Raw genomic sequence first — 244,483 nt, 5'->3', positions numbered from 1 at the left:
ATGAAAACATTTAAACAACAACAGCAAAAAGCAGCAAACTATAGTGTATTCTCCTGGAGACCCCTCTAACAGGTACAATCACAACAGCTAACGTACAGGCAACTGAAGCGTGCACCGACAGAAGCGCAGCAGGCATGCGCTGCCTTAGAAGAGGAAGCAAAACAGAAGCAAACTAGGTCAGCTGGTTTATTGCACTATTCAGTAAGTTACCTGAGCTAAACAAACACTTGAACTCAAACCAAGCCTCAATAAAGACAATTATGCTTCAAATATCTCCTTTTTTAGTTCACTGGTTTATTTATTTTTCTGCAAGAAACACTGCTTAAGTGAAGTCAGATACTATGCCTGATTATGAACATGAATAATAGGCATTTTAACCGTTAAAGGAGAGAAACAGAAGGAAGGCCACTGCAGTAGTTTGCATTTGCTTTCAACAGCAAACTGCAGAATGAGGTGACTATAATACACTGTATGTAATAGAGCAGTTTGAAGCTGCTGAAACCACAATCAAGTTGCGAGAGGGTAAGTACGCTACTGCTGTAACATGCTAAACCAATACAAGAGTCTTTCAAAACTTACACAAATCTCAAACCTTATCACGGAATTAGGGCTACACTGAGAAAACTCTTGGTATTGTTTTCTTCAACATGCTAAGGCACAGGTTTATCAGCTACTTACAGTAAAACCTGCACTGCAGGAAGTTCTCATGTCTCCCTCCAGAAAGGGCCAGTGCTCTCCCAGCCTTACATCTTGCTGCCTCTGGCTGGTCATACCCCTTCAAATCCCCCACCTTCCCCTTTCACAACACATCACTTTCCAATGTTTGCTAGTTTCATTGCTTTCTTGCCAGCCTGCAACCCTTGCTGTGATAATCTATATAAATACTAACCTAAAACAACCCCAGCCTTTTCTCCTGCTGAACTTGCCCCCACTCCCTGCAAAATCTAAATCTAAAATGCTGCCCAACTGCAGGGGCAGAGCACTACCATGTTCTCAACCTGCAGTACTGACATACCTGTTTGTTTGAAGAGGGGATCATGACTTTTGTCTGTACTTTTTGGCTTGGACCAGTAAGAGCAGAAAAGCCCCACAATTTTACGGCCCACTGCCTGGCAAGAAACGGTTGTGACGTCTTGCTACAAGGCTGCTTGCTGTTCAACTGGCAGGCCTCCGTGCTGTGCGCCCTCATCCTCAGAAGAGTAGGACTAGTTGAAGGATCTTGCAACAGAGATCATACCAAAAAGAAGCTAGCAGGCTGAAACGGCAACTCAGTATTTTCTTTTTTTACTTTCTTCTGACAGGAAAGCAAGCATAAATGCTCTCATCAAAAACAGATGAGAGTGACTGAATTAATTTTATATAAAATTAGCTGTTGTAGGAAAGAAGAAAACACTGCTTAAAAGAAAACAGAACTCAAAAATCTTGGCAAAGCTCATTATAGTGAGATTTTAAACAGAACTGATTTGATTCTTTTCTTAGTTATGTAAGAAAACTCATATGACATCTGCTCAGTATTTTCAACTAAGACTATTTTATCTGCCCTTTCTCTTGACATAAAATAATGAATCCAACAGTAGTGAGATCCCTCCAACATTAGAAGGATTTTTCATGCCATGTAGTCCCCACATTTAGAATAGGACTATGTGTTGTTATGAACGATAAAACTGCCAAACTGGGATGAAATTACCTACCATCAGCACCACGCGTGTCTGTGAAGGCAGGGTGCCCAGAGATTGTTAACACATCTCTCAACTGAATTTCCAATCTTCATATGCCTGATGAGGTGCATTACTACCCAATCCTAAGTAAAACATTCAGTCTCAACGTGGTGTATCTCTTAAAACGATAAAACTACAAACTAGTTAATATTTCTAATTTCTGTATTGTTACCTTTACTATGAAACTCAGCTGACAGCAAATGAAAAACTGCATATACTTCTCAAACTGATGAAAACCACCCCCTAGGCAAAAATCTAAATATAAGTAAAAAGGGCAGCAGTAAAAGCTTTCATAGTTAAAATAAAAGGAAGACCACTGTAGAACCTCACTCATACGAAAAGTCCTTCTGTGTAGCAAAAATTGAGAGTGTAAAGAGCCTGTAAAAATATATCTAATTGCTTAAAGCTCATTGCAAATTCATTACCAATTAACAGGTACCCCTTTAAGATATCAGCACATTAAAATTTTTCTAGGAAGATAAAACGAATTTTTCTTCTAACAGATAATCTTAGTATTCAGTAACCAAATTTCTTCAAGATATCTGTTCAGTCTTCGGGCAACTACGCATCACAAGCTGTGGCAGCTGCTCTAACCTCCAAAGGCTGCTCTATCTTTGTAGACTTAAAGACACCCCATCTGTTTCAGAGACTTATTCACTACTTTGAACCTCTCCACAATGGAACATACAACTGTGGAGATCATTTGGAAGGCTCAGGTGGTGGATACAGTAAGGCATTTCTGCATCCTTCATTTGCAGTGAGGTTTCTCTCCTGTAGTTTTGGGGCTAGTGAAAGGAAAACAGGTTAAATTTCCCACTTCAAACTGAACAGTGACACTGGTAGTTAGTTATCCAGAATAAGTCCTTTAGGACACTATCTAGAGCAAGAGTACTATATATAGTGTTTTGTTATCTTCTATCCTTCTAGCTGTGCTATGGCCAGGATGAAAGCCACCATCATGTAAAGGTGCAGTATAAGGCACGTGGCTAGCTGAGCAACCTTCAGTGAAGTGATTTGAGCAGAATCAGATTCTGCTCCCATTAGAGTTCCACCTGGGAACACTGTGGGAACCCTAATCAAGCCCAGCAAAACCAGAAAACCATTAAGTGAACTTAAGTCAAGGAGCGTTCAACAAGAGGGTAACAGGTGAACATTACCCCTAGGCAGACTTTGATGACAGTGAACTCCTTCAATGAGAACAAAGTGTAGACTACCAGCAACTGAGGCCACAAACTTCCGCTCAAAATGCCAGACTGAAAGCGTTTCTGTTTGGCCCAGTAGAACCTTCTTGCCAATGAGCATCTTCTTTAGCAGTGAGGTTGAGATAACAGAATTAAGTCACAAGCTGAACATCAGTGTTGAAGCAAAGCAAATGTTCCACATAACCTGTAACTTCAGGCTCTTACCTTACAGCGGGAGGACAAGTGGAGGAAACCTCATCAATGGACTTTAAATGTATTAAGTCTTGGCACCTGGACAGCCATAATTTATGGTCCAAAAAGAAAAAGTACCTATAAAGCTATCAACCATATAGATAGTATAGCCTGACATATTACTAGAAATGAGCAAGCAGACCTGTTTCTGGACTTCAGGATTCCCATTAAAGTATGTTCAGGAGAGAACAGTCTCTGCAACTTGAAGGATACCAGAGACAAGAAAAAAAAACCCCAAACCGTGCCAAGTTGTAGCACAGATTGAAGGACAGAAAGTAACAGAAGATTAAGAAAAATGGTACTTTAAGGTAAGGGTGACAGTGACAGGCAAGTAAGATTCAATTTGAAGAACACAGCTAGAGGGGGTGCTCCAACTCATGGTAGATGACTGTGAAAGAAACTGAAGGAGTAGTGTATGATTTGACATTCCATGTTTCAACACAAGAAGAAGTGAATGATACTTCTTTGGCTCTCTTCAATAACATTAAATCTACCAACTTTCCTTTTCTCCAGTATCTGTGAAAGACAATCACCCATGGCTTGAATTTTATATTATTCTGAGATGAAAATGTTTAATAATTTTACATTTTTGAAACTGATTTACACATATTCCTGAGAAAATTATAATAATTTAAGATTAGTGATATACAAATACATAAGAATAATTAACTACACATTTCTTTAATTACAGTTTGTTTAAAAAATAGAAAAGTAATTCATAGCTTCAAAAATAGACTTCTGACCCCCTTTTAGCTAATAATAATAGCATTTTAACAATGGGCTTGAAAATACTCATGTTACAGATTTTTACAAGTTAGATAGCATACCTGTAACTACTTTTAATGTATTAGTATTACCCATGCCAGGTAATATAGCTTTTGTTCTTTATAAAATTTTTAAAAATTGAGCTACAAGCTAGATAGGAACTGTCAGCTCCAAAAATCCTGAAGTTTTTTTTTAATGGAGTACTGAAAGCCTATTTACTTTTTTATTTCATCTTAATTTAATGCACAAAAATGTTATCACAGAGCTGGGTCAAATGCTTCCTTAGAAAGTCAACCAAAAGGTGGTAACAGGCTACTAATAAGAAAATGTCTTTGTACACAATCAAGTTCATCACAACCCACCCCCCAACAATCATTTTACTCATCATCTTATAAATGCATAGGGAAGTATATGTGTGTTTTACCCTTCCTTGATGATTAACATACCAAAGATTTTAGAGATCAGAAGGGAGGTGATTTCCTCAGTAGAAAACCCATCACAGGAAAACACTCCCCATCTCTAGTACATGGTAGGATTCAAGCAGCTGGGCCACCCAAAGGAGGTCACTGAAGGGACACAAATGCTGCAGCTGGACTACAGCTGTCACAGGGATGACAGTAAGGTTCATTATGATGTGGGAAGTAATCGAGCAGCGGTGGGGGTGGGGGTAAAAAGTACTGTATAACTATATATACCATCACAAATTTCAGTTATGGTTTTTACTGTCCTGTTAATGTCAAGATTTCATAGCTATGAATTAAAACGTTTTAATTCTGTAATTAGAATGCCAATTTCTACCAGTGCAGGGAGCGTTTCATTGCTTGTAGCCAGGTATCCATAGCAGGTTTGTATTCCTCGGAGTCCTTCTGGGGCTCAAAAACTGCTTCTATTTGCCTTAGCTTCTTTAGTTGTTCCTTGTCAGTCCAAAAACCTATAAACAGAAAGTTCATTCTCAAGTTCAACTGCAAATATGTTATTTGAGTTGTTTTAATTTAATTCCAAGAGATCCAAAGCAGAAACACAGTAAGAAATCATGACAGCCTTTCTTTACTCAACCAACAACTTTCTCAGAGGGAAGCATATTTTTAACATTGTGAAACTCCTTTCCAATAGCATCCACTTGTTTGGAATCCTGACAACAGCACATCTGCTTAACTGGGACTGTTTCCAAGGAACAGCTCTGGTGCACTGAAGTCCCCTTAGGTTTCATCCACACTGTGCTTTTGGCTTCAGGTCCCTCTCCATGAAGAAGGGCCACATAAATGAAGACTTAGCACCAGTTGCTTTCCTACTGTCTTAAAAATTGCACAAATGGCAGAGAAGAGCTGCTGTATGTATTCAGATTAATTTATGCTATTGAATCATTCTTGTCTATCAAAGGCTGCAGCTTTCTTACCACTTTAATTGCTGAATAAGTCTTACCTGAGTATATAGTTTTTATCTTACAGTTGCGTTATTTACATATCAAAGCAACTGAATGAAGTTAATATCTACCTATAAAATATACTTCCATTAAGCAAAGCCATTGACAGTTTGTACTTTTAAGTCTGGTTAATTATACACAACAATTCTGTGTTGAGTAGAGCTGGAATTTTTTCCCATTAATAATTTATTTGGTACTTCCATTGTGTTTATTTCTGTGAAAACCTTAAAGACTCAGTTCACAGACGACAGGACACAATTTCAGTAGGACTGACATGGCTGCACGGCAGCTTCCTTGTCACGTGATCCATCCCCACCGAGCACCACTCCAGGCGGTGTGAATATGGGAAGGGATGCTAAGTGTCCAGGTCAAGAAAGAGGGAAGTAGCAAGACAGGGTTCACCTCTTTCTTCTCCAGTAGTATATCCATCTAAATGTAAATGAATCTTACAAACGTATATGCAGATACTCACTGTCACTATTCATTTACGTAAAACTAAACAAGCTCAGCAAATTGGGACATTGTGTTAGAAATACAAATAAGGTCCTTGATTTGGAGGCGTTTGTATGATGTTATCCATTTCTTTGGTCCATCCAATACAGGTACAAAGCACTATACAGAGAAACACAAACATGACTTACCTTGTATTCCCACAAAAATGGCTAAAGTAATCTTTGGGGAGTTTTTAAAAATAATTTGAAGTTATACCCTTTTTTTCCCTGACATTTTTTTCCTCCAGATTTACAAACACGCATTATGAAGGGAAAACCAAAACTCCTTTAAACGTATACATACCTGAAGCAAGGCCTGCTAGAAAAGCTGCACCAAGACTAGACATATCTGCATGTGCAGGTTTTTCTATTTTCATATTAATTAAATCTGAAGTCATCTGCAGGACAAAACTATTATTACTGACACCTCCATCAGCTCTATAGGGAGAAAGGAAGAAAAAGCTTAAAAAGTACATTTAGTTCAAATGCTTATTTCCAACATTTCAGAAAACTGGGGTTTTGCACCTATATATAAATCTTCCTGTCACTCATTCATAAATGCATTTCCATTTTATGGGCAAATTTAGAGGCCATTGTCCTGGTTGAAATGTTGGGGTTTATAACAGAACCTTCACATAATTATCACCACAACATGACAACAGTCAAAACCATTACATTAAACAAACCCTTTCAAGTGTTCTCAGATCTGGAAGAGTACTATTTTCAGTACTATCAAATCTCTGTGCTGGTTAGCTAAAATGCCATCACAGTTGCTTTTTTTTTTTTTTTTAAAATGAGGAAGATGAGAATGAGGCTTCTATCTATCTATTTTCCTAATTGCATTAAGTCAGAGATCCTTTTCATGGAGAAAACTAGAACTTACCAATGCTGATCTTTAATAATCTTAGAGTGATTACTAGTGGAGCAAAGTAATCACTCTTGCAAACAAAAAATAACTACAACAAAAAGTAGTCTTTGAATTGTCATAGATTGGTTTGTTATGCTGTTGGACTCCAATACCAGCCAGGCATGGAGCTGTTCTAAAATGTAGTTCAGTAAAGACATCTACTCTTTATTATTATAGAAAACACTGGGTAATAAAACTTAACAGTTGCTTAGAAATCTTCAATTCAAATATGCCAGCTAAAATCTTCTATACTACGTGATGCCTCAAAAAACTTTTGCTTAAATGTTCTGGCTGTTTCTGAAAGTAAAATCAGGAGACACTGCCTGATTGGTGATGTTACAGGGTTTTGCTTATTTGTACAGACAGTTAAGCAGGGCTACCATCTCTACACTACAGCATAAAAACCTTTAACTGGCAAAGTCACTTTTTTAGTGTCAGTGACATGCTTTTTCCTCCTTCTGTAAAAATAAGACATCCATTTGATTCAAGTTACAAGAAAATTTCCAAATACTCCGTTCTACTTTTAGCTAAGTTTTGCTGCTATATACTTCAGCAATTCAATCTGTACAATACATCTAGCTCAAAGTTCCTATGTGCCATTTGACTGGGGATGTGCTATTTGACAGAACAGGTAAATAGGTGACATTCCAGGGCTCCACGGACCACCAGGATCATCTTTGTAAAGGCTGCCACAGACTGCTACAACATAGGACACAAGGACTCAAACTGAGGGTTTCTTCTCTCTGCTTTCCTTGATGGTGTTGAGAGAAGCAATGGGAAGTAATAGGACCGTAGAGGACTAATGAAAACGACACCTTTGAAGGAGCTTGTAGGAGCCAGAGACCAGGAAGGAAGGAGGGATAAAGGACAAGCTAAAAAGGCAATGAATATATTTATGGGCTAAGAACAACGATTTAAAAAAAAAAATCATAGATAATAGATAGATACTAAAGATGTATGGACAAAAGGATGGGAGAACAGCTTACAACCCTACTGAAAAAGCCATGAAGTGTATCTCATTATCTTCTAACGCTTAATCCACAAGCTGAATTGATATTTATTATAGTTAACTATTATAGCACTATATGAAACAGCAATTTTATATTCATGAATAAAACTGAACACGATCATACAATTTAAAGTTGACATTACAACATTAGTGGGATTGGAATTCTAATGTTCCCTAAGCAGTACTTCCAACACTACCCATTTTTTAATTCAGAGTCTTAATATGACTTCTCTAATTCTGGATGCAATTCTTTATGTAAAAAAGCTTCCTAAGGAATCAAAAATTCCAATACTTCTGCTCTTTTCCTCTTCATTAAAACCCCAAGCCTAGCTTTTCATTCTTGCCTCCTCTGTCCCAGTACACGACAGAAGACAGAAACTTTTACCTCGCCCCACCTTGCATTTTCACCTTTCTTCCACTACTCAAAGTTCTGATTTCTTAACTGTCTACATGCTTGCCAGTCCACTTCTTCCTTTGCATGGGTGTCAGGGAAAAAAAGCCACAAGAGGGTCAGGAACACTTTCCTCTGTTCTTGACCATGGTGTCACAATGACCCCTGGCTGCCAGAAGGAGAAATTTTTGAGAGCTTTCTCAGCATGAGAGGGCTTGAGGCTCTAAGGCAACTGGAGCGCCCAAACAAAGTACCTACCAAAACGTGCAATGTAGTTTTCCAGCAACACATAATTCAGCTAAAGACGTTGTGAGAAGCATATTCTAGGGATCAGTTACCTCACTATATTTGATTTGCTGCTTCAAACACTGAAGCAAATCTGTCATCTTAACAATTGAATTGTAAAAGTATTCTTCCTCTTTCCCTCATAAACAGATCCAGTTTTAACCGACATCTTAAAAAAAAAATTCAGTCTGTGACAGACCCAGCACAAAAAATTTCAGTATGAAAGAATGATAATAAAGCATAGAATTACCTTTGTAGTAGGCATTGCTATAGGTACTTTTGCGCTACCCGAAAACATGAATTTGCCTTTTTAAAAAAAAAAATAGTTACAGCAATTCATTACTCACCTACTGACAAGCACCAATGGCAATAGTGTCATTAAGAACCAAACCTTCTGTGGGTAGACTCTACTGCCAACTTCAGTTACATTAACATTTGACTTAGTAATCATCTCTTTCTCAGCAGCAGAATTTTTACAGTAAGATAAAATGCATAATAAAGTTCACACCTATTTAAAATCAAACTCCCATATATAAAATTTAGAAGTTAGATGGAACTTACCGAATAGTTTGAAGAGGAACGCGTACCTTCTTCACAATGATATCATAAAGCAGTTTGTTTCTTTAAAAAAATATTTAGTTGAGTTAGGCATTACATATTCCATAAAGTGTTTCCAGTGTCTACATAATCAAAAAATAAAATACAAGGCAAAAAATGCCTCAGTTGTGTCAGAACTGCTGCAATAGCTAACAAGTTTTCAAAATGCATAAATTGGAAAAAAAACCACCCCAGAAACAGAAAAGAGACTGAAACTTGTCTTTGTTATACGTCATTACGAAGGAACCAGTATGGCTAAACCACAGCCCACTCTATAGCAAGTCACACTAGAAGGTATATTTTTTCCACCTGAAATTGCTGATAGGCTTCTACAGACAAGATGTAACTGCTGATGTAAGAAGTGGTTTAGAGTGAGGAAAGCAGGCTGACAGAGTGCTAATCGGAGTTTATCCAGCTGTTCTTTAAAGGGAACAATCTGAAGGCTGCAAGTTTGACTTGTTCTGAAACCATTTCATTTAATGGAAGAAAATCTAAACACAAAGGATCTCTACCCTTTTCTAGTTAGTTATTTGAATGAGATGAGATTCTCAACACCCCTGTTTTCAAGAGACCTATGCTTCAGTTCAAGAATTACTGCATCTCACGTTTCTCTTACAGTGCAGAAGAAAAATGTGTTAGAAACAGCTGCAGCAATTCAGAATGTTACCTTCCTCCAGACATCCTTTTTTGCAGGAGTTATTGTGCCCAAAGCAGAGCTGGTGACTAGACGGAAGGAATCACATGACTGTTCCCTAATTGGCCATAGTGCAGTGTGAGCCAGGGTCAAACCATATTCAACTTCAGTTCAAGGCACACTGGGTGGGTTTGCAAGGCAGAACCAATCTGTTCCACAGCGTGCTACTGATACGATACCATCAGTGACTAGCAGTATTGTCTTTAACCTTGACAGATCTGGAAGTTGCTGTCCATTCACATCTTCACAGGTGTTTAAAGATGCCTATTACTGTTTTATAAAACACCAAAAATTCAAACGTCAGCCAAAGAGCTGATCTCAGGGTTGCAGCTTCAGGGATACTTTAAACACAGCTGAAGTGGGCTACGGCTTCTGACAAAACACTGTCAGGAGAGCAATGGCAAACTTTAAACAGAAAACATTTTTAGAACATGCAGAAAACAATATAATTTAAGAATCCCTATATGGTTACTTATAAACAAAAACTCTGGACTAATAAATATACCCGAGTTTATGTGTAAAGTGTTAAAGAAAAAAAAGGAAAGTGGCTAAAACTCCTTTTCAATGTAACAGTAATGGATTGCTACAACTTAAATTTTACAAACTGCAGAACTCCATGTATATCCATTTAAGACTGCTGACCAAAATAAAAGCAAACATAAGAAAATATAAGCAAGATAATTCAGTAAGCAATACCTGAAAGCTATAGATTCCAATATAGCTCGTACAAGATGGTTTCTGGTAGTGGAAGGTTTCAGCCCCATGAAGGAGGCACATAAACATGGGTCATTCACAGAAACCTGCGGAAAAGATTTCACCATGAGTTCAATGAACTGTATTTGCAGGCTTTTAAGAAAGGAGTCAAAGAGTAAGAAAAAAAATAACTTACGACAATTACAGGCAGCATAATGAAAGGAGAAAATTGAAAACAATATGTAAGAGGTATATAGTATTATTTTAGCTAACTCAGTGAACAGTTTAAATAGATTCTTTGAACAGGAAAAAGGTTTAAGTGACTTCTTCCAAATCTGGCATACTTAATAACACTAATCTGTGTGACCTCTCTCTAAAATCCATACAGTGTACATTTTCAGTGTCTAGGACAGGGCACACTGATATTGCTGCTCTCTAGCAAGATTTCACACACACACTTTTTTATATATATATTATTTACACTCCTGAACTGCTGAAAGAAAGATGAACTGACTTTTTAAAGTAACACTGAAAAGGATGATAATATTTTTTAATTAGTTTATACTACAGCCTGTTTTCAATGACACTGATAGAGTCCAGCTAAAATTCTTATGGTCACTAAGTTGTCTTTTTTTTGCAGAACTGAAGGATTAATTGACAAATCTCCTCTCCACCCATCTACTCCTCTGATGAACTTCATCACAAAATATTGTGATAATGCTGGTCTGTGTCTGTTTTGTGACAATGTTAACCTTATTTTCACCGTAGACAGTCGTTTTTAAATTGATCAATCCTTTCTAGTTGTATTGTGCTAGATATTAATTATGACAACACTTACCAGAAGTTTTAATTTCATGCTTACTAAATATATACACACATAAAGTAAATTAAGAAAATGCTAACATATACTAAAAAAAAAAAGGAAGTATGGATAGGTACATACAGCCAAAAGGAAAACTCTCATTTTGCAAAAGTTCCTAAATCCAAGAAATTTCTGCATTACAGTAAAATATTTTTGCCCCATACTCAAGTACCCTTTCCATTCTAAGAATGGAACTCCTTGTCCAGCCCACTAGCCTAATAAAGATCCATGGCTTCCAAGTTCACAGATTTTCATATACAAGATAATAAACTAAAAAGCACAGACTCATATTCTACATTAAGGGTTAGTATCTTGGAAGAATCAATCATTAAAAAAAGAAAAGAGAGCAGTGCATATATATGCATGCACCCCGGTGAGAAGTCCTATGTTTTTGCTGTTGCTACTAACCACAGCAAATTAACCCTGGAAACTCCTGTTTCTAGCAGGATGAGTAAGAGGAAAAATTATTAATGTACATATTCACTCAATTTCAAATAAATGTTCACAACAATGCTCTTCTCAGTGTGCTGCATCACAGCAGTAGAATCCAGTAAGAAAGAAACTTAGTTCTTACGGCTGTAATATGGATGAGTAGAGAAATGTTTTACTCTGTAGGAAATGAACACATGGACTTCATAAGAACCCTCCCAACCACTATCATTTTGAGGTCTATGAAACATTACCATACAATCAATTTGTGTTAGCATTTGGCCAGTGAAGCTGAAGAGACACGTTACAGTCCCAGAAGTGTTCAACTCTGTTCACATCCCCTTTCATACCATTTAATCCGCTCAGTTTCTGAATTGATACAGATTCTATTACTCTGAGTCTACTAGCTAAGCATATTCCACTGAAATAAGTGGGGCTTTTAAAAGGCAAAGAAATTCACATTGGTGGTTACTATTAGTAGTAACTAGATGTCACAGAGAAATCCATTCAGTTTTTTAAGTACAGCTCCTAAATTTGGACTGGGAATATTAGAATGAGGGAAAAAGACTGAATCAATGTTTACCAAGAAACTAGCTGGGGTTCCTTCTGGATACAGTGTCAAGAAAGCAAGGGGGAGACAAACTCGCAAAATAAAACAAAAACCAACCAAAGAAAAAGAGGTTTTACCAACATCTCTAGAACTTGAGTACTGACAGACTTAAAAGTTCAAAAAATATTCAGACTAACATTTGCCTACCTCAGGATTCCTGTCTGCAAATATTGAAATTTGGCATAGCTCAACACTTCCTTATTCACAGCACAATTACTCACAGTAAATGCTAAATGGAAGCATCTCAGCATAATCAAGCTTTATACACCTAAAATATATATATAACAATTAGGTCAATTGTTTGGGAGAGGGCAGCTAGGTTGCCTGCAGAATAAATAAATTTTTTTCTTTGCCTTGTCCCATTAGCATACAGGACTCACTCAAAGGTAAGGTTAAAGATGTTAAGTTTCTTCAGAAAAAACACTAGTCCTGGGAAAGATCAAACTGAGTATGATAGACCAATGAAGATGGAGAAAAAAAAATAACCCAAAAAAACCCCCCAAACCAAAACTCTTGGACCCACTCAGAGAGATGAGCTGTCAAAAAAATTCTAGGTAGCTCTAGAATGTACATATTAAAACGAACAAAGTACTATCTAAGACTTCTAACAGAAAAGAGAAGGTGGTAATTTTTGAGCAAGAATACTATTTTCACCCTAATGGCTTTTCTTTGACTAACATCGTAGCTTTTGAACACCTGACAGGTTCAAACATCAGTTGTCTATACACCAAAGCAGCAGCTGACGGCAGACATTGCTCAACCCCCACAGCACAGGAACAGCTTTCCCTTCATCTTGCCTGGTCCATCTGTCCAGTACGGTTTATAATGTTAATATTCCAAATGACAGCTTGGAGACCAGGGCTACACCACAGAGTTTCTCCTGGACGACAACACTGATTAGAAAAACCAAGTTTCGTGGAGATATGGATATTTTCATGTTGACAAACCCACAACTTGGAAACAGCTATGATGCTGAAAGTGTGCTTTTAGTCAGATTATCTCATGGTGCTTAGGAAAGTGGCATAACTAGATGAAAATGTTTTAGGGCTTTACATAGTCCCTAAACTAGCAACAGTTACGTTAGCAAAACCTATTGATATTCATGTTGACTTTCATTCTCCAGGAAGGACTGTCTAAGAGCTCTGACTTACAGCTCTGTCATGTTTTGAGGTGACAAATTACAAACTATTATTACCAGCTGTCAAACCCATACTGGAAGCAACTGCTGTGTCGCTGAACAGGCAGTATGTCAGCTCCCCAGCTACCACAATTTGTTATTTAATGTACTATGTTAACTGGAATTCCCATCAATTCCAATCTAGACTAATACACTAGACTGAACTGCAGCATCACTATCACCCTTGTTGCTGCCTCTGTACAGGGACATTAACTCACATCTGTAATGGAACTCAAGAGGGATCATTAATCAGAGGTGGAAAGGACAGACGTGAGGATACGTAAGTTTCTAGCATAAATGGAAAGCAAGCAGTAAGAACCCAAAATTTGTGACCCAGAGGAGATCACGTAATTGGAAGAAGTTCCTCAAATAGAGGAGAAGGTACAAGCAAGCTCCTGGGAAACGGAGGGGACTAAAATGGGGAACAAATGCCAGGAACTCCTTACTACACACTCTCTGCTCAGCAACAAGGCACAAACCCTATTTTAAAGGGAAAAATCTAATTCAGATTAAAATCTGCATATTAAAGAAGGGTCTAAATATTACTATCTTTGCTTTTCATAACACCAGAACTTGCAACTTTGCTGATATTTAAGCACGTTTAAGTATTCAGATGAATTACAACCTATGTTTTGAAAAGAGGCAGAGTAAAATGCATTATTTTAGAACAGTGCTTAGAAGTATTGCGTCAATGAAGGCTTTGCATGAGGCAGAAAAGCTACAGGAAAGGTTTCTCTCTCTGCAGGCACTGCCTGAGTTACTGTGGGTAACATTTAGTTTATCTACCCCCCAGGTCTCCATCTGCAAAATGGAAGTAATTTTCCTATTTTGTAGGGTTTTTCTCATGGTGGGTGGTGTTTAAGCATTCTCATATGAAAGTGATCTTCACATGTTGTGGTGAGGGACTGAGAATAAGAACCTCAGTAGTACAGAACAAATACTATGATGATGAAAATTACTACATTTAAACATGTAAGAGTTAAAATTTTAACTGGGTTATTAAAAATATATTCTCAATTATATTAATAATTTTACCTGAAAACCTGGAACAAAACAAACGCCTTGAGAATCAACAATACTCCGTGCCATTTTTTCTGTTTCATCTACATTGGTGAAAAGATCTGTAAAGATGCATAGGTCATGCGCTTTTATTATTTACTTCAATTTCTTCATATATTACTAAGAGACAAAAATCTAGAGTTAGACTATTTCCTTTTGTAATATTCTCAAAATACATGTTCCAAGAGAAATAATCACTTCTCCTGTATTTCATATCCATCAGTCACATTAGAAAAAAACCCAAACCAATTCAGATGAAGACTAAATTCAGAAGGATCCTCTCATATCTGTTATGCTACAGCCTTTTAATCTTCACATCCTGTAAGAGGTCATTAGCTTTCCAAATAGACATAAATGGGAATTGAGCATATTAACAATGGCACCCTAAGTACAATAAAAACATAGATTTGCAAAACAAAAAATGTTCCCCCCCCGATGTTGTTACAGTCAGCCCAAGCACCAAATGACTACAGAGACAGTCCTTAATACCCATTGCATTTTATTCAGCACCCTTAATATTTTTACAAGTGACTGACACACAAATATAAATAAGGTATGTCCTAATATCACCTCTTTGATAGACACTACTTTTATGTCAAGCTGGATGTCTCTTTTCACAACCCTATAGACATCCCTCTTCAGTTTGTTCTTTACTAACATGCAGCTCTTGTACTAACACCCATGTTATGTAGTTTTAACTCATAATGTCATTATGTGGCCATATAACATGTTTTTACAGAAGACTACAGGTCTCCTGTAAATGACAGCTATTGCTTTTTCCTCTCTAAAAAGTAAATTTTCCCATTGAAGATAAATCAGGTTAATCTAGCTCAATTTATGTTTGAAAAGTCCATCTTGGTAACTTACCTGGAGTTTCAATTTACCTTTGTAACCTTCATAAATTTGTTTGAAAGTTTTGGATTCTACTGTGCCCAGACTAATAAGCCTAAATCACATCTTTTCCTTCTTGTTGTATTTGCTATTACTGAACTATATATAGTACCTCTATGTCAGGGCAGAAAATGAAAAAAAATAAGTAAGATTAACTTCACCTTGAAATTCCACATACTCGTTTTTCAAAATTCTTAGAACTCATCTGATCCCACTAAAAGAAGCCCATTAAACTAAGTTTGTCTTGCTGCAGAAATTCCTGTTTCCAAACATTTACCACTATTACATGTCTTGTCTTCATCCATGTTGAGCTTTCACCATCCTTACTAAGGCTATTAGATTACCTTGCGTTTTGGCCCAACTCCTTCTGTAGAGCAAAAGTTTTACCCTTCTCTTTATTCATAAAGCTGATAAAAGTTTCTGAATTCTGCTTCTCTGCAATCATATTTCCAGAAAATAAAGGTCTTACTTATTAAAGAGTTTGTAGTAGCATGCCTTCTTTTTTTTACCTCCCTCTAGAACTTCCCCAATTTTTGCCTGGGGTAACAACTGTAGGTCATGTCCATTTCACTACTGGCCAGCTAAAAATCCTTTATACTATTGCTCTGCATACACCAGTACTATCCATTTGAAGTATGGGTAAGTTCTATATGGATAAGCATCCATTTCAAGTATGGAATTTGAAGTAGCAAGCTTATATACCTATCACTGATACTTGTATCTGCAGCACTGTGTATTGAACTGAGTAATTTCCTCAAAGACTAATAGCTGTTATTCTCTAGGCTTGGTCAAAATTCGAATGATGAAGACCTGAAGATGACTCTGAATCATACTTAATCCTTAAGGACTCATACATGAGCAGGTGTATGCACATACGCACCAGAAGTTGACAACTTCAAGAAATGTGGAATTTTTTGGTGAGCTATACTTCAGGAAAACCTTTCCCAGATAACCCAAAGTTTGAGACACTAATTCCTTTTTTGCACCCTGTTAAAAGGTGTACTAAAGTTCTAAGTAAACCAAGTAAACAGTTTATTAGAACACTCAGAAAAGTTGTCCTATAAAAAAAAAAAATCAGTGGTTTTGAACATCAACTGCTATAAAGCTAGTATTTTTCTTAGTCTTTAATTGATCTGGCATGCAAATCTTTTCATTACATAATAGTCATGACCAAAAGGCACATTACTTCTGTATGAAGCAACATACACAACACTTGTTACTTCTAAAAATAAAAAGCTCTTCATTTAATTTTCATAGAACTCAAACCTATTATTAATTCTGGGAAGTACAGCTACAGATGTGTCTAAAGCATTACAACAACGGTTTGTAGAATATTGCATTTACAATCATGCTACCTAGACTCAATGGGTAGTCAATTTCTGTGCTTCTCCTCAACTGCAAATCCAAGTCCAGATATGCTAGAATAGCACACATCTAACTTTAGACGTGTCTCCTTTACGCCGTTTCTATTCAAGTCTGGATACCAGGTTAAACAACCAGAAGAAGGTATCGGGAAGCTTGTCCTGCTCAAGAGAAAGCAAGTAAGGAGTAAAATGTTTCAGAAAAATGTAAGTCTACACTGGAGGAGGGTCTGAGAGGTATAGTCTGATGAGATGATTGTGCAAACCAAACTCCTGGTAGTAAGTAAATATACTCAGCAGAGAGCCTACTAATAAGACTGTGCATTTCCGCTGTCCAAAACACGTATGATAGTTTCTTCAATTACGGATAATAAACCCAAGCCCAATAACTTAACTAAAATCCCATAGAACAGTTTATGTAGTAATATATTTTACCCTCTGTAAAATTAAAGAACTACTTACTTATATCCTGAGCCCATTTTATGGCAGTGCCAATGTCCGACATACCGCCTTCAGTTAAGTAAACAACTTCTTCCCCAATCTTCCAACCAATCAGTGGATAGAGACCTTAATTATTTTCCATGAAACAAACCAAAACAGCTAGTTAAATTAAATGTTTCTAGAAAAACATATACAAGCACCTCCCACAATAAACCCAACAAAAGTAGTTTTTATTCAATTATGTCACAGAATTCAAGCTAAAACAAGCATCACTGATATAGGTTAAATGTATTGTTCAAAAATTTAGTGATGGAGTTACAAGAGAGTCAAACAACAGTTTGTTAAATCAAAGTTAGTGTAAAAAAAATTCACTACCAAATTACAAAAAAAACACCCCCTCTTTAAGCTAAAGGGAAGAGCTATCAGCACGTACTTTTAAATGATAAGAGATCGTATATACTTTAAAAATTATCAATGTTTTCCTATTTGTTTTCAATCTACCTAATTTTCCCCAATGATTTCTAGAAAGTCAGAATTTACTTCCCCAAAACATAAAACATGAAGGCTAGGCTTTCAGATGAGAAACACAAAAGCTAACACATACATATACACAAGGGAAAAAAAGCAACACAAACTTAAAACATATATCACTTTCATCCTCTTCTATGAACAAGATCTGTTTTTTCATTCCTTTTTCGGTATGCAATGCTTCCTCGCACAGAAAGCAAAAAAACACAAGTTTGACAATTTGCTCATCCTTGTCCCCAAGAAAGGCTACTGCCAGTTAACTACAGCATTTTACCTGTATATTTGCCTAATATAAACAACAAAAGAAACATCCAAACTCATTAAAAATATTTAGTCACATACTTTGCCTATAACTACAAAAGATCAGCACTTGTATGGTTTACACAATGGGATTTGCAGGAAGTTATAATTTCCAGCAAATAGTTTTGACTTTGCAGTGACTCAGAAAAAAAATTCAATTACTTGGAATTTTTTTCCCCTTATCTCTGAGAAGAAAGGCAGAAATACATAGGGCAAACACTGATAGTTTATTTGAAAACACAGTACAGCATCTTTCGAAGAGCTATCTGCTTGAAGATACTGTAACATTAGAAATAAACAGCCAATAATGAGGACAAACCTGACAATTTGTTCTTCCCTTTGACGCCCCCAGATATGTTGAAAACAAAGAACAGAGAGACCTACTACTTAAAACCATCAGTGTGAACACAAAGACCTTGTTTTATATTAGTAAGGAATTAGCACAAAAGTCCTGCAGAGTACTGTTTTTAATGCTAAAGCAAAAAGACTTTATCTAGCTGAAGAGTAGATGGTCAGAGCACTGCAGCTGGACAAATGGTCTTTCAGGTCACTCGATAAGGACCTAAGCATTCAGTAACCACTGCAATAAAAAGTTCACCCAACCCAAGTACTGTAACTGTTGGAGTGAAGAAAGTACCCAAACCGTACGCAACCCTGCTAAGGACTCATGGGTAATGCAACAACGGTGAGTCCCAAACCATAGGACCAGAAAAGCATCAGAAGGGTCTAAGGATTCTCTCTGCATTCTCAAGGTGACTTTGCTGATATACAAATGGCTCTCACAGAATCATCTCCCATTTGCTTGCCTGTGTCCAAAGGAGGGGCATGGTGGTACTAGTGCAATTGCAGAAACTTGGTTAGTGCAGGAATAAGGAGTGCTTACATGGGAAAACAATTAGCAGCACCTATTTAGATTAAAGTTTGTATTTGTCTCTTGAAAGGAAAAGGTGACATACATATCTCCAGATCCTTGGTGCAGGTCTCCCTTACACTCTATTTTCTACCAAAGGTGAAGCTGCAAAGCAGCAAGACCAAATGATTCATTGAGCCTAAAGTCCTAGAGAAGGACAGCTAATTAGGGACAGGGAGGTCCATCAGGTGGCCTTCCTAAAGATGTTCACACCAGAATCTCTAGTGTAAGACAATCCACCTCTAGGGAACAGGTCAACATGACACTTGGCATGACCAACAGTTACTAAGAATGATCAGACTGCCAGAGAGGTAGATTTAAAATCTATACAACATGTTTCCATCATTGAATTGTGATAAGTGCTGTTCTCCAAGGAAATCTTTTTTTCTTTAAACTGTCATATATAGCAATTAAATGTAGATCAGAAACTAGAACAGCAGCTAATGAAAAGCTTGCACAAGGGTGCTGTAGGTATTCATCTTGCAGTCTTAAATACATATGTCAACTTTAAAGATCGAACACATTACATTTCATGCCCAGGGCACTGAGAAAGCTAGGTACCTAACTTGTCCTACTAAACATCCCACAAAGCAGCCAAAGAACATAGGGGAAATAATTTTAACATAAGTAACAGCCTAAAGCAGTAAGTTTCACAGCACTGCCTTAAAGGTTTCAACTCCTATCAGATCATAACAGCCATATATTTTAAAAGAAAACAAAATGGAAAAACCTTACAGCATATCTTTGCTATTACATTTCCACAGACGACATACATCTGATTTCCTCAGTAAAACTGTCGTCATAAGGACATCATTGCTTAGCCTAAAACGCATTTGCATTCATAGGGAATTCAACATCCATGCTATTCACTTCTGACACACCTCCTGTGTTTGCCAAGGTCCTTCCAGACCTTAGCTGGTAGAAGTCTCCTTAGCACACAGCTGTCCTCCTCCCCAACCCCACCTCTCCCATTTTAAATTACAGGCTTCCTGAAATTAATAACTGTTTAAAATACAACAGACAGAGAGACTGTGCAGGCAAATTTACTTCAGTATCATCTGTTGCTCTCTTGACAAAGAGCCATCTGTGACAAACTAACAAGCTTGACAGACCACAAATGTTCAGAACGACAAAGTTTTAAACACTAGAAACATATTGGGGAGCCCATTTCTAGCATTTTAAAAAGAACACTAATAATTGCTAATCCTGCATTATCTCACTGCAAGTATTTCAAAGCATAAGGGCTCAAGAGGAGGAACTTACAGCGAGCCACTGGAACATTTTCATGTAAGAAGCCAGAGGACCAATGCCCTTTTTCTCCATTCCTGTACTGTATAATACTGCTATCAAGAAGAACAGGTAAAAGAAAAAAAAATAGAGAAGGAGGGATGCAGGTAGCAGACATAATTATTAGTGATGTTACTTAAATTTTTTCTTGAGAATCATATTTCAGGATAACCAAGATCTACATTTCTAGTTAAAAATTTCCAGTCTTCTGTTCTGTAAACACTTTCAAGCTGTTTTTCTACAACTAAAGGCAGAAAGAAAAGCATACCCCTATTCCATCACTTTCTGTACCTGCATCATTAACAGCTGTCAAGTAACATGAAATACTCTGAAACTAAAATTTCACCAGCTTACCTCTCTGTGATGCAAAGAGATGCTCTCCAGTATTCACATTCCAAAAACAACCTGTACCCATTGTCAGTTTAACATCTCCTGGGTGAAAGCAGCACTCTCCAAACATGGCTGACTGCTGGTCAGCTACCTGCCATACCAACCAAAACAGTACAAGTTAGCTACCAACTACCAGCCTACAATGCTGCTGGATTTTAAAATACCAATGCAAAGACTTGAGTTCTGATATGAGTAACCATTGAGAAAGGAACTGAGCATTAAGAGAGGACTCATATACAATTTCTTAAGTATTTGCAGGCCATTCCAATAGCCAGATTTATCACTAGAATCAAATTACACCAGGTTTGGAGACAATGTGAACATCTAAGTAGTACTGCTTGCAACACTGAAAAATATGTTATGGAAACGAAAGAAATATTTTATGTTTTAGTATTTAATAAGGATAAATGGGGCATTTTCAATGCCAGGGAGCAGAACATAGTAGCTTGGCTTGAATTCCTCTTCCCCCAAATAGAAAGCTGCAGTTTTGAGGTCTCCCCTTCCTTTTTCCCTGCTACCCATTCTGTACCAAATTATTCCACGCTCAGTTTTTCAAGAATGACAATGGTTATTAAATGTATTTACTTAGATTTGTGCTTGGTGAAACAGTAAATTTACAGATAAGTTGAGCCTACAATTCTTTACAAGCAGCAAAAGAAATTAATGTTAGATGACATATTTTCCATTTAGCTCAATTCAAGCAGATTTTTCTACATGTCATCACTTTACAAAAATAATGGGGTTTTCTTACCCAAATCCTAACTACTGAGGCAAAATCATGTTATTCTCCATTTATTTTTAGTGAAAAAGAAATAAAAGGTACCACAAGTGGATCTATTAATAAATACTCTTACATTTGTGTAGAGTCTTACTGAAGTCAAGCCAGGATGGACCGCACTGCACAACTTTATATATGTTAAATCCTACATTCAGCACTTAATCATTTGGTCACGTAACCTTAATGGGCCTCAACCTCTAGAAATCCCTTCCCATTCCTCTCTCCTCCTTTTCCCCTAAGGCTGTAAACTAAGTTTTTGGAGAAAAATTCAACGACCAATTCTACAGTAGTTAAGTCATAGAGAAGGAATAGAGAATACTTAATAAACAAGCAAGTATTAAATCAAAGCTAGATAAAAAGAATATAGGTACAAATAGACTGAAGTAAGAAAATATTTTCACTCACCACTGCCATTATTGGAATAGGTACCCCAAATATTTCAGAATCAGCCGATCCAAAGTTGAAGCTTCAAAACAAATGTAATGGAGAAACATCACAACACTAAAATGACCTTTAAAATGAAATCTAGGTATCTAAGGCCTAGGTCTGCATCACATATGAAAGGTAATGCTACTGATTTATTTTAAAGAAAGCATTAAAACTGTTAATTTAAGAAATACTGATAATAAAGTTTTGGATGTAGTGTTAAAAAAGTACATCTGCATATAAGAATAACTGAATTTTTTTGGTGTATCTATATATTACTTTCCCTGTGCAGATCATGTAGTATTTTTCTAAAGGCAATTAATTTAACAGGTATCATATTCTTTCAAATATGCATTCATAGTTACCTTGTGTCTTTCACGGGAGGATAAACAGACATTGGAATGGAAAGCAGGTTAGATAAAGTGGGGTTCCAAGATTTCTGAAATAATATGGAAGAAGTAAAATGTCAGCAACTCTCTCAGAAGCACAATAAATAGCAACATTTCTTCAAACAGCACATACCATAAAGGGTTCAAAAACACCTGTAGCACTGGCATTCGAGTAATCTGTGGCATACACAGAACCTATCAAAAAAAAAAAAAAAGAACAAAGATTTTAGATATCCAAACAAGAGTAATTTTAAACATATTTTTTCTTTAAACATCTCAGTGGCTCCCATGAAATACACACTGAGTGTTTATAGGCAAAGTCATAGCAATACAACGAGCACACAAACTTTACCCGCCACTCACTATAATGTGTATACACTAAATACCTTATTTTACCCTCATGAAACTGGCCAGAAGAGAGCTGGGACTTTCGACAACATGTACAACACTGACTGCATCACTATCTATCACAATCTATCCAACTGCTCAGGCATTAGTGCTCAGGACAGAAACTTCTAAGTTCTTCCACATTTCTAACAATCCTTTGTTCTTTCTCTTTCACACGTGCTTTCCTTCAAATCAAGGCCAATCAGTTCTGGTGGTCCTCTTTAAAGCCTAAATGCTTAAAAGGTTGATAACACCGAATAATTATTTCCCTTTCTGTCTATCCTTCCAGGCAGGCCCAAAGGATAAATTCAGAAGTTATTTTTCTAAACAGTAAATATATTACAGTATTCATCAGTTATAAAGAAAGCAAAAATTGTCAAAAAAGTATTTGAGTTCTAGGAAGTATCATTGACAGTCATGAACATCATTACTTAGATTCCAGTATGCTTTATTAAGATCTATGAGGAACTGTAACACTTACCTTTAGTCAATCGATGCAGTAACCATGTATCAACTGTTCCAAAGCAGCAGTTATTTTTTCTGGCAGCTTCTTTAGCCTAGGAACAAATATACATACAAAAAAAGTATTTACAACTGTGTAAAAAGAGGAACATATTTCCTGATTCCTTTTCTCATTTTCTTTGTGCTTAATGATAATGCCCCTAGAAAACAAGCCTCTGATTGCCAATATTTCTTCTAAAAAGGGTGAATTTGCTATATAGGTAATATTATCCTACAGTTCATGCACCCAAAAGAGAGTAAGCACAGTTTCTTACACTGCTCCTAAGGAAAGAAGAGCAATTAATCTTCTACTGCAGTGGCATCAGAGCCTTGAGAAGGGAAATTTACAGTCACAATTATAATGTGGTGAAGAATGGTGAATAGAGAAAACAAGACGCTGCATACTGCAGTTAAACCAAAAAAGTTAACATTAACAGAAGTAGTAAGTGTATTTTAAAACACGTGCTTGAGAACAATAAAGACAAAACCATCATTTCTGGTTTATGATGTCAGTAAAGAGCTCAAAATGTTATTTTCCTTGGGATTTTTTTCCCCATTAAAATGGGAAATTTAAGTTACATCTAATTTCTAGTAACTGTGTTCGACTACAGAATTCAGAAAAAACACACAAACTAGTTCACTCAAGACATGACTGAATACATTATTCTCTGTAATTAGAAGCCATAAATTTTTGAGCTTCTTTGTTTGATAGTCACATATTTTAAGTATCAGTGCCTGACAAAATGTGGAATAACATGCTTCTCACACTGAAAACTAAGCAGCTGCATAACCTTCAATTCTGTAATCCTTCAAATTCACACCTCACATTTTCAACAGGTCCAACCAAAACATGTCAGTAAAAAATTATACTTGACATTCTCAATAGTTTTGTGACAGAAAATACCAGACAAAACTGGTATTTTTGTGTAAAGAGGGTTTCTTTATGCAGGGTGGAAAATTGATGATAACCATTTTCTTCAAAAATAACTTGAAAATAACATAGAAAATGAGTGACACTATAAATACAATAGGAAGAAACAAGGAAAATGGTAAGAATTAGAGCAAAGAATACAGCAACAAATAGCTCAGTGCTCATTAATCCATTACATTATTCCAGCACTTTTTTTATGTGTAGTTTCCAATTTACACTACAGCAATATGGAAAATAAATTACCTTGTTTGATCGTTCAATATGGTATTATTTGTGAAACTGTAAACACTGGAATAATGCAGAGTGGAACGATAAGACTGCCAGTTGAAAATAAATGCAATTGTCATGCAAAACTAGAGTGCAGACAACTTCACAACACAGTACAATTACTAATTAGATAATTATATGAGTGAAATAAGGATATTTGACTGTGTCTCTCATGCATGAAGAAAACTTTTTACTACTATGCATTTCTAGAATCGGAGGAAAAAGTTGTATAAATGTGAGTAGATATTTAGGTAGACAGGCTTTGAACATTAACACAGATAGATGTCTTTCATTCTCATTCTTTTGAGGAAAAGAACAAGCAAGGCAAAACTGAAGAGGTTACAATCAAAGTCATTAGCCATTACTATGACTAAAGAAAGCTATTCTTATTCCCTTTCCAGCTTACCTCACGTATATTTTTAAAAACCCATGACAACTTCATAGAAGTTTGTTGTGTTGAAAAAGTAAGAAAACTTGGTACCAAATATCGATCATTCCCAGTCAAGAAATGAAGCACTGTAAAAATAACATGGACTACCTGTTTCAAAAGAAGACAGTTGTTTAATTTTTAATCTCTCCCTTAAACGTTTCTGATCAATTATCTTCAGAGAATGACAACACAGATGAATGCTGCTGACGAGATTAGATGCAGATAGTGACAATTCTGTTAGAAAATCCTTACATAGGATTTCAGCGGATAGCCTTCCCACAACAAATACCACAGAAAAGAGCTGCTGCACTAAGCAAGTCTGTATGTTTTACTGACTTCTGCTGGCACACTGATAGAGACTGCTCTGCATTACAGAGACAGGTCTCCTATACGAGCACAATGGATGATGAATCATTAACCAAGTTTTCATGCGCAAAAGGAATCAGTGGCAAAACCAAGAATTTAACTTCTTATTGCAAGTGTGCTAGTTAGTTTCCACCTACAGGAAAAGTGAGTTTTTCCACTAAGAGAAAATCTTTCTCTTCTAAAGGTATGAAGTACAAGCCTTAAGCAGCATAAAATATACCTGTCATATATAATCTGAGAAAAGAATGTATTAAAAAAACCCCAATGAAGTAAAAGCCCAAAACACTACCAACCAAGAACTACCTACATCCTAAAATTATGCTGAAGCAGTGCTAACATGCAACATTTTAATACAACAAAGAGACGAAGAAGTAGCAAAACTCATGTTAGACCTACGGGTACCTTTTCCCATAATCAATTACCTGCAGACTACCGGTACTGCATTTTTTATTGGTACTATGTTCCATGCTAATCTTGCTCAGTTAAATCTTTTTAGGCCACAGCACGTCATATTAACATGTTAACAGGACACTTGCAGTATTTCATATATTGCCCTTATTATTCCTAAAAACAAAATGGTTTTAATGTATTCAAGGAGTATCTAGCTTAGCACGGTTTTACCTTCAGCAGAAGGGACTTATTCCAGGAATTCACAAGTTCAGCACTTCTTAAGTCTTGCCAACTTATGAAATTATGAAAAGGTTTCCCCGTCCTCCTGAAAAACAGCATTTGAACATTCCCATTTAAAACTACAGAACGTACACTGCCCAAAAAATTCAACATCATTCACCGTTTCTAGTCAGGACACTGAACACTAGGTCAATTCCTAAAATAAGTGCATGCCCTCCTGGTGGATTTGAGAAAATAGTAACAGGCATGCAGACGTTTTGAGTGCAAGGCTTCTCACCAGAGTTAAAAAGTACGTATGTATTCATCTCTTCCAAACTACTAAGAACAGAACAAAAAGGACATACACCTACAAACCATTCTGAACTGCTGTAAGGTGTGGCTGTGCAAACACAAGAGAACATGAGTAACTGACATTTGTTGCTTTCAGGTTGTGACTTGACTGAGTTCAACATTTCTACAGTCTGCTTCTATGAATATAAGCGAGCACAAATTTATTTTAAACAACACACAATATACATACTTGTGCCACGTAATGAAAGTTCCTCTCTGCACTGAGATGCCAAGACCAGCAATTTGCCTCATGTGAAGTCCCGCAGCTAAAAACAAATCACACCAAAAGAAGTATTTTTTTTAAGAAACAAACAGAAATACAATTTTTCCAATATAACTATAAAACCTATGGAATACTTAGGAAATTAAGAGTTTAAGAGAATAGAAATCTCTAAACTAAGTGGCTAGAGCAGTGAAACATCAGCAAACTCTGAGTGAGACCGACCGATTACAAAGCAGATGAATAAACCTATGTGTTTTACAAAGGCAGTTGTGGCACCCTGACCCTTTCCACCCTCTGAAAGGCCTGTTGATTCTTCACTGGAACAATCCCAGAGACAGGCAGGCAGATTACATATGCCTATATAATTAAAATGTGCATTTCACATGGATGAATGTGAATGAAAGCACAAACGGAAGGAGTAAGTACCTTTACAAACTTACAGAAAGAAATGCTATAAAGAAACAAAACCACACTGATTCTGTAATCCATAAGAATGAATTTGCCTAAACCACATATCCCCAAATGCAACAAAGTATACTTAAAATTCGGAAGTATAAAAACTTACGTTTGGGTATACACCAATTTTGCTGTTAAGCATTACCTTCAAATAACTGTTACAGAACATATTTTCTAATATATGTAACTGTAAAGAGTTAAATACGTCCACAGCTATTTTCAAAGCAGTTCTGGTCAGCTTCCAGAAGCAAAATTATGGGGAAAAAAAAATATTTTAAGAAATTCTACTTAAATGACAGACTATCTATTTTTTCCAAAATACTGTTACTCTGAAGGTCTCTCAACCCTGAAACTTGAACAAATCAACAAATCACAGGTTAAGCAGGTCCTACACATACACGTTCTTATGTTAACTTTCATGTGCAAAGTTACTTGTTTCTGTCAGCGTAGACTGCAGACTCTACAACCGACAGCCGCTGAGTCACCATTAGAGAAGGGGTTTCACAGAAAAAGGGCACATCTTCCTCTGCCAACCTCTACACATACTTCTGCACCTTCCCTTATACTGGTCCTTGAATTCACACAGGTATCAAGGCCCTCAATCAGCTGAAAATTAAATCAATGCTTTCGCAAGGCTACCTCTTCCAACTGCCTGCACAAGTACTGCCGGCGGTGGGAGTGTACGGGAGGAGGACCTGGGAGTGGGTGGCTTGAGAACGGCAGTATTTCCTTTTCAGTAGCCATTGGGTCTAAACGGAAGGCAAAGCCATACCAGTACTGCTGCAGCTCACTGCGCATTAGAGCGGCATGTCTTACTCCTCCCCATCTCCACAAGCTGCACGGTCACACCGCTTCTCCAGTGACAACCATCATGCTCTCCAGATCCCAGTGAGAGCAGAGCTAACTTCCATTGAAAAGAAAAACAAAACAGGAGAGAAATCACAGATATTTTTCAGCTAAACTGGTGAACTACACTGTCTCCTGGAATGATTGAATGAGTACCAGAATGTGAGATAGAGATGGGACTGTGCAGTCAGAAGCAGTTTCCACCTTTATGTAGTACTGAACTACACTTGCTCATCCACCTGCGCATAGAATCACGTTTTAGCTCCACAACTACTGTAAATTTAAGTGCTGCTATGCCTTCTTTCTGCTTCCAGACAGTCACTCCTGCCCCTAGTACCACACCCTTTCTTGCACCATGCAAAGAGTCATGAAGCTCTGCTGGCATAAACAACCACACAGTGATTTGACTCAGGAAACTGCTCTGGACTTGAAACTACTCTGTAAAAAGGAGGGAGGAACTGCTTCTTTTGACACCAGGTGGACTTATGCTCACTTGCTTTACACTACCATCTAAAAATGACTTGCCAACAGCGTGCACAACTTAGCCACAACATAAAGCTTCCTCTTCTAAAAATGGCTGAAAAATCTTGCTTCCTGATTTGCCCCACAGAATGGGAGTGAAAGAAGCTAGTAAGGTCTTTAGGTGTCAAGGTGGCATTGTTAGTCTCGCGACAGAACAGTTGTGGCTACTGAGAAAACAGAGCAAGAGCACAAAATAATCAGCTGCAGCTTATACCTGGTAACAGTAAGTTTCCCTGTCCCCTAGGCTGCCTTCCAAAGGAAGAGATGAGTGGTTTTGCCTTGAGCCAGGCTCAGAGGCAGAGCAACACTTGGAGACCAAACTGCAAGAGGGGGTGAACAGGAGGAACTTTAGGCACTGAAAAAAAAGAGTATGATACGCACACACCCAACAAGGAGGCCGGGACACTGTGAGAAAGCGAGCTGGGGTATGGCTGACAGGTCTATGGCATCAGCATGGCACAGAAGGTAACCCATGCTGGATCACAGAATGCTGGAGTTGCTACAATGGGAAAGCTGTGGGAGTTGTAGAGAGTAGGCACATGGTTAGAGAAGAATCTAGAAAGTAGAGGGGGGGAAAAAAAGCCTTCAGAAATTTGGCAGAAAAGGGAGTTGTGCGTGTTTTAGTGTGTGGAGTACTAGAAAATTTTAGGCTGAAGTACAAATAGAAAAGAAAAATAATACAGAAATTAGATGGTAAGAACTGTTTGTAATTTGAGCAGGGGAGTGGGAATATCAGGTTATAATCGAGCAAGCACAACTATGAAGCATCCTGCTTTCATTCTCTCACAAACTCACGACCGCACACACAACGTGGCAGTACAACAATGGGGAATCGGAAGGGGAAACAATCCTGCTCTCTGTACACAGAGGCATCTGGAGGAAGGAAGACACATACTGGGGAAGAATACATATACAAAAAGCTGAAGCAACAAGGCACTAACACGTAAATTGAGTATGCACACTGCTTCTGGTTGTCCTTCAATCCTAATCTGGCCCCACTGAAAGAAAAAAGTGAATTGAAGTGTCCTATTTTATGTAATGATTAAGTAGGCCTTAAAGCATGTTATAGACCTGTGTTCAGAGATGAATTTTCAATACTTTTAAAATATAATCTTATTACCTGCTGAACTAGCTTTACTAATTTAGATAAATAGTTAATTAACTTCTCAAACTTTATAAGCCATTACCTTGTACAGCCTCTTTTATTACACCAACAAACTGTCTCCACAGCACTTCAGGATCTAATTCAACCCAGCCAGGATGGGGATAAAGCGATTCCACCTGTTCACAAAAGACACACAAGCACTGTCATGACCCCTAGTTCACAATAACCAGCGTTCTTGTGAAAGTTTGTGCAACCACATTTCATTTTTTTGTTCTTAATTTTCCTGGATCTACTGCAAGAGAAAGAACAACAGTGTCAAACATAGTTGAATACAGGCATGTGATCTCTAGCAAACCTCCTCAGTTCAGAGGGAATAATGAAGCCCAAACTCCAAGGAACTGGGGAGCCTGTAAAACCTTTTTGCGGCTCCAAACTGGAAACCAAGTTTCTCAGAGAGCCTTTCGGCACCACTGGCGAACTCGGACGTTGATCCCTCCGAGCGGCTCAGCAGCAGCAGGACACAGCAGGCCAGGGAGCACCTGCCAGACAGGCTTCCCCCAGAAGGGAGGTGAGCTCCACCGAGAACATCCCCTTCCAGCTCTACAAAACCATCAGATTTCTTATGCTTCCCCTCACTACAGTCTTTTCACTAAAATAGCTGACAATAAAAAAGGTTAATTCTAGAGATTGTCTTGATCCAAAAATCACAATCCATGCAAACCAAAATCAGCCTAAAACTCATGTTCTAAAGGTTTGGGTTTTTTTAAAAAAATAGCGCTGTTACACAACAGGACGCGTGTAAACTCAAGTCCCCCCCAAGTCTCAGCTATGCCCTACCAACAAAAGTTTTAAGAGGGATTAGTCGATAAGCGACTGAAGCGAAGGTACGAGGAGAAGGTGGCGGGAGCGAACGCCGAGGTGACGGGGCGAGGGCAATGGCGCTATCCCCCGCGGGGCTCCCCGGCGGGCTGGGGTCTTCCTTTCACCCAGGCAGGTGTGAGACCCCCGGGGAAGCCGCTCCTGCCCCAGCCGGCGCAGGGGATGCCCCGCACGGGAAAGAGCCGAACCGGGCGAGCGCCAGCGAACGCTCCCCGTGCCCAGCCCCGACCGGGCAGCCGCCCCACGGGCCCGGGCCGCCCGACGCTCGGGAGGCAGCGGGTACGCTCAGCCCGGCCCGCGGGCCCCCGTCTCGGGCGGCGGCTACTAAGGAGAACGCCGCCTCCCGAGGGGAACTCCGCCGCGGGCTACCCTCGCCCGCCCAGCCCCGCCGCTCTCGGCCGGCCCGGCGGCGCGGTGAGGGCGCCGCCCGCCGCCGTCCCCTGTCCCCCCCCGCGCTGACGGATTCACCTTCCTGCAGCTGGAGCCTCTGACCGTGGCCGCCCGGTCATAGACGTGGCACTTCACCACGGTGCTGCCCACGTCCACCCCCACCACATACCGCGCGGGGGCGGCGGCAGCACCGCTCTCCTGCTGCCCGCACGGCATCGCCGGGAGCATGGAGTGCGGCCGGCCGGCCGCCGCCCGCCAGAGAACCGCCGCCCCGCCGCGGGGCGGGCGCCCGGCCGGCCTATGGGTGCGGGAAGCGCGGCGGAGGGAGGCGGGCCGCGCCGCGGCGATGCCGCCGGGCTGGCAGGTGGCGCCCGCTCCGCAGGCCGCGGCCTGCCCGACCCCGACCCCGGGCCCGGCCCTGGGGCAGAGCCCAGCGGCGGGCTGCCAGGGGAGGCCGGCCGGGCGGCGCACCGCCCCGCCGCCCGCCATAACGCCCCAGCGCCGGCCGTGGCGGGGAGGGCGGCACCTGCGCGCCCGCTCCCTCAGGGCGGGGAGGGACGGGGCGGGGCGGGGCGGGAGTTCCAGGCGGCGAGGGCGCCTTCTCAGCGTGGCCGGGCTCTCGGAGCGGGACCCAGCCACCGAAACAAACCCCCGTGTCGGGTCCGCGCCGGTTCTATATAGATTTGGCAGATGCACCTAAAAGGCTTCTAATTAAACACCAAAGGGGTTCTAAAAGAATTCAGCGGGCGCCACTGGAGTATTTCCCCACGCTGCTAACACTGCCGCAAAGTGAACCGTGCCCAAACCCAGCTCCTCCGTGCAGCTGCACCTCAAGAGAGAATGTCTGCGAGGAGCTGGGGTCTGGCAAACAACGAGGTACGGTCGCTGCTGGGATGTGTGACTGAAGGCAGTGAGCATCAGTGAACAAATTATATGTAATTATACAAAGTCTTAATCTTCAGCCATTCTCTTGAGCCACTGCTTTCCTTCATAGAGGAGCCACGTTTAAAATTACCGTTGGAACGGAGTTGATGACAGAAATACTCCCCTACTGCCCCTAGACGAGGTGGTGGTTTTTAAACAGGAACAACTGGAAATACTCTCAGTTAAGCAATAAAATTCAGGATGGTCAACTTCAAACTAGTATCAGTAGAATTTAGGTTTAACCCCAATTTAATCAGAAGAATTAGTTAGCTGTAACTCATTTAATTAGAGCAGGAAAAGCAAAAGCAAGAAATACAAAGAAAATACTTTTCCCCTTACACTTCTGTTTGGCCCCTCTTACAAAAAGTTGCACTATGAACAACAAAAGGAGAATATGTGGGATAACAGTCTGATGTTGCTGGACCTTTAAACAAGGAATACTAACAACAGTGAAAGGCACATAAGGAAAGGCTCCCGCAGGGTCCTGACCCTGGGACCAGACTAACATCAAGTGCCTGCTGAAGAGGGAATCACCACAATGAGGCCGAGGTGAGGGGCGGGACTAGGTGAAGACTTAGTAGTCAGCCCTTGCTTAGCCCCCAGCCCCAGTGGCCTCTGCCACTCCCTACAGTGCTTATCAGCTGCCACAAAGTTAGGCCTAAACTTAGGTCAATAGCCTAGACAGTTTCTAACAGAACACCCTCGGGGAAGTATTTAAACCAAATCAAGAAGCTGTCGCCCACTTGCAGCTGAACACTAATCACAAGCACAACTCGTGGTTGGGGGTTTAGTTGTGTTGCTCTTTTAAATTACAGAAGCATGAACATTTTTGCTAAACCATGAGGCCTTCCCGTCCCCATCCCATCATTTCACTACCCAAACAGCCCCTGTTCAGCTCCAAAAGGCGTAGCAGGGTATGCTGTGGCAATTAAGACCCTGGGTACAAAGATATGTTTGGACTAGGGGCTTTACACCAGCTCCAGCACATAAAATTGGAGATTGGGAGCAACTTGGTAGAGCTCCCTCTGAGCTGGCTCAAGACCCCCACCACCTTTGACCTTGCTGCAGACAGCTGGACCACCAAACAGGTTGTATCCTCCTTCCCCTGATCTCACGTGTCTTCGCCTACCAACTTTTGTCTTATTATGTATTGCACTTACTCTGTGGGTTAAAATGACTTGCTTAAGTACAGTGGAAAATTTATTAAATTGTGGTCTATGTGAACCGCCTGACAGCTCATCAGTGACGTGCGTTAATAAACAATCTGTCTCACTGCGGATAATAATCTGGGAATGGTGTATGACAGCTCCCACCTCACCCCTGCAGTTGTAGAGGTCACCGGGACAACGGTTTGGGTGATGGGGAACTGAAAGCACATGAAAAAAAAAAGCCAAGGAATAGCTGCTTTGCCTCTCCTCCCGAAGGAACAACTCATTAAAAAGTCATAATTTCTTGAACTTTTATATTCTCTTTAACTTGACAAGTTATAATCCCTTGATATACAGCTAATAAGGTATCAAGTACTTCATATCTGATTACAACTATTTTTCTTCAAACTAATTTAGTTATTCTGTTAGTTTTGGTAAATAATAATTATTTAGAACTCCTGAAGAAAGCTCCCTAAATAAGATTCAACATGTGTAACTGGTATAAAAGACTAAAACCTCTCTAAATACTCAAAAGCTAGGAAGCCTTCAGTAAAACTGGGAGAATGCATCTAGACATCCTTCATGCTTCTACAGTATCAATACAAGTGGGGCCAGCCTCACCACAAGATGAAGCAAAGCTTCAAAAAGAAAATGGAAGTGCAGGTGACTTTTTTCTTTTACAAGCTCTTGATCTAACAAATACATACCCCCCTGAGGCACTTTATTCCATGGAAGTGACCATAAGCCCATTTCTTCATGCAAATCTTAAACTCTCTTTACTATTTAATAAGACCTTAGATGCATCTTGAAAAGGAACACCATTGGAATAATCTCCCCAGGGAAGTGGCTGACTCAGCCACGTTGGACACCTTCAAGAGTCGTCTGGACAGGGTGCTGGGCCATCATGGCTAGACTGTGCTTTTCCCAGAAAGGTTGGACTAGATGATCCCTGAGGTCCCTTCCAACCTGTGATTCTCTGTGTGTGTGTGTGATATATGTTGGAAAAAGATAATGTGAACCAACTTGCATAGTTGCAGTCCATACATAATCTCAGTTATACAGTATGTATTAGAACTGCTCAATTTATGAGAGGCTTACAATTTACAAATTTTGTATTATTTTTCTGTCTGCAATGCGATAAAAGCAATGCAATAAAGGAGGCAATGGGTTTTCAGACATACATAGCTTGTCCATACGTGACTTATCTGGCATTAGCTTATTTTGTGATAAATAATATTCCTGCACAGGCACTCTTTGTCTACCCAAAACCTGTCACCTTCAGAGAAAAATCTTATTGCCAACATGGGTAAAAGCCCTGAGTTCACCTTAGCACAGACTAGAAACATTCAATTTAAAGCGAAAATGTACTGCCACCCTCCAAACCTATCTTACATTGCACTGCAACACTGCTAACCAGTCTGCATGACCACTACTACCACCCTAGTTTTCCTGTTCGAGTGAGAGCATGCAGGTGTCATTTCCACCGTTCAGAAGGCAAAGAATTCACACACTTGGGGTCACAAAACAATAATCGTTGTTATTATTATAAAAATTACTGCAGCAGCTTTGTCCCATACTTCTGCATCTTCCATGCTGAAGTCCTCAGTTTCTTTGGTCTTGGAAAAGCATGACTGGTCTTACCTTTTACTGGAATGTCAAACCAAATGAAGGAGTGGAGGTACTCCAGGGACCCATCCAAAGCTGTAGCAAAGGAAAGGAGTTATTATGAAGTAAAACCAACCAAATGGCAGAACATCAGGGACAAGAAGATCATGCATTGCTGGCAGCAATGGCAAAACCCACCACAAGTAACTTATATTGAATATTTGTAAGCAACGTCATCATGCTGAGCATGTTTCAGACAGAAACAAGTACTCTTTAGAGGATGCCGAGCAAGAGGGATTTGCTCCAGCTATTCTGGTTAAAATAGGCCTTGAGCAACAGGAGTGCTACAGATCCAGCAGGCCTAACTACTACAAAGAAAACATGATCTTGACATTTTCTAGGAGCAGATTTTCTAGGACCAGAAAATTAAAATTTCAAGTTATTACTTAAACTGTATTTTGAATAGGTATTCTTAGGTGCATTTCTGTCGTGTGACTGATACATAGGAGCCTCTTCACTCACCCCAGGCTTCCAGTAAGAATTGAACTTCCCACTGACAGTGCTAACAGAATTCTAGCTATTGAAATCTAGGAGACCAAGACCCAGACTTGTAATGCATGTTTTTTCTTTAACTTCCCTTCCTTAGCTGTATTTTGTCAAGATGTATCGACCCTTCTACTGCCTCATCAAACTCTTATTTACCATTTTAGCCGCTTCCTTAGCTCTACCATTTCAACAAATTTTAACATTATGAAAGCATTGACCTCAGGGTCCTCAGTCAGTTTGCATTTAAAGAAGAGCGAGCCCACCAATTTCTATTGTTCCATGGGTTGATGCAGCCCACATACATCATTCATTAAGCCTTGCCTGGAACTTAACAGATGGCCCACAATGAAAGCGATGGCCTTTTGGCCAATTTTGCTGCAATAATTTATCATGTGACCATTCTCAGCAGTTCCTCCTGTACTCCTGCCAGAATTTACCACTTTCCTTGAAGTCAGACAGAACCACATACAATGACGTCAGTTAATCTAGCATGTTAGCTTCATGGGTGATTTCAGTTTTAGGCAGTGATGGGATGTTTCTTAAGCAGTTCCACTCTTGCTAAATCATCCCGCCCTCACACTGCAAACTGTAGTACCAACACAGCTGTTCTCGTGGCTCCATGGCGAACTATCAGGCTGAAAAATAACACGGGGGAAAGAGTTTCAATCAGATGAATTCTTTGATATGGTTCACAATGCGGCAATCCAAACAGTTTGGCATGATCCAGTGGGAACAAGTAATAAGTGACTGGTTAAGCCAGTATTTTCACTAGAGAATTGCACATCAAAACTGTGCCCACGTACGTGAGGTTTTGCATTGTTCCTGAGGCACAAGTGGTCCTTCCTTTCTGCCAGCTCTGCGACAGAAGTGACCTTCTGAGGTGGACTCCTTCAGGACAATTAAGTTTTAAGCCAAGAATTTAGCTGCCAAAGCCAGTGAAGTGAAAACTGGTGTACTTACTCTGTTACTGTTTCATTATTTGCCCATGCTTTTAACCCATCCTAAGTAATATCTGTATTTGGAGGTGTGTAATGCATATATAATGAGATAATGTCCATCACCCTCCAGATGTCTCTTAAGGAACTATGATGTGGACTAGAAATGACAGAACTATGAATAGCTTTGAGAAAATAAGAGACCGAGTCCCATACCTCTGTGTGTGTGTATGTCTGTGAGTGTCTGTGTGTACATGTGAGGAATGGTCATTTGTACCTAGAAAATCCAGGGCTGAACAGCCCTTTAAAAGTACATTGATTTCAAGGTCTGGAAATTCACAGGAAAAAATCTAAAAATAGAGAGAGGAAAACTGCCATCAATGAAGTTTAAGAACAAGGGAATGGATATACTAGAGGCTAAAGAGATGAAAAAAAGCACTTAGGAACTATTGTTTCAATAAGACCTAGACACTTAAAAAAAACCAACAACAACAAAAAAAGGAATTAAGAAAGCAAGGAGAAAGAAAAAGAAAACATTTAAAACACAGAAAAATCTAGAAGAATGAACCATCTCAACATAGGCTTAGTGAAAACTCGGACATTCCAGCAGCCCACACCGTTCTCCATTTGCCCTGTTGAGCTAAGTTTCATAGACTGACAAAGCATTTAAGCTGTTCAGATAATTATGTACCAGGAGAAACATCAGGAGCTAATAGTAAATGTCACATTCTATCCTCAATTAGTGCTATATCTAAAGCATGCATAGGTTACTCTGAAATAGATCACTCACTTGAACTGGAATCACGGTTCTTGCTTTACCCTGTACCCTCAACATGCTAAAAGTTGCCAACTTTGAATTTTATTGCTATTGTTACTGGCACAGAAATTACATTTTGGCTTTTGATTACCAGCCTCTATCTTTCTTGCCATTACACAGAACACAGGACTAAGGGTGATTGTCACCCTTCATAAAGCAGTGCTGATGCAGTAACATTTACTGACCAAGTTTTATCAGAATATTAAGTTTTAATGAAAAATGTTTCCTCTGTCCTTTCAAAAAACAGCAATCAGGTTTACTGCTTGCACTTGATGACACTGTGACTCCTGTTCATTTTGATTTGTATTGCCTTTCAAAGCAGAAAAGAAACAGGAAGTTTGTAAATTACAGAAAAATAAGAGTAAACACCCCATCAAAAATTGGCAGCAACAAGGAACTGTTGTGGGAACCATGGATTCTTTTGATAATAAACAACAGCCACTTACCTCACGAGAGCCGATTCCTCGAAATATATATCAGTTAGTCTCACTATTCATGGGGTCCGCATGCACCTGAATTTGGATTCTTTTGCCCAAGAGTGTGTATTCAGAGTGCCCTTATGCCCTTGGTGTCACAGTGTCCCCTTTCCAGAGACAGAAAGAGAAGAACATAACTGTCTCTGAGTAGTAAGGAAGGCTGATAATGGAATACATATGGAGATCACATCTCAAAAAAAAAAAAAATCCCTTACTGTAAGTAACCATTCCTTCTTTTGAGATTCCTTACTCTGAGGGGTCATCTATATAGCAGTTCAGATTAACTAAACTGAATTGAACAAAAGTCACTTAATTTTTGAATGGGAGTGTCCATGCAAGATTTATTATGCACAAACTGATATATTTTAAAGTTATCCTTTTACTTAATTTAATTTTCTTTAGTGATATATATTGAGATGGGAAAAGTAATGAGGCAGAACTTGTCATGCAGGATAACTTCATAGTCCATTGGCTAATAACTTGAAGACATCTTAAGAAATGCAAGATTGTGTCTTGATATCTTCATGTTGAGTAACAGGACTTGAATGTCTATACCAGCGAGACTGTTGCTCTGTACAGAATATCATTAGACAAAGGTGCAGCAGCTGGTCGCGTTAAGTGTGTCCTCCAATTCTTTATCTAGTTGCTTTAAACAAGCCAATCCACACAATCTATGAGAAGGAGAACATCTCACTACGTGAAAAGCTGGTGCTGCAGTTGGCAAAAGACAGATCCTAACGAAGTTCGTAGCTCACAGCCAAAGATAACTAAGAATTACCTGGCACAACTACCGTGTTCATTATGCTTTCAAAGGAAACAAGAACAGTTTGAACATAATCTTAGAGATGACTGTTCAAAGACAACAAAACTCAGCACATGGCATAAATACACAATACAAAGGTGAAGAAATCTATTTACCCTCTCTAAAATAAGGGTAAAAATCCAGTAACGTTAATTTGGCAATTTTTAATGTAAAAAACCTGCTATTACTGGGGATGAGGAAATCGAATTATGAAATGTAACTTGCCATTTGCCTCTTGAAGAAATTGAAACACATTACACTGGTTTTGGTGCAATTTGTCATTATGCTTCATTCAGAAGCCTTGTTGGAAATGAGGTAACTGTTTTTATTCTACTCTAGCAAAAATCTCAGCACAATGTTTTGCTCCAGCTACAGAAAAAGGTTTCACATTAGGGTGTCAAATATTTCCAGGTAGCCATGGCTCCTCCAATTTTCCTCCTATTTTTTCAGCCCTCAGCTGTTCTTGCACCTTGTTAAGAACGCCTAAGGCTGGAAAGTAATCTTACTGCCTTTCCTACAGCTTTTTTTTTTTTTTTTTTCTTTAAATCTAATGGGTGACAGAGGCCAAAGATATTTAGGAAGACCAGCATCTAGTTACAACCTTTTAAATGGAAAGCGACCAACAGCCTTTTTAACAAACTTCTTGGTTTTTAGCAAACTAAGAAACAGCTCAGAGGTGGGCAGCTGCTGCTTCTAAGAGTCACGGAAATTGGACTTAATGAGATTTAATTTATATCTTAAAATTTTGGTTTGGGGCATACAGAAATTCCCACATAGTATTTGGAAATAAAACAGTGAAAATAAGTAATGTTTCTTGTTTCAATATTTAATCCAAGCAGACACAGACACAATTTATAAAATTATTCTATTGCATTAGAGTTTTATATAGCATTTTTTCTGAATGTTTTTCCTTCAGTGTATCATATAGTCATATTTTAAAATATCTTTGCACAGTCCTTTGTGCAACTACATGCTAAAAATCTGCAAATGCACACTTAACACTAAACAGCACAAAAAATACATTCTGTATCCATTCATATGCAAATTTAAAACATTTCACTTGGCAGATATACAATGAAAAGTTATTTTAAAAAAATCAGAAACTACAAAAATGCGCACATAAAAGTCTTCCCTTTTGGATTTTTAGTAAAATACTGCTCTGTATAAGATCTAATGAAAAACTCCAGTGCTTACAAAATACTTTATATATATGAGAAAAAAAAAGTTTAAATTTCTATCTGTATGAATTAAACAGAATCACCTTGTTAAAATATAAAACTGAAATCACAGGGGACATGGCATAGGTCAATGCAGATGTTACATCTTCTAGGACATGTAAAACTGTAATTAACTGGGCACCAGGCAGTCAGTATCACAGAACATATAAACTAAAAACCAGGGACTAATACAATATGCAGCAGCTACAGAGTTAAGTGTTTAACCAGCTATATATACTAAATGTAGCAATTCTACTTGAAGAGGGAAAGTCTTAGTCTGAAGTAATTAATCATAAAAATTGCTGTGTTTACTGGTGTTAAGAGTATAGGGTCCTTCATAACTTTGTGTCTAAAAAAGCTGCATAAATTGGCTATCCTGATATGTCAAAGTTCTGTGATATAAGAATGATACATAGTCTCATCTCCATCACAGAATTTATAAACAGATCTTTTCTCTGTTGATCAGATAATTCATACCTGATACGGGGGGCTAACATCTGTGTCTCATAACTAAACTTCACATAAACATTTGTAAAATATTGGCGTGTCAGCATCGTGTCAGTCTCGTGTTGCTCATGACAATAGATCACCAAAATGTACAACTTTCCCTTCACAGAATATGGCTTCAAACCCCCTTGAGACTAAATGGCTATAAAGAGAATAACAAAATCAAAATCAGAGTATTTTAAGCCTGTATATAGCCTATTCTGCAAGGTTTGTGATACTAAGTAAAATGAAATAAAATTTCTTAACCTTGTTTTTACCTCTGTGATCCTTTTTATAGGGCTTGCTGCTATTCTACAAATACTGCTGGGGCAACAACTTTTTCAGAGAAATCAGTATTAAAAAAAAATCCTATAACATGGTAAGAGTGTGAAACTTGGTCCTACACGAAGAAATGGAGGCAAAGGACAAGGTAGGGGAACTGAAAGAAAGTCTACAGACTTGCAGATCCAACATGAAACCTGTTCAGAGGCAACAAAGTGAATCACTTAAGTATGCTTTATTTCTAAGCTTCCTAGGCTTAAAGGAAAAATATATTTTCTGGAACAGATTAGAATAAAGAAGAAAAACAGAATTTAAATCAACATCAGTAAGCAGCACCAACTGGGGCTTCAAATTTTCTCTTAGACTGAAGATTTCTTATTAATGTCAGTAAGTACAGTACATGTGGGTTAAAAGTAGTACAGGGACCTTTGAGCCTTCTTTTCTTCCTATATGAACTAAGAATGATCTTTTACTCCCTCCAAAAATAAAGGTCAACTTTTTGTCTAAATATTCTTAGGGAACAAATAGTAACAGCTTCTGATAATTTAATTTTGCTACACAGCGCTTATATCACAAAGCTAAAAAATAAATATTAAAAGTCACTAGCAACAAAAAATAACCCACCATACAGAGGCTTTTAGGGCGCAGACTGTTAGAGGGAGAAATGGACTCTGAACATAACTCTGACAGCTATACTACACAAATGGACATCTTTAAACTCTGGCCATTCTGTAATTCAGAAAAAAAATCAGGATATCGCTAGCATTTCAGGAGGCTACGCAGATCTGTAGTATATATCTGTGTTATTTTATCATCAGAAAACAACAAAATTGATAATGCTGCTAGATTAAAAAATTAAATGTACTTTACCAAAGAGGTCTTTACTTCGCAAATATATTTTTTTATTCAATACATCCTATAAATTAATCTCCTTGAACAGATTCTGCACCAGCAGCCACGTTTTGCCACTCAAATACTAGAGATACGACAGTACCTACATTTTGAAAGTTGTGAAGTTGTTGCCCTTTGGTACAAAACCTAGCAGTTCATAGTTAAAGCAAATTTGGCAGTTCCACTGTAGATAGGTTTTAGCTACACTGATTCAACTCAGAAGGGCCTGGAAAGCCAATATAAAAGCTGCACTTAAATCATTTTTCTTTTCTGTCTTATTACACTATTTGAAAATAAGCTAGAATACAAAATGTCATACTAAGCAATGTTTGATGCCCAACTTATTACCGTTCCATATCCCTCCCAAGACGCACGGCAATTCTGAATTAAGGTTGCCACTGTTATTGCTGCTTACCCAGTATAGTCTGTAAGCCACTGTTTAGAAAACTAGGCACAATGGATGGCATGGTAACCTTAACTCAGCATTTCCTGGCTTTTGCTAATTTAAGTCAAAATAATTAAATTTTAACATAATTTTTATAGTTTTCATAACAACCTGAAAATCATAGCAAATAAAATGTATTTCATTCTATATTATACTTAAAGTGGCTGGTCTTTTTAATAGAGCTTTCTGATTTTTTTAAATGATAGAACATAACAGTGGGGGAAGAGTTAAAGATAAAATACACCTAGCTACCATATTTATTCTGAAGATTTTGGTGCGCCAAAATTGACAGCCAGCTTTCTTGGCTTTCGCTTGCTGGAAGTGTTTGGTGCTGATTTGTTATGAGGAACACTTGGAGTAGCCACATTGTCTTGAAATGAAACAGTGGATTGAGCAGCTTGAGGAGATTTTAAAGGAGCTGAAGAACTATCTTGCTGAATGTGGTCAGAAGACACTGGCTGTTCATTCTTTAGTGGTGCAGCTTGAGGGGAACTCTGAAACTCCTTGAGCTCAAAGTTTTTCTTGCTAGCAGCCCTTTTTTTAGTTACCTTTAAATTAAATAAATATTATTTAACAGAATGCATTCTCAAAAAACTGCAAATATTCCACTTTTAGAAAACATGCATAGAAAACTATTGTAAAAAACTGTAATACTAAATAGGGCTTCAGAGTGAGGATGATGTTGCATTCACCATGTAGACATATTTTTTACAAAAATAGAGTATTAAGACAAACCTGCCAATCTTACCTGCAGAGGTATAAACTGGTTGTGAGAACCAACTGGTATAGTTCCTGCAAGAGACACATTTCCTGGATAGGAGCCAGGATAATAATGTTTAGGCACTGGAGTTCCCCAGGACACTGGACCAAACATGTGAGATGATGGAGGCATTATATTAGCTGTGAAAATAAATAACTTTTAGCTCTCTTTCCTCAAGAAGAGAATACCAACTCCCCTAGACCCAATAGTACCCCAACTACATTTGTCTGCATGCTGTTTCTTTTTCCAATAAAGCCTCATATTCTTCATTTTCATTTCAAAATAGGTAAGTATTTATTTATTACCAAAAAAACCTCAAACAGTTCTGCTTTTACAGAACTACACCCAGATGATGGCACCGTTAAGAGCACTAAGTCACAGCATCTGCATTTCAGAGCACATACAACTTGGTCTTTGCATCGTTAGCTCAGTGAACTGTATTAGTAGAAGGTTGCAAGTTTAGGCCATCCTTTCGAAACAAGTCAACAATACAGCAACCCTGGGGAAAACAGATGTAGCAGCTGCTGTATGGGTTACTAGGATGCTGCTATAATGGTGCTGACTCATTAATTACTAGCTGTGAATGTGAGCTTTAGAATACAAAATAGATGGGAACCGGAAACACCACTGGGGTTTTCAGCAATTTTTGGGGGATTACTTACCATCCTAATGTTTGGCAGTGTACAACAACAGGATTGTGATGCAGCACTTCAGTGAAAGTTGGTTATAAACAAATAAAACACTAATGCAATGATAACCATACAGGGGGAAAAAAATCATGTAGAAAATCAAGGAAGAGATTTCTTATGAATTCTGGACTGGAAGTATCAGCTTTGAACTACTTACTATTGTTTTAAAGGGGAACCCCCCAACCAAAAAATCAACTAAAACTGAATGGACAAATACATTCTTGTTGAAAAGAAATAATTGGGAGATATATGATTCTTTGTATTGAATTCATGTGCACATTGATGAGAAGACGTTCATGAACTGTTTTCAAAGCAGTTCAGGCATACAACTACATACATGAAGACCAAAAATGGGGCTTTCTTGAAGGCATTAACTTTCATATAAAGAACTATTACACAATTACAGGATATCATGACAATATTTGAAATGCGTACTAGTCAAATACTTACCAGGGGGTTGTGCAAATACTGGAGGAATAGATCCAGGTGCTACAGGAACTCCCAGTGGTTGATAATTTGGAAACACTGGTGGAGGTGGAGGCAAAGGGAAGTTTACTCCTATAGAACTCTACAAAGAAGGAAATGGAGGATTACAAACAGACAATGCAATAGAGACAAAGATTTTAAAAGGTTTTTTGCTTTCTCACCAAACGTTGTAAAGCAAAAAGCGCAGCTTTCTCCTTCGCTTCAGCTTCAGAATGACACTGCGGTCCATGAACCAACAAACCATTTGATAATTTTATGTGACAAACTGTCATGGTCTAAAAAGATGAGATAAGATTTTTAAGGGAATTTGTTCTGCTGACAAACAAGAAACTGTGAGATAGAAACAGAGGATTTGCTTGTTTTGAAAGAAGGCAACAAAAGGAGCTAAGGTTTATTTTTAGGTGGATTTCAGTGCTCAGTCCAAATGTTTAACATAAAACAATTGAAACAAAGTCGAGAACTTCAACTTTTGCAGAAAAAGCTTTTTACCTGTGGTGTTTTTAGGAAAGAGAAATCTGGTTGTGACATTCCAACAAGAGAACAAATACGACAAAGTTCAGAAACAGTAGACAGTGCAGGCTGTGCACAAGCAAAAGGATGACCTCCAGTTTCTAGTGCTGGTGTGTTCTGAGGGCCTCCAGTGTTATGAGGCTTGTTCATATAAGCAGCTGACAAAAGAAAAAGAAGAAAAGGAAGCTGTATCACAAACATTTCCTGCACTGAAAGGACAGCAACATTGTTATTAGCAGAAAAAAAAGCATATTCAATTTTTTCTGGTGTTTTCATATCTGATTAACAAAACCCAGGATTATACATAAAGAGATTTTTAGATCTGAGTAAAGAAGTAGAGCTGAAAAGGCGGACATTTTATTACTAGATTTTGAAAATCGGTACCATATTGTTAGCTATGCTCTAAAATGTCACTACAAGGTGAAGCTCTGAACTATGAGCTGATGTCTAAACATACCCATTTTTTTTGTTTGTCTATATTGCAAGGCAGCTCCATGGCAATCCTGTCTACTAGGGGGAGCAGGAACATCATTTACTTGGGATTTCACTTCATTCCTTGTTTCCAGGTCAGAGCCATCTATCTTCAAAATCTCTTTGAGCATCTGTGTTCCTTTCTTTAAAAATAAAATAAACCATTCAGGGACATGATGGCATTCAAATAACACTACCACCTTCTTAACTGTGAATATCATAATCAGTAACAAAATCTGAGTTTTTGTTTTCCTATCAGTTACATTTTATCAAAGCAGATAACAGCATCTTAGCATAAACAAATGTGTTTGTTAATGTTCTTTGAGAATAGCTAATGAAAAGCTCATCAGTATGTTTAAAAAGGCAGTATGAGGTTTCATGGAGTTTCTTTAAATAGAAGCATTGATGCTAAGATAGCAGATGCTAAATTGCGATGTAATGATTCCTGCAGGATACAGACCATAGCAAATGATTGTGGTGACAGATGTTCTTCATTTGTAGCTCTTGCTTCCTTGGAATAAGATTGCGCTTCATTTTCTTTAGAAATTTTCAAAGAAGCTAGAAGACTTTCAAGTTCATTGTCCTTCTTAAAACAAATGAAAAAAAAAAAGTACATCAACTTAGTATATTACAAGCAGATGCAAGACAAGGTTATTACTAGTTTGAGATTAATTTTACGCACATTCAGGATTTTCTTCTCTGCGCTTGGGCAAACCACAGTCATGTCTGCTCAGAGCGTGAACAGATATTCAGACACTAAATCCAGTTTTGCACACTAAAAAGATGCAACTATTGACCAATAGAGAATTGATTTAAAGAACGATCAAAATTATACAGGCTTGTCTTGTACCTGTTATAAACCTAAATTTGCACACAAGCAAACATGAATAACTGGAACAAAATGGACTGGAAACGTAAGCTATTCAAAGAGCACAAGAAAATCAACTAAATCGTACCTTTCCACCTGTACAGGGACCATCAACTGCAGCCTTCTGAATTACAGGCATGTTGGGGCTTTCATTCCTCTTCAAAAGTTTGACATTGTACTTATTCACACCTGCAAAATTCTGAAATAAACTGCAGCATTTAATACTGAATACTAATACTCCATTGCTCATTATAACGCAATCATATTAGAAATGCATCTGCAAATAGCTTTCACAAGCTAATATTCGTAGAAGTTTTCAGCTTACTGAAAGCCTAGCATTTCTGTTTTCCCATTACAGCATAGCTTTTGGAGTCTGAGAGAAATAGGAAAATCATTTGGTATCATCACCATATATTTCATGCACTTTCTCTCATTTTCTGTCTATAAAATCTCTAGAGAAAAAAAATCTCCAGAATAAAAATCTAATAAAAGAATCAACTAAGACACCAGTTAAAGGGAAATCTGTAAAATGATGAATCAGATCAGAGTAAAATGCAAAGAAAAGAATAAATTTACTCAGTACAGAAGAAATTACCTGTTTGTTTGATATTTTATTGTGTGGCTGGCTTTCACCTCTTGTAACTTTGGAATCTTCTTTAACTACAAAAGAATGCATTCTTTTGAAATGCTTTTAAAAACTGTAGTAATAATCAAGGCTCAAAAAAACCAAGTAACTCCATACAAGTACACAGAGTTGCATTAATTTCAATGGTTGCGTCAAATGTTTAATTCATACTTTATAGGTCATTTGGTGTATGCTTTTCTTGTAGGATAAAATAAATATGGAATAATAGATCTAATTTTATGTTCTACAAATATGCTCACAAGCAAATCTGCAAAGCCAAGCTGTGTTTTTTTTGTTGTTGTTTTTATATCAGATAGGTGGAAAGTTGACATAATGCAGAACAGCTTGATTAAACGGTTCAGGATTAAGTGTGTAATAACCTAATATGCACACCGGGGGCATTATCTGACAATAACAAATGCAATATAGTGTTCATAATAAATTACTATAATAACTACAAAAAGTGCAACAGGCATTTCAATGAAGATCAGATAAAGCAAGTAGTTCTCCTGAACAAAGTTTCTAATCATAGTACTTACATTTTTTATATGGCTCCTGTTTTCTTTGCTGACCTTTAAAGCTGCTGTCATTGAATCCTGGCTTATAGAGCTGATTGCCAGTTCCCAGCTTGATTTCCTGAGGTAGAACTGCACCCTAGGATTTCAAACATCAAACTTTAACCAGAAAACTATGTATCTATCATTTACATAGTAGTCCCGTATGATTACCTGCTTCCAGAGCTATGCATACTCTGTGTAACAATACCTTCATCCAGAGGATTTATTTGTAACATTAACTAGGAAGTATTCAGATGTAATAAACTAATGTATAAAATTAAATACCTTCATATTTTGAACCCAGGGATCTGTTTAAAGTTTATATACTAACCTTCTCATGCACGGTTTGCTGAATGTGGTGAGACTTCCCAGAACTCTGCAATGATTGCCATATGCTGCAGAATTCATCATCTTGCTTACTCTGTGCCTGACAAAATACAAAACAACACCCCCAAAACATTCAGCAGCTATAAACTCAACTTTTGATCAGCTAATCATATACAAAGACATTCTGAGAACCACAAGGACCAAGTCTAACAGTGCTCAGATGACAGAAATTTTCATACTGACACTAGTAGAACTTGCAGGTATTTAATTTATGAAATACATAAATAGGCTGTTGTGGCGGGTTGTAACAACTCTTCCTAAGAATCACTATTAAACTGAAATGAACTTAGTTTCATTTGAGATTGTTTTGGTTTTGTTATAATTAAACTCAGATGATAATTCAAAATGGTTTAAAAAGCATGCTCTCATACTGGTAGTATTCTTAAATTTTATTATTAATGCCCTTTTTTTTTTAAGGCTTTATCAATCAGGCTCAGTCACTTCATAACATTACAGGTACGTTACCACAGAACTGAAGCCCAGCTACGTAAAAAACACTTTTGAAAATCTAGAATCTAAACAAGGATAACACAGGATATTATACACATTCAAGAACTGGGACAAGTTCTGCTCCCGTCTGTATCTGGACTAAAACATGTAATGTACTAAAACAAAGCTGACTGTTAGTCATGAGAAAAGGACACCCATTTGAAATAGGAGACCAAAATAAATATTGAGACATTTGGGTCCAACACTAAATGAATCAGAACACTCACTTTATTTTTCTGATTGCCAGTCAGAAATGATCCTTTCTGTGGTGAGTTAGAGTTGCCCTGATTTTCAGCCCTGAGATTGTAATGCTGTCTTCCATTCAGTTGCTAAATTATTAAGAGGGGAGAAAAAAATCACAAGCCTTAAATTTTCTTTTGGAAAGTAGTTTTTCTTGTATAGACTTCGAAAGCATGAGACAATTCTTTTCTAACACACCTACAGCAACATGAAGTTACCCACTAAGCTGATTTTCTTTAAAGTCACTTACTAAAACATAAAGTTTCGTTAAACCAATGAGAACCCCAATTCATCTGTAATTTTTCCCTCCTTTATTGTATTTTCAAACAAAGTAAATCATAACCAAGAAGCAAAACTGACAAGAAAATAATGTCTTCTCTTTCTGAGCATGGACAAGCTTGGACTACAGGATGCATTACCTAGAACAGAGCTTTAAGGAAATAATTGCATCTCTCCCCCAACAAACTATTTGTTGACACCAAATGTGGTGTCACTGCTCCGAACTAGGTATTTGTCTCTTGGAAATGCAACTGGAGCTACTCAAAGGAAAGCAACTGTCAATAAGGAACTTTTGGTCCCTTTCATTATTGGATTAACTCATTTCTCCAAGATAAGGATTATTGTACTTCCAATATACTAACATAAAAATTAAACTGATATATGAAAATAAAGATAACAACCATGGTCATAATTCAGCTTCTGTGGAAAAACATTTTTGTACAAATGAAAAAAAAGTCTTACTTGAGTAGGAACAAAAAGAGAGCGGGGAGAATGGTTGAGGCCTCCCAGATGCACTTTTTGCGAGCATACAGATGACAGATCAGATGCGTATGAATTGTAGTTATTCACAGCTGGCTGAGGTTTAACTATGGCCATCAGTTTTTGATTTCCCGTTTCTGACCGACTGCCATGAGACAGGTTAATTAAGGCACTTGATGGCAGACGATAACCTCTGGCAGGTGAGCACCTTAAGAAAAGCAAATTACGTAGTTGTTTCAGGTAGCTTAATGGTTGACATTTCAATATATCCGACTTAGCAACACTGTTGCCTCTATGCCAAAAGATGATTCAAGTTTGAACAGCAGAGGCTGAAAACTGTATCCAATATTGAAATCTAGTACCATTACACACAATGTTAATCCCACTGTGCTCCCCCTTGGCTGTCAAAACCAGAAAACAACAGTAATTACTGCTACTAAGTTTATATTGCTGAGCTCAAATACATTTTAAAGATGAGTGAATTGTTTTAGCATAGTTTTATAGTATTTCTGTAAAAAAATATCAACCAGGAAAGAACATTTTCATTTTTCTGAGGTGAAAACTGAAGCCAGTAGCAGAACTATAAATTGACGTTAAGCAACATTTAGTCAGTTTTCTATCTTCCTTAAAGATTCTGAATACTGAAGATTATGTGTTACAGGACATGCTCTTGCAAGGGATAGAATTGTGTTACGCTTGCTGAACGCAGAGAACAGGTATGATTCTCCTCTAATTTCCAGTAAAATGAAGCCTGCTGGGTAAATTAGTGCACTTAGAATATTGTTTACCTGCATAATTAAATGCAGAAAAGTTATCACACTTTTTAAAACAAAAGCACTAACCATGCCTCCACTGCCTGAAGAACAGTTTAGGTTTTTAATGGTGATTAGAATTTAGTGCCTAAGTATCAACTATTGATAGTTCAGAGTCCCTCCTTCAGAGGAACAGAGGATTACTGGTTTTAGTCTCTATATCAAAGCCATACTGATAACAACTTGTTCTGTACATATTTGTTTGGGAAAGGCATTTGGATTTAGTGCTTTATTCAGCTGGTCTGTATTAGCTATCTACAATTCAGAAGCTTCTAGACACGCAAAAACCCTGAAGAGCATTTCCAAAATATAATATGCTTCATAAAAATTATCCCTGCTCAAAGAGAAAAAAGAAACACAGAAGAAATAAAAATTGATGAACACTGCCAAGGAACAAAGTTTTAAGAAGAGGCATTACAAATACTCAACCAAACCACAGGCAACAATTTCATGCCATTGATACAAATAGCATGAAATGACTATGAAACCCCCTGCACAAACCTTATAGTTAGGCCTCCAAGGAATTCTTCATCAAACAAAACTTCAAAGAGCACATCTGTTTCTCTGCTGGCTATAGAAAATTAAGTAAAATGTCATCCTATCTATGTTACAGTAGCTGTTTTCATATAAATTATATAAATATCTATATTAGTTATGCATAAATAACAAAAAGACCAAAACCTAACTAATTAGCAACAAAAAATTCTTTATGCCTTGAACAAGTGATTTCATTAACAGCAGTTCAGAAATTCTTCTCAAAGTCATATATGGCTGCCCTTTTAGATATACTTTTAACAGAAAAGTACCATGCATAGCATCTTATCAAGCTGCATTAATAGAACTGCAATTTATAGCAGTATGTCACCGTTGACAGAAACTGCCAGAAAAGAGATGCAAATCATCTTTATATTTAGGCAGTCGGAAACAGACAGCTTTAATATTACCTTCTTGCACAGTGATAGACTAATACTCCTTTAAAATCATATATTATCATTATGGAGAAAAGAATACCTCTTTAAAAAAAGCTGTACTCAAGTCTAGTCTGTTCAAGATTCTGCTGGATGCAAACTAAATGAGAAAGCAACTGCTTAAATGCCAGATAAGAAAACAATTTGTATTACTAGATCTCAAACTGCTACACCCAATGTGATGCGGTAAAATCCTTCTGTTTACCTGAAATAGGTTTATGGATAATCATCTTGCCAAAGAAGGTGTTAATCCATACCGTTCAACAGAACTGGAGTATCACAAAGTAAAAAACCAAATTCCAAATAAAGCAATTTGAGACAACTCATATTTGATAAAATTTTATGTTCAGTGTAAGTACTAAGGCTAATACTTTTGTTTTTATCTGTACTTCTCTTAACTTTGCCCACATCTTCCCATAAGTTCATTTTTGTTAGATATTTTATCGATCTTTATCTATCTACTTATCTAACTATCTAACATTTATCTATCTATTCTTTTGTTAGAGATTCAAAGTAGAATATCTGTAGGTTTAATTCAAAACAGTAAATATGTTGCTAGCAGCTTCAAGCTGCATATGCTTCGCAGGTCAGAAGTTTCTGTACATTCACAACCATTGTACAAAACACTTCTCTGAAGCCTGCTTTCATATCACTAGCTGAGCTGTTATATAACTGTAATACTATAATTATGAAGAAAATATTACCTCCTTTAATTCCTATAATGGTACCTCGAAGACCAACTGGAACGGAAAAGTGCTCTCTCACATTGACAACACGGTCAAACAGCCTATACTCCGCATCTCGATCTGGAACAACCCCATTTTGTTGTTCTAATGGCTGACAATAACGAAAAGACTGTTAATGTTTGCAAAAAAAAAAAAGGTATTACAATCAAAATGCATTTATAACAATATCTGAAACACACTATAAATCAAACTTCCTGAAAAAAAGTTAAGAGCATAGAATCTTCCCTCCCCAGACACAAAGTCAACTTTCATTTTTCTTTTCTTGCAACTCTCACTCCCTGCTCCTGCCCAAGAAACAGCAGTGCTGTACGTGATCAGAGACAGACTGAGGGTATCAATTTAGACAAAACCATCACGCATAACCTGCCTGTATCAGTAACACAGGTATCTGTGAAATAGTAGGCAGGAGGAGCAGGTGGTCATATGTCAAGAATTGAACAAAAAGCAAAACAGGGAAGGAGAGACAAACGGAAAGTATATTTTATGTTGCCTTCATTATACAGCCGATAGGAACTGTAGAAGCATGAAGGACAGAAGGTAGAAAAGAACTGAAAGTCATTATAGTACATGACAGAGTTTGTAGTTAGTAGAAATTCTCTCCTTTTAGAGACAGACTACTGCTCTCAAACTGATTTTCTAGAAGGCATCATAAAACTTTTTCTTCCATCAATACTGTCCTAAAATTCCACACACTGAAAGTGTGCTTAGGTGAAATAAATACAATCTGGACAACTGAACTGGAAAAACCCTTTTCACATCACTTACTCTGTACAGCAAGTGGGGTTTCACAGTTACTCGCACCTTCTTGTTGCTCTTTCTCTGCTAAAGGAAAGGAACAGAAAGTCATTATAAACTAGCGTAGGAACCAACACTGGATTTCAGGTACAACAAAACACCTGAAAAGATAATGTAGAATTCTTTTGTTTCTTTTAGATGAAGGTATACAGCTTTCATGAAGTCATTAGAATGTTTTAAATTAGAATGTTTAAAAAACATTAGATGTTTTAAAAACATCACTGATTTGTTACCAAAGCATTTCCACTGTTTGGCTAATTCCAGAATTCACACCAATGTTATTATCATGTCCCTGCAAGTAATTCCAAAGATATCAGCCCATTATTTCATGTGGCTTTGCCTTTAGCTTTTGCTTTTGTAATTTCCTTGGCCTGTTTTTTGATCTGTGGCCTTCAGGAAATAACCTTCTAATTTTCCTCAGACCAAAGAGAAACTGCAAGAACAGCTGGGATTGCACTTAGAAACAGCACTTCGGTAGTTCAGAATATACACTGACACCTGTTCCTTTCTGAAATCACTAAAAGGCAGGGTTCAGAGTATGGACTAACGCTGCTGAATCACCTCAAAAAGAGAGAGTCAATTACAAAGATTAATAATGAGGTCTTCTGAATTTCTGGGACAATTCTTATTACAAATTCAGACCTTACATTACATTCTGTATTTTTTTTTTGTGTATGACAAGTAATTTTCAATTGTCTTATTCTAATTCAAGAACCTAGAAAATAATGAGCAGCTGCTTTTTGGTTCACCCCTGCTCACAATGATATCAAGGTGCATACCTTGCATTTCTCTATTTCTTCTTCAATTTTCTCAACAATGGCTGCATCCAAAATTTGCAAGTCACAAGATGAGCGAGACAAAGCAGACACAGGATGTGCCTTTAACCAGGCAACAATTTCTTGGACTTTCTCAGCTCTAAATAAAAAATGATGTGAATAAAAACTTTTAACTGCATAAACGAAGCATTTTACCATGTTCCCTGATTTAATCAGTCAACTATTATGATATAGACACAATGCTTGTATACATTCATAAAGTTACAGAATTTAAGAGTTCTGTATGAGTTTACAATAGGGTTTAAAAAAGAATAATCTGAATCATGCAATACTGTTTCAAAACTAAAACCTGAGATTCGGAGAGGGAGAGGGGAAAACTATTTATAAGTGTTCAGTCAATTAGGTTTGCATCCAACCCACTACCCATGTCCAGCTATGATTAAAGGTTCTGTGACCATTTGTTTCTCCCAACACAGTAAAAAAGAACTTCAGGGCATGCCTCTCTGGTAAAACGGAGCACAAACCCGACATTCCTATCATAGAAGAGTCCCACAATGGTATATCTGCCTGGTAAGAGTCCTGTGGAGTGCAGGATCTTGCAGACTTACCAACTCAAGCCTGTGAATAGGTCTTGCTAGCTAATAATAAAAGCTTTTTGTAATGTCATTATCCTGTATCTGGAACCAAGGCTTCTCCTTGTCTCCCATGAAACTGAATGTATACTGAAAATGTGCAAAGTACTTTAAATTCTGTACGTGTTATTTTTCAAATTCAATGTGAACTTAAACAATTAAAATAATTATTATTTATTTTGAAAAAATGATCTTTTGGTGACTTTGTGACTATTCATAACTATGCTTACTGAAGGTTACTTTAAAAGCAAGAATTATGAATCAGCCATCGAAAATTAGATTTCTCATTTCTTGGACTTGAGATGAGAGTCTGACCGAGACTTGGACTCCACAACTGGAAGGTACAACATTCTGGTAATTTTTTCAGAGTCATCACTGAACAATCATGCTGCTCAAGGAGCAGCAAGGTTTCAGTTACAGAGCAGCCACTATATGATTATCACCAACTTCACAATGTTGTTGGCCTCTGTTCTACTATTCTAGGAAACAAAAAAAAAGAAAATGGAGAAAGATGGCTTACCCATTCTCATCCTCTCCAGGCCAAATATCATCTTCATAGAAGATATCCTCCTGGCTATTCTTGGCTATATAATTAAATAGTTCAGGGACCCTAAAAATGAATAAATGGAAGAAAAATTTAGTTTTGCATCAGCATGGACCACAAAAAAGCATCATCAAAACAAACTTTGTTGGGCTCCAAAATCTCTGAAGCCCAGATGTTGTTTTTTTTTAACTTAATTTAGTGTCATACTGCTCATTTGTCAAGGGTAAGCTGCTGACAAAACTACTCTATCCCAAAACATGCTTTTCCTTAGAAGGAGGGACTGGTGGAAGGAGAATATTGGAATAAAAGAAATTCCATCAAGCAATCTCCAAGCAAACTTAGTTCTTAGAAGATATGTGTTCAAAGAACAAAATCTGAAGACTGATACAAAGGTAGATAATCTGGGTGAAGTTCATATCCAATATACACCTTTCTAAATACTCAGCAAGTAGTTGTTCTACTGCAGAAGAATACATCCATTCGTTTCCAACTTTCTTAGTATAGCCAGGAACTTCTTCATTTTTCTTATTGAACTTCAGGTTTAGCCCCACATTTGCTTTGTGATCTCCGTGAGGACTGGAAATAAAACAAAGTTTATTAACTTGCAGTAATGCATATGTGTGCGTGTACATACATTAAAACCCCCACATAAACATACATCCTCAGCCTTAAACCACAGAAAAAAATTAATTCTTTGTATTGCTTACTTGTTAGCACCCTGACAGCTGTAAATGTTACAGGGCATGAGCTGTGCTACAGTAGCTGTCCACATGCATACCCCTACCTTATGGCAAATGAGGGTATGGAATATTCTACCCTTCTTCCTTAATTGAGATCTAATCAACTAAAATCTACCTGGCATTTACCAAGATGTAGAAGAACGTCCCTGAACAATCAGTGGGGAACAAATGTACACATTAAATCACAAGAAGATGCTCATGCATCAACCGCTTCTTTAGTGAGCTGTCTTAGGAAACCACAATTCTGGCATTCAGAGGACCATAGGGATTGCATCCTTTATATATTTTAAACAATTTTAGCCTTTAACTAGTTCTTCAGAAAAATTAGAGGCACAATTATTATCCCTTTTTACTAGCAGTACTGATAAATACAATGAAATGAGATTGCAATTGCACTATTTATTGTCAGTGTGCCAAATAGTTCGAACTCCTGCTTCAATTGTGCAAATAGCTATCCAGGAAAGTCAGTTTATGTTTTTCTACAATACTAAAGCCAACAGAACTCTCCAGTAAACAAAAATTAAAAAGATGTTTTTGATAGGAGAGAAAAACACTGCATATTAATTTAGTTTACAGAAATATACTTTAAAGAAAGCTTCATGTTATGGAACAGTTCTACACCTGATAAGAACAGCACTTAAACATAGCAGAAATTCTGTAGACTTTTACCAGAATTTAGAAGCTTCTCTACAGTCAAAAATCACAAAGAAAACTTACTTTTTCTTTGATCCTCTTCCAATAAAGATACTCCCTGTAAATCTGGAGACAAGATATCCACTTACTCCAAGACGGCTGGCCAAAATATATGCAGGATTGTATTTCACAGAATATTTCTTTAAAACAAACAAAGAAAAAATATTGGCAATTCCCAAAGGATAAGGATTTTTAGGTAAGGCAAATGAATAATATGGAAGCACCCCTTAAAGACATTTACTATTGCAAAATATATTTGACATGTTGTTTAAGCTTTTGCTGGAAAATGAGAAGCACTTACATGCTGGTTCTGTATTAAAGGATCAAGCTGGGGTTCACATGGAATATTGAAAACTACACGAATTCTACCTTCTGTGATCACATCACGTGAATCCTGAACCTTGGAGAGAAACACAACACATTAAAAATGTTATTTAAAAATAGCCGTCTTTGGATCGTAGACCTTGTAGTCTACTTTATCACCAGTTTTGCTGCAGTAGGCACAGAGATGCCTTGGGATTCATCATCTTGCCATGACCTGTACACAACAAGTAGCACTACATCAAAGGAATCTGTGACTGAAAACAGTCCAAAATGGGAACTCTAAGTATTGCAAATTACCCCAAATAATTTATAAAAATAATCCTGCATTCAAGCTATGCTACCTTTTTCCTGTAATGCCAGCAACAGTGATAGGGGAAGCAGAACAACCCCCTCCTCCTCTGACTAAACCACCAGGGAATCACTGACTTAAGATTTTAGCTAGCAAATGACCACTACTGCCACAGAATATCTTAGATTATTTTAGGCTGGCAAATAAAGACACCTAGGGGAAAAAAAAAAGAAGTTATTGGAACTAACTTCTCCCATGCAGCCGTAGTAAGGAGATCCCAGCATAAAGGCCGTACTTCCAGGAGGAAACAAGTCATCCAAAGTTTTGATATTTGAAAAACGAGAGTCAAAGGCTTTGATATCCTATATGAAAAAGAGAAAACTGATCATGTTAAACATCATTCAGTTTCATATAGATAGATGCTTATTCTAAATATTATCTGAGCCTGAAATAATTCATTGAAGGCAAAGAAGTTAATGCTATATTACAAATGCTGTTACACAAGCAGTTATGCTACCTCATAGAGCACCACTACTGTACTTCATTCAAAATATCATCAGTAAAAAGATTACAAAAGCCATTTTTTCACTAAGATCTCTAAACTACGCAACAGGGTCCCAAATTTTGTGACAAAGTACTTGCCTAAGCAAGTTACATTTTTTATATAATAAGTTATATTGAGATGCTTTTTAAAAAAAATTATTTTGTTTTAAAGAAGCATATACTCTTCCCCCACTCCCACCTACCCTGCCCCAATGGAGTAAGGAGCTATGTGCAAGAACATACTGAACTTGTATATTTACCTTGACAACAGTTTGGTAAACAAAAGGAAGAACTTGTTTTGACCACTGCTTCTCTAAATAAACTTCTCCATTTTGGCGTAGCTGATATCTATTACCAGTGAGTAACTGAGCATATACAACTATTGATGTTTCATGAATAATTATTCCTTTTCTTCTCTGGTAACTGAATACAAAACAGAACATTTAGATTGATTACAATAACCAGAACTGAATCCAGAGGGTGGAATTAAGTTCTTGGAAAAAAAAATACTCTTAACAAAAGGATTCTAATAGTTTGTTTCCTGTTTTATTAAAAAAAAAACCCCAAACCAGAAAAAATGGCTTAACCAATTGCTTATCCGTTGTTGCACAGCCATCACCACATAGCTAAGTGTGTTAAACACACTTTACCTTTACAGTGGGAAGGGTTAGGGGTAGTTAAGGCAGTTAACTCAAATGACAGATAATAAAATGGCAAGCTGCTGTAACCCAGTGGAGTTCCACTGGGCACCCACGCTCTAGAAGAGCAAGAGCCATATTAAAATTTAACCATGCTAAGCTATTGACATTTTAACTTGATACTGTATGACTCCATTCTATATACTTCCTACAACTGAAGATTACTAAGACCAGAAGAGAAAAATCGAGTGGGAGAGTAAATACTGAAACTCATTCGAGAATTCTTTTGTAACAGCATCTAACTTTAAGTACCCAGGGACTAACTCCATATAATCTGAAATTTTAGCATAAGTTCTTTTATGTTGTTTTCTTAAAATTCCAGCAAACTCATTAACCTTTATCATCAAGTATGCAGCAGCTCTTCTCTGCTACTTTGGTCTGTAATACAGCAACAAAACATAGCTAAGCCATAAAATGTAAAGTTATGCTTTAATTTTCAAAGTTACTTACTGCTCTGAAATGCCTTGAATTTCTTTTAACCACATGCTTTGTTCCTTGTCGCCAACGTATGCCACTTTAGTCGGGGGCACTGCATTTCCCATATAAAGCTTCTGAGTGCCATGTGGTTCTTCCAAATAAAACCTTGAGAATATTATGACAGGTATGAATTTAACAGGATAAGATTAATCTAGACATAACCAATTGTGAGCAAAACTTACTCATTAAGGACACGGAAAACTTGCAGCATTGTTCTCTCTATCCCTTCCACAACAGGACACATGGGATATTTTTTATAAAACATACCACTGCATGTGCTGAAAGGAAGATTGTATAGAAATGTTCTCTTTTACACTATTCCGTGTGGATTTCTGTGCACACATTTTTCCCTCAAAATTAAGAATGAGCCTGCCTGAACTTCTGCCTCTATAGCAAAATACTGACTTCTACAGAGAAAACCAAACCTCAGAATGACGTCCAACAAAGATTGTTCCACCAAGTGCCTTTGATACAAGCAAATTAGTCCAGATGTAGCAAGTATTACAATAAAACCAAAAGTTTTGAACAACCTAAGGAACTTATTTTGAATAAAACAATAAAGACGACGAACAACTGTTCTATGAAACGTCTCTTACTTAGTTTCTCCATCTGACACAGCAACAACTCTGGCTTCTTCAAGGTGTGGCCAGTTAACAAAAACACGCTTTCCAAGTACCAAACTGGCAACATTCTCTACCATCTGAAAAAAAAACCAGAAGGTATTATTACTAATTGCTTAACATATTAAAAGATTTTTGTTAAAATATTTTCAAACTGTTTTTGCAGTAAGAACTACCTGAGTTAAAGAACAGGTTTTCTTGCAGAATAAAAAGCTCATTTTATCTTATTAAATTATATTTTCATACATATTACACAATCTGGTTAGAAATGGAGAATCATATCTCATTTTTTAGGACAAAGCTCTGTATTCCAAGTGTGGCTCTTTACATATAGCATATGGTAGTTTGAAGATCTGGGTTGATTTAAATTTCTGGTGTAGGCTTACTATGTACTTCTTTGTTAAATCACCTCAAACTATTTGTGTCTGTGGGACACAATAATCAAACCGACAGTTTGAGATTAGTGAAATATTTTGTACCATAGATTTTACTTTGGTATCTCACTGAAATAAAGAAACAGCACTTATGTCCAGGACTTTGCTAGCATCTGTAATTTTAGTCTCACATTATGTTCTGTTTTTCCAGTGAGTTTCCGCTATTTTTTCATTTAATATTGTGGCAAATTCTCTTTGCCACATCTCTTGAAAATACACTCTCCCTGTCTCCCTACTGCAAAACCCTATCATGTTTCCTCCTCTCTCCTTTCATGGTTTTATTTATTTACCTCTGAAACTTTTTACTTTTCCTGGATTTGTCTTTTGTTACCTGATATTTTTTATTATGAAATAGAGCTGGCTTTTAAAGGATTTAATAAAAATATTTTGCTTCTTAATGTCTCTGCATCAACTCTTTCCTCTAATTCCTCTATAAAACAGTCTCATTTAAGTGGAAGGTGTAAGTCTGATTTGTTGATGAAAAGGGACTGATTAAAAAAGAAGTGTCTATATGCTCAGCTACACACAAAGACAAGGGGCATTGGTCTGGAGACTCTGCTTCCTTGCATTTATACCATTTCCAACTCTTAATTAGTCAAGAATGAGCCTTGCCAACTCCCTACCTGAGAACATCTGATGGCTACCACACAGAAATGCCAGAAACTCTACTACAGGGAGTGACATTTAATATTTTGAAGTCAGGACAAATTAAAATCTTTCAGTAGATTCCCAAAATTATACATTGTTCCCTGCACAAATTTAGTGTTTTAATACTATTGAACTTTGTTTTTTTACTATTGACTCCAATAGTCAACAAAAGCTTTCAGTGTGAACTAATATCATTGATATTTTCAAAATATATACCAAGAATACTACCACCTAATGGTCTCAGTTTTGGGCTAGGAGCCAAGAACGTAAGTATTCTTATTCCAGCAATTAATCCTATGGCCTTGAGCATAAGGGTGTATTTCACCTTCCTTTCTATTCATCAAACTTTAACAACTTATACATAAAGCTTATTTTGAAATCAAAGCATTACTAGTTAAACAAAGTTTTAAAAAAATCTAAAGGTATTCTTTTAAATTAACTATTCAATGTATTTAACCATTATTTTTAAAGAAATGCTTGGGGATTAAAATATTTTTAAAAAATTTTTCAGCACTACTACAAATGTTTTTCCCCTATAATACACTATTGAGAAGGTATAAATAACCAGCATTTCAAATCTGACTACTTACCAAATTCAGTCTTTTCAGACTATTTATTTTGTCTGGGGTTTTCTGGGGGTTTTGGGTTTTTTTTGTTAGGAGCTAAATGCTTACCTGTTCTTTTGAGTTCTCATCAGCTATGATTTCTAACATCATGTTCTCTCCGTGGCTGCTTTGCTGAAAAACCTGCACGCCACTTTTTCTAAGGTAGAACTGTGTAAAAGCAAAACAGCACATAAAACTTACTTGAACTCTTACATAGTTATCTATTAAATACAATCGAAAATGTCAGAAGAGAGAAATCTTTTACCTTATGTTTAATGTGCTTTAAAGTAGGAAATCCACAGAAATATAATGCACTCTTGTTGATTTTAGTTATCTTATTGTTGGTTATTTCTACATGCCAAGCATCCAAAGGTATTGTTTTATACCTAAAAAACAAGTTGCACAACGTTTGCTCATACAGATCGACCTTCAGCTTTAGAAATTCTCATTACTCATTCAAACATTCATTAATTGACAAACCCTTTTACTATCCTGTATGGAGGCAATTACCTTAAGCCATTTGGAAGCTCTACAAAGGACTATAAAAACCCATGCTATTGCTGCAAAGACTACTTGTTCAGAAAAAAGACAAAACTTCAAGTCATGATTTGTCCCAATCTCACTATTTTAATTGTTATTGTTAAATGCTAAACTAGCAATGGTTCCATACGGTATCATTCATCTTCACAACTATCCATTCTTCACTAAGTATAATCCTCCAACAGGCATTCCTCCCCTATTTTGCTTTAAGTTTGACTACAATTAAGGTTATGTTTCCATTTAATCTTGAAACCTCAGCCTGTGTTAAGTAGAGCTGGCTACTTTCATTGAGAGGGAAGTGAACAACACACTTGTTTTCAACTCTCTGCACTGGATCCAAATGCTTACATTTTTTTTACACATGGTCTGGAATTAGTGTGCTGATAAGTCATCACTATCATTAGATATTTGTACCAGTCTTTCATCCTCTGTGTCATACAAAGTTTATTAATTCTCTAGAGTGTTCTTGCCAACTTAGTATTCGTTCACCTGTTTTGCAAAAGTAACATTTGAAGGGACAAATACTTTTACCGTGCCATCCACAACAAGTAACATCTAATCCAACATTTTTCATTTTTCAGTGTATATATTGGCATACACAAGTTTTAGTTAAGAAGCTAATAAAAGTAATTCTAACTACTTTTAGTCTACCCTAAAATAGTTATGCCAGCGTTACCTCGTATGACATCTTTCTATTGCAGGGAATTTCTCTGGCCATGGTGACATGTACTGGAACTCTGCATCTTTGTCATACCAGTACATTAGGCAAGCACTGTGAGTATTTCTCTGTTTCTCCTCTTCTTTTAGGCACTTATTACAGGATTCCATGGCCTGTAGCAGTCGTTTCTAAATTTTAGAGAAATTAGCGTATATGAAACTGGCAACAAAAATTAGTAAGGAAATGTGTACATTGGGAAAGTGGGTACCTATACTCTTCTGGTTAATGTGTTAATTTTTCTAACTGCAGCCTCACCCTTCCTCATGTCCCAGCTCTCTGATAAAAATTAGACAATTACAATGGAATGGCTTTGGAAAATAAAGATTACTTTTTTGCAAATATCTTCCAAAGGCTAGCCGTATTTTGCCTTTTACGTTTAACATACAAAGAAATATTAAAAATATTTTAGATGTTTTCATAAAATTCTGCAAAACAACTATTGAAAAAGCTTCAAAGCCTTATGAGTCATTCAAGTAGCAACTGTTGTCTTTTGTGAAACTACTAAGTCCTGTCAACCTTTCACTGCGAACTATGGAAACAATTGATAGGCAGACGCCACCAACTGTATATATCTTAACATCTAATCTGCACTTTTATTTTCATCCACTCTTTGATGTGCTCAAATTTAATCTGATAAAAGCTACTACAACAATGTATATAATATTGTTACCCTATATGAGAAAGGAAAATGTTATTATTTTATTCCTCTCCATTAATGTTTTACTGTTTGATTTCTACTTAAAGTCTTCCATCCATTACTGGTGTTCATGTGAAGAAATTTTCTGTAAAAACACTGTGTTTTTTTTCCAAGTGTTTCTTCTATTTTATCTACAGACATTCTGTATTTTTATATGTATATAGGAATAGAATTTTCTTCTCAAAAAATCTGAAACTAAGTATTTGAATAACTGATTAAAAACATGAACAAACAACAAAAAGTCCACATCCCCTACTTAAGGCTTCTGTCACTTGGAGCTAACTTTGCTTGTGGTAATTTAATCTAGACTTACTCTCCAGGCAGCGAACATTTGTATTTTTTTGTGGTCTTATCAAGTGTTAATTTAAACTTCCATTTAATTGTATGTCTAACTGTTGATTATTTAAGAAGTTTAGCAGATTTGTTATGAAGCTTTTAGAGACAGCAGATGTTGAAAGAACTTACCTCATCAATAAACGGGATTAATACTACAGCTTCCCATTCTTGCTGTTTTCCATTTAGGTCAGTTTTAAAATCCGGTGGATAATATTCTATAATAGGAGAGTCTTGACTGATCATCAAATGCTAGGAAAAATAAAACAGAGGAATTAAACAGTATCAGAGACAATTTAGCACTAATTCTAGGAAGAGAGAGGAGAAGGCTGGTATTAAAACCACTTCAAGGCTGAACGGGAATTCAACATTTATCATTTAACTGCTCTAGTCTGAAATTGTATTTATTATGAACTTCCTAATGTACTAAGAATAGTAAGGAATAGAAATACACCTAAAATTTAGAGGTAGACTATCACTGAGAGGACATGCAAAAATATCAAGAAAAGAGTTACTTCAAAATAAAGCAGACAACTACTAAGCAACAATAAATGCACTTTAATTCTAAATCCTACCTGGTAGCATTTAGGTAGCAGATCTTTGCTAGCTGCTGGAAGTACAGCAAGAAGCTGTTCAAATGGCATGAAAGGTTTTCCCAGTTCAAATTTGATATTGAGTTCACCGATGTTGCGAATGTCTGACAGATAAGGTGCATAATGATAAGGATAATACCTGCAGGGAAAAAAAAAAACCTCTTAGTTACTTAATTCTAGCACAGCAGTGTTCACAGATCAGAAACAAACAGAACTGTATCAAATGTTCCACCATACAAGGTGAAATATTGCTCAATCTTTAAGCAATTTCTCATTTGACAATTTTTCTTACCAGCTCCATGACTGAACTCCATGGTAATAATAATGCAAAATCCATTGTATTGCCTGGACATAACATTCAGCTTGATCAGCCAAGAAGTCACTTAAAAGAAAAAGGAAAGATACTTATTAGTTTTTCCCTATTTTCACTGGTATATAAAAATTACTGAGCACCTGGGTACACAGGAATGAAGACAGAGCATTTTGGGAACCTAATAAGACTGTGGTTTTCTAGATTCATTTAATACTAATGGATTTTTTTTGTCTCTGGTCCTCAAATACTTCTTACAGGAAACTTGACTTGCAGCTCTTCTTGCATTAGCCAAAAGCATCACCCCTGCAGTACACTGCCATGTGTTCTCTGCTTTCAACATGAATGAATATTCTGTGTTGTACTGGACATATGCAAAGACTTGACTTTTGCACTTAAAAGAAAAAGAAACAAGAAAAAGCATACACTTACTCAGAAACTACTTCTACACCCATTTTTGTCATGTAGTAAGTTCTTTTGTATTGCCTAAACTCAGTTTCAAACAGATCATCATCCTCTGGTTCATCTTCCAACACAGCTGAAAAAGCAATCATGAAAAAAAGGATTAACAATCACTTCTCCACTACAATAAAGTTTGAAGACATTCAGTTTTGACTTGATGCCTTAACTTTATTCCTCAATTCACAGTTACAGGTGATCACACCTTCCTTGCACTAAAAGTAACATGAAACCACCGAACAAATTCTTTACCCAGAGGAAGTCTGGAACTTTTTTTTTCCCCTTTAAAGACAAGCAACCCATTTTGTAGCCCAATTACACAAACAGAGCAGAGAATATAAGCCATCAGAAAGTAATTTAGAACACATTAAAATAGATTTTAAAATGTAATTTTTTTCAGCAGCATTGTCTTATATCATGGAATAATATTTATACATTTTTGACATTAAGTTTCAAAACATGAGCAAAAACACATCCTACAAGTGGAACGAGTTAGGTGAGTGGGCAGTGAGGTGGGTTGTGAACTGGCTGAACTGCAGAGCTCAGAGGGTTGTGATCAACAGGTCGGAGCCTGGTTGGAGGCCTGTAACTTGTAGTGTTCCCCAGGGGTCCTGCTCAACATATTCATCAATGACCTGGACAAAGGGACAGTGTCCCCTCAGCAAGTTTGCTGACGATACCAAACTGGGAGGAGCGGCTGATACACCAGAAGGCTGTGCTGCCATTCAGAGAGACCTGGACAGGCTGGAGAGCTGGGCCAAGGGGAACCTCATGAAATTCAACAAGAGCAAGTGCAAGGTCCTGCACCTGGGGCAGAACACCCCCATGCGCTGGTACAGGTTAGGCATTGACCTGCTGGAAAGCAGCTCTGCTGAGAAGGACCTGGGAGTGCTGGTTGACAGCAAGTTGACCATGAGCCAGCAATGTGCCCTTGTGGGCAAGGCGGCCAATGGTATCCTGGGATGCATTAAAAGGAGTGTGGCCACCTGGTCGAGGGAGGTTATCCTCCCCCTCTACTCTGCCCTAGTGAGGCCACATTTGGAGTGCTGTGTCCAGTTCTGGGCTCCCCAGTTCAAGAGAGACAGAGAACTACTGGACAGAGTCCAGCAGAGATATACAAAGATGATCAGGGGACTGGAGCATGTCTCGTATGAGAAAAGGCTGAGAGACTTGGGTTTGTTCAGCCTGGAGAAGAGAAGACTGAGGGGAGACCTTGTCAATGCTTATAAATATCTGAAGGGTGGGTGTCAAGAGGATGGGGCCAGACTCTTTTCAGTGGTGCCCAAGAACAGGCCAAGGGGCCATGGGCACAAGTTGGAACACAGGAAGTTCCACCTCAATATGAGAAAAATTCTTTCCTGTGCGGGTGCCAGAGCAGGGGCACAGGCTGCCCAGAGAGGCTGTGGAATCTCCTTCCCTGGAGACATTCAAAACCCACCTGGATGCGTTCCTCTGCCCCCTGCCCTGGGTGTGCCTGCTCAAGCAGGGGGGTTGGACAAGATGATCTCTATAGGTCCCTTCCAACCCCCACCATTCTGTGATTCTGTGAGTTTAAAATGTAATCAACACAACCAAAAACCCCAAAGCCGTATAAAAACCTGTTCATTTGTCCCCACCTGAATGATAAAGTACCTAGGTATAGAATTGTTAAAAACATAATATTGTTGAAGATTTGCTCATTCCTTCCTTTAACACATCATGGAAATACTGGGCAGATATGAAGCACTTCAAAAGCTTTAGTCCCACTTGCTCTCACTATAAACCAGTGATAGGCCGTTCCATTTTGCAATAGCTGACCACATCACACTTTCATTTAGATTCAGGTCATCTCTGACATGAAAGTCTTACAGGTCTTCCAAATCTATACACAAATTAACATTTTTTTTTTGTTATACGGAAAAATTATTTGCACTTACTTTTAGGGGTCACAACTTCACTTTCATTTTTTTCTAAAGCAGCCAAACATATAGAATTTTCCTGAGCCTATTAAATTAATATTGAGATAAAGTAAAAATACAGAATAATATGCACATACCTAATCCACAACCATATAATCTGCAACTCAAAATGCTATAATCAAGATGTATAAATATTATTATTGTTTAGTATAAAACCCACTACATTTCCTTCTCTTGTAATTGCCTAGGGAAAATTAATTTATCCATACATATCAGACAAAGAAGCAGTCTCAAATGAAATCTCAGCTACCTTTAAAAAAATATATGAATATTTGTTTTCTAAAACACAACTATTTCCAAAACGGTGCAGTACACATTTAAGCATTTTAACCTACATCATGCATTGTGCCACAGCCCCAGTATGCAACCAAATTTTTATTCAGTAAATTTTTAAGAGTTCAAATTACAGTTGTGGGAAGTAAGGATACAAGAAATTCTGTTTTAGTCAAACAAGCCAAACATTCACTTCATTCTCACACTACACACTGTCTTTTGTGTACAACACTGAGTAGCTTTCAATAGCAGAATCTTTAAGTTGGCCCTTTCCCCTGTACCTGAGATATGCAAGCTCCTGACTGTCACTGCCATTCAAAGGATCAGTCAAGATGGCTAGCTAATACTATACAGCTGCTCCAAACTTCTGTGGCAAAGAAAACAACCACAAATAAAGCATACCTTATTAAAGGAAGAGCTAACATCTTGCTCTTACAAACCACAAACTGCACTAAAGAACAGGATAATGATATACAGTGACAGACTACACGTGAAGGAATTCCCTGCTGCTACTCTATGCACTGCTGAAGGCATATATTGAAGGATAGCGAATGGAGGTGGTGGTGGGGAACGTGACAGTAGGGCAAAGTCAAGATACAGAGAAAGGTGCTGTTCCTTATTAATTACTTATATCCAGAATTGCAAGTTTAATAACCAATCTAAGATAGCTCACACCAATGACATGGCTATTCATCTATTCATTATCAAATAGTCGGCCAATGCCAAGACATGCATAAATGACCTATGAGTGCATGTGAAATACGATACACTTCCAGCAGGCTATGCATTAAAACATAAAATTACAAAGCATAGCAAGTTTGACCATAACTCACCCAGAAGTAAGTTTTGCTGCTCTTGAGAAACAGATAAACTGACGTAAAGTATTAAGTTACAGATTTACAAGTTTCAAAAATCATGAGAACTTCACCTTGACATAGCCATTTCATTACTCACAACCAGCAATGCATACAGGCAGTTCCTCAAATATTACATTTTATTACCTTTTCTGATCTCAAAAAAAAAAATCTCAAAACAGAGGTTTATGCCATTTAATTTGCCTAAGATCAAATTACTGATGTGCAAAAAGTAATATTTCCAACATTGCATATGTGAAACACTAACCTTTTGTTTCTTCTGTTTGTTTTTTCTGGCTTCTTCTGCTGCAATACCAGCTGCCTCGTTGAGGTATTTATTGCCTACTTTACTTTCAAACCATTTTAGGTCTACAAAGACCTCACTGAAGTGTTCGCGATCAAACTGTGCAGAAAGATTGAAATGAGTTTAGAAATATTTGAGGGACACTAAATTTAGAGTGCTACATTAACAATGTCTTTTCAGTAGTTGCATTAGATTACATCTAGACTAATTCGTACACAAACATTTTGCCCTAGAGCTACAACTAAACTAATAGATTAATATATATAAAAAATAATCTTTTTTCTTAGCAATATGTAACATATACCCAAGCCATATTTTGTTTTCCTTCAGTAAGGCCACAATGGCTAACAAAAAGAGTTAGGTAACTTTCACACTTCACTATCAACTCCAGAAGCAGTAGAAGTTTATAGGGTCTGGGTAATAGTCTTGTGCCACATACCCAACGCTTTCATAGTTCTACTCAAGAATCAGAAGACAGGGCTGAAGCAGGGACACCAGATGAACTTCCTCCTTCCAGGTTCAGCAGAAGGCTGAGACCTTTCCATTTCCACATGGCCTATAACTTTTCTCCTCTCTAGGATGCGTTACTGCAGCGGCACTTAACAGGTTTGCCTCCTGTACACCAGGTAGTTCATGAAGAATGCTGATGCTTGCCTCTGAGAGATACTAATGCTTCACTGCTCTTTACCAGCGATTTTCATTTAAAAAACCTTGCAAAAAAATATTGCCCTCCAAGATCTTCAGACATAGCTTACCCCACAAGAAACTAACCAGCAGGGGACACAAAGAATATTGCTGCCTGCAGCACGCTTTGCCCAGTACTGCCACTCATTACTCAATGAGAATGGAGGACCATGACTCTAGTGGTGAATCCTTTTTCCTCTTATGTTATGGTAAGATGAGACAGTGACTAATTGGATTCCATCAGTTAAATGATAAAACAGCTGACTGAACAACTTGTGAAACACAGTCATTTAACAGTTCATTAAAACTACAGCATGGTGTATTTTAGGGCCCTATATTGGGGTTATATTCAACAGACCATACTGTAATTTTGAAGTTACTTACATCTGACAATCTCGTGAGATATTTCTCAAAACGTTTTAAATTCAGATATCCGTTTTCATTTATGTAACCTATTAGGAAAATAAATTATGTTTTTTTTTAAATTAACAATTTAACAATTAAAAATTTTCAATTTAAATGCCCCACAGATAATAGAATGCAATCTCGCTGGCTGTCTGAAAAGAGTGTAATAAATGCTAAACATTCTAACATGGCTAAAAAGGTCAATAAATATTGACCTTGCATTAATGTTTCTACTTTCCACAACTAAACTTAAGAGTTCTTACCTCCCAGTTCTGGCAAGATTGCCATATATGTTCTATAAAGTAGCGGCAGTGCATCATGATTAATGTGTAAGTGAGGTAGATGAGGAATAAAATCATTTCCTACAAGGAAACCCATTAAGATCCAATCATCTATTATTCTTTCAATATCATATTCAAAGGAAATCTTGTCCTGAGGATGGAAAAAAAAAAAAAGAAAAAAAAAAGAAAAAAACACAGGAGCATAATTTTTATTACCATGTTTGCATAAAAAGACCTCACACATTTCTTCAATCACAGCTCCATTAGAACTTACTTTTACTGGTGAAAATTCATAATCAATATATTCTCTCATCAGTGATAAGTGCAGTAAATGAAATGTGGTTTCCTCTGGTGCACATGCTCTATAAATTATTCAAAACATTAAGTTAATTATTTACAAACACACTTTCAATATGAATATTAACAAGTCCAAGGTTACCTAAATCCAAGTACTCTTACTAGGATTATATCCTTGGAGAAGAAATAATGTATAAACATATCTTTGAATGTATTTTAGGATTCATCTGGTTTGAGTCTACAAAATTTTGCAGTAGAATCTTCTAAACAGCAGATGTGACCACACTATAAGGAAAATAGCTAGCTTAGAGAAAAGAGGGCAGCTTTGTGGAGTTCCATGTTGCATTGTCTGTTTTTCTAAGTAATTATCCCATTGCCCAAAAAAGGGACAACCTAACCTAACTTTGAACCAAACCAATATATTTTAAGGTGTTGCAGAACTAGTCTCTGAGCACATACAGAGTACACAGACTCATGTCTAAACTGGCTGTGTTACATCTGCAGTCATTTGAAATACTTCTTGTAAGAAAAGAATGTGCCTAACTTGAAAATACACTCCATGTGTATTACCTGGTGGCTTCAACACAGCACCAAAAAAGTGACAAACCCACTGTTTGTTTATGGTGTAAATTAGTCAACATATATTCTGCCTTCTGTTCCTCTCTTCACTAAAATTACTTAATGCTTAAGCCAATGTTAGGCCAAAATCAGTTAATACCTACACCAAAAAACTGACAAGCTAAGGACTGATGCATTTTAAATTTGTAAAGGACTGTTTCACCTTGTAGATGCTCTAACTAGCTGGGACCACCTCCAAAGACAAACCAGCATGAACATCTGTGTATTCACACATACACTTACATAGCAGGTTTTGGCCAAAACCCTCTGAGGAAGATGTGTGTGATACACAAGCTTATATGAAGACTATTAAGACGAACTCTGAGCTACACTTGGGCTGCATAGAACTTCAGACCCAATTCTGTCACTTTTTAAATGTAATTCTCATATTGGTAAATCCAGACTGATGCTCTAAGACTCTAGAGACATTTTGCCCCTTATTCTTCATTACACTGGACTTGAAAATCCTGATAAAACAAATAATTTCTCTCAATCAAGAAATTACTGACAGATATTAATTGGTATGTATTTTTAAATTTCCAACTGTAAGTACTCATAAAAGTGACCATAGTGGCAGAAGGCAATTCCTGTAACTTCTGGAAGTAAATTCCTGTCATGAGAAATATTATCCAGAAATTACAACAGAAGCCAACTATGGAACAACGCTTGAGGGGAAAAAAATATGATGATACCTTGCCTTTTGATTTCATACTTTATTTAATTAATCCCTCAAAAGGTCACCACATTTTCCTTTTATATTAGTTTATTAAAAAAAAAGGAAAATGACATTTTTATTTGATTAGACTTAAGTTATTTTAAAAAATGTAAAAAAATGTTACATGCCAACACTATCACCAGAATGAGTATTAGTGAAAAATTGACTGTGGAAGACTATAAAAAGAATACTTATTTCTGATGTTTATCTTATTGTCCTCGGCAATAAAAAAAAAGTGTTCATTAGCAAAAATGACGCATTTATGTAAACATTTTATATGACTTATCACTGTATTATTTAAAATCCTTTTTGTATCAAAAAAGTGTATTTCTCTCTGTCTCTCCCACCTTCTCCGTTTATCCACCAAATATATGCTTAAAGGTCCTTCAAAGAAGGAACCTAGCCGCAGTAACAGTTATAAAATTAATTTCTCTATTACTTCAGAATAGCCCCACGTACATGCACAGTTCTGGAACAGATCACCTTGTTCTAACCAGTTATAGCCCACAAGTTAGTTCAAATGGGCAAACCCAGAATGACAGCATCCAGTCAGAAACTTTAAGAGTTTATTTTAGTAATTATTCTAGTAATTTACTTAGATGCATAAAACCTCAGAGATATAAATACATTTTAAAAACTCAGTATCTGCACAAGACAATTACGGGAACAATGTCAGTACAGCCTGGGCTGCTCCATTCATAACATGAAGAAAGAAGCACAACGCACCAAAGCTCTAAGGATTTTTTTATCAGCTGTCCTGACAGCATACATTTTCTCATGTATATAAATTCAAATGCACAATTTCCAAAGTTGATTTCTCTAATTTCATGTATTTTCTAACACAAATATAAACCAAGACTTTATTTAGTATGCAATCAATAAAAAAAAGTTCTAGTGACCCAGTGTCTTTTGGATTTTATTTCATCATATACAAAATAAGAGTAAAGTTAAATCAGTTCACCTTTGAGATTTTTTACCACCAAATCTGACTTCTTCTCTTAAGAGCGCAAAGTGTGCCTCATGACTTGTTAATCCCAGCATAATCTATTACAAAAAGATATTAGAAAGGTCTTACTTCGTTATTATTTTTTAAATTGTTACTTTAAGATTTGAGCAGTATAAAGAAATTTTGCTGTTGTCGTTCATTACAAATTCAGAAGTTTGCAGGAATACAAAATTACATGCTCATTTAATAACATTTTAGAACCCTGTGCGCTTAGGAAGACATCAAAGACGTACACTCTTTATAAATGTCTGTTGTTTGTATTATTTTAAATGCACATACCAAGTCAGCATCTAAGCCATAGAGACAGTGTCTTGTATTTGGATCATGATGGGGCTTTGCTTTTTCTGATCTGATGAACTCCATAATTTTATGCTCACCTTCCCCTGGAGTCTGCACAAAAAGCCCCAAAATTGATGAGTATTTTTCTATAAAATAAAAATTTATTTATAATAAAATATTAACAAAATACAATTACCTCATGGCCTGATAAGTAGACTGTTACTCCTTGCCAGGACTTGTCTGTGGAAATCTTCATATTTACGAAATATTTAAGATGCTCATGCAATCTGGCCATGAATTCAGTTCCTGAAAACAGAAATCTAAGTAAAATACAAAGCTTTTCACTAGTCATTCAAAATTTCATTTACATATCAAAAGTATTAATGAAAAAAAAATTTCTGCAAGAGATGAAGGGAACAGCTCGTTTTTTTTTCCCAAGGTTTCATTGTTTCCATAGCAATCTAAAAATTTGTTTAGAATGAGACAGTATTTCAACCCTACTAAAAGTTATTAAAACTTGTCTTCCCATCTTACTTGAGCCTTTATTGATTCTGTCCTCTAATTTTAAAAAAAAAAAGCTTCAGGACAGGAAAATAGTGCAAAAATATAGATGGAAAAAACATAAACCTAAACACTTAAATTTAAACACTTAACAAATTATCTTACCTGGTGTAATACAGTTGGAGTCAAATCTGGCTTCTGTAGGGAGAGTTTCTCCCTTTTCTAATGCCTTTTTTATTTTGTCCTCTGCCTCTTTTGCTGATCTAAAACAGAACAGGGTTGGAGAGAGGGAGTAGAGAAAGAATCATCAATCAACATTCACATGTTAATAACCTAAGCACAGTTTTACTGACAAAATACCTACAGTTGATATTTTAACGGGGGGGGGGGGGGGGGGGGGGAATTTACCTCCTGAATGGAGTCTGAACTTGTTTCTAATAAAAATGGAAATTTTAATATTAGCTTTTTTTCCTCGCTGATCACAATGAAAGCAAATTAACATTGAAACAGTAGGAATACATGGGATCTAAACATCTAAAAATGCTATCCTAGAACAGTAACAGTAATGTAGTTAAACTAAGCAGCAAGTTTGGAATACCATGGGGGTAAGGAGGGGTGAACTAACAACTTATCACCACCAGTTATGGAGAAACAAACAAACTAGCCTTTCTTGGCCAAAGATTTTTGTAAACACTTTTGAACCAGAAAAAGAGAAGCCAATGTCTTAAGATTCTCACCTTTCAATTCCACTCCAATTTTCTATTTAGAACTCTTTCTTAAACTCTTCTTCCTCTCAACTTCCTTTTTTTTCCCCCAAAAACCAAACCCACCAAAAAACCACAGTAGCTTGAAAATATTTTCTCTTCTTCCTTTCCCCCAGTTTGTTTCTGTTGCATTTCACTCACCACCCTTGTACTCTCTGACCACTGGCTTTGTTTCCTTACAGCAGCCTTCAAAAAACCTTCCACATCTCCCAAAACATTAATGTAATTCTTAACACTGTGAAAACTACTTGCAGCTCTGTATTTGAGCAAAATTGCTAACTAGTATCAACAGGAAACCAGAAGTTCATTAGAAACTTCATTTCTTCTATGACTGTCAAACAACATTCCATTATAGTTACCAAAAAGGCGTATCTAGAATTAGCATTCACAAATACCAAAGACACTCACAGGTTATGAAGCTGTTGGAGACATCTGCAAGAGCTCCACTGCAGATTTCTTTCACAGAAAATTTCATAGGAAAAAAAGCTCTCCCTGCACCCAAGTTCCACACACAGAGATAAAAATCTAAGTAAGAAGCAAACTTTCCTTTTTGGAATCCTGGTTTTAAGTATTAACATTTTACAGGTAGCTACCCTCATTTAACTAAAAATTAAAGCTACTATCAAAGGCATGAGCACTCATATTTTAATTTTCATGGCATACATTGAAATAAATGGTTTGGGTTTTTTTAAAGTGTTTACTATCCTAAAGACAGAGCAAGAACAAATATTCTCACCTAAAACGTCTCCCACGCTGCTGATTCATTTTTGCTCTTGGAGCTACTCCATCAACTGCCATGAAGAAAACCTTCCTTGGTTTAATAATACGAAATAGTACTTCCAAATAGTGAAAAATATCAGCAAAAATCTTATCTTCTGAGATTCTGAAGTGAACATCGTCATCATTTGGATGTGAACACTGATGTATAATACCATTCATGTCCAGGTATAAGTTGTCAAATTCTGGAATCTATGAAAGCCACAGTTAGTACCCATTTGGTGACAGCTGAAGCAATGCAAGCACTGCCCAAGGCATGGCTGAAACTAATGAACTCTGGAAACAAGGTGAGGTGGGAAGACCTCCCTGGAACCTACTGCACACCAACAGGCTAAGAATATCTTGATTGGTTATGGATTTGCCTGCACTTATAATCCATTATTATGATTTTCCCAGTGAAGAACAGATTCCTATCATATCCTGATTGTAGAAGGTTGGCCAAGCACAGAATTCCTGAGGTACCAGAAACATTGTATATGGGAAAAGCAAATAAAAATCACACTTTTCAGGAAGAAATAATTTTTTTTATTAACCCCACACATTTCACTGATTCAATCTTGCATAGCTTCACTATAAATAAAAACTACAAAACTGAGTATGCAGTCTCCAACAGTGTTTCAAAAGCAAAGCCAGCTTAAGCAGCTTTAGGGCTCCCCCCGCCTGTTAACCAGTGCCTTCCATGACCCCTGCATGCTGCCTCTTTAGCTTCACTAAGAGCCACCTGTGAGCCTAGAGAGCCACAGTTAACACTAAAAGCAGTAGACTTACCAACATCAATTTCTTTCCCACACTTTCCAAACTCGTTTTCTTTTCTGTCTAGTTCTCTGTTCTTCTAACAGCCTTATTTGCATCAGCCCAACTTTCTTTTAAAGGAACAAACCCTCCCCAAATGTACACAAGGGACATATAGAGCACAAACACTGCTGAACACAAGAAGCAAAGGGGCTGTTATCTACCTTTTTGTAGTTAAAACACACCAAACATGCACAAGAGTAATTTGCAATAAACAAATCTATTCTTTAATCCACCAGTATGACTGTTCATAAAATTCCTCCCGTTTTTACAACTGGAAAAAGGCACTGCTAAATTTTCATAATTTTCTGTGATACTGCTGCTGACATATCTTTATATAATTTTGAAAGGCACGTTATTGGACTTTTATTTATCATCCAGATTTAAGAGAAACAACTCTGTTTCAGAAAGAGGAATGACAAAGAGAAGAAACAAGAGGCAGCATCAGGAAGGATCTCCAGTCATCTGCAATACTTGGTCTGCTGTGTTCATAATGATCTACAGAACAATTAAATTCAGTAATCAAACTGCTCTCAACATGCTCAAACACGACATCATCCACAAAGGCACCACTTTCAGACAAGAAAAGAGCAGGGCATTGCACAGGCAGCAGTCTAAAGAGAAGAAGACTAAAGCTTTTATATGGAAGCAACATATACATGGAAAAGAGATGACCTTTCAAGACGCATGGCTATAACATGATTTAAAAATAATACTGTGTTTTGCATAGGAATTGCTTTTTATTCTGGGTAGTTTTTTCTGTAATAGCAAACAGGAACCCTAATCTAGATGCTAGTATGTGTCAGTCTTTACTCAAGCGGTCTAGCAGAGAAAAGGAAAAATGGGCATACAGCTTAATATTACAGATAACAATCTAGGCATTTTCTTTTCTGTTTTATACAGTGTAAGTATTCCACATAAGTTAACAACATCACCTAGTCTTCAGAAAGACTAACTAGAGAATTGCATCAGCATCAGCATACAAGGTGGAGTTGTGCTTTCTGTTTGCCTTTAGAGCTCCAACCACCTCTTTCAGAAAGCATCCTGGGTCCTGTGCCCTGCTGCTCTTCCCCTGGGTAGAGCAGACACATGCCGATTCCCTCAGCTGCCACAGTTCGCGGTTCTTCAGAAGTTTAAAACTGCCACCAATTTCAGTGAGCAGCCCAGGCTTTTAACAGAACAGCTGAAAAGCCAAACACACTGCTGCCACCTTGCTACACAGGCGATATGAGACACTGTAGTGAAATCCACCAAATCATAAGCAAAGACCTAAGCTTTGAAAACTGCTTTGAAACTAGAAGGAAGGCTCAAACATCCAGGTTTGGAATCATGCAAGTAGGACACGTTATATATGTTGATACAACAGCTATTTAATCTTTTAAAATGCTACCTATTTAAGAAAGTTTTATTAATGCTCAAGCCTGCCTTCAATCATCACCCAGCTCATCTCGGAACATCTTTATTCAGTGCATACAGCCACATCCGTAACGCCAGCTGAAAATGATAGAAAAAAGTTCGGAGCTTGCGTCTGACAAGTACCAAACGTGATTTCTCCGGAAACAAGCCTTTTCTGCCCGACTATTAAAAGCATTATTTACAGCTTTCCATTTTCAGGCTTTAACGTACTTCTCGGTTTTGCTACGAATACAAACTGACGCACGCAACGACAAGGAGAGGCAGCAGAGCTGTACAACCTGTCCCTCATCATCACTGTGCCGTTCCTCGTCAGCAGCTGGAACTTCTCCGAGCCCGGTGACGAGGAAACCCCGATCTCCTGCTCCCGAGGGGGCGGGGGGGACGAGCCGCCGGCGGAACCTCCGAGGGGCCCCGGAGGCTGGAGCGCGGCCGCCGGGAAAGCAAAAGCGAAAGGGGAGCCCGGCCGCGGGGAGCCGGCTACGGCCACGGCCGCGCTGCGGGTGACGAAGGAAGGAACGCACGGAGGCTGCCGGCCGCCCGCCCGGCGCCCACCCGGCGCCCACCCGTCTCTCGGCGAGCCGGCCTTGGCTGCAACTCAGCCCCGCAGTCCCGGCCCCCACAAGCCCGGCCCGGGACGAGGCCCGCTCCCTCGCCCCGCCGAGGGGCCGGTCAGGACCCCTCTCCGCCCGGCGCAGGCAGGGCCCCGGGCAGGCGGCGGCGCTCTGCTGCCCGCTCACCTGATGCTCCTTCAGCACCTGGCTGAGGCAGGGGTACCGCTCCGAGATCCACCGGTAGAACTTGGGGACCCCCATCGCCGGCACCGCCCGCCGCCCTCACGGCCCCGCCGGCCCCAAACAACCGCGGGCCGCGCTCCGCCCTCCTTCCGGCGCGCCGTACTGACAGCCGGGCCGGGCCGCCCGCACCAGCGAGCGCCGCGCAGAGCGCCCCGCGCCGACCATAGAGAGCGCCGGGCAGAGCGGCGCGGTGTGGTCTCCGCCTCCCCCAGCTCCTTCCCGGTCCGTCGGGGGCCGCGGTCATTCAGCCGCCATCGCCCACCCGTGAGGCATCGCCCCCGCCCCTGGCCGCCAGCCCACGGGACCGCGCCGTGCCCCCGCGCCGAGCCTGCCGCGAGGAACAGGGCCGGGCCCCTGCAACGGAAAACGGCGCCTGCTGCACTGTGCGGGGTGAGGTTTTCTTCACACCCTACTGTAACGATAAAGCCTGTGAAAGGTAACGTAACCCCAGCGCTCTCCCCCCCCCCCCCCCCCCCAACGGAAGAGATGGGAGTAGGTTCCAAAGATCCTACTTGGAGAAATCTTGATGTTTATGAGACGGTGACAACAGTTGCAGCAGATCACCCACTAGTGGCCCAGGGAAACGAAGGCAGTAGAGGCAGCTGTGAACCCATTATTTAGATTTACTCCCCAAAGGGTCTGGATGTCAGCTGGACTCATACTTGAGTCTTGTAACATAGCACCAATGTGGTAAAAATAAATGGCATTGTTTTCCTCTCAGAAGAACAGAAACAAAATGATATCCAATTATAAAAGTCTAATTTTTTTCCTATCTCCCCCCTCATTTCTCTACAGTTTGGAGGCTGAGAGAAGCAACCATTACTGTAAATCACTATAATGCTTTCTGAATGTACTTATTCTTGTCCATATTAAAGCACTTTTGCAGACTCCGTTTCAGAAAAACACTGCCTACAGCCACACTTTTTACAAGGCAGGGAAGAGAGGGCCTGTCCAGAGCCCTTGGGAGCCTGAGAGCATGTTAAAGTTGCAGATACTATGCTGTGCCTGCTGCACTGGTGTGACAGCCATCATGCCAGGGTCCTCCAACTTGCAGCTGTGTGTCATTTCCCTCACCTGGGTTTCTCAGCACAGCAGGCAAGGGCAAAGGAAAGTTCCAGAACATGGTAGCACTTCACCAGTTTCTTCAGCATAAGATTTAAGATCCCCAGTGCTTTTCTAGACGTAGCCAGGCCGTATGGAAGTCAAAGAAAACCAGAATTCAAGGTCTACTGCTGAAAAGAAATACTCATTGTTCAGAAGGGCTTTCTAAAAATAATGAGTTGAAAGAACCACTTTACATCATACCAGTGTAAAACTTCAGAAAATCTGACATTAATCATGTAAGCTGAATGAGAAAAATCTTTACAAAAATATACAGTACTTAATAAAGTTAGAGTGCATTCTTCCACCATTGCACAATTTTTTGATACAGTCAGAGTAGGTATGTCCATAAGAAACTTGCAGACACTTGCACGGTCTAATTTTTAAGCAGTCCCTATGTCCTGCCTTCCAAATGTATACAAAACACAAGTCGTAACACCTTGCACACCTGCAAGCATATTCATTCGTACTTGCAAGTGTATTGTATATCTTACATAGATTTTGGGCTGTTCTGCTGCTTGCCATCAGAAATCAATATAAGTAACCAGTTACCGCTGATTAATACCTTCAAGAATATTACAGCTACACCACCTGTGAATGGTGTCATTCCGAAGTGAACAGTTTCACATATATGGAGCCCAGCCCATATACATCTGGCAGAGCAGGTTGTCATCACTTGCTTCTTGAATAAGGTAATGAACATGCCCTTCAATAGATAAGGGCAATCCTTTTATTCTGTTTCTAGTCTTAATGACACCTTGCAGCCGTTGTTCTATGTCAAGGACATGGGTTTTAGCCTGGAAACAAAGAACAAAAAAATATTGCTACTATCCATGGACTTCCACTTCTTAAAGTATTTATTAGGATGCTTTTGAAGTCTGTATGCTAATTTAATACAAACCCCAGATCTCCACACCAGTTACTTTGAAAATAAAAGATACCCACTTTTTAAAATCATTCTTTAAAATGGATAATTATTGGGCAAGTTATAAACTTTTGCCTTATATTTTTACAGATTAAATTTACCACAGAAGACTGAAAAAGCTATGCAAGTGTATTTGAAAGTGTTAGAATGCTTTATTTCATACAAGCACTTTCCAATAAATGCCAAATTTTCCCAGCCTTTTCCTTAGAATTCTGGATAAAATTAAAGACACCTAGTCTGGAAAACTTAAACCAAAATGATAAGCAACTGAAAACGAAGAAGTCCAATAACAGGTTGTGACGAGCAACTCAAGATGAGCTGTTCCGAGGCCCACTACAGTAGCCAGTGCATACCAATTATACTCACACATTTTCTTTTAAAGCTCAAGTAAAACATTGGCACTTATCCAGAAAAAACAGTTAACCACATACAACTCTGTGGGTGGTCCTGTAACTCAAAGAAAGGTTACATAGACACAGCCTGGTTAGTAATCACTTGAAGAGTGGGAGCTTTTCTGTGCTCACATAGCTCAGCTAAGTTCTTTGTTGTAATATAGCTTCAGTACTGTAGTTTGCCATTACCTTAGCTGCTGTGTTTATCAGTGCTCCCTAAGTTTTATCTGCTATTACCCATATTTATTTTCACTAAATACTCCTTTTAAAGGAAAAAGGAGATAAATCAGAATTTTTGCAAAGGGGAAAGAGAATAAATATTACAGATCATGCAAGCTGTGTTTTGGATGAATAATATAGTATTTATCAGCAGCTACAAAAGAAACAGTTAATATTAGGATTTCATATGTACTAAGTATTCCTCGACACATAACAAGGCATGTATTTATTCAATAAACATCCACTCATAAAAAACCCAAAAATAAGCATGGAAGGGACTCCAGATGTGACCATCACTGTAAATCTGGAGGGTTGTGCAACAGTCAGAGGGAGGGAAGCAGAAGCCTCGCCCATCCTATTGCCTCTGTTGGCATTGTCCTTGCTTTAGAGAATCAAATCATAGGCTCTATTTTGTTTGGTTCTTTAGTAGATAAATTAAATTTTCTGTCATTAAAAATAGTCTCTTTATGGATAAAAAAATATTAACACAGAGATAATCAAGAAGAAACAACCAAAAGATTTTTTAAATGAAAGAAAAAACAAGAAAGTCACGATTTCAATTTGAAAATACCTAACTTGCAACCATAATGGACATTTGACATTTGAACACCTTATGCTGTGCTTGTTTTCAACTAACCTTTTCGTTGACAACTTCTCCAGTTTCGTTCACCTGTGCTTTTGTATTCCCTTTAATAGGTTTACTCCATTCCACAAGAGGATCATGGAGAAAAGTCTTTAAGACACTAAATAAATGAAAAATAAAAAGAGATACATGCAATACATTTAATTTTCAGAACAACACCACTGACAGGAGTCTAAAGTTAGCGCTGAATATTTATATTGTTTTATATTTAACTGCATGTCATAGTAAGTCTGAGCTGTGTGCCAGGCATATGCTGAAACTGGCATATTCACCAGCAGTTACTGTTTCAGGTATTTAGGCTACAGGCAGCTTGTTCAGAGTTTGTAGCAAAGCCAGTTGCCCTACCTCATTAGAGGCTCCCTTTGATCACGCATAAGCCTCATTGTAACTTCACAAGCTCTTCGGAAAAGACCTTCTGTTCCCATTGGACCCATTCCATTAACCATGTTGTGAGTGAGACGAAAGGGAACGATTTCCGGAACTTCAAAAGTTTCTCCCTTTACGTTGATAAAAAAAAGAGCGTGCCCCAAGCGTTTTAAGCATTATTGAAGTCAAGGGTAACATTTGCATTGCTCCTAGTTTTTTCCCCCATCTTTGTCAGTGGCAGTTTCCTAGCTGACAAGAGATGTCTGCTCAGATCACAGTCCTCCTCAGCCGTTAAAGGGAAACAACAGTGAATAAGGGATACCAACGTCCAAATAACCTCTTTTTCCCTGTTTTAATACACTAATACAGGATATAAAATTTTGTTCAAAATATGTATTGCTGCTCTGCAGTCTCATGCAAAATGCTAACTTTTATAACATGCAAGTTAGCTTTAAACATTTCTTTTTAAAGTAAGGGTTATGTAGGACAATTTATGCTTACTAAAAAGAAAGCAGAGGAAATAAACTAAGAATCTATCCACCTCACTTATCTGAAGTAAAAAGGGCACATATTCCACACCAAAAGCATCCTTCAGCAGAAACACCAAAACTCCAAATCCCACTCTGGCCACAATTCCTGCTGTTTATTTTTAAAGAACCATTGGAATTTTTGTGCTGAATTTGTGTGAGAAAAAACAAAGAAGCTTTGCAGCAGCAGAATTCTGAATGTAGTAATTACAGCTTTGTTTGGAGGGTGGTAGCAGAGAGAGGACAGTCACAAAATACAAACACTCTAAAGTCTGGGCTATTTCAATGTATCCACATCAGCTCATCCGATACTGGCTAAATCAAAAGCTGGCTTTCATTAATGCAGTATACAGAACAATCATGTACTCTTTACATATCCCAGGCTGTTTGTTTGGTATAAATAAGAAACAAAGTGAGAGAGATTACATGACAGATATGTTAAAGTAAAAAAAAGTGGGAAAAAAACCCAAGACAGTAGAAGTCTATAACTTACTTGCATGTAAAATGAAGGGCAAGTTCAGGAAGTGGAATTTCTCACCTTATTGAAAAGGCAGTTGAAATCCACATGTACGCATTCACCAGTCAAAGAATCGAACAGGATGTTTTCACCATGCCGGTCCCCCAGGCCAAGTATGTAACCTACCATTGACATAACTGCAACCGAACGGCAGTAGGCTGACCTACTATTATACCTGTGGAAATAAGAATCAGATATGCCTGAGTCACCTCCTTGGGTTATCTGTCTTTATTCAGTAGTACCACTAATGTTTAGTGAAATATACAAAGTAGATATTCTCAAGCTAGCCTAATCCCAGTCACTCACCATGAAGTAGGATCAGGAAATGTTCTAAGAAACCATTCATGAAAGAGAGGGGGATGACGAGGCAGAAGGACTTCTTTGAACATCTTCAGCTTTTCAGACAAAGGAGCTGACTTTGGAAGCATATGCTGACGCAATTCTTTTCCGGTCATATAGATACCTGTAACAGGCCTCCTCAATTAGGCAAAAGAAATCCCCAAGCATAAAGCCTTATATGTACTATTACAATACGGTATTTTAGAGAAGACAGACATCTCCTTGAAGTTGAAATAAATGAACAAATAGAAAATAACCTATGAAACATATTGGTGGTGGGGTACTGGAAAGTGAATAAATAAATCATAATGGTAACGGAAAGAGAAGACCTAGCAAACAAGCCACCAGTTTTTCACCAGTCACCATGGGGTGGAGTGGGGGAAACACACATATACAAAAAAACCCCCGCCCTCACAAAGTTGTTCATTATATTCACCTGAGATGTTTGGAGTTCCAACCTCCCAGGTGTCTGCATACATCCAGATAGGGTGTGACATTTTCCCCCAAAATTTTATTGCACTGACCAGGAAGTTCCATTGTTAGCAAGAAATTAAAAAGAAATCTGATCTTTCCCTTGCAAAGTTGCTTTACCCTCAATCTTAATTAAGATAATTTATAATTGAATCATCTCACACAAATATAACATAAATGAAAAACAACAGGCGAAATATGAAGAAAAAGCCCGCAGTCTTCTCTGTTATTCAGTGCTGCACATACTTTCCCATGCTGCTGGCATGATTTACATCATTGGATAAATGAATGCATTAAGATGATTGTGTTATCAGTTCTCATAAGGAACTTGTTTATTCCAAGCACCAATTCTCTTCCGTTTAAGAGTAAAAGTCTACCACGCACAATAATAATAATATATTGCAGATAGTTAAAAATACATGTGACTGCATCTTCCTAGCTGTAGGGGAATAGACAGGGATCGGCGACCGGAAGATTACGGGATGTGACGGAAAGATAGACTCCTCCCCATAGGAGTGGCAGGAACAGGAAGCGCAAGAGCTATATAAGCGTGTGACGCAGCTAAATAGACGGACATTTTGTATCCATCATATTGATGTCTGTGCATCACTGTCCCCAGGGTGGGTAGAGCCCTGTGGCCCGGAGATATGCGGCCCAAGATAAGTTCTCCCGTAGAAGCGTACAGCTACACTAGCATTTAGTCTGATCCTTGCTGCTTGTCTCATTTACTAATAAAGATGCAAGCCTTGTAAAAAAATTAAATAAAATATCACGATAGTCGAAAATATTTCTTTACCTTTCTCCTTATAAAGCTTTATCAGGATATTTCTTAAACCAGCAGTATTGTTGACCCATTCAATTATGCCACATTCATCATTTAATGGAATAACTGCGTAGGTTCGAATATGGAGTTCCCGCCTACGTGACTCCGCATCTTTTCTTAAGCACTATTCACAAAAGAAAAATAAAATTAACAGATAACATAGGTTCAAAATGTATCAATAACATTTTACCATATCTCATAACCATTCTATCTATATCTATTTTCTAATCACACAGTACAGAATTTAAAATTCTAAGCTTCACACTCTGCAGAAGGTCAAATGCAAGCAAAATGCTCACCTGTTCTCTAAAGTAAATTAAAAAAAAGAGAACTTTGCAATAAAATGGTCAAACTGCCTAGTTGTACGTGGCTTAAATCCCTTAAAAGCAGTATTTGCAGTAAGAGTTTCAGTGTTTCAGAGATGCTGTCATTTGCTTTAACCTCATGGAAAACATGGTACCTTAACCTTAAGCATACTGCTGAGAAGCAAAATATAACTAAAGTAAAGCAATGCTTTTAGTATGAAAAGATCAATTTACCAATTTCTCATTAAAAACTTTAGAAAATACTGAATAAGAAATATGAAGCAAGACAGCAGAAAGTTTGCAGTTATTTATTTACTGTAAGTAACCTTTCCTGTATATTTTTGCTAGAACAAGCAATTGTCTTGGTAAAATGTTGTATTTTGTAATTGTTTTCACAAGTCTGTAAGAAGTTATACATTATCAAATTGTTGTTGATTTCTGCTGAAGTGAGATATTTTGTAACAGCTTAATTTTCTTCCAGTAAGCTTTGTGTCAAGGTAAGTTGGGGTTTTTTGTTAGATAGTTCAGCATTTTGTTCTGATCAGTAAATACAATGCATCTGATCATCTAACTCATCAAACCTTATTAATAAGGGAGTTGAATTCCATGAGCCGACAGTCTTTTCTTAGATCATCTTTTGGCTTACACATCATTATGTAAGATTTTCCATCTGAACCTTTTAAGGTGATCTTTTTTGGCTTTTGAAGTGAAGCAAGAATTTCCACCTAAGGAAAAATTTAAATTCTTTATTAACACCTGTAACAGATAATACAAAGTAGAGTGTCTCACTGTAATAAACCACTGCAACCAATCACGTTAGCACTTCCACGGTGCTACAGCATATTCATCTCAGGCCAAAACTTTACCTGAGTACCAAGAGGCCATATCTGTCTCAGATTGTTATGACAGAAGCCACTCAGTATCCATGAAAGTAATTATGAAGTTTCCTACTCACTCCTCCGTTTCTAGGGAACTAAGATATATTTGCAGCTACATTTGCTTAACACGAAGTTTAAAATGAGGTGCCAACCAGAGGCTTACCGTATCATCAAAGCCTGCAATGTAGGCCCAGCATCCAGGAAAAGGGTCATGGTTAGCATGTGTACCAGGAATTGAAGGAAGAGTTGGTATCATTACAGATTGTAAGGGAATGAGAATTTCACTAAATGTGTGCTCTTCTACTAATCTCTTAAGTGTTCTGAAATGAATATTCATGCTTAATGTTGAGCTGTTTCCATCAACCTTGGGAAAAAAAAAGTTGTTCAAAAGTTAACAATAAACATTTAAAATATTACTGCTATTTCCCGTTAACTAACAGCATAATAAATGCTTATGGTAATAAGAAAGATGGCAAATTAAATTTAAAATTAAATGGGAATGGTCAAAAGTAAATATATTTGGCCTTTATGGCACATGTATTTTTCACTCTGAATGTAAATACGGATTAATGAAGGAATTTATTTCATTTTATCCTTCTTATCAAGGTCATTTGTTCATGAAACACAACCACCCCATTTTTATAGTAAAACTCTGTGAAAGTTACTGGGCAAGCATCGTACATGGAAGGATAAAACAATGTAAAGCACATGCACTGTGACATGTATCATTATGTACTGAAATATTTTGCAATGTGCTCAATTTAGAGCTATTTTCAACTTTTTTCTGAATATTTTTATTATGAAAAGTAAAAACCCCCGTATTTTACAAGTCAGTGTAGTTTCTGTTACATTGCAGTAATGTAATGAATTGGCTAATGAAAGCTATCAGAAGAAGCTTTTGTATAACACTTTTGAATAATCCTATTACATGCATTAAATTGTTTATTTTTGTAAGTACCGGTTTGTTGCATAGTTCCAATAGCTTATCTGTAAGACGTGTTGCATCTCCAATAAATTTTCCTAAAGATTCCTTCATGTGAATAGCTTTGTTTAGAATTTCCTTACATCTATTGACACGTGTAGGGTAAGAGGACTGAAAAAAGAAAGTTAAAATTTATTAAACAACAGTCAAATCAATTAAAGAATGCTAAAAAAACCCCCACAAACCCAAACCCCACACTAATTAATATATCCTTCTCTCTACTTATTGCTTGTCATAGTTAATTATGTGGAGAAAGATGTCTTCCAATTGAAATTTGGTACCTGAACAAGTACTACAGTGGTACAGTTGTGGGGTGTGTGGGGGGTGGGTGTGTGTGGGTGTGTGTGGGTGGGGGGGGGCGTGTGTGTGTGTTATTGCTTTCTGAAACCATTCGTGGGACTCCCACAACATAAAGGCCAATATTCAAGAGTATGCCACGGTATCCTGAATGTTATTTCAGCAACCTTAAAGAAAGAGTCGGCACCACGCTTTCCATTTTGCTTTCCAATGACCTTACTAAACAGCTAAGTATTACGACTAAGTGGTATATCTACCTCATTTTAATCAAGGCACAAAATCGATTATTTGATTACAAAACTGGAAGTACTATTACACTTAATCAAACACCAAAATCAGTTGTCCACAATTCACCAGCTATTTCTTATTCCAGTTTCCTTTGCTAATACATCATACAAGTCAGGATGCACATTAGCATTCTAATTTGGAGAGTTTAAACTTTACCATCTGAACTTTCGACTGCAGTAAAATCTATTGCAGTGCTAGTAGCATGGCTACCCTGTTCCACAACACTGTATCACAGCAGCTGAAACTCTCAATTCCTTCTTATCATCTTAAAGTAAAATAGGTTATATTCCCATTTCTCTCTGATTAAAATAGTTTTACAAACTTAATAAAGGTGTAGCTGTACTTATCAAGGTACCTTGGACACAGCAGTCATCATCCACATTGCCTGCTGTGGATAGGCTAAAAACACTTTAGCGACAATCACCATCAGAACTGCGAAGACTTCATCGTGAGAATGGCAGATTCGGGAGATTAACTGAGAAAAAGCTGTCAGAAACTGGTAAGGTGCCAGGTGATTCGTGTGCTCTGTAATCACCTTATTTATTTTAGCTAAATCATTTTTCATTTGAACACGTTCTGAACGACCAGCTGAAAAACACAAGCGGACAGGATTACATTTCTTTCCTCCCCCCCCATCGGAAATGTGAAGTCATTTAAATCAAGCCTACAAAAACACATTTGGTTGGTATTTTTCATAAGCCAAAAAACCTCAAGGAAAGGAAAAGCTCCTACTGTAAAGTTCTCTTTAACATAGCATATGTATTAAGTCGTTTTATGCTATTTAACTAACCAGGATTACAGGAAGTAAACACGGACAACAGGAACATGAAACAGCCAGTATCAGAAAAGCTTTCCTCACACTCCTAAAACAAAACATGTATTACTCCTCTGAAGTGATGCAATGTCATAGAACAAAACCAAAAACACTCCATGTATTTCCCCAGTAAAAGGATTCCATTGTTCTTTAGTGGAGAGGAAATGAAGAAAGTCTTTACAAGGGATGAAATTAGCCCATCTGCTCCTATCTCCACCCCTGCACCTGAGGACCCAGCATGAGCAGCAGCATCTGATGTGCCCTAGAGTATAGAACCAGGTCAAGATCAAGGAGCCACAACTGCCTGCATCACTCCAGACCTGCAGACAAATGTTACAATTTTCATTTGTAAAAAAGCTCCCACTCAAAATGCATCTCTGGTGGTAGTTTCATATGTCTCAATGCTGCCCACAGAAACTTCCTGCTCCCCTCCCCCTCCATTTAAATTTCAGTAAAATTCCTTCAACAACTGGAACCAAGACAAATTGGAAAAAAGCCCCAAAGCCTAACACTTTACTGCAGCAAGTGTATAAAAACCCCCTACTTATTACTCGTGAGGCAACTTAGAAGAGGTGACAGGTGACATGCAAGGATTTTTCCCTGAATCTGTTTAATCAGCTTAAGTTACCTGAGGAACAATGCTATCACATTATATATTTTAAAAAGTTATGGAGGGTTTAATTAAAATAATTAATACTCTTGCATATTAACATTCTGTAATTTAAAAGAATAATAGCACTTTCTTGTTACCATATAATCTCAAGCAATAAATCTAAACAAACTGTAAATACACTTCACTACTATTTTAATTGAATATTCCCAAGGGTGACATAGGAAATATGTAGAACAAAAAAGTGGTCTACCTTTATCACATTCATATGCTTTTGCTCCGAAGTCCAGCCATAAAGATAGCATTCTTGGCATTGACTGATAGATGAATTGGTTTCCATACTGTAGAGACCTGTGATTACATGTTTAGATCACATCATGTTAATGATACGTATTGGGAGCATTACAAACTTTACATCCTTAATAGTTTCACATTCCATTCTGGACTTTAGAAATTTATGTTCAGCATTTTAATGCATCTGCAATAACTAAAAGCTTACTAATATACAAAGGTTTTGTTTTTATTAATCAAAACTGCAGATGAAATAATGAACTGCCTTACACCAGACAGACAACAATTGCTTAGTCAGAAGGCGGAAGTAAAATTAATTAGGTATAAAAACAAAAGGAAGCATGCAGTATGTCATTTTACAATACTGCATAAGAATTTGAGTCAAGTCTGCATTACTGAAAGACAATATATTCCTAATAAGGCTTTGTCAGTATATTAGTCATTCTTCTATGGAAACTAAACAAAGTTCCCCCTAGGGTCTTACCTCCCAAAATGATGAACTATGTATCTAATCAGATCTCCTTGTTTTTCCATCTTGTTGTCAGTTACCATCGGCATTAATTTATCATAATATTTTGCAAGATAAAAATGTCCATCCTCCCATTCTGGCAAGAAAACCGTAACATCCTGCAACAAAATCAAAGAAATAATTACTCTTGAGAGGATGCCAAATTTAAAATAATAATTTAAAAAATAGTAAAAAGATTATCAAGAAACAAGAATCTTTTATTAGTTACCTTTGTGCAAAGTACGTGCAAAAAAATATTAATCGTAACTTTGTTAACTCCAGAATTGTAATTTTGCCCCAAGATAAATGCCTGTACAAACTAGAAGTCTGTTCTTAAAATGCTTTTTGGATTTGGAGACAGCAAGATAATTTAAGACAGGAATGTACAGGATGCAACTAGGAAAGATTATAGTTTCATAAAAATATTATACTCAAGTTCCAGATCTTGATAAATGCAATACTGGGTTGGTTTGTTTTTTTCTGAAAAGCAGACCAGCAAGTTTTTCACATTTCTGTTTTCCTTCTAAAAACATGATATTTAAAAGAAAACCAAAAAATTGTGTGACATATATTAGAAAAGAACTAACTTAGCAAGTAGAACATCCATTCTCTAATAACACTTGTTATTAGTGATTGGATTAATGGCTTGTTTCCAGTGTCAATATTTAGACAGAGAAGTCTAAGCATTAGTATTTTCATATAATCCATCAAAATGTAATTAGTTTCCATTATTTCAACCTTCCTTTTATTTGACATATCCATTAGATTTTTCTCTAAATGGCTCTTAAAAAAGTATCTTAATCAGGAAGACAGCAGTAAAAATTAACACCATCAAATGCCAAAGCTTGGGTAGAAGACATACACCTTTTAAGGAAGCATGAAGATCTGCATCTACTACTGGTTTAGTAGGCAATATTAATCAATGTGAAAACAGTATTTTGCTGGCATAGCAAGATGAAGCATTGTAGTGCTGTGCTGTTGAAGAAAAACATACCAGTTGCCTCTTTTCCTAGTTCTTCAGAGATCGAAGCATATTTAAAGTACAGTTTTAAGTCACTACCAGAGAGAGAAGTAACACTGAAGAGTAGAGCAATGTGTCATCAAGTTATCTCACTGTCTATTTAGAGTAGGCCACATTTTAGTGAGGAATTTAATTTGTGCCTGCGTAAGAAAAACGCCATGCTCCTATAGTTTGTTGGGGTAGGTTTTTTTGTTTGGGTTTTTGTTGGTGGGGTGGGAGGGGTAGGGCTTTTGTTTGTTTTGGTTTGGTTTTTTAACTTTAATAGAGTTACATTAGATATTCTTAGCTCCCACTGTGGGAACTGTAGATTTCCCTGTATTGATGTGTTACATTAAAGCTAATTCAGATAGTTAAATCTTTACAAGGAGAATTACTTCCTACACATTGATACACCATTTAATCCCACTGACGTTATCCTTGGTTGACATCATGAGGAGCATAACAATAGCTTACTTAAGGGATATATTATTATTCAAAGCTACTGTCTTATTAACACCAGTATATCAAATTACCTTATACTTTTTCATAACTGCATTGCTTTCAAAGTTTGCAGTTTCTTCCATAAATCTGCCCACTAGCAGCATTGCCCGACCATGGATAAGCTGATTTTTGGTATTGCATGGTGCTTTATTTTCAGGGAAACATAACTCAACCCCCTTCTGGAGAACAATGAGTGCTTGATGAACTTCACCCTAAAGAAAAGTGGAAAACATTTTACATACTTTAAATAAGAGAGATGCAAAACTTCCATCTCACGGTTGTTATTAAGGCAAAGCTATGTCCATAAGTGTGCTCTAGACCATTCTGGCTACTGAATACTACTGAGTGTGTTCTAGACCATTCTGGTAACTGAGTATTACTGACTTAAAATGCTTCTTATATTCCCTTGTTATCTCAACATTGTTGTCCCTTTAGGCTTACCACAGTAATTGCTCCTATGTTTGCTGCCTAACTCTATTTGTTAAAAGGATACAAATTAAGGAAAGGTCTACTATTACGAAAATTTAAATTTGACTGGGCTGCTTTGAGAGGCAGGTAATCCACCAGTTTTATACATAGCTGCCAGAAAAGCCAATGGAGACAAAAAAGGGCTGACTAGCAGTTGGAGGTAAAAACTTCCCATGGCTCAACTGCAAGCAGAATGCATTGCTAGTCCCAGCTGACATGTTTTGTTCTACGTACACTGATTGTGTGCCTTTTTTTTCTTGAAGAAAACGAAAGATTATTTTCTTGCATGTAAGAAAGTAAGTTCCATTTTAATTTTCTTTACCTTGGACCAGAGCCACTTTGCTCTTTCTATATAAAGTTCTGAGAGTGTAGATTCCCCAGCATTCAGAAGAGCGTTATATGCAGTCTGGTGATGACCAGCTTTTCTTGCAACTCTAGCACTCTGGAGCCAACACTGACCAACAAGCTCACTGTAGTCCTGGCTGCAGAGATATTTTTGCAGAAAATGAAAAGTTGCAGTCATAAATGCTACTTTACAATCTGAAGTAAATATCACCATGTGTTGAAACATAAATACAATTACTTAATAAGCTATATACTACATAGTGATCATTTAAAATTATTTGTAATACATCTGTTGCACCTTTTTTCCATTTAGGCCTGGAAAGTAATATTCTTTCCCCGTTTCTCCCTTATCTTTCCTATAGACACCACTTTTCCCTTCTATTTTGATGATACGTAATATTGGAGAAGACTGCTTTTGTCTACAATATAGACTTCCAGACTTATATCTTCTCTCTTCTAACATGCATATGTAAAACCAGAATATTACTGAGACTACAACACAGACAGACAAGAAATAGTCATGTTCCCACCTTTTACTGAGGCTAAGCAAAGCCCTTCTCAGTGCTAAAATGGGTTCTTTTGCTCTGTAAGAGTTTTGTGTCATTTCAATACGAGCACACCAGTTCAGGGAATCTCTACCATGGTCACCATCTGGTTGCTGAAACATTGGTCCAATACTATGTTCCAACTCACAGAGCATATGCAACCTGTGTTCACAAAATAAAGGCAAAAAGTTGTTGAAAATTGGTCGCTGTTGGAGATGCATGGAAGTTTTCTGTTTCAGGTATGCAAGTTTTACAGAGCTGGCCATGTGTAAGTAATTTCAAATTGTAGGACTTCTTTTAAAAGCAAAAATGCAGCAAAATCAAACACATAAAACCAAGGATTGATAAACTGATTAGTTATTTTCTCACTATTCCTTTGCCAAGCTGCTGAACAGAGACAATGAAGATCACTTGGAGAGGAAATCAATCTTCAGAAAGATTATTTATGTCCATCACTTTTAGCAATAATTTTTCAAGAAGTTTGATATTTTCAACAAATACTGTTTTAGAGGCAATATACTGTTACTTAAACACCTCCTTTACAATAAAGTTAGTCCATTTATTTAACAATACCATTGTTATTAGCTGTTACTGTAAAGCTGCAAAGCTGAGAGCTTGTAAATGCCTAGGTTCTCATTGGCAGTCTAAGTGCATTGGGTAGATCTGGCAAAGAAACAGTAACTGAAGGCTTCCGAGTAACCCAGATGAATGGCTAAATGTAACTATTCTGAAACACTTCTTTCTCAATACTCAAACTCTGTTTCCTAAATAAAATAACACTGAAAAAATTACCATCACAAAATAGAATTAAGAAGTAATTAAGAAATATATACTTCAACTGGCTAGTTTCATGCAATATCTTGCCATAAGGATGCATTTGCAGTGCAGAGGAAGTATTAAGCTTTTTTAATTACAAAAAGACTACTTGCTTATTCGTCTACTACAGCCAACCTCAGAATTTATTAAAAAAGAAAAAGTAAAATTAATGAAACTGATGGGGTTTCAGTTTTTACTGCTTTTTGTTGATAAAAGAGAGTGCTTTTAGGCCACCATACGGATTAAAAGCAATGCTCTTAAATTAATGGAGTTAAGTTAATGGAGTTACTGGCCTATATGTACTACTTTAAGATGGAAATAAATTGTTGGGTTTTATTACCTGATGTTTACATAAACTTGCTTGCTGATTTTGAAAGACTATACCCAATAGTTTTATTGTGAATATTTTTCATGGGAGATTAATCAAAGGTTTCCAGGCAGGGGGGGGAGAAGAGGTGACAGAAAATGCATATCAATACCATTTGTTGTAGAAATGGAAAATTCTTGCTGCTGCATACTTGATTGTGTGATTTCTGGATTTGAAAATAGTGACATGAGAATCAGAAACCTGATAATGTGTTCGTATCCTCGCTGATAGGATCCTCTTTCAAAGCTTGCTGCTGAAAGGGGTACAATCTGTTCTGCTCGAACAACCTTGAGTGTTTCATAAAAAGCTGCTTCATTTTTCTTCTTGGCTGATAATAATAAGTGTCCTAGTCTGACACTCCAAGTAGTGGACTTCACATCTTTGGGGAGGGAAAAAAAAGCCTCTCAAACTGTTTCTTTAAGCAGATTAATCTGAACATGTTAATTTGTCTTAACATCCTACTGGAAAAATAATTTTTTCTCAGAACTAATTAATTGAATTTTAGAAATACTGCATAATTTCACCCCACAATCCACACCACAAACAAGCCCACAAGAAATTTGGCCTTACATTTGGTTGAAATTTCTACACAGAAACTATACAGTTTATAAATACAAGACTAAAAAATTACAATAGCTGCCCCTTGATTCAAGATGATTAGACTAAAGCATACACTTATTTAGAAATGCAAGTAAGTATTCATATTTTGGTATCATGATAACTTACCTGAAGCCAAATAATTTTCCAGTAAATCCCACTGTGACAGCTTCCAGGCTGCTTCCACTCTGTAAGTGTTCAATGCAGAAATCCATTCAGGCCTATTAAAAAAAAAGGAAGGCAATAAAAGCTTGTGCTGAACTCAATCCCCCCCCCAATTAGTTCTACATTATATTAGCAAATATTCTTTATATAAAACTTCTCTTACTTGAAAATGAGCAAGGTAAGCTTGCTTCTAATAAAGTTCAGTAAAACCAAAGGATACGGATTGATTAAAAAAAAAAATAACAGCTGTAGTACACAATCCCACAAACTCAATTTCCAAGTAGCGTATTGTTGTGGTTCTGCCCCAGTCGGCAACTAAACACCACTTCTATGGCACATTTTAAAAATTACCATCTTCCAATCTATTTATCCTCTTAGGCTACAGAATAGCTATGGAACAAATAACATACAAGAAAATGAATCAAAGATTCTGTTTAACAAATTAAAGTGCACATCAACACTGTACCCAGTGCAGACAAAAAGTACTAACTTTTTGGGAAGTCTTGAAATCAATTTATCGACAAAGCACTTGAAGTTTTCTAGATTCACATTGCTAACTGGATATGCTTGATAAGCCTCAAATGCTTGATAATGGGCAAAAATGGCTACTGAGACATAGGTGTAACAACAGCTTCATATTATTTAAATAAACATTGTAATAGATGCTTATAGTACCTGTTTGCAAGCACTCCATTGACCTGAGTAATTACAGTAGATAACTGACCAAGGCCCAACATGGACTTCACTACACCATGATAATGAATAATCTAGAAATAAGGGGGGAAAAAAAATAAAACACCCACACACATGCATTCATGAAATTCATGGCAGCCTGAAGGAGAAAATATGTTCATTTGGATGCTTTTTATATTATGAAAAGGCATAGCTGATTGTACCATAAGCTAAATGAGTGTTCAAAATAATAAAGAAATAAACCCAACCCCCCCCAACAAAACCCCAAACCACACCCCAAAAAAGCCCCCCCCCTCCCCCCCCAAAACAAAAAACCCCAAAACTGCATGCTATGATTATCAAAGAACTTAAATCACCATAGGCAATTTTTGAAATGCACCTCAACACAATTTATCCATATCAGAGCTGTGAATAAAAATTTCATTTAAAGAAATGAACAATAAGGAAAAAGTCAAAGGCAGGAAATAACCCCAAAACTTAAAACAATTTCACTCTTCATAAGAATGTTTTCCATCCTCTGGTAATGAGTAGGGCCATCAAAACACTGTTTACTACACCTGTGAACAGCTGTGCTAGATAAGCCCTGCTTCATAGGGAAGTGCAAGAAACCATAGGAATATCCCAGCCTGGGAAATTTTTTACCAATTTCCATTAGAAAAGTATTTCAAACATAGAAAGGGTAATACATGTCTCCAACTTTCTTTCTGCATTTATGATCATGTCCCTGGATATTCACTTTGGTATATGAAAAGCATGATGGTTTTTCAGTACTGCTCAGCTTTTCAGTACCTTGTACTTATATGTTCCAAATAAAGGAAGGGAAAAGGGAATGGAAGACAAATAATTATATATTTTCTTTAATCATTTTCCAGTTGCTCTGATTATTGACTTCAGGGAAAATGCTTATAAAACATAGTAAGTCAGAATTACTTTAAATAAAACCTGTGATAACTTGCTTTAATAGTTCTCTTGGCATGTACCTGTTCTGACTGATACTTAAGCAATCTAGTTTCAGGCCTTCCCAAGCAAAGGCTGAAATTTAATTAGTAAGCTGTCCTAGCAAAAACCTGGGCATAAGCATCCAACTATTAACCCATGCCTGCAAATTAGAGTATAAACCCAATAAGAGGTTTGTTTCAGTACATAAGACACTTCCAATAGCAGTAGTTATTCGTCAGCTGCCACAGTAAACTTTTACATTCCAATTTTACTTGAGTATTCCGAAGAGATATTTTTGGCTTAGTCTTGCATTAGTTAAGATTGAAAAAAAAAAAAAAAAGAAAAAAAAAAAAGAGGAATCCATCTTGTATTTACCTGATCAGGTTCCAGTTGGATAGCCCTGTCATAACAGGCTGTCGCATCTCTTAACAAGCCAATACTTTCATGTTCAAGGATTTGTTCTTTGAGAGATGGTTCTGCTTTCCGAATTGCACTCACCCCAGCTACTCCATCTGGCTCATGCATAGCAGCATACAGTTTCTTTATTCAAACAGAATTGGAAATGGACATTAAAAACAACTCTAAGACAACAAGTAGCTATTTTATACGTAACATGCTCAGAACCACACATCATCGTCAAAAATGGAGAACAAACTACTCTGTAGGACTTCTTGGCGTTAAGCTTTCATGGAAAACATCAGTTTTGCTGGGCTACTTTCAAAGTTTAACCCTACTTTTGCTTAGCATGCTGCATTACTCATGATCTCATACCATAGAAAGAAGAAAGAATAATATCACATCAGGTTACATGAAACAATCTGTATAAAGGACCAAATAAATATCCTATTAATTACATGATAAAGTTGTATAATATGAAGCTGCAGATTACTAAGGTGGAAAAGCAACACACTAAGTTTTTCAAACTTGAAACACCACTGAAGAATATAAACCATAAGGTCTCACAAACAGGCTCATCCCACAGGTTAAAATACTTCTTGGAAGTAATGTAAATCCTTTTCAACACCCTTAGCATTAGCACTTGCATTACTTTAGTTTCCCTGCAAAAGTATTTTGTCTTTTTTTTCTTCTTTTTTGGTTATCATAGTTGGTTGTGTTTTCTCTGACAAAAGGCACAAAGTTAACTAAAAACAATGAATGCTATACTTTCAACAAAAACGTATTTAACTATTTTCAGAATTTTACAATCTTTCATTACACACCAGAAAGCCAATCCTTGCTTTTCATATAAGAAGCAAGGGCAAGTACTAAATATTGCTGAAAGACAAGATGACTAAACACTTGCACCCAATGGCAAGAGCCTGACTACATCTTCTCTTCTGCCCACCTCAAAGAAAAACTTGACAAAGATTTATTCACCTATCTCTATTTCATTTTTAAATAAAACAAACAAAAACCAGAAAGAACCTGAAGAAATCCAAGATGCTCCTGAATATTTTGTTTCTTCTCTGTGATGAATGATTCAAAGTGCATCACAGCCCTTGTGTAAGCCTTAGAGCGAAAGGAAGCCACAGCTAGTGTATCCTGAGGTATGAGGTCTAGAAAACGTGTCACATTTTGATATTCTCCATGGTCCTCACTTGATGCTATGAAAAAGAAAGAAATAAATTTAAGTCTGTCCATTGAGGTTGTATTTGTAAGAATTACCTTATGCACCAAAATTCAGTTAATCGTTTTACAGTTTAGTGAGATAAGCTGATTAATTTAAGAACATATTTTTCTCTTCTGTCAACAATATTTTGTTTAGAATAATCCTGGTGAACTTTCTACATCTATGCATACAGCATAAAATGTTAAACTGAACCTTCAGAAAACTACCAAGAAATTAACACTTCATTTTTAAATTTTGAATCTGTATTTCTTACAACAGGCACTAAAACCAAAAGATTTGGGAGGTGGTGGGGTGGGGGTGGAAATCGCAATATAGTAGTAAGAAATCATAAAGCAGACTAACATAGTAATATTGCATCCTTAAATGGTCACAATGTGAAGTGGCAAATATAAATACTTATTTGAAGAATGTAAATGTCAGTTTAAATAAAATAAACATCACTCACTTTTTAGATCACCTCTGTCTTTGCTAGACTTGTTATTATTTTTCTCAGCGATAAGCATTTGGAACTTATGCCTAGCCCACTGAGTCAAATGATCGAGCATGGAGAACACTGTCTGTGTGCTCAGCTGGCTTAGATCCGATGCACTGTCTTCAAGCCTCCTAGTAGACTGGTCGTCATGCTTCAGAACAGCCATAATCTCCATGTAAACCTACACAAACATTAATGTAACAGACAGAAATGCCATCCAGGCATCAAAATAGTAGGAAACAGCAATTAACACAAAAATCAAACTTAAATACTATATATTTCAATTGTATATTTTAATAATTTTGGGCTTGTTTGCAAGGTCTGTTTGTCCCACAATCTTAAAAGGAAGAAATGGCAAACCAAGCAGCAGTTGTTGTCAGGAGATTCCATGCAGTGAGAAAGCCTTTGAAAAGCAAACCCTTCAATTCAGAATAACCATCACGATTACTGGAATTTTGGGTTCAAAACGCAATGAATGCTACTGCACTTCTGCTGCAAATACAATACTTCAAGGTTTGGTAGGAGTCAGGTTACCTACTGGCTACCAGATCACAGATATACTACGAAGTTTCAAATTAATAGACTCTAAGTTATATTTTTCAGTCTCTTCAACTTCTCCTAAAGCAAACTGAAGGAAAGCAGACTGGATGATCCCTCCTCTGACATAAGACATCTATGAATCCTGCTCTGCATGGATCTGGTAGCTAAATAGTTTTTCCACTTATTTTAAGTGTACGCAAGCAAGAGAAAAAATTACGGTTCTGAGTTCTTGGAAGTACACAAGTTCAATTTATTCCTTGTTTGTGTTGCACTCTCTTCCTCTCTGTACCACTCCAGCTCTTGATGTTACTGCAGTAATAATTAACTGCATAACATCTTGTCCTAGGCCCTACTGAAGAAATAGATGGAAATCCACAGAATTCAACACAAACTTGTATGATTATATTCAAAACCTTGGCAGAAAAGTTATATTATTACCAGAAGAAAAGGAGTTTAACACAGATAAAATTTGTTCATGGGGGTCCGCAGTAATTCTGCAGGGCTGAACAGCTCTTAGAAAGAACAGCTCCTGAACATTCCTATGAAGAACTCTACCTTCTTATACATCTCACCTCTTGTTGATCCTCCTGACTACACCCCAACAAAACATAGACAAGGATGTGTGGAAGCAGATAAAGTGTCACTTTATAGTCATTCTTCATCATAATACTGCAGCAATCGAAAACTTTTCTTGCAAGATCATGTCGCACCTTTAGAAAAAAATATTATTTCCAGGAAAAGCATCATTACAAAAGTGCAAGTGCCTGAACAATTAGGTTTCTTTTTGTTGACAAATACAAATTCTATTCCATCAAATAACTTTAAGATACTTGTCTCCTACAAAAGATCCATCAGACTTAAACCTGCAACAGGAATGCCTGATGGCAGCTGCTATTACACGTATCAATTGTCTTTTTGTGGTATCAGCAAGCAAGCATTGCTTTCACATTCCACTTTTCCATGTTTTCTACACCATTGTGAACTTGCACTGGCCATACTTAAAAACCCTAAGGCTGAGAGTCTACTACTGCACTCAGCCTCTCTTCTGCCCTTAAAAGCCTGTGAAAAGTAGAAAATTATTAAGACATTCAATTCTTCTCTGTCTGAAATAGGAAGAGGACTGTGTAGCTACTGAGCTATTGTGATTAAATTAACTTCTTTAAGTGGTTGATTTAGAAGTCAAATTTTCAGTGGGTCACTGATGTGTTGGAAAGGGGAAAGGAAAGGAAAGGAAGAGACATACTTTTTATGTGCTGGGACTGTGGAAATATAAGGAAATTAAAGAAATCTTTCAGAAACTGAGAAGGTAAATTTGAGTTTTTCCAGAAGCATTTCAGATACTTTTCAGAAGCATTGGTCAGTGCCTTCAGGTATACAAGAGTCTCTGGACAAGGGCAAACTTCCTAGTCTTGGCTTTGACACTACCTGCAAAGCCTAGCCAAGAAGCAGCAATGCTGGGGAAGGGAAGGTGCATGGTTACCCTGACGATGCAAGAAGTCTTTCGGTATGTGCTTTAACAGCCCTACACAGAATAGGCATATTCCCCCATCCATCCCCAACTTTCAAAAACCAAAATGTAGTTGTATACTGTGTTGTATATACATCAATATAGAGAGCAGATTTAGTCTCTTACCTTTGTTATAAGATAACCTGCCCAAGTTGCTGACCATTCTGCAAAATTATCACCTAATTTGCTTAAGTAAATTGGCTTCTTCATCTTAGACCAATTTACAGCCTTTTGATAACTCTTGTACCTGTAATTTTAGAATATCCATTCAATAAAGTGAACTTTTAATTTAATATAATAAAAAACAATAGCACATTGTTAATTATGAAGTTCCCAAACTGGAATCATACTAGGTTTCATCTTCTGAATCTTTTTTTAAAAAAATTAAGAGAATACTCTAGAAAAAAAAGTATGTTGACTACTGAAAGTTTTTTAAAATGAAAACACGAAATACAAACAACCTAACATGTTACCACAATTTATAAGTATACTTCAAAGTGCTGTTCAAATCACTTTTTTGAGTACTGTGTTTTTGACAGGAAAAACTCAGAACATACATGAAAGCCAAGCAATTCCAAGAAGTTTGTTTTTTCTAAAAAGGTAAAACTTATCACAGATGAGCATGGCAGTCTTCATGAGGAAACAGAAAGGAAACATTGTTGATTATTTCAAATTAAGGTGCATCCATAGTTTGAAGTTTTCTTCATATCATTTTTATCATTAATTCAACAAAATAAAAAGTCAAATTACAACCCAATGAGCTCTTCCTACTTCTATAGAGGGTAGCAGTAAAAGGATGTTAATGGATTTGAGTACAAACTCAAATTCTAGTGAGAATTTGTACACAGGAAAAAAACCAAAAACAGAAATAAAAGCTTTAAAACGTCATTTAAGAAAGACAATGCTCTAGGGACATACAGGCAGATCTGGGCAAAGTATGAGCTCAGAATTTTGTTCTTTTGATTTCCAGAGAATTATATTCAAGGAAGTACCAATTCCGCTTTATGTAGAAAGACCTTGTTTGTGTTCTGTATATGCACGTATCACTCTCCACAGAAGAGTAACGAACATAAAACTGAATGAAGTTATTACTAGCCTGGAGGAAAAAAAATATTTTTAAAGCTGTTATGAAAAGAAATTGCTTAAATTGTCATATACCGTGTATTTAAGTGAGGTTCTAAGATCTCCTGCACGTGCTCAGGAAACCTCCTCCAAAGCCTGGAGCCTGGGCAGTCAGCGTTTGTCTCTCTACAGTCATAGATGGACAATAACTCCTGAAAAGACACGGTTTACATGACCAAGTTAGCACCAAAAATATTTCTTGACCACGGTAGTAATAAAAACTGGTGCATATACAGAAGTAATGAGACAGACGTTACAGAATCTTTAATTCTGAAATGATAACTGCAAAACTTTCACCCAAAATTGTTAATCCCCTATTACCAAGCAATATTAATTTCAACTAACTATTCCCCAGATTCTCCAGCTGGTGTGTGGTCCACATTATCCCATATTCTTCACATCTGCCAATCAGCCAGGACTAGAAGTTAGTCAGATTCCTCCTTGTGCATAAGCTAATGAAATTCTCTTATTCTGCTGACTACACGGGGCCACTTACTTTCTCTTGGAGCAAAGAATTGTCCTGAAGCTTTCACAAAGATACTAAACAATGACAACCAAAAAAGTTGGCAAACCAGCACAAAAGACTAGAGTCTGAAAATAAGGGCAGGCTCACTTTCAGTTGCTTCTTAAAAGTGTAAGTGGAAACCCTCTTAGGAATACTTACTGCTTTTCATTTCTGGCTATGGAAACTGCACCATTTCTAGGTCAGTGTCAGGCATACTCCTTGAATCACTACATATAGACTGTTAGTTACCTCTGAAACATCAGATCTCTCCTACAATACTGTGACACAAAAGCAGACAAATCCTTGTTTGTTCAACAACTCCCCAGAATTCTAAGTGAGCACTAAGGAGTTTTTAAAAATATAAATGAATAAAATCACTATCCTGTATTCAGATAGTGGTTTTACCTTGAAACTTAAAGCTGTATAGGATGAAGTTTCAAGTACTTAAACATGTACTTCAAAATGTACATTTATATTGCATAATTCTGTGTTCTGTGTGATAGGAAAAAATTTGTGAAGAAAAATACAGGATCTTACCTGAATTGCATATGCTGCAGAATCCTGGGCACGAACATTATCAGCATATGCAAGGAATGCTCTGGTCAGTTCCATTAATAACCCATAGGCAAAATCTGGATCCTCCACACCAGCCTCAATAACAAACAGAACGCCAGTTTTACTAAAACAGAGTAATAACTCTATCTTTAATCACCAAATGATCCCTTTAAACTGTTTTAGATGAGAAAGCAAGTATAGATTTTCAAAGGGTCTAAAGATAAGAATTTCCCTCCTCCCAAGTACTTAAAAAAACCAAACCCTTAATGCTAAACAAAACACTACAACAACACTTCTCACCACAAATGTAAAATGTTTTCCTTGAGTTTCACTTGTTGAAAAATCCAGCCTGCCAGGATCTATGGCTCCCAGTTCACCTAAACATTCTCCACAAAGTAGCCTGGCTTGAGAATTTGCATCCTGGCAGCCAATGAGAAGTACAGTTACCAACTGGGAGATGACTGGCTCCACGGTTTCACTGTCTGTTACATACTTTATCAACTTTTCCTGGGGAATTTGAAAAATAAAGATGAGTTATTCTACAACCCTGTTTATTTTAAGTGTTTTTGGAAATTTTCTACCTGTAACTCACTCTTACTTGGCATTTCATTTACCCATGACAGGATTTGAATTACTAACCTGAAGTAATTTTGTAACTATGGCCCAACTGCCCTAAATTGCTTGTTACCCTAGGAAGAACTAAACAGATGTATAAGAATGAGGGATTTGGGCCTCAATTAATAATGCTGTCATGGCCAATATATCTCGTTATACACCTCTCCAACAACTCCATTTTCTTTCCTTGCCTTACCAAGAACCTCTCTTCTCTTTTACATTTATCTTTTTCACTTATCTGTCCCTTTTCTTCATGTGTTCTGATACTTCCTTTCAATTTCTTTCATGCACCTGTTGTCATACCTTCTGGTTTCACTGCCATTTTTATCCTTATTATTTCCCATCTCTTGGGCATTTTTCACTCTCAGTCTCTACAAAGCCCAGGGCTTCAAGTCCTTTAATCAACGTCCACCATTCTAGTTGGATTTCCTTTCTTTTTCATTTTGGCCCAGTTTTTATTCCCCAGTTCCAGATTTAGTCCAAATACAGAAAAAAATTTCTCTTAATAGTGTGAAGATGTTTGTCTTTGTTATGTTTAATGAAAACTGAAACCACAGCCAACATAACAGAGCAAATAGTACCACAAGTTGTGGAACTAATTAAGTTTGATTTGCCTCAATTATTTTGCTAAGGTTTGTGACTCAGCAAGGGTGAGATTTTGCTGACCTGAGCTGCAAGAATTACTGATTGGCCAGGAATATACACAATGATTGTTTGTTCTTTTTGCTAGGGTTTTTTTTAAACTTCTGACTGAAGAGTGTCCCACAATCTTACAGCTACTAAGACAACAGTTTGTTTTTTGTTTGGTTTTTTTTTTTTAACAGCGGTCACATACACCCCTCTGGGGTAATAACCACACAGAATTGTAAAGCACTATCTTCACAACTTGTACATAGCTATAAAATTTCTTTTAATATTATAAATGGATTCAAGTTTTTGAGGGTGGAAGGTAAAGAAGGAAGAGAAAAAAACATCAAATGTGTGAGGTGGTCACACATATCTTAATTCTTTCAGATATTACACCCACACACAAAAAATGCTGGCTTTAACGTATTTGTCTTCTGATGCAAAAGCCATACATGTTCCAAGACAAAACAAGCTCACACAACAGACTGCTGAAACAGACTTCTTAAATACAACTTTCCTCATTGTTGAAAGAGCTAAGAAATATACCACCAGCCTTGCTGAATCGGGCTCACACAGATTAGGAGGATTTGAAAGCCCTGTTACAAGGAGACATGATGAAAAAGAATCCCTCCTCCCCATTATATTAAGAAATGGCTAGCTTAATAGATTGAGGAGAATAACACAGTTCATGTGAACACCCAGTAGCAGTAAGGAGTTATAGACTGTCAGTCCAGATGCTACTTTATTTTTAATTCTACTGAAGGAGGTTTCTATACCTGATTTCTATATAATGTTTCTTTCAGGCTGGTAAGTGCATGAATACGAACATCCACATTCTCATGCTGAATGGCTCTCATAGACAGCTGCAGGGCTGTCTGCAGGTCAGTGCTTTTGGAGGATTCCTGAATAAGGCACGACATAAGAAGTTCAAGTTAAATATAACAGGAACACAGTTCAGCAGTATCTCAACACAACTGAGAACACACACAAACAACTACCTTTCTGCCTACATTCTCACTGATATCCATATACCACTGTCTTCAAGTTTATTTTTTTAAAACGTTTTCCTCAAAAAGGTGCTATATCTACACTTCTGTGTAAATATAATGATGTTGTAGATAAAAATTGTTAGAACTTTGAGCACCTCTTTATCTAAAATAAAATAAATTTTTACTTTTGTTACCTCATTCCTAGTAAGTAACTGCTACTTCCCATCTATACCTAACCATTTGGATGGCAAGCAAGAGAAATGGACCATAGAGTAGTCCTAAAAATAAACAAACTTTGTTACCTTTAAAGAGAATCTAGAAAAGGGACTGAATTAAAAGTAGCTTCTCTTGTAACACATTCATTGCCATAGCTAATACTGCTGACTTTTAATCCAACAAAAAGTCAGTGTTCAGAAGATGCTACAGAAACAAGCATGTTAAATGTGAGCGTATTTCACTCCTAAAGAAGAACCAAGACCTGCTTCAAATATTCTTGCGATACATGAATTCTGTTTTGCTGTGGAGGCAGATAAACACTATTTCTACTAAAAATAAACTCTACATGTTTTCCTCACTTGTCATTAATTCATTTGATGCATTAAAAACAAATAAATAAAAGAAGCCGTACCTTTCTGTATTCCTGAAGGACGACTTGAATTTGTTTTAGTTCTGGAAGGTCAGGCAGAAAATATATTTCATGTAAGAAGTCTCGTACTGCATCCCTAATAGTTACAAAAAAATATTGCCAAGAACATAGCAAGCATTAGCTGGATCAGAAAAAAAAAAAATAATCTTTAAAACCTATCAGAAGAAAGCAGTGAAATGTAACGACTAGAAGACCAAAGGCTTGAAAGCCTTTGGAAAGGATAAAGTAAATTCCATGAAATTTTTATCTAGTTAAGTATCAAACAATGTTTCTCTTATTACTCAACTAAGCCACAGGTATTTCTCCTCTATACTTTAAATTACTTTCTCTTTTAAAGACTGTTCTTTCCAAAGTTTTCAAAGTCGCCATTCACCTCTACTAGGTCTGACTCTCCATATTTTGGACACTGGCCAAAGTATGAGAATAATCCCATTTGATGTGAATCCAGATCCAGTTTTCCTCATAAGGAAAGAAAACAACCAACCAAAAAACTAACTCTGTGTTCCTAACATGAAGGAATCTCTCCCAATTTTGCTACTATATGCTTCTACAAGAAGCATATTATTCCTATTGTCACCTTTTAATTTGAATACTGTTGGTATGATATGATTCAAGTAAAATGAAAACCCCGAAGTAATCAAGATATAAACTATCACCAAAAAAACAAACCTCTGTTTGTGTGCCCTGTAGAGGGAAGTAATTTTCCACACCAGCAGAGAAAACACAAAATTCTGAAAACCTGGCAGGGGAAAGTGTCTGAATGGGTTGTAACTTGGCCATAGCTTCATATAATTTTATAAGCACAATATAAAAAAACCCACCTCCTTTTCAGGTGAAGCTATCCCTTGCCAAATTTCAAATCTCACTGCAATTTAGAGAAGTAGGACTTCTATACAACACCACACTATTTTGCAGAAAAACAAGTTTTCTCATCTCAGTGCTGGACAACTTTAATTTAGGGATATCCCCATTCCTATTACAGGATTTAATCCATATAACTGAAAAGACTTTGTACAGTACCTCTTCTCAACTATGAGAAAGTAAAACACTGCTGTAGTTTCCTTTGGCTGGATATGTATAAGGGGCAATAATGCTACTATCACATGACTAAGCAAGGATCCAAGGTATGAATGGTCCAGACTTCGAACAAAACAATCCCAGGCTCTAAACAAGAAAAACCAAAACAATAGTAATCAGTACTTCTTCTCTGCATAAAGACATTTTAGGTGAGTCATAAGAAGCATTTTATTTAATCTCTGTAAATTAGATTATTGTCTAGAACCAAACAAAACAGCGTATTTTCATGCGGGTATGTCATTGTTTGGGTACACTGTCAGTTCACCTGCAACACAGTTCTGGAAAGTCATCCTTGTATCTTAGAGCTGTTCTCAGTGTAGTCATCATCTTCACTCTTACTGAACTGATGTGTTTGGGACCCATGAGCTTCATTAAAGACATTAGACTGTTTAAAGCCTAGACATACAGAAAAGTCACTTTAGTACATTAGATACTCAGCAGAACATATACAAGCTGTATTTTCTAATAAAACCAGACTACCCTGGCTTAAAAAAAAATCATACCCTATAAGATACCAATTTCAGTTTGATGTTTCAATGTGGAACTTGGGTGTTAGAGGAAAATAGATTGAAAGGGGATCTGTAATGACAGGATTGTAAAAAAAAAAAAAAGTCACTATTTAGGCTGTTGACAGATTCATGAGGGAAGAACTGTGGACACCAAAGGAGTTCATGGTTACAGAAGTCAGTTATAAGACATGATTTACTATATGTCAATGTTTTGGAAGCTGAGAAGAGCAGGTTTTGAAAATATAGGGAAAACAAACTTGCATTTTAAAAAAACAACAAAACACCAACAACAGAACTGACATACAACTTCTGGCAGAAGTGATTGGTAAGTTTCAGGGAGCAGGTAATAGCTCAGTTGCCAATGGGACTGACGAAATACAGAAGAGGAATACTGAAATGCAGAAAAAGAAGAAGATATTTCAGCCACAGTTACACTGTACCAAACAAGGTAGTACAATGTCCAGCATGACAGATCAATAGTACAGGAAGAAATCTGAGCTGGAAAATAAGGTCATGGAAAAGGAAACTCACAAAGAACAAAAAAACAGAACAAGAAAAGATAGAAACAATAACAGGAGCAGCAGAAAAAATGCTATACAAATGAAGAAATTCAGGAAGCATGAAAACATGGGGCTATGAAAATGAAAGCCTCTCAACAAGAATATCTGAGAAGCAAAAACCTTGAAGGAACACGAGAGAAAATGAAATCCATCGATGTAAAGGTTATATACACTCTAGCACTGAAAAATTCCCTACAGAAATCATCTGCACTACTTCTGTGAGATGGCTAAAAGCCCTGTCTCTCTACCGTAAAGCTGGGAGGAGATGTTCTAGGAGAAGCAAAACCAGTAATCCACAGCTTCTCTTGGATTTGCATCTTATTTTCCTTAGCTTTGCCCTTATAACTCTGGTCCCTGCAGTGACTCCAGTTTTCTCCCATATTCTCTCATCCTGCACTTTGTTTCTTTCACACACATAAAACATACTCTTGGATTCCTCTTTTCTCATTACTGTTTGAGTGACCTGTTACAAATACCATGTCTGACTGAAATATGTACATCAGCTGACCATTACAGAAACAAAACAAAACAAACTTTTGAGCTTAGACTGAAGTCCCACCCACAGTGAGACCATCAGTTTTCAGGAATCATGTGGTAACCTTAAGTATCTTTGAGACTTCAGTGACAGTTGCACAATCATGTAAGTAAGCCTGCAACATTAAAATAGCCCTTGCTTCTCTGTATTTTAATATTAAAAATTAAATTTACGCACCATTTTTTTATCCTCAATGCCAACACTGGAACTCAGTAACTGCATGTTAAAAAAAGCCAAGATACCAAGCAATTTAGGTTGCAGATAATCAGCCTGTGGAGGGGGGGGGGATGGGGAGGGCGGGAAAAAAAAGTAAAAGGTGAATAATCTTACTATTAACACATTCCTAAGCTTAAGAAATCAAAAAAGCAAGTATGAAATGCTAATTCTGAAAGGCAAATGAGAAGAATCCCACATACTGTAGAAATATCAGTGTTAATGGAAGACATCCCTATTAGACTGTGGTTTTCTTTGTTTTTGTAGGATTTGGGGGTTTGTGTGTGTGTAGTTTGTTGGTTTGTTTGTAGGTTGGTTTGTGTGTTTACATTTGTTTTTAGGCATACCTGGTATGTACCTCCCTATTACAGGAACGCTTAATATGAAATGCCAGCCTTTCCTCTACTTTTTGCTTCAAATCAGTGATGTTCGGAGAATGTCAAATTGTCTTCATACTCAGACTGGAGAAAAAAAGGTTACTGAACATGGATATTTTGATGTCCTTACCATTTGTTCAGGTGATGTTATTTCTCTAGGTCCCTGATAGGGATCATCATGAGATGCAAATGAAGCCAGTATTGACAAACCATTGAAGACCTGTTGATAGTGTTCTCCTATACGCAGCAATAATTCATTATGCAGTCCTTGGTAGTCCTGTCTCAGCAAGCTGCCCAGTTCTATCTCAGTCTCATTCTGTAATCAAATAGCAAACAGAAATCAAGTCTTCATTTCATCACAATGAAATGAGCACACAGAGACAGGAGGCATTGGACTCGGATTGATTTACCATAGAAATCAAAGAAAAAGCTTCCAATCAGCTCAACGTTAGATAAACCAAGTTTTTAGAGCTAAGTTTGCGAAGTATCTCATAACAGTTCCTCAGAGCCAACGGAACAGATTATAAATAACAACAAGAACAAAACTTCTGCATATACAACTTCCCCACCTGCGCTTTGCAAAACCTTAACTTAGATAAAGCTGAAAGCTCACTATTCATCAGTTGTTGCTCCTAACTGCATGTATAATAGAACAAATGCCAATTTACCTTGAGGTAATGAAGTGCCCGCTCAAGCTCATCCTTGGAGCAGGAACAGACCAAATGAGAGAAGATGTATTTGAAGTTATTGATTAAAATCTCTCTTCGGTTTACATTCAACTGTTTTGCTATGGTTCGGATAAGTGTGGAAGCTGCAGGACTAGCCTTGGCTGCAAGGTCAGGAAGCAAAACTTGTAGGGTCCGCTGGTAAATTAAGAACAACAGTTAATGGAAAGAAAAAACAACCAACCAACCCCACTCCAAAAACCCAGAGTTTGGCTTTGTTCCATTTGTTTCACTACAACAACACACATCTCTGGTGATACATGTGACCAAAGGTATGAATAAAGAAGAATTTTAATGAGATGGAAATACCTAGTAAAAATGCAGATAAAATTAAAATAATTACTTAAGGAGGTGCTTCATCTAATCAATACTGCAAAACATGCAAACAAAAAGCGAGCTAGCGTTTTCTGTGTCCATCCAGATACACCACTAATCTTTTAAGAAGCCAAACAAAACAACCACAACAAAAGCCCACCACACCCATAGACAACAACATTCCCCCAACCTACCAGTCAACTAGAACACTGCTTGCTTAATGGGTGTGCATTTCCCATCTACCAACAAAATACAAGTATGAGCATGCAGCTACTTAAGCTTCAAGTAAAACAGATATCTAACCAGATCAAGAAGAGATGTATCCACGGAACAACAGCTTTCTTCATTTGAAACAAGAAAGCAGACTCCATGCAAAAATCACCCCTTACAAAAAAATCCCTCCCAGTGTACTACAACATTAATATAGATATACTCAAAGAGTACTCTAGACCTTAGTTAGTTCAGCATCTGTCATACTTGAATTAGCACTGTAGCTATCACTGTAACTCCTTGATAAAACTCTGTAGTTGAGCTCCTAACCACAACAATCCCAAAGTATTCTATGTTACAACAAACAGCAGCAACTAGAGAAAAAAATTCTGATCTATGACAGTCAGAGAATTGTGGACTAAATAGAAATCCACAAGCACACACACGCACACAAAATCAAAAGTATAAAGGACTGACCAACTTACTGAGAGAAAGCGATTTAGATCTGGAAAATCAAATACATTGGCTATCTCAGATAACATGTCCAGAGCCATTTCTCTCTGGTGAGCAGCTGTTTGTTTCTGTAGCTCATTACCCTGGCACGGATCACTCAATACTGCCATCTGGCTGGAGTGCAGGGATTCCACTAGAAACTAAGCGTTAAGAAATTCACGTTTAGTATTATTTTCGCCTTTTTCACTCCCTAAAAATAAACACAAGAGTTTGCTCCTCTTTCTACGCATCTGTTTCTCCTTTCTCATTTGTTGTACACAGACCTATGATTATTACTTTGCCACAGAACTAGACTATCATCCACTTAATAACCGTGTTTAATTTTGCAACCCTGGATTCAAACGTTGCATTATTTAAAAAATATTCAAAATTAGAAAAGTCTGCTTTTAATAATTTCCTTTTAAACAGAACTTTTGTCTTTATGTAATGGGTATAACAAAAGAACAAATGAACCATATCAGTATTATTCCTGTAAAACGTTGACTTCAATTCCAATTTTAAATAATAGCCTCTTGTGGCAATGGTAGCCTATAATGCAAGAAACTGTACAGTTCCCTCTGTTTCAGAATGAAAACATCTAGGAATAAAGAAGAGAAGCAGTGCTGTTGAGGGGACAAAGTCAAAGATTCCCCATTCCTTCCTGAATGTTTTGTGGGTTTTTTGTTTTGTTTTTTAAAATAATCTCTTGTCTTATGAGATTTCACCTTGTAAAATATGCTTATTTTTACCTTTAATACCATTTTCAAAACACACAAAAAGAACTTAAACGTACGCCTTTTTAAACCACCAACTCTTTTCTTTTTACCTGACAGATAGGCTTCTTGTACTGACTGAAAAAAGCTTGCAGTTTTATGGACTTAGCTGCCGCCAAGGATCGTATTTCTGTGTATGCTGCTCCAGCCACAGAAGCTGACTTGGACAGCAAACAGTGTAACAAATGCAAGAGAGCAAACGGTACCAAATCGCCTTTTGATGCCCTGACAAAGTAAGCAGAAGACAAAGAATTAAAAAGGAAAAAAAGAATTGTTGCATTAATAAAATTACTTCAGAATATACAATGACCATAATGCAAAACGACTCATCATTTTATTTGCATAGCTTATCTGTACTTCCTATGACAGGGCAAAAGAAAATGAGGACTATTCCATGAGTCAACAGCTTAGTACAGTTGCAAAGGACAAAGGCTGACCTTCATAATAAGTAATTTAATCTTACATTTACACTTGAACAAAAAGTTACCTTTCATTCAAACTTATAGCACTTTGCAATTTTCAAAATACTATCAAAAATACCTTCCAATATCTCCTGTTGTGAGAATCAAGGTATCTTTAAGCTCATTATTTCTTGATATTTTGGCATTTGTATAGGCTTCCTTCATTCTTGAAACAAACAGCTGGAACACATGAAAAAAAAACAAAACAAAATTTTAGAGTGTCTGACATTAGTGAAACACAAACCATAGTAAGTTAGGAAAAACAACCAAAAAGAAATATGAATTCACCTCTTTTATAAATCCTTCTTCAGAGTCTAAGGATTCTAGTATATTCTTTATGCAGTCACTGAAAGCCACTCTTACATCTTTGTCTGGATCTTCCATTAGATTTAACAAAGACCCAAGAAGAATCTTCACACTGGACTCATCAGTGTTAAAATCCAGATGTCTGCAAAGGTGAGGTATATTTTCTATAAATGCTGGGTGCCATGGGTTGGAGGAAGAAAGGAAAAATATACCGTTAATGCTTTTAGTGCACAAAACAGTGATCCAAGTAAGCCATAAAGCACACTATATTTCTTTATCAAAAGGCAAATATTGTCTAAACAGAGAAGCTATTTAAAAATCAGATTTTATCAAGTATTACATTTCTAGATATAGCCATAGACCAAAACTAAGCCAAGGTAGTTTAAAAAGAATATCAATGACAACATCAAACATTAGCAGTGGTATCAACTGAAATACAACATTTCAAGCACCATTATATCTGTAAAAAAAGCAATATAGAAAAAAAACGAATGGAGAAAGGTACAGAAGTAATGACTTGGTACCTCATACAGAACTGCAAAATGTTAATAAAGGTAAAGTCACATACCTAGCTTTACTGAACTGGATACCTTGTTCTCGAGGAGAGTAAGAAATGGCTTGAAAATGCAGGCTTGCACAGAACAAGTTTTTTCATGAGCAGAAGTCACAGTAAGGCTGCTACATAAAATGTCGCAAGTAACATGCTTAATAGCAGAGGCTGCTAAGGAAGGTTGTACACTGAATGTACCAGATAGACAGCAAGATAATTTTCCAACTATAGCAGCACAAGCCTCCTTGACTAGTTCTGACTCATCTTTGATTTGATTTCTGAAATGGAAACAAAAATGAAACCATTTTAATCGATCACCTACCTAGAAATTTGTATTTCTACATTGTCTGAATTCTCTAACTATACTGAAAGTACTATTAGGACAATTTAAAGATCTGTGTCACTAAATTATCTTTTTCCTTTTCAGATTACCCTCAAGTTCTATTAAATGTCTGAAGTAGCACTGGGCATGGTGAGTCTGGCATGTTACAGAGAAACTGAAGACTAGACGGAATAGAACAGAAGACACCAAGATGTATATACAAAAGGCAGAGAAACTGGAAAGATTTTGAGACACGTGGACAAATATCACATGTATTTAATTGACAAAAGATATCTCTTTTCCCCTTCTTAGTTTAAATTTATTAATTAGAATTCTCTAGTCTTCAACTAGAGAAGTAACTTGTATACTGACTTGGTAAGCAACCACTGTTCTATCATACAGACATCGTCACTTACACCTCTCCTGTTGATATCTTACAATTTCTGAAATTGAGATCTCACAAATTCTGGATGAAACAGAAATAAATATATATTTTGGTGCTTATACTACATTTCTTATGTGTCCATTTTTCTTTTTGCATGAAGACAGAAAAGCAGCATTAATACATACAAAAGAGCTTTGGGAATCATACTGCAGGGCTGCACACTTGGTGGGTGAAGCAGCAGAGAGAATCCTTTAACACAAGTAGCCCGAATTACTTCATGAGGACTTTGTAGTGCCCAACGATAAATGGATTTTCTCCAATCCAGATGAATGTTTCTTGGGAAGAGAGACAGGAGGAACACACAGTGTGACTGAGTTTGGGGTGCTAAAGAGAAAAAACAAAATATAGCAGATAATTTCTTAATTTAAACTTTAAACATCATCAATCATCATAAGAGGGCAAAGAAAATAATTTTACTTTAGATCAATCATTCCAAAGAGATATTAGGTTTTATATACTTCAACATACTTACAGAAACTCTGTGCAGTTTTCTGGCTCAAAACTAGAGGTTCAAACCCAAAAGCAGATGGCTTAAGAGAATCATCAGGATGGCTGTAAATCCAGGGCAGAGATAGCAATCCACATAAGTTATCAAGAATCTGGTCACTCAGTGGAATTTTCACTAGGGGAAAAAAAAACAAAAACCAAAACAACACAAAAATGAGATACTTTTACAGCTCTGTATAGTTTATAAAACAGATGCACATTTTATATTCTTGATTTGCTACAATTTTTTTCTATCAAAGATTATTATCACTGTTACCACATGTTGATATCCTACATTTGAGATATAATAATAAATGATGTAAGTGCTACATCAAGATAATCTAAACATTTTATTAAACAGTTGACAGGACACAATACATGAGCAGCAGAATTAATTCAACTTCCATATCTCTGGATTTGTATGAAGACACTCAGGTGGACTATGGGATGGCTAGTAAGCTGAACTCCTAGTAACACTTTAGTCTTAGTAGGGCCTGTCCTCCACTCTACTAGCTACTTTTAAAAAAACATGCAAGCACTTAATATTTTTGGTACACTTCCTGCATGCCACGTTTGCTGAAGCTGGTCAGAAGCTCTGAAATCTTTGAATGAAGCAGAGATAGTAAGACACACTGCCTCTGTGTATCTTAAAAAGGAAACTGCTAAAAGTTCCTTTCTTTCTTATGCATACTCACTATCCCCGTGTAGTCTCTTGTTCAGATAAAAATCAACAGAAGGACAGACAAAGACTAGTAAATCATGTTCAAAAAGGAAGGCAAAGGAAGCTCTCTAAACAGAGAAGAATGCTCTTTATTTTTTATTTAACCTTTTTTGTACAGGAATTGGAGTTCTAACACAAAATCTATAATTTCAGTACCTCTACCACAACAAACCAATTCAGTCAGATGCATTCCTAATTTACAAATCCAATAAAAGACATGCTAGTTTAAAGGATTTCTCACCTTGTGCATACAGCAAAGCATCAAAGATTTTCACTATTCTGTCAATCACTTGTTCTAGGTTAACAATCTCTGTAGCAGCCTCTAACACGTTTCTGCAGACTTTCACTACTCTTGTGATAAAATCAGAGGAAATCCATGTGAACTGTATGTTCACCACTGAATCTGAGGAGCTTGGAATATTCTTACACGTGTCAGAGTTACATGGATGAGTTACTTTATGATCTATACTGTTAAAATAGAAATCACAAAATCAATGCAGCAGACTACAAACATTTAATATTGTATTGCTTGTAAGCACAGTTACTGTGAAAATTTACTTCTTCAAAACATGCAGGACTTATCCAAAACTTGTCCTGATACATGGACAAGTGTTAAAGTAATCCACACAAATCATAATAACAATTACAAGAAACTATTTGTCTCACAGTTCCACCTTGGTACCTTTACCTGGTAGAATTTGTTGGGGGAGAACAATGAACTATGCACAAAGCAGCTAGTCGCAGAATTACAGCCATCCCTTCTACAGTCTGAAGAATATCAGCTGTCAGAATTTCTTTCTCAAGGGTAAACATTAAAGATGCAGCTTTCTTTGCGATGGCATTCCATAGAACGCTCTTCAATTTCATGTCCACGGGACTAAGTCTGTAATTTGACCATATTAATTATTTTCTAAAACATACCTTTTTTTCAGAAAAGATAAATCATCATAGCTAAAACAGAGCTAATCCATGTTGGATACAGGACTAGGAAAATACCAAATTAAGCTTTAGCTTAAATGTGCTTTTTGGGAGAACAAGACATTGACTCTGAAGTTAAGTATGATGCAAATCAGACTTATCTGAAAGGCTACAAAGGTATAATTCTAGAATCTTTAGACAGTCGTGGTGATCAGGTGGTTCCTCACATCTATAAAAAGGCAAACATTACACCCATCTTCAATAAAGGCAAAAAAGACAATTCAAGGAACTACAGGCCTGCCAGCCTAACCTCAGTCCCTGGGAAGGTTATGGAAAAAGTCTTCCTTAAACTCATTTCTAGCCACATATGGGACAAGAAGGTGACTGGGAACACCCAGCACATATTTACCAAGGGCAAATCATGCCAGACTAACCTGATTCCTTTCCTCAATGAGACAGGTAGCTCTGTGGATAGAAGGAGGGCTGCTTATTTGAAGGATCTCAACTGGCTGGAAAACTAGGTTGACAAGAACCTCATGAAGATCAGAGACATATGAAAAGTCCTGTAACTGGCACAAAAGAACTCATGCAACAGAACAGGCTGAGGGCTGACTGGCTAGCAAGCAGCTTCAGAGAAAATGACCCAGTAGACGTGTGGAAAGCTGAATATAAGAGCAGTGTGACCTTGTTACGAAGAAGGTCAACTACATACTGTGCCGTATTATCAGGAGTGAAGGCTGATCACAAGTCCACACCTGGAGTACAGTTTTGAGTGCCCAAATACAAGACAGATCAACATGCTGGAGCAAGTCCAAGATGATCAGGGAGCTGAAGCACAGCAGAAACAGAGGCTGAGAGAACTGGCTTTGTTCATCTGAGAACAACCTGACTTAACTAGACCCGCTTTAAGCACGTCCAGTACAACAGTATAGCCACATACATAATTCTGTCATTCTGTATGTATTCTTTCAGCTTTTCTGTTTTCAGTGTGTAAAAACGAAAATAATTAGCATTGAACATATTAAAAATATAGTCTCTTTAGTTAAAGTTTGTCTTTAAAATCATCTGCAGATTCTGATCCTTCAAAATATCACTTATATCTTTTCCCAGAAGATCTTTCAATGTGGCTGTTATGAAGAAACTGCCTCCAAGAAGCTGTCATTTGTTATTCACTAGCCAAATCACTATAATAGTAGTTATTGAATAAGCGTCATACATTACTGATGTAGGTGATCTCTTTGGATGCTTTGTTGGTAGGCTTAGTCGTCGTCTTTTCTCTGGAACTTCATCACTGCTGCTGCTCCACCCATCAGTATCAGAAGTATCTAGCTGTTTCTGATGAAGCTCCTGAAAGATTTCTTCCGTTTGTGTTTTTAACACTGTATAAAGTGGACTCACCAGATACTGGGATGGACAAACAACAGAGGTACCATGATGTATGCTATGCCTTACTTCTCAAAGACATGATATCATTTCTGACTTAAAACACAAAATTCCAAAATATTATGGTAACAAAGTTCTTAAAAACCTTTCCGTTCAAAAACCTTAATTACAAGATGAAAATTCTCATAAGAAATGAAGTTTCCCGTGTTCCTACTAAAGAGGATGCAGCATGTACAGCTGTTTCCCAGTTCTCGCTATACCACCTTGCTACCAAAGCCATCAAGACAGACACTCTAAGTTTAAGAGACAACAGATATGATATGTGTGTGGGTGTATGGGGTAGAAGGAACACTCAGCATATCAACACCTCATTATTAACCCCTCATTATGGTTTTAAACTGAAAGAGGGTAGATCTAGATTCGACATAAGGAAGAAATTTTTTACAATGAGGGTGTGGCACACTGGCACAGGTTGCCCAGAGAGGTGGTAGATGCCCCATCCCTGGAAATATTCCAGGTCACGTTGGACGGGGCTCTGAGCAACCTGATCTAGTTGATGCCCCTGGTCACCTCAGGGGGGGTTGGACTAGATGACCTCTAAAGGTCCCTTCCAACCCAAACTATTCTGTGATTCTATTTTTATTCAAACCTTTCTGTCTGCATGTTACCAACAAATATGACTAAAAGCATACGGCTAGAAAGTAAGAGCAGCTCAGATGAAGGGAAATTACTTGTAAAACTGCCCTTATATGAGCGCACTCTGTGCCTTACCCCCATTTTATACTATGGTTACAGACAAACCCCTGTGCCTGCATAGCTTGTCAATAGTTAAATACATCTGAAGAACAGAAGGTCCGGCTACATCCAACTAATTGAAGAACTCTGACCTGTACAAATATGTGAAACAACTGAGAAACCAGGAGTATCAATCCAATTATGCAACTAAAAATAATATTTCCTAGATTTTCCTCTACGCACACATGTAGGTATCTATTCATATAAATAATACAGTTTTTAAAATTAACCTACCTCTTGTTCTTCCTGAGTTCCAAGCACATTCACAAGAATTCCACATATGGTACTGACACGGGCTTTTCTTACTTGTAAGGCAGATTCATAGCCAGTTGGAACAAACTCCAGAAAATATTGCAGTATATGGCAAAAAGCAGCTTTCAGCTTTTTAGACTGAAGACACATAAACACATCACCTTCAAACAATGCACAGAGCTTCTCTAGTAGCATACTCAAATAGACAGGTTCAATATTTTTGTAAGAATCTGCTTCAAAAGGCAACAACGTCCTCACCAACAGTAAGAATGGTTCTCCCCAAAATTCTGATTCTTCAGCATCCATTTTGAGAGCTGACTGTAGAATTCCAAAGAAAACTGTAAAGAAGACACTGGCCAGCTGTTCTGGAGGTCCTCCTAAGCGAATTAATTTTACTAAAAACTTCACTGTCAAAGCTTTAACTTTTGGACTGCCGTGCTCCAACAGGGAGCAGCCTATCCCCCAGAGAATAATATCTTGTCTTACAAAAAACACATCTGCAGCAATAGCTGTCAGAATAGACATTAATGTACCCTCCAAACATTCTACATTGGGCATACCCATCAGCTGTAATGGTGCCAATCTTAAATATCCCACATTGTCATTTGTATTACTTGAAAATCTCTTTATAGTCACAGGCCAGACCAGTACATCTCCCCGGAGATGTTTTTGTGCATCTCTTTCATGCAGGAAGATTAAGTCTTGGAAAAGCTGAAGCATGTCTTTTGTTAGTACTTCAAAAATGGAACAACTCTTCATTTTAAACAGAAAAAGTAAAGAGCAAATGACGTCACAGATGTTCTTGTGCAATGTGTTGCAGTTTGGAGTCGCAGCAATTCGGAGAAGCCTTGTTATGATCCAGTTACTGAATTCTAGGAAAATAGAAAAGAAAGAGGAATCAGAAAATTATTACGATAAAACCCAAAACCTCCTATTACAAGCACGTCCTTGAGGGCAGGTTGCTCATCAGTAAAACAAAACTCCTTGAGATGAATGCATGTAGGCTTAGTAAACAGACGACCTTCACTGGGACATTTCTGCAGCAGATCTTATTGAAAAGAGGAAAAGGGGAGGTGGGGGAGACCGACATTTTACACTGGGTAGTTCCAGACATTTTCCTCTGAAAAAAAACCCTCCGACAATGGATATAGGATATATCACCAACATGAACTGGGTAATATCACTAAGCAACAGTAACGAATACAGTCAAACTCTGTCCTGATAAATTTCCATTATCACAAGTGCAAATCAATTCACAATATTAAAAGTCTGTCACAATATTCCCTTACTTATAAATATAAAATATCAAACTTAAAAATCTGCCTTTCCCCCAGTTTTTTCTTTTTTTTATGATCCCATTATCAGAAAACTTAAATCCTGAAAATATCAAGCTTCAACATAAACATTTTCAACAAACTCACCAATGCAGCTGCATTCAGTTTCCTCCTGATTTCCATCCACATTTACAAACATAAGAGGGGAAGATTTCATTATATGTTGAATAAAATCAAGCAACATTACAGAACTTGGCTGTGAATCTGATTTCTTAATCAGTTCCAAAGCAACTTTAAAAAAAAAAAAAGACATTTCTGAATTAGCTTTTTTAAAAAAAAAATCAACTTCACAAATTTTGTTGACACCTAAAAGGAAAGAGGAAATTTATTATACAAAATACTGTGTTATGGTATTAAACCTGTATAATTATCAATTGGGAGTGTGCTTTATTAATCTATGATAACGATTTTGTGCATATTGCAAACCCGTTATGACACCAAACTATATGAAGAAAAATATAAATTGCTCACCTTAAACGTTATTCATTAATATTACATGCATTAACCTTTAGTTAGTATTATATCCAACTGTTTGATGAGTGAAGAATAGCAAATAGTTAACATTTCATTTTTTAATCACAGGATTTTCCCTAGGTTTATGACCTTGGTAGAAAAAAAAACCAACCCTCTAAGAATTGTCTGAAATATCCAAGAAACAGAAGTTTTTAAATGCTGAGTTCAGCTTACTGCATCAGAAAGTTTAGCAAAATACTAAACATAACTAATGCTGCTATATAGCTCCATTGAAAAAGGTATCTGAATCGCATCAGATTTATCCAAATTCCACATGGTTAGTTATGATAAGGAGGAAACCATCTCAGATTCAGATAGCAATTAACCAGAAAAGTTATATGGTAATGATAAAATACAACACTTATGTATTCAAAAGCAGTATCTAAACTAGATTGCCTTTTTGTTTCTATTTTTATAGCCTTCCCTTTCAGGACTATAAGAGAATTAACAAACGTCATCTGAAGAGTAACACCGGTATGATGCTTAAATTGATCAATTCACTAGACAAAATATTACTCTTACTGAGACAGCTACATGAAATTATACCTTGGAAATGGTAAGTTACCCTTACTGTGATGCTCCTTGATGCAAATGTACAGATAACAAAAATAGTAATTTTGTATTATGTCTTTCATAATTACCAAAATGTCGTTATAGTATGTAATAATTGGAACCTTAACATAAGGAGTACTAAAATAAGGCTTTGTTAGAATTTTAAAATTAAAATAAAGCTGTTTACATCAAAGTATTTCAATTCTGAAAGACCCTGAGTATCAAGACTTCCAAGCTATATTACTCAATGAACAATCATGTTACATGATACTCCCAATTTTCAATGTTGTGAGCATTTATATTCATACAACCCAGCATTACATTTCCCCCCCCTTTTTTTTCTGACTTAAGTTACCTCACATGATAATAGCAAATACTTCAACATGGAAGTTATTTTAAAAAAAGTAATAAATGGTATTGCATTCAGCCGCTGAACGTTTGTTGAAATGAGAGTTGTTTTGTCAAGAGTTACTTAAAGCATAAAGCCAATGATAATTTTAAGAGACAGGGATGTAATACTTACCAACATCTACATCTGTAAGGATTCTGTCAATGAACTGGCAGAGTATTTGTCTTGGTTTCTGCACAACTGTATTGTATTCTTCTGGACTAGCACTAAAATTAAAAGTGCATTATTTTGACGTTATCCATTATAGAACACAATGTTGAACACTGATTTTGTTGTTATTGTTCTAGATGTCTTCAAAAAGAAATACAAATTGATTTCCTGTTTTAGTGACCAGCATATTGCCTGTTCCTTTCTCCTCATTCTTCAGAAGTAAAAAGTTTTATAATGTGCTAAAGATTATTTAATTTGGTTACTCAATTATGTTAGATATGTATTAAATGGACATCTGACAGATTAAGAGATTTATCCACGTTACTACCAAGCAATAAATCAGCTCTGGGGAAGGAAAAAGAAAATTAAGAACTCTTTTCACTTTTGTAGTTAACCAAAATTATTCAACTGATTAGCCACCAATACCCAGGGTAGGAGGTGTCAATAGCAACTGCTCAGGTGACCAAGACGGCAACTACCTCTTGTCATGTCAAATCTTCAACATACAATTGTACCTCCAAGTCAACTAGCTGCCTACCACAAAACAAAGCTGCAGTCAGACCTTTAGAGCCAAACATTTTCAAAGTCTTTCAGTTCCCAGTGAAACCACGCTGCAAATCCGGCGGACATCCCCAGGATGCAGGGTGCTACGCGGGCCAACACGACTCCCTCACAGCCCGGGACAGAGGGAGCAACCCGGGTGGGTGGCGGGAGGAGGAGGCGACCGGGATGAAGGGAGGGCGCGGGCCCAGCCCCAGACCTCACACAGCGGTGGGGAAGGAACCTGCTTTTCCGCCTCCCCACGCCACACACCGATGCCGCGGCCGGCCGCACCTCCCCCCCACCCCTTACAAAGCGGGGGCGGGGGCCAGTCCGGTCCTACCTGGCCAGCTCCCGCAGCGCCGGGATCATAGAGGCCATCTCCAGGCCCTGCTCGGCCATGGCTCCCGCTTTGAAACGGGCCGCGCGCTGCTAAGGCGGGAACGCGTGACGGCGTCCGGCAGGACCCAAAACTCCTCCCTCGTCAGACGGGCGACCGCGCGCCCCCGCGTCGCGCTTCTCAGGTTTAACCGCTTCGTCACCAGGCGAGAGCGCGGTCACGGCGGCTCCGTGCCCGGTTTCTAAGGGTCTCCGCGGGGAGCTCCCCGCCCCAGCAGGGCTCTCCTCCGCTGTGCAGCGCACACACAAGGCACAAGAGAGCCGCGGCCGTTTCTCGGCATGGGCACTGAGGGGCTACCGGGACCGCCCGGGGCAGCCTGGCCACAGCTGCGGCGCCAAGGGACCGTCAGCGGTGGGGGGGCGGGGAAGAGCCATGCTTCTAAAGGTGGCTTAAAGCGGGGGGGTGGGGGGGCAGGGAATAAGGAAGACAGTCCCAGTCTGAGGGGCGGCAGGAAGGAAACTTCACTGCTGCCCGAGAAACCCCCGCTGGAGCGCTCCCCGCAGGGCAGAGGAGAGCAGGGGGCAGCCTCAGGTGTGAGAGGAGCCCCCCCCCGCCGCAGACACCGGCCCCGAGCCACGCCCACCTCGGCCCTCCTCCGCTGCCGGCCGCCCTGCCATTGGCCGCCGGCGCTGCCCGTCCGCCCGCCCCGCCTCACCGGCAGCAGGTGGCGCCGGGCGCCGGCGAGCCCTGGCACTGCGGGAGACAGCGGCAGCCGGCGGCGGGAGGGCAGGTAGGGAGCCGGCGGACCGACGGTGGCTAGTTGTCGGTGTCACCCCTTTGCCGTGACCGGCGGGAGAGAGGGGCGAGTCCGGCTCGCGGGAGGGCGTGTCCTGGCAGGTGCGGGGTGGGCGCCCCTCCCTGGAGGTAGCGGTGAGGAGCGCACTTAAACGGAATCTAAAGTAGTGGTGTTATCTTTTTTTTTTCTTTTTACATTTAGTTTATGTTCCTCGGAGGGAGTGAGCGCCGTTAAATGCATACGGTACGAAGGGTTTTGAGAGAAAACCCAAAAGGCTGCTTAAGCGTCACGCCGCGTGCGGGGAGTTAGGCGCTGCCCCGCGCCGCGGGCCGGCGCGCGCCGCGGAGGTCAGGTCCGGCCCTGGGGCCCGGGCCCGGTTGTGCAGCAGGCCTGCAGCGCTTCGGAGGATGAAAGGATAAAATAAGGGGGGTTATGTGTAGACAGGGAGAGTACGTGAGGGGATGGTGAAGTCTGAGCTTTGCTGTTCTCATTAGGAGATACAGCTCCTGCATTTGCTTATGAACTTTGTCTTTTCGTCGTTCCTGGGCTGAAGTAAAATCCTCCTGGAAGCTTCTAATTCTGTTGCCTGTTTCCACCGTGCTAGGGTTATGTCTCTTGCATGTAAAACAGTCCACAAAGTGGGTGCATGTGTATTTCAGTTACTGATTAATTTCAGATGGATGCTTTCAGGAAGCTTATTACTAAGTTTTAATTCATAGTTTGGTTTTTTTTTTCATTGGAAATTCTGTTGACTTTTCAAAGGTTGCTAACATGGGAAGGACCTGGAGTACTTCGAGAAATTTACAGACCATAACTGACTTATATAAAGTCAGCTGTTAGAAAACTAAGACAAAATATTGTATAATTATACAACATATGAGTCTTTCAAGAGTCATTCCTAGAGAGAAGGCAGAAACCATGTAGCTTTACGTGTTTTGTTAAGTAGAACTTGGTCCAGGAAGACCGAGTATGTCTGGGTTTTTGTTATCAGTGTTATTTTGAACACAAAACTTTCTACACAATTTCAATTTAAAAATATCTTCTTATTGTGAAAACAACATTCTGAGTATAAACTTCCAAGCCTGAGACAACAGTCACACTAAGAAAGGTGTAAATTGTACTACTTGCTAATATGATGTAGAGTTAAAATTCCTGTGTCATCCCTGATAAACTTAAGAAAGATAACAAGATATCTGTTGGGATCTGAGAGTTTGAGCAGGCTATATTATTCTTTAGCTTTCAATCCTAAGAAATATGATAAATTTACTGACTCACAGGGTGATTTTTTTGTTGTTGGCAAAGCATAAGCGGGGCACACAAAGTGCTTAATGGAGAAAAAAAAAGTGCTTTTGCCTGGAACTCTCTGGAGTCAACGAGACCGTATTCATGTATTGTAGAAGTGCTACTGTTTGTCATGCTGTATGAATTTGTGGTGCAGCTTCTTTAAGCATTTACTAAACGTATAATTCAGGCTTTTTTTTCTTTTAATAAGTACTTACAGCAGTTCACAAAAGAGAGATCTCCTGCTCCCTGTCCTTCACTGGGAGTGAAGTTAGGTGACTTTTTGAGTGTCCATAAAAACAACTTCATTGTGCTGTGAGGGCATAAGAAGTCTTTTAGATGCTCCCCATAAAAACATCTTCATGGGCACTCACAAAACCTAGCACTCCTCGAACCCTCCAAAGAAACACCAACTGAAACACCTGACTTTGTTCCTTGCTTTTCTTGAGCACCTGGTTAGCAGTTCAATAACCCCTTAATTAATCTCCTTCTTTCTTCCTTTTCCCATTATTTTATACTTTTATGTCTGTTGACCCTGAAGAGGAGGAGGCAGTGTATCGTCATCCAGCTGGAGGGGGTGACTCACTACAAATGAAAGTAGTGTGCCTTGAGACCATCCTGTATTTTCTCTTCCAATGCAGAATTCATAATGGTTAAAGGAGTTTTAGGTGTGCAGACCCTGCAGCTTGCAGACAGAACTCTGGGAGAAATCATGCAGATAGGTAGAGCTAAGTATGAAATCCAGTGTATGTGGCAGTACCAAGATTTCTGCCGAAGCTGACATTACTTCCCACCTTGGGCAGTCCTCTCACTTTGTAGTTGCATGATTCTTCCACACCCAGGCCTCTATCTTCTTGGCTTTCATTACTACTTTACCACACGCTTCTGCAGGTCAGTGTACCTATTTTAAGAGACTGAATGACTTTGCCTTAGACCAGCAGGTCCCAGAGCTCAAGAGCATGTTAATTGTACTTTTATTCCCTCTGAGGTAGAATTACTGTTGTCCTTGGGGTTCATCCACTCTGTGGATATACGTGAGGTGTTCCTCCATGTGATTAGTGTGACTGCAGTTAAATATCAGCTGTTTCTTGCAGGTAAACTCAAGTGATTATACTAAGACATTTAAATGCACGTGTATTCCTTGATGCCTTCGTGAACTGTGAAATATTAACCTCATACAGGCTGATACACTGGTCAGAGGAAATGCAGCCAAGATGGTACCTGGAGGTCCTCTGAACTGTACTAAGTAGTTTCATGTAATATCGAGGTGTGTCTATCACTTGCATGGTTGCTATAATAACACCTGATAGTCTGCATGATTACTTGAGGACTAGTTTCCATATATAGTCATGAAACTGGTTGTTAGTTACCTGACCTTTGAACACTTTGCATTGTTCCTGTATACAGTAAAAATGTGTATTCCAGCATGCTCTGTTTTCATCTATGCCTGTGTTGCTTGGTCAACTTGGCTGGAGCCAAGGGGCACAGATTAAAATTGTATCTTGTCCTGAATATTGATTTGATGATTTAAAAAAAAAGTGAAAAATTGAAACAGGTGGTAAGTGGTGGTAAGGACCACAGGCAAGCCAGCAACTTAAAAGCAGAACATGTATATTCAACTACTGAACAAAAACACTGCAGGTAAAAGAGTAAAAAAGTGAGGAAAGAAAATATAAAACATGAAAATCTGCTTTTCTTGTGTCTTCTTTTATAGGTAATCTATCTAGGTCTTAGTCCTGCAAGCATTTACCCATGTTTTTCATATAAATAAACCTGCTTACATACTTAGGACTATTGAGGATGTAAAATTAAACATTTGAGTAATTTGGAGAGATAGCAAGTTAGATTAATAATGCCAGGCTCCAAAAGAATATATATTTATATAGCAGCAATGACTACTTTTTGCTTATCTACAACTGCTACTATTAAAAATAGTTGTCTGTATATAACTTTTTGTTACTTGTTTTTTGCTTTTTAGTACTTCTAGGAAAGATTATTCTTGAGGCTAGTAGCTGTGGAGGAAACGCTTAGAAATATATTTACTATCAGGATCAGTGTTATAACATCAAGACTGAGGTGATAATGTTTGAATGAGAGTAAGGTGCTTGGAATCTAGTTCCCTAAGGCAAAATGTTCAGAATCTTAGATGCTGATTTGATTTTAAAAATAAAAATAAAATCCAGAACTAGTAGTGATGCCTAAAAGTCCCTTAATAGAGTGCAAAACTCTGTACTACTCATGTTGAGAAAATTGTGCAGTGTTTCAATTTAAAATGTCATCTAAACTACATTTTAAAGTTGTGGCTGTTGTAATTACATAGGTGGTTATTTTTATTAAAATATTTCTTCAATTAAAATCTGAATAACTGTACTAGCTACAGTTTTTATAGTGGAAAATTCTTGTTTTCTGAGAGAGATTTAATGTGAGGAGAAATAATTTTCCATCTGGTTCTGTATTCCATACTGATTAAGACTAGAATAGAGTTTATGCATGGGAATACTGATAAAAGTTCTGTTAACTGTCAGCTTTCTTCATTCCATGGCTTACTTTAGAAACGAACGCAATGGAGGAAGGAGAAAGGGAATTCATGGTTTTTGTCCTTTTATCCTCTTTTTTAGAAGTCAAATAAATTAAACCTATATATGTTGGAACAGAATTCATTATTTTTTGGATGTTCCTTGGTGTGACAGGTATACTCGACCTCTTGATCAGACTATTTTCCCAGTACTTGGAACTCACTCTGTGAGGATTGTGTCAATGGAATGGACATCGCCTTAATAGCATGTAATATGGGAACACCTAAACTAAGAAGATTCTACCAGTACCCTTACCCTTAAATCTAACACTTCACGTGAAGTCTGGTGTAACATCTAGTTGCAACTCTTCTTATTGCAGTAATAAAATATTTTCATGTTCAAGTACTTCACATCCATGGTAATTGTTGCCATAAAATGTCCAAAAATCACTAGGTCTATGTAAACGGATTAAATAAATGTAGAACAGGAGCACCAGGGAGTAAAAGGAGCTGATCCTAGCAAGCAAGTTTATTACTGGGAAAGGCTCCACTGTACTGTGCCAGACAATAAGGAAACAATAAATTGTAAATGCAGTGCTGGGAAAAGATACCTAACTAAGCAACTGCAAATGCTTTTGAACCGAAAGCACAGGTTTTAAGATCTTCTCTGTAAGATGGTGTCTCACTAGCTCATTTCATCCTTGGCATTCACTGAGGAAACAGTTGGCCAGTGGTCACGCTGTGATATGCGATGGGGTATTAACAATGAAAACAACTGGCATTAGTCAGGTCAAGTTCAATGTGGATCAGGAGTTCCAGGTTACTGACAGAACCAATTCTGCCTTATAGTCATGTAGTACCGCTTTATTAAGGGGTTTTTAAGCATCGCTGTTGCTATACATTTTAAAAAGGGCTGCAAAATGAAACAGCAAGGGTGGCTTCTCTATTTTCCAGGGTATTTTGTTTGTGATAAAATTACTAACTGTGTGATTTCAGCTTTGATTCAGCTGGTGACATGCAGGAAACACTAAATGTCAGTCATGGCTTTATTATATACCTTATTTGTTTTGGCACTTCTAAATGTTAATTACTTGTTTAATTTCTAGATTTTTATGTCGGGGTGTGTGCTTAATTACTCCTATTACATACAGGTGTCCAAAGAGAATAAAGGTGGTATGTCACAATAGCTCATCAGTGAGACTGGTATTCCTAAGCCTCAGAAATAAATTCTGCATAAAGCAGATTGTGTGATTCTACATGCATTCTTTTGGTAGGAAAAGGATTATCAACACACTTGCAGGGCTCTCCTGCAGATGTTTCCTTAATAATAATAGGCACTAGCAAAAAAAATATTAATGCTGGATCCAGTATTAACCAGTTTAATTCACTTACTGTATTTCTCCTTTCACCTTGTTGTTAATCGTTGGTAGAATGGACTAATTAAAAACATTGACATGTAGTACAGCTGAAATATTAGGCCATATGTTATCAGCAAGATTATATTTAACTGAAAGATAATTTAAATGATTTGTCTCAAAGTGAGCTTCAGGAGCTAGCTGTTTCTTTTCAAAGCAGGTGTTCCCTCATAGGTTTTTGTTTTCCAAAATTTTTATAGTTTGGAATGGTTTTGTCTTACTGATTTATCAAGCTCTTCTAGCTCCACGTCTCCCTTTCTTTCATTTTGTTTCCACATGTCCTACGCTTTCACTTTGCACTGGTTTATCCCCTTACGACACAGGGAAACTAGATTGTGTTCTTTCATATCCTAATGAATATATCTTTGATCTTTCCAAAGGGATTTCATTATTCTGCTATGTGTCTCCAGATACATATTGCTTAACATACATGGAAAACATATATCCTTTGTTAGCTACAGTGTTGGGAACTGTGTAATGTTTTGAACGTTATGTAATAGTGTGATAAAATGTAATTTTATCAGAATTAATTAAAATGTACATGTGGGTACACCACTGCAAAGTGGAAGCTTCCATTGTGTATATGGGAATTACTCCAACCTCCACCCCCCTTCTAAAAAAGTTAAGACTGGCAAAATTTCAGTTGCCCCTTGCAGTTTGGTAATGCTTTATGTGTCAGGCTGGTTAAGCTTTTGCATAAAGGTGGTATTAAGAGGGAATGCAATATTTTATTTTTTTTTTTAGACAGAGACTTAAAAAAAATCGAAAAGTAATGTGTACACACCCCAAAATCTTCAAGACAATCCATTCTGCCTGAAACTCAAACCTCCTGGTTGACTTCTATGGCATGGGCAAGGTGGTTTGATCACGCCCTATTAAAGCTGCTCCCCAGAGAGGCTTGATGGCAGCACGAAACTAGTTGTTTGTCATGCCAGAGCAAATCCCTACTCTGGCGCTCTGTGTTATATTTGTTTTCATAAGGTGGCTTGCACCCTAAAATGACAGCCCTCCTGTTGTGGTGAAGGACAGCTACTGGGTCAGCCAAGCTGGGCTTTTTAATCAAGTTCTGTCTTATAGACTGACTGCCTTGGGGAAGCAGAAATTATGAAATAAGTATAGTAATAAATCCACATATTTCTGTTGCATTCCCAAATTTCTGTGTGCTTTCCCTCCTGAGATATCTTTTGTGGTGGTTGATCTATGGAACAAATTCTTCTGCCGTATACTTTATTCTTTAAGCTTCTGTTCTGCTTTTTACTAAGTAAATTAAGATCAAGGCATTTAAACTCAATAGGATTAATCCATATCAGTCCTTCTCAACCAAATAAGCATATGTTGGATGAGTCATTGCTACCTAAGAAGTGCTTCATTAAGATGTCACTTTGGACTTGTATTGCTTTCAGCTGGACTCCTCAATCAGAAGGAGATAGACCAGTAATTGTGAGAAAGTTTGTCCCTCATATCTGAATGGAAGTATGGAAGGTAAGCATACTGTTGGCTTGCTAATGGATAGTAATAGCACAATAAATATCTGTGCCACATTTAGAAATCTAAAAATAGGGGTTTAAATATAGATTCCTATTTAATGCTCAAAAGCATTAATTTTGGAGAGTTGGAAATCTAAGTTATTTTTCATGAATTGTCACTGTGTAAAGTGACAGTAAAGAACATGATGGTTATTCAGTTTTTGTGAAGGTTACTGGGAGGAGGATCAGCCCCTTGGTACAGACTTGTAGCTAACTTAAAATCCAAAATATTTGCCTATTTAGTAAAATATTATGTGAAGTAAAATGTCTGTCTTGTAAGATCTCCTCCAGGGACATATTTTGCCCTTGTAAAAGAGCTGATTTATCAGATTATTGATCACACTTGATCATTTTATCATGAAAAAGGCAATTTTTAGCTACGAATTTCATTTGCTGAACATGTGGAAATCTTTTTTCAAAGTCTTAACAAGTGTTAGGACTTAAAAGCAGTGTAAGAAATATTAGTATTTTACTTTGAAAGCATCACGGTTTGGAAAGACTTTGGACAGTTATCTAGCAATTTTGGAAGACTAGCATTTATTGCAGGCTATGAGAGCAAACAATTGTCATATTACTGTGGGACATATTTTAAGATGGCTAGCACAAATACGTATCAAATTTAAGAATACTCAGAATTCATGTTTAAGCAAAAAGACTCTTTACAAAGGTGGTCGGCATGACCAGCTTGCAGGATTTTTCTGTGTAGTAAGTATTGTGCCCTGTAGTTACTAGAGTGTAGGTAACTGTATAAGCATATCTTTCTCACTTTATGTGACTTTAAGTCATTAATTTTAAAGCAACAAGTAATTTTCTAAACTATCATTTTTAGGTTTGTAAGGGTTGTTACTAGCCTAGCACTATTTTGTTGGATGAATGTTTTTGACACTTGAAAAAAGGAAACATCATGCATGTCTATGCATTGTTTTGCATAGTTGCAATGTATGATTTAAATGCTAAGGGATGTCTGCTCATGTTGCCAGCTCAAACTATTTAAAAAAAAATCAAAGAATCTGTCTAAATCCAAGACCTTCATAAAGGTTTTTAAAAATTTTATTTCTGAGGTTTGTAAGAAAGATGGTAAAATTTTGATGTAAACATCAAGAACAGCTTCATATTCTTAAATGAAAGCTATCTCCTAATCATATGAATCCTAAGGCTAAGGTTTTGAATAATTTAGTTACAAAAAATCTGCTAAGGAATTGCTTCCTTTTTTCCTTTGCAAAATATGATTAAAAATGACAGTTGGCAACAACAACTGTAGATGTTCTGGCCTAATTAATAAGAACTACAGTACCAGCAACAGCATTTCATGTGTGCCCCAGATAGTCTTCTAGTTCAGAAGTTACAAACAATGCTCTATTTAGTTTTAGTTACTCAGATTTACTGATGTGCTCCTTTTATCCTCAGCACCATAGCAATCATAGCTCCTTGAGGCTGTGAACTGGCAAATGGGTAGCATTTATGCGTCTGTGGACTCTGGAGAGACTGGATGGTTTTGAAATGCTGCCAGTTGCTTTTGCTGTGTATTGTAGAACCACCTCCTTTTTCTTCTAGCTTGACCAATGAAAAAAAGAAAAACAAAAATAACCTATGAATTTTCCATGACAGAAAATCCTAGCTTGCTGGTAGTATAGTAGCTGATCAGTCTAATCTTCTAATAATCTTTTGAACCATGTAGAGTTCAACGAGGAATTAGCAGGTGACAGAAGGCCGTACTGCCATCTGATAATTAATGAAAACTGAAAAATACACTGTCAATGCAGGTCTATTTGGTACTCTTTAGTAATTGCAATTAGCTAGAATATGAAGAATGTGTGGATGTAAATTTAATTGCTGAGGGCAGGAGAATAAATGTGCCTTTCTATTGTTACTCTTAATGACCTTCACATTATTAACTTCTGGGGTGACCTTAAAACTAAGTTCATTAGTAAGAGTTAGCCTGTGGCGCTCTGCTGGAGTTCTAGTATTTGTAGTAACCTGAGGCTTCCTACTTCAGAGTACCAGTGAGCAGGCACACAGAAAGGTAAAGGCAGTAGTTTTCTGGAGCGTTGTAGTTGCACTGTTTTAAGGTCTCCGTCCTGCTCTGCCTCAGTCTGTTCACTGATAGCTTTGTTCATAGTTTTGCTTTTCAAGTTATGTGCTAACTAAATGTTATTTTCAAGCTTGAAGAGAACAATGGCTCATGATGTTCTGGTTGGCTTAAGGAAAAGATATTTTTCTGAAGTTGAGTGCCATAGAAGGATAAATTCCTTAGCAAAGAACACTGAGTACAGTATGTTCTATCTCTCAAGCAGCTCTGAATCTGGAAGAAACAGAGGCTTAGGACAAAACCTGATAGCCTTGCAAAAGATATTGTAAAAATATCAGTGATATTGTAACAGATTAAACAGCTGAAGGCGAGTACACTTTGACTGTAGCAGGTGAAATGCAAAATCCAGCAAACTCTGCAACTGTGGAGCACGTAATGTGAAATTGTAATTTGCTAATAGCAGCAGCACAATTTTGGCTGTGAAACTGTTAATAACAATTGCTGTGCAGGAAGCTGGTAGACAGTGAAAAGCTGCGCTATTTGTTGTATTTTAATGTTACTGGCTATTTTTGTTTCCTTACTATGAATACTGAGGTGGAGATAGCATTGCAACTACATGGCTTTAATAGCACTGTCACTTTTAGAAACATAGTTTTTAAATTCTAATTGAGGCAGACCAGAAGATGTGAGTCAGTGACTTCCACAACATCATCAGTTCTCATAATTTAACTGAGCTTTCCGTGAAGATTGAAGATGCCCTCAAAAGTCAGTTTGTGAAGTTGAGAAATTGTGAGGATCTGTTTAATTTTAAAACAAATTTCTAGTCCTTCCAGTTAAAGAGAAAAGCTTGAAAAGTTAATCTGAGAATAATAAGTTATCTGAAAACAGATGGCAGATGTCACTCCATATGAGTAATTTTAAAACTGTCTGACCTTTTTTTTTGTTAAAGTCTGACTTGTGATTGTTTTTGAAAAGTTTGCGTTATGACTACTGACACCCAGAAAGCCCCTCTGTCAAATGAGGGTCCTGTCAATAGGTCATGGGCACTGAGCATGAGTTTTGCTGTGTGCACAGACAAAACTCTTACTGATGCAAATGTTTCAATAACAATTTCAGGATTTGTTTCTGAATTAAGATATATATCAGAGATTGATTATACAGGAATTTCCTATTAAAATAACACAATTTTTATTTGTCATTGTGGTTGCATGGTAACAAAAGCTGCATGTGCGTAAACCTAGTCAGAGAAAGAAAGAGATTAAGTATCATTAGCCAGTGTGTCTTTTAATGCACTCCCTTTTGCTGTTGTAAACTTGATATGTAACATCAGCCTAGGCACAAAAAATAACTTGAGGATGGAGTGCCTGAATGAACTTGCTTTTACTAGTGTAGCCTTTCCATTTATATTTTAGTGTGGTTTGGATTAGTGAAATGTCACCGAGAAACCAAGTTTGGACTTTTAAAAAAAAATTTCTATTCTTCAGAGCGGTAACTGGTAATCAAATGGGTTTTATGACAAACTTTTTCCTAGCTTCTCATCAAATATTCTTTATGTTAATGATAGACTCTTTCCATCTAACATCATGCATTTGCATGGTAAAGCTGCTATGATGCTCAGACCTTAGTAAGCATTCATCTTGCCACAATTAGTGGTTTTGGCACCCTCTGCTATGGTGGCTCTGGTGTTGGTTCAGCCCATGTTTTTATCTTGCTTTTGGCAGCAGCATCTGAGGCACTGGCTTCCAGTGCTAATTGGAAAGCATGATCCTTGCCAGCTCTGGCCTTCCAGAGACAGTGCATTTCCCCGATCACTGCGTGGATACATTCGGAAGTGATACACAAAGACATTCATATGGGTAAAGATGGTGGATATGGGGACAAGGTCGTGAGGCAAGGGTAGCCTTGTAGAATAGAAAGAGTGGAAGAGGTGATTGATGGGACTTGCAAAACTTCTCCAGGAAGGAGGGTCTAGCCCATTTTTGTACAGGGAAGCCAAATGACTAGTCAGCATACGACACAGGTTTCAGTATAATAAACTGATTTTTGGAGAGTATCACATGATACTGCTGGTGAGAGGAGTTAGGAAAAGGTCATATAAAAATGAAACCGTATATTAAGTTGATTGAACTTGTCGAATGAAAGACAAATCTGGTTTCTATTCAAGGCTCTGTCATATGCTTCCTGGACCAGTGTAAACCTGATTTTTACACTTTGTACAGAAGTTTCTTCCACTAAGTCACCTTAATCTGTCCTGAGCCCCATCCTAACTTGCTAATACCTTGCTAATTAATTTGAATGTAGCTCTGCAATCATGGATTACTTGAATGCAGACTTTCCCATGCGTAAAATGGAAAAGCAAGATTTTTGGTTTCAGAACACTGCCTTTAAATGTTTAATTTACATTTAAAAACTCAGCGTCAGGTTCTTTGATAAAAAGATGCCATGACAGGGTTGCTTCACTTGTTACCATTATTATTTTGAGTTATAGTGGGCAGGCTCAGTAGCGTTCTTGAGTTGTTGGAGGAAAACACGGCTATGCTCAATGTGAATAAAATTTTTCATTGCAAATAAATACATGTGACTTTAATTGTGACTAGAAGCAGACCTGATTTTAACTATGTTATATATCTGAAGCACAGGGGTGAAAATGGGTCTCAAGTGTAAGCCACACAGCTCTCGGAAATGGGCTGCAAGTTGCATGAGTTATATACTAGGACTTGCGAATTTGCTTCGTAAGCACTAGTTTTAATTTTATCAGTAAAGGTAAAAAGTATTCTAGACTCTGGACCATATGGTGGAAGCTAAAGCAACACTACAATGATTTACATTGGGAAGGTTAATACCACACCTGCAAAGATCACATCTAGTACAGTCCTAGTGGTTTTGACAAATGTACATTTTTCCAATAGGCTAGAGGAGACATTTGTTCTAGGGTTTGCTCAACAAAGGGAAGGTCTTCTCCATCTCGTGTCTCCCAAGGGAAGTCCCTAGTCCCACTCCTTATGTCACTGTTTTTCCCCATTCTTTCCCATCCTTGTGTGCCATTAATGGCATGCAGGTCTTACTGCTGGATGCAAGAGTTTCTTATTGTAAAATTAAAACGTCAGCGATTATGTTTGTGACTTTCCTTGTGTGTAATGAACTATAGAACTGAGACCTCAAGGAACCTTTCTGTTTACACTAACACTTGCATTTCTATGGCAGCAGTAAAGGAGCTGCTTCTGTCTATCTTAGAAGGAGTATCATTGCGGTTGTGTTGTACTTGAGTTATTTGTTTGTAAAGTTTTTCATTAGTTTATGACATGATCATTAGAGATGCTAAAAATGCACAAATTCAGCTGATTCCAGTTGAACTTGTTGGAATACAATTGAAAAAACTTGTCCTTAATAACTCTGATACCATTGCTGTGGTAATATCTGATAAGGTACATTTTGAGCCCCTGGAAGATGTTCTGTACCTGAATGCAAAAGTAACTAATCTCCTTTAGACCAAATTTAAGGCTTGATTAGGGTGTTTCAGAGCTGAATTGCTGTAGGTCGGTGGCACATCTTCGTAGCTTATGAAATCATCTAGGCATTCCAACTTACGTACCTTTAGCTTGGTCTCCACACCATTTGCCTGTAAGTAGTAGGCTCAGACCTCTTTAAAGAGCATAATAGGACCATCCTTTTCTACTGTAGATTGTAGCAACTCTATTCTTGTTTATTTAATCTCCATGAGAACATCAGCTTCTTCTTGGAACTCCTTGTGAATAAAACACTTTTTGTGGAAACAGTCTGGTATTAGTGGATAGTTGGTATGTTTGTGTTAAACATTAAGTCTTTATGCCTTTTGTGTTCTTTTTCCTGATTAAATATTTATGTTGTTGAGGAATGAAACAAATATTTAAAATATTTGAAACTGATCATGAAAGATGTTGAGACAGCATAAAAGAAAATTAAGATTTATGGTTTGAGTGTCTTCAAATTCCTACTGTGCTTTCATTTTTCTTATGTGTCTGCACTTCCCTTGGCAGCACTCATACCATGTGCGTGCTGTTATTGAACTTTCACCAAGGCAAAGGTTGTGCGTAATAAAACTAAGAGCAAGTGCTGCTTTAGCAGATTCACTGTATCCAACCTTTACTTTGGATCAGAGTTCTTTGAGTTCAACCATGTTAGAGATTCTGTAGGGAAACTGTTTTTGTGTCCTTTAATTTGTTGCTTATTATGGCACAACTGTTTAGTATTTTGTGTTGTATACTTTGGTTCTGTACTCCCTAATTTATTGGAAAGCTAAATGTTATATTTAAATTACATAAAATATGCAGACAGTTCAGAATACTCAATGTTGAAATTTTCATTAACTGAAATGTAAAGCCTGTCTCAAAACTGGGATGATTTTACTTCAGATTATTGTTTTTGCAGATGATCCAATTTTGTATTCTGAAAAACAGAAGTGTTGTCTCTTATCAAGAGATCTATGAGAAAAATCTTGTTTCAGTATTTCCAATACTGATTTGCCTGGTATTCTCAAGTCCTAAAGAAAAGCTACTTCTTGCATGGAAGCAGCTTCGTGCATATATTTTTCATCTGGAAATGGTTTGCTAAGAGGTAGGGAGTACAGGATACACTGTATTGCAGAAATACACAAATTTAACTCCCTTTCTGTTCTGTGTTACTTACAAAAGTGATCTCACCACATTCATAGTGTGTTATGAGAGACTGTATTTGCAAACATCAGAAACTACAGTTACAATGCAGTAACTCACACAGCTCTGCAGGGCTAGTGGCATTGACTTGTATCACCTCAGCATACTGGTTTCACAGAGGGTATCACTACTTCAGATTTGTTCTTGATGACATGCTTGTTAATACCACAGCTTGTTGTATTAAAACAAATGAGACAAGGAGAAGTAGAACAGTGGCCTGTGATATGTTGTGGGACTGTGAAGACTGGAGTTCACTTGCCTCCTTTCCCCTTGGTCTTTGCAACTGGAGAGGAAGGTGCTGTGCCTTCTCTTGCCAGCTGCAGGGAGCAATTGCAGAGGAGAATTCTTGCATACCACCTGCTCTTCTAGACTACAGCATGCTTAGAGCAAATGAAATGGAAGAGCACAGCCCCAAAGAATCCTTGATACAACAGATTCAAGCAGGAATTTTATAAGTCAGGCAACATGTGGGAAGAGTGGCTGGAAAGCTGCCCAGCAGAGAAGGACCTGGAGGTGTTGGTTGCCAGCCAGCTGAACATGAGCCAGCAGTATGCCCAGGTGGCCAAGAAGGCCAACAGCATCCTGGCTTGTATCAGGAGTAGTGTGGCCAGCAGGAGCAGGGAGGTGATCGTGCCCCTGTACTCAGCACTGGTGAGGCTGCACATAAAGTACTGTGTTCGGTTTTGGGCCCCTCGCTACAAGGACATTGAGTTGCTGGAGTGTCTTCAGAGAAGGGCAACAAAGCTGGTGAAGGGTCTGGAGAGCAGGTCTTATGAGGAACTGGGGTTGTTGAGCCTGGAGAAAAGGAGAATGAGGGGAGACCTTATTGCTCTACAACTACCTGAAATGAGGTTGTGGTAAGGTGGGTGTTGGTCTCTTCTCCCAAGTAACTTGTGATAGGATGAGATGAAATGGCCTCAAGTTATGTCAGGAGAGGTTTAGATTGGATATTAGGAAAAGAATCTTTACTGAAAGAGTGGTCAGGCATTGGAACAGGCTGCCCAGAGAGGTGGCGGAGTCACCATCCCTAGAGGTGTTCAAAAAAAGGTGTAGACGTGGGACTTTGGGACGTGGTTCAGGAGGCCTGGGGGTGTTGCGTTGATGGTTGGACTTGATGATCCTAGAGGTCTTTTCCAAACTTAATGATTCTATGATTCTGTGGATGAGGAGACATTGCTTTGCCTGTGGATATGGGATAGACAGATGTCATGTCCCTGTTCCAGAACAGATGGGATAACACACTCCCAGCCCTGTGCTGGAGGCAGGTGAAATGTGTAGAACTCTTAGGAAAATAAGTAATTAACCAAACCAAAACAGGTCACACATGGTCTGAGATAATCAGTTTGGGCAAATTCAGCTCAAAGTGTTGGTGTAGCTAAACTGTAAACAGGTTAGGTTTGCAGTACATTTCAGGAAAGGTACTTCTATGAACTCTGCATGCAATAGCATTTTTTCAAAATTATTTTCCTAGAAGTGGTCCTTCTGGCACAAGTAAGGTTTCCCTTGATGTTTTTTCTTAGGAGTGCTGAATGCATCAATACAAAGCACAGGCAGGCTGAGATCCTGTTGAATGATGTATGTGAAGGAAACTCCGTGAAACTGATACTGCTGATTAATTTGCATGTAGCCATGTATACTGTACACTCAGCAGCCAAAGGAAGCTTGGAGACATTTTGTTTAGATGAAAAGGTATCTTTCTAAAGTAAACATGTATCTGCTTTATAATAGAATTGCTCTTCGTCCTGACTTAAGCCTCATGAAATTATTTTGTACTTATACCATAGTACGTGAAGTCAGATCAGGCCTGTGACCAGTCTAACAGTTATGTATCTCAGCTTATTGTTTTATTGTTTATTCCCGAGTCACCCATGTTTATCTTAAAGGCATAGTGGAAAATACTGATTTTATTATTCACCAGAATTACTGTACTATGTTGAATAAATTCCTGTGGAGTGAATAATTAACTTAAATGTGAATCTTCTGCTCCTCCTTATGAGATACATATTTCATGGGCACAAAATTTATCACTCTGGCTGGTTTGATAGTCTTCCACTAGCAAAGATCAGTACATAGGGTTTCTTTTTAACTTCTTCCAAAACTATATTTTTCTCTCTTAAATTGTACCTTGTTCACTGTGTAACGCTGTACATAGAAGATTGAGGAAAATTCCATGGATTATCAGTTTATATGTTTGAAGCATAACATTTCTTCATTGTTATCCTCTAACTTCTAGTAATTAAATGCTTTTGATGGTCATAAATATATCCAGCCATGTGTACGAGCCCAGGCTGAGAAACATACCCTCTGAGTCTTTTAGGTGTAGTAAAACTTGAGACTGACTGTATGATATGTAAAGAACTTTCCACTTCATACTACTCTGTTAATAACTGTACCTGATACCATAATTATACCCGCCTTTTCGTTCAAAAATTAGCAATGTGCTTCAGCAGTTGCAATATCTTTTTAAATTTTTTTATGTATACAGGGATATGTATTTATATAGCTAATTACCTCAACCTTTTGGTGCTCTCCTGTTTTAAAGGTTTACAAGCATCCTCTTTGCTGCATTAGGAGTGGATCTATTTTTGTATCTTTCTTTATAAGACCCAGTGCTCATCATTCTACAGGTGTATTCGATTCTTTCTTTCTATGTTTAGAGGACTACATTCTGCAATCAAGACTTGTTTCCCTAATGCCAGACAAAAATAACAGCAACAAAAGAAAATAAGCTCTTGAGTCAGCATTTGTCATGTCAGTTGTCATTGTGGAAGCAGCTGCGTGTGGAAACAAGGCAAACAGAATTTGAAATGAAGAGCAGGAAAAGAAATTGCCAATTGCCTGCAAGGATGGAGAAAATTATTGGGCCTGATTGCCAATCAACTGCCCTGGTTTTTCTGACAGCTTTGATAATGGGTCAAAAGAGTGGCAGGAACTGCTGTTCGGCTTGCTCGCTTTATACGGCCTGGTTGCTCAGCCACAGATACTCCTCCGCACACAAAGAAATACCATGATGGTGTCAACAGTAGTTTGCATCTGTATTAGTGTTGGATGTGGAACGTTTCCAGGAGGCCTTAGTGAATTGTCTTTAGATACGAAAAACCTTCCGGGTGTAGAAGGCAGGGGAGGGATAGATAAATACTGTTAGTTCACATTAAGCGTATATGCAGGGACTTAAAAGAAGATCAAGGGCACTTTCTCAGCATAAGATCAGTGTTCGTACCCGCCCTGTCTTGGGGCAGCAGGAGATGGTTTAACATGAGCATAGACTAGAGAAAAATCTAAGCGTCGTATGAACGCTGCTGGAGTACAGGGAAATGCGTTCTCTGTAATCGAATATATCTCTCAGCAGGTAGTCATAGTTCAATAGACATGTGCTTTTGGAGGCTTAATGTTAAATCTTGTCAGCATTGTCTGTGGACTGTTATCTTGGGTGGTGATAAACCCGTATGCGCAATGGATTTATTAGCTGAGATAGAAGGACTCTGTTTCTATATTGAAATTGTCTGAAATATCTGACGAGTTTAGGTGTTGCCTCTGCTTACTCAAATGAGATCTCCTGAATGCCAGAACCATGATTGCAGCACTTCTACCATTTAATTGACCAGCTAATTTACCCTGTAATATTACAATAGGGTATTTAAGACTGTCTCTTTAGAGCAGAGGTATTAGCTTTATTTATCTGTTTCATTCAAGAACAGATGTTTCTACTGTGTTACCGAAATAATCAATGTCTTTGGAAATGCAAGATCGCTATTTTCTGAAATAGAGTGATGGAAAATCTAAATTATGAATCATAAAAAGGGAGGAGTAAAACTAATTGCAACTTTGCAGAAATTGTTTTTTATAAAATCTGACTCATGGTATTGGTAAACAGTTAAAATATTAACAGTATGACAGATCTGGTGTTGTCTTTTGCATCTGTGTGACTGAATATTTCACTTATGCTTTGGCATGCTGTTTCTGTATTTCAGGGGAATGTCTTCTGTATTTTTGTAGCTTCAGAGTCCTTTAAATTTCCTTAGTAATTAGGATTTAAATCTTTAATATTTCCCCCCAATTTTTCCACAGTTCATTATTTCTTTATTTTTTTAATTGCCACACCAGGTTTCCAGTCAAAGTACTTGCGCTTCCAGAAACGTGTGTGTGTGTAAGGTCATTTTTTTCTGAATATATATTTTAATTTTTTTTCTTTTGAGTGTGAAGACTGGTACATGCTGCTAGTAAGCTTAGCAAAATGGATGAGTAGGATTTTAGTACTTAAATAAGATTGAGTGACATGAAGGAAAACGACTTAACTCACCACCCACCCTCAAGGCTGTATCCCATGTAACCCACAGGAATAGTCCCAGTGAAGACAGAGGAAATACTAACCCGAGTAAAGTAGACAGAATCTCATTAAAATAGCCCACTGTTGTTTAAGAACTCTTTTTGTATATCATCGTGGAAGAAAACTAAATTACTGCAGAAACTTTAACTATCATCATGGAAGAAATGGAAACTGCTGCCTTGAAGCAGAAACATTTGCTTATCAGAGAATCAGTTACATAGTGCATCTAACTTGTTTTTCTCTATCTTATGCAGCAATGTAAGTGTAGATAGGGCCCAAATAAATATTTTGACTTCTGTACTTTGAGACAGTAGTCACATACTGTTTTGATGAAAACTCTTGTGTATTTTCTTGAATGGCCTGGCAATGCAGTTGCTACCTTAGAAGGTTTCACCATATCTCATGTTACTTATTTTCCTTAAAATCCTGACCCCAGTTGAAGTTTGTTACATGAGAATCCTAACTTCCAAGTAATTTTCTTTTTGAAGGGAATGTCTAACTCTGATGGTTTCAGATAAGCACAAACTTCAAAACATAACCGCACTGATTAAAAAAAAAACCAAACCAAACCAAAACCCACCACTGAGAGAAAAAATAACAAGTGTAAAAAATGTTCTTTAAAAATAAGTTGCAGTATTTTGTAGTATTTTGAACAAATAGTATTTTTAAATAAAAAAGCAACTATTTTGAAAAAAGTTGGGTGCTACTCGTTGCTAGCTCATGAACATTGCTTATGTCATTATGCATACAGGTTTAGCTACATGTAGGATACCTTGTTCAGCATTTCTCTTTTAGCTCTAGAGACCTTTCCATCATCTCCTGCGGAGTATTTTTTTCCCTTACAAGCAGATCAAGAATTCTTAGTACTTCGTAGCATAGTATTATATAGTTTATTCTGTCCCATACAGAGTTCTCTTACCAGCAGTTAAAAACAGTAGAAAATAGAATGTCCCATTGCCTACCAAAGGTAAAAACTTACTTTGTGTTTAAGGAAATGCTGTTGTGGGAGTCACAACCATCTTATTGAAAACTGCCTGGAACCTAAACGTGTGCAGAGTTACAGTTAAGAGCTCTACAAAGCTTTTTCATTTAAGAACTCCTATTTATATAGAATATTAATATAAATGATGAAATGTTTATCATTCCAGATTCAACAAAAGGCAAAATAATATGAGGAGGAATGCCATAATACATAGCTTTGGATTGGTAGATTTGAGAAAAATTATCAGGCCCAGTATCTTTGTCGAGTTCTAATTTCTGGCTACCTGAATCTCCATCTAGTGACGTGCTTTCCAACATAGTATCCAAATACGTTGAATAACAGTGTTTCTTAATAATTTAATATTTGCAAGTCAATTTTTAATCCAGATGGGTGGTTTTTGGTTTTTTTTTTGTCAAGTTGTATCTTGTTTCCTTTTTATCCTGAGAGATACTGGGTAAATATGAGGATGTTAGAATATTGACAGCCTTAGACATCCTGTTCTGTTGATATGCATGATTTCTGGGGGAGAAGCAGCTGCATATAGCAGGTCTGAATATAATTATTAAGAGCAAATAATAAGCTGGCCAGTACAAGAATATTTTTCTTGCTCTCAAGCAAAAACATTAAACCAGAAACAACTAAACCAGAAGGGAAAACGTACACCAGTATAGGACATCTTTGAAAATAGTAATGTAAGGTGGATTTTTGTCACTTTGGCTTATAAAGTAAAAGCGAAGACACAACTTTGACTTCATTTAGGCGCAGCAGCCCTGTAGCACAGTGTGCTCTCTACAGCCCGGTGCTGCTCAGAGCTTTGCACAGGCAGGTGGATGCTGCCATAGGCATACCTTGTGTGTGCCAACGGCATCTGCACGGTGGAAAATAGCATATGCAAATATAAGCTGGTGTATTGAGACAATTGCGTGTGACTTCTTTACAAACTTGCACTTACTAACAAGGGTCTAAATAATCCTGTTGTGGTAAAGCTTCAATAAGAGGAAATAGGTGAGGATCTGTCATGGGGGTTTATCAACCCCTGTGAAGGTGCCTTCTGTTTTGCTTTTTTTGTGGAGTTAGGTAGAGAAAGTAGATTCACATTGAGACTCCAATCTTCATGCTCAGTAAAAGCCTTTATTTGGCTCTTTGACAGTGTTGTGAGGCAACAGGCTTGTCAGAAGGCTGGAGTAAAGGTCAGGAGGTGGTAATTTCTGCAGCAGCTGTGGAAAGGCTCATCGGCTTTCACCTGCTGATTGTAACCAGGTACTTGAACGTGTTCCACTAAGGGTTACTACTGTTCAAATGTTGGCACGCTCAATGCTTTGCAGGACTAGTTCCCAGCACTAAAGGCTAATTGGCAATGATACTGCATTGCACTAAAACTAATTTTTCTAAAAATTGTTTGTTGAAATGGAAGGTGATGATTTTAAGGTTGGAAAGCCACTCAAGCGATGGAGGTAGACTGTTGGTCAGTGCTTATTCTAAGCAAATGAAAAACGTAAGTGCATTGAAAGCACATGCTCCTACTGTGAATTCTCAGTCACTATTACAGTGAAAAGAATTACTAGGTGTCTGAGGTACTTTAAAAGTGTTGCTTGTGACGTTTTAAGCGTGCCAGGCTTGGAAACGTCATTCAGGTCTGATACCTTATATTGCGAAGATCAGTAACTTGTATTAATTAGTTTGTGCTTGGAATTAAAGCCTTATATATTTCCTCTTTATTATTAGGCGTAAGCAACTGAGAGCAATACTTCTTCTGTTCAGAGATGGAAAACAACATAACTACTATCTCTCGCGAAGAGCTTGAAGAACTGAGAGAAGCATTCAGTAAAATAGGTATGTTTTAAATAAGACAATAGTAAGGATTGCATTAACGTTGCAAAGCTATGTAGGATTTGTGGAAGTCTCTACAGATCACCCTGTTTTGATAGAGCCATGTTTTCCTTTTGTATTGCCAGTAATAGCTAACAAAATAAGAATGTTTACATAAACTCCCTTATTTGCACTAAAACTATGTGCATTCATTCATTTCTTTCAGTAATGAAAACAACTCCATCTGCCCAGCCAGAAAATGTATTATTTATGCCATTGTATATGCAGCATAAGTGTCAAAATGCAGTTTTTTGAACTCAATAAATCTGAAAAAAGTTTGATTAAACTTCAATTGTGAAATATATTTTCATGTTAGATTACTGACACTTTGGTTTTCCTTTTCTTGCACGCTTTGGTAAACTAGTAATTTCTCTTTGGTTTTTTTGATTGGATTTTACATTTTGAGTAAGCTAAACTTGGAGATTTTTTGATCTTGCTTTTGCAGCGATCAGATGTTAATAAATAACTGTACGATTTTGTATGCTTGACAAGATGTTTGCAGATTAATCTGAGAGTAAACAGAAAGAGTGAGAAATTATGTAGCAACCCTATTTTCAGATCGCAGTACCATTGTGAATGTTAAAGGTCGTGTCTGCTTTATTTCTTGTTTGCTGCAGTTCTGTGGGGGTGACGTGTAACTACGTAGCTCAGCAAATCAGACAAACGTTTGTAATCACTCACAAAGTGGGAACAGGGTTGTGTTAGGCAAGAAGTCTTAAATATTAGGAGTCTCCAACTTGGTAAAGAGACTATTGGTAAGCTGTGTGTTAGAGATCTGTAAGACCATGAGTAGTATGGAAGAGGGGAAAAAGGAATTATTCAGTTTCTGTCAATGCAGGTATCGCGTGATGTCCAGCAGAGAGTCAGAAAGCTTAGAATAAAAATAAGTAACTTTTCTTCATGACAAATAATAAAACCATGAACCCATTGACTTGGGATGTGTTTGAGACAAAAAAAAAAACCCCAAAACCAAAGGAATAAGATATGTGCATGGAAGGTAATACATGGGTTGCTATTAAACAGTCATCTTGATGTAGTCTGTAGCTCAAGAAGTCTATAGCCTGCGGGAGCTGGAAAGACAGACCAAAGAAAAAAAGCACTGTATACATGTATCAGTCTACTGGGAGGTGTTAGGATAGGCAGATAGTCACTGGTGTTCTCTGGCAGCTTTTCCGTCTGTTTGGTTTTCACCATCTGCGTTCCTTCTCTTCCTCCCTTTCCTTCCTGCATGTTTTCACATTTCTGCTCTACGTATTGTCTGTACTGCTCCTATCACTGAAAAGCTTTTTCTTCCTTACTATAATATAAAAATTAAACGTCATTTTGCTTTTTTCTTCTTTCTTTTTTATATTTCCAGTATCTTTATGGATGAAATGTTTGCAGCTATATTGGTACATTGAGAGAAAAGGCATATATTTAAACTCTCTGCTTGTCATCATGGAAACTTAACCTCAGTGAAAGACGAACCTAGAGAAATAAAATAGCTGGTAATCTGAGTGAGCTCATGAGCACGTCTTCTGCTTTTTAGACCATCCCTGTTTTGTGTTGTTACGTGTCTGCAAGCCAGACAGTGGATGGATTGATACATATGCAGGCATAAAGTTTGACTGTGTAGTGATTTGTGAATTGTTGGTAGTATCGAAAAACACAGATTTGATTTTTTTAACAGGTGTTTTTAATATTTTGTTGCCAGTGAAATGTAGCCTTCTTATGAAGCTGTACAGAAGCTACAGAGTGTAGTATGGATTATGGGGAAATTACTGCATAGCAATCAGTTATGGCTAGAGGTGAAAGGATGTTTCTCTGCTTGCCTTTTTGTAATGTGATGCATATTCATCCAGACCGGTGGTATTGACTGAGTTCTAATACTAGAGACAATATGAAGAGAGGTCTTTAGTAAATGAAAAAAACCCCAAAGTGGGAGCATCGTGACAAGTCAGAAAAGTGGCCTCATCGTTTCGCTTCTGTTTCTGACACATTATGTTATTTGTGACGTACTCTTAAATTACATACCTTAGATGCATCGTTTGTAGAACTGGAAAAATACTATTAATTCATATTTTTCAAGAGCTTTAATATGGTTGTGAAAGAGACTGAAAATTCTTGTCAAACATGGAAAATATTAGCACAAAATATACAAAATTATAGACATTATATCCAGCACTAATTATGCTGGATATGATTTCTTGTATTTGATTGAGCTTCATTTATACTGTGTATGGACTATAGCTTTCCTGCTTTTAAAAGTAGTTCTCTCCATTGCATAGACATAGCAGTATGGGTACAAGTATGGCTATTTTTCTCAAATTCTGCTTGTATAGATGTGTACACTCATATATGGAAATCCGCATAGATATAAAAAAATTAGGAACAGTTAATGTGTTTGATTCATTTACACATTACACTGGATGAAAACATATAGGTTTGTTAAATGGTGCTTTGATAAACTAAGACAAAAATTCAGGACAGATTTCTGCACACAGATTGGCCTAAGGTGGAAGTACAAAGGGTATTTTTATGATTTCTGTGCTGCTGCATTTTTCCTCATGAGTAACACAAATTATACTGAATGTTTCTTAATTTGTTTTTATGATACAGCCATTCATTTCTTTCCACAATTGTGGAGCTATACCATACCTTTTGTTGCAAAAAGCATTCTGATACTTTGCTATACATGGACATTCTGGATGTGTGGTCTTGGGAGCCAAGCGTAAGTGAAGGTGGCACTACAAATAGCTCCCAACAGAGTTAGTTAATAGATTAAGGAAGGTCACCTTTAATAAACAGATACAGATCATCCCAGATATATTCTTCACAGGTAAGCCTAACCACATCAAAAGTTTTGAAGAACAGAAAATGTGTATCAGATACTAGGCTAAGAAACAAAATAGAGTCAGATAGTGTTCCTGTGTAAGTAGTTTTTCTTGTTTAAGTGTGCCCTTCTAATACGAACTTGCATCAGATTTGAGTGTATTGATTGCAAATGGTATAATATCTACAGTAGGAATATAATAATTGATCTCCCCTTCGCTTGAAGGTTTATAGAGAATTTTGTTGGGTTTCTTAAAAAAAAGCTTAAACTTGACTATTTATAAATATGTCATGTTGTTACAGCTGTGCTTTGGGATTATAAGATAGTCTCTGAGAAAATACATAACAAGATGGCACAGCTCCTAGCTAGTTGTGCCTCTAATCCACATGCTTACTTATCTATGTCAGAAGAAATACTTGTCTCCTAGAACTGTATTTCTTACATTTTATTTGTTCTCAACAGTTACTATACTCGGTTCTTTACCAAAGTATAAAAACAACTTGTGTTTTTGTTTTACAGATATTGACAACAGTGGGTATGTCAGTGATTATGAGCTTCAGGACCTGTTTAAAGAAGCAAGTCTGCCCTTGCCCGGTTACAAAGTCCGGGAGATCGTAGAAAAAATCATTGCAGTGACAGATAGCAACAAGGATGGAAGAATCAACTTTGAAGAATTTGTCTCTGTAAGATATTCCCCTTGGATGTTTCTCTACTGTCTGATATCTTTGAGAACTAGGATAGAAAACTGAAAAAAAGTGGTACAATGAAGTACTATTTTGATACAAATCACTAGTATTTTGAGAATGGGAAAACTGTCTGTAACAACTTACGATATCCCATGCAATTACTTTCCAGTCTTTATATGTTCTCTCCCATTAAATTTAGTAGATCTCATTTGGGCAGGATGTGAGAGCACAGTAGTTTCAATCAGTCCTACTTCCTATTTCCTCAAAGATGGCGGAATGGACTACATATGTTAGGAACTCCTGGGTCAGCCCTTGCCCTGACAACAGAGTAGATAATTAGATACTGACTTCTGAATTCTCTTAGTGATAAATCAATGCTTGCGCTACTGTGCTTAAACTCTGTGCTAAAGGCTATTTTTTACTGGGAGTGAGGTACAGTTTTTCACTTTCAGTGAAGACATTTGAACAGCTCACTTTTTTAGTGTGGATCACTGGTTAGTGTGCCTTATTTAAGGGAAGCAAACTTCTCGGGCATTTGCTTTGTGTGTGTGTTTGGGGATGATTAGTTTTTTGCTTTGTGTTTAGAGTACTGCTGCTAATTGCAGCAGGTTGCTTGTTGATCTAGTTTATTGATCTTTCTTTCCAAGATTCTAAGTTGCAATGGTTCATAGGTGAGATGCAAATATTTGCATCCAGGTATTGAACTGTATCTGTTACTTATACTTCATTGTCAGTTTTGAGACCTCTACAGTATTTGGGCAAATTTTGGATATACTGATATGTCCTATGTGGTTTACATTGCAGGCAGGTGGAAAATGGTGTCAGCTTGCTTAAGGGCATCTGTAACTGTCATGTAGTAACCTTTTACTGTAAAGCATATGATGAAGTAAGTGGAAGAAATATGCTATAGTAATTGAAAATGTTTATACATTTTTACCAAAATATCTGTGGAAAAATTGTGTAGATTGTTGCATAGGTACTTTTTTAGATAGCGTGGCTTAATAAAGGTAGCACTTGAGGTACTCACTGACAAATAATATATTAGATATCCACTATGCAAGTTTCATGAGGGATTTAAAATTGTTTTACCCATACAGTAATTTTTCTTCCCCGAACAGAATGTAAATACCAAAGAAAAGCAGTCAGATTAATTATTGATTCTGGAGTACTTAGATGAGTTAACAGTTATTTGAAGGTATAGTCAATCACAAAATGCTCTCTATTTTTCTTATTCCAGATAATCCAGGAATTGAAAAGTAAAGATGTTAGCAAATCTTTCAGAAAATCAATAAACAAAAAGCAAGGTATTACAGCAATTGGAGGAACATCAGCAATATCTAGTGAGGGGACACAACACTCTTATTCAGGTAAGAAGTAATTAAACACAAGCAAATTTGGCATGGAGGAAGACTCTTTAAATTTGAACTACAGACAAAGTAAAAAAACAACTGGAAAAAGTTGCTGTTGAAAGCAAATTAACACAGAAAGCGTGTGGAGATGGACAATATAAGCATGGGTGGTAGTTTATTAAAAAGTAGGCTGTTCAGTTGTTATTATCTTTGAGTGCAGCATGAAACTAAGTTAGGCATTTTTACCAGAGCAAAAATTGAAAGCAAGCACTGCCAGCCTGTGGGAAGAAAAAATAATGTCCCCTTTGGCATACTTCTAGTAATGCTAGTCAAGTTTTTTGGCTTCATTACATGCTAATCTACTCTTACTCCTGTATTCAGATAAAAATGAATCCTCATTTTCATCTCCACAGAGTTAACTAAAATGAAAAAAAACCCACATACAATTTCTTGCTGAAAGGGCCGCCTCAGCTGTCTCTGTGCCATTACAGAATTGTTCACTCCCATGTGATTTTTGAATAGCTGATCTTATACTTGAGAACCTGCTTTTAATATTTGATCTCTGTTTCTTTCTAACTCCCCCTGCTACGTGTCATTTAGGTTGGTAATAGTTAACATTCTGACCAGGAGCTGCAATGCAATTAGGTACAATGTTCCCGGATTGTATTGCAATAAGCAATATTGCAACTTCTTTGATTGACTCAAGTCTGGGATTTGCTGTGGTTGCAGAAGCAAGTTAAGAATTTGATATGTCAGGAAGGTTTACTTCAGTTAGCTAAAGGTGTTGATACCATCTCTCTAGGTATTATCCTTATAGCACCAGCTGCACTTGGTTATCTCCAAAGCAGGGGGATGTATTCCATTTCTAAGGATGCCTGCAGAGGGGACATCATGAGATCTAACTGTTTAGACATCCTTTCATTTTTGGTGGAGAGAAACTGAGCCCACTAGACTGCAATTCATCCGACTTGGCCTCATCGGCCATCTAGTTTATGATGAGATGAAGTGTGCACTAGGATTTCACTTTTCTTCCCACTGACAATGAAAGAGATGTAATGGGTACCTGTCCTATATGCTTTTTGAGGTAAGTGAGGTGAATGCTACCTGAACTGCCTGGTAATTTGGGTGCTGATACTTGATTGATTCTTGCCCCAGTAAGCTTTCTTGGATACGAAGTAATAAATTCTGCACTAAATATGAAAGAGAATTTAACATAGAGGTATGAAACTTTAAGTTTCTCAAAGCAAGATACAGCACAGTAGTTCAGGTAATAGTCTCAAAAATACTGCCTGTGTCTGAAGTCCTGGTAGAAGGCAGAATGAAATGCTGCCTTTTAAACCAACAGTGTACAGATTGAGGTGTTGCATATTTCAGATCACAAATTTCACTGTTTTTATTTCAATTGCTGAGAAACTGAACTCGGAGTCAGCCATCATGACCTGTTATGTTGCTCTGATTTTTATATTGTCCTTCAGAAAATCACCAGATATTTAGAGGGTAGAGCAGGGGAAAGTTCAATTTGCACCTGACATTTTTTGCATGCTTTCCCACTGGTCTGATTCTCTTCATAACTGGCACCTGTGAAACAAAGGGATTTTGTTGCAGATGAACCTCTTTGACCCAAGTCTGATGTTCATTAGCACGTGTTTATGACAATGATAATAGGTTATTTTAATCCCACTTTTTTTTTTCAGAGGAAGAAAAAGTTGCTTTTGTTAATTGGATAAATAAAGCTCTACAAGATGACCCAGACTGTAAGCACCTTCTACCTATGAACCCAGCAGATGCCAGTCTTTTTAAATCCCTTGCCGATGGCATTCTTCTTTGGTGAGTCCAGGGCTGTAAGAAAGAAATTAATCTCAAAGGTTAAATGTTGATCACAGTGACATGAACTGGAAAGCTTCTGATAGGCTTTAACATCAGGACTCTGCTCTTAAATATTTCAATGTGTAGGATGGGGAGAATCTGTTTACCCATAGAAATACTATTTTTAGCAAATCTTTTATGTCACTCTGTGTGTATGCTACAGAAGTGGGTTTCCACTTTGGATCCATAATTATACATGTCAGATATGTGCAGGCTATTCATAAAGGAGATAATTACACAGTTCATATATTCATTAGCTGAAATAATTAGGAATCGTTGCTATTTCAAATATTTTTAGAAGTTCCTAAATGTAGTTCCTAAATCATAGGATGGGAGGAACAGAAATCTGAATTAATCCACGGCAAGACAGAGAGCATATAGTATGTGACATAACTTTAGTCTGCTGTAACTTTCTAGTTAAAGTAGACTAATAGTACTTACACATACACCATGGTAACAAGAGATTAGCTTACTAGTATTCATGTGAATTAGTCTTTGAGATTCTTGTAGATGCAAGATACTACAGAAATGCAGTGGGGAAATATATTGGTTATATTATGAATATTTTCACTAGAAACTATTTAACTGTCTTTAGCTTACAGTTTTAATTTTCTCAAGAACTTTTTTTTTTGACAGCATAGACATGCTCTGTTACTTAAGTACAAAACCCAATTGCTCAAGTTTCTTATCCAGAAGCCTCCAGGTAATAAGTAATTATGAATGTGCAATCATTTAACAGGGAGGAGAGATTTAGGGGATGAGGTGGTCGTTTTTTATGTTGTCAGAAATATTTACAGCTAGTTTAAAGGGTTAGGAGTTTATAATCAAATAATATATTTTCTGAGAAATGAAAGTTTGAATAATGTCTCACTTCTCTTCCTTAGCAAAATGATCAACTTTTCACAACCAGATACAATTGATGAAAGGGCTATTAATAAAAAGAAACTCACTCCTTTCACTGTTTCTGTAAGTACTGCACAGATAGGAACTTCCCAGAAATGAAAAAGTTAAAGTATTTTTCTATAGCTTTGTTTTAATGACAGCTCTCCTGGGGGAGGAAAAGTCAGTCCTATGTATTAAAAGTAGTCAAACCATGAAATTGTATTTTCTAATAAACTCTGAGTTCTCCTGTTTCTTAGATGATGTACACGAAAACTGGTATACTTCATGCTTTCCTTAGTTCTTTCCTTATTCACTATTCTCATTTTGCTTTACTAAGTATCTGAAGAAAACAATTTTAGACTTCTGAGCAGATGGTCAGTTCGTGTTTTAGCAATGCAGAAAGTATCTGCACGGCTGTATACTGTATAGTAAGATGATGCATTTTCAATAGCGGAGAGTGGCTTGGACAGAAGATGAGTAGCTCTTTTTAATTGTCTATGAAGTCATGAAAATATTTGAGAGAAACAGTTTTTAAGACCTTAGTTTGGGTATAAGAAAACAGGTCTGGAAGAAGGATGTAGATCCATAAGTTACTAGCCTAACAAGAAGAAAAAATCTTGATTGAAAACCTCAGTTGAAAGACACTTCATTTCAGGCTGTGACATTAGAATATGAAAACTTAAAACATACCATGTTCTAAATCCTCCAAGTGGGTTTTGTAATCTCTACTTTGCCAAAGAATATGTGTCAGCAAAGATGATACTACATGTTTATATTGTCTCTGTAGATAGTTAAAATATGACACGAGAAAACAGAGTAATATTTATGAGAACTGCCAAGTATTTTTTTCTTGGAATGTTTCATCTATGGCAATCATTAGTGTTACTTTCAGTGTCAGGATGTTAAATTACTATGGTTTTTGTATGCTGTCTGTTCAATTACAGTTTAACAGTTGCGACAGCCTGTATAAGATCCAAGATGGGATGACAGTGATGTCAGTAGCTTCCTGCACAGGGCAGAATTCCATAGGAACATGTTTTTCCACAGGATCAAGCCCCTGATATTTTGAGCAATATTGTTTAACTTGCATATGTGATACTTAAGGGTTACAAAACCCATTTTGATTAGAGTATTCCTCAGTGATCCAAGCTGCAAAAAGTGGTCTATAATAAGTGCCCACCAAAAAAATCAAACACTGTCAATAATGTTTTCCATTAAATTTTGAAAATGTATGTGGTGGTTCACCAAAAAATCTCCAGAGTGCCATTTTCCACTGGGAACCATTGCACTCATGCATTATTTCTTATACCTTCTGAAACTTAGTAAATTTGTTCATATTAAATTTTTTAAGAATTACAACCTCATAAATTTGTTAAACAATGATATTCCAAATAGGAAAACCTAAACCTGGCTCTGAACTCAGCATCTGCTATTGGCTGTACGGTTGTCAATATTGGATCACAAGATTTGCAAGAAGGAAAACCGCATTTGGTATTAGGACTCTTGTGGCAGATCATTAAAGTTGGTCTTTTGGCTGATATTGAGATCTCCAGAAATGAAGGTAAGAGTAATACCAGGGATAGCAATGTCCACAATTTGGAATGAACTGAGATCACAACAGCAATGATTTCAGCCTTCTTTCAAATTTGCTTTTAGCTCTTATCACTTTGCTAAATGAAGGGGAAGAACTAGATCAGTTAATGAAGCTTTCCCCAGAAGAGCTGTTGCTACGATGGGTGAACTACCATCTGGCCAATGCAGGGTGGCAGAAAATTAGTAACTTCAGCCAAGACATTAAGGTATGTAGCTATTGCTCTGATAATTGAACATAATGGTATTTAAACACACTGTGCATAGAAACAAATGAGCCACATCAGAAGTATTTAAATTAGTAGTCATCTGCTTTTTCTAGCTATAGGTTCATCCTGCATTTTTCAATGCTGAAAGAGCATTGTTTTTTATCTCTCATATCCTAGTCATTTGCTCATACCATGTATTATCACCTCAGAGTGTAAAGCGAACACTTCTGACAAGCTCTTATTCAGGGAAGTTCTAATGTTATAAGGTTGTTGAGTTACTTAGGACAACTTGCACTACCTTATTAGTTACCTTTTTCCTGTTCAGTCTTCCCTGCTCCTGGGTCTGCAGAAACCCATATTTTCTTCCTTCTGTTGTTTTAAGGAAGAAGTGTATGGCTTTAAATCTCCTCCTGGTGCATACTTGCTAATGGTGATTGCCCTTCATACCCAGCATTCTACAGCAGAGTAGGAAACCTTTTGAGGAAAGAGCAGTTATTCAAAGGGCTGTCTGGAGTAGCTACTGATTCTTGATCCCCTCAATCACTGTGCTTTGCTGGTGTGCCAGTTTACTGACACAAGGAGACTGAAAGCCATGTTGGTTCCTTGGGGCAGATGGCAGATCTGCATAATTCTTCTCTCTTTGTCAGTCATTCTGTGTAAGGTACGCAGAGTACTGTATTAAGTCCAGTTGAAGAGACAACAGCTCAACTTCTAAAAACTAAAAGCAGAGGAGGAAGATTCCCTAAGGTGATAAACCTATCTTCATTAAAGAAAACCATGTCATTAATTGCTAGTGATGTCTTTTCAAATGCCACAAAGAAGGCTTTATCAAAGCAAACCTTTAACTAGCATTTTATATAAAAACTGCTACTATAGTAAATATATCACATGCTACTTAAGAGAAGTATTCAATACTTCTAAAACTAGCAGGTTTTTGTTTCATTTTCCTAGTTTCTTAGTTGGGGGTTGGAACCAGAAGCATACTGAAAACTGCATCAGATAAACACAATTTATTTTGTCACTGTAGATTAATCCTAAAAAAGCCACTTTGATCTCCATTTTTAATTCCAATTACCCTGTTGATTAAGAAAGAGAACTTTTTATAAAACAGTCTATTTGAAAAGGATAGTGAAGGAATAAAATACCAATGCTGAAAATAAGATACATATTGCAATGGTGGGTTTTTTGTGGGTAACCTATATAAATTTGCCTTAAACATCTGAATTACAGCTGTCTAGTTGATATCCAGCAGAAAAAAATTAACTAACATTGTCCATAATAATTAGCAGACATTCCTTTTCTATGTCATCTGACTAAAGTTCTGTGAGAAATACCGCAGTGAAATGGCTGCATGACCTCATCCATATTCACTGAAATTAGCGTGCCATATTCTTCTATGGCTTTTGAACTGAACTATAAGAGCAGTAAAAGGTGATGAAAGGCTACATACTTGCTCATACTTATTAAAAAATATTATACTGTTTGTTTTAGGATTCAAGAGCATACTACCATCTGTTAAATCAGATTGCACCAAAAGGAGATGACCATGAATCGCCCAGTAAAATTGACTTTTCAGGATTTCATGTAAGTATCTGGAAACATAAAAATAGACTGGGATTATCTGAGATCTCTGTGTATGTATCCAACATCCTGGTTACAAGGCTGTCCCAGAATCCCCTTTTGTTTCGTAACACGTACAAAAGCTCAGTCAGATTCCTCAATGTCACAAAAGCTTAAATGGGTGAAAACTTTACTCAAGTTCCAGGGTGCTGCTGAAACAGGATAATGCATCCTGCAGTCTAAAATTTAGAGCTGTGTTTTACTTGGAGTAGTGCTAACTTTTTTCTTTTCAGCTGGGTCCTCCAACATAAACATTACAACATCCCTCTTCAGTTCTCCTCTTCTGGAATTCAGAAAAGGAGAAACAGTAGATCTCACAAACCTTGTGTTCCTTCAAACCAAACAGCATTCAGAAATAATGTGAGCCATGTGAGCAATAACCAGCAGGAAAGGAAAGTTTGGCAACCATCAAGCTTTAAGTTGTAAATGGATAGAGGGTCTAAAACCAGCCTAGGTAGATGTGAAAACACTTTTCTCCAAGCTGCTACATAATGCTCATTAGAACGATTATTCTAAGAATGCATTTGATACAAAACTGAAATGTATGCCTAAGATAGATATCTATACATCAATCAGAATCTTACATAGAATCTCATTATTCATTATGATAATGAAAACCCATATGCAAACTTATGTTGTCATATGAGCTTTAGTCCTCTCAAACTTCATAATGAGGAGAGCTCCTTTGTTTACTTCTGTTTTGGGTTTTTTGGGGGAGAAAGAGAGTATAGTAGGGTTTTTAACCTGTGACTTCCTACAGTTCATATGATCATGTTCTGTAATGGGTTATAAACCAGTATCAATAACATCTAACAACTTGTTGTAGAGCAAGTTTCTGGTTGAGTGTACCAATGCTGAATTACTGACTGTTATTAAATTCTAACAGTACTTCAATTACTAACGCCTTTCCCTATAAACAGTAACTCTTACTGTTGTGAAGATTAGAGGCCAAAATTATATGCTACACAGTTTTGAAGACTGATTTTTTCCATGTAGATGAATAATAAGGACAAATAAACAAAATAATGCACAGGTTAACAACTTAAGACAATTCAGAGGCAAAAAAACCTAAAAGTAAAGCAAGGTAGTAGATTATCACATTCTGGAGCATTCACACTCTTACTGAGGGTTTTGGGCACTTTCTGTAATTACTATGCTTAAGAATATCAGTTTAAAGCAGTGATGGTGAACCTATGGCACATGTAGCAGAATATGCAGTGGGGGAATCAGCAGCCTGGAAATGGAAATACAACCACAATGCCTCTGGCTGCTACTGCTGTTGCTGTGATTGATGAGGAATGCTGTGCCAGCAGCCACAGAAGCAGAGGACAGAAAGAAAGTGGAAGGAAGATGCGAAGAGGAGAATTGTTAAGGACTGTAAGAGCTAGCTCAGGCATTGGGGGAACGTGGGAGGAACTGACATGGGTCATTTAAAGGTTTGCCAAACTGAAGATTCAGTAAAAAATGGAAACATGCTAGTATTCATTGCAAATTTTCTTTTTTCTTTTAGGAGAAAAATGACTTGAGGAGGGCTGAATACATGCTCCAACAGGCAGATAAACTGGGCTGCAGACAGTTTGTAACTCCAGCTGACGTGGTTTCAGGCAACCCTAAACTCAATTTGGCTTTTGTTGCAAATCTCTTTAACACATATCCAGCCCTACACAAACCTGACAATTCATCTTACGATCTCAATTTATTAGAAGGTACTCAACTTACTAAGCATGCAGGAGACAAAAATATTAGTGATTTCTATTTAAGTATTCCTTCTAGGTTGTGATATAGGATCCCTGTGTGATGGTGCCTGTGTTAACACCAGCATATAGAGCTTTCTCACTAGCTTTCAATATAAGCTTTAGTAGAAGTCTCCATCACTGTGAATATTGTTAACTTGTGTTAGCCTGACCAGAGGCTATTCCTGAATAACCTTCTATCATTCATTTGCAGTAGTAAAAACTGTCCTCTTACTCCCTTTCCAGTGTTCTGTGCTTCTTTTCATACTGTTTATATTTTAGCTGATGCACAAATTCTAGCTTTTCCTAATTTGCAGTGCTATACTATGCAATTGTAATAGTCTTCTAAAGAACTTTTCACATATTGTGTTTGTGTGTGTGTGTGTGTATTAGTTTGTTGCCTTTTAAAACAGGAAACATTTAAAAAAGGCTTCTGTATCAGCAAACAATATTCATCTCTTGCATCAGCAACCTATATAGATCCTAGCATATCAGCAAGTTTGGACTTTAACTGTACAGTTCCAGTCCCTAATGCTAGAAATAAAAGGAGAATTGGTAGCAATCTTTGGCTGTTACCCTTTCTGCAGACCAGCTAATCTAGGATAATGAAATGGCTCCTGCCAGTGTATTTCAGTTGTTCACTGATCTCAAAGGAATGGTGAGAATCAGGGGTGCTGCACTTGGGAGAATCATCAGCAATGCTCACACATTCCTCTGCACTGCCTGCTCCTGCCTTCCTCTTACTGTTCCTATCAGGTTTCCTTTCCATCTAGGTGAGTCCATCTTCTTTTGCTCCTCTTGTTTTCATAATTTGTCTGCTCTGCTGCATCCCTGTTTCACAAATCTTGTATCCCTCAGACCACTCCTGTTTCAGGCTTCCTGCTCTTCTAATTTCAGCTGGGTGCCAGCTGTGATAGAGGTATCAGACCACAGGAGGTAGTCTTCCCTTTTCAGCTGTGATATCCCCAGTCACTGCAGTCCCTGATATCCAGGACAAATGATTGAAGGAAAGGCCTGCTCTTCCTCTGCTGCAGTTTTGTTAGAAATGTATGCTCTTGGAAATGTATACAGGAGCTGTGTGGAGGTGGAATATGTTCAGTTCAGATTCTCTGTTCTGAACATAAAGTTGCAGGTGTGATTCAAAATACTGAAAATTTGGTCAAATTTAGAAGAGTTTTTCACTGACATGGCAAAAATCAGCTGAACTACTTCCTGACCTTTCCTAAAATACTTAGATGAGATCAGAGTCTCAGCTAAAACAGTTTGTAAGAAGTTACAATCACCTGAATGCTAGATTACAATTCTGTAATGATAAATACTAGCCAAATTTAACTTACTGTTTCTAGTATATATTGTAGAGATGAATAACCATGCCAATGTTATCTGTTCAAAGGCAAGTAGACAACTCTTCTTTGCCCCCAAATGATACTCCTGTGGTGTCATGTAGATCTAAATTATAAAAATAGGGGTTTTTTCAGCCAAAAGATGATGCTATTAATGTGTTTTTCTGTTTTTGTTTTATGTTTTCTATAAAATCCTGTGTTTTTACTGACGTTTTCTCAAGGTAGTGTTACATAAAATATAAGACATTAATTTCTTTATAATTTCATAATAAATTGTTGAAATCTGACTCATAATTTATAATGCTTTCCTGTTTTGCTTCATGAAATGCAGATTTGACCCCTCCTAATGTAGGTACTGTATTTAGTACTTTTCTGTACTCTATTACTCCATAAAATTGTTTATTCTGCCATTTCAAAAAAAAATTTCTTAGTGTTTTAATCATCTCTGTCCTTTTCTGGTTGATTTTTGCATTGTTCCTGTTTTTTCCTCTATCGCTTTAATATGCCGTCATAAGTAAGAGAAGGAAAAAAAAACCCCACAGGTCCATCATGTTTCACATACAATGGGGGCAGGACTTGCAGTAAGTCAAATGCCATATAGTTCTTTCTGTGGGTTTAACCACTAGGGGCCTTCCATGAATCAAGATGTAAAGCTCTAGGCATGTGTGGGTGGGTAGAGCTTTCTGAAAGTCTTCATTTTCCTGCATTAAATTCCATCTTTTCAGTGACTGTTCTACCCAAAGAGTACGTATGGCTGTTCTCTTTGGTTTAAGACAACGAACACTGTGCTTAATCTGACATCTGCTCTGATAATGCTTAACAAGTCTGGTGATGTGCACTTGCATACAGAGAGAATATCCCTCAGGTATAGTGACATAGCAAAATGACCGTTTGATATTATGTGGGGATGGAGGGGGGGAGTCCTGACCTCAGTCAATGCACGACCTTTAACTGGGTGTTGCTGTTGCTCTGAGGAGCCTCTAACTTGTGGGGAAGGCAGCTGAGTTTGGAGTCTAAGTTACACAGAAAGCTGAGTTCTTGAGGGGAGGAAGAGGAGGGACTTCTGTCCACCCATGTTTCCTCCAGTGTAGATGTCCTCTGTTGCCATTGCTTAGTCCACTGGCAGTCTGATCTCAGAGAAAGAGATGGCAATAAATATAAAGGATACTACCAAATTTGCTCCTCTCTCTTTTGTGTAGCTCTCCCCCCTTTCTGCAGTTTTCCAATGATTTTGGCTATCTGCTGCACCACTCAGCAGAAGATATGCTCCTGATAGGATCACAAGGTATATTATGTATAAAAGAATAGAGAGAAAAAATTGGTCCGTTCTCAGTCATCTGGAAAACTTATGAACTCTTACGTGTTGCATGATAAAGGGATTTGTTCAGAGTGGCATATTAAATATAGTATGCTGGGTTTAGTTCCTGGATTCCTGCTATCCAAAAGGGTGCTGCTCAACTTGCATGCTCTTGCTCCTGTCTGGCTACTTTGGATTTTTTCGACAGTATTAAGCACGTGTGTGAAAATTCTCAGTCTGAGTGTAGTTGCTGAGTATCTGTTTTGGTAGCAATGCCTTGTTTAGCAACAAGATTATTTAATGAACTGTTACTGTCTTTGCTATGGACAAGTGTTCCTAAAAGCCTTTTCAGGCAATATTTTAGATATTGCGGACCAACTCGAAGCTCAATAAGCCTAAAAAGAAAAAAGCAAAAGGGACTTGCTTCAAAATACTATAACCTTTTAATTTACTCTTTATAAACTTCAATTATATCATCATGCTTGTATTTTGATTGTATCTTTTTTAATGGGAAAATGCTGATATTTTTAATAATTTTGTCATAAAATGTGATTCTCTGTTGTCATTTAAACTTTGCTGTGGAAAGAAATATGTGAAACAAAGCTGATTCCCTGAAGACCTTGCAGAATAGTATTTTTCTTTGTTTCAGCTTGTATTAATCAGTAATTCTTTGGTAATTTTTTTTACAAGTTATCTTTAAAACAATTGTTTGCATTGCATTTGAAAGACCTCATAATTTAGAAAGAAAATACAGTAGTAGGATAAATATGATCTATTTCATAATAATTGGAAAGGAAAATAACTGGTAAGCTGGCTGAAACTTTTTAAATAAAATTTATTCTGTTGGACAATGTCAGTTACAGCTGAAATTTCTGAATTCAAATTTTTTATAAATATATTTGGAAGTTCAGAGCTTTTTGTATAAAAGGGAAAAAGATCTAGATTAAAATTGTAACCTCAATCTAAAAATTGATGTTTTGACATAGGTCTATTTAATGGAAATATAATATTAAAGAGGTTTTCTTTCTAGTGATAAATACATGTTTAGAGAGTAGCTTCATTTTGCAAAAACATTCATTGTTCTGTAGTCAACACAGAACTGCAGTACTAAATTAGACAGTTTTCATGCTATGCAAACCTCATTACAGAAACTCAGTACCATTATCCTCTAATGAACAAACAAAAAAATGAGTAAAATTTTTCTTTAATTTTATTTACGTGTTTCAGTCCTGATAAATCCATTCTTTCATTGTTTGGGGATGTTTTCTCCCTCCTCAATGTCCTTTCTGTTTTCTTAACTGTGGAGTATCAGCCTAGGGGAACAAAGGATGAGATTATTCCAAGCTCACATATTCAGGCTAGATATTTTCTTAAACACTGTTCTTTGATGTAAGAGAACACAGCTTATGCAGCGCTGATTCACATACAGTTGGCCACACATACATTGTTAAACTTAAGGTAATACTGTATGTAGAAAATTAATGTATTACTGCAAATTGTAGCTTTGTAGAGAAAGAGCATTAGTTTAGGAACTCATTATTACAATAGATAGTTTTTATCTAAATCAGGAAAGTAAAGGCTTTGGTTTTGGTTTGGGTTTTTTTCCCCTACTGAATTTTCTGCATTTCTAATAGGCAGTTGCTAGTTAAACCTACAAGAAAAACTAGCCCTCTTGGTGGTATAAATAGCTTCACAAGTTTAACCAATATAATACTGCCTTGCTGAATCTCCAGTATTAAAAACTAAAAAGGTGAGGTCTGTTTCTTTGGGGAGGACCTTCACAAATTAATATGGGGACTTCTCTGTGGAGAGCAGTGGAGCTGTAGTTTCTGGAATTTGATGCAATTGCAATAAGTGTGTTAGTACTAACTTCCAATGAAAATATGCCATTTCAAACAGATTTAAAGATACTGTTGAATGCAATTTCCACTGATTTTTTGTTTGTTTGTTTGTTTTAGGAAATTATTATTCATCATCACTATTTTCTCCATGATATATTAATTATCTAAAGTATAACCAGAAAGCTGTCTATTTCTGTATTTTATCAGATTATATTTACACAGAAAAATGTAGTCTAATAATACTTCCTGTAGGGCCTCTGGCCTTGTGCCCAGAACTGAAGGGCTTTGCATTTTATAGGATTGCCTTGACTTGCCTTTTTTTGGAGGGGGGAGGAGGGGAACCTGTAACATGGGACTGAGAGTAATTTAAACATTGCTTATTAAAAGTGTTTTCCAGTAACTTATATAGCATTATATTTGTCACCATAGGAGAAAGTAAGGAAGAAAGGACTTTCAGAAACTGGATGAATTCACTGGGTGTAAACCCCTACGTTAATCATTTATACAGGTAAGGCATTTTTAAAAACAACAAATTGATTTCCTTTGGATGACAGGGGAAGAAAGAAGCAAAGAAGAAAGGGAAGTTGTATTTCTACTAGAACAGCGATTTCCAGGTTTCCACACTGTGTGATAGGAACTTCAGAACTGGTCTGTAGAACCACATTAAGCAGTATCTGACTCAGATACTCTACTCGTGACTAGAAATACTAGAAAACCTAAAAAGTTTTTATGTGCTCCCCTCACTCACTTGTACTTTGAATTATGTTTTTAAAAAGTTGAGGGAACTGTGTTTTATAATGCATGATTTTTTTTTATTTCATGACAGATGAAATGACTGCAAATCTACAAAAACAGTAATGTAATTCTAAACTATAAGAGAGGATAGATATCTGCTGAGTTGACTGTAAGAATCTATGTGGTGTGGTATTCCCTCAAAACAAAGGGCTTTTCAGCATGCTTTTTAGATGCTTCTGATCACTTTCAAATTGTGCCAGCAGTTGATTCAAAACCTATCAATAAAAGATGGGATATAGGGAGAAACTTGGAACATCTGCTTGCATGTATACTTGCTGTTAGGTTTCATTGTTTGTTTTCTGACCTCTGTAAAGTGATACTATCTGTAGATAGTTTGACGTGGAGAATTTCATTTAGCAACCAGCTGAAGGGTACTATCAGGAATGCAGTTTATAATGGGAAAACAATACTTAATAGTCTTTTTCACAAAGACTATTGGTGGTATTGGTTTTGATTATTCTTTAGCAAAATACATCTGTAGGTGCAGATGAAGGATGAGTATATAACATTTTGAAGTTCTGAGGAAACTAAATCTAGAACAATTAATGAAAAATCTCTAGTTAGATGTTTTATCTATGCCTACCATATGAAAGCAATTATTTAATTGAAGTTGGTAAAACCATGGCTGTGCTTACTTCACTGAGATTTGTGAAAATAATTAAATTAAATGTACAATTTAATGTAAACAAATGCAGAAATCAAGCAATAGGATATAGGCCAGTGTCTCCACAGAGCAACACAAATTTTTATTTATGTGACTGGAATTTTTCAGCAACTTAATTACACTTCCAGGAGTCTCAAGTACTTAATATTTGCATTGTGAATATGAGCTTTTGTACTTAAAACATTGTTTTACTCTGGTTTAGTGACCTCTCTGATGCTTTAATAATCTTCCAACTGTATGATATGACTCGTGTGCCGGTTGACTGGAACCATGTCAACAAACCTCCTTATCCATTACTTGGCGGTAATATGAAGAAGGTGGGTAGATACTCTGTAATACAGCCCAGTTTCACTGTCTTCCAATGTGCTGTTTGCCATAATCTGGATTGTCTAGATTTGCATGCTACTGAGACAGTCCTTGGAAAAAAAAAAAAATCTTTGGGATGTTATCCCAAGGAATAAGTAGCAGTTGTAGCGTATATCACTTTAGTTTCTAAATGTGGACACTTTTTGACAATATTTAATTTATGGTGAAATTAGGGTATATAAGTAAAACTTCCAGGTCTTACACAGCTATTGTTGCCTGATGCTCTCATACTGTGAGGTGTTTCCTCACAGAACAGTTCTATACGCTGCCAGGAGAATTTGTGCAAGACTTGCAGAATCCAAGCTTTCAGTTAGTTTTGTGATTGTTATGAAGCCAGAAACACAGAGGGGAAAAAAAAGATTACTGTCATCTTAAAAACAACACATTTCAATATTTTTCCAAACAATTTTGATGTAAGTGAGCTTGGTTTTCCCAAGTGTGGAAAAAGGTTATAGCTGGAATCTTGCATTCTTGCATTTATAGTAAAAACTGTTATTTTAATCAGCGCAGAAAGGTTAGAAATCTTTCTTTAGTTCCAAATCTTACCATAGGTAACAGTAAGCCAAAGTAATTAAAAATACGCAGAGATTATGGGTCTGTATTACAGAAATATTCAGGTTTTTTCATTATTTGCACCAAATATTTATTTTTAGATTGAGAATTGCAATTATGCAGTAGAACTCGGGAAGACAAAAGCCAAATTCTCACTCGTGGGTATTGCTGGACACGATCTAAATGAGGGTAATCCAACTTTGACTTTGGCTTTGGTATGGCAGCTGATGAGAAGGTAAGTTAGGCACAGTATATGATAGATGTCTGTATATATATGTATCTGTGCGTATATGTGCGTGTATATCTAGGCAAATTAAAGCTGGGGTTCAGTTCACCCACCAGGTATTTTAGAGAGCCATCTCTAGACATCCCTCTTCTCCAAGATACAGTTCTATATGTTTTTGTGGTTTTTACATACTGAATAGTGATTGAAACCACAATAGTGTGTATGTGTACACATCCATTTATAGAGACAATTAAAACATATACTAAAAACTGTGATAAAAATTATAAATCCTGCAGCAAATAAGAGAGCACAACTTATTTCACATTGATTCCACGTATCTTTCCATAAGTAAAGAGTAATTTAAATATTTGTAAAATCAAAAAAGAAAGATAAATAGGAAGAGGCGATGCATGCTATAGAAGTTAAAATGGGAAGAAATTTTTAGGCCATCACAGCTAGAGTAATGTAACTATCATAAACTGAAAATTTTGCTAGTGGACTGAGCTGGAAAAAAATACATTACAAATTGATTTCAATAAAGAGTACTTTATTGCAAATATTTTCCACAAGTTAATTTTCTTACACCTACCCCAAAACATTCAATGTCTCTTGTTTCTCAGACTGTTGTGATTCAGTTTTCAAGGACTTGGATGGTAGGGAGCTGTTTAACCTTATAAAGTAAAATTAGTTATGATGTGCTGAGTAAAACAAATATATGAAGAAGATGTAACAGTGACTATTATGAGTTTTGGGGTGTTACTTTATTCTGGCAACAACTGAAAAAGATTTGAAGGACTGAATAGTTAACAAGGTAAGAGTACCTTATGAAGATAAGTACTTAGTATTGTTACTGTGCCGAAGTAGTATTTTACTTTTGCTTGTAGCTTAATGCTGTTAGCAGAGGTGAGTTCTACCACTCAGTTTAACTCAGTCTCTTTATTTTCTTTATTAAAGGTATACTTTGAATGTACTATCAGACCTTGGAGAGGGAGAAAAAGTAAATGATGAAATTATTATTAAGTGGGTGAATGAGACACTTGCAAAAGCAAACAAGAAAACTTCAATTACGAGTTTCAAGGTAATGTAATTTACTTTTCCTCTTTCCACATATAATCAGATCTGGGATTTTTAATCTCATCTGTTAATGATTTGGCTTTAACAGTGGCTCTCCCATCAGCTAGCATAAGTGTGTAAGGAAATAATTCTGACAGTCTGCAAATCTTCAAAAGTGTTTTACAAGTCTATTAATAAGAAACAAAAAGAAATTACGATTGCTGCCTTAACATTCAAAATAAAAAAACCCTAACAACAAAAAGGCTAAACTTTCAAATGGGCTTCTGCATGAAGTTACTAGTGTTTGGGAGTGGTATGCCCCATGTCTTCCAAATTTTTGGATATAGGCACTCTTGTGATCATACAAACACGAAGAACAATTTTGGAAATACTGGGGAGCAAGGCTGGAAGGGGGAAGTCACCATGTTTAATAACAACTGGTCAGAAAGAGGTACTTGTGTGTGACAGAGCCAGGAGAGGGAGCCCAAGTTAACTGGTGAGACCTTTTGTCTGCATTGACACTGCTGATGTGCAGCAGACCTGTACAAAAGAGGAGCTTTTTCCATTCAGCAAGTATGAACAAATTGATAAAGGAAGCTTTCCTTTCACATTCTTGAAGTGTTAAACATGAAAGAAATATGTATGTCAGGTGTGTCATTCTGTGTCAATCTCATTCTTTAGAAACGGTAGATTAAAAATTGCACTTGCATGCAAATATAACATTTTAATACAGGTTCATTGTATACTCTGAAACGGTTATGTCTGGTTCACAACAGGAACATAAGAACCTAGCAAGTGAAATATTTGAGCTCGCTGTGTTATGAGATTGAATTAGGTAAGCATTAGGCAAAAGGTAATATAAATTTTATAGAAGAAAATATATTTAATTTTTACTCTAGAAGGTTACTTAGGTCTTAATCTTCTTAAAAGGGGTTGCTGCTTGTCTTATTTCTACATAAATTGTAATAATGGTGGTATAAATAAGTTGAAACTACATAGGCTATCTGTCTCAACATCTTGCTTTTGGTACGCCTGTGGTTTTTGTGAGGCATTGCTTTTGTTTTTAAGGTAATTCAACTGACTGTGGACCAATAAAGATAAGGAGCTGTAAAGTGACATTATTTAGCATACCTTTTTTTACTACTGATTTTTGACAACACTCACATAGATATTGTTTCTCACAATTTTTGTCTCATTTTGGGGTCACTGCAGCAAGCAGATTGTGTAGCAGAGAAAGCAGAGGTCCCTGGTATTTACTGTGGACCATGAAAGCCAAGTTCTATTAACTTGCCATTAGGTCAAATAATAAAAATGACAAAGGTGAGTTTTTGGCTTGTGGTCTTGGGGAGATACTCCATCCGTTCAATGTCTTCAAGCAGATGTATATTACTACCTTTAAATGTATAATTAATGTGGTGGCTGTATGGGACGTCACTGAATTTGCAGTCTTAGTTCTGTCCTGATGGCGAAGGCAGCCATGTCACGTGCCTTATGTGCTGAGCCCCTGCAGGGACAGAGCCAGCCTTGCTGGCACTGTCTGCTGACTGTTGGTTTGACATCATCAGCTGCTTATCTGCCTCAACAGTTGGGAAGAAATAATTGCAGCCATCGCACTTGCTGTCTGAAGAATAGAAAACACATGTCTGTGTATTAAATACAAAATACAGATGGCTCATCCTAGCTCAGAATACAATCCGAGTTTAAAAAAAGCTATAAAACCAGCGAGCCATAAACTACTGCAGAAAATTGTTCCATTACAAGAAAAGGTGGGAATAAAAGTAGCTTGGGAACGTAAATGTTTTTCTTACCTTGAAAATCTGGTCCTTGGACGACTTTCAAAGTTCCCTTCCTTCTTTAGGGAAGGAGGGGGGTTTCATTAAATAAATTGAAACCATTTGCGTAGTAAGGGTCACACTTGGTGTTGACATTATTATTTTTGATTGTGGAAAAGAGCATTAGACCTCGTAAAAGGGGCGAAAAATCTTCACGCAATAAAGTAACAAAACATGCTGCTATCTTTCAATAGGTATGTAAAATGTGCTGTAGGGTTTTTTGCATTGTGAAGACAGAGTAATCAAAACGGATTCCTTATACTAATCTTTTTAGTATTTTCTTTTAGGACAAATCAATTAGCACTAGTTTACCTGTCCTGGACTTAATAGATGCCATTGCACCAAAAGCAGTTCGTCCAGAAATGGTCAAGAGAGAAGATCTTTCTTACCAAGACAAGTTGAATAATGCTAAGTAAGTTTTAAATGAATGCTTTGTGTTTTCTGAAAATGCAGGAAATGCATGAATTCATCGTGTAATGAATGATTTACTGATTTGTTAACACAGAGAGATTATACTAATATTAGTTGATTTGTTTCACATAGAATACATTATAAATTCTAATATCCTGGAGGTATTTCTCTACCATATTTAAAATATTAACTCAAATTCACAGCTGATATGGCCTACCACCACTCCACGGCAGTTAGTTAATTAATAGCCTGCCATAATCCATGTTGGCTTTGACAGAAATAAATGCTTTGATAACCAGTGGCAAAACATCTGCCAGTACAATTGCTAATACCTGCTTTCTTCATGAAATGTCCATTGTCTTGTAGAGCATAAATACTGACTGAACAGGCATATCTTGCTATTAAAATCTGTTGTGAATCTTGGCACACTAGTGGAGGCAAAGAAAATAATATTTCTTTTCTCTTGTTTTCTAAGGTATGCCATTTCAGTTGCTCGAAAAATCGGTGCTCGTATATATGCTCTCCCAGATGATCTGGTTGAAGTGAAGCCAAAAATGGTGATGACAGTGTTTGCATGTTTGATGGGAAGAGGACTGAACAAACTAAAATAATGAAAAGATGTCATGGAACTTTCTGCCATGTTAAGCACGATGAATGCCTCACAGTTTACAGAGTTCTGATGCTTAGTATAAAACAAGAAAATTTGTATGCACAAATATGCTCATTAATTATGTTTTAATAATGTGTTAAAATTTTATTTCATTTCACAACACTGATTATTTATGGGTAGTATTGTTTTCAGAACAGGGTCATTAGCAAATTAAAATCACAAATATTTATTGCTTTAAAAAACCCCACGCTATAACAATCAAGCTTCATTTGTACTAGTTTCCATAGCATTGTAAGAATGTGCATCACTTTACGTACATTATTTCAGGATGTATTGTGAAACATTGGCTTTCTTTTTTTTTTTTTGTGAGGGTGTTACATGTAATCATACAAGTGTCAAGGTGTATTCCAGTCATATTACATTACTCCTAACTGCACAAAAGTTATCATCCTTGCCTTATTCTTTGAGAGCCTAACTCCTGTTGAAGGCACTGAGAGTCTTGCCGTTGACTTCAAGGAGAGCAAGTGAAGGCCTATGATAATGTTGGGAAACGAATAGTGATAAAGCTGATTAAACTTTTTTGTGGGAATAATCTTTAAATACAGGTAGTGGTTTTGTTCTGTTACTGAGCAGGGGGTTTGTGGTCTGTGTCTTAAGAAAAAACAGCAAATAGTAAGCGGAAATGTAATCGGCACTATTAGGTCTGCATGTGTGTTAGCTTTTGCAGTTGGACTAAACATTTCTTTTTTTAATTTTTCACAAAATATTGTATAAGAAAACAATAAAGAGCTGGCTAGTCCAGTTTGGGGTTTCACATTAATGTATTGCACTTCCTTATAGATTCGTCCTTTAATTTCTTCCTGAAGTGTATTTCTTGTGTGCAGAGGTTTTGTCTAGAAAGACTTGTGCATTGTCTGGATGATATGAAGTCCATAATTATTTTCTTATTAGTTTTAAAGTATTTGTACTTAATCTTCAGCTGTAAATTTTCACCACACATTCTGGAGCTGGACATTTAATGAAGTGTTACTAGAAGCCAAACAGTAAGAAAGAAAAAAAAAAATGAAATAAAAATGAAAGGGTTTGGTTTGGTGGTGTGCTCTTTTTTTTTTTTTTGCTTGTTTTTAAGTCTGAGCCTGCTACTTTCTCTTGCAGCTCCTGGACACAGTCCTAAGTGTAGCAAAACCCAAGAATGATGATGAGTGAACAGTTGGACTATGCTTTACGCCTTTGGTATCTTGCACAAAATAGTAGCAGAAAGAAGATGCATCCATTTAGTTTTTATTATGTAAGGGGATACTGGGAGTTGAGAGATTTAAGTGCTTGGATTTAGATCCATTTGTCTGTTTATTGGCTTGTATTGTCTAGACAAGAATATCATTAACATTTGGTAAGTTACATAGTTTCTATTCTTAGTTCCAAATGATGACTGAGTGTTGTACAGAATTTGAGTTCTTTGCCCTGAGTATGGAGACAAATCAAAGTCCTCATTCAACATAGGCTAAATTGAGGCTTACTTAATGCCTGCCCCCCAAGAATAAATGATCTCTTCCTAAGATATGCAGTTCTAAAGTACTGTCTTTACCTGCCCAGGCACTCAGCAATTTACTCTGTAAGGGTATTTACTCTTGTGTAAACTACTGCTGCAGTGTTTTGTTCCCTTTAGGAAAAAGTCTGCTACAATTATGTGGCTCCAGAATTACTTTAATTGAAATAAGTTTAAATTGAAATGGGTTTTCAGGTGCAACCATCTTATCCTTCTCAGCTCTGAAATTTTACATACAAGCCAAGAGGTACCTGTTGAAGGATAAATGACACCCCAGTCGGGAAAGAACTGTCTTCTCAAAATAATGTTCAAGAGTCCAACCACATCTTAACCCAACATTTTTTTCTAAAGGAGATTGTAAAAACAGTGAGTCAGACCATCAGTTTACATTAATCCATGTAGCTCAGCTGAAGTCCTTAAAGCTATCAACTCTTGGTTCTGTGCTGTAAACATACGCCGAGTGCTGGTTAAGTTCTTTCATCTCGTACTGGAGTAACGCACAAAAATTCGTGTCTGGTAGCTCATGCAACTGTCGTCTTTTTTTTTTTTTTGGACTTTAAGGATAACGTGGCACATAATTTTACTATGAAAAGGGAAACCAGATACGATTTCTGAAAGTATTCACAGAAGATGGAAGTGAATGAAAGTTTTCCAAATATTTGGTAATCGGTGCTCGCGCAGCTGTACCGCCTCGCGCCGGGGCGAGCAGGGCCGCAGCTACCGCACCAGCTGGGAGAAATACACATCGACGGGAAAACGCAGAAACGGGGACAACCGTCCTCGGCGCCGCTCCGTGTGGTGAGGCGAGGAGCTCCCCTCAGCCGCCCCCTCACCGCGGCCGCGGGCCCCATCCCCGGCGCTGCCGGGAGGGAGGGAAAGCGCGGAGCCGCCGGAACTGGCTGGACGCGCCGGCTGCTGCCCCAGGGCTGCTCCTTCGAGCAGACCGTGCCTGCAGCCCCCGTCGGGCCCCTCCCCGCCCACCTCCCGCCACCCCTCAGCAGCGGCGACGCCGCCCTTGGAGCCTGCGCAGTGCGGCGGGGAGCGGTGGCCCTCCGCCCCGCCCTGCCCTGCCCTGCCCTGCCCGCCCGCGGGGCTGACGGCGCTGCGCATCGCCGCCCCGCTCCCTCCGGGGTGGCGGCGGGCTCCGGGGGTCGCGCAGCGCCGCGCCGCCGCCCCGCCTGCGCTCTGATGGGCCTGGCGGAGCCGGCGCCATGGCCGCCCTGTACCAGAGCGCCGACCCCTCGGCCTCGGCCTCGCCGAACAAGCTGCTGGCGCTGAAAGACGTGCGGCAGGTGAAGGAGGAGACCACCCTAGACGAGAAGCTCTTCTTGCTGGCCTGTGACAAAGGTACCGGTCCCGCTGCCCAGCCCGGCCCCGCCTGCCGCGCCCTGGGGGAGCGGAGGCCTCGACCGTTCGCTCCCAGGGCCCGAGCCCGCCTCCGCCCGGCGGCAGCGCCCCGGCCCGGCGCTTTGGTGGGGTCTGGGGGTGAATCCCGTGCGTGCCCGAGTGCGGTTGCTGCGGGGGCACCGCGGGGTCCGGCCTTCCCAGCGCTCGGTCCCGCCGCCCCCCGCTCTCCCGGGGCCGCCCCGCCCCGGCCCCGCTGCCCCCGGGGGCAGGGAGGCGTGGGGCCGGCTCCTGTGTCTGTGAGGGAGTTCGTTCTGTGTCAGAGGAGTTCGTGACATATTCGCTGCGTTCGCTGTTAAAGGGTCTGTGAGTATACAGTTGTAAAATGGGGGCTTAATTAGACACGCCTAGAATGAGCGAGACTCGATGCCCGTGATTTGCACCCGTGGTGGTGGATGCGAAGAGATCTTCCTTTCTAAAATACCGTACTTACTTTAAGAATGTATTTAGTTACTCTTAAGAAGAGAAACAGTCTTAAATCAAACTGATCTTAATACGTCCAAAATGTTGTACTCTTAGGCTTTTAATCATGTGCTGAATGGTTATGTGTACTTTAGGGCATAAGCATGGTTGTAGAAGACGGTGTGTTTATGTGCAGAGCTGTCTGCTGGCCGTGTGTTTAGGTTAGTTCACAGCCGTAGCAGTATTTCTGCGGTGACGTTAGCCAGCGGGCTTAGGAAGTTTGTTCTGGCACTCTGTGAGGCGGGATGCCTGCAGCCGTGCTGCTGGTGTAGTCTGTCCTCAGGAACTAGCCAGAGCTTTCTAAGTATAAATAGAGGCTCAGGGAGCTAAAAGGATGCACAACAAGAAATGTAAAAGAAAAAAAAAGTTGTCTAGTACTCGTAAAAAAATGGTCTAGTACTCTTGCAGACTGTGTATGTATTCTAGTGCACATAGAAGTAGCCTGCATATATTTCTGTAAGTATTCTGCACTAAGGCCTGTCTTTGTCATGGTTTTCTGTGTTGCAGAACAGTTTGTTACCCTACAGACAAAAATAATTCAAAGCTTTTATCTTTGGCAAGAAGAATCAATTAAACAGAATAACACTAAACTGGGCAGACTGGTGTGTCTATACTTCAGTCAAATAGGAAAGTGCAACTTATATACATCTTACTGTAGTTAGATTTACTTGCTCATTAAATTTCTCAGCTTGAATTCTATAACATTGCAGCATCATATCATGTATGCTTTGATGATATATATGCTAAAATTGGGGTGGTACAGAGAAGGCTAATGTGGCTTCTGATCAAGGAAGATGCAGACCTGTTTCTGGCATTGTAGAAAGGGCTTCTCTTACCCTATGGCTCTTTTGACCCTTCTCTGATGTAGTGGAACTTGATGTTTCCTGTGTCTCACAGGTTACCTATGAGCTATTGCTCCAGTTTCGAAAAGTACCCACGCTTTTGTGTGTGTTTGTTTTTATGACTGGAACTAAAGGGGTGGATTAAAGTATGTGTCTTGGAGCTTTCTCAGAAGAGACCTCCTGAAATATCTTTAGTTTCTTCCCTGATAAGAGAATGCTTATCTACCTTGACTTCTTAATTGTCTGACATATTTAATGTCTGTTGGCCGCTAGGGAATGTTGCTTTGTTTGGTGGTAACTAGTAGTTATTATGTTCACGTGTTTTTATCGCTTTATAATAATACTAAGTGATGTTCGTACGTTATTTGTGCAGGTGACTATTACATGGTTAAGAAACTCTTAGAGGAAAACAGCTCTGGTGAAATGAACATAAATTGTGTGGATGTGCTTGGACGAAATGCTGTTACCATAACCATTGAAAATGAAAACTTGGACATACTACAGCTTCTTTTGGATTATGGCTGCCAGGTATACAACACAAGTTACTGAAAATTTTCAGTGTAGTCATTGATCTGTGTATTCTACTCTTTATGTATCATCTTTGTTAATCTGTCAAAATCTGGAAGGAAATAGAACCTGTCTTTAGGCAGTTCAGTTCTTTTCCCATTTAGTAATTGTGAAAGTGTTTTCCTCCCACTAATTTGCTTTTCTAATGGGATTTTATTGGCATGACAAATGCATAAGTAACGTTTTCAATGGTATTAACAAGTCTGAATTTTGTTTTAAATGGTGCTTCTGTTGTAGAGATGATGTATACATTATCTGCAAGCAAAATAAACAGTACATAGAGTGCATCCTATTAAAAAGTATAGAATGCAGAGATCTCTTTGGCTGTGGAGTATAGTAACTTTTAAAACAGTAGCATGCTTAGAAAGATGTGCATTACATCAGATGATTTTAATTTCTTTCTTGCTAAATGTGATCTGTGCTTGCTGGCATAGGTAGTTTCATACCAACAGTACTTCCTCAACTGTATGCAGCATCTCTGCTGCTGCTGGGAGAGTTGTAGCTATGATGGCTTAAGTATGTAAGACAGGGAAAAGTAGTATCTTTTGTTAGATTGTTTGATATTGGATGGGAAAAAACCAGCAAGCTTTCCCCTCCCTATATCTCTGTTTTAGTGGGGATAATAAAAGCTGTGTCTTTTTCTTTTATTTTTTAAAGTAAAAATATTAATTTTCTAAAGCGAAATAAAAAGAATAATATCAACTGTAGGGAAGATGAAAAGCTGCTTAGCTGAACTTAAGAGAAGTTTTTGAAGTAGTTACCAGCCCCAAAGAAAAAGCCTATGTTCCCAGCTTTACCACAGAATGAAGTATCGCGCATGCCTGAGTTGTGTTACACAGACACTCGCTTTTAACATTTTTAATAACCTGGTAAACTGTCCCTTAGAACTTGATTTTTGCAAGTATCCTGTATCATCTTTGCTAGAAAGTAATTTCTGCGATCAGTGGTTCTGCTGTTTATCCAATGAAACAAATTGTCAGTAATGCTATGCTAATTCCTGCAATGACAACCTGAATTTGTACTCTGGTCGTATGCATGGTGATAATACAAAACATATTGAAAATAATATACAAAAAATTAAAAACGCAGTTTGGCTTCAGACTGGTTCTTTATGCTGTTTAAGTTACTGCTGTTGCAACACATGACTTGTTTTCTTTCCTTAGTCATCAGATGCACTTTTGGTAGCTATTGACGCGGAAGTGGTGGGAGCTGTTGACATTCTACTTAATCACCGACCAAAAAGAACCTCCAGACCAACCATTGTAGTTGAGTGTTGTTATTCCTTGATTTTGGTTGGGGAGTGGGGGCTATTGTGTTCTGGGTAACCACAGGATTTAAAACAATGTTCTTAAATGAAATTCTACATCTCTAAGGTGGTAGAACCTGAACATTAGGGATTATTTTTATAGCCTCTTTTTTCCTAAAGGGTAACATACATTATTTTGCTTTACCACCTAAGGAATCCAGTGGCTTATATGTGCCAAATCCTAACAGGTGCCTAGTTCGTCCAGAAGAGATAAAAAATAGAGTGGTTGTAAATCTTTTCTTGTAGACTGTTTGCAAGGTAATTAGCAGCATTGACCTACAGTGGGTATATTCAAGTATTGAAGCTTTGTAGATTTTTTTCATGCAAATCTACAAACAAATCTTCACCTTGAAATTAACCAGTTGAAACTTATCTTGGCAATGCTTAAGTATCAAAGAACTTCAAAAAGCTCACAAGTAGAGGTGAGAGAGGGAAGGAGTAAGGCATTCTGCAACAAAGTATGGTACAGTCAGGATATTTTTTTCCGCACTTAGTAAATAATTTTTTTCTCAAACTAGAGCAAAATACATGTTTTTATATCATGTGCGTATGTTGGAGAAGGTAGGCACTGAATGCCAGGTTTTCTATGTAAATAAACTAGAAACATTTCTGTGTCCGTTTTTCTTTTTCCATTATTTATCTGAGAGGTGTTTGAATATTGATACAAATTTTTGCTTATTTTCATGTTACAAAACATGTGAAAAGAGAGATCCATTTCCATGCTGGAAAAGAGAGATCTCAAAGGAGAGATCCATTGCTGAACAGTCAAAAAACCCCTTCTGTGTAAACACTGTGGTAGAACTGTACGTAATAAATTTAGATACTTCCTACGTTTTATTCCAGAAACTAATGGAACGCATTCAGAACCCAGAGTACTCAACAACCATGGATGTGGCACCTGTCATTTTAGCTGCTCATCGTAACAACTATGAAATTCTCACGATGCTCTTAAAGCAAGACATATCATTACCCAAACCTCATGCTGTAGGCTGTGAATGCACGCTGTGTACTGCAAAGAACAAAAAAGATAGTCTACGGCATTCCAGGTAAGACGTACCAGTCATAGACAACAATAAGAATTAAGACAAGAAATTTTTTTAGTATTGCTTGAGTCAGATTCAGTGTATTTCCTTTTTCTCTAAGGTGAGGTTTATGAGTGGATTCCTGTAATGTGGCCTTTATTTTGAGGGATGGTAGTTCTCGGGGGTGGGTTGTGCTTGAAAAGGCTGGTGGGAGGCAGTGGCTTTCTCTTCATTTTGGTTTTATACTCTTAGTCACCGTGCATATTAAGGCACCGTGCCTTTCCTTTCTACCAATTGTGTCATATGCATTCTAGCTACCTTTGTCTTGGAAGCATAGGAACTATAAAAATAAAATTCTTCTTAAGTTAGTTAATACGTGGGGCTTTTTGAACCAGAATGAGGAGGTGGATAATTCTGTATCCTGTTTCTGAAAGTGTTAATGTAGTATGGATTGATGAATGCAAACTAAAGGCATTTTTTTTCTTTTTTTTTTCTTCAGTATTTTTGAAAGTAGAAAGCTTTTTAGTAAAGGTTCAAATGAGGAGTTTTCCAATCTTAACAGTATTTTGTCTGGTTAACTTGACAACATATTTGAGGGCTGAATACAATTTAGTATGTGAGAGTTTGGGTGACAAATCACAGAGCTCAAAGATCATAAGTGGACTGCAATTACAACATACAATTAATTGTTACATAATTACTCCAGTGTGTATCCAAATTACTCAAAGATAAGGAAAGCTACTGTTACTGGTGTTCAGCTACTACTGGTCACATTCTGGTATCCATCTGATACCCCATGTCAGTAACCTCAGTATGAGAAAAGGTGTCAGGGTGTCCCGAGCAAATAAACGATAGAAATAAATGTTTGAGGTAACAGCTCTTAGTTTAAACTAGATCAGATAACAGACTTTGTTTCAGTGTTCATGAGCCGCTAGTTTTGCAAGAGGAAAACATCCCTTCAGATGCTTTCCCTGAATTTTTTTTGTATTGCACATTAAAGCTCCCCACTGTTTTTAAGTTGTTAAAATAGAAGATTGCCTTCAATGCTTTACTACCCTCTCTTATTTCCACTTGAAGAACCACAAAGGCTATTGTATGACATTTAAAATGTCTAAATTTTACTAATACTTTCACCTTAACCGATGGCCTTCTGTTGATATACTGATAACAGCTGAAGTAGTGAGGAAAAGAAGAGGGAACCAGTTTGGCCCATTTTTGATACTTAGAATAACAGGGGTTTGAAGTATGTGAAGAACAGTATCTTCTATGACATATCACATTTAATGCTTGTGGTGTCTGATTTTAAGAAACCCAAATTGTTATGTCTATCAGCTGACTGTTTTATGCAAACTTTTGGAATAGGTTCTGATTTGAAATGGCTAATCAAATGAAACATCTTCATTTTCCTTGCTGTTTTGTCACAGGTTTCGTCTTGACATTTATCGGTGTTTGGCCAGTCCTGCTTTAATAATGTTGACAGAGGAGGATCCGATCCTCCGAGCTTTTGAACTTAGTGCAGACTTGAAAGAACTAAGCCTTGTTGAGGTTGAATTCAGGTAGGAATTGAAAACACAATCCAACTTAGAAAAGGTTTTTTTTGTGTGTGTAATTTGAGTATTTAAACTGATAATTAGACATAATAACTATTAATATAATTTATGCCTCATTAGCAGTCATTTTGACAGTTTAAGTACTTTATATTCTCTTAGGTGTAGACAGTTCAGTGTGTATAGTTGCACCAACAGTTCAAATTTCAGCTCTACTCTGGAAAAATAAATAGAAATGATGCTAAATGCTGATTTATTTCAAGATCACACACCTGTTAATCATATCTATGTCTCATTAGTACTCTGCAGTTCTTTTTTCCCCTGTACATCAGCGTAGAAGTATGCAACACCTTGTTTATACTGATCAGACTCATGTTGGGAGTTTTCAAGTATTGTTTCTTAATTTTTCTCCTTACAGTATAAGACTCTGGACAGCATATGTGTGTGTGTGTATATATATCTCAAATACACATAAGTGTGCAGAAGATTCGGTGCTGAAAATGCCCTGTCTATTTAATGAACAAATGCTCAGCATAATTTTATGTTTAAACTATACAGGTTTCTACCATTTTGAAACTTACCGGCACAAAAGTTTTCCGAGAACATGAAAGCAAATGTTTATATGGGGTAAAATTCTACTTTCCCAAACAATGTAGGAATTTTGTGTTTTTATGGCTGATTGTCTTTCTTAATAAGAGTTTAGCTGTAGCATTTTTGTGATACACCTTGGCACTGAAAGGGAACGTGTGCCAGGTGAGACAACCAAATCCTATGGTTTCTTTTCTTGTGTTTATTACATTAATAAATAGTATTCAGCGAATAGACTTTAATTTTCAGATGACAGGAGTAAAGCAAAACCTGAAGCAACCTCCCTTCCAAATGGAAAGTCCAAATGATGACTTGCCAGTGCCATATTTTGTGACTGCTACACTTTCTCAACTCCCGGAGATAATTCTAAGCTTTATCTCTTTATATGGAACTCATAAGATAAGAATTTGTATACTGTAAGTCTGTTTCTCAATCCTCTGTCTAGTGGAGTTGCAAACTAAATGGAAGCGTCATTGTCATGTTACATGGTAAAAAGCTACTCAGAGTTGTCTTCGGTATGCTTGGACCTTGACATATGACTGGTTTCTTTGCCTTTTTTTTTTTTAATTTGTTTTAGCATAACGTACAATCCCAACCAAAAATGGATAGTTAATGATTTAACGGAAAATATGTGAGCAGTGTAATAGTATGTACTCTTACTGTGTCTTTCAGAAATGATTATGAGGAACTAGCTCAACAGTGCAAAACCTTTGCTAAAGATTTGCTTGCCCAAGCACGGAATTCACGGGAGCTGGAAGTTATTCTGAATCACACATCTAGCGATGAACATGTAGACAAGCGAGGATTGTTGGAAGAGAGGATGAACTTAAGCCGCTTAAAACTTGCAATTAAGTATAATCAAAAAGAGGTTTGTCTTTGCGGTAATTTGATAGGCTTTCCATATCATATTTGCTAGTAATTAATTTGTTATTCTGCCTCTAGACATAGAAGTTGAAATAAATTTGCAAGAGTTATAGAAGAGATGGTAATAACATCTGCATGTGAAACAGGGAAATGATACTGCAGGATATTGAGTGTTTCTTCAGTATTTACTGTGGAGAAGAACACAGTATTTTCTGTATTGGTTTATAGACTATTGCTCTCTTATGAACAACTCTAGCAGTGGTAATTATTTGTTCAGCTCCTCGTTAAATCCTTGCCTAGGGAAGCATGGATCCCTAGGTGCCATACATTATTTATCATCTTCTTGCTTGTCATTAGCTCTTCAGCTTTGGCTTAGGCCTCATCTGTGCTGTTCAGTAATTATGTTAGAGCTAGGCTGGTATAACTGAATAGCACCTCTGTTCCAGAATAGTAGCGGCTTTTTATGCCATCAGTATGGAACTTATTTCATGCAGTAGGTCATTGTTGTCTTTATCCCTTGACAAATTACAATTCTAGTTTTGCTGTACCAGGAGACAAATGGGTATTTATGGGATTCTAGTACAAGGACCAGGGACAGAGAGAAAGTTTCCTTTCCATGCAAAATCCATTTTTAGTTAGCATTTGCAGAAGGCATTATCATTCTGTCAGTTCTACATATCTAGGCTTAAACTGTTCGGGAAACTGTTAAAATACATAATGTTTAAACGTCATAAGCCATGGTTATGGAATGTCCTAGAACCAGCATTACACATTTCTGGTATGCATTAGACAAGCATACAGAAGTATTTCACATGTTCTTCTGGTTTTGAGCATAGTGGTTGGAGAATAACATTTTTTTGCCTGGTATGAAGAAAGTATCTTTGCATAATGTATTTTACTCCTGGCAAGTTTACTAAAGGGGCAGTTTTTGGTGATGTTTTCGAAAACATGATGATAATATTAAGGTTCTTTTTGCTAATATTTTTAAAATAAATAACAAACCATCCTCTAGTCAAGTATATTGTTTTGTAACTCCATGCAAATAAGCATCTGACGTTTGAAACTACATTTGCATAATCTACATAACCTTCAGGCCAAAATGATCTTTTGAGGGACGGATAAAACATAGCTTACTCTGCTTTAAAATTAACCTTGCTGAATAGAGCCATAATGATTTTAAGAACTGATATGTATAAAACTGCTTGGCTGTTTTAGTCCTTCTCTTAAAAGGTGTTGTGTTTTACAATGTGGATAGCATTTTCCAATAACAGTATCTTAATCTTCAGATAAGATCACTGTATATTATAATAACAGACAATGAAGCTGTCTGAGGTATGATGTTATTTATACGCTAGATTTCTAAGTAATTAGAAATCAAAACTAATTCCTAACCTGAATACTCTTAAAAGTCTAGTACGTATAATTTATGTTTAGTGGCTGGGTTTAGAAGGAAATTAAATTAATGGATGTTTGTAATCATAGTGGGTCCACAGCACTTTTCTTCCCTTATGAGATAATTATGTCAACTTATTATTCTTGCCTTTTTCTATTCATTGGTAACTACACATAATTTGAAAATGAATTTTAATGATGCAAAGTAGTAATCTGTATTAAGAAACCTGGGACTGATTTCTTGTTTCTTTCTTTTTTTTTTTTTTTCCCCCCTCCCCAGTTTGTTGCTCAGTCTAACTGCCAGCAGTTTCTAAACACTGTATGGTTTGGACAGATGGCAGGCTATCGACGCAAGCACACATGCAAGAAAATTTTGACTGTTTTGATGGTTGGCATTTTCTGGCCAGTTCTGTCCCTGTGTTACTTGTTAGCTCCTAAATCTCGAGTAGGTCGAATTATTCACACTCCTTTTATGAAGTTTATTATTCATGGAGCTTCATATTTCACATTTCTGTTATTACTTAATTTGTACTCCCTTGTCTACAATGAGAATAAGAAGAATACAATGGGACCAGCCCTTGAACGGATAGACTATCTTCTGATAATATGGCTAATTGGTAGGTATGATTTGAGTAGATTGGATGACAATTGCTGATGTTGATCGAACAATAATGATTTCTTATGAAATCAGCGTATTACTGCTCATTGCTTGACCAGTTTGCTCTTTGGAGGATAGCATTACAGGAAAAAAAACCCAAACACATTTTGAGGAAGGAATGTGAAGTGTTGCGACAATCTCTAGTTATCACAGGAAGTGAAGTATCAAGAACAGAATGTTGTATGATCTGACAGAGGAGGAATGTGAATTTTTCTTCAGAAGGACTGGGAGCATTCAGTGTGATTCAAGTGAGATTCAGTTGTGCAATAACAAGTTAATGTAAAAGCTGTGTATCTTCCCAGACATTTTAAAATTCTGATCTTAAAGAAAGAAAAGAAAAAAATAACATGAAGGCAAAGCAAGCCTGTGTTCCTTAGATTGTTTTGTAACAGATAAGAGCCTGTCATCAACCAGTTTTCCTTGGTGCTAAGTTGAGGAATAAAATTTATTCGACATTGCTTTAGATTTTTTCCAATAACTTCTCATGAACAGGAGGGATTATTTAGTATGTAGGTGGTTTAATCACTGTGAGTCAAACTTTTTTTTTTGTTCTTCATCAGCCGACAATCCATGAAACTTCTAATTTCTTCCAGCACTCTTTTACAAGAAGTGTTTGGGCAATGCTCTTAGTTACATGGTTTAACTTTTAGGTTGCCCTCTGTGGATTCAGGAGTTGGACTTAATGATCCATGTGGGTCCCTTCTAATTCAGGATATTCCGTGATTCTGTGAATTCTATTAAAAAATAGTAGTAGCTTCTTAATTACTTCTGTGTATGGAATTATGCTAGAATCTGAATATTACTAGTAAAATTATTGTTTCTTTGATGATCTAGCTAAGATCTTTATGTAATTATAAAGTAGATTAAAAGTATTCGTCCATTGTATGCAAGTTAATTATATTTTTTCTGGATTGTAAAAAGTTGGAGTAAGCATGCAGCAACAATCATAAAATTAATTCCTACACTGTTTTCATTTCTATTTTAATATGCTCTAACTAGCTTGAACAAGGATTCTGTACATTTTTGTTGGACTAATCCAACTTTAAACAATTGCGAAAACTTAGGGTTCTTCAAAATCTCTTTCATAGTAGTAAACGTGAAATTTTTATAGCATTCTAGTAGGCTCGGGGAGAGGACTTTGAATATATATATATATATATATATATACACACACACAAAAAAACCTTCCAGTTTAGTGGTATATCAACAGTAAGTAACAACTCAGTCTTTTATGACTAATTGTGTAATGTGTAATTTGAAAAGTAATTAATTATACAATTTAGACTTGTTGCAGAGTTGGCATAGTGTTTAAAGTGTGTGTTGTGTATGTTTATGTATGCATACATATACATGCACACTTAATCTAATAAATAGAAGGTGTGCATTTACCTCACCTTTTTTTCAGACACGTAAACAAGTGTTATTTTCCCATATTATAATTTTCTCATTTCTGTATGTCATTGTCGCCAATTATCACAACTGTACCTGAAAGGATGCATGTTAATTCTGGTTGATACAGTAGAGGGAGCACAGGTATAATTTTTGTTAAGTACTCAGAACTTTTGTTTTGGGTGGAAATTCATAAAACCTTTTAACATGGGTTGTGTTGGTTGGTGTGTGTTTGTTTTTACATTAAAATCTGGCAGATAAATTCATGGAAACTTGCACCTTAATGTAAGGTGATCAGATATATATCGTTTGGTTGACTGTAAAACTTGTAAAAAGCAGTGATACAGTTCTATCTAAGTATTTGTAGGTGGTTTATTTGCTATTTCAGGGTGGGTTTTTTGTATTGGTGATTCCTTTCATTGTTGAGCTATATTAAAACTATTCAGTTGTTCATGGAGATTTTGGAAACACCCAGTACCCCACACACAAATGCACACAGGTCTTAAAAGACACTTGAAAACTTCAAATGCAGAGTGCAGATCAGTGTTACAGACTCCTCCTTTGTTTCGAGAGTAGGGCTTTTACGGATTTTTTTGTTCCATCAAATCTAATGTAGGCAGAAAGTGTGTCATTAGGTGGTCTTGGAAATTTTAATGAAAGGCTATAGAAACATTTTACTTTCTTCATGTAATATTTTAACATGTGGATTTCAGATAGCATTGAAAAATTACCTATAGGTAACATAAACATTAAACATTAAAATTAGGTTACTTTTCACATTATTGAATCTTAAGATTTTTTAAAATAGTAATTGCATTTATAGCTTAAATGTATATTTTTAATGGCATATTTTACTGTATCCTTACAAGTATTCAGTAAGTTGAAGAAGAATGTATTTAGAAAATGTGTGACAAAATCACTGGAGTAAAAAGAACACAGTAACAAGGATTTACCTACATTATCATCTTCTGTAGTCCCATTAAAATACTTTCTAAAAATCAGTGTCAAAAATGGCCACAGCAGAATTTCTAACACTTAGTTAGCAGCAAGTTTTGTGTTCTGCTAGATTTACTTTCAAAATAATGGATACAGTAATTCCTCTTTCTAAGTTATTGAGCTTAACTCATACAAGGAAGACCCCAGCAAAAGAAAGCAATAGAACTTAAATTCTTGTGTATGTAAATAACATCAATTATAGCATCTTCTACTTCTGCAATTCCATTTACTGATTCTATAACAAATTTAGTGTAAAATACATGGTGGTCATGTGGAGGGGCACAGAGGTTCTGGTTTAGAAGTATTTTCTTTATAACCAGGAAGAAGAGAGATTTATCTAAGTGTTTTAATGAACTGTGCACAGCACAGGTTTTTTTTGTTATGCCTTCCAACATTGCTGTAAAGCTGACTGAACAAATGAAGGCATGCATAAGCATTTGATTTTTTTTTTTTTCTATTCACTGGATCTTGCTCTTACTGGGCCAGAGTTTTTTAGTGAAGTTGCAAAGTCCTAAAAGCTGAACAAGTCTAACAGTTTTTAACTACCAGTTATACACATGCTGCTTTTCTTCTTGTCCTAAATATAGTAGCATGCATCTGAAGTACTCAGAAAACATTAAATAACTGATTAGTCATAGAAATAAAAGGTGTCATTATATTTCACCTAACAGTCCTTTCAAGTTTCATAAAAATGTCAAGTCTGTAACAGACATTCAGTTCGTAAAATTCTTAGCAACTGTATTTTTCCATACATCCAGACATGGTTAACAATGGTAAAATTCAGTTTGCTATAAAGATCTTGAATATTTAAATGTATGTTGCTGTAAGTTAAGCTTCTTATTTTTTTTCAGTCTTAAGTCGTGTCCTCTTTTCTCCACTAATGTTGTTTGATATTAGTTTAGGGTAGGAAAAGTTTCTGCTTTTCGGATCTTTTCCCTAACAGTTACTGAGCTGATTATTCTTAACAAACATTTTATAATACCTGCACACTTCCAAAAAATACTTGATACTTTATATAGCAATGTAAGGCTTTCTATACTGCTTCTGGAAAAAGGCGAAAACTTTTCACTCAGAAAAAGCATTTGTATTCTAGCCCTCTACCTTTATTTAAATTTGATCTTTTCCTGTTCAATTTTTCTCCTATTCATTTCCTCTTGTGCCCTTTTTTATTGGAGAATGTTTTCTTAGTTGGAAAGTAGGCTTGAAAAGGTTAAACATCTCATTGCCTTATGATTAATGCTTGCAATCCAATGCAATGCTTTTGGTAAGTTTACTTGATTATCCACTTCTTTCTCTTTGCTCAAATATCATTTACAAAAGCCAGTCAGAAGTGCTTTAGTTGTAAAAGAATATCTGTTCAGTGTGATGGCTTGACCTCCCTGGCTTTTTTTTCTTTTTTTTTTTTTTTTTTTTCCCCCTGCAGGAATGGTGTGGTCAGATGTTAAAAGACTCTGGTATGATGGTTTAGAAGACTTTTTAGAAGAATCCCGTAATCAGCTTAGTTTTGTCATGAATTCCCTGTATTTGGCAACTTTTGCCCTCAAAGTTGTTGCCCACAACAAGGTGAGCACCCATCTTCAGAGATCCAGAGCTGCTCTGGGACTGACTGAGCAAATAGAATTTTAGTGCATTGCTGCAAAATACGTGAAGATATGTTGCATGTGGTATATTAGAAGTAGTATGTTGTAGTTAAGTGTACTACATTAGTAATAGCCTACTATGTGGATACAGTTTAGGCTTCTGAGTTAGTTTCATGTGGTATATGCCGTGTAGTTGTCAAGATCTCTGGTCTTGTTGTACCTTGGGCTTGAAAGAGAAGTTGATGAGGCAAATGGGAGTTAGAAAACACATCAAGATATGTCCAAGCACTCGGGGACCCCAAACAGAGCTACTGTCTGTCTTGCAAGAACTGGCTGGTCTTCCAAATGGCTTGATACTCATTTGGGGAAAACTCCCCATACAGCATATCTGATTTGGCATTTGAGCTTGCCCGATTCCATAGATCAGTACTATGCAGAAAGCTAACAGCAATCTACGTGTTTAGATTGCCTAATGCTTTTTTGTTACAGAAAGTTTTATTTAGCTTTTGATTACATATGCTTAAATGTCATAAGTGGTTGTGGGGGTTTTCTTTAGTTGTTTTATTGTTTGGTGGGGTTGTTTTGGTTTGGGGTTCTTTATTTTGGTACTAAGGAAAAAAGTCCCAAGACCATAGAGGAGCATTGTATTTTTTCTGTGAAAAGCCATCTGGATTTGGTTGAAGATAAAAGTTTTGAAAATTATCATTCCCATTCTCTTGCACGTGTTGTTAGCTGCACAGCATATGCCAAGCTGCTAGACCAATTGAATATGAATGTTTTACCAAATTCAAGCCAGTGCAGTAGCACCATTATTTTTTATTGAAAACTGTGAGTTGACAGTGCTCTGGCAGTTGGGAGGGAAATAAACTGGTTCAGTTCTTCCCAACTTGGTGTTTGGCTCGTTCACCTATCCTTTATTCAGAGCCTGGTAATCATTTGGAAAGGAAGCCTCAATTTCTTGGAAAAAACCAGAGAGAGAATGCCATGTTGGGTTGCCTTCCCAACTATTTGCCTTGCAACCAGCATGTGTCTGTAATAGTAGTCCTTTGCTGAGAGAAGAGCCCTTTGTTGCTAATTGAAATTGTAACCTCTTTGAAGATGCAGGACTCCTGTCCTATGTAACAGGCACGTGATGGCTTTTTTGGCCACTTTTATATGGCAAAACTTATTTTTATAGTTTATAAATTATTTAGAAAACCAAATAAAAATGCTTGATTTACATCTTGGGTCCATATTATAGGCACCGGAGCTGTAAGAAATAAAGGAAGAGTCTCTGTAGCAGGATTTGTACACTTGCAATTGCAAAATATAAAAACACGTTTATCCCTGTTTCTTGCCATCTTTGTGCAGCATGCTTCTGGGCAAGTTATTCTGAAGCAGCTTTGAGTTCCTTAGTTTTTGAATGTCCATTTTGAGACAGCAGAAGTTGGTAATATTAACGCTGAATGTTTTCAGCCAAGCTGAAAGTTAGGGGTCTGTGGGTATTCCAGGAACAGGTGAGTAGTACCTAGTGGACATACTTTAAGGGTGCATTTACACTAACAATTTACTTGTGACTTCCATTCTCTGTAGTCATTCAAAAAATCCATTGAAGGAACCCCAGGTCCCAAGTCTTTCTGAATCTTGCTAAAACTGGTTAAGACCAGCTGTCACCACATTGTAATTGCATGTGTACAATGAAAACATTCGTTTTCTTTGCAGCATTTTAATGTTGTTTTTGACTGAGGCCTATTACTCTTGACAATGCACATGTTTGTGAAGTACATGAGTCACTGTTTCAACAAACCGTGCAAAACAGAGTGGAAGGGAAAGCAGGAGACAGGAATAAATGGTTTGTTGAGCAAGTGAGTGGCAGAGTTAGGTGTTGAATTTAAATGATCTGATTTCTGTCTCCCTCTGGAATGGCTTTTAAAATGCCTTTGTCTAAAAAGAGTGATATATCTGAAAGAGGTAAGACATCTAAGAATCGTATGAGTTAATTTCTTTTATGCTATTGCGTACTTTGGAGGCAGAAGTAGGGAGTGCTGCATGAGTACATTTCGGTATTTCTAATGTCAGTGACCTCAGTTTGTGCTTTTTTTATTGCAGTTTCATGATTATGCTGAAAGGAAGGACTGGGATGCATTCCATCCTACCCTAGTGGCAGAGGGTCTTTTTGCTTTTGCTAATGTTCTTAGTTATCTGCGTCTCTTCTTCATGTACACAACCAGCTCTATTCTGGGACCACTCCAGGTGAATATCGTTACTGCTTGAGAAACTATTAAACTTGATCTTAATTTGCTATGAGAAGTCTTACTAAAAAGAGAAAAAGAAGAAATTAAAGTAAGAAAGTCAGAGAGTAAAAAGTGATGTTGCATGAAAGTTTGTTTTTTTTTAATCTCGCATGTAGAACATTCTGATTTAGATGGAAAAAGGTAAGAAAAAGCATGGAAGACAATGTAGTTTGCTTTTTTATGATATTTTTTTCCATTATGACTGTACCTATACTCTCTTTTTTTCATCTGCTGTTAACATACTACATAAATGTCTGCAGTTTGAAAACTGTAAAGATCAGGTTCTTCCTGTAAAGTTCTACGCAAATGGTGGTCCTAACTTCTTATCTGTAAAAGATAGATGAGTGAGATGTGTAGCAAGGGAAGAGTAATCAAGAGCCCTTCTGTTTGTCTGTGATCTCACTGAAGTTGCATGTTGAGTTGAACTGTGCAAATTGCTTTTGTTTGAAAAATAAAAATCTCTCGAGTATTGCAATAGTTGTGTATTTATAGACAGTTAGAAGAAAGGAGAACAGGTTTCTTCTTTCCCAGAATCTGCTGGAGCCTTCCAGTGAGTAATAATGACAGTAAAAAAAAAAAAAAAAAAGTTTCAATTATGTAACACATTTCATTCAGTCATCTGGAGATGGTGGGGGAAGCATTAACAGATTTGTGTTGTGATGGTGGAACAGTAGAGACCACAAAAATTTCTAAGCTAAATAAAAAATTTTCACTTAAAGTTGGAATTTAACCTGGTTTTATGCAAAGAATTTAATTATATTTTCCTGATTTGAGAGCAGACATGGAGTTCTCTAAGTTTATGTCAGGTAGTGGTTTTTTGTTGTTTGGTTTCTTCTTTTAAGCACAGACCCTCTCATGTTGGTCTTAGTGCTATTCATCACGATAAACTTCAGATAAACTGAGTGGACCCAAAGGTGCAATATGACGTTATGCAGAAGGTCTGGTCCCTTTGAGAGTAGGGGAGGGAACCTGGACTGTTATTAAGACATCACATTTAGGATGCAATTACCTCCCTCAATCCTTTTTAGATTAAAAGGAGGAAGAAAGCTTCCTTCTAAAAAGTATTGTGAGTAGAAGTCACCTGTTATTCAACTAGCAACATTTTTCCCCTTCTGTGGTTTTTCTGTTCAGTTTGAGTCCTCAGCACTGACGGATTTTGTTACTTTGCCAGTGAAAAAGCCCTTATAAACAAGAGCACCTCTTAATAAAAGCATAGCTTACTGAAAAAAGCTTTGCATGAGTATACTTCCAGCCTCTCTGGCCTCACTGCCTGGGAGATTCATGACAACAAATCAGATCAGACAAGTCACTGCTTTCTGGTACTGATGACTTTTTTTTTCCTTTTTATTCATTTATTTATTTATTGTTCCCCTGACAGTGATCAGATTTAGTTAATATAGCTGGTTGTCAACATTGTCAGCGGGTTTGCAATTGTCTGTTGAATGAAAAGGTGCTTGGAATAAATAGGGTAGTCATCCAGTGATTATACAGATGGAATTTGTCCTAATAGGTCACATCAATGCTTTGTCCTCTCTTCTAGTGAATAGGACTACTTTTAAGACCTTTGTGGTAAGGTGCTGATCTGAAAGGATCCTACAAGAAACATTATCACTGTTAAGCATAAAGGCAGAATAAATACTTGGGAACAGCATCCTTTTTTTTGACCATAAAAAACTCTTGCTCTGCACCTAGAGCTATACCAAAGGAGGTTCTGAAGTAAATAATTTTGGCTCAGGTCACTAGGTCTTGTATCAAGGCTTTAGGATCTAGCTGAAGATGTCCAGCCAAGGTTCAGCTCACTTTAACGAGTTAGAGTATTTTATCTTGCTGCACAAATAATTCTCTTTTAGAATATTTTTGTTTCATGTAGAATAGTCCTTGAAAAGAAAATCAATGGCTTGTTAAATTGGTCTTTTCTAAAATCATTGTAAAAAGTGCTTTAAAGAGAATGTTCATAGTTCTTGTAACCGGTTTAATATTATTAAAAGAACCCTGTTTCTCCTCTCAGGGTTTTGTTTGTTTGTTTTACTTCTCGCCCCTTTCTCTCTAGCTATGACTATGTTGCTGTTAATTATTTTAATATTTTTTCTTTTATACATTTTTAAATGGAAATGTACTTGCATACTTTGAAAAAAATACTGAAGTCTTGATGTTGCAGTACGCATTAGGCTTGTTATACAAATTGAACACTAAAGAGATTCACTGTTTAATGTGCATATTTATGTACTAGATCTTTCACAAGTTTTTTATTAGGAGGCAATGTTATGAAATTTTCCAAGTAAATAAAAACAGTCAACAGTCGCCCCATTCAGTGGCACACTGAAGCTTATGTTATTACTGTTGGCCAGTACAGCTTGTGCAACAACTCTTACAGTATTTTCTGAAAGTAGGTCACAAAGTTCAAATGGTGGTAATCAAATATGGCATGGAAGCCCCACAGTGGAGCGGGGTGGAGGGGAGGAAGGCAGATACTGTGTTCTCTTGGCCATTAGAGTTATTTTTAAGGATTCAATTACTTTTCTTATTAATAAAACATATTTTAATGCAGTCTTGTAAGTTGCTGTATATGGTGGGTTTTTATTATTGATAGAAGATTCCCTTAGATTAGATCATTAGATTTCAAATGCTTAGAAATCCTGAATACTTAGAAAGAAATAGCATGACTATATGAAGAAAGCAACTGGTATCTGGGCTGTGTTGTTCCACTCTATTCCAAATAGAATAGTTTTGGGTGGTTTGCACTTTTTGTGCGTTCCTGTTTTATCTACTTTATCTCTCTCTTGCCTGCAACCATGTGTCATTTAAATGGTAAATGTTTTGTAGTTGAGTTGGTTTGGGGGTTTTTGTTTGTTTTGGGGGGGTTTTGTTTTGGGGGTGGTTTTGGTTTTTTTTTAAAAGGATAGCTGTGATGAAATAGTATGATGGGGATTACATTCATCCTCTGATCAAGTTAAATAATTACTGCATAGCTCTGCCTACAGTTGCAGATATTCCATGTCTGTGGCAAACTGTGCAAAGAATCAGAGAGAATCTGCTGTGCAGCAGGGGTACCAGTGGGTTTCCAGCGGCAGGGGAGGGAGCAGGAGCTGGCACTTCATCTCCAAGTAAACGTACTTACAAATCCTGACCAGTGATACCATTCTGGGCTATGATTTTGTACAGATCATGATTAATGTAGGATTAGGCTTTCCACACACTGATTTGTAGAGAGGATTAGATTTGCCGGACCCAATTTGTATATTTGCATTCTTTGTAATAGTATATTTTTCTGTGAAGAAGTTTGTAGGAAGAGTAATTTAAATGCTGTGAATGGTTTATGCTGTGTCTGTGTAAAATTTGAAGTCATGACAAAAGTGAGTCAAGGTCTTCTCTACATTGGAAAAATGCACAAGCATAATGTTTTTTATTCATTAAAGATACTGTATTTGTACTGTTGCAAGCTTCTGCATAGGACATTTTAAAATGGAAACTAACTATCTGAATTTAGTATCATATCTTCTCTACTTTACACCTTTCAATTTTTATGTGTTTACACACCTACACATTATGTATATTTAAAATCTTACATAAAACGTACAGTGAATTAATTCTGTGTTCCACAGATGGGCTTTGGTGTACTACTTTTTGGTTAGTGATGAATTATGATGCCAGTTGTTTTCTTAACTTACTATGGTGGTATTTGTGTTCAAATGCACTTCATTTACTGCTTTTATCTATTGACTTGTGAGTTCCGTATTACCATTTGTATTACAAATAAAGATAAAGGTGTACATACTACTGCTGTGGTTAATTGACAGATATGAACTTATGAAGTGATATTAAAACTACTTAGATTTTCTTTAAGCATCTAGAATTTTACACTGAAAAATAGTAGAAGGGTACCTCCTGATTTTGAGGCCTGTTTAGCATCTTAAAATTTAAGTTAAAAGTTTGAAGTGTAAATAGATCTTTTTTTTCTTGATTAGAGGCTGAAGGAGAGAATACAAACAAAAATAACTACATGTTTTACTAAAATTGGAAATAAATCTATTTCACAGATTTCAATGGGGCAGATGCTACAAGATTTTGGAAAATTTCTGGGCATGTTTCTTCTTGTCTTGTTCTCGTTCACAATTGGATTGACACAACTGTATGATAAAGGATTTCCTGTAAATGAAGAAAAGGACTGTGCAGGAATTTTTTGTGAACAACAGAGCAATGACACATTCCATTCGTGAGTTTGATATCTCTGAAATAGCTGTATTGTTCTAGCCCTTAATTGCTAGTAATTAAAAAAAACTGGAATTATTCACTGAACATGAATTTACGTTAAGTAGACTCACTGTTTGTGTTTGCTTTACCTAACCAGATTTTTTTTCTTGTTTTTTAGGTTTATTGGCACATGTTTTGCTCTGTTCTGGTATATATTCTCCCTGGCACATGTAGCAATCTTTGTCACACGTTTTAGCTATGGTGAAGAATTACAGTCTTTTGTGGGTGCTGTTATTGTTGGCACCTACAATGTGGTGGTTGTGATAGTATTAACTAAACTCCTTGTGGCAATGCTTCATAAAAGTTTTCAGCTGATAGCAGTAAGTGGTTCCTGATTAATTACCAATAATTGCTAGCTATATATTTGGATTTTATACAAATTTCTTCCTATGATGTGTAGACTAATCTACAGACCTCCATGAGTGAGCTGTCTCTGAGCTCACAAGGGGCATCTTTCCTTCAAATATGAACTTTTTATTTACTTTGATCCACATAAAATGGGTCCTTTGCACGTTGAACATGTGCAAAGCTTTGGCCGTCTGGGAATTGAAGAATTTCTTGATCCAATGGCTGTTCAAGTCACAGTGCTTTTCCTGATAAGGTGTGGTGCTTGGGCATTTGATATGGGGTTTGTACCTTCATAGCTGAATTTTGTATTTACACTAGAGTATATACTGAATTGAGGAGATTCGTATTTTAATTATTTAATATTAGTAACAAATTTATTAAAATAATACATAATCTATATATTAAAATACTATATAATCAAATGTAAATTACAGTTTTTAAGATATGAGAAAATAAAACTTATGAAATAGCCTGTTAATATTTTTGCTTCTGATCTCTGTTCATATTTCTCATGCTTTAGAATCATGAAGATAAGGAATGGAAGTTTGCTCGTGCCAAGCTTTGGCTTAGCTACTTCGATGACAAATGCACGCTACCTCCACCTTTCAATGTTATTCCCTCTCCCAAGACTATCTGTTATCTTTTCAACAGTCTCAGTAAATGGATCTGCTCTCATACATCAAGTGGCAAAGTGAAACGTCAGAACAGCCTAAAGGTAAGAAACGACTGGGAAGGCTATAGGCTCTGAAGCTGGAAAGGTGCTGCTTGCTAAAATGCATCAGCAAATTGCTGCATGAAGCTGCCTGTCACATGGTGAGTGCTACTAAGATAAATAGGAACTACGGAGTAATGTGTGTTGCTTCCAAAACATAAACAAGCATTACCTGTTCCTACTTAAGAAAATTCTATTAACTTTCAGTTTTGGGAATTTCATCTCCATTCCCTCCAACCCTCAATTCCTGCAGAAATAGTTTGGAAAAAATGCTTTGATTGATTGAAAACTCATAGAAGCCTCAGAGAAGTATGTGCCAATCTCAGAAATTGTGAGATTAGAGTATTTTGGGGGGAAGGTAATTGGTTTTAAACATATTACAGAAGTGTCAAAGTAGAAAACCAAAAAGGTTGGGGGAAGGATATATTTTTTTTTTGTTAAATAAACATTTTATTGTACCCTGTGGTTTTGCATACTAATTTTGCATTGTCTTGCTGACAACAATAGCATTTAATAAAACTATTCAAAGATTTTGTGGAATGTGTACTGAGAAACGTTCAGGATTATGAAACTCTTAATTGCTCATAGGATGATAACCAAGCCGCGTAGATTGAACATTTTCAGTTTTTCTGGTACAGCAGATTATAATTTAATTTAAATTTTGCTGGCTATTTACATGCACTGTAAATTTGTGCATGTCAGGATATGTCTGTAAAATGGCTTTGTTATTTTATTCATATTTATTCTCTGTATAATTGTATACAGGCTTTAGGGCTCAAAAAAATCACTTTTCCATAGTAAATGTGTAATGTTTGTTTGAAGGAGTGGAGAAATCTGAAGCAAAAGAGAGATGAGAATTACCAAAAGGTGATGTGTTGCTTAGTCCACCGTTACTTGACTTCCATGAGGCAGAAGATGCAAAGCACGGATCAGGCAACTGTGGAAAACCTGAATGAACTACGGCAAGACTTGTCAAAATTCCGAAATGAAATGAGAGACCTGCTTGGCTTTCGAACTTCTAAATATGCTATGTTTTATCCAAGAAACTAAGGCCTAACTTTTAGTTTAGAAGTGTGTACTTTTAGATACCTGTAGGTGAAAGTGTTGACCTAATTCTGTTGCTAGACCAAATAGAAAGGAAGATTATTGCACAATAAAACGTTGGAAAATGTGTTCACATGAGTTGCAGCTAGATGCAGGAGTGGTGGAAATAAATGCAAAAACAGATACAGTAATTTTCTTAAGCTCTTAATCTTTTAGTGTGTATATAAAATTTGTATATAGGAATTTTTAAAATGTTCCTCAGAGTGTGGCTGTCAGGTGTCAGAGCTTCATAACTAGCACAATGTGTTTATTTCTTCTATTTTTGCTGTTTGTTCCTTTTTGATACTTGTTTTTCAAGTTGTGGGAGAAGATAGGCTTTTTAAGACAAAAGTCCAGCCTATGTTTATTTTTAATAGAAAAGTCAGGTATAGAATAATAGACAATTTCCAGCACAGTTGGAAATTATGTTTGACTGTAGGTTACAGTGCATGCAAAGACTGTATGGCTCCGAAAGAGGCAGTTCTAGTGCCAAGTTTTTTATGTTATCATTGACTGTATACTAACATTTACAGAATACAGAAAAACAAATCATCAAGACTCTTCCCTTTCATGGGAACACTGAAATTTTGAACTCAAAATAGGCCAACCATTTCTTGAATGTTTATGGTTATATGTAAGACAATCAATTCCTGCTTAGATTTTTCAGTGGTGCCTCAAAAGTATGTTTTACTATACATTAAGAATGGGAACAGAATTTTAAAACAAACCTGGAAACTTTTAATGTTGATATCTTGGGGTTTTAAAATCTGGGTGATAAATTATTTGAATTACTACAACTTGTGATTTAACAAAAACGAGGTGGAGCACGTGCGTGCTATCGTTTGCCATGCTGAACAATTCCTGTGGAACACTGCACACTTCTTTCTGTGAGAACGTACATTGTATCTGGTCACTGGACAGATGTAGTTTAGAAGGGCCTGCTTTAGACAGGTTTTACATATCCTGCTTTTAAGCTTGTCTTTCTTGTTTCCTTTTTTTTTTTTACCACAGTTGCCAAAATAAACATTTTTTTTTTTGTGTTGGAAATACTATGTTTTGTGAAAACATGTGATTTGACTTTGCTTACAATGGACAGTAAGGGCTTTGTGGATTTTCTGTGCTAGAGGGTCCTGTATGGCTTTATATGCTTATGTATAATTCAAGTTGACAAACTGTAATTGAGAATTGTGAGATTCCTGTATTTTTAATTATGAAATACGTATATTTCTGACAGCTAAAGAATTGATTGACAATTTTACTGTTACGATGGTGCTCTTCTAAAATGGTCTTATGTCCGGAAGGCGCAGGTAGCCATAGTGGTCTTTGACTACAGTTGATTTTTGGGAGGTTGACAGAGTGGAGGCTTACATGAATGTTTACTTTTTTGAAGGAATTCGTATAAAACTCTTTCTTGTAAAGGTAATATATTTTCTGTACTACAAAATTATGTATATCTGAACTAGGGTTTAATACTCTGCTTCCTGAAGTCTTATAGTATAGAGGTATTCCAATAAGTTTGTTGGCTTTTCGTGTGAATAAGAAGCTAACCTCTTGTGGTCAAAGCAAAGAGGATCACTGAATTTTGTATTTGGACTCAGATCTCATGTTTGAATAATACACCAACATAAAAACTATGCGCTGTGTATGTTATGTATATCCAAGAAAGGAAGCAGACAAATAAAAGCTCTTTGAAAAATATGGTTGTATTAATATTAGTCATTTGCCACACATTATATCAGGTACCATATTGAAAGTAATTTCTTTGTCATGCTAACATAACAAGTTTAAGAAAGGTAGCTGGTATTAAAGTGTGAGTACCTTTCTTCCTTGTGGAACCATCCTGTTAACTTCCTGTTAAAGTTCATTTAAATGGCTTAATGCAGTGCCATGAAGTGATACCTGAGCTAGTTCCAAACAGGCTAGGTTGGATTCTGGATGCAGCATTAGCTGCTTGGCACTCAGCTCACGCTGCTTAGTTCTTCTGGGAGGCTGGGTATGTTTGTATGAAGCAGCATGCTAATGTTGCTACTTCTAATTGCTGTCCATGTTAAGCAGAGTAACCCAGAACTAGCTTGGTCATTGTCACGTGCCACTGTATTCTATGGTGTAGACGTGTCCTTAGGAAGAATAGTCTTATTTCAAGGCACTTTTGTGGGGTTTAGATTGGATCTGGGGGTTGCAGAGGTTTTATCTGTCCCCGGGATACATACCTCTGAAGTGATAGATACCAGAGAGGTTTGTGCCCTGTAGTACCTTAGTTGTATGACACTTTGTGTCTCTGCCTTGTTTGAAAGCTATCTACTTGGCTACTCATCAATAGAGTGCTTCGTACTATTTAGTCAATCTTGCCCTTATCATATAGGTTTTCCTAGTTCACGTGTATTAAACATGCTCTTGCTTTCTCATTTGGCAGTTTAATACTGGCTCTTCCAGAAGTAGTCTGCAGATGTTGGAGCTCTGAGATCTCCCTTATGTGCGCTCATAGAACAGTTCTGGACATGCACCGAGACAAAATTTTAGCTGTCTGTGATACTACTTTAAACTGGGATGTCAAAAGTTTGGAGAAGCCAGCATTTACTTGGCTGTAGGATTCAGAATTTATCTGTACAAATTTTAGCGCAAGTCATGAAAGGATTGAGTGGTTTTTCTGAGACTACCGAAAAATGTTGGGTTTTCTCTCCTTTCATGTTAATGTCTGTTGTGTCTTAGAGCTAACCTTGCCTTGGTGAATGAAAAATGGAGATGGAAATGTTTATGCTACCTCCTTTTGCAGTAGAAAGGTCAAAACCATTCATTACTGCAAGTTGGCTTACTTTATGCTCTTCCTAAACTATGGTTTGGACTGTTATTTCTGTTGAAATTATTTCAGAAATTGTATTGCAGTTAGATAAATTTGATTCTGTTTGGTTGCAGGTTGGATTTTAAATGTCTGAAGTTTACAGTCACTACAGCTGCTTTTAAAAACTCGTATTAATTGTTACCTATGTTTTGTAACCAACCTTACTTGAGGAAACTGACACTGCTCTGTGTTTCTTTCAGTCGTCTTCCCTGTTGCAGGGGTACTGCTGTCAATGCTTCAATTTGGGAAAGAAACTGGTCTAAAGGGAGTCTTGAGAAGAGCAGGCAGCAGCTTTCCTTACCTGCCATTTGGGAGAGGAGGAGCAGGCTGCCAGACTCTTCTTGCCTCACTGAAAAAAGTTGTGTGACAGATGGTCATGTCGTCATAAATAAAAATAGATTATTGTTGTTCAAGACAGTTCCGAGCATGATTTCCACATTGCTTTTCCCCAGGCTGCTGTTGAGAAATGCAGAGCACACTGTGCATGAAACCCCTTAATCTGCACAGGAATCAATACTGGAAAATTACAAAAGAATTACAATTTAAAAATTTTAAAATTAAAAAGTTACATCTGCTTTGCAAACACATGTTACTGTCATTTCTACAGAGAAACACCGTTTGGTTTAGTCAGTAAGGCGAAGGCCTAGCAATTCTGTACAGTGTGGTTACAGCCCCAAGCTGTTTGATGTGAGCTGCCAGCACAGCCTTTTCATACCTTTGTGCCTCCCTCTGATTCTTTTGTCTCCTGCCCAGCTACCCGTTAGGTCTCCAGAACAGATGCTGCTGTGCTCCTGAGTTGCCACTCAAGTGGCAGCACCTCTTGGCACTACGTATGAGAATCAGTGATCGAAGAAGAATGGCAATCCACATTCCACTACTGAAATGAGCAATGAGTACTTCGGGTAAGGACTGTGTCTTCTGTTACAGTCCGTGGTTACAGATTGTCAAAAGAACTCTGCTATGGTATTTATATACCAGGAAAACAAGTACTTAAAGGGATCTTAGATCTTGTTCTATCCATGTAATTTATTTTTTTTTTTAGTTTTCAAGTTTTACCCAGTTTGAAAAGCATGCATTTCATATCTGCTTTTGACCAAAATGCTCTTCAACTTCTCAGTATTAATTTTTACCTATAATCTGTTTCTACTCCTCCATGTTTGGTTATAGCCTTCCAGTTTCAGAGTAACAAATAACTGTACACAACAGACAGACCTGACTAAGATCTCTTAATGTTGGAACATCGACTGCATCCAGTCTGTTCCTTCCCTTATTCTCAAAATAGCTACTTGTTCAACTTTTTGCATGTAGGCATGAAATAAATTTGAGAGATATGCTGCTACTTACAGTGCTGCTGTCAGACTGAGTGTTGCTGTATTGTCCGTCCTTTCACAGTGAACACAAAAATTTTAACTATTTGCACATGTACTTTACTGCCACTAAATTAATTCCTTCCTGTCTCCTCCCTCATTACCTTATGGAACTTAATACTGACATTTACTAACTAGATTATAGGCATGAGCAGAGAAAAGCATGGTGCTGTTTTACAGTTGCCTAATCCTTTGAAGAGTAAATCCAGTTGCTTTTTAAATCAATGATTCACTGACTTCAATGGAAAAAAAAATCAGGCCCTTGATCAGCAAGGAAGTAAAGTGTCAGTCATACTATGCAAGACTCAAGCCGTCAAAAGCATGTAAATGATCAAAAAGAGTTTCTATGTTTAGCCTGCCCCACTTTATACATAATGAATACTAGTTAGTATATGATTTAATCTTAAAATATTTTATTAAGCACAGATAATAATGCAGAAATCCATGTAATAAAACAACTTTAGAGAAAAAGCTAAGTTAAAATGAGTTACTATAAATATTGCACTTAGAATTCTTACTTACATACACAACTCCTCAAAAAAATTGGACAATTATAAATTAACAGCTTCCAGGTAGCTGGGATTTGGTATGTCTGATGTCAGATGGCTGTGCTGCAAATCTTCAGCTTTAAGACTTAGAGGATCTGCTCTCATCTTGAGAGGTTCATGTAATGGATACCACTTTGTGCCAGGGTGTGCTTGGGTGGATGGGAGGGAAGAAAGGTTCAGCATGGTCTTAGTGTTGACAGTCAGTTGTATTTTCATGACTTACAGTAAGTGAAAATTATTTTTCAAGAGAGATGATAGAATGCAGCTGCAGAGTTTAGTTTTAACATGTTTTGTTTTTCAAGGCATTTAGGATCTTTGAGTTCTTAGTCTTAAAACTCATGACAAAGCTGTTGGGAAAGACTTTGCCTCTACCATCTTCTTCTACCTGGCCCATGATTATGTAGTTTAAACCTGCAAAGGAAAGCACGATATTACAAGACAGAAATCCACAATGTGATTTGGTAAATATAGTTCTTTATCCGTGGTCTCTATTCGTTTGTGCTCTGTTACCAATGCCTTCTAACACTTTTTCCTTCCTACCTAAAGCATATACTTGCCTACTTATCTTTGCCATGCTTGTTGTGCAATACAGTTCCATAAAAATCAGGTAGATATATAGTTAAGTAGTTACTACATAATTAAATATATAGGAGATATTAATTAAATGTAGACTGTCAAATGAGTCTGAAAGACATTAGAAATGTAGTATAAATGGTGGATAACTTAGCTACTAACACCCGAAGTGGAACGTGTCTCATTCATTTTGGATATTTTGTCATTTGCTCAGCTTGTAGGATAATGCACTTAAGTCTCTTCATTCCATTTTCCTCCCCAAAAGACATAAATATTTCCTAGATATATAGAGAGGCAGTCAGGCAAGCAAGGTGGGCTTAATGCGTGATAAGCCCTGGCTTTGGAGAAATCATATGGATTTGCGTATTTTTATGGCTTAGAAGGGTTAGGGGTTTGCAAGGCCTTAGGCTGGAAGGAGACATGTTGTAGGGGTATAAGCAGAAAACTTAAGATATTAAGTAATGGCTATTAAATAATTAATGGAGATACAGGAAGAGCAACAGAAGTGTGTGGTTTGGAGCCGGTGGTCTGCCTAAAAGGAGACAATTTCTTCCACCAAGGATATTGTTAGTCTCCAAGACAGTTGTGTAGTTTCCAGAGGAGTAAAGGTAGAAGCAAAAGCTAGTTTCTGAGAAGGATTTTTCACCTTGGTACTGTCCACTTTGAATCAGTATGCTTAAATACCAGTAGTGTCCTGAATGTTATCAGGGGTTTTTTGATACTTATTAGGTTGACTGTTTCCTGCTATAGCTCCATTTATGTTCTCCTGTTCTACCTGTTTACTCAGGAGGCACAGCTGAAAACTTGTTTATATTTTACTTAGTTACATCAATGAAACATAGTCTCAGTATTTCTTATAACACCATATAGGTACCCCTTGTTACCTTTAACTGGAAGTCTTCATGGTTTATCTACTCTGTATAATACTGTTTGAGACAGCCATAGAAACACTGGCTTAATACTACTAGTATTTCTACGGTAAAGATGTAACTATATACAGGATTATTTTTGTCATTTGCTGTGACATGCTGCTCTTCTATGTTTAGCATGCTGTTGTTTTTCCCTTCTAAATACTGTGTATGAAAGCTAGCTCCAAAATACGTACATGTAGAAACCAAATCTAACTGAGCTTTATTTGAGAAAACCAAATCAGATTTGACTTTATATCATGTGGGTTTAAAAAAAAATTTTTTTTTTCAAACTCCTTTGATCTAAGTGAATCTAATCCTTTATAAGAAAAATGCAATAATATTTTTACCTTCAATTGATTATAATATTAGTTGCTGATTATAGAAAAAATTACTGTAGTTTTACTGTTTTTTGTGGTCATATTTCAAATAGCAGTTTTCAAAACTGTTGTCTTTTATAAACACACAAAGCAGTTATTTTTGTGTACTTACCTCTTCTGATGAGAGGACACTGCTTACATACAACAATAATCTTGGCGCTCATACTCTTGCCAGCTTGTTGAATTGCTAAATTTCCCTCCTTATATACGTTAATTATTGATATTGTTGCATGCAGACTGCCAGCCCGCGTTATTGCTGTGATTACAGTTCCGGTTATTACTAGAAGAAATGACATTTGATATGTTTTTATTAGTTTTTAGACATAAACTCTGAGGCATCATAAAAACTGAATAAATATATTAGTCCATAATAAGGAAACAAACAATACTGGAAACAGTTACTGAAAATGTGGGTATCACCTGTAATAGATAACTCACTACTGACAAGGTTTGGTGGCACCAAATATAAAACTGTTCTCAGAATGTATCAGTCTCTTGCAAGCCCCGTTCTAGGTTTTGGTAATTTCAATTAAACAGTACAATTTGATACTACTTTTAATCACTACTTTTAAAACAGTGGAGAAGTTGAATTGAAAACGTTATAGCCAAAAGCTGAATCCCTAGCACTCTGACACTCTCAGATGAGTAGCAGGGAATAGTTGATGCCCTAGGAGCTAGATTTTGACCTGTCTGAGGCCTGACACGAACACAAATTTGCTGATTTCAGCTAAATTTAGACTACAGGTTAGACCATCATATCTCCCAAAGACCTCTCAGTATGAAAATAAAGACACCATTTTTTTCCTAGGATGACTAGATTAATTTGTAGGCCATCTTTGGTTATCAAAAGGGAATGGTAAATGGTATTAGCAATTTTTTTCTTCTCAGATCACCTTTTGTAGATAAGCTATTCTATCCTAGGATCAGTTAGGTCTTCAGTTATCAAGTACGTGCAGCCAGCTTTATTTTACAAATCTGAATGGGTGTTTGTAAATTTGCGCATTATATTCCTTTAATCCAGAGCTTTTAATTAAATGGGAGTGTTCAAGTTCAATCAAAAGAGAACTGTGGATGTTAAAATGCTGGGTATTGTTATATTTCTAGAAACAATAGAAATGAAATGCACGATGAAAGAAATAGCTCTCATTTTCTAAATTCATACAGTCAGCAAATAAACTTGGAATAATTATATTCTACAAAAAGCACACTTTCTGTTCTTACCTGAGGATTCACTGTGCATATACAATATTTTTACTTCTACTCATGCCATGGAAAAGACTGAAAAATTTCAAGTATTTGACAAAAGGTAAGAGTGAGTATGATTTATTACCCTGATGCTAGAGAAAAAAAAGAAGTAGTTTTATGTAGTGCCATTTACCACCAACCACAAGAGCTGAGGTATGGCCACTAAGAGGAGACCTTTTTTTTTTTTCTTCCCCTCCTACCTTCTGCTTTTGGGTTTGGCCAGCCTGTACTGTATGCAAATTGAAACAGGCTGGTGGTCAAGAGTGGTAAAGGGTCACACTGCAGTGACTCCATCCTGCTTCAGGGTACAGCCACAGCCCTCAAATGGTTTTCTAGCAAAATGATGCAAAGCTGTTCCCACTTCCCTGAAAAAGCAGATTTCATCGAATCTCATGGGATTAGTTGTAGGGAGAGTCAGATTAAAACAAACAAACAGAAAGGGGGGCGGAGGGAAGTTGTCCATCAAATTTTTAGGCATGTTATAGGGGATTAAAAAAAGCTTCCAGTATTAATATGGAAAAATACTCTGAGACATAACTGAATAAATCAGCAGTGACAGTGCCATCCAAATATACATCAGACATCATTTTTCCTGAGTGATTTGTGCCTGTGTATGGAAAGCAGTGCTTGAAAGCTTCTGTGCCTTCTAACTTCCTTTAAAAATATTTCAGAATTCTATAAACTGAATTGTGGAATAGTCAGCAGGTACAGCATGAAATGTGTATTGGCTACAGACAAATAAGATGATGATACAGTCATTGGATCAATACTTTCCTGTAGGAGGTCATCTTATGTTCCCATTTGCTTTTCAGATTGAGAAAGTATGTTTGTTTGAGCCAAGTGTGCAGTGCCTATTTCTGAGTATCTCCAAGAATGTACTGAGTGAAACAGACACTAATGCCAGATACATACATAAGATGGTGTAAAAAATTGGGCTGTATATTAGTGATAACTCAGAACTACATCTGGTAAAATTCCTATGAGTCTAAAAACACAGTGCCAAGTAAGTAATTAAACTTTGCTTCCTTACCGAAGTTGCTTGAACAATAATTGCTTTCGAGAGTCCCGCTCCTCTTACACCTTTGCTGGCACAGGGCAGCTGTAGGTTTCACAACTTTTTGAAGAATAAAAAGTAAATTGAAATTGAAATGAGGTATTTGACACAAATGCAAAGCAGTTTGTTTAAAAATAAAAAGGAAGAAAGATGAATGCTGATGTACACATAAACTAGATCTGGTATTGCAAGGTATGAACACCACAATGACAATATTCCTTTTCTCTGCCATCACCCCCAATCACCATCTCTTCGTGTGTGTCTCAGCTAAGTATCTGTTCTAATGACCTTATAGAATGGGATTTTACAGAAACTTTACATTTGATTGCAGTGTGATCTTAAATATGGAACTTATTTAGTGTTGTTGCCTGTTGCCATACAGCCCTAGTAGTACACACAAAATATCAGAACGTTGTATTACAGTAACACTTCAGAGGGAGGGAGCAGCCTCTTATCTGAAATTACTGTACTGTGCTGGAAGAGATCTGAGTTCAAATTCCCGACTCTAAATTTTTCACATAGCTTCATGACATGTAGTACCACATAATTTTTACTGATGACATTTTGAAACATAGCATAATGTTTGAAGTATCTATTTAATATTAGGGGTTGACATTTCCTTTCTGAAGTGGAATGCTTTGTTTATAAACAAGTGAATACACTTTGTATTTTTTTCCTCCTTGGGTGGATGTTAATAGTCTCTGTACTTTACTCAGCTAACCCTTTCTACATAACGTGTCAGGATGCAGTATTTCTAAGGCTTTTGTGTCCTTCTCAAATTTGTTTGGAATTGGTCAATGATACAATAATAGTTATTGGAAACATGGAGCTGAGATGGACAGATTAAAAAACCCCGAACCCCTACACAACCCTAATTTCCAAGAAAAACTATACCAGTTACAAAGAGTATCTTTGCAAATTTTTACTTTCTTTAGAATGGAGCATTTTGCAGAAGTTTTATTCAGCCTATACTTTCTGAACAAGAACTTCTGACTAATTCTCCAATCAGGAATTTGTATTTGTACTTTTAATTGAACGAATTTATTCTTTTTATAATTTTCTGAGTTTCTGAGATTCAGCTGAATGGCATTAAAATTACTTTGCCTTCAATGTTATGCCTATGACTGTTAGAAGATCTGCATACTCGTTGCTTTTCCTTTCAAATCCAAAGTTTAAAAATTGGACTTCATATTTTTCAGTGATTCGGGGTTCCTTGTGTTTTGGGGCTTTGTTGTTGGGGCTTTTTTGGTTGTGGGTTTTGGTTTGGTGTGTCGTCCCCATCCCCTCCCACCTTCACATGATTGGTATTCTTTGACTCTTTAGAAAATTAAATGCCTCCACAAGGAAAAGTGTTCGGAAGAGCAAGTTACCATATCTATGGAGGCGGAGGCATATCTAGTCATATTCTGTATGATGTAGCCTCAGTCCTACAGTCAGATCTACATGGTCATGGATGGGAGTGAAACTCCCACTGCCATCACCTCCGCTGCAGTGGCACAGGCTGCCCAGGGAGGCTGTGGGGTCCCTTCCCTGGAGACATTCAGACCCTGCCAGGACACATTCCTGTGCCCCCTGCTCTGGGTGGGCCTGCTCAAGTGGGGGGGTTGGACAATACGATCTCCAGAGGTGCCTTCCAACCCCCACCATTCTGTGACTCTGTGATGTGTCTGCATAGTTCTTTCATACAGGTGTGTGTTTCTAGTTTTAATCATATGCTGAGTTGCTTTTTGTAAAGTGTAGAATACAATGTAGAAATAATGCGCTACACTCAGCTCCTAGAACTTTAAATGATCATTTTTTCAAATTATTATTTCAAATTACAGTTAGTGCTTGGCAAGGTGCCATGCCATTTAGTTTTCCTGTCTCACAGTGTCACTTGCTAGGTCAGGCAAGTACCTCCTGTCACAATGCCACATGCAGCACAACAAAACCTAAGAATTTAATACTCCTTGAGTCTTTCAATTCAGTGTCCGTAGCAGGGAGATAAGAAATGCAGCAGGCAGATGAGTCACAGGTGCATGCCAGTATGGTAGCTGCCAAAAATTTATTGAGGTGCTCTGATTTTTCAAAATTTAAAACTGGGATTATGCATTACAAAATATTATTGTTTAATCCTCTCAGGATTTTTTTTTTGTGCTAACACTTCAAGTTTTACTTTGGAACTTAGTAAGTTTTCATTGGTGACTAATTTTCACTATAACTTGTCAGTAGAGGCTGCCTATTGTTTGTACAGATGAGGAACATATTTTAGCAAAATATTAATTGGAGAAGAACTGAATTAAAACTTTAGCTGCCTACCATTTTACACATAGCCGTGTTGACAGGCAAATGCAAGACTTGATCCAATGAAATAAGAAAATAAATTACTTAACTATATATGTTGGATTAATCTTTCTTACTTTAATAAAAGTATTGCATAGTATGTATTTATTCATTTACTAATATTTTTATGTAAGATAGAGACTGAGGTAAATCTTGAAAGTGCTTGCTGAAGTTAAATATTTTATTAATGCCTAGAGTTCTGTGCAAGTTTGAACAGGTCTGATTTGCAAGACAATAAGCTAGGTCTACTTGAACTGGACATTTCTGAATTTAAATGATTTATCAGAAATTTAACTAAGCTCATAGAATCATAAAGGTTGGAAAAGACCTTTAAGATCATCATGTCCAACCATCAACCAACATCACCATACAACTATGTCCCGAAGTGCCACGTCTACACATTTCTTGAACATCTCCAGGGATGGTGTCTCCACCACCTCTCTTTTCCAATGCCTGAGCACTCTTTCAGCAAAGAAAGTTTTTCCCTAATATCCACTCTAAACTTCCCCTGATGCAGCTTGAGGCCATTTCCTCTCGTCCTATCACTAGTTACTGTAGAGGTTTGGTATGTTTTGGTTCGTTTTTAAGATCAGAAATGCCTATACGATGCATAACTGAGCAGACATTGACAGAACTTCTCATTTCTGTCTGCCTAACAAGTCCTTTTCAACACTTCCCCCTCTCGTCCTCTCTCAGATGACTTTGCATTGTTTTTATTTTCTAACACTGATGTTGTAATAAAAATTGATTTGGAATTAATTAGTAAAGTATACTTCTTTTGCACGTGCACAAACAGCTCACAGAGCAAAACTCAATGGCAAAACCCTGAACACAAATGCAGTGTGAGGTATCTGACAGCCTGGATTAGCTGAGATCAAGTGTTTGAACTAACAGTGGTGTTAAGAAGTGCTTTGTAGTGAAGAAGAGCTGAATTATTTATTATTAGAGTAGCAGTCACATCAGAATGATTTACAGGTCATTATGATTTCATTTTTATTATGTTTATTTTCATCTATTTTAAATACCTCTCATTATCAGTATTTAAGCACCACAGCTTCTTGGTTTCCTGCTGACAGGCCATTGCTGTCCTGATGCATTTTAAGTACAAATTAGGTTATATGTTGCAAAAGCATCACAAATAATTTGGTTTTCTGCTGTAACTGTATCTTAAATCTCTCACATTCAGGGTAAGAATTTATCCCTTCAGTATCTCAGTAATGAGGTAGTTTAGGCAATACCTTCAGAGAAACCTTCCTCTGATCTTTCATATATGCTCTCTAGTCTTAAATATAAAAGGAAACTTATTTTTAGTGTGACACATTTCTTTAGAAGTTCCAATCCCTGATTTTTTTTTAAACAAAAATTTTTCTAGGAGAGTGTCATGTTGACAGGATGTCAACAGAATCTGAAGAGGGCTCAAGTGGCTTCCCTACAAATTTTGCATGATCTTAATAACTATATGAAGAAAAATATAGTCAGATTCTTACATATTAACTTGTATAGAAGGAAGAGTTCCTTTAAATAAAACTACTTCCTAAAATATTAAAAACTTCTTATACAAAAGGATTTTGTTTATCTCTTTTCCATGGAATTTGCTAGTTAACTGTCAAAAATTGAGAAGAGACGAAAATTCTCGGCTGGAGCAAGTTACTGTTACACTGAATTATTGCCTGGATAGATTTCGTTTTAATAACATTAAGTAGATTCTCCTTTGAGTATATTAACTTTAATTTACTCTCTCAATATTTGAAATACTAACATACCATAAAACTATTTCTTAATGTACTTTCTATGGCATTTTTCTGCAACCCTCTCCTTGTCCTGGAATAATTTATTTTTCTGTGAAATAAAATAAAGCCAGTAAGACTTACTTGAGGTAGCAGGGACTGTTGTGGTGGTAGGCAGGACTGTAGTTGTAGGTAACTTTTTTGGTCTAAATTTATAATGGCCAATAAAACCGTCAGCTGTTAAACTTAAATCAGACAGAAACTGAATGAGCAGCTCATTTCTCTCAGACAGAATAGGCCTGGAACAGAAAAGCAAAATAAAATATTTCCACTGTTTTGAATGTCAAAGACAAAAAACATTAATAGCATTTTTATCACAAAAAAGAGAACGCTTTACTCATTTTTAGTCTGAATGCAGTATCTGCCCCCTGACTGATACTGAAATATGTGTTTCTTTGCTGGCATGTCAGACACTGTTGTTATGAGCATGAAACTCATTCTGATGAATCATCTAAACCTCTGATTCCTGAAGGTTATGTCAATATGAGTATCTTTAAATTCTTCTGTGTGACTTCATTGCAGACTCACTTCCATGGAACGGAACGGGCTAGATTAACACAGTGGGAAAATACATTGAAGAAATCCTCAGTATGTAGCGGAGGTAGGTAAGTGTTTTTTTAATTAACTTGTTCTTGTTTAATGAAAAACATTATGCATTTGGAAGGCCTTAAGCAAATGAATTCAATGCTGGTTTCTGTAATTCTTTGGCAAAAACACTAAAAATGAAATGTTTGGGGTTGTTATTTTTGTGGGCTCAGTTTTTGTCAATGATCAGATATTCATTACCAAGGCATTGAAGAGCTAATGGAGTTATTTTCTTAGGATTTGAAATGTCATGAACAAGCACCGTTCAGTGTATTAATTTTCAGTTCATAAACTGTATGGTACCTCTGTGACACTGCCTCTGGACATGGATGTAGTGTGATGAGACTTTGTTCAGGACTATTGTTAGGGAAAATTGTACGGAATGGAGCAGCATTTCTCTCATTCTTTTGAGGTTTCCACAGACCTTGTCTCAACTAATAATTAGTAACACAAATTTTTCAAGCAAAACCGCAGTTTTTGGAAAGAAGGAGAAAAATATATATAGGGGTAAAAGAATCTTGGTGAGAAAAGAGGAAAATAGAAAGTGATTTTAAGATGTGGTTTTACTAAAATGACTGCGTTGTTCCTTCCCAGCAAATCTGACAGAATGCATGAGCAGGAGTTCTTCAAAACAATTCATCAGGCCTTTGAAGTAAAAACTTGTGATCATCTCTCAGGTTTTTGGCAGGTGTTTCAGAAATCAGTTTACTCTGACGGCTGACTCTGACATAACCAAAAGTCAGTGCCTGGTTATCTGGAATTCTATGGATTTACAGAAGCCACAGTAGTCGCACAGATTATGCTTTTCTTGCTGCAGTATTGACACAGGCTGTGGATGTAGGAGGGCACCGATACCAGGTGCCCGAGAGCTTTGTTCTGCTTCCTGAACACCAGGACTACAACACCGAATCTGAAAAACCTGACCTAGTCTGTGTATTCTGTCTTTTTAAAAAAGGCTTTTTGTCTGGGGGTGGGGGGGGTGGAGGTAGGGAGTGGGAGTAGGGTGGGTGGTTGAGTAATTACTTCTCCTAATAAATGAATAGTATACTTAATCACAATTTATGTATCATAGTAATTACATTTAGGAATCAGGTTATGTGGTTACACTGTATGCTTTCTGGTCTGTAGTTGGATCTGAATTCATATCTGCTGCCGCCAAATGAGTTCAAGGTATCCACTTTACTCATACTTCCGATGTATACTGTTTCTGTTACAGAATGCCATGTCACATTACCTGTATCTGCTGGTTAATGAGTTCCACCTTGCATAGTTACTGTGTCAGTCACACAACTAATACTCTTTATAGAAGGCTTGCTTTGCAATTCAGTTTACACACCATGATTTCTGGTTCTTTTACAACACTGGTCTTGTCCTTACGGTTTTTCTGTACTCAGCTGATAAATTATGATGAAAATTCTGCAGAGCTAGTGGAAAAACCCCCAAGAGCCATACTTGCCCCCTTTCACTGGATATAGAAACTGTCTACACACAACTCTGCCAGGGAAAGTGACTGCGTTCAAGCTCTATGTTGGATCTCTGTTTAGGAAGCAATGCTATCCTAAAATTGGCTTTCAGGACACTTCTAACATATTGTAACAGGAAATCTCATCTCTAAGCTATGTGGCCTGGGTCTGAGCCCAGTATTCTGCCCTTATTTGCCTCTTGCATGAAGTCCATACTAAAATGTCTGTATTATGAAAGCCACTAGGGTTTGGCAGGCCTAATTTACAGCTTTGACGTGCTGTGGGGATAGATGCCGAGCCACAGTTGAGAGGTGGTTTAGGAAGCTACTCCTGGTTGCCTCTCAGGGGCTGACTGGCACTTCTTCCTTTTGCACAGCCCTGTCAGCCAAGACCAGATCCTGAGAGTGCAGAACATACTTGCACAGATGGGCTAGGTTTTAGCTGGAAAGAGGCAGCCAAGTCCCAGGGACTGGAGGCCACCAGCCTCATCTGTAAGGGGTATTGTTCACTGCTGCCTTCTGAGAACCGAGGGAAGGACAAGATCTCGTGGAGTTCTGTTCTGACCTCAGTCATGAAAGGTCTGAAACACCACGACTTACATATAGAGTGAGTCAATCAATCATGTTTCTGGCTTAAACTCTGTTCAACTAGAAAGCAAACCCATTTGTTCCAGCACCTTGGATCTGACTTGTGCACAACAAAACACCCATGGCAGGAACTGAAGGTATCTGTACAGAACATCACTAGTTAAGTGTTTCTAATATGACATTCTGATAGTTTCTGGGTTTTTTTTTTACAGTAGCTTGAAGGTAAATACCTTACTGTTCTGCAGTAACAGTTGAGTTGTAAGGGATGGATCTGCAAAGTCGCAAGGAGGTTCTCATGCTATGCTCATCAATGGAATACCTGCCTACATAAAGTATTAAGTAATGTAACTGGCATCTGTCATCTGCTGGTGGCTTTTTTTTTAAATTCTGTTTAAAGAAAGAGGATTGTTTGCAATAGAATTCCTTTTGGGAGGGTGCTTTTACTTCAGATGATGGTGATTTGTTATCTAATATATAGAGATGCTTACAACATTCATGTCAAAGAAATATATCACCCATTTGGAGACCCATTCAGTCCATCTGCAGTCACTCCAAGTGCCACCGAACTGCAAGGTAACAATTCATCTTAGCTTCCAGGTAAAGCTCTAAGCTATAAAGTATGAAGTCACTTTGCTATGAATACATATATGAGGCAAGTGAATGTCCAAGATTTCTAACCCACTTCCTTGCCTTGAGGACTCAATACTAACATTGCCTTGCAGAATATCTCTCCACCTCACAACCTTTGGGCTCGAGGCAATATGGAAAGATAGTTTACTTTTGCTAGTGAAGTTTTTCCTGAAAACAAGGAAGTGATTATGTGTGTAACTACAGCTAGAATTTAGCCTCTTGCATCATTTTTAGTGGCCTGAATTACCTAGTGCTTAAAGAACAATCCTACCCATAAGGCTCTCTGTTATTAGTGTCTTTTTATAGAGCAGCTTTTTTAACTTTACTACCAGAAGGGGCCCTGAAAATAAATTAATGTAAGCCTGAAAAGAAATGTCTTCATGAGAAAGTTTCAAATTGAAAAAAGAAAAAAAAAGAAAGAAGGAAAAAAGAAAGAAGTGTAACTCAAGACCAAAAGCCTAAGGTGGCTAAAGGAATCTGAAGTTAGTATATTTCAGGTGCAGCCTTACCCTTAATTAAATTCTTGCTTAATTTCTAATAAAATTCCATAGGCCTAAGCTTACTCTATTTCTAGCACTGTCATGCTATTGCATAGCTGCTGCATGGAGAAGAAAAGTATTCAAAAAGACTCTTTAAAAGGAGTCCTGCAGAATGTCTGCCTCCCCTCTTGTCTGCTGAGGGTTACTACATAGCCTTAAAACAACCAACCGACCGAAAAAAAAACCTCACAGCATATCTGTGTCATGGTTTTAGGTGGGATAGAGTTAATTTTCTTCACTGCAGCTGGCACAGTGCTGTGCTTTGGACTTAGTATGAAAACAGTGTTGATAACACACGGATGTTTTGGTTGTTGCTGGGTAGCGCTCGTACTAATCAAGGACTCTTCCAGCTTCCCATGCTCTGCTGGGGGCACAAGAAGCCGGGAGGGGAGGGGGCACAGCTAAGAGAGCAGATTCAAACTGGCCAAAGGGATATTCCGTATCATGTAACGTCATGCCCAGTGTGTGACCTGGGAGGGGCTGGCCGGGGGAGGGAGGCAGCAATCGCAGCTCGGGGACCAGCAGTGTTGGTCGGCAGGTGGTGAGCGGTTGTATCGTTTGTGTTTCTGGTTCTTTTCCCTTTTTTCCCTTTTCCTTTTTATGATATTATCATTATTCTTGTTATCATAATAATATTATAATTATTATTTTATTCTAATTATTAAATTGTTCTTATTTCAAACCACAAGTTTTTTTTGCTTTTGCTCTTCCAATTCTCCCCGTGATCCCACAGGGGTGGGGGGAGTGAGCGGCTGGGTGGGGTTTAGTTGCTGACTGGGGCTGAACCACGATACTCAGTCTAGCAAGTTATGTTTAGGAAGACTGAGGCATGTACCTCTTCCCCCTGTACCGCAATTAGTTGCTCTTGGGAATCAAGCTAGCTGCCAATTCTGAGATGTAAGTCTAATCACACACCCCCAGGTATTTATTTTTTTGATAGCTTGTATTTCTTGAAACAAAATGCGTCCTCTTCATCTTCTAAAGCTAGCTACTCACCTTTAAGAAGCTTGGTGGAAGACAAACAGCAGGAAAGGAGAGCTAAAAATCACAAGCCTCACCCAAAAACCTTTACACTTTTTTTGGGAATAATTATAATCAACTACTGCTAGACCTGATTATATAGTTACAGTGCCATGGGCAGGGTTGAGGGGGGGAGGCTTGGTGGGGAATGGGTTGTTTTTTGGGGGATAGGTGAGTTGTGGATTGGGGGGGAGGGGGCATGTTGAGGGGGTTTGGGGTCAGCAATTTGATAGCAAAGCTGGTGAAAGCCTGCTGTGCTACCCAGCATGCTCAGGGAAGTAGCCTGTGCCATGAGGGAACATGCCTTGGCACAGAGGGAAGAGATGGTGAGCAGCGATGCAAGGAGCAGCCAGGGAACCAGCAGAAGGGAAGTGGCTCAGGGGGAAATGACTCAGATAAAGTGAGTAACGAGCCAAGGGGACAGAGAGTTCAGCTGGATCCTTGTACTTCAGTATCTATAATCAAAGCATACACATTATGTGATGTTAGTGTTCAGCTACCATTAATATTGGTATCATATCAATATCGACAGCATCAGCATCAGTATTGGTGTTATTAGTGGCTTGAGGGACAGGACAGAACACGGGTTGGAGCCCGGGCTGGTCATGGAGGGAGAGAGAAAAGGGAAAACCCAGGCAGAGACAAGATACTAAGCAACTCCTAGAAGTTCAATTGGAAGTAGAAAATGTCATATTTCATTTAAAGGAGAATACAAATCTTTCAGAAGCGTAGTACAGAACTGTTAGCGAAATGACACATCGTGGTAGTGAAGTTCATAATTCAAGAAAGTTACTTACGCTGGTGGACTGTCTCCACAGTACTTTCCAATTCTTTTAGCATCATTGATTTCCCCACCATTAAACACTGCGACATAGTCATATCTGCAGTAGTTGTCTCTTTCCACATCAAACTTCTCAAACTTTAACTCTATTAGCTGCAAGGAAAGTGTAAATAACTCATTAAGGTTTTGATATGCAGCATTTATTAGTGCTTCTTATAGTAAGTGATCTCCTCATATGGAAAAGTCCTTAATCCACTTAATTGTGGAGAAAGCTATTTTAATCCATGTGACTTCTCTCCAACAAATAGTTCAACATATGACTCTAATATTCTATAAAACATTTTGTTCTCAAATATATGCAAGTAGCTTCTGATAAAGTTATTTTTATGAGTGAATGCAAACAGAAAAACAGGATAGTAGGTGTTAGGTGTTATGTTGCTTTTCAAATAAATGTAACAAATCTAAACTACAGAAAAGGGGCTTTCAGTGTCATTGTATCATTCCAGATACCTAAAGAAAAAGCGAGGGCAAAGTTGGTAAAAGCCATTTCACTGACTTCATTAAGAGCAGGGTTTGAATCACTGGTTGCCAGTGCTGTGTTTATTTGATGCAGAAATAAAAAATGTCAGAAACAAAAATACTGGTAGAAAGAAAATTAGTAAATAGTAAGACTAAAACGAAAAGAAAGTAAGTAGTTAAAGGAATTGTGTTTCCATACACTATTTCCATAAATGTTGAGGCTTTACAAGTCATAAGTGAGAACTAGCGTAACTCTGGTATTTCCAGTACTGATGCTGTTATCTCCAATATGACTTGTTTATGGACTTTTCTACTTAAGAAAGAAAAACGATGGACAAGAAAACAGAAATGGAATTTACTACTCTGAAACGAAGTCCTGCAGTATGATTCTGTCAGGTGTGTGTAGCAAGGAAGGAAAACACAGCATAACTGAATGATTGCAACAGAGGTAATATATGCCTTTAGGTTGCTGCTTTATATGAAGCACAACAGTATTTAAATCACCTTCCTGTAAATAGCACAAATGAGGTTTGAATGACAACACTGAATTGTGCTGACAGTAGATATGCAGGATTTCTCTCTAAAGGTCTGTCTCAAAAAAGATATTAGATCTTTTAAGGCTGTACAAAGGAGGAGTCATTTGTACATTGCATACACTTTACTTGATTTACTGACATAGTAAAAATGGTCTTGTTCTACATTTATAGTAACAATAGCCTGTTATCACCTCATGTCTTAGTTTTGCCTGGATATGCTTTTTGCACTATTCTGATGTGTAAGGCATCATTTTGATTCCCATAAAGTATGAGTAACCTAGAGGGACTTGGTTTCAGAGATGAATAACAGGCTTGCTTCAAAAACCTTGTCATCATGATGAAAAAATGCACTTTAAATGGAAGTACCCGTCTGAATAATACGCTTGTGATCAAAAAAGGTGGTCTAGAAAGAAGCAATGCAACTGGAAGCAGAAATGCTAAATTTTTCCATAGCAGGCAAAACAGCAGGCCTAATATCTACTTTACTGTTGTTCGTAAGTGCACTTTGCACTAGTAAAGAAGTACTTCGTGATAGAATAGAAGCTCTTCACCATCATGAGAAGCTCCTCCATCTTCTGTAATAAATGAAGTAATTATTGGTTTGTATCAGAAGCAAGAGTGTGCCTTGTTTTATTGCTCACGTGCTTACGAAAGGGAAGTAGAGAGAACAGCACCTAAACTTCAGCAAATGGAAGAGTGAACAGCTTTCCTGTGCAATTGGAGAGATGCTTATGCACTACTTTCGCAAAAATGGTTTTTGTCACTGTCAAAATCCTGCCTCATTTGCATGCAAACAAATGCTATTGCAGTACATGGAAAATATATATTTGGGAACTTATAGATTTATGGAGCAGGATCTTCAAAAGGCACAGGATGTAGTGCCCTTATTTTTATGCTTATGCCTTTCTTAAATCTTCTCTACAAGCTTAGGAAAAATTTTTAGGCTTATCTAGAGATATTTGGAAAGAACCAAAGTAATCTGTGGTTTACAGATAAGGTTTTTAAAATCACTGCCTATCTGTAGGGTTGTTAAATGACCTGTATCCATCGAGAAAGGAATGTGGATTAAAGAGGAGTACGGGAAAGACTAAGCTGACATACTGCTTCAGTTCAAGGGAGAAAATATCTTGGTAAGTGGAAAAGGATGAAAGATCTGAAGAATATATTTATCTGGGGTAGCTTTTTTTATTCGGAGGATTATGGTCATGAGCAGAAGATTAAGAGGAAAGTCATCTTTACGTGTAGAGGAATTTAAAAAGCTGGATGTGGTTAAGAAAAGCAACCTACCAAACATGCTTGGTGACCAAAACATTTAATCATTGTAGATTTCCTGCCAAGGTACAGAGCAGATGGCTCAGCAGCAACCAGAAAACGTGAAGCTGGGACTGAGGTTAGCCCTAGAGCGTAGGGAGCACACTTGTGTTTGCCTTGTGTGGCAAATGAGCCCTCTTGGTCTGCTGTCACATCTTTTCGGGTCTTAATGAAGTGGTAGCATATGCTCTGACGGCATCTGCCTAATTAAGCAAGCATGTTATGAGATGGAGCCTTCAATATATGGAATAAAACGAACTTTATGAAGTCTACATTGAAAACTCTGTGCAGGACACATCTGAATATATTCCCTGTACTGTAAGCAGAATAAAATAATTTCTGCTTTTAATAAATTCAATCAGCTCTGCCTGGGAACCTCACTAACAAACTACAGCAACACGGGTTTTGGTGCTACAAATGTTGTTATACTTAAACCTAGCATTGGTCATCATCGTGTTTGGTTCTGAGATGATCACCTGCCCTAACTTAATTTACATGATGTTTTGTTAATTAACAAAATAATCTTCAAAAAAATCTGTTTTAAAAGCTTCACCAGTCACAGATGCTTTAAAAAGTTTAATTTAGGGGAACGTATCAGTGCACAGAAGAGGACACACAATGCTGAGAAAGCACAGGAGTTACTGGAGTGGGCCAGGTAATACATGAGAGGAAGGCGGGTATCGCTGGAGCATAGCCGTGCCTGCACTCCTTGCACGTCCCCAACTTCACATTTCAGCCAGATAGCATGTTTATTGTTTCAGCGCAGCACGGGCAGCGTGTTGTGCGAGGGGGCTGTTGATGACGTGTTAGCCCTTCCGGGCAAGGGAAGCTGGGCCGCACTGGCAGGGCGATGGCAGCACCTTACCTGGTTCTTTGGGGCGACGATGTGCCAGGAGCAGGTGACTCCTGCTGGATAGTCTCGCTCTGGCCAGTTGGGAGTTTGGAAGGACCCCGACGGCTTCTCCAGTCGTCCTCCACAGTACTGATCCCCTGCAAGTACAGTGCACCATGCTGACCAGAGTGCAACAGGGATGCAGGTAACCCGTGTAATGCACTTGTTTTACTGCAGGGGCCTCTGTGAGGGAGACACGGCTGGTCCCAGCACGTTCCAGCCGCCTCTGCCACTGCACCGCCGCAGGACACGGCTGAGCCCTTCAGCTTAGCTGGTGGCACTGCTGGGAAAAGGTATTTAATGAAGGGCAGAAAATGCCAGACACAGATGAAGAGGGGGGTAAAAAGAAAAAGTGAGAAGCATTCCTGGGAACACCGGGGTGGAGGAGGAGGAGGAGCCGCAGGTGCTGGAGCCTGTGTGGGACCTGTGCTGGGCATGACAGGCATTCCTGAAGGAACTGCAGCCTGTGGAGAGCCCATGATTGATGGAGCAGGATTTTTCCTCCACATCGCCTCCTCCCAGCCCCAAGTTACAAAGCTACATCAGGTATGTAATCCTTATTTTTAATATGATTATGAACCTTCTTTATTAAATTAACCCTGTCATGTCACAGTCATCTAATATATCTTTCAAGAAGTTACCAATAGACTGGAAGGACTAATAAATTACCCATCACCTGCACTGCGTCTGCTCAACAACCTGTCTAGTCTGGCATCATGCTAATAGCAAAAGCTCTGAAAAAGAGTCACTCAGCAGGGTGATACCACCTCCTGGTGACCTCCCAGCCTCTTGCAGTTCATGGCCTTCCCAAGCACAAGGCGATGCCTTTATGTTTAATTTTTTCTTTCACATTTTTCTAATTGTTTTTAAACCAGTGTATTAATTGACAGTCTACAATGTCCCCTGGCACAGGACTCCACCACTTTATAGCTCACTGAGAAAAATCTGTTTTTCTGGTTCCTCTCCTTTCCTTTGCAGCCACTTGCTCATCTGGTTTTTGTATCAGAAAAGACAGTGACTGTGGTCCCTGTTTGCTTTCTCCAAACTGATTATGACTTTAGAGCCCTCTCCTACACACTCCCCTTGACCTTCTCTTTTTTAGCGTGAAGAGGTCCATGCTGTGCAGCTGGTCTTTGTGTTGATGTTCCTCAACTCTGTCATACTTGTCTCTGATTGCTTCTGATAGTTCTATTATGTCCTGTTCTAATGGGAATATCAGAATGGCACACAGTATTCAAGATGTAGATGCATTATGGATTTATGGTGGCATAATTTTTTGTTGTTGTTTAGTCTTTGTAACCTTTTTTAAAAAATGGTTAATTTTCTCTTTCTTTTTGGTACCTCATGAGCACTGGATTGGTGCTCAACTATTGTTTTCATAAAGTATCTATTTTAATCATAAGATCTCATTCCTAAGCAATAATAGTCAATTCAGAGCCCATTGTACTCTACATAAAGTTAGGATGTTTTCCCCTTATTTGCAACATCTATCTATATTGAATTCAATCTGCCATTTTATTGACTAGCTATTACTATATTGCTACTAGGTGCACTTCTTCCACAACACTTAAAATGATTAGCCCTTCTCTCTAATACTTTGGTTAACTAACTACGGTGGCTAAACAGTTATATTTTGCTATTTGCTAAGCAAGGTAATTAATTAATACTTTGAACAGCACGATCCCTAATATCTCTGGCATCACATCTTTTTAAGCATTAATGTGGCTCTCCATAGAGTTGTACAGTTATGTCTGTCTTCAGCACATATGTAATTGTTAATTACCTCTTTCATGGGGTTCTGCCGCAGAAAACTTTGCAATGAATCCACTTCCAGCAGTATTAGCATCTGAAGTCATCTGCACCAACATTTTATTGCTGTTGGATACAAGGGCACCTGGTTTCACAGTACCACAGAACCTGCCAATGCGTTGTCCATTGGCATGGCCATTGTATATGTCCACAAAATCATATCGACACAAGTTGTCACTTTCCAGGTCTAAATATCTAAAAGAAAGAACCACCACTTTTCCTTCTGGGACCTGCAGAGAGAGAGAAAGGGAGGGAGAAAGAGATGTATCTTGAAGTGTGACTGACACCACATACCTGTCTGATCCCACTATTTGCATGAGTATTTTCATACCCTTCGCTTCTTGCCAGGTAAGCTCTTGTCAACGATACTCCAGGCAGAGTGGTTTTTAAAATCATACTGGACCAATCATAAAAACAAAGCTCTGGCCATCTCTGTTGCCATTATCTTCTTCCTGATCCACAGTATCATCTAGCCAGGCTCACATAGTTGATTATATACCATCACCACCCAGTTCAGCTTGGTAAGTTTGTCTTATTTTCTGCTGAAAGTGTGCAATCAGCCATGCAGCTCCCTGTCACCAAGTCAGGTGAGGAGGGTGAGATTATTATGGTTTTTAAAAAATTACAGATCAAGCAATTTACAATTTTAATCAAATTAAATGGCCTCTCTTGTCTTGCTGCCTTGTGTCATAAAGTTTCATAGTTTGAAGCGTTTTTAAAATTTTTTTAAAAATTTTATTTAAATTAGTAACTTTATGGCTAATGCTGTACAACCCTAATATTGAGCTATCAGAGTGGGTACACTTCTCTTCACGGCAGCAGTGAAAGAATTATATTTGGAAAGAATATGTAAAACTATAAACTGAGAGTTCAAAAGAGCCATTAGTGGGTGCCCTCAATACAGAAGTTTCGTTTTCTGAAACATCTGAGGAAACATAAGACAGGGCAAATCTCCTTACATGTCTGCATTGGTGGACATTGCGAAAGAGGCAAGAGTACTGAGCAGGATGTAAATTAAGAGAGTATAATGGTTTACAAGGAGGAGAACATTTCCTGGGATATAGCTGCAAGCTTTTAAGAGAATAAGCAGCATACTGAGAAGTGAAAACCATTCTAAGAAAGTACTCAATGCTATGTAACAGGACAGAAAGAATGGTAAAAGTATTTTAAAGTACAGAGGGACCCTAGGCAGGCAGAGGGTAATTATCTGCATTCAATTCACAGCCCAGTAGAGTGGTTACCTGTTAAAATAATTGCAGCTGTTCTATTTTACTGAGACACTGCTATTATCTTCTGCTTTAAATATATAACACACTTAATGTATCTACAGGAAGTCCCTATTTAAGCCACTTTATTTAAGGGTTCATGAATTTTTTCCTTCCTTTAAAGGAAAAACTAATTTTAAAACACTAGTTTGAGATAAATTACAACTAAACTGTTCCTATATGAAATCGTCAAACAGTGTTTTAATGTCTTGAGTTTCAACAGTTAAAAATGCCTTGTCAGGTATAGATGGAAGTGACCACTTAACCCAAAGAAGATACTAAAACAGGCAGTAGCTCTAGATGTAGTGAAAAATGTGCTGTAGGTATGTTAAGGTTACTCATTCATGCAGCTGCTTTTATGCCCAGTGCTGATACTGATCCTGCGGCAGGAGACTTTTGCATGAGCTGTTTTCAACTGCCCAAGGCCCACGTACACACTGGCTGTCCAGCCCCACTGCAGTTCCTGTTGCTGGTTGCAGAGTATTTTCCTTTAAGTTCAAAGCTCTCTCAAAAGCGCATGCAGTTCGCTTGTGCTGACACACATGGCGGCGGCTACTACTACTACTACAACATCAAAACCACAAAACTCATCTAATCTTACCCAGAAATTCCAAAGTACGATGACTATGTTTTAGAAAACTTTAAAGCCAGAAGTTAGGTTGGTCAGATGTCACTACTGAAGTGAGCAAGCCCTATAGCTGGTATCAGAAAATAACCCACGTGTATATTTAGTCAGCATAAGGCCAATACAGACACATGGTCATATTGTAAGATATTCTGTGAAAGCAGTATGAGTCCTTGAATCACTCTCATAACTAAATCTCTTATTATTGGATTCACTTGTCTTCTGGTCTGAATCACTAAGAAGCATTAAGACATGGTCATTTTAACAGAAAAAGGGCTAAAAGGAATTTGGTATTCCTGTCAGAAGATCTGAATGTTACTTACAGTTACACTACAAACCCTATGTGTCCAGACAAATCAGTTAAAAAATGCTGGCTATAAAGTTAGTCAGATAAAGTCAGATTTAGGCAGTTAAATTAAAGCAGCCTTTTTTCCAGAAGTACGTACGTAAAATAACATATGCTCTTTTTGGGGTCAAATACTCATTATTTGTAAGTTTGTACAACTGGTACAACAGGATCTGAATGAAATCAGCTTATATGTCATTGCTTATTAAAACAATATTTCTCATTACGCACAAAAATAACAAAATTGTTCCAGCATGTTAAATCAATTAGAAGTTTGTAGTCTGACCAGACGACATTCAAGAGTGCAGAGGATGGTTCCACATTCTGGCAGCAGCCACTCCAGTTTGCAGCTACTCCCAAGGAATCCCACCCTAAATAAAGGCATCTTTGCAAAAAAATATTTTTCTCTCACTTCTACCATCTCCCTTTTTTAAATGTTGAAAACTAATGTGCTAAAATCTGCCAATGTTTATCCTAGCACGTTTAAAATATTGCTCCATGAGGAACACAGGGGAGAAAGCAAAGGCCAGCATGACTCAGTACTGTTTACTTTGAGACACATCTGAGCCTGATGCAGTAAGATGATGGGATACCTCAGAGGAAGAACTGGAAGGAATTGCAGCTCTTAAGAAAGAAAGAAAATACACAAAAGGGAGGAGTCAAAGGAAGAATATATGATGCCTCCCCTGCAGGGCATGCCTTATTTTTCTGTTTTACCCATCCAGTAGTATCTTTCAAAGAAAGAAGGAACTTTAGCTTCTGCCTCTCCTTGTCACACCGAGGGTGACTGACCCATACTTGCTCTCTGCTTCCCTTCTTATTTTAACTCTCTGGGCTTCTTTAGGATCAAAAATTATGATGCTAAACTCATGTGAAGGATGCCTTACTCCTGTTGAAGGCTAAAGGAAAATAGGACTCCCTGAATTTTAAGTGGGAGTTTTTCTAGAGCATAATTCCCTGAAATCATCCATGTAAATTATTAACCACTTCAAAAGGGCATGATTATTTTATGTATGCAACCCACCGCAAAATAAGGTCCCTATTTTTTTTTTTGTTATCATTCATTGCAGGTATTTCATATAATGTTAATCAAAGTTCACTTACATTTGAAGTGGTTAAGCTGTTTTCTGTTGTTCTGACTGAACACAAAGCCCTCTTCGTCATTGTGCCCCTCTCAGTTTCTGGGGAGGATTCCCAAACTGTCATACTTTTCAGCATTACTTGGTTTATGTTATTTGCTTCGAAAATGATCTCTTGGTGGGGAAAAACCCTTAAATGCTGACTTTCTCAGAAAATATTTTGCTTAACTTTTAAACCTGTATGGCATATGCATTTAATAAATTTTGGTGCATGTTTAATACCAAAATGCTGATTGTATGTTTTGCCATAGCAGTCCCAGGTAGACTTGAAAAACACATCGGCTACCTGCAAGCCAACCATATTATTTCTCTCTACTGAGAATGAATGTAGAAGTTATTTGGAGTTACATCATGAGAAGAACCACAGTTCCTGCCTAGTCACTGGTTCCCTGGCTCCCTCCTCTCCAGCCACAAAGCAACAATTTTTTTAAAAAATTTTTATTAGCGTGCTTTCCCTGACAGAGGCACTAGATTCTGTTCAACTATTTCTTTTCTGGCAATACAACCATGTGTAAAGATCTGTTCTCTACTGGAAGGGCACTTTCACAACGACATGAGAAATGAATGCTTAAAATGTAGAGAAAATTATTTAAAATATTTCACTCCCCCAGGGCAGATTCTCAACTCCCTGCTAAGTGAATTTTTCAAACTTTGCTTATTGTCAGCAAACCTGCTGGAAAAACAGCTCCTGAACCTATAAAAATATAACCTTACATAACTCTGACAGTGTTCAGTATTATTGTTGCACATAAAGTTGTTAAGAGTTTTATGGGAACTACACAGTCTGCCAGAAAAGCACAGGACAGCAGACCAGATTCTTGGACTATGTAACACATTTATGCGAGGTGATGGCCAAGAAGGATTACAGAGTATTAAAAGTAAGTGTATATGACATATTTTAGATAAAGCTATATACATTACTATAGGAAAGGAAATAGCTGTACAAATGACTGCTCAGCAAAGCCAGCTAAAAGCTGCTGGGTAGTCTGCCAAGGTTGTAATATAACCACAAGCATGTGCTGAACACTTCTTAGAGCTCTTAGAATAGAGAAGCTGTTTTCTTTAGCCAGCTGAAAAAGTCCCAGTCTCTTGAAATAACAGAACCATAATTGAGTTAGAGAGACTCGTCTAGCTTTAGAAAACCAGTTGGAAAGATTTCAGCTGATATCTGAATGATACACTGCTGTATCTGTACTACACATAACATTTTCTAAACCTATTTTCTTCTAAAGAATGAGTTAGCTGTCACTGCCTCTGTGTGGATTTCCTCTGTAGGCGATGAGGTCCTGTAGTTGAGAAAACAGCTCCATGCTTCTCATGACCCAGACACAAAGTGAATCAATGTCTCTTCCAGTCCTGCAGACTTGTCAGATCCTGCATGAGACAGTGTATTTTCAGGAAGGTGTTCACAGCCCTTGGCTAAAACGGACAGGCAAGAAGTCTTAGTCACCTTCCAAGATCAGATGCTAAATGAGGAAGCCTAACAGTAACTACAGCATATTTCTTCGTGGCAGTGTAGCTGGCTTTCTTACTTGGGTGCTGTTGCAAGCTATTCTGAGCCTCAGCAGTATCTGGTGAAAGGATTTTGCTCTTGAAATTCAGGCTAACCCAGACCCTGGAGTGTACCACTTTCCCTCAGTTTGGTAAATCATCCTCTTTTTAAAGAGGGTGCAGGCTTACTCTTGCAAGTTTTGTAGTCCTTGCCTTGCCTACATCCTTCCTGGGCATCCAGAAGACAGGGTGTTCTACGCAGTTGATAGGGAAAAAAAAAAAATATCAGCTTGGTTTAGTGAACAATATTGTCTAACAGGTTAAATGAGGTGGGAGCACAAGCAAGCTTGGACTGCTACAGTTGTGCAGCCCGGCTCTGCCTTTGGGCGAGCTACAAAGCATAGGTATGCAGCAGTCAAAGAGCAGGAGTAAATGGCAGCACAGCAGAAAAGTGGGAGTCAGGATGATCGTGAAATGCCAGAAGCCATCACGTTCCTCCCATGGTCAATAAAGGCCGAGTGCAGACAAAGCTCTCAGAATGCCCAGGCTAACCTGGATGCTCGCATCTCGTTGGCAACAGCCACATTAATTCTGCAGTGAAACCACTCTCTACGGGCTTTTTAAATACAATCGTTTTCTTCTCCCTCTACCCCCAATATATGGTAAAGGGCAGATCCATGGGAGGCTCAGTACAAGCTTCTTCAATGCTGCCTCCATTTGTAATCTGAATTTTTAAATGGTAAAAACTGTATGCCGTTATTATCACAATTACTATTTCCCTCCAGATTAAATTTTGAACTTTTGACGATCTAATACTAAGTTACATTGGTAAACTCACTTTGGGGTTTTTTTCCTTTTTATTTAAGGCATCTGTGTATGATTCCAAATGCAATTTGCATCGCTCTGCAGATTGTAAGGTGGGCCATGCTAATTGCTGTAATCTCAGCCACTCAACAGCAGGAAGCAAGCTTATTTATGAGCATGCACTATATTTCACTTTACGCTCTTCTGGATAAAGTCAGTCACAGATTAAAGGTAACCTCTAACTTGGCCCTAATAATAACGTAACATAAAGGTGCAGAAAGCAACTGTTGCAGCTTCGCTGGTATCCTTCAGGTAAAATGATTTAACTTACATCACTTGTTTGGTACAAGAGTTGTTTTCACCAAACACTGTAAACAGATCAATGTCTCCTGCTTTGCATCAGCATCTCTACAGTGGCAGGAGACAATTATCCTGTGTCACCCTATTCTACTGCCAACACCTAGCCTGTAATGCAGTCTTTGAACTGAAGTCGTCTTTAGTAGTCCCGTCAACACCCAGACTAATTTATTTTTTTATGCTTTTTTATACTTTTTTTTCTGTAAAGCCCATATTCTAGGCCTCAGTGTCACAGGAGTTCTTTGTGAACTGTGCCTAAAAAATGGAGAGGAAATTTGGTGGGCAATTTTGGAGGCCTTAATTTGTGTAGATGTGAGGAAAAGTAATCATTCATTCAAATCCCTTTCTCTGAGTCTGTGGATGAAAACACAGCCAGCACCGGCGTGTTTAGTCCTAGTTGTTCAATGGCATTTGCTGTCCATGAATGCGATGTCTCTGCCCTACAGTCTCATTTCACCATCAAAATATCAATTGTACCACATGCTTTCGCATGGTCATTTATAAACGTAACAACACTTTCCCGTTGTGTTGTCAGCTTGCTGTATGACATGCTCCAGATGTCCTGGCTGACAGAACACTTATTAGCACACTACAAGCAAATCTGCCTGAATTATTTGGTTTTGTTTGAAATTTTTTCTATGTCTTCTTGCCAATGAATTTTGCTTTTCATTATCTACACCTCAAAGCTTTACTTTAATCCATTTGATCTAACTCACTCTTGCTTTCTGCAGTGACTGGAAGGGCAGATGTTTGCTTTCAAGTGGGTTAATTTAAAACAATTAGAGGTGTATCTAGGAAAGTCAATGAAAATTTGCTTCTGACATTAGGCAAGGTCAGTTCTATTTCAGCCACTGTTATCATATTACAGCAACCCTAAAAAGCTCCAGATAGTTGAGCTGCTCAGAGTTACTGAGTTCATTATTCACATATGTTATCCCATATAAAACACTGGCATTAACAACAAATAGCTCTTCATTGTCTTCAGCACTGATTTTGTGATATTAAAAATTCTTACTGTGATTTTCCAAGTACATTTGCTGTTTGGAGGGTAGACTCCAGGAAATCCTTCACTCCCAATAAACCCTGACTCTCCAGATACAACTCCTCCACATGTAAATGTAGGCCTGAGAATAATAGGAAAAATAGTGCTTAATTTTAAAATATATTTAATTCATTATTTGTATAATAGTAAAGAGGCATGGACTGTCTTAACAACACAGCTTAAATACTTAAAAACGTTGCTAGCTTTAAACATGTTTCATTACTTACATGATTTCACTAGTGACATGGAACGTGCAATTTAACACGCAAGTAAACTAGGTGTAGATAAAATTAACTACTTGGACCTTAAATCTGGGTTTACACAGCCTGTTTGTCATCCTTCCCTCCTTTTTTTTAATACATGAGATGGAAAGTGCCGTGGTGTGACCCATCACTGCAAATTGCTATTATAATGGATAAATAATTATTAAAACGTCAATAGTAATGACTCTTTATAGTGTGTATATAAGAGTTGTTAAAATAGCACAGTAGTAAAAATAACTTTTAATCCCTTTCTATTCCACCCTGAAATGCTTCGAATTTAGATGTTTTAATCGAGTAAGTCGCTTCGGAAGCGTTCTACGCTACGGGAAGGCCACCCCCGCCCCCCCCACGGGCGCCCCCCCCACGGGCGCCCCCCCCACGGGCGCCCCCCCCACGGGCGCCGGCCCGGGCTGGCCCCGACGCCCCGGCGCGGCCGGCTGCCCGCCTCCCGCCTCCCGCTCCGCGCTCCGGCCGCGCTTCGGTATCGGGATATCGTATCACGTTATAACGTTATATTATGCTACGTATGGTGTTACGTGGGGCTGCCCCCGCGCGTGCCCTCCCCTGGAGCAGTGACGCGCCACAGAACCCCCGCGCGGCGCCCCACGGGCGCGCGGTGGGCACCGCTCCTGCGGGGGGGGGGGGGAAGGCGCTGCGCGGGGCGCGGAGCGCGCGCGGTACCTGTGCGGCGGGGCTGCGGGGCGCGCTCCCGCCGCCAGCAGCAGCAGCAGCGGCAGCAGCGGCAGCAGCGGCGGCCGCGGGGCGGCGGGCGGCATCTCCGGGCGGCGGCGGCGGCGGCGGCTGGGGCAGGGCTGGGGTCGCGGAGCGGCTCCTCCGGCTGCCGCCTGCTCCTCCCGTGTGCGCCGGGGCCGGGGGAGGAGGCAAAGGCTTCCGCGGCCCTCCGCCCCCGGGGCAGGGCCGCCCGCCCGCCCTCCGCGGGGCGCGGGCGCCGCCGGCCTCCCCCGTCCCCCGGGGGGCCCTGGCCCGGGTGTGCCCGGCCCCGCCCCGGTGTCCCCCTGGGGCGGCCGCGCTGCAGCCCCGCCCCGGCGGGCACCCCCGGCACCGCGTACTTTGCGCACGTAGGGGCTGAGGGGGCGCGCAGCGGCGGAGCCGGAGCGATCCCCTCCCCCCGCCCCGCCCGCGGGATCACCCCGAACCCCGCAGCCTCCTGCGACGCCCCGATCCCTGTCCTCGGGTGGCACCGTGGGGGTGCGTGTCCTGGTCCTGAATGAAATCAGTGTCACCGTTTGTGCAGTCGTGTACGGCTTTGCCAATGCTTAAGAAATAGTAATGCTGCCATAAAATTTCTTCTTTATTTAAATTCTAAAGTAAACTCAGAATGCTTCATTTTGTTTACCAGTTGGTAATCTTGACCCATTTTAGTAGCCTTTTCAGTCTGGCTGTGAAAGATACTCTTTAAAGGGCTGTGGCAGAGCTCACAGTAATGAACCCAATACTTGTGTGTTTGTAGGATTTGGGCCAAAGTTGTCTGAGAAAAGAAATGAAGAATTAAGTCAGTATTCAGTGTTAAGCCAGTATTCTTACTGAACACAAGAAAACTTGATATTTTAAAAAATGTTTACAGAAACCACATTGTTAGTGCTGTTGGATGGTGACATATGGATTATCATATCAATAAATGATAATTTATCTTTTAAGGATTGTTTTAAGATACCCCTGCCCCTCTTCTTGCATTAAGTGCTTCTCCCCATGTCTGTAGTAAAGTGTTCAGGCACAGCCAACTGAAGGGAAGACTGGAGGAACGAAACAGAAATTCTGCTGCATGCAAGGCAGAACATAAACCTATTATCTTATTTTTAGCTTATTTATTAAGCACTTAACATTCCTATTCTTGCAAAATACAAGGAAGGGCGGTCCCACTCCCAAGCTTTAAAGGAGTGCTGGATGCTGCAATTTAGCAGATGTAATACCTGTACTCTCCCTTTCGCAGTGCTGGATGAAGAAAGCAGTTGAATAACCTGGATCCACGCTTGCTAAATTTCCGAGAGGATTTGTGTGGGAGAAGTGCAGCTGCTATTGGGATGTCCCAGAGCTTTGGAGGCCGCCTACAAGACGGCTGGTAAGTGACAGGTGCCAACAGCGTTCCTGTGTGCACAGAGGCAATGGAAGACAACCAAGAGCAGCGGCTGAGGTGTGCACAGGCTCTGCAGAGGCCCGCGTTTTGTACGAGTGCACGTGTGTCAGCAGCCAGGTGGGAGTGCCTGGTCTGCAGCCCTGAGGAGGGGCAGCCCCAGATGCCCCTGTGGAGCTGCGGGAAGGAGCAGGACACACCTAGGCAAAGCTTGGTGAAGGACTGGGGCAGGGAGCCCAGTCCACAACAAGGGGGCTCTGGAAACAGAGAAGATTGTAACGTGGTCAGAGCAGAGACAATATTCACAGCTGTCTTTTGAACTGATTGACGTGACAGAAACGGGAAGTAAGCAAGCTAAAAAGGAGACATTTACTTATTCCATGACCACCAGGATGCTGGTTAGCAGCCAAAAGTTTAACCATTACCTCTAGATACACTGGTTTTAGTCACGAAGGTAATGCAATGTTAATAAAAATTGCTAGATATGGAAGTCAATGTATACAACAGAGAGTTGTGTAACCCTGACAGCGCAGACACATGCCTTTCCTGCTGCTCCTCAATGATTGTCAACATTTTTGAAGTCTAGAGAAGACCCACTATTTAAAAATAAAGAAGTATTTCAGGCCTTGTATCCACAGAAGAGCTGGCCTCCATGCAAAGCCACCAACAAAGGCTGTTGGTTCCCATGGATTGATTACATGTTCAGGGGCTCTTTTACATGTGGTTGCTGCAGACTTTTAACCTCTTCCAAAGGTAGTTTGAACCTTCTGAACAGTTAACGTGGTAACAGATTCTGCTTTACCACCCAAGAATACCTACAGATCTGTGCAGCAAACGGACAGTTCAGGCCTGATGAGCAAACTGAGGCAGAGAACAGGCTGCTGGGAAGCCCCACACACCCCTACGCAGCACGTGCAGCCAGGCCCCTGCACCTTTGCCGTGTCGGGAGCAACAGCACCGACTCCCTGGCATTGGCTGTCCCGGAACACACCCTAGATTGCAGACTACAAACAAGGCACTCAGTATTTACCAAATGTATGTAATTTACCAAATGTAAATGATGTTGCTAGAGAGAATTCTCCCATGAACTAAACCAGAGGCATCTGGCTGGTTTCCACTGATGGCTCCAGAATGACCAGAGAAGTAAAAGGCCAGTAAGTAGTTACCCATAAATAAAGGTGTTAACACTGACATTAATCTTAAGCTAAATTAATACCTCTTAGGAACACAGAAATGGGAGTGACCTTTCTTCTTCACCAAGTCCAGTCCCCTACTGTTGCAGGGAACCAAATCAAATAAACCCCTTCATAAACTGATGATACTTAATTTTTGAAGTCAGGAAGCTGCTCAATCAGCATCCATTAGAGACCCTGCCTTTGCAGGATAAAACTGTGAAATGCACAGTTAGAAACTGTATGTAGGAAATTGATCTAAATTAAGCTATGAAGGTTTTAAACTCAAAACCAAAAGATGGCAGATTTACAGTCTCTCGTGCAATCTTAATTATGCTGCCTTGTGTATGTATTATTTGCATAAATGATGCGTAGGGTGTGTGACAAAAATAGTATGGAGTTGCATAAGCAAAGAGTCTGTATTTAATGTGCACAAAAAATGTCTAACTTTTGACAGTTGACTTTGCAACACAAGTAACTTTCTTTTTGAATGTTGTTTCTTTTTGAAGGTAGAACAAGAACTATTTATCATTACGTGTGGCCCTGAGGTGTGGCATCTGCAGGCTTGGAATGATGCATCTTTAGTGATAAACTATTTAACAATTGAACTACAGAGCTAGTGCTGTAGTAATTACAAAAACTGCCCACTGTCCTAGGGTGCCATTGCCCCCTGTAGTGGTCTAGCCGATTACTAGCTAGTGATGCCGGTGATCCAGGGGTGAGTGCTTCTCCCTACCAGTCACTGAAGAAAGATATTTTATACACAAAGCTAAAAGAGGCAAATTTCCTAATGAATGTCTGGCAAGTGTGACCTTGTCTGCCTGAAAATGAGACAACTGCTGAAGTGGAAAGGGGAAGCCTCTACCTGAAATGTAACCATGTGCGACAGTCTGTCACTGAGACATTCTTTGAAAAGACTGTGTAAATGATGGTGCAAATCAAATGGAGGTGGTCCTGGTCTTCCACCTGTCCTTCCATGCACCCCTGCCATCTTTCCTGCAACAAATTTAATACTGATGCTGCTGTGCAGCAGCCAGAATGGCCTGCTGATCTGACTGAAAATGAACCCCCTCCCTAAAAGCTTAGTTTCTTAATCTTCATGCTCCAGCTTTCAGGCTTCTCACCAAATCTTCTTTTCCTCTGTGGAGAGTCAGCTGTACAAAATCCCTTGTACCATGACAAAAAGATATAAGACCTCTTAATGTTTCTGCACAAGTCCTGTTTGGCTGACGCTGTGAAATTATTTGAATTTAAATTTATGTAAATGCTATCAACAACAGCTCTTTATTTCATTTGAATCATAGAATGATTTGGGTTGGAAGGGACCTTTACAGGTCATCAAGTTCAACCCCCTGCAGTGACCAGGGACATCTTCAGCTAGATCAGGTTGCTCAGAGCCCCATCCAGCCTGACCTTGAATGTTTCCAGGGATGGGGCATCTACCACCTCTCTGGGCAACCTGTGCCAGTGTGCCACCACCCTTGTCATAAAATATTTCTTCCTTTTATCTAGTCTGAATCTAAACTCTTTTAGTTTAAAACAATTACTCCTTGTCCTATTGCTACAGGCTCTATTAAAAAGTCTGTCCCCACCTTCTTACAAGCCCCTTCTTAAGTATTGAAAGGCAGCAAGAAGGTCTCCCTGGAGCCTTCTCTTCTCCAGGATAAACAACCCCAACTCTCTCAATGCTGCTTTAAGTGCCAAAACCTTGATATTTTCACTTCCAAAAGCTCTTCAGTATTTCCTGGAATTGCAAGTTGTCCGTTTTCAGAATAGCACTGGACAATATGCAATAGAGAGGATGTATCCCTATTTTCTTGATAATCCTAGCACCTAAAATGACTCTTACAAACTGATGTACCCACCCAGTTCCTAGGATTCCCAAATTTACTTTGGTCTGTAAGCCAAGGTTTTGTCCATGTTACGCTTTTAATTGAATTCACTACTTTATAGAAATAAAAAACCACACAAGACTTGTCACTGGAAAACTTGCAGAGCCTCCACCCTTCCCCAGGCTGGAATTCCCACTCTCCTCTCTTTTTGTATGTCAAACTTCACTCTCGGTTCATTTATCAAATGACAATGTGGTTTTGGGCTTTATATAAAAAATTATTGTGATGAGTCACAGACTTCCCCCTCCCTTGCTTTCTTTCGATACTGAGATACCAAGTGCGAATGCAGTATTGACAGCATTCCCACACCTTCATAGGAATTTAGGAACTTCTTAGGAACTAAGCTTAAATTCCATATTAACATTTTTTTGTCTCTTTGTTGGATTTATCTCAAGTAATAACATATTTAATACAGTAGCAAAACTTCATAATTCATATTATCATTTAGCAGAGACCAGATGTGATGCATTAATCATAGAAATGGTACCGTTTTTCAGTATGGTTTTTCTAAATTACCTTCTGGTCCTTCCATTTGTTAGTTTGGGCAATTCTGACATCAGTTTCTACTTGCCTCTTCTCTTTATAGGAATACAAGCTGGTAGCCAATTATTCTTTTTTAAAAATGTTTTACCCCCTGTTGTTGAAAGTCAACTGCTTATTTGTCAGCATAAGAAAATATTAAGAACAGTGCTGATTTATCATTAGTAGAACTGTTTTTCATCATGATATAAAAATGATAAATTGGACAACTGCTGCTAAATCGCAAATATTCCTGTAACAAAGAGATCTAATAATTATTAATCAGAATGCCTGCTATCAAGCAGGGTGCTTGAAACATTCCTAATGCTGTGAGCAGATACTCCATCATAGTACAAGCCTCCTAAAGGATTGTTTCCACATTTCCAGTGAAGCACCCCAGGGTCCATTAACCAAAAGCATGCACTTACAACAACCATATCACACAGCAGGTGGAGAAAATCCTAAAGTACTGATCAGACAAATGGATTCTAAAAGAATATTTTTAAGCAACAGCTATCTCCCTAATAGTGCATTTTAAACACATCACTCCAGGGACAATATTCAGTACGTAAAAGGAACAAGAACAGAAGCAATGGAGCAGAAGGCCGTACAACTAAAAAGGCAGAGCCCCTGAATTGCCTGCAGGTACCTGTGACTCAGGCAGTCCCACGGCTGAACCTTGCAGCAGCAGACAGAGAGGAGCAAAGCACTTCAGCATCTGCAGGGCAGCTTCCAAGCCCTGGCACGGGGCAGGGCATCATCAAGTGTCAGTAAATGCTATTCTTATCTAGAAATCTGCAAAAGCAAAGAAAGATCAGCTACCCAGTCAGTCATTATCCCAGGCTCAGTGTAATCTAAATCAGCAAGTATTCAAGCAGATAATATTATGAAAGAAAATTCCAAAGCAGGTTCCCTTTGCCTTGGCAGATGCGGGAAATAAACACGAGACCATTCATTATGCTTGTGCTGGGGGAAGGAAATAAGAGAGGAGTGGGAAAATTATGTCACTAAAATGGAAAAAATAGGCTTTCTGGATGCAAAATAGAATTACTTTTATGAGGGATATATTAAAAAATCATCCTTGGATCCATTGTTGTCATATAAAGACAAGACTAGCTCATGTCTGTATATGAATAGATTTCTGGAGACTTAGAGCAGGGCCTGGTTATTAGTTTGAGAAATGAGAAGAGCTGATATTTTGAACAATCTACAGCACAATGGCATCCTCTCCATGCCCAAAAGCACCACGACCACCAGAGGCCTTTAAGCTCAGCTCTGACCTAAATGAAGAAAGTGAGTGAGAGTGTGGAGTCACTGCTGTGTTACAAGACACGCTGAGTGGTGCCAACAAACTGGTGATGATCACAGCCATCTTCCCTTCCAGCTGGCTGTTGGCAACACCGGGGGCACATATGAATCCACTCAGAAGTTATGACTGTGCAGTGAGAGACTTTGTCAGGTACTGTAGTTGCAGAAGCAAAGAAAGAAAAGTTGGAAAAGGCATCAAGGGTGTTCCAGATAAGTCTCTTTCAGGCTTAAAGTGTGCTTTTGGGAAGAATGCTGTCAACAAGAAAACTGGAGCCATGAGCAAAGAAGCTGCCTATTTTTTTGTGTGTGCTTTAATTCTCCCATGTTCAAGGAAGAGAAAGTTCTACTTCCTCTATAAAAAAGTAGGTTTGTATTAAGGGGCCCAGCTTCAGTTTCTTTTTTTTTTTTTTCCCTATCTTCTCAGTGTTGTAGTTGAAAAATAGAGAAATAGAGATATTTTTAAAAAGCATCAGATGTGTTAGGCCCTCATACTGCTATTGCACAGGTGATACCTGGGACATGAGTCTCATGGTGCAGTTTCACATATTATAATTAGTTTACTGTTACTGGCAACACAGATGGGAAATCAGAACTAAGCCCCCATGAGAAACTGTTTCACGCCAATAGTCTCATTGCTTTTCCTGAATTTCCCTCTACCGCTCTTATTTACAAGGCTATACATTAAAAAGAGACAGTTTGATCTAATTTATTTACTGCAAATGTTCTTAGGAAGAAAAGTGTTGTGAACAGATTTGGTTCAGCCAAATAAAATATTATTTTCCTACTTTTACTGATAAGAAATTTTTTTTTAATAGTTTTAAGTAGTTTGTAGGGGCTGGAAGGGACCTCTGGAGATCATCTTGTCCAACCCCCCTGCTTGAGCAGGCACACCCAGAGCAGGGGGCACAGGAACGCATCCAGGTGGGTTTGAATGTCTCCAGGGAAGGGACCCCACAGCCTCCCTGGGCAGCCTGTGCCCCTGCTCTGGCACCCTCACTGTCTGCTTCCAAAATACCATAAACTGTATGAGAGGGGGACAACGAGGAATACAGTCTTTACAAAATGTGCAAATTATGTGACAGCCTGTGCTATAAGAGATGGGAGAATACAAGGAAATTACCATCAGATATAATAATTCCTGCACTTCTTTTCTTGACTTAAGTAGGAGGCCCTAACCTAACTGAGCAGCTAAATAGCTACATGTGAATGATAAAATAGGGAAGTGTACATCCAAAGGGCTTCCTTCCTCAAAGATGAAAATCCAGAACAGGGAAAATACCCTTTCTTTGACAGGCAGATTGGATCAAGTTGAGAGAGCTGAAGTATTTGGGAGGGAACATCTTCCTACAGCCATTCTTTGTCAGGTACCATATCATACTGATGATACAAAATATTACTGGATTCCTCTTGTTTATGCTATGCCCTCTATTTTCCTAATCCAGACTTTGAACTGTAGAGTCCTTGGCAAGAAGGAGGGTGTTGCACCACTGACGTAAATTAGGACTGTTCCTGTGCAACAACAAATTGTACCAGGGCTGGGCAGTTCTGACTACAGGAATTACAGTCAGTCCCTATGGCCTCCTTCCCACCAGAGAACAGGGGTCATGGAATGCAAAATTGGGGCCAGATTATTTCACTGGCGGCTGGAACTCAGCTATCTGCCATGTGCGTTACAATGGTACGTTTACTTTTTCTAAATGCTGAATTACTGCCCTGGGAGATGCACACATGCTTTCCGGGCCAGAATTTGGAGTTTGGCCTAATATTATGTTTTTTAAACACATCTGGGATCTATTATGTTGCTGGGTAATGATTTTCACAGAATCATCATTACTTAATATGTAAAGAAATGTCATTGTCAGTATCAGTCTCAGCATGGTATTGCAGAGCAACATGTCTGAACACTAGATAAGTGCTTCTTGCTATGGGCAAAATACTGTAGGCCATTAAAATGCTAAAGTATTGGCCAAAATTTAGAATAAATGGATGGAACCTACATGGAGAGTAGAGGAGCCAAGTCTAGAGACTTCCAGAAAGTAGCAGTTTTGTTTATAAACTGTATCACAAAAGTAACCTAAACACTGGAAAAACATTAGAGAAACAGCATTATAGGCTGAAACTGGGAATATACTTGGTATAAAATTGCTTCAGTGTTTTTTGTGTTCATAGAAACAATTGCATGAAACGTCTATGCAGTTCTAACTCAGCAGCAGTCCTTCAGTACTTTAGGAATCAAAAGTGCAGGGCCAGAATCAATCAGCAGTTTATCCTTTTTGTATTCCAGGAGTTACTTGGTTTAATCCCTTCAAGAACCTCAAACTATTTTCATTTTAACAGTCTCTGTGGAAATTTCCCATATTCACCAAACAAAATAAAGGCCAGACTGCGTCAGTAATATTGTCATTTAATTTCAGTGCTCCTAAACTATACTTAACTTCAGTTTGGAGGTGGAAAGTTAAGCACAGGCAACTGTTTTGAAAGAGTCTTTATGTTTAAATGCTTCAGCTCGCTTATTGAAAGGGTACTTTGGGAGGAGAAAAGTCATTCCAGATTCTAAGCCTGGTCTTTGGGGTCATTCTTGAGATTACACTCAAATTTCTTTTTAATCCTTGCAGGAAAGGAACCAAGAACTCCTGCCTCTACCACGTAACATTTTCTGGTGGATGTATAGCATCTTTGAATAAGGAATCAGAGAATTTGCAAGGATTGGTAAGCATTTATTTAAATTTCTGTTGTTACCTGCTCTACAGTTGGAGAGCTGCACCACTGTAACTCCTTCCACTTCAAAATAATTATGCCTTGCTTTTGGTGTGTATGAAAGACTAATCAGGCTCTTGTGCTCCTGCTTTATGTATGCTCTCATTCTTTAAGAGGTGCAGTACTTTGCCTGAGGTATGCTGAGCCAGCATTCCCACGTATTTCCAGATGTACTGCAGTGCACTGATAATAATTATTCTGCACAATGTCAAATAGCAAGGAATTCTTTGCTGTAAATAGGTACAGATGCAGATATGTGATGCTAGGTATATAGATTCTTGAAAGGGAAAGAGAAGAACAGTTTTATATGGAGCCTGAGCTATACATGCAACCAATAGATCATTATTATTACACTGTCTATCCAGCACGACATCTCTGTATTCAGCTTTCCAGCTAAGTTTTCAGAGCTCTTGATTCTTAGACTCTTAAACTCTGCTGACACTTCACTCTGCCTTGACACCATACTAAATATGCCTAAAATGTTTGCTGGCCTGTCTCTTGGTTATCAGCCTCATGGTTGTAGTTTTTACCCAGATGAAAGTGTGCTTCTGTGGATTCCTTAGCAATTTTCTGGTATTATTAATCCCGGAGTCTCTTCTTAAGTACCATTATTCAATTATCTGCTTTAAATGTAAGTGAAATTCAAATATGTGGACTCTAAACTCGGTGTGTCTTCCAAAGCACTACTATGCCTCTGACCTGCCCTGGATTGTTAATTTATGAATTTATAGCTGTAGTAACACTTCTACATCTTCTGTAATGTAGAAAAAGGCTCCAGCATACACTTCCAGCTGAGCTCTAATGCAAGACTTATACCTAAAATGTTATAGCTATTAAAAAAGGATCCAGACAAGAAGTTTTTTGAACTGGGATTTTGATCATACTGCATCTTCATTGTGTTCAAATTTTATTTTAACAATTTGACTCCATTTCAGAATTCTTCAGATACTTTGTATTAATATGAGCATCAGGGGTTAAATCTGCCATTCAGATTTGGGTAGTTCAGCAGTCCATTCCATTCCTAATGCCAGTTTGTCTGTTTTGGTTTAGTTTGGTGTTTGAATTACCCTCAATATATTAATCTATCTGTTAAAGCATGGGCCATATTAAAGTCATGCATATCCCTAGAAGGGATGAAGTCGGTCTAAACACCATCAAAATGTGAATGCAAGCCCAATAGTTATTAGAAGTACAGGTGTACAAAACAAAACTGAAAATAGAAAACCTGTATTGTCTGTTAAAAGCAAATTGTTAAATTTTGTAAAGAAAACAACCAGCCAACCAAAAACAACCAACAAACTCAAACACTTGATTCTGGGATAAAACAGTCTCTTTTTTGGACTTTTCATATCCAGCTTTTTAGTCCTGAAAAGAGAAATACAGAACTGTCAAACAGAACAGACCTTAACTATGTGTCAAATGTTGGCTATCGGTTAGATAACAGCTTGCTGAATTGTTGCAAGGAAGAGTTACTGTTACAAATAATTCATGTAAACGCCTCAGTGCCCTCGGGAATAGGCGGAAGTAGATATTACGATCACTACCTGAAACAGCAAGAGGGCATCAGAGTAACCTTGCTTTTGCATATTTCTTCAGTAGGTGAATTGAATGTTTCCCAGTTGATAGAAATGAAGTTTTTCCAGGGTGTGAATTCCAAAGTTACCCTGTCTTTCACAGAAGCCTTCACTCTGTGACAGCAGGTACAATTCACAGTTTTTAGAGCAGAAAGCAAAGATTATGTACTTGAACTCTGATTAGACTAAGATAGAAGGCACAGAATTTGTGGAGTCCATACTGGTAAACAAGATATTATTTGGAAAGACTTTCTAAGTTAGTTTGGGCTAATAATTGACTGAATACTTGAACAGAAAAGAAAATCGCAGTACCCAGGAGCTGAATATTAATTTTTCATATTTCTAAATTAAATTAAGTCCCCAAACTCAGTTTCATTTGATACAAATATTCCATTTAATGCTAAATATGCATTTTTATGTAAGTGCTTGTCAAAATAATGACACAAATTGATGTGTAAATCCCACAGAGAAAGAGATCATATTAGTGTTCCCAAAGAAGTCAGTGCATGCCCCACAAAATCTGTCTAATTCCTACCTGGTTTTCCTCTCCTCTCCTCTCCTCTCCTCTCCTCTCCTCTCCTCTCCTCTCCTCTCCCCTCCTCTCCCATCCCCTCCCCTAATTCAGTTCAGTGTCTGCCTCTCAGCAGTGACCTGACCACCCACCCCTTTGACTGGAACAGTCCCACTTTGTAAAATATACTTAAATATTCATGGAGCCAGTGGGTGAGAGAAAAAAAACAATGCTGTAGTTTGGTGGTTCAGTAACCCTCCTGGGGAGGGTGGAGGTGTTAGTCCCAGTCCCAGTGCATGTGTAATTATTCATACAAAGTAAAGCAGTGTCAACAGGAGAAGTGACATGTCCTGTCCCCCAAAAAATTTCCTTGCAGGAATGGAGAAGGCTAAAGAAACAATAAAGCATTTGCCAGAAATCTGCCACGTATAGTTAACAACAGTTTAAACAAACTCTTAAAATAATTTACTGATTATTCCTGAAATAGCTAAGCTTTTGGATTAATACATGTTCTTCCACATCTCTGAGACAGGCCTTGTTCCTCATATTAAGTGAACAGACCTTTCATCTTCCAAAGCAAAACAGCTCTTAAAATAGAAATCATGCAGAACATATTTTAAGATCTTAGCGTCTCATAATATCATACCCCTATCCTTGCTCCTATTGACATCAATGGAAGGAAAAACAGTATTTATATGTCCCACAAGCAAATCTGTCTCTTAGAGAATGCTGCTTTATAATGGTTTGTGTCTGACAGGAATAAAGAACTCTTGAGACCTGCCTGCCAGTTGAATAGTCATGGCTGTATGGAGCTCTGGCAGTAATGTTTTTGCAGTGTGATTGCTGAAGACATCAAGTGAGGCAAGGTTCTTAGGCACAGATGAGTTTTCACTGGGCCAACTAAAAAGACAGACAACGTTTAAGGCAACAAATTCTTATTCAGGGCTAAGACAGAAGGAGCAAGCTTTAAGCTACATGCAGGCTGAGGAGAACTTCTCTCATTTTATCTCAATGTGTGAATTAGACAATGTGACACACTTTTCTAACACTTCTTACAGTTTATTTGAGTTAGCATTAGAGAACTCACAAAAAGCATAGATAGTTCCAGTGCATTGCTGTGATTTTTTTTCAGTATGCACATTTGGCTGAAGTCTGAACCTTAGAGAGACATTTTGCATGTAGACACTTCACTGTTACTGACACAAAGATAGTATCTTACTGATGATTTACTTGTGTATAATGTGGCCCCTAAGCCAAAATTCTCCTGATGGCTAGCATACAGCAGAAGTAGGTATATGGTAGGATAAAAGAGTACAAAAACCATGAAATCTGGACCAAAACATGAATATCCCAAGCAACCCTTAGTAGGAAGCTGTTATACTGGTAAGATTTGCACTTTAAGAAGGTAGATGCCTGTGACACCTGTTCCACCATTGCATGAGTAGAACCTGGTCCTGAATAACTGCTCTAGGTGTGAAACTCCTGTGACTACAGTGTTGAGAAGGCCTGGGTTTTCTAGCAGTGAGTCTCTGCTGAAGTCAGGTATCAGATCCATCAGCCTGGCTTTTATGGCAGTGGATCTAGATCCACTAGCAGATAGCCAAAGGGAACACAGACATCTCTTCTCTGTTTGGCTCCAGGCAACACCCCCTGCAGAGATTTTAAAGAAGCAGTAGCAAGCCAGGATGGGAAGTGTGCCAAGAACTCCTCACTGCTCACAGCAAAGAGGAGTATTGTGTCCAGAGCTGGGGCGATGGTCACCTCTGGGTGCCACAGCCCAAAGCCCAGAGAGCTTGGTGCTGGCACTTTGTTCATTGCCCTGCCTTTAATCTCCCCCAAAATCCCTGCTCGTTTTCAGTTGGGTTGTCAGGCTCCATGTGCTGGTTCTGTGCAGTTGGACACCAGCAGGCAGTGGAGGGTATAGCACAAACACCATCTCTGGTCCCCCTCTGCCCACCCTCTCCCAAGTGCACAAGTCGATCATTGCCAAAAACATTTGGAGGCCTTGTGGTGGGTGACATTCGGCTGCGTGGGAAGTTTACCTGGGCAAAGAAAGCCACTGTTACTCCAGTGAGCTATTCAAGTCTGACTGAAGCTACTTTCTTAAGGCATCAAAACAAGGAACTTGAAATAGGTGCTTTTCTCAGGGCTTCCAAGCAATGAGTTTCACCATATATGTCTGACCTACGGACCCCTATGCCTAGCCTGACAAAAAATGGCATCAGGAATTAGAAATTCACCACCTTTGGTTTTAAGAAGGAGGAAAAAAACCTAAGTAGTTTAAAGCTTCAGTCAGCAAAACCAGAGCTGTCTGAAAATTGTTTTTAAAGCTCAGCTGTAAACAGTGTAATAATTCATATTACAGTAACCATAGAGTCATATTCCTTTTATTAGTCATATGTTTTGCCAACAAAATGACTATCCTAAAACAAAAAGACTTCATAGAGTGTGGAAGGTCTTTCAGGGGACTGTATAATTACAGCACAGTATTGTCTGACATCTGGAAAGAAATTCTTGATAGCAGAACAACACATGACCTTCACTTTCAAAAATACATTTTCAGAATCAAGATTTTCAAAGAAAATTTTGAAGGAAATCTGCTGTAAAAGCAGAGAAATCTCTGTCTTGAAACTTGGAGATGGAAGGGACACAGCAGTTTCTGCATCTATACATCTTATGTAAAAACTATGAAAGAACAAGCAGCTGACAGCAAGATGTAAGAATCCACCAAGTGATATTGTGATGAATACTTAAAAGTTAAGGAGTTAAATATTACACAGGCTTTGGCAGATGGAAGGAGAATGACTGAGCAGAAAGAACTACATTGAACCTGGTATATGTAGCTGATACAACAGGTGAGCAAGTAAAAATTGATGCAGAATCTGTATTAAAATTTAGACAAAAGGAGATGTGCAGTGGAAATATATCAACCAGAAAAAAAATCTTGGAGAGTATAGCAATATGTCTATGCAGATTCGGAGCTAAAGATGAACAAAACTTAGATTATTACAATAAATTAAAAAGTGTTAATGCTTCTGAAGCTATAGCAAGGAAATGCAGAATTACTGAATCTGCTGGCCTCTTTCCTGTGTGGGGCAGGTCAGCATCTCAGGCCCTTTTCTTTAAGAATAAATCACAAATTCTGTCAAAGAGAGACTGAGGCAATTGCAGTGGTCATAAAACTAGATGCTAACACATTTTTCCAACACCACATTCCTACTGAAATTCAGCCTGAAACTGGACACAGCTCTAATTGGTGTCTTTTGAATATGCTCCAATGCCTCCCCACTACCTTACTAAATGCCTCTAGGCAGGGGTGCACAATTTACACAGTGTTACAGAGAAGTAGTGGAGGGGCAACTCTATGCATATATTCTGAATATAGTGTAGGTTACTTTTGCAGTTTGGAATGTGGAAAAAGCTAATTGCGGGCATTACAATATGTACAGAAATGCAGTGAGCAAGTGTAGTGTATGCATGTATTTTTGGAGGAAGCAGCATTTCTCTGTTCCTCTCACTGCTCTGCTGTGTGCACCATAGCACCTTCCACAAAACACAGCCCAGCCCAGGAAACAGCCTTTGGGCTAAGGGGTGAGGGCACCTGGCCTTGGGAAACGAGCGTAGGGAGCCACTGCCCAGCTGAGGTTAAGGCATCCTTCAGACTGGCTGTCAATGGCCAAACACTCACAGGAAACAAACTCCTCTCCTGGCCCAGGTCTCTGATGTGCAGGTGACGCGGATGTAAAACTCTCTGCAGTTCTGCAGGTTTGCTGTGTAGCTGCTTGTCTTTGGGTTTCTGATCTGGGATTTCAACCGTGACTTCCTAACTCTGTCCAGCTCTGCTCCTGACTGTGGCTGTCGCTGCGGGGTGCTGGGCTTAATCTGTCTCATTGCCTCAGCTTGCGCTCCTAGTGGTAGAGGATGTAATGCTGGGATGGTGGGGCTGCAGAGCAGAAAGCGTGAGGCTGGGATCGTTTGAGAGCTGTGGCTGTGCAGCTGCAGGATATGGGGGGAATGAAGGTTTTGCATATAGCTCAGAGAGCTATGAAGCCTGGCACCTCTGCATCAATTTTTTATTTCCCCCCTTAAGTCTGTGGTGCCACATGAATTCTGTGCAGGCTTAAGATTACCGTTCAAATGAACACTGGTGGGATCATTGCACTGTAATGCCGGCTGGACTAGAGAATTAATCTGGGATATTACTTGCAGTAGTCAAAGCTGAGCAACAGCTTAAAACTATTTTATTTTATTTTGTTAACAGCTAGTCCCAAAGCAACTGATACTTCTGAGACTTGATCTCTGCATGAAAGTAATTTAAGGGAATGTGGGAATTTTCAAGAAAATTCTTTGAGTTAAGGGATAATGTGGGGAAAGCTATATTTCCCCATTACATTTGTGTTTCTTCCATTATGTTCCCATCACAAAATAAAAATCTTTGAATGCACAATTATAAGTGAGGTCTGAAAGTCAAAAGTTAGCACCAGCATACCCTATAGATGGTCCTTCCTACTTATAAAGGGCCTTATGGAAACCCCACAGTTCAGTGCATGCTGTGGTAATTGGTGTCAGATGAATTGTAAATATTTCACTGAAACTCACCGTGCTAAATCCTCTAGAAAAGCATTGTAGATGAGAAAACTCCCCAACATGTGAAACCTTTCTGTTCTTACCATGTCACTAGAAAGAGTCACTGTTTACTGCTTAAGTCACTGTTTACTGCATTAACTATAATCTAATGAGATGCTTCCTGTGGCAGATCCAGGGCTAGAAGAGCTGGACAGATTGTGGTGGTTCTATTATTAGAAGGCTGTTATGTTTGACATTGAGCATAAAAGATGGGACTCATACTGCAGAACATTTCTCACACCCTTAGCTGAGAGTAAATCCCTGCAGTTGTTATTGGAAAATATGGTCAGGCCTACGGATTCTCATTGATCAGACTTGCAAGTCAATCAGTCATGTTGAGATACACAAAATCTGTTGACAAATAAATTATGACTGATATCCTAATAACAAAATGATGAGAAAAGACAATCTTGTTATTATCAAAGCAAATTTTTCAGAGTCTAAACTTTCACTCTTAAGGATATTTTGTATATACATAGGTTGTGTATAGACTTAGTTTATATAATATGTCTGAAACATCCAGAAAAGCTTTACCTATAGATAGACTGTATGTGGAAATGAGTACATTCAGTTTTCAATGGTATGTCAGAATAAATTGATTATTATGTTATTATTGAATTCAACTGAATGTGCAGGCATGATTGCACGCTGTCGCATTTTGACCATACCTCAGGTGGGATGTAGTTATTCACTCTTCTTTAGTGCTAACACAACCAATGGTATAAGACAGGAAGAGAAGACTATCGAAAGGCCACAGATGGTTAGGAAGTCAGTTGTATGTCCTATCTGCGTGACAGCAGTACGCGTGGCTACACAATGTTAAGAAGACTCTGGCAAGGCATTGGTATGGCACTGATGCAGGGAGAAGTGCCCCGTATACGGCAAGGACAGCCTAACTATCTGCCCCACCTTGTTTTTTCTTGGAGAACTTCCGCCCACATTCGAGGCACTTGCCAGAGCTCAGCGCGCCCTGAAGGAGTCAGAACTAAATAAATACGGCTTCAGTCTTCAAATTTGTAAAGAGAAGGTGATGACGTAGTGAAGTTGGGTTAGAAAGTGTGGTGAAATAAATGGCTGGGGAAAACATTTTTGAAAGGAAGAAAATAGCATAGTAAAGAAATTCAGAAGCACTTTGATGAGATGCTAGATACGCACCCATGCAGTGAGGCTGCTGACTTGCACAGCTTGTGCCAGCACAAGATGTAGGGGTCATTGTGCAGCTTGCACAGGAGCTGGTACTGTAAAACACTTTCCCGTATGTCAGTGTTAAATGAAAAACAAGTGGACCAGGCTTGCTGATATCCCAGCTTCGACAAGGGCTGTGGAGATCATCTGACATCCTCAGGGCATCTCTGGCTTGTGCCTGTGCCCAGAAAAGGCTTATTCAAAGGATGAATAGCAGAGAGAAAAGCATGGCTGTCTCAGAGGTGCCATGTGATCTTTGGCTGAAGGTTGGGAGTGAAGGTCGCTGGCCAAAATGAATCGGAGCTCCCCAGGAGAGCTCGAAGGTCATGGCGAGCCAAGAGCCTGTATCTGTTTCTGCCACTGAGCAGGAAGGATGAGTGTCAGCTCCGCTTTACAAACAGCATAGCTAGTCCGACAGCTCTTGCTCAAGTGGGAAACTATGAGCAGGGGGCAATATGTATACTCTGAGGGGGAAAAGGCTAGTTAACTAGCAAGCAGGGATTGAATCATAGCACTGTTATAATAGCTTCATTGACATTTCAATGTTAGAGCCAAAAAGAGGACTGCAGTAGTTCAGAAAGTACTTTTTAATGCTTTGGGTGTTGAAAACTGTAGCATGAAATATATGTGCACTGTTTGACATTAGCTGGGAATATGGTAGGTAGGCTGTACTAACATGGACCAGTCTGAAAACTGAGTGGCAGAATAAAAAAGCTGTTTGCAGCCAATAGGCGACAGGTCAGCTGTGGCAGGGTGGACGTGGTGTTGTGCCAGCCAGGTGTGTGCCTCATGGCTAGCTCGGGCTTTACCAGGGCCGGCCCCACTCGCTCGTCCTGAGCTATTTCTGAACTGATGACTTTCAAATGCTTGACCTTGCAGCCTTCCAGGTACTGGAGGATGAAATACTGCATAAGGATACTTGCAGAAATTTCTTTGACCTATTGCCTGTTTTGTTTCTTTGCTTGTTTAGCACACGTTAGTTTTAAACTGGTGTGTAAGTCTGGTGGATATGTTAATCTGTATCTGCTGTGGTATGTGGATGGTAAAGGAAATAGAAAAAATGAACTTATTTTAGTCAATATGTTTAAATAAAAAGTCAACATGGCAAGATGCACACTCTTGCTCTGACTGACTCACACTCGGTTTAAGTTCCAGGAATGCCTAAGAGGGCAGCGTCATCCCCTCCAAAACAGTTTTTCTTTTCATATGGGATTATATCAGAAAGCAGCTGCCTCTAAGGCATTATTTTTGCCAAACCATCAGGCTCTCTGTGGCAGCTTTTCCCTTAAAGCATTAAGTGGATGGGGCATCCCTTCCAAATAAGCCCCCGGGGCAGTAGAGGTGCCCAGTGGAGGGGAGCCACAAAGGCCAGCGCTTTCACCAGCTGTGCAGCACCCAGAGAAAACAAGGCAGTGGGCGGCAGCGCCTGGTAAGAACTCCTCTGCTCCCTTCTGTGTGCTGCAAATGAGAAATACAGCGGCTAGCTACCATGGAAAAAATGTGTCCTTGCTGGAGCCATACAGCTTCTCACTGGCCTTGCTGGAGGGACATCCCTGCACCCTGGGAGTGGTCTGCGCGCTCCTCCTGGCGGCTCTGCTGCCGAGCCTCCGGCCTCGCTGCCAGGCTGGCCTGCCAGCCCCGCCGCCGTGCCAGCTGGCTTCCAAAAATCATTGCAGCCGGTTTTTTTTAAAATAGACACTGTGCTACACTACACTTCATTTGATCTTCACACACACTGCTATGCTACTGTTCAGGTCTGTGCATTGACTGGGGCAGATAAAAGAAAAAATCTGAATTAGCTGACATTTTTCAATATATTGAAAATAATGAATAGTTTATGTTGCCTTTTTTTCATTTCAGGCTGGCAAAATATGAGGATTCAATCAAACCCTGAACTTTCAGAATGCCAATGGCTGAGTTTGAGGTTTGTTTTCTTAAAACTGAGTAAGACCAAACCTTGTCTAGGAAACTCCTGCTGGTTGACCTCAGTGTGCTGCACAGGTCTGCTGGGCACAGACTAACATTGCAAAACTTTCTTTTGAACAGCAGGCCTGAATCTCTTTATTCTGAGGTCTACTTGGCACAGCAGGCCTGCAGGCTGTAACAGCCTGGTTCTCAGGCTGCTTTGACTCACATGTGTGTGGGCAACCCTGGTGGGATCACTGGGGACTATGTGCCACATTCGGACTACTGCTGGATAGAGATGTGCTGTGCCACTCTGCATTCCTGTTGCATCCTCTGTGCCAGTACTGGAGTGATGTCATTGGGGAATATAAGTAGGGTCAGAGGGCTTTTTACCAGCCAGAGTTATTCTCCAGCCTGTTTGTGCCTTCTGGGCAAAATGCAAAGGGAAGAGAGTTGAGTCTGGTGCTTGTTTGTGAATTTAGCTCATGAATCACTTGTGAAGGGAACCTCACTCCTGCTAATCTATTATAGTGCACATGGGAAGTTTTTACCTTAGAGACCTCATTTACCAGCCCGTTTGTTGCAGATTGTTTCATTAATGAGGTATTGGGTGGCTGAAATGGCTTTTAAACCACAGAGTGCTTAATGTTGAGTAATAACCTGGTAGTCCCTTGTGTCTGGGACATATCTGGCAGTTCTGCCCTGACACTGAAAGCTAGAAATCATGACACTTCCAGAGCCTGGAAATCATATTATTTGTTAGCTTATATCTGCATATTTGGCTAATGAAAAACATGCCCTGGGGTTATTTAAAAGCATCAGTAAACTGAATTTTGTACTGCTAGGTGAACATCCAGTACTTTCCACAGAGGACTTGCACTCTGAGCCACAACTGATGTAAAGGTGAGACAGCCAGGCTCACTGTGGGTCCTCTGTAACTCTGCTTGGAGAAAGTCACTCTGCCTTTCAGAAGAGAAAGCAGTGATTACTTCACTTGATAATATTTATAAGTCCACCTGTTCACTTGCTTTGTGCAAATCTACGTAACAAGTCTGCCAGCAAAGTCAAAATCGACGAATCTTTTCAGCTCTATGAGATTATTTTTTTCCTCTTTTTTTCTTTAATAAGGAAGACTTCTAAAATGTCCTGTTGGTAACAGCTGGAGACCTCAGTCAAAGTATATAGGGCACTATCAACTTTTTTATGAATGTTGCTGTCTGTACACCTTTACCATGTAAGTAATTCAGCTTTATGTCTGTCTAAATACAGGAATATACTCATCACAGCTTAACTGTACTGCTTTCCATTCGTTCTATCATTTCATTATAAACTTTGGATTATTGATCATCTCAGTAGAAGCAGATCCTAACATACACTGGCTCTATACTCCCTCTGAGGTGTTAGGGCTGCTGAGTGCCAAGTTAGCCGTGACTTTATGTGATCTTAATTATACAACCTGAATATTGCAGTTGAGCAGGTTTTCCACTCTTGTATACCCTCAGTTCCCTGTTTCACTGAAATCAGTTAAGTAAAATTATTTTTTATTGTCCAAAGTACATCTGAACTTTAAAATAAAGGATATGGCGTACTTCTGTTGGAATGAAATACTTGAAGTTTGAAGGAATATGTTCTATTGCTGGGGACAAAGGTATTCTGCACAGAGTATTTGGCTTCTGTGTTTAATCTTTGAGTCTGTATAATACAGAAATAAACATTCTTTCTAACCAGGTCGGCTAGTGAATGTATTTGATAGTACTCAGTGAGTCTGATTACTGTTCCAAACTGTTTTACTCCAAGCTATGGTTTTCTACCAGACTACAAGAAACAATGTTTTGTTATTGTAATTGCTACACTTGGAAAATTTGCGGTTTTATTTCATGACTAAGTTGGTGCATTTCTAGCTTTTACATATGTATTTCGCTTTGTTTTGATTAAAATCTTTCAGACAATGGTCTGAAAGGAGAATGCTTTGAAGGACTTAAGGCAGGGGAGGGAATGTGAGTCTTGGGTGTCGGAGGGTAGGACGCTGCCTTTGGGCTGAATGGCAGAATTTGCTGTGCCAGACTTATTGGCAGCATTTCCCTGGCACTGTCTGCTCATTAGGGCTCTGCTTCTATAGCACACTTAAACACGAGGAAAAGTTCACCCCGTGAATGAACAAAGATAAACATATATTCATTTTAAAGTTAAGCATGTGCTTATGACCATCACTAAATTTGGGATACTAAGAGAGAGAATGCCTGTGTGCACGAAGGAATCAGAGAAGCTGTCACAGCGACCTGTTTACCTTTCACTCATTATTTATATTATTTCTGAGTGCCTCAGATATTGCTGCTTGTTATGCACCCCATTGACATTTCATAGTTGTCTTTCCAAGCGCTGCTAAAAAGAAAAGCTGAGATTTTTGGGACACTACTGTAGGCCAGTGATTGAATTCCATAGCCCCAGGACTGTGGAAGCGGAGAGCCCAGCATATAAAGAGGGAAAACTCAAGGTTTTTCTTCTTGTACAAGTGGCATTGCCGAATTTCTCAGGACATCAGAGGAGAGTGACAGAGAATAGATGTTTCCTAGCAAACAGAAGATAATAGATGAGAAGTATGCTTAACACCAAAAATGAAGGAAAACTATATTTTCATACTTAGTCAGGAGGGACACAAAAGGATTAGATCTTGGGGGCAGGAGAGACTTAAAATAGAGAACTCTATAAAATTGCTTACTTTCCAAAAATATTGTGTGATGTTGTTGTCATTCTCCTGTAAAGCATATATCATATACCCAAAGGCTGTGCTCCCTGGCAAGAGAAATATTTCCAGCTCCCCACTAACAGAAGTGAACTGCCACTCTTGATAAGAAATCTGCCTTGTAATAGAGGGCTTTCTGATGCAGAAGAGTGCATTTGTAGTGTCTGCCCCAGAGGCTCTCATTACTGAAACCAAGATTTAGCCTTGGCATTAATACTGATTTGCTTTTCATTTTACCAGCTTTTTAATTTTTAATGAGTTTCATCTCCACTCACAGATTCTCCTAACCATACATTATCCTATGATGAGAGAATAAAATCTGAAGGTTAAAGCTGTGTATCCAACGTCCCTTTGTTCCACCACGAATACACTGTCCTAACTTTTAGGGCCCATTGTCAGAGAAGTGATGTCATGGTAACTAAAGGTAGAGTGCCTTCAGATTTCCAGTTGGTTATCAGAACAGCTATGGAGCCATCTCAGCTGAAGGCTGAGGTACTGACCTCAATAAATTACCTGTCCTAGCAGTGACTTTTCTTGCTTTCCATTCTGCTCAGTATTTTGCCATCCTCACTGGCTCTATCAGTTTTGTGAGGTTTTCCTCCAGCCTGTTCATGTCCAGCAGTCAGACCCAGAGCCTACTGGTAACATTATGAAAGGCCTTAAATGGTAACAGTAGGGTGCAGTCTTTCAAAGCATTTGTTTATTTGTAGGATGTAGTCTTTTGAAGCATCTGTTCGTGAGGTAGCAATCAAAGTTTTTGCTGGGTTCACCAAATACTTGAAATCATTACCATATTTCAAACAGGATGTACAAACTCTGCAAATAAGAACTCTGAAGAACTTTGGAACTTTTGAAGGAATTCTACAAACCTCAGGTAGAAGATCCTACAGTTTTCCAGGTGTTCAGCCTTTTAACAATATCAGGGAGTGCCTGGAATTATGTTGGGCTACATCGTGTCCTGCTGAATTTTGACACAGAAGGCTTAAATCAGATACTTTATGTAATTGCAGTTCATTGAGCGCTTTTTGGTGCCTGACTTGGACTGAAAACAATATTTTGCCACTTGGAACATTCCTAGTCTGCCAAATGGGAGACTTTATTTGATGCCAAATAGACCTCTTCAATTTGTAGTCAATATTTTGCTGTGATTCTTGACATAGCTGTTACTACCAATTTCATGATTTTTCAGTGAGCACTGTAGGCAGAACACTGATCTCCTTATACATATTAATGAATTTTTAATATAAAAGGAATGCCTATCATTAATTAGTTAGCATAAACATCAGAGAACTAAAAAGGCAATGGGTAATGATGCTATTTTATTGCTTTAAAATATAAAAGGCAATAAAATGGAAATAATACTTTTGCTGTGGTATAGTGTTTTCAGAAATACCAACACCACTATATAAGAACTGGAAGTTCCTGTACTTATGATAATAATGTCTGTGTTTGAAGATAACTACATTCAATATATTTTGATTCTACAGGTGTCACAGTACTGTATATTAAGAAATGAAAAAAACTTTATAAATGCATTTCTGCAAAAATGTACTCAGAATCAACTTTATTTATAGCTCACACCTTTTTTTTTGCTAAAAATGCATAGTCATTACATATACAGTAGTCAGCATCCAAAAGTGTACAAAGAATAAATTTTCAAACCCTCCCAACAGAACAAAACAAAATTCACACTTTTTTTGTTCATTGCATGCACAGACCCTTAAATGTGATACCTCTTACTAAAGCGTGCTTGAATCTCTAGCAGACAGAATTGACTTGCTATAAACTGTTTCTCCATACTATCAACCTCCAGCTACAGCCACAAATCCTAAGGTGTTCACATGAAATAGCGAAGCCCTATGTCCGAATCCTCCATGCTCTGAGTATGGCCCAGGAAGCAATTGCCCTGAAAGTAGAAGTCTGCTGGTGGCAGAACAGGGAACTTTGAGCAAAAGCCTGCTTCCTTTGTCTTGGTCATTAATTTATTACTGAATTCAGTGGAATGAAGCAGCATCTGTCTAAGCAAGTTGTGAAAATAATTTAACTTTATTCCACACCCAGCTCCAAGACACTAACTGTCTTGAATGGAGGTCTGTGTCCTCAGTGCATGTGACACTTCCTCGGCATCTTGCATCTCATCTGAGGAGAAGAGGGTAAAGTCTCAGCTGTAACTTGGGTGTCGGTTGTGTAGCCCTGACTTACGGGTGTCTAACAGAAGCTGGGAAGATAGTCGGATAGGGTGAATTTTATTTATTATTGTAGAGGCTTTAACTTAATGAACCACTCAAACCCTTTGATGTCTTTGTTGTCTTTTTTTTTCTTTTTTTTTTCTTTTTT

General features: G+C 38.0%; 7 protein-coding genes across 17 annotated transcripts in view; 2 read left to right on the top strand and 5 right to left on the bottom strand.

Moving 5' to 3' along the window:
• Positions 1–3,696: 3,696 nt before the first annotated feature.
• Positions 3,697–31,012, bottom strand: GK5 (glycerol kinase 5). Its single transcript, XM_064457693.1, has 16 exons — positions 30,586–31,012; positions 29,321–29,414; positions 26,277–26,352; positions 25,748–25,841; positions 24,737–24,868; positions 23,113–23,188; positions 22,378–22,439; positions 22,221–22,294; positions 21,835–21,895; positions 20,616–20,742; positions 17,258–17,362; positions 14,520–14,605; positions 10,410–10,513; positions 8,984–9,043; positions 6,135–6,268; positions 3,697–4,847 (listed from the first exon to the last, which is right to left on the bottom strand). Exons 1-16 carry the CDS (start codon positions 30,994–30,996, stop codon positions 4,711–4,713), a joined length of 1,833 nt encoding a protein of 610 aa, XP_064313763.1. The 5' UTR covers positions 30,997–31,012; the 3' UTR covers positions 3,697–4,710.
• Positions 31,013–38,565: 7,553 nt separating this feature from the next.
• XRN1 (5'-3' exoribonuclease 1) lies at positions 38,566–75,761 on the bottom strand. 5 transcript variants are annotated; one of them, XM_064457688.1, is made up of 43 exons: positions 75,578–75,756; positions 72,592–72,824; positions 71,257–71,354; positions 70,787–70,896; positions 70,591–70,701; positions 70,267–70,349; positions 67,950–68,037; positions 67,658–67,826; positions 67,374–67,441; positions 66,270–66,404; positions 64,833–64,899; positions 62,890–62,995; positions 62,440–62,529; positions 62,130–62,286; positions 61,687–61,806; positions 60,483–60,652; positions 59,532–59,652; positions 59,336–59,434; positions 57,556–57,659; positions 56,933–57,064; positions 56,045–56,207; positions 55,490–55,603; positions 54,930–55,028; positions 54,653–54,768; positions 53,625–53,771; positions 53,172–53,261; positions 52,023–52,158; positions 51,214–51,270; positions 50,407–50,539; positions 49,236–49,305; positions 47,905–48,130; positions 47,151–47,252; positions 46,379–46,474; positions 46,030–46,144; positions 45,461–45,525; positions 44,954–45,064; positions 44,458–44,580; positions 43,984–44,140; positions 43,506–43,684; positions 43,178–43,291; positions 42,981–43,098; positions 41,830–41,981; positions 38,566–41,629 (listed from the first exon to the last, which is right to left on the bottom strand). In XM_064457688.1, exons 1-43 carry the CDS (start codon positions 75,650–75,652, stop codon positions 41,339–41,341), a joined length of 5,310 nt encoding a protein of 1,769 aa, XP_064313758.1. In that variant the 5' UTR covers positions 75,653–75,756; the 3' UTR covers positions 38,566–41,338. The 5 variants fall into 5 exon arrangements, with proteins under 5 accessions (XP_064313758.1, XP_064313759.1, XP_064313757.1 ...); XM_064457689.1 differs by having other exon boundaries at positions 44,458–44,583; positions 51,214–51,267; XM_064457687.1 differs by having other exon boundaries at positions 44,458–44,583; positions 75,578–75,755.
• A 1,100-nt stretch (positions 75,762–76,861) lies between these two features.
• On the bottom strand, positions 76,862–118,961 carry ATR (ATR serine/threonine kinase). 3 transcript variants are annotated; one of them, XM_064457685.1, is made up of 48 exons: positions 118,841–118,961; positions 117,922–118,013; positions 116,421–116,564; positions 115,258–115,871; positions 114,982–115,137; positions 113,786–113,973; positions 112,340–112,534; positions 111,893–112,119; positions 110,917–111,066; positions 110,570–110,768; positions 109,696–109,955; positions 109,110–109,300; positions 108,901–109,001; positions 108,414–108,585; positions 107,581–107,748; positions 106,514–106,708; positions 105,976–106,161; positions 105,433–105,525; positions 103,917–104,047; positions 103,595–103,738; positions 102,557–102,650; positions 101,716–101,841; positions 99,998–100,204; positions 99,680–99,793; positions 98,674–98,789; positions 97,642–97,762; positions 96,581–96,718; positions 95,442–95,649; positions 94,792–94,970; positions 93,742–93,906; positions 92,410–92,501; positions 91,699–91,790; positions 91,174–91,351; positions 89,775–89,951; positions 89,222–89,381; positions 88,464–88,643; positions 86,907–87,049; positions 86,385–86,482; positions 85,063–85,295; positions 84,099–84,233; positions 83,304–83,504; positions 82,844–82,987; positions 81,931–82,081; positions 80,631–80,787; positions 80,346–80,499; positions 79,260–79,411; positions 78,909–79,014; positions 76,862–77,532 (listed from the first exon to the last, which is right to left on the bottom strand). In XM_064457685.1, exons 1-48 carry the CDS (start codon positions 118,897–118,899, stop codon positions 77,359–77,361), a joined length of 7,860 nt encoding a protein of 2,619 aa, XP_064313755.1. In that variant the 5' UTR covers positions 118,900–118,961; the 3' UTR covers positions 76,862–77,358. The 3 variants fall into 3 exon arrangements, with proteins under 3 accessions (XP_064313755.1, XP_064313754.1, XP_064313756.1); XM_064457684.1 differs by having other exon boundaries at positions 114,982–115,871; XM_064457686.1 differs by lacking the exons at positions 114,982–115,137; positions 115,258–115,871; positions 116,421–116,564; positions 117,922–118,013; positions 118,841–118,961 and adding an exon at positions 113,004–113,034 and having other exon boundaries at positions 113,786–113,828.
• Positions 118,962–119,549: 588 nt separating this feature from the next.
• Positions 119,550–165,092, top strand: PLS1 (plastin 1). 4 transcript variants are annotated; one of them, XM_064457682.1, is made up of 16 exons: positions 119,550–119,627; positions 140,125–140,232; positions 143,600–143,763; positions 145,004–145,133; positions 146,810–146,942; positions 147,866–147,947; positions 149,259–149,424; positions 149,520–149,662; positions 151,154–151,246; positions 152,793–152,988; positions 157,926–158,004; positions 159,158–159,272; positions 159,975–160,108; positions 161,054–161,177; positions 163,272–163,396; positions 163,871–165,092. In XM_064457682.1, the coding sequence occupies exons 2-16, from the start codon at positions 140,163–140,165 to the stop codon at positions 164,004–164,006; spliced, it is 1,890 nt and encodes a 629-aa protein (XP_064313752.1). In that variant the 5' UTR covers positions 119,550–119,627; positions 140,125–140,162; the 3' UTR covers positions 164,007–165,092. The 4 variants fall into 4 exon arrangements, with proteins under 4 accessions (XP_064313752.1, XP_064313751.1, XP_064313749.1 ...); XM_064457681.1 differs by lacking the exon at positions 119,550–119,627 and adding an exon at positions 121,432–121,511; XM_064457679.1 differs by lacking the exon at positions 119,550–119,627 and adding an exon at positions 139,559–139,659.
• Positions 165,093–166,448: 1,356 nt separating this feature from the next.
• On the top strand, positions 166,449–190,533 carry TRPC1 (transient receptor potential cation channel subfamily C member 1). Of its 2 annotated transcripts, XM_064457678.1 has the most exons (14): positions 166,449–166,898; positions 168,633–168,787; positions 169,990–170,091; positions 170,976–171,178; positions 172,579–172,710; positions 173,962–174,157; positions 175,826–175,990; positions 176,096–176,162; positions 180,012–180,151; positions 182,257–182,400; positions 186,479–186,654; positions 186,811–187,012; positions 187,561–187,755; positions 188,575–190,533. In XM_064457678.1, the coding sequence occupies exons 1-14, from the start codon at positions 166,763–166,765 to the stop codon at positions 188,800–188,802; spliced, it is 2,241 nt and encodes a 746-aa protein (XP_064313748.1). In that variant the 5' UTR covers positions 166,449–166,762; the 3' UTR covers positions 188,803–190,533. The 2 variants fall into 2 exon arrangements, with proteins under 2 accessions (XP_064313748.1, XP_064313747.1); XM_064457677.1 differs by having other exon boundaries at positions 175,826–176,162.
• Positions 190,534–193,434: 2,901 nt separating this feature from the next.
• Positions 193,435–220,860, bottom strand: PCOLCE2 (procollagen C-endopeptidase enhancer 2). Its single transcript, XM_064457676.1, has 9 exons — positions 220,544–220,860; positions 219,573–219,681; positions 212,505–212,760; positions 210,695–210,819; positions 207,480–207,616; positions 201,943–202,097; positions 197,726–197,809; positions 195,563–195,730; positions 193,435–194,000 (listed from the first exon to the last, which is right to left on the bottom strand). Exons 1-9 carry the CDS (start codon positions 220,636–220,638, stop codon positions 193,870–193,872), a joined length of 1,260 nt encoding a protein of 419 aa, XP_064313746.1. The 5' UTR covers positions 220,639–220,860; the 3' UTR covers positions 193,435–193,869.
• Positions 220,861–243,681: 22,821 nt separating this feature from the next.
• PAQR9 (progestin and adipoQ receptor family member 9) overlaps positions 243,682–244,483 on the bottom strand; it is an 8,880-nt gene continuing 8,078 nt past the window's right edge. The window contains exon 1 of the mRNA XM_064457675.1: positions 243,682–244,483. This exon is cut by the window's right edge and continues 8,078 nt beyond it. The gene's annotated coding sequence lies outside the window, so the exon portion shown is untranslated.

The sequence above is a fragment of the Phalacrocorax carbo genome, chromosome 7, assembly GCF_963921805.1.
Source record: "Phalacrocorax carbo chromosome 7, bPhaCar2.1, whole genome shotgun sequence".
In the NCBI taxonomy this organism is placed as follows: Eukaryota; Metazoa; Chordata; class Aves; order Suliformes; family Phalacrocoracidae; genus Phalacrocorax; species Phalacrocorax carbo.
The sequence above is the reverse complement of the archived record's forward strand: the minus strand, read 5'-3'. Positions and strand labels throughout refer to the sequence as shown.

Bases quoted from the DNA above. Each gene is read 5' to 3' on its own strand.
- XRN1 (XM_064457687.1), bottom strand. From the start codon at position 75,652: ATGGGGGTCCCCAAGTTCTACCGGTGGATCTCGGAGCGGTACCCCTGC. The intron at 59,653-60,482 runs GTAACGCTGGCA...CTTGTTTTTTAG, and splicing joins ATAGAAAGATGTCATACGAG to GTATAAAACAATACCTTTGG. The intron at 45,526-46,029 runs GTAAGTACTATG...ATTCTTTTGTAG, and splicing joins ACAGGAGCCATATAAAAAAT to TTAAAGAAGATTCCAAAGTT.
- PCOLCE2 (XM_064457676.1), bottom strand. From the start codon at position 220,638: ATGCCGCCCGCCGCCCCGCGGCCGCCGCTGCTGCCGCTGCTGCCGCTG. The intron at 197,810-201,942 runs GTAAGTCTTACT...TTCTTCAAAAAG, and splicing joins AACAGTCCCTGCTACCTCAA to TTGTGAAACCTACAGCTGCC. The intron at 195,731-197,725 runs GTAAGGAAGCAA...CATTTCTTCTAG, and splicing joins TTATTGTTCAAGCAACTTCG to TAATAACCGGAACTGTAATC.
- PLS1 (XM_064457682.1), top strand. From the start codon at position 140,163: ATGGAAAACAACATAACTACTATCTCTCGCGAAGAGCTTGAAGAACTG. The intron at 140,233-143,599 runs GTATGTTTTAAA...TTTGTTTTACAG, and splicing joins AGAAGCATTCAGTAAAATAG to ATATTGACAACAGTGGGTAT. The intron at 151,247-152,792 runs GTAAGTATCTGG...TTTTTCTTTTAG, and splicing joins TTGACTTTTCAGGATTTCAT to GAGAAAAATGACTTGAGGAG.
- ATR (XM_064457684.1), bottom strand. From the start codon at position 118,899: ATGGCCGAGCAGGGCCTGGAGATGGCCTCTATGATCCCGGCGCTGCGG. The intron at 112,535-113,785 runs GTATGACGCTTA...GTCAAATTACAG, and splicing joins AGATCACCTACATCAGTAAT to ACTTAGTCCCGTGGACATGA. The intron at 93,907-94,791 runs GTTCTTTCTGGT...GTTTGAATAAAG, and splicing joins AGCATCTTGGATTTCTTCAG to AAACTGTATGCTGCTATGCA.
- GK5 (XM_064457693.1), bottom strand. From the start codon at position 30,996: ATGGCGGGCGGCGGGGCGGTGCGCCGCCCGGCCGGCCTCCCCTGGCAG. The intron at 23,189-24,736 runs GTAAGCTGGAAA...ATTTGTTCCTAG, and splicing joins TTTTTAAAAATATACGTGAG to GCTAAAGAAGCTGCCAGAAA. The intron at 4,848-6,134 runs GTATGTATACGT...TTCTGTTTATAG, and splicing joins TCTAGCAGGCCTTGCTTCAG to GTTTTTGGACTGACAAGGAA.
- TRPC1 (XM_064457677.1), top strand. From the start codon at position 166,763: ATGGCCGCCCTGTACCAGAGCGCCGACCCCTCGGCCTCGGCCTCGCCG. The intron at 166,899-168,632 runs GTACCGGTCCCG...TTATTTGTGCAG, and splicing joins CTTGCTGGCCTGTGACAAAG to GTGACTATTACATGGTTAAG. The intron at 168,788-169,989 runs GTATACAACACA...TTCTTTCCTTAG, and splicing joins TTTTGGATTATGGCTGCCAG to TCATCAGATGCACTTTTGGT.